This window comes from Hordeum vulgare, chromosome 6H, assembly GCF_904849725.1.
Source record: "Hordeum vulgare subsp. vulgare chromosome 6H, MorexV3_pseudomolecules_assembly, whole genome shotgun sequence".
Taxonomy (NCBI): Eukaryota; Viridiplantae; Streptophyta; class Magnoliopsida; order Poales; family Poaceae; genus Hordeum; species Hordeum vulgare.
The window spans coordinates 83,324,451-83,612,808 of record NC_058523.1 but is presented as its reverse complement, the minus strand read 5'-3'; the positions used below and the strand labels follow the sequence as shown (position 1 = coordinate 83,612,808).

Below are 288,358 nucleotides of genomic sequence, written 5' to 3'. Positions count from 1 at the left end.
GTCTGCAGTGCCACCTGAAGATCTTCCTCACTTGCGTCCCTTCACTTTGGCCAAGGATTATTGGGAGCATATTATGGTGTTGTACAAGGGAAGCTCAAGCATTCAACGATCCAACTATGAAGTGATACTTGATAAGGCCGATGAGTTTGTGATGAAGGAAGACGAGGACCCTCGTGATCTCTATCGGAGGGTGACTGCTATTGTTGTGGCACTCAAGGATCATGGGAGCAAGGATGTGGATGATACATGGGTCAAGCGCAAGTTTCTCAAAGCCATCATGGCTTTCAACAAAGCCATGTCATCTGTCATTCGTCAGCGGCCAGACTTCCACTCCTTGTCTTCCAGTGAGGTGTTGGATGAATTCATTGCAATGTCAATCATGAACGAAACAACCGACAATGCACTTGCTTGTGTTCGCTCAAAGACAACTTCACCCAACCTTGCGTTGAAAGAAAAAGCAATGTTTGAAGAAGAAGAAGAGGATGAGGAAGAGGAGAGCTGCCCTGAAGACACAAAGTATGCCTATCATGAGCACATGGCTCTTGCATCAAGGCAATTCTGGGGCAACAAGAGGAACTCAAGACCCACCTTCACAAAGAACAACTCGAGTGGATTCAAACCCAAACAACGAGTGAGGACATGTTATAACTGTGGTAACGTGAGCCACTTCGTGGCCGAATGTCCCTATGAGAAAAGGGAAGACAACAGGGGGCAAGCTCATTCGCAAAGACAAAACCAAATCCTTTCCAATCAAGAACAACTTTGTGAAGAAACCCCACCAAAAGGGATGGTGGCCCTTGAAGAGTACCCTTCCGATGATGATGATGATGATGATATAGTGGCAACGGCAACTGTTGCTATTGCCACTACCTCTCCCCAAAAGGTGTCCCTCTTCAACGCCCCCAACGAGAACCACATCACCAAGTGCCTCATGGCAAAAGGTATCAATCAGGGAGAATCCAAGAAGCACTGTGTTGCTCTCTTGTAACAACTGGGTGAGGCCACTGACCTCATTGAGTCTCATGAGGAGACCATCTCCGAGCTTCAGGGACACAGTCGTGACTATGCCGATGAAATTGCTGAATTATCTATTGCTCTAGAAAAGGAGCACACTCTTCGTTTGGCTCTTGAGGAGTCATATAACGATGACTGCGCTAAAATGCAAAAGAAACTATATCATGATGTTGTTCTTACTCGTATGCTTAAGTCTGAAAAGTATGCTCTTGGGGTTGGCCATGACAGACTCAAAGAGGAGTTTGACACAGTTGACAAGGCCCACAAGGTCTTGAAAGGTGTTCATTTCTCTCTGAAAGAGTCTCATGATCAACTCCAAGCAAAGCTTACCAAGGAGATCTCTACTTGTCCTCCCTTTGTGTTAATTGATAATGCTTGTGCAACTAATCCCTGTTGTGAGCATGTACATCTTGTGGAGGAAAATGCCAAGTTAAAGGAGAAACTTGAGAAGGGCCTTTGTGGCATGCATACAAGGTGAGAAGAGCCTGAACGACCTATTGAGCACTCAAAAAGGTGTTGTACGAAAGGAGGGACTTGGACTTACCTCCAAGTCAAAAGGTAAAAGGAGGAACAGGAACAAACGATCTCCTACCCTCATGGACATCTTTGTCAAAGAGGGTGAGGGGACTCAGAAGGTGAACAGGAACAAGGTGGACTATGGAAACCTCAAGAAGGGCAAAACCATTCCTACTAACACAGCCGACAAACTCAATTCTTCTTATGTCTTATGTCGTGCTAGTGATGGGCATGTTTATGCCAGATTTGTTGGTTCCTACGATGAGTATATTGAATGGGCTATCTGGGTTCCTAAGACCCTTGTCTCTAACATGAAAGGACCCATTAAAAAATGGGTACCTAAAACCAAGCCTTGATCTATTGCAGGAGTTTGCTTCCGGTGGGGTGTCATGGTTGCTCGATAGTGGAGCAACAAATCATATGACCGGAAGCAAGGACTTAGTGGTGGATGTGCATCCTTCTCCATCTATGCCCACCCATGTCCAATTCGTCGATGCATCCTCGTCAAAGGTATTGGGATTTGGTAAGGTGGTCGTCTCTCAAGAGTTATCTATTGAGAAGGTCATGCTTGTTGAGTCACTTGCCTACAATTTACTTTCGGTTCGTCAACTTGCAATTATGGGGTTTTCCACATTCTTTAATCTTGATACTGTGGTCCTCCTGAGGAGCAAGACTCTTAAAGTAGCCTATGTTGGATATGTCGAAAATGGTCTTTATGTGGTGAACTTCTCAAAGCGACCCACTAAGACTGCGACGTGTTTAATGGCTAAAGTTGATGTGGGCTGGCTTTGGCATCGCCGCTTAGCTCATGTCAATATGAGATCTTTGCAAAGTCTTCTGACAGGGGACCATATTCGTGGACTAACAAATGTGAGTTTTGCTAAAGATCGTGTTTGTAGTGCCTGCATTGAAGGAAAGATTCATGAAACTGCTCATCGTCCAACGACTCTTATCTACACTAAGAGGCCATTGGAGCTTCTCCATATGGATCTGTTTGGCCCTCCATCATTTGATAGTCTTGGAGGCAGAAAGTATTGCTTGGTGATCGTTGACGACTACTCAAGATACACCTGGGTATATTTCTTCAAAAAGAAGAGTGAAACTCAACAAACTGTCATCAACTTTGCTAATGAAGCTCAACGTCAACATGAAGCAAAGATCTTGATGATTAGAAGTGACAACGGCACCGAGTTCAAGAACTACACCTTGGATGAGTTTCTAGGTGATGAGGGAATAAAACACGAATATTCAGCACCATATACCCCTCAACAAAACGGCATGGCAGAAAGGAAGAACCGGACCTTGATAGACGCTGCAAGGACAATGATGGCAGAATTCAAATCTCCATATAACTTCTGGGCAGAGGCCATCAACACAGCATGTCATGCGTCCAATCGGCTCTATATCCGCAAAGGCTTGAACAAGACTCCGTATGAGATTCTAACTGGAAACAAACCCAATCTCAAGTACTTCCGGGTATTCGGTTGTAAGTGTTTCATTCTCAAGAAAGGGGCACGTTTAGCTAAATTTGATTCTAGAGCACATGAGGGCATATTTGTTGGTTATGCTACAAACTCTCATGCTTACCGTGTCCTCAACAAGTCCACCGGACTCATTGAGGAGACGTGTAATGTGGAGTTCGATGAAAATAATGTCTCCCAAGTGGAGCAAAGTGGTCTTTTGTGATGTAGGTGATGAAGTTCCTCCCCAAGCCATAAGAAGAATGGGGATTGGTCAAATACTCCCCATTAAGGAACCCCTTGTGGCCGAAGGAGAAGGACAATGCTCTACTCGAGTGGAGCCATGACCTCCACAAGCCCCACACGCTTCTGATGAACAAAGAGAAGACTCTCAACAAAATGAACAAGCTCAAGGTCAAGATAAATTGCCCAACAATGATGATGTGTCTCATGATATTCAAGCACTCTCCCAAGACTCCGAACCTGCTCATGATCAAGATCAAGTGCAACCACGAGATCCAGACCAAGTAGAAGCACAAGATCAAGATCAAGAGCAACCACAAATACAAGAACAAACTAGTGAACCTGCTCAAGTCGAAAGTCAAGATGATCAGGATACTGTCTCACAATTCCCTTCTGCAGCACCAACAGCCGGTGCCAAGGGAGGCTCAAGACGCAAGGGCAAGCAAAGTAAACAAGTCGATGCTCCCCCGTTATCCAATGAAGAACTCTTGGAGTGTCGAGAAGCCAAGATTGCGAACAAGCTGAGAGTCAAGTCACATCTTATGAAGAATGTACTTGGCAGTTTAAAAAGGGAAGTATCCATCCGTCAACAGATTTGGAATTATTGTGAGCATCACGCGTTTGTTTCGTATTGTGAACCTCAACAGGTACAGGAAGCGCTCGATGATGAGGATTGGCTTATGGCCATGCATGAAGAACTTAACAACTTCGAGCGCAACCAAGTCTGGGATTTAGTGCCAAGGCCAACGGAGGAACATAATGTCATCGGAACCAAATGGATATTCAAGAACAAGCAAGATGCCAATGGGATTGTGATTCGAAACAAGGCAAGATTGGTGGCTCAAGGCTACTCCCAAGTCGAGGGTATCGACTACGGTGAAACCTTTGCCCCTGTTGCTCGTCTAGAATCTATTCGCATGTTGCTTGCATTTGCTTCTCATCATAACTTCAAATTACAACAAATGGATGTGAAAAGTGCCTTTCTTAATGGTCCTTTAAATGAGTTGGTCTATGTCAAACAACCCCCGGGATTCGAACATCCCAAACTCCCCAATCATGTGTACAAACTTAATAAGGCACTCTATGGCCTTAAACAAGCCCCACGTGCGTGGTATGAGTATCTTACTGAGTTGTTACAAGATCGTGGGTTTGAAATTGGGAAGATAGATCCCACTCTTTTTACCAAGAGGGTTAAAGGGGATTTGTTCATATGCCAACTATATGTTGATGATATTATCTTTGGCCCTCCTAACATTTCCTTCAATGAAGAATTTGCTGCACTAATGACTGAGAAATTTGAGATGTCCATGATGGGAGAGTTGAAGTTCTTCCTCGGGTTCGAGATTAAACAAGGCCTAGAAGGGACCTTCATCAAACAAGCCAAGTACACTCAAGACATGCTCAAACGGTTCGAGCTTGAAGATGTCAAACCGGTCAAGTTCCCCATGCCAACAAGATGCAAGCTTGATAGTGATCCCAATGGTAAAGCAGTGGATCAAAAGGTATATCGCTCCATGATTGGATCCCTCCTTTACCTTTGTGCATCTAGACCGGATATTATGTTGAGTGTAGGGATATGTGCACGGTTTCAATCCGCACCAAAAGAAAGTCATTATATGGCTGTTAAACGAATCTTTTGATATTTGGCTCATACCCCAAACTTTGGCCTTTGGTATCCCAAAGGAGCAAACTTCAATCTAGTTGGCTATTTTGACTCAGATTGGGCAGGAGATTGTGTGGAGAGGAAGTCAACGTGTGGAGGATGCCAATTCCTTGGTCGCTCATTGGTAAGTTGGTCTTCAAAGAAGCAGAATTGCGTCTCTCTATCATCCACCGAAGCTGAGTATGTGGCAGCTGCAAGTTGTTGTGCACAATTGCTATGGATGAAGCAAACTTTAAAGGATTACGGTGTCACTTGTGACAAAGTGCCTCTTCTATGTGACAATCAAAGTGCTATCAAGATTTCCCTCAACCCAGTGCAACATAGCAAAACCAAGCATATTGATATTCGCCATCACTTCATTCGTGAACATATCAAGCTAGGTGATATTGAGGTTCACTTTATCCACACTGAAGAGAAACTTGCAGATATTTTCACTAAGCCCCTAGATGAAGCAAGGTTCCGGGAGTTAAGGCATGAGCTAAATATCATTGATTCAAGTAATGTGGATTGAAACTAGGCACGTTGCACCTCACTATGCATTCTATCTTGTTCTAGATGTAGGCGGGAGTGTTGTTCTCTCAATGAACTTTTCCTCCCCCCATTATGCATAAATTGATCTAGTCTTTCACTTTAGCCATTGTCAAATGGCACTTGCGCTTCAAAGACGATCATTGGTCATGAACCCAAGGATAATTCTTTGCGGTGTCATACCTTTGTCTCAAACATAGGTGGCCTCGGCCACCGTCCCCCACCTTTCTCTCATATAGAAGAAAGGATATAAAATGACAAGTTAGTATATCTTGTTGGTGCTATCTTCTTTTTCACTAACTTGTCATTTGCCCATGTTCTTCTCTTCTCCTAGGTCCAGGTGTGACATTTGCAGCGGTACTACCGCCAGGGGTAGCGGTACTACCGCGAGGACCCCAGCGGTACTACCTCTATGGGTAGCGGTACTACCGCCGGGACCCCAACGGTACTACCTCTATGGGTAGCGGTACTACCGCCGGGACCCCAGCGGTACTACCGCTATGGATAGCAGTACTACCGCCAGGATTCCAATCTACCATGACCTACCTAGGACATTTCTAGGGGTGTCTCAGGGGGAGCGGTACTGCCGCCAGGGGGAGTGGTACTACCGCCAGGACCCCAGCGGTACTACCGCTGCAGCCAGCGGTACTACCGCCAGGACCACAGCGGTACTACCACTGGCCCGTACCCCTTGGGCTATATAAAGGAGGGGAGCCCGTTTTTCCAACCTCTTTCTTCTTCCTCGCGGCTCCTCCCTCCCCAACCCCGAACTCCCCCTATTTCGATCTCTATTCATGGAGCCCCTTCTCTCCGTTGAGTTAGAGGGTTTGCTTCACTTCTCCTTCCTCCTCCAAGTGCCATGGACCCCGGTAAAGCTCCTCCCCTTCTTCTCTTGGTATATGTTCTTGTTCTAGGGTTAGGAGCATTGGTGGTTTGGATCCATGTCTTTGATATTGTGCCTTGCTCTTGGATGACATGAATGAGATATTCGAGGGGAGTGTAGGTCCTATGAATCTTTGCTTTTATTTTGCCATGCCCTAGGATTTACATGTTTTAGATCAAGCACTTGAACTATGTTTCGATTAGATCTAAAACTTGCACTCTCTTGACTAGACATGTGCTTATTTAGATGATACTTGTGATCCTCATGTGGTTAGGGCTGAGGTGGAGTTCTTCGTGATCGTACACAGGCCACGACCCTCGTAAAATCCATGTAGCCATCTCTATGGGTTCAATTCATATTTCAGATCTGAAAAATCTAACCCCGGTGGTACTGCCGCCACGGGTAACGGTACTACCGCCAGGACCCCGGTGGTACTGCCGCCAGGGGTAGCGGTACTACCGCCAGGACCCCGGCGGTACTGCCGCCAGGGGTAGCGGTACTACCGCCAGGACCCCGACGGTACTACCGCCAGGACCCCAGCGGTACTACCGCCAGGAGTAGCAGTACTACCGCCAGGAGGATTCTCTGTGTATTCTTTTCATGTGCTTGGCAATGAGTGTTACTTTTCTGCCTTTTCTTGTTCATTGCCTTGACTCCTTTTGTCGCTCTTTTTCGGTGTGTGTTTTGTGTCACAGGTGGTGCTCGTCGCTCGAACCCCCCACGGGACACATAGTCCAAGCATTATCGCAATCCAGAGGCTCCAGAGGGCTCCGCCACTTCAGGTCTGCAACCCAAAAAGCAGGCCTTCAAGAAGACCACTCACAAGGACAAGGGGCTCAACGTTCGCACCATGCCCCCTAAGGACTTTCTGCGGTTCTGCAACCAAAACCACTATCTCCAAGAGCGCGCTGTGATCAAGAATGTCGAGCATGTTTGGGCAAGGGATTACTGCAGGATCTATCGTGATATCATCAACCATTTCAAGAAGAACTTTGTTCCCGTTCAGTGGATTGACCTGGCTCACCTTCAGCGGAACATGGACTACTTTGGTGACGCTCTCTCTCTGATTGACAAAATGGGCATCAAGGAGATCATCTCTTTCAAGACAGACTTTGACCCCAATGTTGTTGCCCAGTTCTATGTCACGGTTCACTTCTCTCCTGATGACGAGCGCTCCATGGTGTGGATGACTGGGACTCAGAAGATGACTGGTTCCTGGCGTGAATTCATGGCATTCCTCAAGATTGATTTCCAGGGAGATGACACTCCACTTGGGTCGCGTCCTCATGCTGTAGCTCCCACTGATAGGGCCTCCGCCAAGGACAGATTGCTACAACTCTATGTGAAGAAAGGTGTGCTCCCCAGGCATCTGGACATCATGCATCGGATCTTCCGCAACACCCTCTTTCCTCGCATTGGCAACTTCGACGAGGTACATGGCTCTCTGGCTGAGATGCTACTGCTCTGTGAGGAGGCTATGACTAAGGAGTCTGCCCCTCTTGATATTTCTGATGTGATGTTCACTGAGCTCTGGAACTGCATCATGATGCTCAAGGTTCCCATCTATGGGCCCTACTTGTTTGCTTATATCCGTCAAAAGTGGCAAGACACCTATCTGCAGGAGGAGTTATACATTCAGGCTGACTACATTATGCACGATCCTGTCAAGCTTCGCGTCAAGGACAAATGGGCCAACCTATCAACTTCATCTCAGCACATGGACACTGACACAGAGACTGCTGCTGACAGAGGAACCGCCTCCCAGTCCCGCTCTTCTGCCATGCCATCTTGGGCCATGAAACTGCAGGATAAGATGAAGACTCTCTTCTGTATGCAGGCTAAGGGCCAGTATCATACGCACGTGGCTCAGAAGGAGAACCGTCAGAGGCACAAGCGTGTCCTGAGGACACTTGATGTTGACATCTCCAGCGGATCAGAGGACGACATCACTCCAGAGGCTGCTTGGATGCGGGCTCAAGGTTACCAGTGGTCTGACGCTGAGGAGGAAGAGGACAATGAAGAGGAGCAGGACGATCCGGAGGCTACGGACGAGTCTGGCGATGCTGAGGATGAGGAGTAACCACCTGTGGCGTTAGGTATGCCCCTTTTTGGTGTCTTGTGCCAAAAGGGGAGAGAGTCTAGGAGCTGGATTTGCTTTGAGAGTTGGACTTTGCTTAGCTTTGCTTATCTTTCGTGTTTTGCTTCGAACTTGGTTTGCTTCTATTTTGCTATCTTTCGTGAGACATGAACTTGTGTGAGATTTATTTCCATCATATGTTGTGAGTCATATGCTCCTTATTTTCATATATCTCTATCTTTTTGTTCTCATATTATTCTCTGTGCAAATCCGGTATTGTCATCAATCCACCAAAAAGGGGGAGATTGTTGGGGCATAGTTTATGCCTAAGTAATTTTGGTGATTGATGACAGTACCGCAAAGGACTAACCGTGTGTGTTAAGATTTCAGATAACACACGTCAACGGCATAAGACGACTCGCCCCTCTCTTTCGTGGAACAGAAGCACGATGCTCTCTATGATTCTCTTTATTTGAGTCATAGGAAAGCCGTACTATTAAGAGGGGAACCGTAGTGGAAAGGTTTGGGTGGAATCAATCTTGCACGCACACACTTCACCTATTTTCCCCCTTGCCAGCAACCTTGGAGTGGCTCCCTCCTTGGTGTTTCTTTCTTCTTTGCAAATGGTCCCCCAACAGTAGTACCGCTCGGCCTAGCGGTAGTACCGCTAGCTGGCGGTAGTACCGCCCCTGGTCAGCGGTAGTACCGCTCCAGGAGTTTAGTACCGCCTGCCTAGCGGTTGTACGTGGACAGACCTTTTTGCGAAGACTTTCTTGGCGGTGGTAGTGCTTATGCACTACCAGGGGCCTAGCGGTAGTACCGCCGGAGTGCCAGCGGTAGTACCGCTACAGCCAGCGGTAGTACCGCTGGAGTGCCAGCGGTAGTACCGCTGCATCCAACGGTAGTACCGCTAGGCACGGGCTGTGAGTGGGAAAACGATTGGATTCCCCCCCCCCACTATATAAAGGGTTCTTCTAGCTGTGGAACCCTATCTCTTACCCTCCCAAGCTCCATTGTTGCTCCCTAAGCTCAAAAGTGCCCGATCTCTCTCCCTAGCCAATCAAACTTGTTGATTCTTTAGGGATTGGTTGAGAAGGCCTAGATCCACACTTCCACCAAGAGAAAAGTTGATTCCCCCACCAATCCCTTGCAGATCTTGTTACTCTTGGGTGTTTGAGCATCCTAGACGGTTGAGGTCACCTCGAAGCCACATTCCATTGTGGTGAAGCTTCGTGGTCTTGTTGGGAGCCTCCAAGCTTTGTGTGGAGTTTGCCCCAACCTCGTTTGTAAAGGTTCGGTCTCCGCCTTCAAGGGCACCTATAGTGGAATCACGGTACCTTGCATCGTGCGAGGGCGTGAGGAGAATACGGTGGCCTTAGTGGCTTATTGGGGAGCATTATGCCTCCACACCGCTCCAACGGAGACGTACTTCCTGTCAAAGGGAAGGAACTTCGGTAACACATCCTCGTCTCCATTGGTTCCATTTGTGGTTATCTCTAACCTTTACTTTGTGTATGCTTATGTTGTTGTCTATGTCTTACTTGTCTTAGTAGCTCTCGTTGTTAGCTTCATTAAGGTTCACCCCATTGTTGTAATATTTGTGAACCCGTATGTTGTTTACCCTAACTTGCTAACATTAATTAAAAAGTGGTCGTTGCCTATTCACCCCACCCTCTAGTCAACCATATCGATCCTTAGATCAGTAGATCTACCAGTTTAATCTATTTTCGTGTGCACAATCTTTGAGTGGTTTTGTAAGCCTATTTGACATTTCTAAAGTTTTAATTGGATTGTAAGAAAAGTATATTTATAACATGTAACTATTTTTATGTTGGATTTGAACTATTTTTGATATGCTTGATTTTATTGCACTTGGCCTCCGGCGGACTAGATGGGGCAGAAGATGTGGTCGCGCATTGGGCGCCTGGCCGGCGCAAACGCATGTCCTGGCGGACATGGCCCCATTTCCACCCCCAAACGAACGAAATCTGAACAAAATGGACGTCCGTTCATATAAATTTGATGGCCTTAGCTTAGAGCATCTATAGCCGACCGGATTCCCAAAACCCGTCTCAAACCTCCCAAACCGGTAATGACCGGTCATAAAAAATGATTCATCTGGAAGCCTCAAACCGGCCTTAAATGCTCGGGTTGTTTGGCATCCCTCGTATCCAGCCTAAATTTAGGACGCATAAGAGGCGGTACGAGCATGCCCGAGCATCTGCCACATTGTAGCTCACAGGCACATCACATCAACGATCTCATCGTTGTCCCACAGAAGAACACCAATCTGGCTCCTCACTTGGAACCCTAGCTCGCTCATTCTCCTCTTTCGTTCCCTCCACTCCTCTCTCCTCTCCAATTTTGATCCAATCCAACGCAATGTTGAGCTCGGGCACCCACTCCGGCTCCGTCCTCGACGCCAGCGAGGAGTTGGCTCTACGCATTGTCTTGGAGCAGTCCAAGATGGCAAGATGGACACGTTGGGCAGCTCTAGATCCATAGCGACACCACGGCTTTTGCGTCGGCGCAACACGGACGCCGAAGCTAGACCTCCCAGCTTGTACGCAACTCTGTCGAGACAACGTGTTCCGCTCAGCCCCTGCGCCGCCCCTTCCCCCGCTGGTCGCTGCTCCATGGGGACATCATGGGTTATGGTGCTCGCGCTGCCGGCCCACACGGGCACTCATGAATCACAGGCGCTCGTCACCAGCCGCGAGAGACAACGAGAAAGGGAGTGGGAAGCGGTGGAGCAAACCGTGCGCCGCCACCACGAGATGCAGGTGGAGCCCAATGAGGACGAGCGGCTCCTTGCATGGGTCTGCCGTTGGTCTCTCATGACGGCGGAGACGGACGCTCACCGCCTATGTGTGGGATCACTAGAATGAATGTCTAGAGTGGGGGGGTGAATAGACTACTTGACAAATTAAAACCTAGCTTTTTCCCAATTTTAATTGTTGACAAATTTTAGCATTTATAGCAAGTCAAACACACCGTACACATGCAAGTCTATGAGTATAGCAGCGGAAAGTAAAGACATGCATATGCAAAGTAAGGAGTGGAGTTCAGGAAAAACGAACACAAAGATTGACATGGTGGTGTTTGGCGTGGTTCTGATAGATAGTGCTATCGTACATCCACGTTGATGGAGACCCCAACCCAAGGAGGGTAACGGTCACACGAGTCCACGGAGGGCTCAACCCACGAAGGGTCCATTGAGAAGCAACCTTGCCTATTCCATCGCGGCTTACGTCCATAAACGACTAGCCTCACTCAGGGTAGATATTCATCGTATAACTCAAGCTCCTCAGCGACTTATAGAGCATGTGTACACTTATAAACACAGTAGTTACTTAACCTATAAGTCTTCAAACCACCAAAATCACTAAGGGCACTAGATGCACTTACAATCTCCCCCTTTTTGGTGGTTGATGAAAATTAGATTAAGTTTTCAACGGGGATAAAAATTTGAAGTGTAAATACTCAGTTTCAGGAATTTGAAATCAAGATCCTCAAAGACTCCCCCTGAAGATGTGCATATTTTGAGGATTTTGCTTTTCACAGCAAATGCACATTGATGATTTGTATCATGTATATCTGCCCCTGTATCTTGTAAATCATGCATACATATGACATATAATATGAAGAATTTGAGAATGCATGATGAGAAATGGTATCTGACGAATTTCAGTATGCGTGCATTAATATTTTGAGGAATAGGCATGCGAAGAAAAACGTTCAAAAGCGTCAGAGTACCATCGGGCTTAAGTTACAACTCATTACATAAAACACTTCAGAAGAACCAAGATATTGTAAGTTAATAAAGTTCATAAACCCCAAAATTTATCTCGCGTGAAGACTAACTCAGATTTCTCCCCCTTTGTCATCAGGTGATGAAAAAGGACAAAGCTGAGGACTAACGCCCCATGAAGACTTTCACTTCTTGGTTGATGAAGAGGCGTGAGGATTCTTGGCGACGGGCTTCTTCCTTGGTCCAGTAGCAGTGTCTTTTGGTTCTTCATCAGAATCTATAGTGCAGAATGAAGAAAAAGAACTGTCCTCAAGGCCTGGAACTAGAATTTGCTTGAATTTCTTCTTGGGAGGCCACGACCAGTCGAAGTCCTGAGTAAACTCCAATTCATCAAGTTCTTATCGAGTCTTCAGACGAGCCAGCGTGGCCCAGGTACGATCAAACACCTCATGAAGATAGTAGTGATTTTTCTTCACTACATTCTGAGTCTCGTTGAGGGTTTTCATAATGGCACTGAATTGACATTTTACCCATTTGTGATTGCGATCGACCTTCTGATGAAGACTAAGGAGTAGTTCTCTGTTAGTCATTATCCTTGGGGCAATAGGGCTAGGCGGATCCTGAGTAGCAGTGTCATCATATGAATAATACGATTCTGCTTCGCGAAACTGGCCATCAAGGGGCCGATTTCCTTCATCGATGACAGATTTTCCAGTCCAGCACCCAAGTGTTGATATCCTTCGGGTCTCCAGAGATGTGCAAAGTAGCATATAACTGAAGGATTATATCACTGTTCCAATCACCTATATGAGTGCAGAGAGGCAGCAGTCCAGCTTTATGAAGAACATTGAGGACTAAGGCGAAGCAAGGAATTTCTTCCATGTCAACATGAGGAATATGCTTGTGCTGAAATATTTTGTTTCTCCCACAGAGCACAGAGGCATAGTAGTTGAGCTGAGTCCTTGTCCAAAACTTCCTGTGCGTGATGTGAAGCTTGTCATATGGATTGTCGCCAATGAAATACATCCGTTCTTCATAGAACGCTTCCTTTTGAAACTTTGGCCTCTTCGAAAAAGGCTGATTTTGCTTTGGTTGAAGATTATGCTACTATTCTTGAATAGGTGCTACTATCATTGCTGTTTCTGGGTTGACCACAACAATAGCAGTTTCGGTGTTTGGTGTAGGAGCATTTTCTTCATTTTGACCTTTTTCCTCAGGTTGAGGATTTTCTTCAGCTTGAGGTTTTTCCTCAGATTGAGGAATTTTCTTGGTGGAGGAGGCAAAATCATCAGTTGATGCAGCTGATCCTTGTGCAGATTCATCACAGATAGTCTTCCCATCATACCCTGTGAGGATTTCTGTTGCAGGAGGAGTAGGAGGTACTTGGGTTGTGTCTTCCTAGAAATCATCACGGAAAACTGGAGTGGTGCAATCCATATCATCAAATGTTCTTTGAGGAATGGAGGATTGAGGAATATTATCAATTTGTATTTCCTCATCCATGATTTCTTCATATTCAACATCTTTCATTTCCTCATCTCTTCACGAATGACATAGTCAATTCTGAAGGGAACAAGTGCATAGGATGGAGCTACATTGAGAGGCGTAGCATCCAATGGGGCAGTTGAAGATTCTGGCGGGGTGACCTTTGGGCGCTTGGCCTCAGATGATTCTGAGGACATTGAAGGTTTTTGTTTCTTTGCTTCCTTTTCAGCAGCCTTGGTCTTCTTCACGTCTGATGCAAACCGAACCATCTTCTTCACCTTTGAGGGTTGAGGTGAAGGGATTCTTTCTTCAGGAGCTGGTGCAGTCTCAGCCCTGATAGTTTCCTCAGCTAAAGCATTTTCTTGAGCTGGAGCATTTTCATCAGCTGGAGCAGATTCATCAGCTGGAGTATCTTGAGGCATTTCCTCAAAAACAGGTTCATCAGCCTCATCTTCTTCGGTCAGCTGAACCGAATAGCTGGACTCAGGCAGCTTTTGTTTCACGGGAGGAGCAGCCCTCTTGTTGTATTCATCAATTGCAAATTTGATGAAATTCACCCTTGAGATTTTCACGATCAGATAGGTTCATGTACCTGTTAGTCAAAGTCTTTAGTTAAGCTTGGGTGGACACAAGAGCTTCAGGCGTCAGATTGAGGAGATTCTTCCCGAGGAATTTCTCCTTCTTCAGTTTTGCAGCCTCTGCTTGCTTGGCTTGCTACTCTTTTCATTTAGCCTCATTGATGAATGTGGCAACCATGTGGCTGAGACCAGGAGGAAGCTTCAAATCATCAATGGGAGTGTTTGGGTCTTCATACCATAAATTGATGAAATCGAGCAGAACCTTGGGGTCCATAGCAAGAGGAATGGAGCTGCCCGAGGCTTGTGCAACTCGTTCCTGCTTGTTTCTGATTGTAGCTTGAAGAGTTTCATCATCGTATTCCTCACTCCCTTCTAATGCAGAAGGGATGTTGATGACTTCGCTTGGGCTGGGCCTGATGCCTCTTCCAGCAGTCATTTTAGTCTTCAAATGTGTTGGTGAAGACTTTGTATCAGAGCTCGTTGCAGATGGCATAGAGGAGCTAGAATGAGCAGGCTGATGCTTGACTATCTGCTTTTGTTTGGGCTTTGAGGCCTGTGGTGTTGTTGAAGGTTTTGGTGCTAGTGTAGCCTTCTGAAGCAATTGTTCTTTAGGCACTGAGGCCTTTGGTTTCTTTGGCACAACCTTCATTTGAGGAATAGCTGTACCAGAAGCTTCAGCAGCAGAAGAGGTGGCTGCAGTGACAGCAGCAGATTCCTCATTGAATTTATTCACTGCAGCTTTTGCTTTCCTCTGCAGTTTAGACAAGTGTCTGTCTTTCTCCTCAGGGTAATCCTCAACTGTTTTGACGCTTGAGGGATGTGCAACTTGTTGATTACCAAGAGGAGGCCTCTTGCAAGGTGGCTTGAGGGTGAATTTCTTCGCATACTTTGGAGTGGCATAGCGATATTTCTTCCACTCCTTAGTCCACCCGCGTTCTATTTTCTGAAGCCTTTTTTTGCGCTTCAGCATGGGTTCTTTTCCATGTATTTCCTCATCTGGTGTACAATAATCAGTGTATATATCCTCAGGGATATCAATTACAGTGTTCTGTTCAAGTTTCTTTCCACCCTTTTTTTTCTGTCATCTTCCATTTTCTTCAAATGATGCTTTTGTTGAGGAATTTGCACTCTTGAAGATTCTGATGACCGTGGCAAAGTTTCTTCGAGGAACGCTGCAAATGAGTTAAGTTGATGAGAACCTAGAGATTCATGAACTGACATTTTGTACCTGTGAACATAGTATGGGTGCGAGGAATTTTAAGAGGTCATATGCGTTCTCAGATTTGAAGAATTTAAAATTTTAGAAGTTTGAGGAATTTGATAGTGGGTTGAGGAATTTGAGTAAGCATTCTGATCTTGGGTTCCAGAGTTGTGCACATTCAAGAATTTACACAATTGAGGAATCACATGAAGAATTTTAGTGGCTTAGTGAAATTCATCAAGTGTTTGAGGAATTGAGTGTGCGAAGCTGACAGACACCGAGGAAAAACACATTTCTCGAATCTAAGGTGAAATAATAGATCAAAAGGGGCAGTAAAATAAGATTTTAATTACCCAGTGTGATGAACACGAAGAACAGAGGCAGTAACAGTAAGAAGCTCTTCGGTTCTAGTCTGCTGCGCCCTAACTTGGCGGCAGAAGACAGCTACGGCAGCGGCGGAGGAAGATGTTCCGCTTCCGGCATGAGTTCGGCGACGGCGAGTTCGAGGCAGTGAAGCTGTTCCTCACCGGCGACGAGATTGCTAGCGGTGGCGCTAGGTTTGAGCTCGAGCAGAGAGATGAAGAGAGGTCGAAGGGTTTTAATTGAGGGGGTAAGGACCTATTTTTAGCCCAGGTGGAAAACTGTTCGAGCGTATCTTTAGGACCGAACTTCCCTTGCCTATTCGTCTCCGCATGACGCGTGGAGCCTGAGAATAAAGCGATGGAGATCGTGCTTATCTGATCGTGGGAAGTGGGGTTCAGTTACAGTGTAACAATATAAAATTCATTTTTGAAGATTTGAGGATTTCGTTGCAAAATCATCAGCTGACAAGGACACAGTGAGGATTTTGAACAAGTTTCAAGTAGAACGCATATGAAGAATTGAATAGAATGGGTGAGTATAGAATAGAGGTGACTCGGGCCTGATCACATTCACTTAGATGAAATACCAAATTGAAGAAATAGCTATAAGTGAATGTTGTTGAGGACTTAGAAATCTCAGTCTATATATATATATATATATATGCAAATGAAAATCATCAAGTGTTTTGAAGATTTTGAAAAAACTTGAGGATTTCGTGACAAAGCGTCAGGTTGATGAATTTCAACTTTGAAGAAAAAGCAGCTTGAAGATTTTCAAAGTTGGGTGGTGGCGTGACCCACCGTATAAGAATGATGATTTCAGGCGCCGCGTACAATTGTCGTAGGGCCCTGAGAACCAAATTCTTCATTAATTTCCTCACACTAAGAGTGATATTCTTCATTGATTGAGGAAAATCGATTCTTCGTGTGTTGCACATCTAAGTCATCAATTTTGCATAAGTGTTAGGATGTGGGCATGTTTTCACAAAACATTTGAAGATTCTAAGAGATTTAGCTCACACCTTAACTTGCAAAACATTTTCTCATCCAAGGGCTTAGTGAAAATATCGGCTAGTTGATCGTCAGTCTTCACATGGTCGATGATGATATTGCCCTTGAGGACATGGTCCCGAAGAAAATCATGACGAGTCTGGATGTGCTTAGTCTTCGAGTGTTGTACTGGGTTGTATGCAATCTTGATTGCACTCTCATTGTCGCAGTAGAGAGGCACATTCTTCATGTTGATGCCGTAGTCCTTGAGGGTTTGCTTCATCCATAGCAATTGAGCACATCATGATCCAGCAGCAATGTACTCAGCTTCGGTAGTGGAGAGAGAAATGCAGTTCTGCTTCTTTGAGGACCAGCAGACTAATGATCTTTCGAGGAAATGACAAGTGCCAAAAGTTGACTTGCGATCCACACGGTCACCAACATAGTCAGAATCAAAATATCCCACAAGATGAAGATTTGAGCCCTTGGGACACCATAATCCTAGTGTTGATGTGTGACCTAAGTATCGAAGAATATGCTTCACAGCCTTATGTTGTGATTCCTTTGGTTTTGCTTGAAAACGTGTACACATGCAAACACTAAGCATTATATCTCGTCTAGATGCACACAGATACAATGAAGAGCCAATCATCGAGCGGTATACCTGCTGATTGAAATCTTTACCATTTTCGTCAGTGCAGAGGTGACCGTTGGTAGGCATGGGAGTCTTGGCGCCTTTGCATTCATGCATGTCAAATTTCCTGAGAACATCCTTGAGGTATTTCTCCTGTGATATGAAGATGCCATTGCGTTGTTGACGAATTTGAATACCTAAGAAGAATTTCAGCTCCCCCATCATAGACATGTGATATTCTTCACTCATTATGTAAGCAAATTCATCACTATAACGTTTGTGAGTACAGCCAAAGATTATGTCATCGACATATATTTGACACACAAATAACTCATTATCATAGGATTTAGTGAAAAGTGTTGGATCGAGTGAACCAGATTTGAAGTGATGAGGACATGACTACCTTTGATATTATCACAATAATTGCATATGCGTATTTATTTGAGGTGATTTATGATAAAACTAATGCAATAATTTATTTATGTTATCCGGAACAAAAATACTTCACCTGTTTTTATTTTATGCCTAAATGCAGAATGGCCGAACACTTGTATGAATCACATGCGGTGAAAAGCTAAGAGGAAATGGTTGGATGCTATTCAAGAGGTCCTCTCATGTCAAAGGAAATAATTAGTTGCTGTTCAAGAAGTTCTCTCACGTCACTTTTAGCCCAAGAGAAGATAGAGTCCAAGTCTTTCACGTTCTGGACTCAGATTCGGACTGCACAAACATACCTATACCAAAATGCCTTCAACTTTTTCATCCGGACTCCGAATTGCGTGATTCTTTTTTGGTCTGCAAAGTAGATTGTACTGGCTTTCATGCCCAATTGTAATCACCTTCAAATTCGTCTAGAGCGTGGAGATATCGACCAAACAAAATAACGTTGCACAAGAATTCGAGTCAAACAACAAGTCCAAAGGTGTTGCACCACCTCCACTTGGGCCCATAGGCCTTGTATGACCTAGGGTTAGTTTTAGGCTGCCTTGGGATGTCCTCCCACCTCCTTGGCCGCCACCCCTTGTTCCTATATAAGTAGATCAACCTAGTAGCTTTTTGGTTGGGATTTGTTTAGTTAAAAGTTAGCCATTGCAACTTCGTGTACTTCGTTTTTGTCCAACGACCACACTAAGACCGCTTTCAGATCCCCACCCTTATCAATACTTCATCTATATTCGCAATATTCAGATTGCAATATCATATTCTTGCTTGTTCTTCGATTGCTTGCAGGAATAGACCTTCGTGGTCAGGTTGATCGTGCTCCGGCGTGGTCAATAACCTCTTGGAGATTGGTTTCGCGATTGCTAAGGCGCAACGTCGTGCATGTTTGTAGTCGGATCGTCAAAGTCGTCTCCACCAAATCGATAGCCACCATCTCTGTGACATCCCCGGATTTGGCTACAGTAATCTCGGTAATTGAACTACAGTAAACCTATGGAAAGGATGCCACGTCATCGTGATTATATTGTTGATCTAGTGAAAGTCGAAACCGAGTCGAAATTTGAAGTTTAAAAATAAATCGAACGGGAAAAGTTTTACAAATGTTTAAAATGAAAAATTTAGGGAAAGTTATTAAAATTTCCTAGTAAGTTATAACAAACAAATCTGGCATTTTGAATTTGTTTAAACCCTATATATTTAAAACACAGATAATAATAATAATAATAAAATATTTTAAAGTAATGATAAAAGAATATTTGAAGAACAAATCAAAACAAAAAATAAAACCCCCCTGGCCCAACTGGGGCATGTGGCCCAGCTGGCCATCAACCGTCCCGGCCCATAACCTCCCTCGGGTATAAAGCCCCCGAGGGCAACCCTAATTCGCCCCTGCCTCTCCCTCGTTTCCTCTGGCCGCCGCCACACCTACCGAGCACCCCCCTCACGCTCTCGGTCACCCACCACGAGACACACGGACCCCTCCCCACCTATCGCTAGCCCCAACCCTCCCCACCTACCGCTCCCTCCTCTCGTGGTGCTCCCCCCCGCGAGACCCCCTCCCTCTCCCGCACGAACACCCCACGAGGGACCCCCACCCACCGAGTCGAAACCCCGTGCCCGCTTGATCCCCCCATCGAGCTCGCCCTCCCCAGCACTCGCCTCACCCTGCCTCTCCACCCCTCCCGATTCCTTCTCCTCCACGAGGCCGAGGGCTCTCCTCTCGGTCCTCTCCCCCCACCGAGGCTGCTCCCACCCCTTCGGCCTCTCCCTCTCCCGGATCCCACCAACGCCCAGATCGGCGAGCCCTTCTCCTCGTCCTCAACCGAGACCGAGGCCCCCCTGCCACCCCTCCAGTGACCACCGCCCACCGAGGTTGCCCCCTCCCGTCGACTTCCTTTCCCATGGCGACCGAGCACCGCCCCACGCCGGCCGGAGCTTCCCCGGTGGCGCCCTACCTCACCTCCATCGGGGCGCCTCACGTGGCCCTCCGGCGAGCCTCGCCGACCGTCCTCACTGGAACCGTGCCATCACCGTCACCGCCTCGTCCTCCTCCTCGCCGTCACCTCCGCCTCCCGAGAACTCCGGCTTCACCGGGCCCTCTCGTCAACGTCGGTGAGCCCCTCCTCGGGATCCTCCCACCATCTCCTTCCTCGCGCCGTCCCGGTTCCGTTCCGGCAAACGGCGCTCCATTCCGACGATGTGGTGCTCGCGTAGGTGTTGATGGAGATGCTTCCTTTCTGTGTTGCAAGAGAGTCTTTGTTGTTAGCACAAAGAGTTAGGAGATGAGTTGAGAAAAATAAATAAAATAAATGATGTATTGCGTATGTATGTATTAGATGCCGTACGTATTTTGTATGTATGAGATGCACATATGTATGTATTTATGTATGTGGCTATGTGGAGAAATACGTGATGTTTTATTTGCGGAAATATGGATATGTGGCCTAAAGCCACTTACCGGTGGGGCCAACTCATCCCGCTGTCTATGACAGGGAGGCCCCACACCCTCTCTTTAAGAAAAGTGAAAAATAAAAATATGTTTTTTATTAAATAAATAAATAGATTTATTATTTAATGAATTAATTGGGTAATTAGAATAATTAGAGTATGACACGTGGGTCCCCACTAAATTAATTTGATTAATTACTATTTAATCTTAATTAAAACTTGTGTCTATGACGCTCGGGACCCACTGGTTAGTTGACCAGTCAACTGTTGATGTCAGCATGACATCATGTTGATGTCATAATAGCTTTTAGTTGAATTAATTAAATCTTTTTTAATTCCTAATTATTGAATACAACTTTAGAAATTAATATAAAATAATCCGTAAGTCAAATCAAAATATTTTCAACATGGAAGTTGATCAGCAGATCGAGACGAACCTGGATACACGTTCCATTCGTGTGTCACGCGTCCCTAGCATAGCAAACGTGGAACATTTCCATCGTTTTCCATCTGTCTGGTAAAAGTCCGAGACCCGGAAAATATCGTCAGATATTCTTCCCACCCGTCTATGATGGATGTTGCTGCGTTAGCTCATGTATAGCCTGCATCTTGTCATGTCATGCATTGTGTTGCACCGTTGCTATTATTTATTGTTTCTTCCCCCTCTTCTTACCGGTAGACCCCGAGACTGACGCTGCTGCCGGGTACATCTACGACCCTGCCGATCAGTCCTTTGCCGCAGAGCAGCAAGGCAAGCAAACCCCCCTTGATCATTTCTATATCGCCTATGTCTTTCTTCCTACTGCTTGCATTAGTATTTTGCTACTGTTGTAGTTAGCTCCTATATCTGATGCATAGCCTATTTTTGATGAACTGCTACTTTCAGTCCTGAACTTTAAACATGCTTAGTATAGGTGGAGCAGATATCCCCTCTGACCCCGTAGTCCAATTGTCCCGCTTGTTTTCAAATCTCGATCCTTGATCGACGAGCCAGACCCGACACATCATATACACCCCCCTTAGTTATACGACGCTACAGAGATACTATCGGGTACCGAGGGTGACACCTCACTAAGTACTCCTGATGATATCTCTGTAGTATAGCTAGTCGGTCGTGGTTATTGAGGGTGATTCCTCTTTCACCATTCCCAATGACGCCTCTGTCGTGCAACCCCTCATGTGTGGGACCCCCGAGGGTGATTCCTCTAAGCCCACCTTGACAGATACATCGTTCGGAATCCAATGAGGGTGATACCTCGGATTCCCCCGATGTTACAATGTAGCGACCCGACCCAAGACGAGTCAAGCCTCTGGTGTTTCCGTACCATCCCAAGATCATGCTGGTACACACTCAGTACATAATGTATAGATTCAAGAGTTCAATCACACAACTTTATTAATCGAAATCTCATAATGAGTACTTTATTACAATAAAGGATTACAATAAAGTGGCTGAAGGCCATCTCATGAGATATCTAACGAAGACTAGCTGAAGCATCAGGTAGACGAGTCCATCCGACTCCAGGGCATGTCGCTGAGCGTAGATCGTAGCCTCACTCCTGGTTGGAAAAGTACTCTGCAACATGATACGTTGCAGCCGTGTAGGTCATCATATTGAATATGTCGGCAAGTCATCAAAGAGAGGAGTAAAATAATAATCAACTATCTCTACATGCATATTTGGCCGGTGGGGCTATGAGTTTTGCATAAAGCCAATTTTATCCTACAACAAGAGGGGTTGGAAGCAAAATATTACTACATTGTTTGTTGTTAACGAGATGGTTCCGCCAACCAATTCTCGTACCTGAATAGTTGTTAACACCCACATCATTATTAAGTTGTGTCCAGAGTTCAGGGGAATTTCAATGCCTTCGGCTCAAGTCGTCCATGACCGTGGACACGGCTAATCGATTAGGTTGGGCACTCTGCAGAGTTTTGCACACGTTCCCCACAAGATTTGATCGCCTCTGTGTTTGTCCTCGCACTTTAGGGTGTTTGAAGACCGGATGATCAAAACATGGTCTTTCAACGGGTCCCTCTGAATCCCTGTCGGTGCCCATCCATTCCTACCGTTCTTCTACATCTGCTAGCACCGCCTGTCTAGAGTCGCCGCGTTGTGCAACCAAGCCAGAGCCCATAATGACTTGTGGCTGTGCAGGTAAGCCTTGAGTCTTGAAGTCTCCGTCCGTCTCTTCGAGCCTGGGTGAAGCTTTCCGCAGGATGTCATGGCCGTCCCCAGCATCCCGGGTCATCCACTGGTTTTTCCAGGGAGCCGTTCAACCGTCCTTCACCCAGAGTTGCATTGCGTCCGAGGTCTTGAAAAATCTTGTCTTAACCGGTCTTGATTATTTAATCAACCTCGCATCACTCGTGTTATGCACTCAACCGAAAACCCGTCTACTCAAGCATAGAAATAGGAAATTGTCGTCCGGGGCTAAGTATCGGGGTTGTTGTGTGCCTACCACATGATACTACAACCTATACTAAAATTTCCAAGTACCTAGGCAGCATGCAATTGGGCAAAGAAAGGTGAACTACCATGCATCGAAAACATAGGAAAATAACATGATCAAAACGACTTGCCTTGATGATAGTTGTCTTTATCGAGCGCTTGTAAGTAACACGCTTCGCACTCCGGATGATCTACCGATACAAACACAAAACACACCATAAGCACTACAATCAAGCAACAAGTAAAAATAACATCACAAGTAAGGATTTGCTAAGGCCTAAGTAAAAGAATTTAACATGCGTCACTAAGGCAGAAACTTGTTTCTATTAAAAACACCAGTAAAAATACTTTAAAATTTTTGAAACTCCTACCACAGTAAGATATAATCACTAGGAAGCAGTAGCAAAACGAATCAACTAAAAATCATTTTTAAACTCCTGGAATAGGCAAAACAAGGTTTAAACTAAATATGATCTAACTTATATTTGAAAATTTCAAACATAGAAAAATTATATGTTTTTAAAAACTACAGAAAAATTGGAGTCTACTGGAACAAGAATCAATATCATTGTACTTCGGGATCAAAAGTTATGGCCAAAACAAAACAGAAACTTTGTTGTTTTTGCAACTAGACAGAAAAAAGAACTAATTTGCTTACAGATAGGGGGGGGGGTATACGTGGCGCGCTGTGAGTGGTTGCGGGGTGTTTGTTGCTAACGTTAGGAGCAAACGGCCGTGAGCTAACAGAAACTACTGGCTAACAGTTAAGTGAACTAAAAACCAGCGCAGTTTTTGTTGGAAAACCGAAGGGGTATCCTACTCTAATCTACACCATTGAAAATAGATGTAAGGGCAAACCAAGGAAAGAAAAAAATAGGAACAGGAGGAGAGGCCTTACCGCAGCAGTGGCTGGGAAACTTCGGCGGGGGTGAGGGTCGCCGGCGAGGGGAGGGTCTCCGGTGGTGGTGATTGGACGGGGAGGCGGCGACGGCTTCTCTCCGGCGAAAGGTGGCGTCGGGCGGAGCGAGGGAGTGCTCGGGGTGACTGCCCCAGGGGGGCCGAAGGTGGTGGAGCTCGGGCTCCAGCGGCGAGGCTGCGGCAGGGTCTCGGGGCGGCGGCTCGGCGAGGTGGTGGTGGGAACGGGGTGCGGCAGGGGTGCGGGCTATTTATAGGCCGAGAGGGGGGCTTGGGGAAGGAAGGAGAGAGGGGTCCGAGAGGATCCTCAGTTCCAGGGGAGCTCGGCTGGGGTCGGCTCGGTTAGGAAAGAGAGGAGGGAGGCGAGGTGGAAGGTGACCGCGGGGAGAGGGTGTCGGCCAGGGGGTGCCCAGGCGGCAGTGGGTGGGAGAGGGCTCGGAGGGGTAGGGTGGCCGGTATTAAGGGGATTTGGAATCCTGGGCTGTGGGGGTGGCGGCCCACTGCCTATTAAGCGCTCGGGCGGTTGCCTTAAAAAAAAGACTTTCCTATTGTATATCTTTTCCGAAACAGAAAAGCAAAAGTGAATAAAAAGGAAATAAATCAAATATTTAATATAGAGTATTATATACCAAAAAAATCAGAAAAATATCCTCTACCCGAATAACATTTTTCCAAAGCAAAAATAAAAACTTTAAAAAAATGATTTTTTTCAGAAATTCCTCAAAATGCTTTGTTTTCTTTTTGCAAATATTTTTGCAAATAAACTTTGGATTTCTTGGCTCCAATATTTCAGAGATTGCCCGCACTTTGGAGGGTCATTTTCCTCCGCTCTCTCTCTTGCGTGCAAGAGAGTATTTCCCCGGGCATTTCTCGTGCGAGGAAAAAGATGGAAATGCAAAATCAAAAGACGAAAGAATTCAAGTGCCAACTTTATTTCAATCAATATGCATAGATGCTTAGCTACAATGTAAAACATTCCCAATTAGGAAAATTGGGATGTTACATACAACCACACAGTTACTCGACCATGTTACTGGGATCAATGGTGATTAGTTGTAAGACGGGTGGATTCCCGCGAGATTGTGTTGATGGCCTAATTAAAATGATAATGGATTTGGGTATTTGATCTGGGTTGGTCGGAGACCTTTTCGCACTAACCGGCTACGCGGGAAGAATTATGGGTACTCGGCGTCGCGGTATCAGCCGAAGCTTTTCAGATGTCAGCAACGTAGTGGCACGCGCCCGAGTGGTCCCAAGATGCATCGCGCTTGTGATTAAGGGATGCTAGGACTGATGTCGGTCGCCCTCGCATCGTGTAGGAGCGCGGAGGGGAACTGTGCCCATGAACCCTTTGCGCTTAGGAATTAGACCGACGGGCTGGCCTCTGTGATTAGTGTTAGGTGGGGCTGCGACGTGTCGATATTCCGAGGCCAGGCAGGACCTAGAAAAGTGTGTCCGGCCAGAGTGTTATCGAGCGTGGCGGGACATGTGGTGCACCCCTGCAGGGATGAAAATTAACTATTCGAATAGCCGTGTCCACGTTTAGAGGACGACTTTGGAGTTGTGCCCTGATCTTATACAACTACAATTGTTACTTAACTCGTTTTAGTTACCTCGTGATTGCTTCCGCGGAGGGAGTCGAGGGAGGATCTATAGGCGTGACCTCACTTTAATAATGCTGCAACCATATGACGATTAATGGTGTTACGTGTTCTACTCTCGTCTATTGCTGCAAGACCCTGAAGATGCTAGTCTTCGATAGGACTAGGCCTTCTCTCTCTATTCTCGCATTGCTGCAGTCAGTCCACATATAACCACCCCCTCCTTTGATACTGATGCATACTTAGAATAGTTCTGATGTAAGACTTGCGAGTACTTTCGATGAGTACTTATCGCTGCTTTGCTCCCCCTTTTGCCCCCTTGATCCGTTGCCGCGACCAGATGGTGGAGCCCACGAGTGGAGTTTCCTGCCGACGCCTGCCGCCCCGATGGTGTCATCTTCGTGGAGGCCGCTGAAGCCCAGGAGTAGTTTAGGAGGTTCCCAGGCAGGAGGCCTCGCCTCGTTCGACCGTTGTATCTTTTGTGCTAGCCTTCTCTAAGGCACCCCATGTTTTATGTCTGTACTCAGATATTGTTGCTTCCGCTGACTCATGTGTTTATCGAGCTTCCGTCTTGTAGCCCTCGAGGCCCCTGGCTTGTAATATGAAGCTGATGTTGTTTTATTTGTGCCTAGAGTTGTGTTGTGATATCTTCCCGTGAGTCCTTGGTTTTGATCGTACGCATTTGCTTGTATGATTAGCGAACGATTTAACCGAGGGCGTCACAAGTTGGTATCAGATCCGACTGCCTGTAGGTAGCCCCCTTTCCAACTCCTTTGCCGAAGTTGAGTCTAGTGTTTGAAAAACTTTACTAACACTGATGTTGTGGCTTACGGGCCCACATCTCAATTGGGTGGTCTTAGTATATTTTACTCCTTTCCTATACTCTCGGCTCTAGTCTCTCTTCTCTTTCGGGTTAAAGATTTTACTAACTCTAACATTGGGTTCGCATAAGTATTTCCTCCCGGGGAGCCTTGTATTTCAGACGATGGCTTGACCCATCAGAAGACTCCGAAGTTACTCTCTGATTTTCTCTCGAGAACTTGTGCTCATCGCTTCTATGATTTCCCTTCCTCCGTCTACCACTATGGATGACTACATACAAATGCCATTCATATTTTCTTTCCAATTGCTCTTGTTTTACGAGAGGCAGCGAATTTTCTTATCGAGGATCCGTCCGTCATTAGTTGTCATGGGTTTCGAGAGTTCTTTGAATTACTATTTGATCTTCCGGAATCCCCTCTATCCTATTGCTTTTGACTTTCTCACCTGCTTGCATTATTGTTAAATCCATATGTCTAGCAGCATTCATTAAAATCCTTTGTGATTTTCCTCTGATCTTATTGACTCAACCTCTGTGTGAATGAACACAATCATCTGAGGATACTTCTGAATTTTCTTTTTGACTCAAACGTCCTTTCAAACAGAACTGGTTCTCGACAAATCAATTTTGATTGATTGTCCTTCTAAATCTATTCAACTTACTTGTATTTGATTTGAGCATCTGATTATGATACACCAACCTGGAAATCCTAATTCCGTTGGTAATTAAGTATCAGTATTTTTCAGACGTTCTATAAACTAATGCATTGCATCCTGTCTCCCTCTGATTGAGTACCAATACCCACATCAGGTCCTTTGTGGATTGTCAGACTCATTCTGGGTTATTATCCAACGACATCTTTTGCTTTTGAAAATTCTTGTGATTGCTTTCTCTCACACATGATGCCATTGGTAAATTGTGTCTTCTCCCTCTGATAAATTGTATCCTATACTTTTGTCAGCCATGCCCTTCAAGCATGTGTAATTTACTCTTGGAGTGTATGCTATATATTCCTAAGATGCCCCGGCGGGTTGAACCTATGCCTTCCTAAATCGATACGACTCGAAAGTTTTCACGAGTCTTGCTCTTCTGGTGTTTGGCCGGATATTCTTTCAAAATTACAACCTGATTAAAGGCGAGGAGTACATGGCAGGTGATGCATTGATGAAGTGGGAGTTGACCTTGAACTTTGTGTTCATGCCCATGGAGACGATGTTAATCTTATCATAAGCAGCTTCTCGTATCAATAATCATCCTTTATATGATTTGATCTGGTATCTGTGATCTTGTCCTTTGCAATCGTGGTCCCGACCATGTTGTCCTACCATGATTTCATTCTCAGACGAGTTAAAGAACTTGTCTTCTTCAGAACAATACATCGGTCCAAACCTTAATGTTGATCTACCTCCGAGTATTGTCCCTTGTAGCTCGAGGATATCACGGAGCTATATAAGTTCTTGTGAGCTCCTCATCAACTAGGATATTTTAATTAATTCCAGTTTCCTCATGTTTGAGTTGTTGGACCCACGAGTACATCGATAACTGGATCGAGTACGCATTGTGATTCAACAATGTTTGGTAACCTTCCTTGTTTATGAGTTTGTACTCGATCATGTCGTTCCAAGTTGTTAAGCTACATCATCATCGTCATGTTGGAGCTCGACCATGCTATCTATACCCTTCATCCCTGGAACACAATTCCAACTGTGCGTTAAGCTTGCATCGAGCTTTTCACATCATGTTGGTGGTCCTGAAAGGCAATCTCAATTCTAAGCTAGCAGTCTTATCTGTGAATTCCGACAACCTCTTGCTTCATCATTCCCTTGCTTGATGTCGTCGTTGAATGATTACATCTTCATGAATTTTCTCGACAAATGTGTCGTGATCATCATCAGCATTCTGAGCTCTTGTAGGATATCAATCGAATGCATGTTGACAAATACCATCCTTGCCCCTCGATGATTGTATTATCATCGACATCATTGTTTACCTTCCCTCCAACACGAACGTGTTCATGTCTTGTGTTGTCCCTTAAGTTCCTTGCTATTCAGCTTATGTTATCTTCTACCTTGGAGTATTACCATGCCATCTCTATGTCAAGAATGTTGTGAGCATCATTGCACCTCTAAAAAAATTCTTGATATAGAAATACTTCTCGCCATCACCATTCGTTTCTTGGTCCCGTGTTGTTTCTAACCGTTATACCGACAAGTGAACTCTGATGTGTGATTCCAATACTTCTGGCAACCCTATTGCCTTGAGGTTAACAACTGATTATTTCATTCTTAGTGTGTTGGGTGTTGACTCATCATTTTTGACATTGGTTGTGCTACTCCAGTCGTATTTCCGAGTGCACCCTTCGACCAATGTTTTATTGTTGGTGTTCCCTCGAGCATACGACATTATACCATTTGTTTCAACGAATGCTATCTCCTCGATATTATAAATTTTGGGAATTCAACCGTGTCAAAACCTTGAGGGATTCTTGTTGAGCCCATCAGACACACTCTCAGCTTCTCCATGTTCCACGGTGAAGCTCTTGAAAGCATTAGCCTAAATGTTTTCCTAAAGTTCACGTGCACTCTTTCCGCCGTGAATATGTGAAAGTTTTGTTTCACTTCTTCTCGGGAAATACCAAATCATTCACGCATGTGCGAAGTGTTATATGTTTTGAAGATTTGGTATATTCACTTCATATAACTTCTCTTAGCACACCAAGGCACTGAATGATTTGATCAAGGAAAAGAAGTTCCTTCATAAGAGGTAATCCAGACTTACACATGGGACCTTGTTATTTCTGATGATGGTTCCCAAATGAGAACTCAGTTGCATTTGATGTAAGAATTCCACAAGGGCACGAATGTTTTGACATGATGTTCATGTGTCTTTCAAACGGACTCATGGTTCAAGAATTGCTTGTGTAGCTCATATCATGAGAATCTTGCATCCTCATTTTTCTTCTCAGGCATCTTGAGTCTGAGGTGTCCCGACACCAATCAGATTTGAATCTCAGGTACATATCCCAACAATTATAACTTTGGTCTGTATGTAACCGGTACGGTGATGTCTTGTCTGGAACACCGGGCCGAAGGACCTATTGTTATAAATTCTTCCATATGTAAGATTCGCCATCCTTTCATGCGGAAATTGTATGACTTATTTCATAAGTTGTTCCTCATGAATCCTCTTTTTTTGGACCCATTGGTCCGGCCCTTACCTGATGACCATGTCGATGCTATCTCGAAGCACGGATGTGGTACTTCAAATGTAAACAGGAACATTGGAAGCGCAATGTTAAATTGTTCCTGATCAATTATCCAAACCGCATGGTATGGATAAGCATCATGATTCTTCTTGCCTCTTTATCTAGATGGCTAGGCACTTAATGACCTATCATGTATGCCATCGTCTATGATTTCCTCAGGAATGGTATACTTTAGATTCTTTGTGTGTGTGAACACATTTTCCTTCCTATTGGTCTGTTTGACCTTTCTTGTGGCATAACTTATCTAAGCAGTGTTAATTCCGTGCTTAGGTAAAATTCTCGGTATACAACTCTGTCAGTAAGACCCTATTATTATTATGGATAACATTCCGGTAGCCGCCGGTGGACGAGAACCTTACCTATTGGTCCGCCTCGTTTCAACGAGCAGCAAAATGGTTCTATTCGTTCCCCGCACTTGGTACTGACGTTGTTGCCAACATAACTGACATGTTATCCTCTGACATGTCTTGCTACCAAGACCGTATAATGTGTCACCCCTCTGCCTACTCTCGGCCCACATGGTGGACCCATAACCCAAAGTTCCACATGATTGAAACCTGACTCTCCTGTACATCTTTTGACTCCGAAGTATCCCTTATACTTGGCTTCGTATGGAATTCCAGAGCCACCGTTCAATGGACCAATCACTCTTCGGTCCGGATGTTATCTAACATGCTAAAGATCAAATCCGCGTTATTCTTGAAGATCTGAAGTCCACTTAGTCACGTCAGGAAAGTCTGTATGACCATCATCATTAAGATATGGTCTATCAACCTGTCGGGACCCCGATCCTGAGTCATAAGAACCTAGCCTGTAACACATCACATCACTTTGCGGCCTCACGCACGGTAAATTCCGCGGCTGCCACCTTACCTTGGCCGGGACCGTTTGCGTCTTTTGGCTCACGTATATGAATATGTTGCTAGCGTTCAAACGACAAAGAACCCGGGCCGACATGACTAGTTATAAACCCCAGCGGTACAACCGTACAGGGACAGGCATACATAACCCAGCAAAGCAGGTGTCGGTCATCAGCGTGTGTAGACGAGTCGTAGCAAGCTACAAGGACTCCATTACACCGCATGACATTTCCCCGAGGGGACAGACACAACAGCAAAGAAGGATACATGCCGGTCAATCAATGTGTTCCGAGTAGTAGCAAACTACCAAGGCTCGATGGAATCACAAAGAGGCATTTCCCTGTAAAGAGTACTACTAAATGCAAACAACTAGGTGTCGAATCCCACACATATAATGCATTTCAAACATACACACATTATGCACGATATGTGTAGATACAACATGGCATCACAACATAACTCTATGACTCAAGCATTTATTAAAGACTCATAAGAGTCAACATAGTATGATATTACAAACAGGGGTCTCGTGACCCGACACTCAAGTCATACAAACAACAAGCAGAAGCAAATCATGTCTGGGTACATACATCTACTAAAAGTGGCTGGAAGAGCCTGAAAAGCTACTACGACCCTACCAAAGGAGCCAGACCTCTGTCTGGGATTCCCAAGCTATTCCGGTCAACATCGAACACATCGCGTAGAACCTTTTAATGAGTCTAAGTCTTCTCTGCAAAAACATAAATAAAGCAACCGTGAGTACAAAGGTACTCAGCAAGTCTTACATCAGAACTATCTACATATGCATCATGTTTCAATGAAAGGATTGTGGGGTTTGATTGTAGCAAGCCAGCTTTGACTCTTGGCTAACCTATACTACGACTACAAGTTCTTTCTTTGAGGTGGGATAGCGCACACGAGTCCACATATTCACCAATTCAATACACCACTATGGATCCACTCTCGTCTCCCTACGAGAAGGCCTTCCATAGCACTCACACTTATCTTGCATGTTTTAGAGTATCCATTTAAATTGTCTATGTACCACGTAATGTTTCCAAGTAGTTCATAACCGAGGACGCGGCTATTCGAACAGATCGAATCACCCTGCAGGGGTATACTTCTTCACACATGCTCTCACCACTTAGCACCATATGCACGTCATGCATCTCGGCAACCTTCAAGCGGAAGCACTGGCGTGGGTGTCGGCCACGACCGTTAACCACACAAGACCCTAGTCCAGGTTTATCGCCTATTTGAGACTGAACCCGCAAGGAAGTCCGGCCGAGGTTTCCTCTACGGCCCCAAACGATGCGCGCAGGGTTCCCAAGCCCACCATCCGGGTGCCACTTGGTACACCGTGCCACTATGTATCTACCACCGAGAAGCCTACCCCGTCGGGCAGAGCTAAACACGGCCGCCAACACTTTTCCTACAAACACCAGAAACTAATTGCAACTCCTGGACAGGGATCTAGGCAATTAATAAGCCGAGCGGGGTCATATTTCAGGGCCCAATGCATGGTAGTATCTTGTCTTGGATAACATACACAGAACTCAGTTCTTAAGGACGGTCCCAATGAGACATCCCGCCATGTACTCCTACATGGCCTCTCATCGCTACCTTTACCAAATCAGATTCACACCTTTACTCTCACACTGTAGGATATGAACACAACCAATCCGATTCATCATCCAGACGGATCAGACCCGACACGACTCTAAGCATAGCAGGCATTGTAAACAATCATGGATGAGTAAGCACAACAAGGCTCAAGCAGTTGCTACTCATGCTAAGTGGTTTCAACTATTTACTGTGACAAAATCAGGTCATGCAAAGGAATGGGTTCAACTACCGATAACATGTACAGTTGAATCGTGTTTGTCCTAATGCAGTAAAAGAGAGCAGGAGCGAGAGAGTGGGTTTATTTCAATATGCTCAAGGGGGGTTTGCTTGCCTGACACGTCTGAAGATAGCAATGGGTCTTCATCAATGTCAACGATCACATCGTCGGAGACATCGTTTACCGAGGGGGAACAACATTGACAAACAAGAAAGAACAACAATTACTTCACAGAAATGCAACACTATGATGCATGCTCAAGACATGAAATGAAAGGTGGCAGGGCTAATGTGGCTATCATTTCTTAAGTTGAAGTTGGTTTGAATTAGGATCCAAACATCACTTCAAGCCGGGTATCTTTCCAAGTACCCTTATAATTGATTCGACCTGATGCTCATAACAAATTGTTCCAACATGCATGGGGTTAGTATTTTGAGGTACTGATTTGCATTGACCAATGTTTGGTCATACCAATTGAAGTGGAATTCAAATAAGTATCAAATTCCAACTCCAAACTATTTATTAAATTTACCCTATTCATCATTTTGCCTATTTGGTGTTGTTAACTTTTTCAAACATGCATGAAAATGCCATAATCAGATTCCTTGGATTTTTCTGATACTTTTTCATATATAAATTATTTTCATCCGAGTTATATTTTAATTTCTATGATTTTTACAAGTTTTAGTAATTTCCTGGATTTGTTTTATAATAGGAAATCAATTACTGCGTCACTGTGATGTCATCACTGCGTCAGCAGTCAACAACGCCTAGGCCAGGTCAAACCTGACCAGTGGGGTCCACTGGTCAGTGACCCAGGGGCTAATCCCGCGTTGTCCCGCACTAAGTGAGGTTTGACTCACCAGTGGGGCCCTCTGTCAGTGGCTCTGGGGGGGGGGGTTTACTAGGTTAATTAGGTTGGCCACGTCAGGGGCTGCCGGAACCTTGTCGGCGGCGACCACGGGCGTGGCGGAGGCTCGCCGGAGTTGTGCTAGAACGTGCTACATGGGTCCATTTGCGACGCGGCTTGCGGCTACGGAGAGCTGGCGAAGCACCCGATCTAGCGGGGGCAACGACTTGGGCTAGAGTGGACCAGAGCATCATCGGCGACGGGCGGAGCAGTCGCCGGAGTTCGGCCACGGTGGGGAACGGCCTACGGGGCACGGAAGAAGGAGTTGAAGATGGCTACGGCTTCCTGCGGGCGCGGAGAGCATAGGGAGGTGCTCGGCAGCGGCCCTAGGTGGCACTGGCCACGGCGGCGCGATGGCCGGCGGCAACGATCTTCGGACTCCGGTGGCACGGGGTGCTAGGAGAGGGGAACGACAACGAGGCAAGGGGGAAACGGATCCGGGGCTCACCGCAAGTCTTATGGCGTCGACGGCAAGCTCGGGGTTGCTTCATATGCCGCGAATCGACAGAAGAGGTCCGGCGGCCGGAGGTGGAGAAGATGGCGGCGAGGGGATGACAGGGGGCCTTCGGGCTTGATTCCTTCTTCCAGGAGACGAGGAGGAGCACGATGGGGCTCTGGGGCACACCAGTTGGGCTGGAGGGGGCTGGTGGCCACGGCTACGACGATCGGCGGCGACAAGCAGGCTCGGCCATGGTGGGAGAGGGCGAGAGAGAGATGGAGGGGAGCGAGAGAGGGGTGGATAAGGGAGAGGCGTGCATGGGGTACTCATCCCCGCCGTCTATGTGGCTCGGGCAAGCAGGAGGTGGCCAGGGGACGTGGCCGCGCTCGCCGGCGCGTCGGCACGCAGCTGCTTCTCCTCCTGGCAGGAGGAAGAAGACAGTCGTGCCCCTGCTGGGCTGGGCTGGACCAGGTAGGCGCCAGGTAGCTCTCTCTCTCTTCTTTTCTATTTTCTTTTTATTTATTTCAGTCATTTAGATTTAGGTTTTAAAATAAATTGTTTGACCAAAAATGAAACCCTAAAATGTTATTATGTGACAGAGATAATAATATCCAATGCCACATAAAAGTTTCAACATTTTTGAAACTTTAAAATAGAAGGAATCAAAATAATTCCATTCCAAATAGTTATTTAATCCAATCAAAATTCCATTTCAAAAATGTTTCTGTGACTTAAAATTTTGGTTTGACAAATTAATTTTATGTCACTATTTTGCCAAGTATTTGGAACATTTTCTTAGTCCCTTTCAAGGTATTAATTTTTATTGCCTTTTTGTCAATTTCAACTCATTTGGCTTGATCACTTCCATTTCAAGATTCAATGAAATTTGAATGCATGCATGAAATGCAATGGCAAGCAAGACAAACTTGGGCTGTGACACAACCTGACGAAAGGGCTTATCTTCGTGTCACACCAATGAGAGGCGCACATCATTTTGTGATCAAGGGCAAGTTAGCTCCTTGCTATATTGATCCTTTCATTGTTCTCGAAAAGCGTGGAAAAGTGGCTTATCAATTGGAACTGCCGGCGAACCTTTATTAGATTGACGATGTCTTCCATGTGTCCTAGCTCCGATGCTGCTTAAAAAAAATCTTATTCAAGCAGTGGATCATGATATGCTTGAGCTGCAACAATACCTTTCTTACAAAGAACATCCGGTCCGTATTTTCGACCATGCTGAACGTCAGGCTCGTCGCGAAGTCACCAAGTTCCTTAAAGTGTCGTGGTCAAATCATTCTGAAGATGATGCCACTTGGGAACGCGAGGATCATCTTCGTGATGAATAACCCGAGTGCTTTCCTTCTACCTCTTAATTCTCAGGACGAGAATTCTTGTTAGTAGTGGAGAGTTGTGACATCCCCGGATTTGGCTACACTAATCTCGGTAATTGAACTACAGTAAACCTATGCAAAGGATGCCACATCATCGTGATTCTATTGCTGACCTCGTGATAGTCTAAACCGAGTCAAAATTCAAAGTTTAAAAATAAATCGAACGGGAAAAGTTTTACAAATGTTTAAAATAAAAAATTCGAGAAAGTTATTAAAATTTCCTAGTAAGTTATAACAAACAAATCGGGCATTTTTAATTTGTTTAAACCCTATATATTTAAAACACAAATAATAATAATAATAATAATAATAATAAAATATTTTAAAGTAATGATAAAAGAATATTAAGAAAAAACAAATCAAAACAAAAAATAAAACCCCCTGGCCCAACTGGGCCAAGTGGCCCAGCTCGCCATCAACCGTCCCGGCCCATAACCTCCCTCGGGTATAAAGCCCCCCAGGGCAACCCTAATTCGCCCCTGCCTCTCCCTCGTTTCCTCTGGCCACCACCACCCCTACCGAGCACCCCCCTCTCACTCTCGGTCACCCACCACGAGACACCCGGACCCCTCCCCACCTACTGCTAGCCCCAACCCTCCCCACCTACCGCTCCCTCCTCTCGTGGTGCTTCCCCCCCCCCGTGAGACCCCCTCCCTCTCCCGCACGAACACCACACGAGGGACCCCCACCTACCGAGTCCAAACCCGTGCCCGCTCAATCCCCCCATCGAGCTTGCCCTCCACAACGCTCGCCACGCCCTGCCTCTCCACCCCTCCCGATCCCTTCTCCCCCACGAGGCCGAGGGCTCTCCTCTCGGTCCTCTCCCCCCATCGAGGCTGCTCCCACCCCTTCGGCCTCTCCCTCTCCCGGATCCCACCAACCCCTAGATCGGCGAGCCCTTCTCCTCGTCCTCAACCGGGACCGAGGCCCCCCTACCAGCCCCTCCAGCGACCACCCCCCAACCACCGAGGCTGCCCCCTCCCGTCGGCCTCCTTTCTCGTGGCAATCGAGCACCGCCCCGCGCCGGCCGGAGCTTCCCCAATGGCCCCATCCGGGCGCCAGCCCTCCTCCGGGCTGGATCCGACGACCCCCTGCCTCACCTCCACCGAGGCGCCTCACGTGGCCTTCCAGCGACCCTCGCCGACCATCCTCACCGGAACCGCGCCATCACCATCACCGCCTCGTCCTCCTCCTCGCCGTCACCTCTGCCTCCTGAGAACTCCGGCTTCATCGGGCCCTCTCATCAACGTCGGTGAGCCCGTCCCCGGGCTCGTCCCACCATCTCCTTCCTCGCGTCGTCCCGGTTCCGTTCCGGCAAACGGCGCTCCGTTCCGACGACGTGGTGCTCGCGTAGGTGTTGATGGAGATGCTTCCTTTCTCTGTTGCAAGAGAGTGTGTGTTGTTAGAAGACAGAGTTCGGAGATGAGTTGAGAAAAATAAATAAAAATAAATGATGTATTGCGTATGTATGTATGTATTAGATGCCGTACGTATTTTGTATGTATGAGATGCACATATGTATGTATTTATGTATGTGGGTATGTGGAGAAATACATGATGTTTTATTTGCATAAATATGGGTATGTGGCCTAAAGCCACTTACCGGTGGGGCCAACTCACCCCGCTGTCTATGACACGGAGGCCCCACACCCTCTCTTTAAGAAAAGTGAAAAGTGAAAAATATGTTTTTATTAAATAAATAAATAGATATATTATTTAATTAATTAATTGGGTAATTAGAATAATTAGAGTATGACATGTGGGTCCCCCACTAAATTAATTTGATTAATTACTATTTAATCTTAATTAAAAACTTGTGTCTATGACGCTGGGGACTCAGTGGTTAGTTGACCAATCAACTGTTGATGTCAGCATGACATCATGCTGATGTCATAATAGCTTTTAATTAAATTAATTAAATATGTTTTTAATTCCTAATTATTTAATAAAATTTTAGAAAGTAATATAAAATAATCCGTAAGTCAGATCAAATTATTTTCAACATGAAAGTTGATCAGCAGATCGAGACGAACCCGGATACACGGTCCATTCGTCTGTCACGCGTCCCTAGCATAGCAAACGTGGAACATTTCCATCGTTTTCCATCTGTCCGATAGTAGCCCGAGACCCGGAAAATATCATCAGATATTCTTCCGACCCCTCTCTGACGGATGTTGCTGCGTTAGCTCATGTCTAGCCTGCATCTTGCGATGTCATGCATTGTGTTGCACCGTTGCTATTATTTATTGTTTCTTCCCCCTCTTCTAACCGATAGACCCCGAGACTGACGTTGCTGCTGGGTACATCTACGACCCTGCCAATCAGTCCTTTGCCGCAGAGCACTAAGGCAACCAAACCCCCCTTGATCATTTCTATATCGCCTATGTCTTTCTTCCTACTGCTTGCATTAGTATTTTGCTACTATTGTAGTTAGCTCCTATATCTGATGCATAGCCTATTTTTGATGAACTGCTGCTTCCAGTCCTGAACTTTAAATATGCTTAGTATAGGTGGAGCAGTCATCCCCTCTGACCCCGTAGTCTAGTTGCCCCGCTTGTTTTCAAATCTCGATCCTTGATCGACGAGCCAGACCCAACACATCACATACACCCCCTTAGTTGTACGAGGTACATAGAAACTATCGGCTACCGAGGGTGACACCTCGCTAAGTACTCCTGATGATATCTCTATAGTATAGCTAGTCGGTCGTGGTTATCGAGGGTGATTCCTCTTTCACCATTCCCGATGACGCCTCTGTCGTGCAACCCCTCATGTGTGGGACCCCCGAGGGTGATTCCTCTAAGCCCACCTTGACGAATACATCGTTCGGAATCCAACGAGGGTGATACCTCGGATTCCCCCCGATGTTACAACCGCACAGTTACTCGACCATGTTACTGGGATCAATGGTGATTAGTTGTAAGACAGGTGGATTCCCGCGAGATTGTGTCGATGGCCTAATTAAAATGATAATGGATTTGGGTATTTGATCTCGGTTGGTCGGAGACCTTTTCGCACTAACCGGCTACGTGGGAAGAATTGTGGGTACTCAGCGTCGCGGTATCAGCCGAAGCTTTTCAGATGTCAGCAACGTAGTGGCGCGCGCCCGAGTGGTCCCGAGATGCACCGCGCTCGTGATTAAGGGATGCTAGGACTGATGTCGGTCGCCCTCGCATCATGCAGCAGCGCGGAGGGGAACTGGGCCCATGAACCCTTTGCGCTTAGGATTTAGACCGACGGGCTGACCTCTCTAATTAGTCTTAGGTGGGGCTGCGACGTGTCGATATTTCGAGGCCGGGCAGGACCCAGAAAAGTGTGTCCGGCCAGAGTGTTAACGAGCGTGGCGAGACATGTGGTGCACCCCTGCAGGGATGAAAATTAACTATTCGAATAGCCGTGTCCACGTTTACAGGACGACTTTGGAGTTGTTCCCTGATCTTATACGACTACAATTGTTACTTAACTGGTTTTAGTTGCCTTGGGATTGCTTCCGCGCAGGGAGTCGAGGGAGGATCTCTAGGCGTGACCTCACTTTAATAATGCTGCAACAATATGACTATTAATGGTGTTACCTGTTCTACTCTCGTCTATTGCTGCAAGACCCTCTACTCCCTGCGCGGACTAGGCCCTCTCTCTCTATTCTCGCATTGCTACAGTCAGTCCACATATAACCACCCCCTCCTTTGATACTGATGCATACTTAGAATAGTTCTGATGTAAGACTTGCGAGTACTTTGGATGAGTACTCACCGTTGCTTTGCTCCCCCTTTTGCCCCCTTGATCTGTTGCCGCGACCGGATGGTGGAGCCCAGGAGTGGAGTTTCCTGCCGACGCCTGCCGCCCCGATGGTGTCATCTTCGTGGAGGCCGGTGAAGCCCAGGAGTAGTTTAGGAGGTTCCCAGGCAGGAGGCCTCGCCTCGTTCGACCGTTGTATGTTTTGTGCTAGCCTTCTCTAAGGCACCCCATGTTTTATGTCTGTACTCAGATATTGTTGCTTCCGCTGACTCGTGTGTTTATCGAGCTTCCGTATTGTAGCCCTCGAGGCCCCTGGCTTGTAATATGAAGCTGATGCTGTTTTATTTGTGTCTAGAGTTGTGTTGTGATATCTTCCCAGTCCTTGGGTTTGATCGTACACATTTGCCTGTATGATTAGCGTACGATTAAACCGAGGGCATCACAATCTCATCGAAAGATCGAGACAACTTTGCCTCTATCAAGTGGTATCGGAGCGAATATTGTCAGTTACACCCTGATTATAGACCTACTACTTGGTTTGTTTTGAAACTTGCCATGAGACACGCATTCGTTCCTACTTATTATACTCGTGGCATGATTAAAAAGCTACAACATTTAAAACAAGGTAGTGACACCGTAATAAAATAATATGATGATTTACAAACAACCTTGTTGCATTCCTCGTTAAAAGAAAGTGAAGAAGATTTTATGGATAGATTTTGGGGAGGGTTAAACCATGATATTCAGGAGATACTCATTCATGAAAAGTGTTATCCTATGGATCGTTTGTTTCATCTTGCTTGCAAAGATGAACAGGAAATAAAACGACGTATTGCCCACAAGGAGAACGAGCGCAAGGTGCTTATTCCAAGAGTTGATATGGTTGTTCCTTCAACTACTGGGCGTATGATGACAACCGCATCAATTGTTGTGAGGGATACATCACCTTCACCATGTGACATGTTACCATCGAGCGTGCCTACATCATCTGAGTTTATCATAAGAGGTAGTGTAAAAGGTACCTATCTTCCACCTCCACATGAGTATGATGAATGCCTTGTCAATTGCAATCTACCCTGTGATGATCCACCTATTACTTTGATCACACCACCTATTTTAGAAAACTACGTTGATGATTTGACTTTGCAGTGTGCTCAAACAACTACAATATCAACAATTTTGAGTGCACCCATTGAATTAACTATTGTTGAGAAAGAACCATGTGAAAAAGGGAATAAATCAAATTTGGATCAAATATGTTTGAAAATAATTGTGCCAACGTTTAATCATTTTGATATGACCTCCAATCTTGGTGATGATTCTATGTCAAATGACATGTTGCATGTTTGCTTAGTTCAGCCTGTTGTAGCATGTACATTTGAAACAATTCAATTTTCTTCACCAATGTTGGGATGGTATAGTGATGAGCATTGTCAACCTTTTGATATAAATAAGAGCTTCACTTATATGTGCAAAGTGAGTTGCAATATTTTCATGCTTTCTACTTCTTGTGATAATATTTTGTCTTTATATTTCATAACATATGAAAGTTACTCATGTATACATGTGTCATATGTGCAAAAACCAAGGGAAGTAAAAAAATGAATGACATATACATATACAACATGTACACCTTGTCTCTTTTGTTCGCCAAATTTCAGATTAAGGAGCGCCGAGGACGACTTTATTTTCAAAAAGGGGAGGATGATGAGGACATGACTACCTTTGATATTATCACAATCATTGCATATGCGCATTTATTTGAGGTGATTTCTGATAAAACTCATGCAATAATTTATTTATGTTATCCGAAACAAAAATACTTCACCTGTTTTTATTTTATGTCTAAATGCAGAATGGCCGAACACTTGTATGAATCACGTGTGATGACAAGGTAAGAGGAAATGGTTGGATGCTATTCAAGAGGTCCTATCATGTCAAAGGAAATAATTAGTTGTTGTTCAAGAAATTCTCTCACGTCACTTTTATCCCAAGAGAAGATAAAGTCCAAGTCTTTCACGTTCTCGACTCAGATTCGGACTGCACAGACATACCTGTACCAAAATGCCTTCAACGTTTTCATACGGACTCCGAATTGCGTGACTCTTTTTGGCCTGCAAAGTAGACTTTACTGGCTTTCAGGCCCAATTGGAACCACCTTCAAATTCGTCCGGAGCATGGATATATCAACCAAACAAAATAACGTTGCACCAGAATCCGAGTCAAACAACAAGTCCAAAGGTGTTGCACCACCTCCACTTGGGCCCATAGGCCTTGTACGACCTAGGGCTAGTTTTGGACTGCCTTGGGATGTTCTCCCACCTCGTTGGCCGCCACCCCTTGTTCCTATATAAGTAGATCAACCTAGTAGCTTTTTGGTTGGGACTTGTTTAGTTAAAAGTTAGCCATTGTAACTTCGTGTACTTCGTTTGTGTCCAACGACCAGACTAAGACCGCTTTCGGATCCCCACCCTTATCAATACTTCATCTATATTCACAATATTCAGATTGCAATATCATATTCTTGCTTGTTCTTCGATTGCTTGCAGGAATAGACCTTCGTGGTCAGGTTGATCGTGCTCCGGCATGGTCAATAACCTCTTGGAGATTGGTTTAGCGATTGCTAAGGCGCAACGTCGTGCATGTTTGTAGTCGGATCGTCAAAGTCGTCTCCACCAAATCGATAGCCACCATCTCATCGAAAGATCAAGACACCTTCGCCTCTATCATGAAGCCTATCTTCATGAGGAATTCCTTCAATGTATCATACCACGCCCGAGGGGCTTTCTTGAGGCCATAGAGTGCCTTTTTGAGTATGAAGACTTTGTCAGGATTCTTCGGATCCTCAAAACCTGGGGGTTGAGCAACATATACTTCTTCCTCAAGCTTACCATTGAGGAATGCACTTTTCACATCCATTTGATATAAAGTAATGTTATGATGATTAGCATAAGCAAGTAGAATTTGAATAGCTTCAAGTCTAGCAACAGGTGCAAAAGTTTCATCGAAATCAATTCCTTCAACCTGTGTGTAGCCTTGGGCTAAAAGTCGAGCCTTATTCCTCACCACTTGACCATCCTCATCTTGCTTGTTTCGGAAAATCCACTTGGTGCCGATGATATTGTGCTTGCGAGGATCTGGTCGTTTGATGAGCTCCCACACGTCATTTACCTTGAATTTAAGAAGTTCATCTTGCATGGCTTGAATCCACTCAGGTTCCATGAAATCCTCAACAACTTTTGAAGGTTCTATGATGGAAACAAAAGAAGAATGCCCACAAAAGTTAACTAAGTGTGAAGCTTTTGAGCGAGTGAGAGGACGTGGCGCGTTGATGTCATTGAGGATTTTGTGAAGTTCTACTTCATTTGCAATCCTCGAATGAGTTGGTTGAGGATTTTGTCTGGGCTAAGGAGTTTCTTCTGGAGCAATTTCCTCAGGAGCATCTTCTTGAATTTCATCAGTGTTGGGGATGATTTCTTCAGCAATTTCCTCAGTAGGAACAATGTCTTCAGTAGCTTTGAACTTGATTGATTCCTCACGAGATAGTTTATCTGGATCAGGAGGCAATTGCTCTCTTTGCGAGCCATTAGTTTCACCAAACCGCACATCTACAGTTTCAACAACCTTGTTGTGATAGGTGTTGAAGACTCTGTAGGTGTGCGAGTCCTTTCCGTAACCAAGCATAAAACCCTCATGTGCTTTAGGTGCAAATTTCGAGCTGTGGTGAGGATCTCTAATCCGGCATTTTGCACCGAAGACTTTGAAATAACTTACATTGGATCGTCTGTACAATTTGTAATTTTTTTTCTTATTGTTGAAGTCCAAAATCCAAGTCAGGGGTTGTGTTGAATTTCAAGTATTCAGTTTCACCAATAAGATACGGAGACTTGCTTCACATTTGGAATTACACAAAAAAGATCTTGTAAGTGAGGAGTTCATATGAGGTTTTCTTGAGGAATTTGTTAAGATATACCCTGTTGATGATGTGGCAAGCAGTGTTGATTGCTTCAGGCCAGAAACGACGAGGAGTCTGATATTCTTCAAGCATGGTCCATGCCATTTCAACCAGAGTCCTGTTCTTTGTTTCGACGACGCCATTCTATTGAGGAGTATAAGGAGCAGATAATTCGTGAGTAATACCAAGTTCATCAAGATAAGCATCAAGACCAGTGTTTTTGAATTCTGTCCCATTATCACTCGTGATGTGTTTGATCTTGACACCGAAGTTCGTCGAGGCCCTTGAGGAAAATTGTTTGAAGACTTCCTGCACTTCAGTTTTATACAGAATGGCATGCACCCAAGTATATCTAGAATAATTATCAACTATGACAAAGCCGTATAGAGATGCTGTATTTGTTAGAGTGGCATAATGAGTAGGTCCAAATAGATCCATGTGAAGCAATTCAAACGGTCGAGTAGTAGTCATGATGGTCTTCGAGGGGTGTTTGGATCTGGTCATTTTTTCAGACTCACAAGCACCGCAGAGGTGGTCCTTGAGGAATTTGACTGATTTGACGCCAATGACATGCTTCTTCGTCGCTAGCGTGTGCAAATTCCTCATGCCTGCATGACCAAGTCTTCGATGACATAGCCAGCCTTCTGAGGTTTTTTCTAGTAGGCATGTGGCTGGTTGAGGACCTGTGGAAAAATCAACAATGTACAAATCTCCTCTCCTAACACCTTCGAATACTTTGGATCTGTCAGATTCCACGATGACAACACATTTATATTTTCCAAAGATAACAACCATATCAAGATCAAAAAGCATTGAGACTGACATGAGGTTAAACCCAAGGGATTCAACAAGCATCACTTTGTCCATGTGTTAGTCCTTGGAAATAGCCACTTTGCCAAGTCCCAATACCTTGCTTTTACCTTTGTCAGCATAAGTGATTTACTTCAGTGGTGATGGAGTGAGTGGCATATTCATCAGCAAGCTTTTGTCACCAGTCATGTGGTGTGTGCAGCCACTATCAAGAACCCACTCAGTACTCTTGGGTTTGTCATCCTACAGATGAATTAGTATAGCTTACCATCTCATATGCTTCAGACTTGAAGAATATGATATCAATTTCATCAGATAGGAATTTCATCATAAACAGTAAATTTTAGGACGTGTGAAATGTTATCATTTCATCAACGTTAGCTTGCATCCAATCAAGCATTTTCCTCAGGTCTCTAGCAAATTCTTCAGATGATGATTTTCACCTGGAGACCTGACCTGCAGAAGTGATTAGTTCAATTTCTTCACCACCCACATATGAAGGGGTGGCAAAGAGTTCATCATCCTGTGAGCACCATATGAGAAAGGGGGCATTGAAGCTAGTGCACTTCTCTTCACAGTAGGGGGGTTAGAGTACTCAAATGAATAGGCAGAGAAGTTCTTTGAGGATTTATGAACATAATGATTTGAGGAGTAATGGTCATATTCATATCCCTTGTAATTTCCCGTCATATCAGAAGCATTAGCACGAGTACGAGCATAGTTTTGACGAGTTGAGGATTTTGATCCTCTTGAAGACTTTGGTACACCTGAGGAATTTGATCTGGGGTTCTGGTTCTTCACTGGTGATGTCGTGAGGACATTCACCTGAAGATTTTCCAAGCAACATTTAGGGACCCAGATTTTCCTCAAGGGTGGTCCATTCCTGCAGTTAGTTCCAACATATCGAACAAATACTTCACGTGATCGATTTTTGAATAGTTTATAGTTGGAGTCAAATGACTCATCTGAGGAATAGGATAATTCACAAGTAAAGCCTATTAGATTGGATGGATCAACACGAGGTCCTTTAGCAGCAACCCATGAGGTTTTGGGATACTCCTCAAGTTTCCAGTATGATCCATCAACATTCAATTTCCTCTCAAAGGCAATTCCTTCTTTCCTCGGGTTCCTGTTCAATATCTGTGTTTTGAGCACATTGCAAAGGGTTTGATGCCCTTTGAGACTTTTGTACATGCCTGTCACATACAATTCATTCAGCCCTGCATTTTCGTCAGTAACATTTGTGGTTTCCTCAATTGAGGAATTTGATACCACATGAGCAGTTGAAGAATTTGTAGCAATAGAAGCATTTGATGATCATGCTGAAGAATTGGCAGTTTCATGTTTGATGCATTTGAGACATGGTGGAATGAATTCAACCTGAGCGACACTGATCTGTTGAGCAAGCAATGAATCGTTTTCCATTCGAAGATCATCATGAGACATCCTCAGCTTCTCAAGATCAAGTTTCCTTTGAAGAAATTCATAGGAAAGTTTCGCATGATCAGCCAAGAGTGTGCCATGACGATCTTGAAGATTTTCAAATCTGGACAGAAGACTTTTCATATCTTCAGTGACGATTTGGGTAAGATTCATTTCATCATTCAACAGGTCATCGCTTCTGTCTAGCAATTTTTGAAGCTTTTCAAGGGCAGTTTGTTGTTTAGTTGCAATGCTGACAAGTTTACTGTAACTGGATTTTTTATATTAATCAGGTTCATGGTTACTAGAATCAGAGGAGGAAGTGTCATTCGGTACCTTTGAACCTTTTGACATGAAGCAATATGTTGGAGCAAAGTCATCAACATAGTCATCAGTGTAGATGGCGTTGTCGTTTTCTTCAAGGTTGAAGATTGACTTGCTCACGAATGTGGTAGCCAACACAAGACTTGCCACACCAGACTCTGGGTCTTCTTCAGACCCTTTCTCTTCATCACATTCCTCAGATTCTTCCACGGAATCCATTTCCTTGCCAATAAGTGCCCGAGCCTTTCTGAAACTAGTCTTCTTGTGCGATGAGGACTTTGAGGATGAGGATTTTGAAGATTTCTTATTTTTCTTCGAGTCATCAGAACTTTCATCCTTGTATTTCTTCTTCTTTGATTCCTTCACCCATCGAAGACAATCGGCAATACAGTGACCCGATTTCTTGCATTTGTGGCAGGTTCTTTTCTTGTAGTCCTGAGATGAAGATTCTGATTTCCTCATATCTCTTCTTAAAGATTTACCAAACTGGCCCCGTCTAGTAAACTTCTAGAATTTCCTCACAAGCATTGCAAGATGTTGTCTAAGTTCTTCAGGATCACCAATGCTGCAATCCGAGTCTTCTTCTTCAGATGAGGAAATTGCTTTGGCCTTTAGTGCACGAGGTCTTGAATAACTTGGTCCATACAGATCTCTCTTTTCTTCCTGTTGGAATTCATGAGTATTGAGTCTTTCGAGTATATCAGCAGGATCAAGCATCTTATAGTCTGATCTTTCTTGAATCATTAGAACCAAAGTATCAAATGATGAATCCAAAGATCTTAGCAGTTTCTTCACGACTTCATGTTCAGTGATGTCTCGAGCTCCCAGTGCTTGCAGTTCATTTGAGATGTCAGTTAGGCGATCAAAGGTATCTTGGCAGCTTTCATTATCAAGCCTCTTGAAGCGATTGAAGATATTGCGAAGAACATCAACACGAGAGTCACGCTGAGTTGATATTCCTTCATTGACTTTGGACAGCCTTTCCCAGATTTGTTTTGCTGAGCCCAAAGCACTCACTCTGCCATACTGACCTTTGCTTAGATGGCCACAGATGATATTCTTTGCTTGAGAATCAAGTTGATTGAATTTCTTCACATCAGCGGCAGAGATAGTAGCAGCAATGGAGGGAACGCCATGTTCCACAATATACCAGAGATCATTGTCAATTGCTTGAAGATGCATCTGCATCTTGGTCTTCCAGTAGGGGAAGTCCTTTCCTTCTAAAGTAGGACATCCGACAGTAACCTTGATCATGCATGCAGTCGACATAACTAAAACTCCAGGTGGTTAAACCAAAATCACACAGAACAAGGGAGCACCTTGCTCTGATACCAATTGAAAGTCCGTTATATCGACTAGAGGGGGTGAATAGGAGATTTTTAGAATTTCATCACTGAGGAAATTTCTTTTGAGGAAATTTCTCACTGATGAATAACTTGCAGCGGAAACAACAAAGTATCAGGAGTGCAAAGTGGTACAACAACAGTTTTCTTGATGAGGATTATGAAAAACAGTTTGCACAGTACGCCGGCATAGAGTAAGCAAGTGAGGATTAACTGGAGTGAAGAATTTGAGGTTGAGGAAATTTAGAGAAAGTCTTCAGCAAATTCTTCAAACAGAGACAATGAAAATCTTCAACATACAATATTGAGGAATTGAAAGAGTTGAAGAAATAAAACCCGTATCACAGTGAATACAGTTGTTTATGACCCAGTTCCAACTACTGTGAGAGTCATACGTGTGGTTTGGAGCGGCTTGGTATTGAAACCAAATGACACACAATCCCGGGACACACAGTCCCTACCGTATTCTCCTTGAGATAAGGACACACAGTCCTCACCCAACACTCGTGGTAAGTCTTCAGGGCAGGCTTCCAAACCCTCACAAACTCGGTCACCCGGTGATCCACAATTGACTGATGGATTGCTCTAGACCATGATGCCTAACCGTCTGGAGGATGCACAATCCTCAAACGTAAAAGGCTTCAGTTCCACGCAGGAACAAATTCTTCAGTGATGCTCAACCACTTGGTTTTAGGTTTGTGGTTTGGTGTTTGTGGTATTTCCTCACTGATGATTTACTCTCGAAGACTCTGAGGAATTTGGGTTGCTCTAAATGACAAGTGTCAGTTTCTCGCAGAGCAGCCAACCAGCTAATGGTTGCGGGGGCGGCTATTTATAGCCTGGGAGCATCCCGACATGATTTGACATAAACACCCTTAAATTATTATGATCGTTGGTGTGGATAAGATCGGTGAGGTGGCGCGAATCGTAGCAATGGTCGGGACTCTCAACTGTGAGAGTCCTCATGTCTCTCATATTCCTCACTTGAGGCTTTTTTAGGATTAGGCTTGGGTTGAGCATCATGAGGAAATTCATTCCGTAGTATTACCTCGACCCCCTTTAACAGTACGGTGTTCCTATGACTTAAGAGTGAAGAAAATTAAACAGAAAGAATAAATCTTCATGCTTCAAAGTCTTCAGACTAATTTTCTTCAGGATGCACCGAATTCCTCATCTTCAATATCTTCACGAGGAATATCAATTTCATCGCAATTTCTTCGCGATCAAAATCTCCAGCATAAGACCAATTTCTTCAGCCGAAGATATACATTTTTAAGGGTCGATATTCATCGTATAACTCAAACTCCTGAGCGACTTATAGAGCATGTGCACACTTATAAACACATTAGTTACTTAACCTATAAGTCTTCAAACCACCAAAATCACTAAGGGCACTAGATGCACTTACAGACATAGTGGTGGCAGCATTGGTCATCCATGACCACATCAGTAGGATGTGGCCTTGGTTCAGGGGATCAATCCCTGACCATGCTCTGGACTTGAACCGCAATAGGGACAAAGGGCGCGAACTCCTCTATTCCGATTACTTTGATAGAATTTCACTCTACGAACTGCATCAATTTCGTTGTCGCTTTCGAATGAGGAGGCATGTGTTCAATCGTATTCGGGAAGGAGTGGTTGCATATGACCCATACTTTGAATGCAAAGAGGATGCCCTTGGCAAGCTTGGCTTCTCTTCTTACTAGAAATGCACTATGGATATTCGCATGCTTGCATATGGAATTACCGGTGACCTTGTGGATAAGTATGTTCGTATGAGTGAGTCCACGTGCTTCGAGTCAATGTATAGTTTTTGCAAGGCTGCGGTGTCTGTGTTTGGTCCTAAATACCTGAGAGAACCAAATGCCGCTCTTACTAGGAGGTTGTTGACGATCAATGCCGAGAGGGGCTTTCCGGGCATGCTTGGTAGTATCGATTATATGCATTGGAAGTGGAAGAACTGTCCATTTACTAGGCAGGGGCAGTACAAGGGACATGTGAAAGGTGCCACTGTCATACCTGAAGTTGTGGCTTCACAAGATCTATGGATACGACATTGTTTCTTCGGCCTGGCTCGTTCTCACAATGATATTAGCGTTATTCAGCACCCTCTAGTGTTTGCAAGGCTTGTAGAATGCCACTATCCAGAGGTCGACTTTGAGATCAATGGTGACCATTACAATAAGGGATATTACCTAGCTAATGGTATCTATCCCTAGTGGTCCAGTCTTGTGAAGACCATACCTAATCCGCAAGTAGAGAAGAGATAGGGGTTTTCCCAAATGCAAGAGGGTGTTAGGAAAGATGTGGAGCATGCATTTGGTGTGCTTCAGTCTTGATGGGGGTATCGTTCGAAACCCTGCATTGACATGGAGCACTCAGAAGGTTTGGGAGGTGATGGCTGCTTGTGTGGTCATGCACAACATGATCGTTGAGGATGAGCGTCATGGCAGCATCTACAACCAAGGGTTTGGTTTCCACGGTGATAATGTTGAGCCTGAGCACCCACCTGCTGCAAATCTTTGAACATTTTGTCCAATTTAATTGTGAGATGCGTGATCGGATCACTCATACGCAGTTGAAAGATGAATTGGTAGAGCACATGTGGGATCACGTTGGCAATCAGTAGATCTACCAGTTTAATCTATTTTCGTGTGCACAATCTTTGAGTGGTTTTGTAAGCCTATTTGACATTTCTAAAGTTTTAATTGGATTGTAAGAAAAGTATATTTCTAACATGTAACTATTTTTTATGCTTGATTTGAACTATTTTTGATATGCTTGATTTTATTGCACTTGGCCTCCGGCGGACTAGATGGGGCAGAAGATGTGGTCGCGCATTGGGCGCCCGGCCGGCGCAAACGCATGTCCTCGCGGACATGGCCCCATTGCCACCACCAAACGAACAAAATCTGAACAAAATGGACGTTCGTTCATAGAAATTTGATGGCCTTAGCTTAGAGCATCTACAACCGACCGTATTCCCAAAAAATGATCTCAAACCTCCGACACCGGTAATGACCGATCATAAAAAAATGATTCATCTGGAAGCCTCAAACCGGCCTTAAATGCTCGGGCTATTTGGCATCCCTCTTATCCAGCCTAAATTTAGGTCGGATAAGAGGCGGTACGAGCATGCCCGAGCGTCTGCCACATTGTAGCTCACAGGCACGGCCCATCAACGATCTGATCGTTGTCCCATAGAAGAACACCAATCTGGCTCCTCGCTTGGAACCCTAGCTCGCTCATTCTCCTCTTTCATTCCCTCCACTCCTCTCTCCTCTCCAATTTTGATACAATCCAATGCAATGTCGAGCTCTGATACGTCCATTTTGCATCATGCTTTCATATTGATATTTATCGCATTATGGGCGGTTATTACACATTATGGTACAATACTTATGCCTTTTCTCTCTTATTTTATAAGGTTTATATGAAGAGGGAGAATGCCGGCAACTGGAATTCTGGGCTGGAAAAGGAGCAAGTTTGAGATACCTATTCTACACAACTCCAAAAGCCGTGAAAATCGGCAAGGAATTATTTTGGAATATATAAAAAATACTTGGCGGAAGAAATACTGGAGGGGAGCCACCAAGAGGTCACGAGTCTGCCAGGCGCGCCCCACCCCCTGGGCGCGCCTGGGGGCTCGTTGGCCCCCTGTTACCCCTCCGGCTCCCATATTATGCTATAAGTAGGGTTTCGTCCCAGAAAAAAAATCAAGAGAGAGCTTTCAGGAAGAAACGCCGCCGCCACGAGGCGAAGACTTGAGCAGAACCAATCTAGAGCTCCGGCAGGGCTGTCCTACCGGGGAAACTTCCCTCCCGGAGGAGGAAATCATCGCCATCGTCATCACCAACACTCCTCGCATCGGAGGGGACTCATCTCCATCAACATCTTCAGCAACACCATCTCATCTCCAAACCCTAGTTCATCTCTTGTACCCAATCTCCGTCTCGCGACTCTGATTGGTACTTGTAAGGTTGCTAGTAGTGTTAATTACTCCTTGTAGTTGATGCTAGTTGGATTACTTGGTGGAAGATGATACGTCTCCAACGTATCTATAATTTTTGATGGTTCCATGCTATTATCTTGTCAAACTTTGGATGTTTTGTATGCCTTTTATATCTTATTTGGGACTAACTTATTAACTCAGTGCCAAGTGCCACTTCCTGTTTTTTCCGTGTTTTTGACCCTTTTCACAGGAGGATTTTAAACGGAGTCCAAACGGAATAAAACTTCCGAAAAGATTTTTTCTGAAACAGAAGACGATCGTGAGACTTGAGAACCAAGGCAGAGGGTCACGAGGGACCCCACAAGCCCTCATCGCGCGGCCAGGGGGGCCCGCGCCTCCCCTGCCCTAGGTCTTTCACCTATATATTCCCTAAAATCCGAGAAAAAAGATCAGGAGATCCACGAAAATAGTTTTCCGCCGCCGCAAGCTTCTGTCTCCGCAAGATCCCATCTGGGGCATGTTCTGGTGCCCTGCCGGAGGGGGTATTCGGATACGGAGGGTTTCTTCATCAACACCATGGCCTCTCCGATGATGCGTGAGTAGTTCACCATAGACCTTCGGCTCCATAGCTATTAGCTAGATGGCTTCTTCTCTCTCTTGGATCTTCAATACAAAGTTCTCCATGATCTTCATGGAGATCTATCCGATGTAACCTTCTTTTGCAGTGTGTTTGTCAAGATCCGATGAATTGTGGATTTATGATCAGATTATCTATGAATCTTATTTGAGTTTCTTCTGATCTCTTATATGCATGATTTCATATCCTTGTAATTCTCTTCGAGTTGTGGGTTTTGTTTGGCCAACTTGATCTATGATTCTTGCAATGGGAGAAGTGCTTGGTTTTGGGTTCATACTATGCGGTGACCTTACCCAGTGACAGAAGGGGTAGCGAGGCACGCATCGTGTTGTTGCCATCAAGGGTAAAAAGATGTGGTTTACATCATTGGTTTGAGTTTATCCCTCTACATCATGTCATCTTGCTTAATGCGTTACTCTGTTCGTCATGAAATCAATACACTAGATGCATGCTGGATAGCGGTCGATGTGTGGAGTAATAGTAGTAGATGCAGACAGTATCGGTCTACTTGTTTCGGACGTGATGCCTATATGTATGATCATTGCCTTAGATATCGTCATGACTTTGCGCGGTTCTATCAATTGCTCGACAGTAATTTGTTCACCCACCGTAATATTTTCTATCTTGAGAGAAGCCTCTAGTGAACAGTATGGCCCCCGGGTCTACTTCACATCATATTTTCAGCCTTACACTTTTACTTCGTTGCACTTTCCGCCTTCAAATCTCACTTTGCAATCAATCTTGAAGGGATGGACAACCCTTTTATAGCGTTGGGTGCAAGCTTGTTTGTGTTTGCACAGGTACTCTGGACACTTGGCTTGATTCTCCTACTGGATTGATACCTTGGTTCTCAAAACTGAGGGAAATACTTACTGCTACTATGCTGCATCACCCTTTCCTCTTCAAGGGAAAAACCAACGCAAGCTCAAGAGGTAGCAAGAAGGATTTCTGGCGCCATTGCCGGGGAGGATCAAGTCAAGAATAGTCTCCCGTCAACGTGTCAATTTCTGGCACCGGGGATTATTCTAGGTGAACCTCATCCAAGTAAGTGTCGCAAACTCATATCTTTCATTTACTTTTTTTGCCTCTCGTTTTCCTCTCTTGCATTTACTTTTTTTTGCCTTTTTCGTTTGCCTGTTTCGTTCACCCTTTTCTCTCGCTTGCTTTCTATTCGCTTGTGTGCTTGTTTGCTTGCTGAAGTCACCATGACTGAAAGCACCAAACTTTGTGACTTCTCTAATACTAATAATAATGATTTTATTAGTACTCCAATTTCTCCCGCCACTAGTGCGGAATCATACGAAATCAATGCTGCTTTGCTGAATCCTGTTATGAAAGAGCAATTCTCCAACCTTCCTAGTGAAGATGCCGCATCCCATCTTAATACCTTCATTGAGCTTTGCGATATGAAAAATAATAAAGATGTGGATAACGATGTGATTAAATTGAAGCTTTTTCCGTTCTAGTTGCGAGATCGTGCAAAAAATTGGTTAGCATCTTTGCCCAAAAATAGTATTGATTCTTGGAACAAGTGCAAAGATGCTTATATATCCAAGTATTTTCCGCCGGCTAAGATTATCTCTCTCCGTAATGATATTATGAATTTTAAGCAACTTGATCATGAACATGTTGCACAATCTTGGGAGAGAATGAAATTGATGATTAGAAATTGTCCCGCTCATGGCTTGAGTCTTTGGATGATTATACAAATCTTCTACGCTGGTTTGAATTTCGCTTCTAGAAATATCTTGGACTCAACCTCAGGTGGAACGTTCATGGAAATCACGTTAGGAGAAGCCACAAAACTCCTAGACAATATCATGACAAACTACTCTCAGTGGCACACTGAAAGGTCACCTACTAGTAAAAAGGTACACGTTATAGAAGAAATTAACTCGTTGAGTGCTAAAATGGATGAGTTAATGAAATTGGTTGCTAGTAAAAGTGCTCCTTTAGATCCTAATGATATGCCCTTGTCTTCCTTGATTGAGAGTAGCAATGCGAGCTTGGACGTTAATTTTGTTGGTAGGAATAATTTTGGCAACAACAACGCTTTTAGAGGAAACTATGTTCCTAGGCCTTTTCCTAGTAATCCCTCTAATAACTTTGGAAACTCCTACAACAATACTCATGGAAATTACAATAAATTACCCTCTGATCTAGAGAGTAATATCAAAGAGTTTATAAACTCACAAAAGATTTTCAATGCGTCCATAGAGGAAAAACTACTCAAAATTGATGATTTGGCTAGGAGCGTTGATAGAATGTCTATTGATATTGATGCTTTTAAAGTTAGATGTGCTCCTCCCAAGATCAATATGGATGAAACTTTGAAAGCTATGCGTGTTTCCATGAATGAGAGCAAAGAAAGAACCGCCCAAATTCGTGCTAGACATGAATGGCTTAAAAAGGCGTGTTGTCATGATAAGAATCACGAAGATCTTAAAGTGCTTGGTGTGACTCCCACTGAATCCTTGTTTTCTTGTGTCAAACATAATGATGATGGGGCTGGATATGAATCCACTTTGGTTGAAAAATGCCCCAATGATTCGGAGTCTATCTATCTTGATGCTAAAAGCATTGAAATTGGAGTAGAGGATATCAAAACTTTGAATAGTAATGAAACTACTACTTTGGATTTCAAGGAATTCAATTATGATAGTTTCTATTTGATTGAATGTATTTCCTTGATGCAATCCATGCTAAACTCTCCACACGCTTATAGCCAAAACAAGGCCTTTACCGATCATATCGTCGATGTTATGATGAAATCTCTTGAAGAGAAACTTGAGTTGGAAGTTTCTATTCCTAGAAAGCTTCATGATGAGTGGGAACCTACTATCAAAATCAAAATCAAAAACTATGAATGCAATGCTTTGTGTGATTTGGGTGCTAGTGTTTCTGTGATTCCAAAGTCTTTATGTGATGTTCTAGGATTTAATGAGATTGAGGAGTGCTCTCTTAATTTGCATCTTGCGGATTCTACTGTCAAGAAACCCATGGGAAGGATCAATGATGTTCTTATTATTGCAAATAGGAGCTATGTACCCGTGGATTTCATTGTTCTTGATATTGATTGCAATCCTACATGCCCTATCATTCTTGGTAGACCTTTCCTAAGGACTATTGGTGCTATCATCGATATGAAGGATGGGAATATTAGGTTTCAATTTCCTTTAAAGAAGGGCATGGAGCATTTTCGTAGAAAGAAAATAAGATTGCCTTATGAATCCATGATGAGGGCTACTTATGGTTTGAGTACCAAAGACGACGATACGTGATTCCATCACCTTATGCCTAGCTAAGGGCATTAAACAATAGCACTTGTTGGGAGGCAACCCAATGAATTTATCTTTTTCTTTCTGTTTTGTTGCGTCCACACCATCATAATTATGTTATGATTGTGTTTTTTGTGTTTCTTTTTGTGTTTGAGCCAAGTAAAACCTTTATGATTAGTTTGGTGATGGTTGTTTGATCCTGCTGGAAAAAAGACAGAAACTTTTCGCTCACGAAATTATTTTTCATTTTTATCCATAAATAGCCTTTTAGTTGATTATTGTTGCTGCTGGTTGATATGCCTTTTCCCCAGGCTGTCGTAATTTTTCAGAAATTTTGAGGTACCAGAAGTATACTAAGTATACAGATTGCTACAGACTGGTCTTTTTTTGATAGATTCTATTTTGTTGTGTTGGTTGCTTGTTTTCATGAAACTATGGATAATATCGGGGGGTACTAGCCATGGAAAAGTGAGAATACAGTAATCTAACACCAATATAAATATAAATCAAGATTTCTACAGTACCTAAAGAGGTGGTAGTTTGTTTTCTTGTGCTAATGATATCACGAGTTTCTGTTTAAGTTTTGTGTTGTGAAGTTTTCAAGTTTTGGGTGATGTTCTCATGGACAAGGGGATAAAGAGTGGAAAGAGATCAAGCTTGGAGATGACCAAGGCATACCAAGCCAAATTCAAGGACACCAAAAAGCCTAAGCTTGGGGATGCCCCGGGAAGGCATCCCCTCTTTCGTCTTCAATCCATCGGTTACATTACTTGGAGCTATATTTTTATTCACCATATGATATGCATTTTTCTTGGAGCGTCTTGTATCGTAGGAGTATTTTATTTTTGTTGTGTCACAATCATCCTTGCTGCACACCTTTTGAGAGAGACATGCACTCATCGTGAATTTGCTAGAATACTCATTGTGCTTCACTTATATCTTTTGAGCTAGACAATTTTGCTCTATGTGCTTCACTTAGATCTTTTAGAGCACGGCGGTGTGTAACTTGGTAGTTGGCTTGTGCTATGAAAGTAGTCCCAAGGTGATAGGTACCCAAAGAGGATACAATAAAACTTCCATCTTCATTGCATTGAGTATAAACATAAGTTTGATTCCTTTCAATATGTTTTGAGACGTGGATTTGGTAATATTAAGAGTTATGTTAGTAGGGTGTTGTGAATCTAGAAATACTTGTGTTGAAGTTAGTGATTCCCGTAACATGCACGTATGGTGAACCGCTAAGTTAGGAAGTCGGAGCATAATTGATCTATTGATTGTCATCCTTTGTGTTGCGGTCGGGATCGAGCGATGGTTAACACCGACCAACCCTTCCCCTAGGAGTATGCGTTCAACACTTTGTTTTGATTACTAATAAAAACTTTCGCAACAAGAATGTGTGTTATTCATGACTAATGTGAGTCCATGGTATAGATGCACTTTCACCTTCCACCATTGCTAGCCTCTCTAGTACTGCGCAATTTTCGCCGGTGCACAAACCCACCATATGTCTTCCTCAAAACAGCCACCATACCTACCTACTATGGCATTTTCATAGCCATTCCGAGATATATTGCCATGCAACTCCCATCATTTCGTCTCATGACTTGTGCCGTCACTCTCATATTGCCATTGCATGATCGTAAGATAGCTAGCGAGATGTTTCAACGTCATACGCCAAGCTAGATTGTTGCACATCCCGGTACACTACCAGAGGCATTTCCTATAGAGTCATCATCGTTCTAAGCTTTGAGCTGTGAGTAAATAAAAGTGTGATGATCATCATTATTATAGCATTGTCCCATGTGAGGAAATAAAAAAAAGAGGCCAAAGTTTCCCACAATAAAAAAAAGAGGCCAAAGAGCCCAAACAAAAAAAAAGAGAAAAAGAGAGAAGGGACAATGCTACTATCTCTTTACACACTTGTGCTTCATAATAGCACCATGTTCTTCATGATTGAGAGCCTCTCGTTTTGTCACCACCATATGCTAGTGGGAATCTTTATTATATAACTTGGCTTGTATATTCCAATGATGGGCTTCCTCAAAATTGCCCTAGGTCTTCGTGAGCAAGCAAGTTGGATGCACACCCACTAGTTCCCCTTTTGAGCTTTCACATACTTATAGCTCTAGTGCATCCTTTGTATGGCAATCCCTACTCATTCACATTGATATCTATTAATGGGCATCTCCATAGTCCTTTGATACGCCGAGTCAATGTGACCATCTCCTCCTTTTTGTCTCACAACCTCCACCACACTCTATTCCACCATAGTGTTATATCCATGGCTCACGCTCATGTATTGCGTGAGAGTTGAAAAAGGTTTGAGAAAGTAACAGTGCAAAAACAATTACTTGGCCAATACCGGGGTTGTGCATGATTTAAAATAGTTGTGTGGGGATGATGGAGCATAGACACACTATATGATTTTGTAGGGATAACTTTCTTTGGCCTTGTTATTTCAAAAGTTCATGATTACCTTGCTAGTTTTCTTGAAGTATTATTGTTTTCATGTCAATGGCAAACTATTATTTTGAATCTTACGGATCTGAACATTCATGTCACATGAAAGAAGTTACAAAGGATAACTATGCTAGGTAGCATTCCACATCAAAAATTCAGTCTTTATCACTTCCCTACTCGAGGACGAGCATGAGTTAAGCTTGGGGATGCTTGATACATCTCCAACGTATCTATAATTTTTTATGGTTCCATGCTATTATCTTGTAAAACTTTGGACGTTTTGTATGCCTTTTATATCTTTTTTGGGACTAACTTATTAACTCAGTGCCAAGTGCCAGTTCCTGTTTTTTTCGTGTTTTTGACCCTTTTCAGTGGAGAATTTTAGAAGGTGTCCAAACGGAATAAAACTTCCGAAAAGATTTTTTTCCGGAACAGAAGATACGCACGGGACGTGAGAACCAAGGCAGAGGCCACCAGGGGAGGCCACAAGCCCCCTAGGCGCGGCCAGGGGAGGTGTGCCTAGCAGGCTTGTGGGCCCCCTGTGGCTCGTCTACCCTACATCTTCCGTCTATTAATTTTTGAAAAATCCAAAACTATGAGAGAGATCCACGAAAATACTTTTCCGCCGCCGCAAGCTTTTGTCTCCGCACGATCCCATCTGGGGCACGTTCTGGTGCCCTGCCGGAGGGGAGATTCGGATACGGAGGGCTTCTTCATCAACACCATGACCTCTCCGATGATGTGTGAGTAGTTCACCATAGAACTTCGGGTCCATAGCTATTAGCTAGATGGCTTCTTCTCTCTCTTGGATCTTCAATACAAAGTTCTCCATGATCTTCATAGAGATCTATCCGATGTAATCTTCTTTTGCGGTGTGTTTGTCGAGATCCGATGAATTGTGGATTTATGATCAGATTATCTATGAATCTTATTTGAGTTTCTTCTGATCTCTTATATGCATGATTTCATATCCCTGTAATTCTCTTCGAGTTATGGTTTTTTTGGCCAACTTGATCTATGATTCTTGCAATGGGAGAAGTGCTTGGTTTTGGGTTCATACCATGCACTACTGGAATTCAGAAATTTGCCATCTGCCTTTCCTTTGCCATCTGCTGACACATGGCAAAGAGCTTCTTTCCCATCAACTCGCACAAAGCAGACGGCAAAGACAACACCTAAGGCAAAAAAATTATTTGCCGTCGGCCTTCCCTATGCCGTTGGCCAGCAGACGACAAAGGAACCACATGCGTACAACAAAGGGGTGGCAGACGGCAAAGGGGGTGCCACTATACACCCCTCCCACACCATAACGGGCGCTCCCTTTGTCGTCTGCCCTCCTTCTCTTTACCGTCGGGGGGCGGACGGCAAAGCGAGCCCCGCCTAACGGCCGTCTCCCTCTCCCTCTCCCTCTCACTAGCCAGTCTCCTCCGCTCCGACAGTTTCTCTCAGCCGCTCGTCCCCCGCCCGCCGGCTGCCTCCCCTCCCGCCGGCCGCCTCCTTCCCCGCCCCCTCCTCCCCTCCCGCGGCACCCCTCCTCCCCGCCCGCCAGCCGCCTCCCCTCCCGCCCCCTCCTCCCCACGGCCTCCTCCCCGTGCCCTCCCGTGGCACCCCTCCTCCCCGCCCGTCGGCCGCCTCTGCTCCCGCCTGTCGGCCACCTCCCCTCCCCCCGCAGGCCGCCTCCCCTCCCACCCGCCGGCCGCCTCCCCTCCCGCCCCTCCTCCCCGCGCCCTCCTCCCCGCACCCTCCTCCTCACAGCCTCCTCCCCGCCCGCCGGCCACCTCCCCTCCCGCCCGCCGGCCGCCTCCCCTCCCGCCCGCCGGCCGCCTCCCCTCCCGGCAGCCGGCCGCCTCCCCTCGCGCCCCTCCTCCCCGCCCCTCCTCCCCGGCTAGGTGAGTTTTTTTTATTTAATTAGATTTAGTTAGTTGATTTAGTGGTAGTTGATTTAGTTAGTTGTTTTAATTAGATTTAGTTAGTTGATTTGAATAGTAGGTTTAGTTAAATAGTAGGTTTAGTTAGTTATTTGATTTGTTAATTTAGAGGTAGATTCTATTTTGTTAATTAGTGGTAGATTCTTTTTTAGTTAATGATTGGTAGATTTTGTTTTTGTTATTTTTTTTGCTGTTTAGTGCTATATAGGTTTAGCGATAGGTTTAGTGATAGATTTAGATTCTACATAGTCATAATTGAAATAAGTAGAAAAAAGATGAAGAATAAAAGAAGAATAAGTAGATAAGGGAAGAAGAATAAGAAGAAGAGGAGGCGGAGGAGGAGGATAAAAAGAAGAAGAAGAAAAAGAGGAGAGAGGAGAAGAATAAAGAAGACGAAAAAGGAAAAGAAGGAAGAAGAAGAAGAAGAGGGAAATGGAAAAGAAGGAAGAAGAAGAAGACGAAGAAGAAGAAGAAGAAAAGGAAGGAAGGAAGAAGAAGAAGAAGAAAAGGAAGACGAGGGAAAAAGAAGATGAAGAAGAAGAAAATGACACCCTGACACCTCGACACCCCGACACGATGCTCGAAACCCCAACACGACATCCTGACGACACCCTGGCAGAATACGCCGCCCCCGACGCCACTGACCCCAACCCCCGACCTCCGACACCTCTTGGGCCTCTTGTTGACCCAAAAGTCCCCCGACCACCGACCCCTGACGCCACTGACCCTGGACCCCCAACGACACTGACCCCCGACCACCGACGCCACTAACCCCCAAACCCCGACGCCACCGACACCCGACACCACCGACCCTCGACGGCACTGAGCCCCGACGCCACTAACCCCCGACCCCCGACAACTCTTCTGCCTCCGGTTGAAAGAGAAGGTGCTTTTCGGCCTTCCACAAACTGACGGGGTCATAGTTTTGTAAATTATGAGTTAGGTCACATATTTTTCAATTATGTTAATTATTAAAACATCATATTTGTGTTGATCGTGTGAATTTCAATGTGTAGTTGTTCGACGACCTCCACGTGCATTGGACGAGCTCCGTCCTTGCGTTTGTTGGTGAGCACAAATGACTTCTCCTCCTACCCCCTTAATTTGCTCTATCCCGGTGTTCGTGCCGATGAAACTTTCTAGCTATAGGTTTCTTCAATCATGAGTATGCGTGACCAGTATGCGTCTCCAGTTCGAAAGGGCGACATCTATAAATATGCATTTCGTTGCATATCTATAACCGCCATCCTTTCGAATTGTCCAACATTATCCATGGACAGCCCGAGTATGTGTACATTGGGTTTGTTTTCCCGTATGCTGTGCTCCGGATCCGATGCGTAATTTCGTCAGTGCCTCCCCTGTTGTTCTCCGGGTACACATCCTCTCTGCTTATTACCGAGACGTGTATCGGGAGAACAACGGGGAGGTGCTGCCGAAATTCTGCGTCGCATCTGGAGCAGAGAATGGGAAAACAAACCCAATCTACGCATACTCGGGTGGGATTAGGACCTATCTTTACCTATTAGCGTGTAGGTTGCATGGACGTAATAAAACTGACAAACTTGATTAGCGTATGAATACAGATGATGAATTATATATTTATTTCTTATGCCCCCATAGGTAGCTAGGCAACATGAGTGATCGTGCTTGGATGTACACTGGTCACCCTAGTCAGAAAGACATGACCCATGAATGGTTAACAAAAACCAGGGGGTTTGTGAGAGCCGCATTTGCAAATGGCCAGCAAAAAACATGGTGCCCCTATCCCAACTACGACAACTGGAAAAAGTAGACAAAGTTTGAAATGGGTAAACACCTGTAGAAGTGGGGTTTTACGCCTAATTATACGGTGTGGACTTTTCATGGTGAGTCTGACCAACGTGCCAGAGCTGAGGTGATTCGTCGTTGCACCGATGAGCATGGTACCGGGATTGAATACATGGTGCAAGACTTTGATGATGCTCGGGATTCGGACGATGAGATGGAGGAATCTGCAAAGGCCTTCTATGAAATGCTGGAGTCTTCAAAACGTCCTCTCCACGAGCAGACTGAGCTTTGTCAGCTGGATGCCATCGCGCAAGTAATGGCTTTGAAGGCTCAATTCAACCTAGGCAGAGAATGCTACGACGCGATGATGACGATATTTGGACGCTTTCTACCCAAAGGCCATGTACTGCCTGCAAAGCTATACCAGTCAGAGAAAATCCTCCGTGTACTTAAGATGCCCTATGAGAAGATACATGCCTGTGAGAATGGATGTGCCTTATTTAGGCTTGAGTATGCGGCCTTGAACTATTGCCGCCTTTTGCAATTCTTCCAGGTATATTGTGGTAGACAACGGCATGGGTGAGAAGAATCAGACCAAAATCCCCATTAGTTTTCTTCGGTATCTGCCAATCGTACCAAGACTTTAACGTCTTTTCATGGTCGAAGAGACGGCCAGACAGATGACATGGCACAAATTGGGCAAAAGAACCGAACTAGATGCGGATGGGAACAAGATGCTGGTACATACTTCAGATGGTTTTGCATGGAGGCACTTCGATGCATTACATAAGGATAAATCGGAAGATCCAAGGCAACCTAGAGTTGCCATCAGCACAGATGGGTTCAATGTGTATGGTATGACGGCAGCACAATACAGTTGTTGGCCTGTATTTGTCATTCCACTAAATTTGCCACCCGGAGAGATTATGAAAAGAAATAACATTTTCCTGACGTTGATAATTCCAGGGCCAAACTATCCGAGGAAGTATATGAATGTGTACATGCATCCGCTTAAGGATGAGTTGCAAGAAGCCTGTGATAATGGGATCAAGACCTACGACGCGGCTACCAAAACAAATTTCAAAATGCATGTGTGGTACATGTACTCGACGCATGATTATCCGGCGTTTGCGCTATTCGCTGACTGATGTGTGCATGGAAGGTTCCCGTGCACCACATGCAAGGCAGCTCTTCAGTTTCGTTGGCTGCAGGCTGGTCGCAAGTATTCTTTCTTCGACATGCATAGACAATTCCTGGATCCTGACCATAAGTTCAGAAAAGACAAGAAGAATTTCATGAAAGGTAGAGTTGTCAAAAACACTGCACCAGCTGCGTTGACAGGCCAACAGACCCTTGATCAGTTAAACGCTCTCGAGCCTGATCCTTTGCGTCCAGGATACTTCGAAGGGTATAATACGGAACACGCCTGGACTCACAAGTCATGCTTATGGGATCTGCCTTACTTCAAAGACCTCCTTTGCCCACACAACATTGACGTGATACACACTGAAAGGAATATTGCGGAGGCCATTTTTGGTACATTATTCGGCATAGAGGGGAAGTCAAAAGATAATCCTAAGTCTAGAATCGACCTGGAGGCTCTATGTGATAGACCGTTGCAAAACTTGCGACAACGGAAAGGAAAGAAAAGCATAGCGAAGCCAAAGGCATGGTTCAATCTTGAAAGGCCAGCTATGAGGGAAATGCTATTGTGGGTGAAAATGCGGTTGATATTCCCCGATGGGTATGCTGCGAATCTAAAGAGGGGAGCGAGTCTTGAGAAATTGAAAATGGGCTCAAGAGTCATGATTGGCACATATGGATTGCGCGGGTAATGCCGGTGATGTTGCGTGGCTTTATCCCTAAGGATGAATGGCTAGTACTGACAGAGCTGAGCTATTTCTTCCATTCTCTTTGTGTGAAAGAACTATCGCCGGGCGTGCCAGATGAAATGGAAGAGTTGGCGCCGGAGTTGATCTGCAAATTAGAAAAGATCTTTCCACCGGGCTTCTTTAATCCAATGCAACATTTGATTTTGCATCTACCGACCGAGGCAAGAATGGGGGGGGGCCCGTTCAAAATCAATGGTGCTACTCAACTGAGAGGATGCAGAAGACGCTTCGAGCTAAGTGTAAAAATAAACGTAGAATTGAAGCATCGATGGCCGAGGCATTCATTACTGAGGAGGCGGCAAACTTCGTGACAGCACACTACGAAGCCAAAAATCATCATTCGCATAACCCGAAGCCTCGGTACAATGATGGCGATCGAAATAAAGTTCGATCCAACCTTAGCCTATTCAAAGGTAAGCTCGCACCATCCGGTGCTTCGAAAGGGAAATCGTTGGATGTCGAAGAATGGCGGACCATTTCATTGTATATGTTCACCAACCTAACAGAAGTGCGGCTGTACATCGAGTAAGTTCTCGGTAATTTATTGTTCTGCAACTTCTAATTGCTTTGAACTACTCTTATTCCCGGATATTTGATATAGTCGATACGTCACCAAATTCTCGCATGGAGCGGTCATCGAAAAGGATTCCGTCGAAGAGTATGAGCTTCTCGCAAAGCATGGAGGCGACTATCCCGGTTTCATCTCTTAGTTCAAACAAAGGGTAATTAATTACCATTAAGGGCCCATTTGATTTCTTGGTCTAATTTGCAGCTAATGCATCCATTCTTTCGTATTAAACTTGTAGGCTGATGTAGAGTCTATGGACGCCGAGTTGAGACAAGTTGCTAATGGCTTTGACTATAAGGTCCGTTCATTTGACAAATACAACATCAATGGGTATCACTTTCGTACCTTTGGCAAAGAGCTATCTATGCCCAACCTAAAGACTACAAATTGTTCTGTCTCTGCTATCGGCGAAGGAGACACCGAGTATTATGGAAGAGTTGAAGCAATTTATGAACTTCTATTCTATGGTGAAAACCCACCGACCGTCGTAGTCTTCAAATGTTATTGGTTTGAGCCGAGGGAGACTAGAAGGACTCATGAACATATAGGACTATTCGAAATCAGCCGAAACACCCACTTAGATGTTCCCGATGTCTATATTATGGCTCAACATGCGACACAAGTTTTCTATCTACCGTGGGCCTACCAAACTGATACAAATATCAAAGGTTGGGATGTCATTTATGAGGTTCCACCACATTTTAGACCACCTACCCTCAATGAAGAGGATTACGAACCTCACATTAACCCAGACACATATGAAGGAGAATTCTTCCAAGAAACACGTATGTCCAAGAAACGTTTCATGAACCGCTCTACGTCACCCCAGAACATTGAAGTAGACAGCGATAGTGAATCTGTCTTAACCCCTGAGCCCGAACAGGAAGAGCTGGAAGAAGAAGAGGTTACTGCTGCGGATGACCTGTCACTTCTTGACCGATTACATAATGGTGGCCTTCCACATGTTCTTCGTGATAGTGATGATGATGATGCATTTATTGATGATAGTGATGATCATGATGCATTTATTGACCCTGAAGCATATATAGACGAGCACGATTGTTATTAGTTCATGTCAGGTATTCAACTATTATACTATATATAAATTTTGAGTTCATGTTAGGTATTCAATTTTTATTAGTCATGTTGGTATTTATGACGATGGTACACTTAAATTATATACATTTTATTACTCATGTTGGTATTTATGTTGTACTAATTTCATTTACTCGTTGTCATGACAAGTGTTGGAAGATGGTGGCAAAGGGTCGAAAGCACTCTGCGACTCCTTCTTCGTCGGCGAGTGATGGGATGGGTACTTCCATTCCTGCCTCACCTCTTCGGAGAGTGTTGCTCTCTACTCTGCAAGGAGCGCCCCCCGTGAGAGGAGGTCGACCCCCCGTGAATTCGAGAGGTACTAAAGGTACACGTTGTATTCATGCTGGTATTTATGTTGTACTCATGTATATCCATATTGGTATTTATATACATTTTATTACTCATGTTGGTATTTATGTTGTACTAAAGGTACACGTGGCCGCGGGAGAGGTAGGGCGGTGGCTGCCACGCCTTCTGAGGTGGCGGCTACACGGTCTCCGCCACCACCCCAAGCTGATTCACCTGAGCACATGACTTCTAGGGTGGATTCGTCTAAGGTGGAGGCTACACGGTCTCTGGTTCACGAGCCTCGGGTCGACGAGCCTTAGGTCGACGAGCCTTCGACCCACGAGACTCGTGTCCCAGAGGCTTCCTTCCAGGCGACTCCGGAGCAAAGCAGGGATGAGGGTACGTCCCAAGAGACCTAGTGGGATGCTGGTAGCGACGAGGAGCTGGGTGAGGGGGCTACCGTCTACCAGCGTGGTAGTTCGGGGCTCCCGCTCGTGCCAGCGACCCCCGAGGAGAGGTGGTCGATTAGGCCAAATGGGGACAAGTAAGTTAATTTACTCTTATTTAACCTTTTGCCTTCACGTTTTCTCAAATATCTAATGTTGTGGCTTTAATTTGTCATACTGTAGGGGTTGGATTGTTGCCAAGGGTGTTCGCAAGCCCAACAGCGTCCTTGGTGTTCTTTGCCGTAAAAACTTCCCAGGGTTTGTTACGTTGCCCGGTCGGGAGCGAGAGGTAGGAATGACCTGGGAGCACTACTTGGGTGCCCCGGCCCCGCCAGAGGTGGAGATCGACGATGTTTTGTGTGACACGAGGGCGGACATGGTGATCCGAAACTTCTGGGTAATTTCTCCTTCACAAAATTATAAATCAACCATAGCTATTTATTGTACTAATCGGTGTTGTCTCGTTTGCAGACCTACTACAGGTGTGAGGAGGGATACGAGGAGGACGCGGCAAGGGTTATCGAAACCGAATGTCGCCGCCTACTTCAAAACTTTCGGCACGAGGCTCGGGCGCAGGCTTTTCGAGACTACTATGCCACGCGGCGTATTAGGATTGACAAGGCAAAGTGTCGTGATGCTAAGATGGAGAAGGAGCATTACATGAAGGTAATTACATATTATTAAGGCTTTGTAGTTAGTTTCCTTGATTTGGTTCTTACGCGCTCAAATTTCTCTTTATTAACTTAGGTGCCCCCGAGATGGTGTGTGGATAAGATGGATTGTTGGGAAGCCTTGGTGGATCAGTGGTGCTCCGAAACGTGGGAGGCCATCCACAACAACGCCAAGGAGAGGCGTGGCAAAATGGTTGGCGTGCCACACCATCAAGGGAGCGTCAACTTAATCCAATTTGGCAAGAACTGGGTATGTGGTTTGCTTCATGCCTCATGCAATTCATTCTTAATGCTATCTTGAGCCCTTTACTAATACAATTTTCCTCTCTCTCTCTCTTTTAGGCGCGTCACAATAAGACGGAGGCGCCACAGATGTACGACCTGTATGCGATGGCCCCTACTGCCTCGTACAAGAAGGTCAAGGCATTCTGTGAGTATGACCTCGAGCATCCAGAAAACTTCACCAACATCTCCTCCCACCAGAAGCTCCTGAAGTACACAGATCACGGGAAGGCGAGGAAAGGGGAGGACTTTAACCCGAGCAAGGGGCCTATTGATCCAGAGCTGGTGATGATAGCTGGCAACGGGAGGCCCCATGGCTCGATCGCCATTGGAGACGGCCTTATACGTTGTCCTAGCACTCTCCGGCAGATAAAGGCACGCCAAACGAGCTCTTGTCCGGAGATAACACGTCGTCCACGGCCAGTCAAGCTTGCCATTGAGGTTAGTTTAATGGACTCAACTATCTTTCCGCATTATGTTGTGCGTTGGAACCAATATGATTACATTGCTAACAATGATTGTGTTGCAAGCTGCTATTCAGAAAGAGAGAGAGGCAATGCAGGCGGCTATGGCGGAGAAGGATAAGGAAATTAGGGAGCTGGAGGAGAGGACGACTCATTGGTGGAGGCGGAGAGGGCACAGAATGATGCGTCTAACAGGGCCATATACGAGCTCTTCGTGGTAAGTTTCTTCTTGATGTTATTTCAAATCTTGCATTTGAATGTCTGTTTCATTAATAAATAAAAAGTTTGACTTGTCGAAACCAAATGTACAGTCTATGTGCGAGAAGAGTGGCCAAGTCCCTCCGCCGATGCCAGTCATTAACGTGGCGCGGACGGTGAGTTTCATTTCAGTGCAGTGATTTTAAGAGTGTCCTCATGCTAACTACACATTGCAAATGATGTTTGGCGCAGAATATCTCCCGAAACGCATCGCACGACCCTTCTACAGTCGAGCCTTCTCCAAGGCAGCCTTCTCCAGGTGAAACAAGCCAGAGCCACCGTGCTTCACCGTTGTGATGACGATAATGGTATGTTATTTCTAGTGTTTTAATAAAAAATAGCTAAACTTCCATCTAAATGACATAACTAGCTTAGTTAGCTCCAAGAAAGGCTAAATTGGCTAATTATCCTACGAAATGACATAATTAGCTTAGTTAGCTCCAAAATGACCTATTTAATAAAAAATGACCTATAGTTAGCTAAGTTCTCTCCTAAATGACATAATAAGGCTTATGTAGCTGCAAGATGACCTATTCCCCCTAACTTAGGTATTAAATGGACTATAATTAGCCTAGTTAGATCCAAAATGGCTTAACAAGCATAGTTTGCTCCGGAATGACCTATTTTACCCAAGTTAGCTCCGAAACGACGTATAGTTAGCTAGGGTTCCACCTAAATGACATAATTTGCTTAGTTAGCTCCTAAATGGTCTATTTAATAAAACATGACCTATACTTAGCTAATTATCCTCGAAATGACATAATTAGCTCCAAAAAGGCATTCTAAGCCAATTTAGCCCGAAGAAGGGGACAAGAGGAGAAGAAAGAGGAAAAAAGAAAGGAAGGAAGAAGAAGAAGAAGAGAAGAATAAGAAGGAGAAGGAGGAGGATAATAAGAAGGAGAAGAAGGAGGAGAAGAAGGAGAAGGAGCTCCTCCTTCTCCTTCTTCTTCCTCCTTCTTCCTCCTTCTCCTTCTCCTTTTCTTCTTCTTCTCCTCTTCCTCCTCCTCCTCCTCCTCCACCTTCTTTTACTTCTTCTTCTCTTTCTCTTCTTCTACGTAGCTTAGACTCATCCAAGAAAGGCTAAATTGGCTAATTATCCTACGAAATGACATAATTAGCTTAGTTAGCTCCAAAATGACCTATTTAATAAAAAATGACCTATAGTTAGCTAAGTTCTCTCCTAAATGACATAATAAGGCTTACGTAGCTGCAAGATGACCTATTCCCCCTAACTTAGGTATTAAATGGCCTACAATTAGCCTAGCTAGATCCAAAATGGCTTAATAAGCATAGTTTGCTCCGGAATGACCTATTTTACCCAAGTTAGCTCCGGAACGACCTATAGTTAGCTAGGGTTCCACCTAGATGACATAATTAGCTTAGTTAGCTCCTAAATGGTCTATTTAATGAAACATGACCTATACTTAGCTAATTATCCTCGAAATGACATAATTAGCTCCAAATAGGAATTCTAAGCCAATTTAGCCTGAAGAAGGGGACAAGAGGAGAAGAAAGAGCAAAATGAAAGGAAGGAAGAAGAAGAAGAAGAGAATAAGAAGAAGGAGATGGAGAAGGATAAGAAGAAGGACAAGAAGGAGAAGGAGCTCCTCCTGCTCCTTCTTCTTCGCCTTTCTTCCTCCTTCTCCTTCTCCTCCTTCTTCTTTTCTTCTTCTTCTCCTCTTCCTTCTCCTCCTCCTTCTCCTCCTCCTCCTCCTTCTTTTACTTCTTCTTCTGTTTCTCTTCTTCTACATAGCTTAGACTCATCCAAGAAAGGCTAAATTGGCTAATTATCCTAAGAAATGACATAATTAGCTTAGTTAGCTCCAAAATGACCTATTTAATAAAAAATGACCTATAGTTAGCTAAGTTCTCTCCTAAATGACATAATAAGGCTTACGTAGCTGCAAGATGACATATTCCCCCTAACTTAGGTATTAAATGGCCTATAATTAGCCTAGCTAGATCCAAAATGGCTTAATAAGCATAGTTTGCTCCAAAATGACCTATTTTACCAAAGTTAGCTCCGAAACGATGTATAGTTAGCTAGGGTTCCACCTAGATGACATAATTAGCTTAGTTAGCTCCTAAATGGTCTATTTAATAAAATATGACCAATACTTAGCTAATTATCCTTGAAATGACATAATTAGCTCCAAAAAGGCATTCTAAGCCAATTTAGCCCGAAGAAGGGGACAAGAGGAGAAGAAAGAGGAAAAATGAAAGGAAGGAAGAAGAAGAAGAAGAGAAGAAGAAGGAGAAGGAGGAGGATAAGAAGAAGGAGAAGAAGGAGGAGAAGAAGGAGAAGGAGCTCCTCCTTCTCCTTCTTCCTCCTTCTTCCTCCTTCTCCTTCTCCTTCTTCTTTTCTTCTTCTTCTCCTCTTCCTTCTCCTCCTCCTCCTCCTCCTCCTTCTTTTACTTCTTCTTCTCCTTATCTTCTTCTACGTAGCTTAGACTCATCCAAGAAAGGCTAAATTGGCTAATTATCCTACGAAATGACATAATTAGCTTCGTTAGATCCAAAATGACCTATTTAATAAAAATTGACCTATAGTTAGCTAAGTTCTCTCCTAAATGACATAATAAGGCTTACGTAGCTGCAAGATGACCTAACTTAGGTATTAAATGGGCTATAATTAGCCTAGCTAGATCCAAAATGGCTTAATAAGCATAGTTTGCTCCGGAATGACCTATTTTACCCAAGTTAGCTCCGGAACGACCTATAGTTAGCTAGGGTTCCACCTATATGACATAATTAGCTTAGTTAGCTCCTAAATGGTCTATTTAATAAAATATGACCTATACTTAGCTAATTATCCTCGAAATGACATAATTAGCTCCAAAAAGGCATTCTAAGCCAATTCTAAGCCAATTTATGCCTTTTATATCTTTTTTGGGACTAACTTATTAACTCAGTGCCAAGTGCCAATTCCTGTTTTTTTCCGTGTTTTTGACCCTTTTCAGAGGAGGATTTTAAACGGAGTCCAAACGGAATAACACTTCTGAAAAGATTTTTTCTGAAACAGAAGATGATCGGGAGACTTGAGAACCAAGGCAGTGGGTCACGTGGGACCCCACAAACCCTCATGGCGCGGCCATGGAGGGCCCGCACCTCCCAGGATTGTGGGATCCCTAGGCCTCCCCTGCCCTAGGTCTTTCACCTATATATTCCCTAAAATCCGAGAAAAAATCAGGAGATCCACGAAAATACTTTTCCACCGCCGCAAGATTCTATCTTCGCAAGATCCCATCTGGGGCACATTCTGGTGCCGTGCCGGAGGGGGTATTCAGATACGGAGGGCTTCTTCATCAACACCATGACCTCTCCGATGATGCGTGAGTAGTTCACCATAGACCTACGGGTCCATAGCTAGTAGCTAGATGGCTTCTTCTCTCTCTTGGATCTTCAATACAAAGTTCTCCATGATCTTCATGGAGATCTATCCGATGTAATCTTCTTTTGCGGTGTGTTTGTCGAGATTCGATGAATTGTGGATTTATTATCAGATTATCTATGCATCTTATTTGAGTTTCTTCTAATATCTCTTATGCATGATTTCATATCCTTGTAATTCTCTTCGAGTTGTGGGTTTTGTTTGGCCAACTTGATCTATGATTCTTGCAATGGGAGAAGTGCTTGGTTTTGGGTTCATACCGTGCGGTGACCTCACCCAGTGACAGAAGGGGTTGCGTGGCACGCATCATATTGTTGCCATCAAGTGTAAAAAGATGGGGTTTTCATCATTGGTTTGAGTTTATCCCTCTCCATCATGTCATCTTGCTTAAGGCGTTACTCTGTTCGTCATGAATTCAATACACTAGATGCATGATGGATAGCGATCGATGTGTGGAGTAATAGTAGTAGATGCAGAAAGTATCGATGATCTCCTGATTTTTTCTCGAATGTTTGGGAATATATAGGCGAAAGACCTAGGGAAGAGGAGCCCCAGGGAGCCCACAAGCCTGGGAGGCGCGGGCCCCCTGGCTGCGGCTAGGGGGCTTGTGGGGTCCCTGGTGACCCCGTGCCTTGGTTCTCAAGTTCCCCAATCTTCTTCTGTTTCGGAAAAAATCTTTTTGGAAGTTTCTTTCCGACTCCCTTTAAAATCCTCCTCTTAAAAGGGTCAAAAACACGGAAAAAACAGGAACTGGCACTTGGCACTGAGTTAATAAGTTAGTCCCAAAAAAGATATAAAAGGCATACAAAACACCCAAAGTTTGACAAGATAATAGCATGAAACCATCAAAAATTATAGATACGTTGGAGACGTATCAGCCATCAAGAGTAAAAAGATGGGATTTTCATCATCGGTTTGAGTTTATCCCTCCACACCATGTCATCTTGCTTAAGGCGTTACTCTGTTCGTCATGAACTCAATACACTAGATGCATGCTGGATAGCTGTCGATGTGTGGAGTAATAGTAGTAGATGCAGAAAGTATCGGTCTACTTGTCTCGGACGTGATGCCTATATGTATGATCATTGCCTTAGATATCGTCATGACTTTGCGCGGTTCTATCAGTTGCTCGACAGTAATTTGTTCACCCACCGTAATATTTTCTATTTTGAGAGAAGCCTATAGTGAACACTATGGCCCCCGGGTCTACTTCACACCATATTTTCAGCCTTACACTTTTACTTCCTTGCACTTTCCACCTTCAGATCTCACTATGCAATCAATCTTGATGGGATTGACAACCCCTTTATAGCGTTGGGTGCAAGCTCTTTTGTGTTTGTGCAGGTACTCTGGACTTGACGAGATTCTCCTACTGGATTGATACCTTGGTTCTCCAACTGAGGGAAATACTTACTGCTTCTGTGCTGCATCACCCTTTCCTCTTCAAGGGAAAAACCAACGCAAGCCAAGTCTCCGTCAACGTGCTAATTTCTGGCGTTGTTGTTTGAGAAGTAGCAATGACCATGGGATGGATGAATCGAGGAGTCACAAACCTCTGTTCCAAGCTTTCACCTTCGGTTGCTTAGAAGAAAAATGATAGATTTACTTTAGTTTTCCCCGTTTTCTGCTTTTAGCGTCCCGTAGAAAAGTACCCCAAAAATAAAAGTTCTCCGAATGCCGTGAAAATCGAGTATAATTTTTTCTGGAATTTTTGAAAAATACTGAGACGAAGGGCTAGTCATGGGGCTGCACCAGTGGGCCACAAGCCCTGGAGGCGCGGGCAGCCCCCTGGCCACGCCTACCAAGCTTGTGGGGCCCACGTGTCCCCCCTCCACTCATTCTAGCTCCCATCTGCTTCTCCTACCTCCAGAAAAAATCGTTTCGCAGCTCAAACTCGTGTTCTTGCTGTTCTTGCTTCGATTTTCGATATCCTTATGCAAAACACCATTCACCAAGGCGTTTTAGGGAAATTGCTCCTTGGTATGTGACTCCTCCATTGGTCCAATTAGTTTTTGCTCTAGTGCCTTATACATCGCGTATTTTTGCTGCCTTAGTGACCCTGTTCTTGAGCTTTGCATGCTAATTTTAGCTGGTCCCAAGTAGTTTTGATGCGTGATATGGCCTCTAGGCACTTGTGGGAGCAGTTGCTACGAGTTTCGTTGGGCCTTGTTCACTTTTCCTTAGAGTCACTAAAATTTCAGAAATTTTCAGAGGTAGAAAAGGGAAGAGATGAGGAGGTTCTTAAGAGGATCTTCAAGCCGTGACCCCAAGGATGATGGAAGTGAGAAGAAGAAACCCAAGTATCCGGTCCCTCGAGTTGCAGAAGTTCGAGCGTGCGAGTGGCCAAGCGATGTATTCTTACGCGCCGCCGGACTTTATGAGGACTTCTATTACTTGGTGGAGAACGCAGGCCTTACTGCCTTCGTTGAAGATAAGTGTCCGCAATACCTCCTCCTCACTAATATTTTCGTACAAAGCTTTAACTTCTATCCAAGGAAGAATCCTCCTATGGTTGAGTTCAAATTATATGATATCCCCCAACGCATGTCACTTCAGGATTTTTGCAATGTTTGCAAATTACCTTATGTTGGGGATATTCATGAACCTCGTCCACGGGACTTGGAGGCTTTCATAGGTACTATTGCTGTAGGAGAGGAGAGAGGAGTGTCTTGCGCTAGAGCTGCTAGTGTACATTTTCCCGTGCTTCGGTACTTCTCATTATTCGTGGGAAAATGTTTGATTGGCCGTGGGAAAGCTGGGTCCCTTAGCTCCTCAGATCTTGCGGTCTTACGCGAAGCCCTTTATAATGATAAAACTTATAGCTTGGGCGCTATAGTAGCTCAACGGTTGAACACGAACCATTCTAAAGGCGTTGTCTATGGAGGTATCTATGCTACTCGTCTTGCCACACATTTTGAGATACCTATTAGACTGGACGAGGAAGAAGAGATTCTTCTCCCTGAGAGATATCTAGATTATGATAGCATGGTTCGCCATGACTTTCTTGATAGAGATATAAATAGAAGGATGATTTATAACCTGGTATTTAGTCAGGGTACTCGTGATACTATTACTTTGCCTGCTCCTTCTTTGTTCAATATTGATACATGCAGGTACATTATTATGCCGTCGGACATCTACGCATATTGGGGCATAGCCCAACCATAGGTGCCCGTGCCCGAGCCACCAGTCGAGTACCAGACGCCAGTTTATCAATGGGAGCCACAGGAGCTCACACAGCGGTGGCATCCTCAATCCACTCCGGAGTACCCCGGAGCTGGTTATTTCCCTCCTTGGGAGTAGACCAACTTAGGGCAAAAGCCTAAGCTTGGGGGAGTACGTGTTTCTCACCGACTTCATATTCTTGCTTACATTTTCACTTTGTTAGTCGGTGTTCACACTTTGCCACTGTATCATCCATGCTAGTTTATTTCTTTCTCTCGTTTTCTTTTCGTGTGTCTAGTTTGAGAAAACCCAAAAATATTTTCTTTTCTTCTTTTGCTTGTTGGGAGCTTTCCCATGTAAATAGTTTTCTTTTTCTTTGGGTCAAGGTAGAAGACCATGGTTACAATGTTTAGTGGCTCTCGCATGCATATCTGTTTATCTGTCAAAGAGCCATATTACTTTGTCTTCTCCTTTGTGTTTGCTTGCAGATTCCAGGGTAGTCCAATGCACGAGCACTCTTATTATTGTTCACATCATTCAGTCGTGCAAGTGAAAGGCAATAATGAGGATATATGATGAAGTGACTGATCCTGGAAAAGATGGTATGAACTTGATCTATTTTGTTTTTGTAAATATGACTAGCTCATCGTTCCTAGTTCAGCTTTGTTGTGAGAGAAACTTGTTTGCAATGACAACTTAGATATCATAGTTTCTGATGCCATGCTTAATTAGCTAGGAGGTTATAATGGTTTGTCTTGGATGCCAACATGAATCTTGAGTTGACTATGATGTACTATGATAGGATGGTATCCTCGTTTGAATGATTCAAGTGGCTTGACTTGGCGCATGTTCACGCATGTAGTTTAAACAAATCAACATAGCCTCTATGATATTCATGTTCATGGTGATTTATGTCCTACTCATGCTTGCACTCAATGTTAGTTATTCTCAATGCATTTTGATGACTGTTGTCGCTCTCTCATTGGTCGCTTCCCAGTCTTTTGCTAGCCTTCACTTGTACTAAGCGGGAATACTGCTTGTGCATCCACTTCCATAAACCCAAAGTTGTTCCATACGAGTCCACCATACCTAACTATATGCGGTATCTACTTGCCGTTCTAAGTAAATTTGCATGTGCCACTCTCTAAACCTTCAAGAAATAATCTGTTTTGCATGCCCGAACCGCTCATGTGGTGACAAGGGGCTATCAGTATCTTCCATGCTAGGCGTGTTATCCTCGATATGTGTTTATTCACTATCATTCACGAGAAAGGGACCGGTAATTGGAATGCCCAGTTCCATGCTCAAATCGAAAAGATAATTGCAAACAAAACTCCCCCTGGATTGATGTTGGTATGGACGGCACCCGAGTATTCGGCTAGTCGTGGAGTGTGATTGATCGGTGGTGGGGGAGTCAAAACTTTACTTTTCTGTTTGGGAACCGCCTATATCATGTGTAGCGTGGAATATGGTGAGAACTCTTAGTCATTGCGTTGACAACGAAAGCATGCCACTGATACGTCCATTTTGCATCATGTTTTCATGTTGATATTTATCACTTCTTTGGCTGTTATTTCACTTCACGGTACTATTCTTATGCCTTTTCTCTCTTATTTTGCAAGGTTTACATGAAGAGGGAGAATACCGGCAACTGGAATTCTGGCATGAAAGTGGAGCAAAGTTGAGATATCTATTCTGCGCAACTCCAAACGCTGTGAAAATCAACGGGGATTTTTTTCCCAATTTATCAAAAATACTGGGCCAAAGAAGTGCGAGAGGGGCACCAGGGGGTGCCCACAAGCCTGCACGGCGCGGCCACCCCCCAGGCCGCGCCATGGGGGCTTGTGGGCAGCCTACTGACCCACTGGCCCCCCTCTTTTACTATATGGAGAGTTTCGTCCAGGAAAAAAATCACAGAGGAGCTTTTTCATGGTTTCGCCGCCGCCACAAGGCGGAACTTGAGCAGAACCAATCTAGAGCTCCGGCAGGAGGATCCTGCCGGGGAAAGTTCCCTCCCGGAGGGGGAAATCGTCGCCATCGTCATCACCAACACTCCTCTCATCGGATGGGACTCGTCGCCATCAACATCTTCATCAGCACCATCTCATCTCCAAACCCTAGTTCATCTCTTGTAACCAATCTCCGACTCGCGACTCCGATTGGTACTTGTAAGGTTGCTAATAGTGTTGATTACTCTTTGTAGTTGATGCTAGTTGGATTACTTGGTGGAAGAGTTTATGTTCAGATCCTTGATGCTAGTCATTACCTCTCTGGTCATGAATATGATTATGCTTTGTGAGTAGTTACTTTGGTTCCTGAGGACATGGGATAAGTCATGCTAATAACCGTCATGTGAATTTGGTATTCGTTCGGTATTTTGATATGTTGTATGTTGTTTTTCCTCTAGTGGTGTTATGTGAACGTCGACTACATAACACTTCACCATTATTTGGGCCTAGAGGAATGCATTGGGAAGTAGTAAGTAGATGATGGGTTGCTAGAGTGACAGAAGCTTAAACCCTAGTTTATGCGTTACTTTGTAAGGGGCTGATTTGGATCCACTAGTTTAATGCTATGGTTAGACTTTGTCTTAATTCTTCTTTCGTAGTTGTGGATGCTTGCGAGAGGGGTTAATCATAAGTGGGATGCTTGTCCAAGTAAGGGCAGTACCCAAGCGCCAGTCCACCCACATATCAAACTATCAAAGTAACAAACGCGAATCATATGAACATGATGAAACTAGCATGACAGAAATTCCCGTGTGTCCTCGGGAGCGTTTTTCCTCCTATAAGACTTTGTCCAGGCTTGTCCCTTGCTACAAAAGGGATTGGGTCACTTTGCTGCACCGTTGCTACTTTTGTTACTTGTTGCTTGCTACGAATCATCTCACTACACAATCACTTGTTACCGACAATTTCAGTGCCTGCAGATTTTACCTTGCTGAAAACCACTTGTCAGATCCTTATGCTCCTCGTTGGGTTCGACACTCTTACTTCTCGAAAGGACTACGATTGTTCCCCTATACTTGTGGGTTATCAATACTCTTTTGGCACTGTTGCCGGGGAGTGAAGCGCCTTTGGGAACTGGAACTTGGTAAGGAAACATTCATATAGTGTGCTGAAATTTATTATCACTTGTCACTATGGATACTAATCCTTTGAGGGGCTTGTTCGGGGTATCTTCACCTCGAACGGAAGCATAAAGAGTTGCTCCTCAACCTGCTGCACCTACTGAAAATATTTTCTTTGAATTTCCTTCGGGTTTGCTTGAGAAACTGCTGGCTAATCATTTTACGGGAGATGGAACATCACATCCAGACTTGCATCTAATCTATGTAGATGAAGTTTGTGGTTTATTTAAGCTTGCAGGTGTGCCCGAGGATGAGGTCAATAAGAAGGTCTTTCCTTTATCTTTGAAGGATAAGGCGTTGACATGGTATAGGCTATGTGATGATACTGGATCATGGGACTACAATCGGTTGAAATTGGAATTTCATCAAAAGTTTTATCCTATGCATTTAGTACATCATGATCAGAATTATATTTATAATTTTTGGCCTCGTGATAGAGAAAGCATCGCTCAAGCTTGGGGGAGGCTTAAATCAATGCTATATTCATGCCCCAATCATGAGCTCTCGAGAGAAATTATCATTCAGAACTTCTATGTTCGGCTTTCTCATGATTATCGCACCATGCTTGACACTTCTTGTACCGGTACTTTTATGAAGAGAGATATTGACTTCAAATGGAATTTATTGGAGAGAATTAAATGCAACTCTGAATATTGGGAGCTTGAAGAAGGTAAGGAGTCAGGTATGAATTTCACTTTTGATTGCGTTAAATCCTTTGTTGAGACAAATACTTTTTGTGACTTTAGCGCTAAGTATGGACTTGACTATGAGATAGTAGCTTCATTGTGTGAATCTTTTGCTGCTCATATTGATCTCCACAAAGAGAAGTGGTTTAAATTTCATCCTCCTTTATAAGTCAATGTAGTTAAACCCACTCCAGTTGAAGAGAAAGTCATTTCCTATAATGATCCTGTGGTTCTCAGTGCTTACATTGAGAAACCACCTTTCTGTGTTAGGATAAAGGATCATTCTAAAGCTTCAACTGTGATACGCAGAGGCGATATTAGAACACCTACACCCCCTGAGCAAATTAGAGTTGAACCTAGCATTGCTATTATCAAAGATCTTCTATCTGAAAAAGTTGAGGGACATAATATTCACTTCTGTGAAGATGCTGCTAGAATTGCTAAACCTCACGCTAGAGACAAACATAGGCCTGTTGTTGGCATGCGTGTGGTTTCTGTTAAGATAGGAGATCATTGTTATCATGGCTTATGTGATGTGGGTGCTAGTGTTAGTGTACCTCAATCCTTATATGATGAAATGAAAGATGAGAATGCACCTGTTGAGATAGAACCTATAGATGTCACTATTCAGCTTGCCAATAGAGATACTATCTGCCCTATGGGAATTGTTAGGGATGTTGAAGTCTTGTGTGGTAAAATGAAGTATCCTGCTGATTTCCTTGTTCTTGCTACCGCTCAAGATAGCTTCTGTCCCATCATATTTGGTAGACCTTTTCTCAATACTGTCAATGCTCATATTGATGGTGATAAGCAAACTGTCACTGTTGGCTTTGAAGGTGTGTCACATGAGTTCAATTTCTCCAAGTTTGGTAGACAACCTCATGCAGAGGAGTTGCCTAGTAAGGATGAAACTATTGCCTTAGCTTCTATTGCCGTGCCTCCTACTGATCCCTTAGAGCAATACCCGCTTGAGCATGAAAATGATATGCATATAGATGAAAGGGATGAGATAGATAGGGTTGTCTTAGAATAATATCCTATCCTTAAGAATAACTTGCCTATTGAACTTCTTGGGGATCCACCCCCACCAAAGGGTGATCTTGTGTTCGAGCTTAAACAGTTGCCTGATACTCTTAAGTATGCCTATCTTGATGAAAAAGAGATATATCCTGTTATTATTAGTGCTAGCCTCTGAGAGCATGAAGAAAAGAAGTTACTAAAAACTCTGAGGAAGCACCGTGCTGCTATTGGATATACTCTTGATGATCTTAAGGGCATTAGTCGCACTCTATGCCAGCACATAATCAAAACTGATCCTGATTTCAAACCAGTTGTTGATCATCAAAGGAGATTAAATCCTAAGATGAAAGAGGTAGTAAGGAAAGAAATACTAAAGCTCCTAGAAGAAGGTATTATCTATCCTATTGCTCATAGCGATTGGGTGAGTCCGGTGCATTGCGTCCCTAAAAAGGGAGGCATTACCGATGTCCCTAATGATAAGGATGAATTGATCCCACAGAGGATTATTACTGGCTATAGGATGGTGATTGATTTTAGGAAGTTAAATAAAGCCACTAGGAAAGATCATTACCCTCTGCCTTTTATCGACCAAATGCTAGAAAGGCTGTCCAAACACACACACTTCTGCTTTCTAGACGGGTATTCTGGTTTCTCCCAAATACCAGTTGCACAATCTGATCAGGAGAAAACCACTTTCACCTGCCCTTTCGGTACCTTTGCTTATAGACGTATGCCTTTTGGCTTATGTAATGCACCTGCCACCTTTCAAAGATGTATGATGGCTATATTCTCTAACTTTTGTGAAAAGATTGTCGAGGTTTTCATGAATGACTTTTCCGTTTACGGGTCTTCTTTTGATGATTGCCTCAACAACCTTGATCGAGTCTTACAGAGATGTAAAGACACCAATCTTGTCTTGAATTGGGAGAAGTGCCACTTTATGGTTAATTAAGGCATCGTCTTAGGACATAATTTTTTTGAAAGAGGTATTGAAGTCGATAAGGCTAAGGTTGATGCGATCGAGAAAATGCCATACCCCACAGATATCAAAGGTATAAGAAGTTTCCTTGGTCCTGCTGGTTTCTATAGAAGGTTCATCAAAGACTTATCTAAGATTTCTAGGCCTCTTACCAATCTCTTGCAAAAGTATATTCCTTTTGTTTTTGACGATGATTGTGAGGAAGCCTTCGAAATACTTAAGAGGGCTTTGATAACTGCACCTATTGTTCAACCACCTGATTGGAACTTACCTTTTGAGATCATGTGTGACGCTAGTGATTATGCTGTTGGTATTGTTCTAGGGCAAAGAGTTGATAAGCAGTTGAATGTTATTCACTATGCTAGTAAAACTCTAGACAGTGCCCAGAGAAACTATGCTACTACGGAGAAGGAATTTTTAGCAGTCGTGTTTGCATGTGAAAAGTTCAGGTCTTACATAGTTGATTCCAAAGTCTTTATTCACACTGATCACACTGCTATTAAGTACCTCATGGAGAAGAAGGACACTAAACCTAGACTTATCAGATGGGTTCTCTTGCTACAAGAATTTGATTTGCACGTTGTCGACAGAAAGGGTGCTGATAACCCAGTAGCAGATAACTTGTCTAGGTTGGAGAACGTTCTTGATGACCCACAACCTATTGATGACAACTTTCCCGATGAGCAATTGAATGTCATCAGTGCTTCATGTAGTGCACCGTGGTATGTTGATTATGCAAACTATATCGTTGCCAAATACATACCACCTAGTTTCACGTACCAGCAAAAGAAGAAATTCTTCTTTGACTTGAGACATTACTTTTGGGATGATCCTCACCTTTATAAGGAAGGAGTAGATGGTGTTATTAGACGTTGTGTACATGAACCTGAACAGGGACAGATCCTATAGAAGTGCCACTCCGAGGCCTCCGGAGGACACCATGCGGGAGATAGAACTGCACACAAGGTATTGCAATCAGGTTTCTATTGGCCCACTCTCTTCAAGGATGCTCGTAAGTTTGTCTTGTCTTGTGACGAATGTCAAAGAATAGGTAATATTAGCAAACGTCAGGAAATGCCTATGAACTATTCACTTGCCATTGAACCATTTGATGTTTGGGGCTTTGATTATATGGGACCTTTTCCAAAATCCAACGGGTATACACATATCTTAGTTGCTGTTGTGTCACACCCTGTTTTTGGCTTCCCTGACTAATTAACTTATTTCAAAATTTAGGACCAATTAATTTTTTTGTGAATGCTTGTGATGCTTGGAGTGACTATTGTCTGCTTGTTTGTTTAATTGCATGTGATTGATCCCCATTAATTCTTGCCATCCTCCTAATCACCTCCTCACTCCATGATCTCCTGCCTAGTGATCATACCATGTGTTTAGGACAAATATCTATTTTTACCAAATATCTATTTTCACCAAAAAGCTTTTCTTTGAATTAAACTTTCAAACCCCTGAGATGAGGTTTGTACTACAAGTCCTCAAATTAGGGAGTTTCTTTTGCACCAATTGTTTTATTTAAAACCATTATCAAAATGACTTTCAAAAACCACCATATTATTATTTTGAAAGTTATTTTATTATTTTATTTAAAAGCCCTTCTGGGAGGCCAGAAATGGTCTCCTATGAAGGAAAGTTATTTTTGTTGCCTTCAAAATATTTCAGAAAATTTAGGGAAACTCAATGGATATATTTATTCCATATTTATGAGTTTCAACACATGGTCATGTTCAAAATATTGGGCAAACCTCTCCAAAACCATTCGTGCCTATTTCAAGCTTTTGGAATATTTCTATAAGAAATATTCTCAATAAATTCGAGTAAAATTCTAGCATGTCATCTATGATATTCTTGATGATCTTGCCAAGTTTCATTTCAATCCAAGTTTATTTGACTTCCCTAATCACTCTAAAACCCTATCTGTCCAGAATCAAATTTGAGCAACTCTACATTGTGAAGTGTCTCCAATTGTGCTCAAATTTGGTGGACATGTTCCAGTACTCCAATGAAGCATCCACACCAAGTGGTACACCAAGGAGAATAGAGGAACTTGTCCTAAGACCCTCAAAACCCTCTCTGTTGATTTCTGACTTTGGTAAACTTTACATTATAAAGTTTGTCGCATTGACCTCAAACTTTTGTGCATGCCTTAATGCTCAAATAATGCCCCTACACCAAATATTGGATTTGTGGGAATTCATTTGAATAGGGTTCTAAGCAGAAACCCATTTCTGCCCATTTCTAGGGGTTTTCAAGTCTACATTGGAAAACTCCTCCAGCAAATCCCAAATTTGGTGTGCAAGCCTATTTTCATCTATTATTTGATCCTGTAAAGTTTTATAGCCATTGGAATTCATCTGGTAGCCCAACCACAGATCAAACACCTTGTGTGCACTCATTAATTTGGTTTCATTTGCCCCTTCCAATTTTACCCTTGAGCTCAACTTTCTACCACAGCCTCACATAGTCATATTTTATCTCCACTAACTTTTCCATGGCCATTGGTCAATTATTGGATAAGGTCCCTTTGTAACTTTCTCTCATTTTTACCCTTGGCAGCACTGTTTTACTCTTCCTTCCATTCTTCTGGTTAAGCTATCACCCCCAACTCTTTCCAGAGCATCTAATATATGCCAAGGCTTCATTTAGAACCAAGATATGGCATGCTCATGTGGAGAAAATGAGCAACACCTCCTCAAGTTCATTTCTGGCTGAAAAGTAGCTTTGTACAGCAAGTGCTAGCTACACTTCTTTTCTTGAGCTGAATTTCTATAGGTGTGTAGTCCTTTCAAACCACATGCTCTAGGACATGGTTTCACCTCCCCTCTCTGCCTGTGAAAACCATTTGTATCAGCCCCTAGTTTCCTGCTGAAATGTTTACAGCAGTCAAACCCCATTCAAACCTTCTTCACTTGGCTCCAAACTCCACTAGTGACCTCTGGCAAGCATGCCTTGCACGGGAGACAACGTTTCCAGGTCGAATGGACACCGTGGACATGCGTGGCCATGGTGACCACGCTGTCAGCCTGCACTAATGGTGCTCTGCACCATTTCCTCGTCTCCTAGCCCGTGTCCCGCAGCTGCAGCACGCCCCAGAGCTCCAGAGCACTCCCCCATCCCTCCTTGACTTCCTCCACGACGTTAGCTAGCATCCAATGACCTCTGGGACGTGTGGTGCCCATGCCCATGAGAGCTCCAGAGAGCTCCCGAGCTCTCTCGGCTCCTCCTCCCCCACTTAGAGCCTCCCGAGCACCTCTAGCTCCTCAAGAACCCTCTCCCTCACTCCCTCGAACCCCTTGAGCCTCCCCCTTCTCTCCCAAGCCCTCCTCCCCACCACTTCTTCCATGGACGCCATGGCCAGCTTTGGCCATGCCTGCGTTAGGGTTCTCCAGCCCCTCTCCTCTCCTCTTCCGGCTGCGTAGGGGTGCCCCGGGGGCCCTGCAGCCCTCCGCATTCTCCCCCTCGCGCCATTTCTTCCTCTAGTTGGCCGAGCCGCTGCCCCACCGTGGCAGTTGCCGTCGGCTTCCGCCATGGCCGAAGGCCTTGCCTCCATGAGCTCCCAGCGGGAGCAGGCTCCTGCTCAGGCGCGGGAGGCTACCCGCCCCAAGCCCCTGCTAGCCGTAGCGCCACCGAGCAGCGGCCGGAGCCGCCGGAGCCAGCCTCTGCACCGGCTGGCCCTGCCCCGTGCGTGCTTCAGATCGGGCGAAGGAGGAAGAAGACCCGACAGGAGGGGCCCCGCGTCAGCCAGCCATCGGTTGGGCCCTCTCTTGTTAAGTGGAGGCGCCTTGGTTGTTTGCGTCTCCACTTCGCCGAAGGCGCCTTTCCAGGACTACGCCTCTTGCGTGGCTCCGTCGCCGGGGGCCGAGCCACTGGGCTGGCCCAAAGGCCTATTTAACGCCTTGAGCGTTGGATAACCCTGAGGCTAAGTCTTTTCCCATTTTCTATTCTGTTAAACTTCCAAAATCTCCCATAAATTCATTCTGTCTCCAATTCCATTGATTCAAATTTCTGCAGGATCCTAAAAATCAGGCCTACCCAAATAAGTGCTTTGCACATTTTTCCCTATCAACTTTCTGTGGTGTTTTATTTTAAAATGCCAGTCTGGATATAAATACCCCACCTTTCAAAAATCCCATTGACCTCAAATCAACTCCTATTGGAGTGATTCAAACTTCCACAGACTTCTAAAATCCTTCCCTATTTTTAGAACCCTGGTCAGCATTTTTGTGTGACTTACTTCTGTTGCAATAAATAAATAGCTCCTATTGCTATTTATTCCTCATTGTAAAATCTCTAGAATATTCATACCATCTCCAAATGCAGTGAAACCACTTCCTAAATATTTCTAAAATCCTGCTCTGTTAAATGGGTGCCTCCACTCATTTTTAACAGAATGATTTCTGTTGGGTTCTTCAATGATAACCTATTGCTCCTTCCATCCATTCAAAAATCCTTGATGATCCAAATATCCTATATCAAGCTTCAGGTATTTTTCTTATGACCAGAGAGGTCCAAGAAAAATAAAACTTCTATTTATAGAACACTTTTATTCTGCTTGATGTGTGGCTTACTATGGTTATTTCCGACGATAGTTGACGGTAGACGGAGTATTCGGGATGGAGCGGAAGACCTCGAAGACTCCGAGGACTTACGTGAGCAAGGCAAGCAGCCCTTTGACCATGACCTGATCATAAACATTGTTGCATGCTAGTATAGTTGGTATTTTCCCGTTGCATGTGATCACAGTGCCGGTCCATCATTGATGTGATGATACCGAAGGCTTCTTCAAAGCACTTGCATGATAGTGATGTTATACATATGGCTCCTCGGAGCACAAGCATGATGAGCTTGACTCTACCATCTATGCGGATCATGCTACTATCATGTTGACTAGTAAAGTTATAGGATCATTGCATTGAGCTTGACCCTACCCCTTGAGGGTCATGTTAATACCATGTTGACAAGTAAAGATAGCGCATATTATCATGAGCATGATGATGAGTGAAATAAAGAGTTTATGAAAACCCCGTCGGGTGCCACTAATGCCCGAGGGTGATGATGAGTTGGTGATCACTTTTGGTGAAGTGATGCACCGGTGTTTTTGTGTGAGTATGGTTTCGGAAATGGGATTAGATTTATGATGTGTCGAACGTCCCAACCATACTAGTACGACCACGTTACCCCTTTATGGGATGGGGCTTTGTTGATTACTCTGGTCGGTACTAGCAAAGAGCCACATTACTAGTGGCGGGAGTGATCGGTGTCACTCTCGTGATGGGGTCGTGCCAGGTAGGACGACTATGCCATTATTATGAGTTCCAGGCACACCGTTGGTCCCCGCATGGTTGATACTGTCCAGAGTCGGTGCTCGTAAGACGTACAACATGTGGGCTGGGTACCAATCGAGTGGACCTCTTTGTCTAGTATCGTCGGGGGAAAGATGATGATCGGGTACTTACCTCGGGTATATGTGATATACCGCGAGTCGTGGATGACACGGAAGTTTCCCGTTTCTCGTAGGTCTAGCGTACTACCTCTGCAGAGTGTCAAACTATTCAAATAGCCGTGTCCACGGTCAAGGACAGTTGGGTGGTGCTGCTTAAACTACGTCCAGCGTTTCCGCATAAACCAAGTGTGTGTGTGTGAGTTCGGTGAATGGTGTTAATAATCGGAGTTACTTGAGGAATTGATATGACCAAGTTCGGTGACTTGGCATATAGGGTGAACCCGGTGTGTTCAACCCTTGTCAGATATGTCGATATGTGTAACCTGTTCTTCAAGAGTAGTTCTTTAACTTGTTGCATATACCTAATCATTCCACCAAATTGCATTCCACCAAAGATACATGTTACTGTTATTCTTTACTATCAATGTTCATACCATGGGCTGTTTGCGAGTACATTCAAAGTACTCATTGGCTTGCCACTGGTTATTTCATTGACCAGGTGTGAAAGACATGATACGGTGAAGATTAACTCGGTGACGTTCTTGCGAGCTAGGATGCTTCCCAGTCAGAATGCCTGTAGGTTAAGGCTGATGGCATGGGTTCACGCCTTCAACCAATAATTCCGCTATTGGTCTAGTTTGGTGCTTTGGCCTTTAAGGCCCTATGTATGTAAGACTTGACCGAAGTGGTCATTTATTGTATCAAACGGTATGTATGGATGTAAGACTCTATTATTCAGTATCTATGTTCAGTGAGCATTGATCCTTGGGATCACTAGGCACGGCGATCTCGACTTACAAGTCGGGGTCCCCACATGTTGATTACGTCACTAAGTGGGTAGAAGCTATCCCCACTAGTTTTTCTGATCACAACACCTCTATCAAGATGCTGAAAGAAGTTATCTTCCCTAGATTTGGAGTCCCTAGATATCTAATGACCGACGGTGGTTCACACTTCATTCATGGTGCTTTCCGTAAAATGCTTGCTAAGTATGATGTCAACCATAGAATTGCGTCTCCCTATCACCCTCAGTCTAGTGGTCAAGTAGAGCTAAGCAATAGAGAGATTAAACTAATTCTGCAAAAGACTCTCAACAGGTCTAGAAAGAATTGGTCTAAGAAGCTCGATGATGCACTGTGGGCTTATAGGAGTGCCTATAATAATCCCATGGGCATGTCTCCGTACAAATGGCAAAGCATGTCACTTACCTCTTGAGCTAGAGCATAAAGCTTATTGGGCAATCAAAGAGCTCAACTTTGATTTCAAACTTGCCGGCGAGAAGAGGTTATTTGATATTAGCTCGCTTGATGAGTGGAGAACTTAGGCATATGAGAATGCCAAGCTTTTCAAAGAGAAGGTTAAGAGGTGGCATGACAAGAGGATACAAAAGCGTGAGTTCAATGTAGGTGATTATGTCTTGCTATATAACTCTCATTTAAGATTCTTTGCAGGCAAGCTTCTCTCTAAATGGGAAGGTCCCTATGCTGTTGAGGAAGTATATCGTTCCGGTGCTATCAAGATCAACAACACAGAAGGTAATTGTCCGAGAGTGGTAAATGGGCAGAGAATCAAGCATTATATCTCACGTACTCCCATAAATGTTGAAAGCAATATGATCAATACCATAACTCCGGAAGAATACCTAAGGGATATTTATCAGCCTGTTTTAGACCCCGAAAACGAAGAGATTTCCTCTGTTTTTCGTTTCGAGCCTGTTTCTGTTGCAGATCTAGATCGTCATGACTTCCCCAAAAGCTCCTAAGGACAAGATCTTCGAGAAGGTCTTCAACCCCTACCTCACGGGAGTGCTGCAACACCCTCAATCTATCGAGATGCGTGAGGGGATGTTGCACATCCGTGATGTTGAGGGGCCTAAGAAGACCGGAAGCGTGGAGACGAGACTCGAAGCAATGGAGCAACAAGTCTTCACGTGCCAAGGGATGGTGGAGCGTGGACTCAACGCCAACCACATGATGATCATGGAGTTCACCAACAAGCACAGATTGATGCCAATGACATTGGGAAGCACCTCTCTAGGCTGTATGACAGGGTTGATCAACTCGAGGGCCAGATCTATGACCTGCAGAACCAAAACTGTGAGTATGAGTATAGATTTAAATCAATAAGGTTGGCTGCAGATTTGAGGATTCCAGAGACTCGTTCATCTTTCCATGATGGAGCACCTATGCCTTGGAAGATGGAGGATCAAACTCATGTTGCAACAAATCCACCATCACCACCAAAGGAAGACAACCGAGCATTGGAATGGGCAATTCCCTTGGCTTGTGCCAAGCTTGGGGGAGTTGCCCCGGTATCGTATCACCATCACATCTTTTGCATTTACCTTTGTTTTAGCTTTCCTTTTCAGTTTTCTATTTCTCTTTTAGTTTAAAAGTCTTAGTGTTTTAGTCTTGAGTTTTGCTTTGTGTCACCCCCGATGTATTCTTGCTCGTGAGCCATATAATAAAGAGTGTCTTAGTTGAAGTGATTTTCCTCTTGCCATGATCAAAAGAGTGAGAATAGAACAAAAACATGAAAGATCATGTAATGATCTTATGGGAAGTGATGGCTTCACATATAAAAAGAATGAGGATTGAAACTTGTTGAGGGTAGGCAAACGTAGACCTTGGTCATGGTTGCAATTAATAGGAAGTGATAAAGAAGGAGAGGTTCACATATAAATATATCATCTCTGACACCATCTATGATTGTGAATACTCACTAAACAATTACATGCCTAGAAGTAGATGTTGGACAAGGAAGACAACATAATGAATTGTGTTTGCTTGGCTCTGAACAATGTTATATGATTAGAGATCCCTTAGCATGTGACGTTTGCTTCCACCTCATATTAGCCAAAACTCCCGCACCAAGTAGACATACTACTTGTGCATCCATAAACCTTCAAACCAGTTTTGCCATGAGTGTCCACCATACCTAGCTATGGATTGAATAAGATCCCTCAAGTAAGTTGTCATCGGTGCAAGCAATAAAAATTGCTCTCTAATATGTATGATCTATTAGTGTGTGGAAAATAAGCTTTGTACAAACCTGTGATGAGGAAGACATAAAAGCGACAGACTACATAATAAAGTTCTTTATCACAGGGGGCAATATAAAGTGACGTTCCTCCACACTAAGAGGACATGCATCCAAAACTTAAAAGCGCATGACAACCTCTGCTTCCCTCTGCAAAGGGCCTATCCTGTACCTTTACTTTTTTCCCTGAAAGAGTCATGGTGATCTTCACCAATTCCTTATTTTGCCTTTGTCTTGGCTACAGTCACATGCTTGGGAAAGATCTATATTCATATGTAAACTTGGAGGTAAGTATTCATGAATTATTATTGTTGCATTACCCTTGAGGTAAGCAGTTGGGAGGCAAAACTATAAGCCCCTATCTTTCTCTGTGTCCAGCTGGAACTTTGATCTCATGAGTATCACGTGAGTTGTAGCAATTGTAGAGAATGAAAGAATGATTGAGTATCTGGATTTGTATTACAAGCTCTTATTGACTCTTTTTGATGTTGTGATAAATTGCAATTGCTTCAATGACCAAAGGTTATCAGTTGTTACTTCTCGGTAAGGTTCTTGATCCATGCTTTACTTTGTGAAGGAATTATCACTTTAGCATGAGAGATTATATGTTGGTATTGTTGTTCTGATCTTGATCATGATGCATGCATGTTCGTATCTTGTTTTGTCGACACCTCTCTCCCTAAACATGTGGACATATTTATTGAGCTCGGCTTTCGCTTGAGGACAAGCGAGGTCTAAGCTTGGGGGAGTTGATACGTCCATTTTGCATCATGTTTTCATGTTGATATTTATCGCTTCTTTGGCTGTTATTTCACTTCATGGTACTATTCTTATGCCTTTTCTCTCTTATTTTGCAAGGTTTACATGAAGAGGGAGAATACCGGCAACTGGAATTCTGGCCTGAAAGTGGAGCAAAGTTGAGATACCTATTCTGCACAACTCCAAACGCCGTGAAAATCAATGGGGATTTTTTTCCCGATTTATCAAAAATACTGGGCCGAAGAAGTGCGAGAGGGGCACGAGGGGGTGCCCACAAGCCTGCATGGCGCGACCACCCCCTAGGCCGCGCCATGGGGGCTTGTGGGCAGCCCACTAGCCGCCTCTTTTTCTATATGGAGGGTTTCGTCCAGGAAAAAATCACATAGGAGCTTTTTCGTGCTTTCGCCGCCGCCACGAGGTGGAACTTGAGCAAAACCAATCTAGAGCTCTGGCAGGAGGATCCTGCCGGGGAAACTTCCTTCCCGGAGGGGGAAATCGTCGCCATCGTCATCACCAACACTCCTCTCATCGGAGGGGACTCGTCACCATCAACATCTTCATCAGCACCATCTCATCTCCAAACCCTAGTTCATCTCTTGTAACCAATCTCCGTCTCGCGACTCAGATTGGTACTTGTATGGTTGCTAGTAGTGTTGATTACTCTTTGTTGTTGATGCTAGTTGGATTACTTGGTGGAAGAGTTTATGTTCAGATCCTTGATGCTATTCATTACCTCTCTGGTCATGAAAATGATTATGCTTTGTGAGTAGTTACTTTGGTTCCTGAGGACATGGGATAAGTCATGCTAATAATAGTCATGTGAATTTGGTATTCGTTCGGTATTTTGATATGTTGTATGTTGTTTTTCCTCTAGTGGTGTTATGTGAACGTCGACTACATAACACTTCACCATTATTTGGGCCTAGAGGAAGGCATTGGGAAGTAGTAATTAGATGATGGGTTGCTAGAGTGACAGATGCTTAAACCCTAGTTTATGCGTTACTTCGTAAGGGGCTGATTTGGATCCACTAGTTTAATGCTATGGTTAGACTTTGTCTTAATTCTTCTTTCATAGTTGTGGATGATTGAGAGAGGGGTTAATCATAAGTGGGATGCTTGTCCAAGTAAGGGAAGTACCCAAGCGCCGGTCCACCCACATATCAAACTATCAAAGTAACGAACGCGAATCATATGAACATGATGAAACTAGCATGACAGAAATTCCCGTGTGTCCTCGGGAGCGGTTTTCCTCCTATAAGACTTTGTCCAGGCTTGTCCCTTGCTACAAAAGGGATTGGGCCACTTTGCTGCATCATTGCTACTTTTGTTACTTGTTGCTTGCTACGAATCATCTCACTACACAATCACTTGTTACCGACAATTTCAGTGCCTGCAGATTTTACCTTGCTGAAAACCACTTGTCAGATCCTTCTGCTCCTCGTTGGGTTCGACACTCTTACTTATCGAAAGGACTACGATTGATCCCCTATACTTGTGGGTCATGAGCCACCCAAAATTATTATCTCTATTTTCAAAGCTTGAGCTCTGGCACCTCTGCAAGTCAATGCTTCCCTCTGCGAAGGGCCTATCTATTTATGTTCCTGTTGAGTCATCCTCTTCTTATAAAAGCACCAATTAGAGAGCACCTCTGTCATTTTTATGCTTTGCTTTTAACTGCTATTGAGTATGACTGTGATTGGATCTTCTTTGCCATGAATTACAATGTTTAGTCAGCCCTTGGTCTTCGAAGGTGCTCTGTATTTATGTTTTGCGGTCTCAGAAAGAGCTAGTGAGATACCATCTGTTCGTACTGCATCATGATTGTTTTGATTGAAGTGTTGACGTTTGAGACTTATTATTATTGCTCGCTAGTTGATTATGCCATTGATATGAGTTTACCGTGAGACCTAGATGTCATTTGCTTATGTTGTTAGCTTGTGATCTTGTTGAAATTCTGGATATGAGTTAGCTATAGTTGCAACAACAACATCAAATAGAGTTCGTAAAAGTTTTTCTTTTGTCTCTTTGAATTTGTCAACTGAATTGCTTGAGGACAAGCAAGGTTTTAAGATTGGGGGAGTTGATACGTCTCCGTCGTATCTACTTTTCCAAACTGTTTTGCCCTTGTTTTGGACTCTAATTTTAATAATTTGAATGGAACTAACCCGGACTAACGCTGTTTTTAGCAGAATTGCCATGGTGTTGTTTTTGCGCAGAAATAAAAGTTCTCGGAATGACCTGGAAATTTACGAAGAATTTTTGTGGAATATATAAAAAATACTGGCGCAAGAATCAGCCGTAGGGGTGGAGCTGTGAGCCCACAAGCCCACCAGGCGCGGCCCCCCTGGCCGCGCCTGGCAGGCTTGTGGGGCCCACGTTGCTCCACCGCCTCCAATCTCAGCTCTATTTAGTCCCTTTCGTCCCGAAAAAAATCAAGGAGAAGAGTTCATCGTGTTTTACGATAAGGAGGCGCCGCCACCTCTTGTTCTTCCTCTGGAGGGCAGATCTGGAGTCCATTCTGGGCTCCAGAGAGGGGAGAACGTCGCCATCGTCATCACCAACCTTCCTTCATCACCAATTCCATGATGCTCTTCACCGTTCGTGAGTAATCTCATCGTAGGCTTGCTGGACGGTGATGGGTGGGATGAGATCTATCATGTAATCGAGTTAGTTTTGACGGGGATTGATCCCTAGTATCCACTATGTTCTGAGATTGATGTTGCTACTACTTTGCCATGCTTAATGCTTGTCACTAGGGCCCGAGTGCCATGATTTCAGATCTGAACCTATTATGTTGTCGCCAATATATGTGTGTTCTTGATCCTATCTTGCAAGTTGTAGTCACCTACTATGTGTTATGACCCGGCAACCCCGGAGTGACAATAGCCGGAACCACTCCCGGAGATGACCGTAGTATGAGGAGTTCATGTATTCACTAAGTGTTAATGCATTGGTCCGGTTCTTTATTAAAAGGAGAACCTTAATATCCTGTAGTTTCCATTAGGACCCCGCTGCCATGGGAGGGATGGACAATAGATGTCATACAAGTTCTTTTCCCTAAGCACGTATGACTACATACGGAATACATGCCTACATTACATTGACGAACTAGAGCTAGTTACTTATCTCTCCATGTTATAACTGTTGCATGATGAATAACATCCGGCATAATCATCCATCAGCGATCCACTGCCTACCAGTATTATCCTACTGGTCCTTGCTATGTTACTCTGTCGCTACTGCTATCACTGCTGCTAACTGTTACTTCGTTGTTGCTGTTGTTACTTTGGTGCTACTGTTGTCAGTTTGCTGCTACCAGTTATTGTTGCTACTGCTGCTATCATACTACCTTGCTACTGATATTTTGCTGCAGATACTAAATCTTTCACGTGTGGTTGAATTGACAACTCAACTGCTAATACTTGAGAATATTCTTTGGCTTCCCCTTGAGTCGAATCAATAAATTTGGGTTGAATACTCTACCCTCGAAAACTGTTGCGATCCCCTATACTTGTGGGTTATCAGTATGCTAGAGAAACTGTTGGCTAATTCTTTTACAGGAGATGGAATATCACATCCCGACTTGCATCTAATCTATGTAGATGAATTTTGTGGTTTATTTAAGCTTGTAGGTTTGCCCGAGGATGAGGTCAAGAAGAAGGTATTTCCATTATCTTTGAGGGATAAAGCATCGACATGGTATAGGCTATGTGATGATACTGGATCATGGAACTACAACCGACTGAAATTGGAATTTCATCAAAAGTTTTATCTATGCATTTGGTACATCGTGATGAGAATTATATCTATAATTTTTGGCCTCATGATAGAGAAAGTATAGCTCAAGCTTGGGGGAGGCTTAAGTCAATGTTATATTCATGCCCCAACCATGAGCTCCCTAGAGAAACTATTATTATGAACTTTTAAGCTCAGCTTTCTCATGACAATCGGACCATGCTTGACGCTTCTTGTACCGGTTCTTTTATGAAGAGAGATATTGATTTCAAATGGAATTTATTGGAAAGAATTAAACACAACTCTGAAGATTGGGAGTTTGATGAAGGTAAGGAGTCAGGTATGAATCTTAAGTTCGATTGCGTTAAATCCTTCGTTGAAACAAATACTTTTCGTGTTTTTAGCACTAAACATGGACTTGACTCTGAGATAGTAGCTTCTTGTGAATCATTTGCTGCTCATATTAATGTCCCTAAGGAGAAGTGGTTTAAATATCATCCTCCCATAGAAGTTAATGTAGTAAAACCCAATCCAGTTGAAGAGAAAGTTATTGCTTATAATGATTCTATTGTTCCTAGTGCTTACATTGAGAAACCAGCTTTCCCTGTTATTATAAAGGATCATGCTAAAGCTTCAACTGTGATACGTAAGGGCTACATTAGAACACCTACAGCCCCTGAGCGAATTAAAGTTGAACCTAGTATTGCTATTATTAAAGATCACTTGGCCGATAATGTTGATGGGCATGTTATTCAATTCTGTGAAGCTGCTGCTAGAATTGTTAAACCTCATGCTAGAGACAAACATAAACCTGTTGTTGGCATGCCTGTTGTTTTTGTTAAGATAGGAGATCATTGTTATCATGGTTTATGTGACATGGGTGCTAGTGTTAGTGCAATACCTCAATTTTTATATAATGAAATTAAAGATGAGATTGCACCTGTCGAGATGGAATTTATTGATGTTACTATTAAACTTGCTAATAGAGATACTATCTGCCCTATGGGAATTGTTAGAGATGTTGAAGTCTTGTGTGGTAAAACTAAGTATCCTACTAATTTTCTCGTTCTTGCTACCACACAAGATAGCATTTGTCCCATCATATTTGGTAGACCTTTCCTCAATACTGTTACTGCTCAAATTGATAGTGAGAAACAAACTGTTACTGTTGGCTTTGGAGGTGTGTCACGTGAATTTAATTTTTCTAAGTTTGGTAGACAACCTCATGAAAAAGAATTGTCTAGTAAGGATGAAATTATTGCTCTTGCTTCTATTGTTGTGCCTCCTAGTGATCCTATAGAGCAATACTTGCTTGAACATGAAAATGATATGCATATGGATGAAAGGAATGGGATAGATAGAGTTATCTTTGAAAAATGTCCTATCCTTAAGAATAATTTGCCTACTGAATTACTTGGAGATCCACCTCCACCAAAGGGTGATCCTGTGTTTGAGCTTTAACAATTACCCGATACTCTTAAGTATGCATATTTTGATGAAAAACAGATATATCCTGTTATTATTAGTGCTAACCTTTCAGAGCATGAAGAAAAGAAATTATTGAAAACTCTGAGGAAGCACCATGCTGCTATTGGATATACTCTTGATGATCTTAAGGGCATTAGTCCCACTCTATGCCAACATAAAATTAAAACTGATCCTGATTCCAAACTAGTTGCCGATCACCAACGAAGATTAAATCCTAAGATGAAAGAGGTGGTAAGAAAAGAAATACTAAAGCTCTTGGAAGCAGGTATTATTTATCATGTTGCTCATAGTGATTGGGTAAGTCCGGTGCATTGTGTCCCTAAGAAGGGAGGTATTGCCGTTGTCCCTAATGATAAAGATGAATTGATCCCACAAAGAATTGTTACTGGCTATAGGATGGTAATTGATTTTAGGAAATTAAATAAAGCTACTAAGAAAGATCATTACCCCTTACCTTCTATTGATCAAATACTAGAAAGATTATCTAAACATACACAATTTTGCTTTCTATATGGTTATTCTGGTTTCTCCCAAATACCTGTTGCACAATCTGATCAGGAGAAAACCACTTTTACTTGCCCTTTCGGTACCTTTGCTTATAGACGTATGCATTTTGGTTTATGTAATGCACGTGCTACCTTTCAAAGATGTATGATGGCTATATTCTCTGACTTTTGTGAAAAGATTGTTGAGGTTTTCATGGATGATTTCTCCATTTACAGATCTTCTTTTGATGATTGCTTGAGCAACCTTGATCGAGTTTTGCAGAGATGTAAAGATACTAACCTTGTCTTGAATTGGGAGAATTGCCACTTTATGGTTAATGAAGGCATTGCCTTGGGACATAAATTTTTTGAAAGAGGTATTGAAGTCGATAAGGCTAAAGTTGATGCGATCGAGAAAATGCCATGCCCTACAGACATTAAATGTATAAGAAGTTTCCTAGGTCATGCTGATTTCTATAGAAGGTTTATTAAAGACTTCTCTAAGATTTCTAGGCCTCTCACCAATCTCTTGCAAAAAGATATTCCATTTGTTTTTTATGATGATTGTGAAGAAGCATTTGAAATACTTAAGAAGGCCTTGATAACTACACCTATTGTTCAACCACCTGATTGGAACCTACCTTTTGAAATTATGTGTGATGCTAGTGATTATGCTGTTGGTGCTGTTCTAGGACAAAGAGTTGATAAGAAATTAAATGTTATTCATTATGCTAGTAAAACTCTAGACAGTGCCCAAAGAAACTATGCTACTACTGAAAAAGAATTTTTAGTAGTTGTGTTTGCATGTGATAAGTTCAGATCTTATATTTTTGATTCCAAAGTTACTATTCACACTGATCATGCTGCTATTAAATATCTCATGGAAAAGAAAGATGCTAAACCTAGACTTATTAGATGGGTTCTCTTGCTACAAGAATTTGATTTTCATACTGTTGATAGGAAGGGTGGTGAGAACCCCGTAGCAGATAACTTGTCTAGGTTAGAGAATGTTCTTGATGACCCACAACCTGTTGATGATAGCTTTCCTTATGAACAATTGAATGTCATCAATGCTTCACGTAGTACACCATGGTATGCTGATTATGCTAATTATATTGTTGCTAAATATATACCACCTAGTTCCATATACCAACAAAAGAAAAAGTTATTTTATGATTTGAGACATTACTTTTGGGATGATCCTCACCTTTATAAAGAAGGAGCCGATGGTGTGATTAGACGTTGTGTACCTGAGCATGAATAGGGACAGATCCTACAGAAGTGTCACTCTGAGGCTTACGGAGGACACCATGCGGGAAATAGAACCGCACACAAGGTATTGCAATCCAGCTTTTATTGGCCTACTCTCTTCAAGGATGCTCCTAAGTTTGTCTTGTCTTGTGATGAATGTCAAAGAATAGGTAATATTAGTAATTGTCAGGAAATGCCTATGAACTATTCACTTGTTATTGAACCATTTGATGTTTGGGGTTTTGATCATATGGGACCTTTTCCAAAGTCCAATGGGTATACACATATTCTAGTTGCTGTTGATTACGTTACTAAGTGGGTAGAAGCTATTCCAACTAGTAGTGCTGATCATAACACCTCTATTAAGATGCTTAAAGAAGTTATTTTTCCTAGATTTGGAGTCCCTAGATATTTAATGACTGATGGTGGTTCACATTTTATTCATGGCGCTTTCCATAAAATGCTTGCTAAGTATGATGTCAACCATAGAATTGCATCTCCTTATCATCCTCAGTCTAGTGGTCAAGTAGAGTTAAGTAATAGAGAAATTAAATTAATTTTGCAAAAGACTGTTAGTAGGTCTAGAAAGAATTGGTCTAAGAAACTTGATGATGCACTATGGGCTTATAGAACTGCTTATAAGAATCCCATGGGCATGTCTCCGTATAAAATGGTTTACGGTAAAGCATGTCATTTACCTCTTGAGCTAGAGCATAAGGCTTATTGGGCAATCAAAGAGCTCAACTTTGATTTCAAACTTGCTGGTGAGAAGAGGTTATTTGATATTAGCTCACTTGATGAATGGAGAACTCACGCATATGAAAATGCCAAGTTGTTTAAAGAAAAAGTTAAGAGGTGGCATGATAAAAGGATACAAAAACGTGAGTTCAATGTAGGTGATTATGTCTTGCTATACAATTCTCATTTAAGATTTTTGCAGGCAAACTTCTCTCTAAATGGGAAGGACCTTACATTGTTGAGGAACTATACCGTTCCGGTGCCATAAAAATCACCAACGCGGAAGGTAATTTTCCGAGAGTTGTAAATGGGAAAAGAATCAAGCATTATATCTCAGGTACTCCCATAAATGTTGAAAGCAATATTATTAATACCATAACTCCGGAGGAGTACATAAGGGATATTTACCAGCTTGTTTCAGACTCCAAGAACGAAGAGGTATGTGATATGGTAAGTAAACCAACTCCAAAACTTTTTCAATAGCAAATTTTCTCTGTTTTGGAATATTTAGAAAAATAGAAAAAATTAAAGTAGTCCCGAAAGCGCACGAGGAGGTGACAAGCCTGCCAGGCGCGCCCCACCCCCCTGCCTGGGGGGCTCGTGAGCACCTCGTGTGTCTCCCGGACTCCCTTTTCTTGTGAATACTTCTTATGATCGGTAAAAAATCATTATATAATCTCCCGAAAGGTCCGACCCTCGTATCACGCAAATATACTCTTATTTTGTTTCGAGCCTGTTTCTGCAGCAGATTTAGAGCAAAGTTGTCTTCCCAAGATTCAGAGTGGGAGAGCTATGTGGCTAATTACCTTGCTAACCCCAAGGTCTACGGAGACTGAGATCCTTATGATTGGACCATAGATGAGGAAGAAGATTATGATCCTACGGGGAAGGAAGGAACAAGTTCCGACGAAGGGGAAGTTCCTCTACCCCAACCTGGGGACATGCATGTGGAGCTCAAGAAGTCAAGTCTCCCTAACTCAAGGAAGAAGCCTAAGATTTTGTTTAACCCTTCTCGTCTTTTGCAGGAGAGTAAGCAAGAATTATGTCAACGGGTGTTGAGGCTTGAAGAGGAAGTCAACGATCTAAAAGAGTAGAACTTTGTGCTAAAAAGGAAACTAAACAAGCTTAAGCATTCTGCCCCAACTCCACCACCATCACCTCCGAAGGGAGACAATTAAACACATGGGTATGGGCACTCCCCTTGGCTTGTTCCAAGCTTGGGGGAGTTTCCCCGATATCGTATCACCATCACATCTTTTGCCTTTACCTTTATCTTAATTCGATCCTTTTGGTAATATCTTTATCTAGTAGAATAAAGTTCTTAGTATGATCTAGGGTTGAGTTTTGCTTTGTGTTACCCCCAATGTAATCGAGTTCGTGAGTTATATAATAAAGAGTGTTTTAGTTAAGGGCTTTGCTTCATGCCATGATCTAAAGAAAAGAATAATAATAGAACAAAAGCATGAAAGATCATGTGATGATCCTATGGGAAGTGGTGGCTTCACATATAAAAAGAATGTTGATTGAAACTCGTTGTGGGTGGACAAACGTAGACCTTGGTCATTGTTGCAATTAATAGGAAGTAATAAACAAAGAGAGGTTCACATATAAATATATCATCTTTGACACCGTCTATGATTGTGAACACTCATTAAACTATTACATGTTGAGAAGTAGATGTTGGACAGGAAGACAACATAATGAATTATGTTTGCTTGGTTCCGAACAATATTATATGACTAGAGATCCCTTAGCATGTGACGCTTACTTCCACCTCATATCAGCCAAAAACTCCGGACTAAGTAGAGATACTACTTGTGCATCCATAAACCCTCAACCCAGTTTTGCCATGAGAGTCCACCATACCTACCTATGGATTGAATAAGATCCCTCAAGTAAGTTGTCATCGGTGCAAGCAATAAAAATTGCTCCCTAAATATGTATGATCTATTAGTGTGTGGAAAATAATCTTTGTACGAACCCGTGATGAGGAAGACATAAAAGCGACAGACTGCATAATAAAGTTCTTTATCACAGGAGGCAATGAAATGTGACGTTCCTTCACACTAAGAGATCACACATCCAAACCTCAAAAGCGCATGACAACCTCTGCTTCCCTCTGTGAAGGGCCTATCTTGTACCTTTACTTTTTATCTTTAAAAGAGTCATGGTGATCGACACCAATTCCTTATTTCACCATGATCTTGGCAAGCGTCGTGTGCTAGGGAAAGATCTATATTCATATATCAACTTGGAAGTAAGTAATCATGAATTATTATTGTTGACATTACCCTTGAGGTAAATAGTTGGGAGGCGAAACTATAAGCCCCTATATTTCTCAGTGTCCAACTGAAACTTTGATCTCATGACTACCATACCTACCTATGGATTGAATAAGATCCCTCAAGTAAGTTGTCATCGGTGCAAGCAATAAAAATTGCTCTCTAATATGTATGATCTATTAGTGTGTGGAAAATAAGCTTTGTACAAACCTGTGATGAGGAAGATATAAAAGCGACAGACTGCATAATAAAGTTCTTTATCACACGAGGCAATATAAAGTGACGTTCCTCCGTACTAAGAGGACACGCATTCAAACCTCAAAAGCGCATGACCACCTCTGCTTACCTCTGTGAAGGGCATATCTTGTACCTTTACTTTTTGCCCTTGTAAGAGTGTTGGTGATCTTCACCAATTCCCTATTTATTCTTTTGTCTTGGCTACCGTCACATGCTTGGGAAAGATCTATATTCATATATCAACTTGGAGTTGAGTACTTATGCTTTATTGTTGTTGGCATTACCCTTGAGGTAACTAGTTGGGAGGCAAAACTATAAGCCCCTATCTTTCTCTGTGTCCTGCTGAAACTTTGACACCATGAGTACCACGTGAGTTGTAACAATTGTGGAAAACAAAAGAGATGATTGAGTATGTGGATTTGCCTTACAAGCTCTTACTTGACTCTTTCCGATGTTGTGATAAATTGCAATTGTTTCAATGACTATGGACTGTTGTTGGTCACTTCTCGGTAAGGTTTTTGCTTCATGCTTTGCTTTGTGAAGGAATTGTTACTTTCCCATAAGAATCTTTACGATGTATTGCTGTACTATGTGTGATCATCATGCCCTCGTGTCCGTATTATGTTTTATCGACACCTTCGTCCCTCAACATGTGGACATGTTTATGGAACTTGGTTTTCGCTTGAGGACAAACGAGGTCTAAGATTGGGGAAGTTGATACGTCCATTTTGCATCATGCTTTCATGTTGATATTTATTGCTTTATGGGCTGTTATATTACTTTGTGGTACCATATTTATGCCTTTTCTCTCTTATTTTGCAAGGTTTATTTGAAGAGGGAGAATTCAAGCAGTTGGAATTCTGGACTGGAAAAGGAGCAAATCTTAGTCCACTATTCTGCACATCTCCAAATGCCCTGAAAAGTTACGTGGAATTTTTTGGGATTATATAAAAAATACTGGGCGAAAGAAGTACCAGAGGGGGGCCACCAGGGCGCCACAAGCCCCACCACCGCCACCCCCTGGTGGAGGAGGGCAAGCTTGTGGGCTCCCTGACGGCCCACTGGCCGCCCTCTTTTGCTATATGAAGGGTTTCGTTCCAGAAAAAATCAATTGGGAGCTTTTTCCTGGTTTCGCCACCGCCACAAGGCGGAACTTGAGCAGATCCAATCTAGAGCTCCGGCAGGACGATCCTGCCAGGGAAACTTCCCTCTTGGAGGGGGAAATCGTCGCCATCGTCATCACCAACACTCCTCTCGTCGGAGGGGAGGCATCTTCATCAACATCTTAATCAACACCATCTCCTTTCCAATCCCTAGTTCATCTCTTGTAACCAATCTCCGTCTCACGACTCCGATTGGTACTTGTAAGGTTACTAGTAGTGTTGATTACTCTTTGTAGTTGATGCTAGTTGGATTACTTGGCGGAAGAGTTTATGTTCAGATCCTTGATGCTATTCATTACACCTCTAATCATGATTATGATTATGCTTTGTGAGTAGTTACTTTTGTTCGTGAGGACATGGGATAAGTCATGCTGATAATAGTCATGTGAATTTGATATTCGTTCGGTATTTTGATATGTTGTATGTTCTTTTTCCTCTAATGGTGTTATGTGAACGTCGACTACTTAACACTTCACCATACTTGGGCCTGGAGGAAGGCATTGGGGAGTCGTAAGTAGATGATGGGTTGCTGGAGTGACAGAAGCTTAAACCCCAATCTATGTGTTGCTTCGTAAGGGACTGATTTGGATCCACTAGTTTAATGCTATGGTTAGACGTTGTCTTAATTCTTCTTTCGTACTTGCGGATGCTTGCGAGAGGGGTTAATCATAAGTGGGATGCTTGTCCAAGTAAGGGCAGTACCCAAGCGCTGGTCCACCCACATATCAAACTATCAAAGTAACGAACGTGAATCATATGAACATGATGAAACTGGCATGACAGAAATTCCCGTGTGTCCTCGGGAGCGTTTTTCCTCCTATAAGACTTTGTTCAGGCTTGTCCCTTGCTACAGAAGGGATTGGGCCACTTGCTGCACCATTGCTACTACTTGTTACTTGTTACTTTTCGCTTGCTACGTTTTACCTCAATACACCATCACTTGTTACCGCTACTTTCAGTGCTTGCAGTTATTACCTTGCTGAAAACCGTTTATCAGAGCCTTCTGCTCCTCATTGGGTTCGACACTCTTACTTATCGAAAGGACTACGATTGATCCCCTATACTTGTGGGTCATCGGAGGCGAGCAGCCTTTGCCTCCCTCTCATACTCCTCTGCCTCTCCTCTGATTATGAAATATCTCCGTTTTGCCTGAAAGTCAAAGAAGGTAGGAGGAGGAAGGGTAATATGGAAAACACGTTTTTGGCTAAATATTAACCGGTATTGGAGGGATGCATTATCCCTCGCAAGGAACTGATAGCGTGTCATAGCGGCACGATCAAGGTAAGGTGTATGGAGCGGGGGATCTCCTTCCCGGATAGGCACTCCAAGAAAATTTGCTATGCGAGTACATTAGATCCCACCAAAGAAATCCCCTTCATTAGCATTATTATTCAGCCTCCTTGCTATTATAGCTCCCAAGTTGAAACTTCTATCACCCGTTACTGCGCTCTTAAGAATACTAAGGTCGGGTGCGCAGAGGTGACAATGGTCAATCTTGCCGTTAATGCATCTGCCTATGAAGAGGGCAAAGTAATGCAAGGCAGGAAAATGAATGCTCCCCATGGTAGCCTGCGTAATATCTCTAGTTTCTCCAAAAGTTATACTAGAGAAAAAGTCTCTAACCGAAGATTTAGGAGGATCATTGAGACTACCCCAAACAGGTATCTTGCAAATTCTATTGAAATCCTCTAAATCCATGGCATACGATTTGTCATAGAGATCAAACAGTACAGATGTGTCACGGCCAACTGAAAATTTGAACCTACGAACAAAAGAGGCAGTGAGAGTAACATACTGTTCACATTTACCGGAGATGAATTCTTCGAGTCCAACGTTGTGAACAAGTGTATCAAACTCGTCTTTGAAACCTGCCTCAATCATGAATTCATCAGAAGGCCATTCACATGGTTGTACATGTGCGTTCCTCGGTTGGTAAGGATGGGGCTCCCGAATCGCGAGACGGGGACCCCTCTTGCTTGAGGAACCACCATGATAGTTTCTCCTGAACATCTTCCTTTTCTGAAATTTTCAGTGACTCAAAGGAAAATTGAACAAGGCTCAACGAAACTCATAGCAACTACTTCGACAAGTGCCTAGAGGCCATACCACGCATCAAAACTACTTGTGACCAGCTAAAATTAGCATGCAAAGTTCAAGAACAAGGACACCAAGGCAACAGAAAATATGCGACGTACAAGGCACTAGAGCAAAAACTAATTGGACCAATGGGGGAGTCACATACCAAGGAGCAATTTCCCCAAAACAGCTTGGTGAATGGTGCTTTGCACAAGGAGATCGAAAATCGCAGCAAGAAGAGCAAGAACGCGGGTTTGAGCTGCGAATTTTCTGGAGGTAGGAGAAGTAGATGGGAGCTAGAATGAGTGGAGGGGTGCACATGGGCCCCACAAGCCTGGTAGGCGCGGCCAGGGGGTGCCTGTTGTGGTTGCTAACGTCACTATCTTAACAGACTTTGTTATCTTGGATATTCCCGAGGACGATGCCATGGCGGTCATCCTCGGAACACCCTTTTTAAACACTGCAGGGCTGTTATTGATTGCAACAATCGTAGACTTAAACTGGATAAGTTGACACCTACTGAAATCTCTCTGCAAATGGCCGACAAATCAACTGCTTTCCTTATCGGCATTTGCGAGGATGTGCCTGTTGTGGCTGCTAACGTCACTATCTTAACTGACTTTGTTATCTTGGATATTCCCGAGGACGATGCCATGGCGGTCATCCTCGGAAGACCCTTTTTAAACACTGCAGGGGCTGTTATTGATTGCAACAAAGGCAATGTCACTTTCCATGTCAACGGTAATGAGCATACGGTGCACTTTCCGAAGAAACAATATCGAGTACATTGCATCAATGTTATCGAAAAAACTTCATCGATTCGTATTGGGAGCTTTGAATGCCCTATACCTTGTGTCAAGATGAAGTATGATTTGCTTGTTGGGGAGATACATATCCCCATTGACGTGACCTAGTGACTATTCAAAAATTCTCCGTTCTCTTTTGCGATTTGAAAAGGTTTGTCGAGGAGGCTTGATCAACCTCACTGACAGATTTCTTTCGATGACCATGAGATAGATGAATCAAGGAGTCACAAACCTCTGTTCCAAGCTTTCACCTTCGATTGCTTAGAAGAAAAATGATAGATTTAGTTTAGTTTTCCCTGTTTTCTGTTTTAGCGTCCCGGAGAAAAGTACCCCGAAAATAAAAGTTCTCCGAACGTCCTAAAAATCAAGTACGATTTTTTCTGAATTTTTTCAAAAATACCGAGACAAAGAGCTTGTCTAGGGGTTGCACCAGTGGGCCACAAGCCCCTGATGCGCCGGCACCCCCCTGGCCGCGCCACCCAGGCTTGTGGGGCACACGTGCACCCCCTCCACTCATTCTTGCTCTCATCTGCTTCTCCTACCTCCAGAAAAAGTCGTTTCGCAGCTCAAACCCGTGTTCGTGCTCCTCTTGCTGGGATTTTCGATCTCTTTGCTCAAATCACCATTCTCCGAACTGTTTTGGGGAAATTAATCCTTGGTAAGTGACTCCTCCATTGATCCAATTAGTTTTTGCTCTAGTGCCTTATACTCCGCGTATTTTTGTTGCCTTGGTGACCATGTTCTTGAGCTTTGCATGTTGATTTTAGCTGGTCCCAAGTAGTTTTGATGCGTAATCTGGCCTCTAGGCACTTGTTGGAGTAGTTGCTACGAGTTTAGTTGAGCCTTGTTCACTTTTCCTTTGGGTCACTGAAAATTTCAGAAAAGGAAGATGTTCAGGAGAAAGTACCATGGTGGTTCCTCAAGCAAGAGAGGTCCCCATCTTGCGATTCGGGAGCTCGATCCTTACCAACCAAGGGACGCACAGGTGCAACCATGTGAATGGCCTTCTCATGAATTTATGATTGAGGCAGGTTTCGAAGACGAGTTTGATGCACTTGTTCACAATGTCGGACTCGAAGAATTCATCTCCGATATATGTGAACAGTATGTTGCTCTCACTGCCTCTTTTGTTCGTAGATTCAAAAAAATTTGCTGGCCGTGACACATCGGTACTGTTTGATCTCTATGATAAATCGTATACCATGGATTTAGAGGATTTCAATAGAATCAGCAAGATACCTATTTGGGGTAGCCTCAATGATCCTCCTAAATCTTCGGTTAGAGATTTTTTTTTCTCTGGTATAACTGTTGGAGAAACTAGAGATATTACGCAGGCTACCATGGGGAGCATTCACTTTCCTGCCTTAAATTACTTTGCCCTCTTCGTAGGCAGATGCATTAATGGAAAGATTGAGCATTGTCACCTCTGTGCACCCGACCTTAGTATTCTTAAGAGCGCAGTAACAGGTGATAAGAGTTTCAACATGGGAGCTATAATAGCAAGGAGGCTGAATAATAATGCTAATGAAGGGGATTTCTTTGGTGGGATCTATGCCACTCGCATAGCAAATTTTCTTGGAGTACCCATCCACGAAGGAGATCCCCCGCTCCATACAACTTTCCTTGACCGCGTCGCCTTGACACGCTACCAGTTCCTTGAGAGGGATGATGAATCCCTCCTATACCGTATGATATTTAACCGGCAGCGTGTTTTCCATATTACCCTTCCTGCTCCTGCGTTCTTTGACTTTCAGGTAAAACGGAGATATTACATAACCAGAGGAGAGGCAGATGAGTATGAGAGGGAGGCAAAGGTTGCTCGTCTCCGTGAGGCAGCTACTCAGGCAGTGGCTGCAGCACTCCCGTATAACCCCCATTATGATTTTGGGTGTCGCCAGGACCATCCATGGGAGTAGACCAACTTAGTCCAAAAGCCTAAGCTTGGGGGAGTACGTATTTCTCACCGACTTTACATTCTTGCTTATGCTTTCACTTTGTTCGTCGGTGTTCACACTTTGCCACTATATCATCCATGCTAGTTTATTTTCTTTTTCTCGTTTTCTTTCCGTGTGTCTGTCTAGTTTGAGAAAAACCCAAAAAGATTTTCTTTTCTTCTTTTTCTTGTTGGGAGCTTTCCCATGTAAATAGTTTTCTTTCTCTTTGGGTCAAGGTAGGAGACCAGGGTTACAATGTTTAGTGGCTCTCGCATGCATATCTGTTTATCTGTTAAAGAGCCATATTACTTTGTCTTCTCCTTTGTGTTTGCGTGCAGATTCCAGCGTAGTCCAATGCACGAGCACGCTTATTATTGTTCACATCGTTCGGTCGTGCAAGTGAAAGGCAATAATGACAACATATGTTGAAGTGACTGAGCCTGGAAAAGTTGGTATGAACTCGATCTATTTTGTTTTTGTAAATATGACTAGCTCATCATGCATGATTCAGCTTTGTTGTGAGAGAAACATGTTTGCAATGACAACTTAGAGATCATAGTTGCTTATGCCATGCTTACTTAGCTAGGAGCTTATAATGGTTTGTCTTGGATGCCCACATGAATTTTGAGATGACCGTGTTGTAGTATGGTAGGATGGTATCCTCCTTTGAATGATTCAAGTGGCTTGACTTGGCACATGTTTACGCATGTAGTTGAAACAAAATCAACATAGCCTCTATGATGTTCATGTTCATCGTGATTTATGTCCTACTCATGCTTGCACTCAATGTTAGTTAATCTCAATGCATTTTGATGACTGTTGTCGCTCTCTAGTTGGTCTCTTCCTAGTCTTTTGCTAGCCTTCACTTGTACTAAGCGGGAATACTGCTTGCGCATCCACTTCCATAAACCCAAAGTTGTTCCATATGAGTCCACCATACCTACCTATATGCGGTATCTACCTATCGTTCCAAGTAAATTTGCATGTGCCACTCTCTAAATCTTTCATAAGTAATCTGTTTTGCATGCCCGAACCGCTCATGTGGTGACAGGGGGCTATCAGTATCTTCCATGCTAGGCGTGTTATCCTCGATATGTGTTTATTCACTATCATTCATGAGAAAGGGGCCGGTAATTGGAATGCCCAGTTCCATGCTCAAATCGAAAACATAATTGCAAACAAAACTCCCCCTGGATTGATGTTGGTATGGACGCCACCCAAGGATTCGGCTAGTTGTGGAGTGTGATTGATTGGTGGGGGGGAGTCAAAACTTTACTTTTCTGTTTGGGAACCGCCTATAGCATGTGTAGAGTGGAAGATGTTGAGAACTCTTAGTCATTGCGTTGACAATGAAAGCATGCCACCCAAAATTATTATCTCTGTTTTCAAAGCTTGAGCTCTGGCACCTCTGCAAAACAATGCTTCCCTCTGCGAAGGGCATGTCTACTTATGTTCCTGTTGAGTCATCCTCCTCTTATAAAAGCACCAATTAGAGAGCACCTCTGTCATTTTTATGCTTTGCTTTTAACTATGTTGAGTATGACTATGACTGGATCTTCACTGTCGTGAATTACAATGTTTAGTCAGCCCTTGGTCTTTGAAGGTGCTCTACATTTATGTTTTGCGGTCTCAGAAAGAGCTAGCGAGATACCATCTATTCGTACTGCTTCATGATTGTTTTGATTGAAGTGTTGACGTTTGAGACTTATTATTATTTGCTCGCTAGCTGATTAAGCCATTGATATGAGTTTACCGTGAGACCTAGATGTCATTTGCTTTTGTGGTTTACTTGTGATCTTGCTAAAATTATGGTTATGAGTGAGACATAGTTGCAACAACCAGATCAAACAGAGTTCATCAAAGTTTTTCTTTTGTCTCTTTCAGTTTGTCAACTGAATTTCTTGAGGACAGGCAAGGCTTTAAGCTTGGGGGAGTTGATACGTCTCCGTCGTGTCTACTTTTCCGAAGTCTTTTGCCCTTGTTTTGGACTCTAACTTGCATGATTTGAATGGAACTAACCCGGACTAACGCTGTTTTCAGCAGAATTGCCATGGTGTTGTTTTTGTGCAGAAATAAAAGTTCTCGGAATGACCTGAAAATTTACGAAGAATTTTTATGGAATTAATGAAAAATACCTACACAAATATCCACCGCGGGAGGTGAGCCAGTGGGCCACAAGCCCAGGAGGCGCGACCACCCCCCTGGCCGCGCTTGGCAGGCTTGTGGGGCCCACGAGGCTCCACCGCCACCAATCTGAGCTCTATACATTCTGTTTCGTCCGAAAAAAAAATCAGGGAGAAGGATTCATCGTGTTTTACGATACGGAGGCGCCGCCACCTCGTGTTCTTCATCTCGAGGGCAGATCTGGAGTCCGTTCTGGGCTCCGGAGAGGGGAGATCGTCGCCATCGTCATCATTAACCTTCCTCCATCGCCAATTCCATGATGCTCTTCACCGTTCGTGAGTAATCTCATCGTAGGCTTGCTCGACGGTGATGAGTTGGATGAGATCTATCATGTAATCGAGTTAGTTTTGACGGGGATATATCCCTAGTATCCACTATGTTCTGAGATTGATGTTGCTACTACTTTGCCATGCTTAATGCTTGTCACTAGGGCCCGAGTGCCATGATTTCAGATCTGAACCTATTATGTTGTCGCCAATATATGTGTGTTTTAGATCCTATCTTGCAAGTTGTAGTCACCTACTATGTGTTATGACGCGGCAACCCCAGAGTGACAATAGCCGGAACCACTCCCGGAGATGACCGTAGTATGAGGAGTTCATTTATTCACCAAGTGTTAACGCGTTGGTCCGGTTCTTTATGAAAAGGGGAACCTTAATATCCCCTAGATTCCATTAGGACCCCGCTGCCATGGGAGGGATGGAAAATAGATGTCATGCAAGTTCTTTTCCCTAAGCACGTATGACTACATACGAAATACATGCCTACATTAGATTGACGAATGGGAGCTAGTCACATATCTCTCCATGTTATAGCTGTTACATGATGAATCACATCCGGCATAATCATCCATCACCGATCCAATGCCTACGAGTCTTTTACTACTGGTCCTTGCTACGTTACTTTGCTGCTATTGTTGTCACTGCTGCTGTTACTTTGCTGCTACTGGTTACTGTTGCTACTGCTGCTATCATACTACCTTGCTACTGATACTTTGCTGCAGACACTAAATATTTCAGGTGTGGTTGAATTGACAACTCAACTGCTAATACTTGAGAATATTCTTTCGCTTCCCCTTGAGTCAAATCAATAAATTTGGGTTGAATACTCTACCCTCGAAAACTTTTGCGATCCCCTATACTTGTGGGTTATCAAGGAGCTGCAGGTCGTGGAGGAGGCGACGCGCGTGAGGTCCAGCGACATTGCCTCATACGTCGCCTGGGATGAGCTCGACTTGGAGCGGGGTGAAGGCGGCAATGTGACCCCTGAAGATTTGCATGGCCTTCAGCCCTATGACGCCGATGGCAGCTCCGACGAGGCGGCCCATGAGATGGAGAGTGTTGCCGCCTCCAGCGGCGCGGCGTACGCCGACTCTGGTGCGGATGGAGCCGGAAGCCCTCGCGAAGGAGACGGCGCCACCGCCTCGGGAGCAGCCGGCGATGGTGAAGCCACCACTTCAGGAGCAGCAGCCGGGGCGACCGATGAGGCCGCAGCCCCTTAGTCGGTCCTGTTTTTTTTGTCTGAAATTGTCTTGTGAGTCCAACAGTTCCACCCACTGGGGGTGTAATGATCTTCGGCCGTGGGCCAATGCATTTTGAATGTATGGATTCAGCATTATATTCGTATTGCCATGCGTGTTGTTTTATATCTTTATCTTTTGATTCTTGTTTGACTTCTTTTTCTCCAATTCCTGTACCCCCAAGTTTCCACCCCGCCAGTGCGACAGTCGGGAGCCGGTCTGTGACTCGGTCGAGGTTTCTGGCCTTGAGAATATAATACTTAGATTTTTCGAAGCCATCAAGACTTAAAGATTCAGACATAAACCAGCAAAGGCCGGCTAGAATGAGATCGTAAAATAGATCAAGCCAACCCGAGTCGGCAACCTTTTTGTAGTCAAACTTTTCATGCATCCGGCCTTACCTGGCGTCGCCTCGCTAGCCGGACAGCTCTAAACCGGTTTGTAGCTGTTACAACGTGACTAGGGATCGGTCTGGCGTACAATATGTGTTTTTGTACAACATAAGGAAGGCGTCCGGGCGGCTAGCGAGCCCCCGAGCTTACTAGAGCCAGCAAGGGGCTTTGCAGAGTGAGCACTCTAGGTATGAACTTAAAAAGAAGCATAAGGCATGCTCTTTTCATTGCATTCATTGGAAATCCCCGAAGAGGGAGAAAGATACATATGTGCATGCTCTTTCCATGTTTGATACTTGCCTTCTAGCAGTAGAACGGGCAAAGCAACACCGCGTTCCATGGGCGTTCCGTCTCCTGGCCGGAGTCGTCCCTCTTGCGCTTCCTTGGCTTCTGGGCATCAATCAGGTAGTATGCATTATTGTGCAATGCCCTACTGATGATGAAGGGTCCCTCCCATGGGGATGAGAGCTTGTGCTGGCCGGCGGTGCGCTGGATTCTTCTGAGCACCAAGTCTCCCTCTCTGAAAGAGAGAGGCTTGATCTTCTTGTTGTGGTAGTATCTCAGCTTCCTCGAGGAGATCCACACCGTCTTCTCTTGCCTCCTTCGCCTCCGTTTCCGTGTACAGGGTGACCCGGGGCGAGTCAAACTCGATATCCATAGGGATAATGGCCTCGGACCCGTTTACAAGGAAGAACGGAGTGAAGCCGGTTGACCGGTTGGGCGTGGTGCGGAGGCTCCATAGTACAACCATCAGTTCTTCGATCCAGCAGTCGGCTGACCTAACAAGTGGTGCCACCAGTCTTGGCTTGATGTCGGCCAGGATAAGGCCGTTGGCCCTCTCCACCTGGCCATTGGACTGGGGATGTGCCACTCACGCCAAGTCAAGTCGGATGCCTACCTTGGAGCAGTAGAGCGCCAGAGCGCCCTTGGCGAAGTTAGTGTCGTTGTTGGTGATGATGCTGTGGGGGATGCCATATCGAACAGAGATGTCCATCATGAACTTGACGGTCGTGGGGCCATCGAGCTTCTTGATGGGCCTAGCCTCGATCCACTTGGTGAATTTGTCGACGGCTACCAAGAGGTGAGTCATGCCACCACGAGCCGTCTTGAAAGGCCTCACCATGTCCAGCTCCCAGACGGCGAAAGGCCATGACAAGGGGATGGTTTTGAGGGCCGAAGGCGGTATGCGGCTCTGTGTGCCAAAGAATTGGCAACCCTAGCATTTGTTGACCAGATCCACGGCCTCCTCGAGGGCCGTGGGCCAGTAGAATCCATGGAGGAACGCCTTGGCCACCAGGGTTCTAGAGGCGGCATGATGCCCACACTCCCCCTGGTGAATGTCTCTGAGGATCTCCTCCCCCTTTTCTGATTCGACGCAGCACTGGAACACGCTAGTCACGCTACGCCGAACCAGCTCGCGATTGATAATGGCGTAGGCTGCAGATCTGCGTTGGATCTGCCTCGCCTCCGCCTCGTCTTGAGGAAGCTCGCCGCGAAGGAGGAAGGCCAGGATGGGTTGAGCCCATGACGGAGCCGACACAAGGGTTGGCTTCGTCTCGACCTGACTGTCAGGGGCTTCCGCAGCCCCCGCGCTTGATGAAGCAGTAGTCATGGGCTCGAGACAAGGTGTCTCTGATGCCGTCGTGGTAGCTAGCTCGCCGTCTACCTCCATGACGTCCACCCATTGGGTGTCGAGACGACAGGATTCGAGGCAGGGCGGAGCCGGAGTTGTTGTTGTAGCCGGTTCCGCAATTGGAGTCGGCATAGCCAGCGGAGCCGGCACAAGAGTTGTAGTCGGTGTAGCTGGTGGAGCTGACGGCGCTTGCAACGAAGATTTAGCCGGTGCCGCAATTGGAGTCGGCATAGCCAGCGTAGCCGGCATAGGGGTTGTAGCCGGCGTAGCTGGTGGAGCCGACGGCGCTTGCACCGAAGATTCAGCCGATGTAGCAATTGGAGTCGGCAGAGCGAGCGTAGCCGGCACATGAGCTGTAGCTAGCATAGCTCGTGGAGCCGACGGCGCTTGCACCGAAGAATCAACCGACATGAAGATAGATGCCCAGTCTAGAGACGGCCTGATAGATGGCTTGTGGAGTTACTCGAGGGAGACGTCGGCTGGGATAGCCTGTCTCATGGACCCAATCTTGGCTAGTGTGTCAGCCGCCTTGTTGTCTGCTTTGGGAACATGGTGGAACTCGCAACCCTCGAAGGGGCCGCTGAGCTGCTGGATGAGGAAGCGGTAGCTTGCCATGTTGGCGTCTCTGGCGTTCCATACGCCAGAAACTTGTTGCACAATCAGATCTGAGTCGCCGAAGCAGATGAGCCGCCGGATGCCAATCTCCTTGGCGAGCCGAAGGCCATGAGCGAGCGCTTCGTACTCGGCGACGTTGTTGGAGGCGGCGAAGTGGATCTAGAGAGCATACTTGAGCTGGTCTCCTTTCGGAGACGTCAAGATGATGTCGGCTCCCAGACCAGTCCGCTTCTTTGAGCCGTTGAAGTGCATCCGCCAATGCGTAGAGCCTGGAGGTGGTGGCTCAAACTGGGTTTCGGCCCAGTCGACTACACTACAAGAAATATGCTCATACATGACGTTCTTTAAGATGTCGTTGATGAATTCGTCATAAATCTATGACGATTTCATCCGAGTTTGTCGTAAGCCATTTGAGGGGATCAAATCTACGTATAAATTACGACGATGTGAGTCAAAAACGTCGTAACCGCATAAGATGAGATCGTCATAACTTTTACGACGATTATAAAAATGTCGTAACATGTTCTAACTATGTTGACATGTCACTCGTGGGTCCATTCTATGCCCTTTTGCAAAATATTTTTGATAGATGCTTCACAAAATTCCCCTATTTTAGTATCTGGAAACTATTTTAAATCACTGATTTTTCGAACCAATCACAACTCTTCCCACAGATCGATGACATGGCGCCCATCCATACATCCATCTATCTCACCATCTCACATCCATCCATCCATGTATCTACAGAAAAATAAATGAAAAAAAATAATAATCCCACCCGCAGGCCAAACCCTACCTCAGATCCCATCGACCCCTCCTCCCCATCTCCTCTCCGCCGCCACCTACTCCCCGTCCTCCCTCGTCCCCATCTCAGCGCGGCACCAAGGGCCCCCTACCCACGACCACCGCCGGCGACAACGACGATGACTGCACCGGGACCGCAAGGTGCGGTTCCTCTAGGGGAAGAAGGCCAAGCACCGCAACCCTGCTGCCGCTGGCAGCAGCGGGGAGGGAGGCGCCGCCGCGAAGGACATCGACGACCTGATGAACCCCGAGCTCGCCGCCTCGCACCAGCAGCCATGACGCTCGCTGCTCGCCTCGTATCCCGCTCCCGCCGGGTTCGTCCGTGCACCCTCCTCTCATCCAGACGAAGCGGCAGCGGCAGGAGGAGGACGGCACGCTGCCGCGGCCGATGGAGGGGCTGCAAGAAGCCGGGCCACCGTCGTTCCTCACCAAGACATACGACCTGGTGGAGGACCCGGCCACGGACCAGGTTCGTCCGTGCACCCTCCTCTCATCCAGACGAAGCGACCTGGTGGAGGACCCGACTGCTCGCCTCGTATCCCGCTCCCGCCAGGTTCGTCTGTGCGCCCTCCTCTCATCCAGACGAAGTGGCAGCGGTAGGAGGAGGACGGCGCGCTGCCGCGGCCGATGGAGGGGTTGCACGAAGCCGGGCCGCCACCGTTCCTCACCAAGACGTACGACCTGGTGGAGGACTCGGCCACGGACCAAGTCATGTCCTGGAGCCGCGCCGGCAACAACTTCGTCGTCTGGGACCTGCACGTCTTCGCCGACACGCTGCTGCCCCGCCTCTTCAAGCACTCGCAACTTCTCCAGCTTCGTCCGGCAGCTCAACAGCTATGTGAGTACTCAACAGTCAGCACCTTCTTACCTTTTGTCTGTCCGTGTTTTGGTAATAAGGAGAAGTAGAGGTAGAATCATCTTTGCGCTAATTAATTAACGAATCTTGCTACTTACTGTCTTGCCATGGCTGCGATTAAGCATATGCGTGTTTGTGTTAAGAAGAAGGCATCATATATTCGTATGTATCTAGTCTGGGTAAATCAGCAGCATTCCGGACAAGCATTGTGTTCTTCAGATTGTGATATGACAACCAGATCTGTGGGTGTCCAAGGTAATGCCTGGTAATTGAACTAGTCATAATTGACAATTACAAACTAGATAAACTAGGATTTAGGAGGTAGTATAAAGAGATAAACTAGGATTTTGATAACATTGAGCTACTATGTATGTTGTACTGTGCTTGAGGTTATTTATAATCAAGTGTAAAATTAGCTAGTCGCTAGTGTAAAAGGGCTTTGCTGCTTTAATGCAAAAACATTGTACTGATTAATGCATGTACGCTAAGGATCGTATGGCTGGATGTGCGATTTCAATGTTTTGTCGTGCCGTGCAATTGCCTTACAATGCGTGTTGTTTATTATGTGACGACTACTGAAGTGCTAAATACACATGGCAGCATGCGGCAGAGGTGGTTCAAGACAAGCTGTATGTGGTCGGAGGAAGCCGGAATGGGCGTTCTTTATCGGATGTTCAGGTTTGACACTCATGCATGTTAACCCATCATGCTCCCTGCTCCTTCATTACCTGAAGCACATCCTAACAGCTGCAATTGTGGCAGGTTTTTGATTTCAGGACATCCAAGTGGTTAGCGTTACTGTTGAGTCCTAGTCAAGATTCAAACCAGTTGAATCTTGAAAACAATGCCGGAAACCAGCTGTTCCCAACATTAGCAGGCCATAGTATGGTAGTGCTACCATCTTCCATTTGTGTGGAAATTAAACTAAACTTTTGCTAACCGCAATTAAACCTTCCAAGTGAAAGAGCGTCATTTCGTATGCTGACTAGTGTTTTCATTCAGGTTAAGTGGAGAAATATGCTTCTGGTTGTAGCTGGGAACTCCAGAGTATCAACATCGAATAAGGTTTCAGGTGCTTCTTTGGATTTCCCTCTTTCTTGGTTCATACTAGAACTCTAAGCAGCAAAATTTTGGGTCATGGCTTTGCTTGAATATACGTAGTAATAATTGAACTTACGTAGTCAGTGTGATTCCTGGATTTTGATGCTCGTGAGTCAGCATGATGGATCTGTTTCTCTTTCTTGTTTATCCATTACCTGTTGGCAGAATTGCTTGATGTAGCCAGGTTCATATGCAGATATGCTTGTTATTCATGTTCGCTGACTTCTGCTGCCCGAGCGTTTCTGTTTTCTACAGACAACCTGATCCATGTTTGATGGGACATTCCGTTTGGGCGACCCGCAGCAGACGGCGTGATTCTGAGACCGAAGACGATGGTAAAGACGGACCCGAAGCTGACGGCGTTGCTCAAAGACGGGACGGGCGCCAAGGCCAGCCGCGCCCGCGACCTGTTCCTGGCGCTGGCGACCTGCAACACCATCGTGCCCATCCTCGAGCACACGGTGAACCCGGCTGCGAAGCTGGTGGAGTACTAGGGCGAGTCCCCCAACGAGCAGGCGCTGGTGTACGCCGCCACGGCCTACGGGCACAAGCTCGTGGAGCGCACCTCCGGCCACATCGTCGTCGTCGTGTTCGGCACCAGGCAAAGGTACGAGCATACCACCCCACCCATCAGACATGACGCACCGTCCCTAGCGTCATGTCTTTGTGAAAAACTGACAATGTGAGAAACTACCATGCACTGGTTGTATTTTGCCGAATAAAAGACAGCAAAACTGCAGGTAGATAAACAACCACGGTTTCATACAGAAGCCCATACAGTTTTAGTCAACTATATATATCTCGACTCACACACAGTCACATATTTCAGTCAACTATATATATCTCAAGTCACAAACACACACACACACACACATTTCTTGTCTCTGTCTAGAATGAACATGCGCTTGTACATGAATATGAACTCGAATGTATGTGCATGCATTGGTGCAGCTTGTGGAAGACATGTCTGCACCAGCTAAAAAGTTAGAAGAATGGATAAAAGGGGGTAAAGAATGGTATAGTACAACAAACAAATCTACAACACAGGCAGTGAAATAGGTCTCTATACGTCCTAGGAAACTACACTCTAGCTTCTAGATTCTTCAATGAAAGCATGGCTTCCAGTTAGTGAAGCATAAGTCATACGTATATATTTCTATATATGGCTTTACTGATAAACTCTGTCTGAAAATCCCCTGCAAGTAGTACAGCTCTAGTATTTGAGTACCGAGTTTAACCAGGCAAATATGGAGATGATGTGGATGTCAGCATTGTAATCTAGCTATTCAGAATTTCAGAAATCTGTCTGACATGTTCACTACCAGATATGTAGAGGTTTCTGAAGGACAATTTCTTACTATCAGCAAACAATAAGAATATGAGAAACCATTAAATTTTGGTAAGGACACTCTAACTAATCTATACACTTGCTGCAATGTATTTATTGTTAACTTCTCATTCCCAAACCTAATAAAAGGAAAACTGAAGTCAAAATTTATATATTTATACATACATGATGTTTGGTGTTATTTATTTGTTACTATTATCATTTAGTGATATTCAATCAATCGCTTTGTTATCCTCTCGCTGTCTACTTAATACTGCCTCTGTTTCCTTCTCAAAAAGCAGGGGAAAACAGTGTTTGCATTTTTAAAGGACGTGTAGAAGGCACTCAAGACAAGTATTGCCAGTGACACGACGCTGTAGTGACCCCATGGAGTATGGTGAGTAACAGATGATATCCTTTCTCCATCTAAAAGTTTTCCTTTTTTTCTTCTTCTAGCAGAATAGAAGTAAACATGCATACTCAACTTGTATTCGCCCTTCATTTATACAGGTATCCCATCATACAATGACCCCATGAACTCTGGGTGTATATGCCATGCTGTTATAGCTTTCTTTTAGATGAAAGGAAATTCACAAATATCTAGATTTGGCAAAGACAGGATAAACGTGAGCCAATACATATGAAATTAGCAGTTCATTACGGTCTAATGTTTTTTATTTTGTCTCTTTTTCTGTTGCTAGGAACGTGGTGAGAAGATGTCGATGATGCCTACTTGGAACATTCAAATCAACACAACATAATTTTTTTTAAACTTATGTCTCATAGGTGAGAGAAATGAACTCGATCGTTAGTAGATGTGCCATTGTTCTGTTATGCAATTCTGTTCGTTCTTGCTATATTCCTGTGTAAGGAAATGTATTCATGAGATGAGCTATTGTGTTATGTAAACCTGAGATATGTATTATGTGATGTTATATGATGGATGATTTTAATTCGATTTGGAATTTGCTTGATTTGAATATGAAATAGTTTTGGATTTAATACTGGAAAAATAATTGGGCTGAAAATGCCCAACAAATAGAAATGAAACGAACAATATAAAAAGGCCAAAACTGAACTGGACCAAACGTATTTGGGCACTAAAAGGCAACGGCCCAAATTATAATGACAAAAAAAATCGAAAAAAATACTAAAGTGGCTGTAAATAGGCTAAGGACCAAAAGAAGCCCAATAAGAAAAAGCCCAAAAAAATAAAACCAGCCCATGTGATCAATTGAAATGGGTTGGGCTGATTTCAGCCATGACGTTTTGATTTCGTCGTAATTTTGCCACGTAGGACTGCCACGTAGGACTGGGTTTGATTGCCAACGACAATTTAGGATCGTCGTAAAGGTTACGACAATCCAGGAATCATCGTAAAAGTTACGACGATTTTCATCAAAACATCGCTGCTGTTCATTTGTGACGCTCCGTTTTCGACGCTTGGGTTTTCGTCATGAGATCGTCATAAATTAAAAACCGTGACGATGTAGCGATGAAAAAATAGCGTCGTGTATTAGCATATTTCTTGTAGTGCTAAGAAGTCGGCCACCATGTGAGATTTGATGGCGGTGCGAGGCTCGTAGCGGATATCGTGGTCCGCCATGGCGATGGACCACTTGGCGATCCTGCCAGTTGCATCACGGTTGCCCATGATTTCTAAAAGCGGAGAAGTGCTCACCACGGTGATAGCATGCTCTTGGAAGTATTGCTTCAACTTCTTTGCAGCAAGGTAAACACCATAACACATTTTTGGTAGTGTGGATAGTTCTGCTTGGAGGCGGACAAGACCTCGCTGAGGTAGTAGACAGGATGTTGCACTAACAGTACCTTGCCCTCCTCCTTGCGCTGAACTACCAGCACTACACTAACCACGTGAATGGTCACTGCAATGTATATGAGTATGGGTTCCTTTCAGCCGGCGCTGCCAAGATTGGCAGGCTCGAGATGACCCGCTTGAGGTCGCGGAAGGCTTCGTCCGCCTGGTCGTTGCACTCGAACTTCGTCGTCTTCTTCATGAGCTGGTAGAGTGGAAGGGCCTTCTTGCTAAGCCGGCTGACGAACTGGCTAAGGGACGCCAGGAAGCCGGCGAACTTATGGACGTCTAGGATCCGAGCCGGCCGCACCATTCGCTCGATGGTGCCGATCTTCTCAGGGTTTGCCTCGATGCCATGAGCGGACACGAAGAACCCCAAGAGTTTGCCGCCTGGAACCCCAAAGACGCACTTCTCCGGGTTGAGCCGGATCTTGTATTCGCGCAGGTTGGCGAACGTCTCCCGCAAGTCGTCGAGGAGGCTGAAGTGCTGCTTCGTCTTGACGATGATGTCATCCACATACACGTGGATGTTTCTGCCGATCTGTCGCAGTAGGAACTGCTGCATGCAGCATTGGAACGTCGCACCAGCGTTCTTCAGACCGAACGTCATGGTGGTGTAGCAGTAGGCCCCGAAGGGCGTGATGAAGGAGGTCTTTAGGCGATCAGCTGGATCCAGCTTGATTTGATGGTAGCCTGAATAAGCATCCAGAAATGACAGCATTTCGCAGCCTGCAGTGGAGTCGATCACTTGATCTATCCTAGGCAACACAAAAGGGTCTTTCGGACAAGCCTTATTCAAGCTAGTGTAGTCGATACACATTCGCCAGGTGTTGTTCTTTTTCAGCACCAGGACTGGATTGGCCAACCATTCTGGGTGGAAAACCTCCATGATGAAGCCGACTGCAAGGAGTCGGGTAATCTCTTCTCCAATTGTGCGCCTCTTCCCCTCGGCGAAGCGGCACAAAGGTTGTTTTACCGGCTTTGCATCCGGTCGCACGTGAAGTTCGTGCTCGGCATACTTCCTCGGAACACCCGGCATGTCTTTGGGGGACCATGCGAAGTTGTCCCGATTCTCACGGCGGAAGTCGACGAGATCACCTTCCTATTTGGGGCTGAGGCCAGCCCCGATGGTGACGCACTCCTTGGGGTTTGCAGGGTCAAGTGGCACTTTCTTGGTCTCATTGGCCGGCTGGAAGGAGCCTTCGCCGGCCGACTCGGATGTAGGAGAAGGGATCGCCGGCTGCTCGGTAGCCTGGGCCACGAGCCGGTCGATCTATCTCTTCTCCTTAGCAATCACCATGGCGTCGGCCAGGCGGCTGCTATCTTGCATGCACTCGAGCGACTTCTTGTAGTCGCCAGCAATGGTGATGATGCCCTTCGGACCCGGCATCTTCATCTCAGGTAGGCGTAGTGCGGGATAGCCATGAACTTGGACAGAGCCGGTCTGCCCAGCAGCGCGTGATACGGGCTGCTGAGGTCCACTACCTCGAACCATATGGACTCGCGGCGGAACTGAGCCTTGTCGCTGAAAAGGACGTCCAGCTGGATTTTGCCGATAGGCGAGCGGGACTGCCCAGGCACGATGCCGTGGAAGACAGTGCTGGTCGGCAGGACGTCCATCTCCTTGAGCCCGAGCTTGCGGAGAGTGCCGAGGTAGAGGATGTTGATGCTGCTGCCGCCATCGACCAGCACCCGAGAGAACCGGCAGGTGAGCCTCTTGGAGGCGTAGGTGGGGTCGAGGACGAGCGCGTATGAGCCTGGGTTGGGCATCACCGTGGGATGGTCTACCCGGCTCCATATGATTGGTCTGCCACACAAATGCATGTACTGGGGAACTGGGGGGACCGTGGCATTCACCTCACGCCGTCTCTGGCGCAGGCTATGCTTGTCGTCGCCTTCACTAGTGAAGACGACGAATGCTCCGTCTTGCTAGGGGTAGTCGTCGTGGAGGCGGCCGTCGTCGCGAGGCGGCGGCGGTAGAGCCGGAGCAGGATCAGGAGCCGGGGCTTGAGGCGCAGCCTGCGCACCTGGGGCAGCCAGTAGGCCCTGCCCTTGCGACAGCCATCGTGCGAAGCTGCACTGTTGAAGGGTGTGGGTAGAAGGTTGTGCCCCAGAATGTATCTTGCAAGGGGCGTCAAGCAGCTGCTCGAAGGTCTGCTTGGGCAACCATTTTGTATTGCCCCTGCTGGGCCGCTTCCGTTGAGAGCCGGCTTGAGGAGCCGACATCTCACCCTCCACGTTGGCTACCAACTTGTTGTTGCAGCTCGAATCTAGCTGATCCGCCTTGCGCTTGTTGTTGTTCTGGCCACCTCGACTGTCTCCACCCGGCTTGGGAGTAGCTGGCGTGGGGACACCTTGTCTGAGGAGGTCACCTTGACCCGCATCGCCGAGTCGGCCGTGGCGTACTTGTCCGCCTTGGCCATGAGCACCGCCAGAGAGGTGGGCTCGGAGCACATGAGCTTCTGCTTGAGGAGGGTGCCGCCTCGGAAACCGTCGATGAATTACTGGATGGCCTGTACCTCATGCACCCCCTCGCAGGAGTTGCGAAGCTCCGTCCAGTGAGTGACGTAGTCGCGAAGGGGTTCCTCGGGCCTCTGGACGCACATGGCCAGTTCGCGAGGCCGGCCAGGGCGCTTGTAGGTTCCGGTGAAGTTGCGGACGAACGCATCCTCGAAGTCCACCCATGAGTTGACGCTGCCCGCTGGAAGGCTGTTGAGCCAAGTCCGAGCCGAGCCGGCCAACATGAGTGGCACGTAGCGGACTGCTACGCGCTTGTTGCCCCTGGCAATGCCAACAGCGGTGGGGTAGTCGATCAGCTAGTCCTCTGGCTTGGCGGTGCCATTGTACTTGGGAGTATCCCGAGGCAAGGTGAAGCCTCGGGGAAACGGCTCCCCTTGGATCCGAGGGCCGAAGCAGGCCGTACCGATGGGCCGTCCTCCTCCAGGAGGGCTGACTGGGCCAGGGTGTTGAGACCCCTGCGGGCGTCCTGGTCACCTTGGGGAACGCGAGCGCTGATCCGAGCTGCGATCGGAAGGGCACCTTGCGAACCGGTGGCATGGGTCCTGCCCGGACGATGAACCTCATACACCGAGTCGCTCTCACCGCCTCCATGGCGCCTGCTCGAAGTATGCTCGCTCTGGCGCTGGGAGCGCCTGTCTTGACTTCCCTCGCCCCTCCGGCCAGAGGTGCGATGCAAGGAAGATCCCTCCGCATGGTGATGACCGCTAGGGTTGAGGAGCTCTCCGAGGTTGGGTCCTGGAGACTCTGACTGGGCCTGACCGGGGTCAAGTCGCGTCTGCTGCTCGTTGGCGGCGTCAAGGAGATCCTTGACCCGCTTCTCCTGGAAGGCGCGCTCCTCGCCCTCCAAGCTTGGCATTTCTTCCATGGCCGCCTGCGCCACCCGCAAGTTGGTTGCAGGGGTCTCGTAGACGGGCTGGTTGCCGCCTAGGATCTCGGCAATGAACCGGCCACGACCGCGGACCGATCCAAGCTGGCTAGGGGCCTCGGAAATCGGAGTGAGGTCGTATGCGGAGTTATACTCGCGCTGCGTGGCCTCCATCCGAAGCTTTGCCGAGGCGACGGCAATGCCCTCCTCCAAGATCTGCTTGCGAGCCTCCTCCAGCGAGGCTCGGGCGCCGGTATGGTTTGTGGAAGCGGCGATGGGCGTCTTCACACCGACGAGTGCATCCTGAAGAGTGTCAGCAGTGACAGCAGCAGGCTCACCAGCGTGTACTGACGCCTTGCCATGAGTCGTGCTGGTGCCAGCGCCGATGACCATCACCTCCACGATGTTGGAGATGGCAGCGACATGCTACGGGGTGAAGAACCCCACCGACGGCGGAGGGTCGTCGAAGATGAGTACGTTGCTGGGGTACACGTCATGTGCATGCATCTCACCGATAGAGAGCTTACTGAAGCTGGCGCACAGCGCCTCAACATTGAAGTCCTCACCAAAGTAGTGAGGACCATCGTTGAGACGCAGGTCACTAAAGAGAACGCTCAGGTTCTCCTTAGCAGCGACGACGATGCTAGGAGGTGCCTCATCATCGGAATCTTCGTCTGAATCCGCATGGCGGACGGGGACGTCGATCATCATCGGTGTTGCCTCATCGAAAACGGGCTCCACGGGCATGCAGATCGATCCGAACGCGATGCATCCGGTGGTGTAGGTGCGGGGCCTCGCCCAGCGCATCAAGCCAAACTGATGCTGCGATGGGCCCCATGGTGGGCGCCAAATGTCAGTGAATACTAACAACATATGCCATAGGTAGGCTAAAGTCGGTGAGAACCGAAGTGGCAATGGAGGGCGCTGGGGACGAGGTTGGTACAAGCGCGGAACGCACGATGTACCCAGGTTCAGGGCTCTCCGTAGAGATAATACCCCTAGTCCTGCCGGAGTGTATGATGTATATGGATGTATTACAAGGTTGCTCCTGGAGCTGTGTTGAGGAGGAGGAAGAGGGGAGCAGCCGGCTCGTCTCTGCCTCTCTTTATGTGGTTCGTGAGTATGATATGTTATTCGACCGACCCTCTGCATGGAGGGTGACCGGGGGGTTTTATAGACGAACCCACCGGCCTACAATATGGATAAAGGGTACAAGTGTGGGACCCGGCTGGCAGCCTCGCCGGCCGGCCACGGGGCCCACGAGGGTCTTCTCTTGTCGCTTGAGGGGCCCGCCGGCTGCGAGGTCCTGTCTGGCTATGGGACCCGTCAGCTAGCCAATGAAGCTCTCGCGTAAGGTTGACGCCAAGCACGCGCGGTACGTCCGGTGTCATCCAGCGAGATTCGTCATGGGCAGATATTACGGCTGCCTCCACTGTTCCCACGCCGTGTGCAATAATGGAGTGGGAGTTTGACGGTCCGACACTATGTTGGGTGATGGATCAGAGCCGGGGTAGGTCAGCGGCGTGGCCACCGACGCTCGTACCTGCCACGCACTCCGATCCAGTACCTTTGATGATGTGTAGCCATCTTTAATCGTAGGGTCTCGTCATGACCTACGACCTGATGTGACTTGAGATCCCCGGCGGGCTAGCCCGCTTGGCTAGCCGGCTTGGGCACGGCCCCCTCATTCCTAGCCGGCTGGCTTGTCCAAGGCGGTCAGGAAGAGGTAGTCATCTCTCCTCTAGCCGGCAGGGGTTGCCTGGTCGGCCAGAGAGTTGGCCGTCTCGTCCTCCAGCCGGTAGGCGCAGCCTAGCCGGTCAGAGGACTTGGGCCTTGGGGAATTATACTTGGTCATTCCTTTTGGGTAGGAGATGAAGGAGCAGGCTCGATGAGCCTACCCCGGAGTTATGCCCCCGACAACTACATTGTCATCCATCTAAACAATGATATAATCTAGAAGAGTTATAACTATGAGTGAGAGCGGAACTATGCAATACATGAGGTGGCGGTTATGAGTCCTCTCTTGCGCTAGCATGAATCTCGAGTAACTAGTTTCTGCTTCTTGTCTGCTTTTGAAGCTTTTATGGCTGGCGCGTGAGACCCCCTCCACTTGCGCCTGACCCTCAGGCCACAAGTCATAAACTCTCGGAACCTTCCCTTTGTACACGACATAGAATTGCTTCTTTGCCATCAAAAATCTTGGTACCTATTAGAGATGCATCTTCCTCAAGAGAATGTACAATCATATGCAACAAAATATACTTGAGCAACACGAAAAATAAAGGGTTAGCAACTAGATGCAACATATAGTAAACATAGAAATAATAAACATAGTTTCATCATATGCAAACTAATTAACTAGAGGTACGCAGGTCATTGTACCCAAACTAACAAAGTAGCATTACACAAGTTTGGCAGGGATCATGGACATCACAAAATTTCAGTGCTACAGAAACTATACAAGTTCAACCGAGACATATCATCATCATCGACATCATAAATCACTAGAAGTTCCGTCATTCCAAATCATCGAGGATGCACCCTAGCTTCTTGAACGGCATGAGGTCCTAATGTTGCATGCCTATGCAAGTTCGGACGTCACCTCTCGATATAGGGTCGTGGTGGAACATCCCCTTATCTTCGACGACTTCTTTCATGATGATTGTCGCAATATCCCTCTGGTTGCGAAAGAAGTCATGCGAAGCTTTTGGTGATCCCTTCTGAACTTCATCATGAGATGGAGGAGATAGAATCCATCGTTCTTGCTTGGTTTTGGGAAATGGATGCAGCAGAAGTTAGTTTTATGCGAGGAACTCGTCTTCTTGTTCCTTTGTTTCCTGATCTACAGGTGGCCCCCCTCAAGCTTAAGCCTTGGAGAGCATCATCTAGAATATTCATTACGTGGGTGTAGTCCTTCTCGTAGTTTTTGGTAGGGTCGAAATACACGGCATGGGAGACTCGCGGGTAAAGAATGATAAGGACGGCGCGCCCGTTGTTGCGGAGAAAAAACACCTCAAATTATTCTCCATATGAGCGAGAAAGAATGATTGAAATGTATGAAAGGGTTGTCCGGCACTGACTTACTTTGGATGATAAGGCAGGAGGACAATTTCCTGGTCCTCATTCTGTACCATGAAGTTTTCGAGGTACTCCCTAGCAGTTTTACGTTCAAAGTCGCCGAGACTCAAGAAGGACTCGTGCATGTAGTATGGATCCGCCACATAGAATTGCGGGACTTCTTCTCTCTTCATGACGGAGCTCATATGTAGCGCAAAAAGGCGGACGATTGTACAATGTGGCCGCCTTGTCAGAAACATCTCGAAGATATGCTCCAACCACATGAGGAACACCTAATCGGGTCGTGTGTCGATGTAGCACTTCCCCTCAGGCACACAAGCTGCGTATGTCAGATATCCTAGATCCTTCGAGGCTAGTAGGCTTTTCTCAGTCGACAGCACATGGTCGTGCAGTCTCCTGAGATCCCTTGATATTGCCACCAACAGTTTCGACGGCAGCATCGGCTCGCCCGCGACATGAAACATGTCTGCACCTTTGACAGGTACACACTCTTCAAAATCCGTCGTCTGGCTGCTATGTGCTCTGGCTTGTTTGTAGGCAGCAGAGCCTCTCTTCCCCGGTCTCTTCCTCTCCTTTTTCTTTGTCTGACCTTCCAGGCCCTTCCTTAACCCCTGCCCTTGTGTTATCGTGCTAAGCACCGTATGACCTCGGCTAGTTGAGCATGTGTTGAGGCGGCATCTTTAGGCGTGTCCTGTGAGGATTGCATGAAGAGAGACTTCTTTGCAATCCCTGCTAGGACATTCCTGGCCGAGAATATCATACATATCCTCCTCATCCTGCTGATAGCCCGAGTCATCATATGGCTGACTCATCATATCTAAATCACCGTCATATGCGCCTGTATTGAGGAACCGAAGAGGGTCCTCGTCCATCTCATCGTCCATTCTTTGTTCTGTGGGGGTGATTACATCGGACACTATTGGACCCCCTTCATCACGTCGTCCGCCGCTCTCACCCAACACTATAGGCGCTGGTAATTGCATAGGTAGGATGGTGGTGTTCATACCTACTTGTATATGTGTGGTTATTGGTGCGCTCTCGGCCGGCTCCAAACGAAGAAGATTCTTCGGCCATAGCAACACCCAACCCTTGCAATTTCCAAGCCGCGGTGGGGTCTCGTCCTCTCCCCCTAGCCATACTAGAGGAGGCAAATCCTGGTGACCCGATTTCAATCTCGACAAGGTACCCTGAAGTACCCACCGGGCATCGGCTGGCCGTGGAACGTGAGTTCCAAGGCCTTCATTATCACCGCCTTTCGCACGTCCGCCTTGTGGCCTTTGATCAACAAGAGTACGGTGCACGGGGTTTCGTCGGCCTGCAAACACATGTATGTGGCGTAAAACATCTGAAAGGCAACAAAAATGGAATATTCAATATATATGGTGGTGCGACATGTAATTACTGTTAGGGTGTCGAGCTGAGCCAAAGACGAAGGCCCATCTAGCGCGCCAAAGACTGAGGACAGGTTGCTATGAGCGGGTGCGGGTGCGGGTGCGGGAGCAGGCGCGGTTGCATAAGAAGGTGATGGTGCAGTGGTGTTGTTCACCGATTTGCTCCCGATGAAACTGGGCATGGTAAAATCATCTACCGTCTTGTCTGGACTTTTCTTCGTCCAGTTGATGATAGTCGGGATCAAGTTAGTAGCGAAATCATTTATGCACGCATCTACAGCTGCAGCGACTGCCTGTGGTAGCAACTCATTTTTCTCCGCGGCAGCTTTTTTCGTGTCCTCGACTGCTTTTTCTCAAACGCAAGCTTCACCTTCTCGTTGATGTCCGCCTGACTCAACTTATTGTTAGGCTTCTTGGCCTCCGGGCCCTCGTTGTAAAAGACTATCTATGTGGCACCATCTCCGGCGCCGTGCACACATACATATTGCGGCCGTTGGTCCAAAGGGAGTCCCTTAAGTTTGTTCAAGGCGCAGTTGAGAGGGGTGTCCCACTTGGGCCTCATCAACGAAGACTGGCTTTCAGCTGCAAGCTGGTGTTGCTTCTCGTGTAGAAGGAACGTGAACCGTTTATGAATGTGTAGTAGACTTGATCAAAAGCTAAATGTAAGGTGGTAAAAGAATATTTACCGGTATTCTAATCAATTTCATTGTGATCAGGTATATGTAGAAAACCTTATTTTCCTTGTTCCACTTGTAGAGGGCCGTGATGAAGTCACGCTCCAAGTGGTTGGTGAACTTCGTGAAGGGGTCTCGGAGACCCGCAGCTTCACGTTCCGAGTCCTCCTTATCCCATATGGGCATTTTACCAAGGTAGCCACGAATTCCAAGGCATTGGTTCCCCATGTTCCTTTGCTAAAGGCTCTTGAATTTTGCAGCCTTAGCCCTGGCTGCCTCGGTAGCACAAGTGAACTTTTGGAACTCATCTTCCGTAAGTGTCGGATTTTCCTCCAGAATCTTGGACAGGGGTTCCTCATCCTCAATAGCTCATTTCACCCTCCCTTTCCAGGAGGCCAAATCATTGCTGAACATGCCCATGGCGTGATTTTTAATATTTTTTTGGCTTTGGTCGGGGAACTTGAATCGCTTGTGCAACTTCGTCAGGAGCAACTCCCTTAAATGTTCTGTACTCCTTAAGTCATCGTCGTTGATGCTCGCGCATTCCCATAGGATGCATCCTACTTGGTTCCCATAGCACTTGAGAGGTTCTTCCGGCTCTATTGGCTCAAACGTGCCAGGGGCCATCTTTCTGATCACCAGCCGTCCGGTGCTGAGTTTGTTAGGTTTTCGAATCATGTGGTTCTTCTGCTTCTTCTTTTCGGTAGCGGCTTCAGCATAGGTAACTTCCCCACCGGTATCTTCCCTGCCGGTACCTTCCCCGCCGATCTCGGTGCCTCCATCCGTGTCGGTGCCATCAGTGTCGATGTCGACGCCATGTGGGGTCCCCAACTTACGAGTCGAGACCGCTGAATGAACGTGCTCAGTGATCCGAGAGATCAATGCTCACCGAACACACAGAAACTGAATAACAAGAGTCTTACATCCATACATACCGTTTGATACAATAAATGACCATATCGGTCAAGTCTTACATATTTTGGGCTTTGAGGGCAAACATCAGACTGGACAAATAGCGGGAATATTGGTCGAAAGCGTGAACCCATGCCATCAGCCTTAACCTACAGGGATTCTGACTAGGAAGCGTCCTAGCTCGCATAAACGTCACCAAGTTACTCTTCGCCATATCCTCATCTCTCATACCTGGTCATTGAAATAACCAGTGGCAAGCCAATGAGTACTTTTGAATGTAGTCGCAAACAACCCATGATATGAACAATGCACTTGGAAGTATAACAAGTAATATGCATCTTTGGTGGATAGCTCCTTATCTATGAATAAACTTGATCATGGATATGCATCGTAAACTATATGTTGATGTGAATAACAGGTTACAGATATCGACATATTTGACAAGGGATGAATACTTCGGATCCACCCTTTATGCCAAGTCACCAAACTTGGTCATATCAACTCTTTCATATTAACACTATTGACCACACACTCACACTTGGTTTATGCGGAAACGACTGGACGTAGTTTAAGCAGCACCACCCAACTGTCCTTGACCGTGGACACGGCTATTCGAATAGTTTTACACTCTCCAGAGGTAGTGCGCTGGACCCACGAGATCCGGGAAACTTCTGTGTCATCCACAACTCGCGGTACATAACATACCCGAGGTAAGTACCCAATCAATGCCTTTCCCCTGACGGTACTAGACAAAGAAGTCCACTCCATTGGTACCCAGCCCACATGTTGTACATCTTACGAGCACCGACTCTGGACAGTATCAACCATGCGGGGACCAACGGTGTGCCTGGAACACGTAAAAAAGGCATAGTCGCCCTACCTGGCACGACCCCATCACGAGAGTGACCACACATCGCTCTCGCCACTAGTAATGTGGCTCTTTGCTAGCACCGACCAGAGTAATCAACACAGTCCCATCCCATAAAGGGATAACATGGTCGTACATGTAAGGTTGGGACGGTCGACACATCATAAATCTAATCCCATTTCCAAAACCATACTCACTCAAAATACCCGGTGCACCACTTCTCCGAAAGTGGCCACCTAACTCATCATCACCCTCGGGCATTAGTGGCACCCGACGGGGTTTTCATAACCTTTGATTTATGCCATCATCATGCTCATCCTAATACTATTCTAACTTTACTTGTCAACATGATATTAGCATGACCCTCATAAGTGATAGGATCAAGCTCAATGCATGTGCTCCGAAGGAGCCATCGGTAACATTACTTCAATGATTTACCGACACTTATGATCATATGCAACGGAAATATTTGCTACACTAGCATGAATCATAACATATGCTCAGACATGGTCAAAGGGTTGCTTGCCTTTACTCACATAAGTCCTCGGGGTCTTCCGATCCAACTTCGGATATTCCATCTACCCGTCAACTATCGTCGAAAACAACCACGGTAATCCACACAACAAGCAGAAATAAAAGTGCTACATCTATACTTATACTAATTTTAGACTCCCAAGAAATTCCCACGTTAATCAAAAATTATGAGCCGTTAATCTGGTGGGACCGAGTTATTACGGTGTTGATTTAATCAGAAATTTTGAGCCGTTAATCTGGTGGGACCGAGTTATTACGATGTTGATTTAATCATATAATTCTCTCTTTAATTATATGGAAAGAAAAATGAAATCTCTCCAAGGATGTCGGCGTAAATGTTAAAAGCGATCTTCAATCAACGATTCATCTTAGACTAGAGTAATAGGCCCACTATCCCCTGATTACACGCCTCTCTAATAACAGAAAATCTCTCTTAAGTAAAAAAATATATATCTCAATGTAACAAATATCTCTCTTTAGTTCCCTCAGAAAAATATCTCTCTTGAGTAAAAAAGAACAGACAAATCTCTCCGTCATTGTCTTTTCCAAAATAAATCTCTCTCCGCTGTGGACCTCCGCCGCCTCCTCAATCTTGAAGGACTAACGAATCCACCGATGACCTAAAATTCTCCAACCTTGCGTTCTATCCTAGCTCCCGCAGCGATCTTGAGAAACGGGTGTCTGGTCCTATTAGGCCTCATGCCCCCTACGTCGATGATATTGTGATGTGTTGATCGACAACATCTCCCAGCGACTCCTCCGAGCATGGAATCCGGATCTATTCTCACCAGCGGTACAATTGCTTTCCTCTTACCTGGGTTCTTTATGAAAGAGCACATGCACTTGAACTCCCAGGCCCCTTCTGCTACAGACCTAGGTACGCTCTCTGTCCCTCTCTACTAAAGTTTTAAGTTCCTGGATAGCAACAAAAAATTGGTTTTTTTGGTATGTTTTTTACAAACACTGTGTGCAGATTAGCTCGAAATATTCACCATCGGATATGTACTCCGAAATTATTATTTTACATCTATGGAAGTTGCATCTAAACTTATTTCTGTGTGTTCTCACAGATGTTATATTCTGTACGTGTGTGAACTGATATAATATGAATTTGGTGAATGACTTTTCTGTTGCCATCATATATACTTTTTTTCTTTGTTGAACTACCCTTACTACTCAATTAACATTGTTTTACATTAGTCGGGCAAGGTTAGGTTAAATATTTTGACTTATTTCTACTAAGGACAACACTACACCTATAGACTATTTCCATGGGAATCAAGTTATGCGATGAGTTGTAAAGATGTGATGGAAAATCAAAAGGACAGAGGACCCCATTCGAAGATCAAGATGTTGTCCTTAAGTCTAGCATTTTTGTTCTATACCTTTGAAAGGATGGACTGGTAAGAATGTAGAACTAGACATGATTTTTGCTGCTTCAATAGATAGATAAATGGCAAGGTTATGGCCGGAATAAGATGTAAGCCCTATTCGACAATAAATTTTGCTTACTCTTTCTGTTAAAATATACTCCCTCCGTCCCAAAATAACTGTCTCAAGCTTAGTATAACTTTGTACTAGAGTTAGTATAAAGTTAAGACACTTATTTTGAGACGGAGGGAGTACATAGTATGACTACTGAGCGAAGATTGTAATGCGGGTGCTCTCCTCTCTCGAGATATGTATTATATAGAAATGAATCACTGTTGCACATCTTGAAGAAGGCGTCACGTAATGTGCTACCACATATATGGGCACCCTAATTTACATTATTATTGGTGGTTTCCTGGCACTTTAGGTGAACGGAATACCCCATTTTCTATGTACATGTGAAGTTGTTCCAATTGATTCACAACACTACACCGCCCTCATTGCGTCCAATACAGAGTATGAGTATGAATTGTCATTCTTTCCACCCAGGAATTATATAAATAGAGGATGGACTATTTTATTAGATGTCCTCAAATCATGTTCACGGTGAACTTCACATGGCCTGCTTTTTGTCTATACCCTGGTTTTGCAGTACCTTCTATTATAGTTGATAGATGTTACCAAATCTTGACACGCCAAGGGTTATGCCTTATTGTCTAAATAGGAGGCAATTTTTGAGGTAGGTGTGTACAATATAGATGTACTTTCGAAAATCAATTTACTTAAGGTTGGCTTTTGCAGTAGAACTTCTTTTCAGTTTTTATTGTTCAATTTTCTTTCACAATATGCAGAAGTTTCAAAATAACTAATATTTTGTATGCTGATAATTCTAATAGTACATATATAACTTTGCGACAAATTTTGCAGTACATGTAGAATAAACTATACAGAGATGGCGGTTTCATTTTAATAGTTCATAGTTTTAACATATATTTTGTCTAGACATAGCAGAAGAGTTGAGCATGATTTTTACTCTCAAGAATTCTCATACCGGCAAGAACTAAATGATAGAAAAGCTATCAAGTATGAGTTTCCTTTCTAACAAGAGGGTATGCATATCATATTTTCAGCAGTTAGTGTGGATGATTCTCCTGCTGCCTATAGGAGATAAGAATAATTGTCTTCAAAAAGAGTGCATCGAGTTCCTTTGCTTATTTATAGTTTGTTAGTCCATGGTTCTTTTTTTAAGTTTCTGTTCTAATACTTAGCTAGACATACAATGGGATCAGTAGGCTGATTGTTGTTGCATTTTGATAAACTACAAACCACCTCAATTTTCACATGTGACATGTGAATAGCCTAGAGCACATATTGGTGGTGCTGAACGGAGCTTCTTCCCAAGTTCTAAGGTTAAAATGACATCATAAAATGACTGAATATGGAATACTGCAGAGTTAGCATAATTTTTACATTATTCTGAAGCATAAAAAGGCAATTTCCTGTCTTCCCCTAATTTATTGTTATGAATATTATATTTCGATTTTATGTTTGTAAATACGTGAATATTGACTAGAAGTTATTATGTGTATTTTTGAAGGAGTTTTGAAGTGCTATTGTTCACCTCACGTGTTGTGAATCAGTATGCTTTGAGATATATGGCGTCAAAGTGTTACTGTTCACCTCATCAGTTGCAAAAAAATTAATTCTCCTATTCGATTAACTTTCTCCGATCTTAAGTATCTGAAGTGAATTTGTATTTTAGTATAGGAATGAATTTGTCAACTCCTATAAATATACTCATTTGCTCCAAAGTAAAGAGTATTTACTAAACAAGACTTACTGGAATTTGGCCATTTCTTTGGGGCAAGTGACTTGAAAAATATCCAGGTTGTACTCTCCGTACTTAATGCTGAGATTGCACGTCCGCCTTCTTAAAATAGAAAGGACACGAGATTAATTATGAATCTTTCACTCTATACTCTTTTCTTCAAACACTATATTTAATATATTGATTTGTGCATATCGACTAGGAGATTGGATGACGATATTTTATTGTGTTATACAATCGTTGAAAAAAACATAATCCCAACCAATAGGTATGTATACAATTCCTATTTTACTAAATTAATATTTTCTGTATCATTTATTAATCTAACGTAAAAAATCTAGCCCGTGCAAGTGCACGGGTTCACGACTAGGAAATACAATTTATATTTTTCGTGGACCTCTCTGGTCATAAGAAAAATATCTAAAGTTTGCCATAGGAGGTTTGGATCATCAGGGAATTTTGAATGGACGAAAGGAGGCATAGATGATCTCTAAGATGCCTACAGAAAATATTATGATAAAAATTTAGTGGAGGCACTCATTTAATAGAGCATAATTTTAGAAATATTTAGGAAGTTGTTTCACTGGATTTGTAGTTGAAATGAATATTCTAGGGATTGTACAATCTGGAATAAATAGCAAAAGGAACCATTTAATTAATGCAACAAAAACAAGGCAGAGAAAAATGTCCACCTTGGCTAGAAAATTAGGTAAGGATTTCATATATCTCTGGAAATTGGAATCACTCCATTTGGAGTTGATTTGGATCCTCTAGGAATTTCACAAAGTGGGCTAAATATATCCATATTTGAATTTAAATAAATACACCACACGAAGTTGCCCTAGAAAAATGTGGCATGCATATATTTGGATGGGTTCTGAATTTAGGAACCTGTAGAAATTTGAATCATTAGAATTGGAGCTAAAATGGATTTTCTATGGAATATTGAAATTTCTGGAAAAAGAAAAAGGCAAGGAAAAGAGCTACGAGGGAACTAAGCTATGCTCTGGTGCAAGATAAGCAGATGGGCCGGCCCAACAGCTTGCATGCACCAGCACGGGAGGCCATGCAAGGGGTGTATCAGTCGAGGCCGCTTTTCGCAATGGGAGGCGTAAACCGCCTGAGGCGCCTCCAGTAAAGCTAGGGCCCGACCGATTGGAGGCTTACATGTGACCCCCACCTGTCGGGTCTCTCTTCTTTCTCCCGCCCGGGTAGGGAGGAACAGTGGGGAGCACCCGTGGCACCTGCGTCGGCGACCCACGGTGCCTCCGACGAGGCCCAGCCTCCCGGGGACCTCAGGGGTGGCGACGACTTGAAGGGGCGCTCCTCACACGACGGAGAGGAGCCGCTTGCTGCGGGCTACTTACGAGGGCGGATGCGGCCGGCGATGATGGGAGCAGAGCGCAGCTGCTGCACGCAGAGGAAGGGGAGGCTGCAGGACGACGAGCAATGGCTCAGCAAGCCCCATGGTGCAGTTAGAGGGGAAGGGGACACCCGACATGCTCGAATTCGAGCAAGGGCCAATGGGGAGGCTTAGGCCAGGGGGGCGGTTGCAGGGCGTGGGGAGCTTAAATTGGAGGGCCCTGGGGGTCTACTAGATGGAAGGGGAGCCATAGAGGTTAAGAGGGGTCTAGGGGGGAGAGGTATAGCAGAGGGAGCGACGAGGGAAGCTCGAGCCCACCTCACATGCTCTGGACACGTGGAAGGACGCATGCCAGAGGTGTTTGGAGGCGGGTTGGTGTCATGCAGGGGGTCAAAGGTGGAGGAGGCAATGTTGTGGCACGCTGGGGCACACTGCAGCTGCGGGACATGAGCTATAGGACGAAGGAATGGTGCAGAGCTCCATTACTGCAGGCTGCCAGCATGGTCACCATGGCTATGCGTGTCCAAAGTACCCTTATGACCAGTCAAAGGTGTCCAACACATAGGGCACACATGCTGGAAGGTAACTCTGGAGTTTGGTTGCATCTGGGGCTGATTTGAATTGGTTTTGGTTGTGGTTAAGATTCCAGCAGGAAACTTGGGACTCGCAAAGGTGGTTTTTAGAGGGGGAAACTTGGGGTGAAACCATGTCTAGAAGCATCTGGTATGGAAGGACTACACCACTTCAAAGTTTCAGCTCAAGAGGAGAAGAGTAGCTAGTAGTTGTTGTACACAGCTACATTTCAGCCAGAAATGAAGTTTCAGATGGGGTGCTCATATTTCCCACACGAGCATGCTATACTTTGATATGAAATGGTGCATTAGCATGCTAGGGATGTCCTGGAAGAATGAGGGGGCTTTGGCTTAAGCAGAAGTGGGGCAAGAGGGTAGAAATGGCGATTCCAAGGGGGCAAAATGAGGAATAGTTACACAAAGCCTCTCTCCAATAATTGACCAGTAGCCATGGAAATGTTATTGGAGGTAAAATGTAACTATAGGAAGTTGTGGTAGAAAGTTGAGCTCAAGGGTAAAAGTGGAAGGGGTCAAAGTAGCCAATAAAGTGAATGCACACAAGGTGTTTGATGAGTGGTAGAGAAACCAGATGGACTTCAATGGATATGAAACATAAACAGGATCAAATAATAGATGAAAATAAGCTTCGACACCAAATTTGGGATTTGGTGGAGAATGTTTCCAATGTAGACTTGGAAAACCCATAAAATGGGCAGAAATGGCTTTCTGCTTAGAAAGCCATTCAAAACAATTCCCACAAATCCAATATTTGGTGTGGGGGCATTATTTGAGCATGAAGGCATGCCCAAATAGTTTGGGCCAATTGGATAAACTTTATAATGTAAAGTTTCCCAAAGTCAGAAATCAACAAAGAGGGTTTTGAGGGGCTTGGGACAAGTTCTTCTATTCTCCTTGATGCACCACTTGGTGTGGATGCATTATTGGAGTATCAAAACATGTCCACCAAATTTGAGCACAATTGGAGACACTTGACAATGTAGAGATGCTCAAATTTGGATGTGGACGGATAGGGTTTTAGAATAATTAGGGGAGTCAAATCAACTTGGATTGAGATTAAACTTGGCAAGATCATCAAACATATCATGGGTGACATGCTGGAATTTTACTGGAATTTATTGAGAATATTTCTTATAGAAATATTCCAAAAGCTTGAAATAGGCAAGAAGGGTTTTGAAGGGATTTGCCCAATAATTTTAACATGACCATGTGTTGAAACTCATATATATGGAATATATATGTCCAATGACTTTCCCTAAATTTTCTCAAATATTTTGAAAGCAATATAAATAACTTTCCTTCATAAGAGACCATTTCTGGTCCCACGGGAAGGCATTTAAATAAAATGGTAAAATAACTTTCAAAATAATAATTTTGTGGTTTGAGAAGTCATTTTGATAATGGGTATTAAATAAAATAATTGGTGCAAAATAAATTCCCTAATTTGAGGACTTGTAGTACAAATCCCATCTCAAGGGGTTTTGAAAGCTTAATTCAAGGAAATGCTTTTTGGTGAAAATAATATTTGTAAAAATAGTTTCTGGTCCTAAACACATGCCATGATCATTAGGTAGGAGGTTTTGGGCTAAGGAGGTGAGTCTCGGGAGTAATAAGAATTATTGAGAATCAAACACAAGCATACAAGCAAGCAAGCAGTAGTCACTTCAAGCATCACAAGCATTCACAAAAAATTTAATTGGTCCTAATTTTTGAAATAAGTAAATTAGTCAGGAAAGCTAAACACAGGGTGTTATAGACCTTACTCCCTTAAGAAAATATCGTCCCCGAGATTTCTAGGCTAGGGGTTGGAGAGATACAAGATCTTGAGTCGGAGGTAGTCTTCATGTCCCCATGTTGATGTTGTGGGTCTTGAGGTGCTTGATGATACAGCTTCAAATGCTCTGCATGACCTTGCCTGATCATGAGCGGGGTCTGGCAATAAGTTATGCTTGAACGAGGGTCAAGGGCTTGGTGGACTAAGTCCATGCAAGGTCCTGGCTTGCAAGTGTATTCCAAAGTCGGAATACGTGGCAAGATAGTGTGTCTGGGTTTTGGTCCTCGGCTGCTCAAGCCGGTTAGTGACATCTAGAGGTCTCGTGCTATAACATACTATCAAAGTCTTCGCATAGCTCCCTACTGACGAGGAAGTCCTGGACTCCCTGAAGGCAGGCAAGCTATGGTCGCAGGTGGTCTTCATCCTCGAGAGTGTTGCAGTGGGCTTCGAAGGCTTCTCGTGAAAGGGTCTGAGTTGGTTCTCGCCCATGAGTCTAAGCTCGGAGACTCGTAGTCCCGAACAGGTCCTACCACCTCGGAGGATTCGCGAGGGGTTCTGGATGAGCTGGCTACCAAAGAATATAAACCAGCCGTCCACTCCCAAGGTCTGCGGCTCGGCAAGCGGGTGAATCAACTTTAGCAGGCTTCCACCATGATCCAATTAGGAGTCTCGTCCTTGATTTGGACCGAGAAGAAGCCGTTTGATTCTCTCGCTTGTCCAAAGGCTTCATCGTCTTGAATCTTCGAGGTTTCTTGACGTCGTTGATGTAGTTGGTGCATGATCGGTGGTTGACTTCTATTGCTTCTTTGTCATTGTCGTGTCTTCCCAACCATGGCGGTTCTTCGTCTTGACTTGAGTAGGAATGACTTTTGTTGTCTTGGGGTTGCTTCGAGAAGCCCACCTTCTTGAGATAACACTGTACCCTGGAGAGGCATAGCAATCGGCGTTCCTAGGGCTCGTCCAAACAGGACTAAGGTGTTCTTCCTCTTATTGGGTGACTAAGTATGTCATCAATGAGGATGACAACATATTTTCCCCAAGCATGATATAAGCACAGTGCTCATGAGACAGGTGAGGAGAACAGGACTTGCTATGGGTGGTTGCTGGCCGAGGGGGTTTGTGGTCCAACATGATCTAGTACCTCATGCCGATGTTCGTCATGGACATGATGGGTAGTGGTTGGACGGAGTACTGACCATATTCCAATGACTTAGAGTCGTTTTCTAGGGTCGTAATCCGACCACCTTATGGCTGGGTGAAGCTTTAGGGTCTCAAGGAAGTTAGGATGTGGGTGAACAGTTATCATCTTATCTCTAAGCACATTCATTAGATGCCAATAGTCCGACCTCTAACTTGGGATGACAAAATCACCCTATTTCTTCAAAGATACCATCTCACATGGGTCAACTCCACACCACTCATGCTAGTCAACACGAGGATTGAGGGAAGAACTAAACCCAAACACAATAAGTTTGGTGTAGCTGCATTGTGCATGCATCTCTATGCAAGAACCTCGGGGAAGCATACAAGCTGCTAAGCTTGACTGGGATGCTACAAATCCAAATGTCCAGCTAGATCATCCAATGGACATGGTACTACATATCTATATTAAGGAAACACGTAGTATACCAATCCAAGATCTTGTCTCCTTTCTAGGAATCCGATCAAGTGGCCCATCAATCCGGTTGATCATCACTGGACCCATTACTCCTACAAATACGATATTGATGGGGTTCTATAGGATCACTTAGAGTCCTCATAATTCACATATTACTGCAAGGTTTACGTCACAATATATCCACCAACTTCCAATATCATGGCCATCTAATCTCCAAGGCCAGTTCACATAGGTTCGTAAATCAGTTCGACAACTCCAAGTATACGCACTCATTATCTACCGAGAAACATGGTATCATGATCGATATCATCAGGCTAGATCCAATTTACTCCGAACCATGTGGTCTCTGTCATCATCGATACTCTATTGAGACTACCTACTTAAATCCGAAACTCAAGTCCAATAAGAACTCTTACTCAATACTCCAAGTCATTATGGTAAAAGCATCAAATCATGCCAACTACTTGATAAGGTCAATTATACCACCAAGAATTATTGCTCGTGACCATAATCGTCCTACTTAATCTAAACATACTCCAGGAACATGTAGGTTATGCTACTATATCAACTTGTTCCACCAAATTCACCTACCTTTATAAGGGTATTGCGATACTCCAAGATAGTCTGGCTAAATCCTCAAGACACCTATCATCATCACAACTAACCTTAGTCTAATACTCTCATATCCGAGAACGGTCCTTCTTATGGCATCAGGGTTATGGTGTTAGCTTAAGATTGAAGGATACTTGTTCACTGTGATCACTTGTTTCACAAAGAACCCGGTACTAAGCGGGGGTTTATCGGGGCTCAACAAGTGTTCTGGCAAATCCATGTATTAGCCACGTGACCAGAAAATTGAGCCGAAAAGGCTTGTGAGGGTTAGTCTGGTCTTGAGAGGGTTTCCGATCTTGAGGGAAAGCATAACACCTACGGGTCATGTGTGGTTAAGCATGGCATAGTCAGTGTCTTCAGTGTTAGTTGTCCGACAAAGTGGATTCCTAGTGCATCTTGTCTTGCTGGTCTTCAGTTGTTGAGAAGGGTGAGAGAGAGGGAGAGAGAGAAAGAGAGAGAAGCACAGAGGAGAGTGCCTAAGGGTGCTATAGTGCAACTGCAATCAAACAAATGTTGGAAAAGTCAACTCAAACATCAAGAGGAGGAAAGTGATATAACCGCATGCTTGTTGCCTAGAGCAAAAGTGTGACTTATATCAAAGCACAAACAACAAAAACAAGCAACACACAATATGGTTCCATCCGAACCATTTCACGGACTCGACTTCGCATAGGGGATTTACGACTCATCCTACCCTAGGGTTCTCGCACTCAACAGTCGTGCTTGCTTCATGCTCCGGAGAGGAGTCCGCTATGTCTTCTAGACCTTCTCATGGTGTTGCCACGTCCCTTGTTGTTGCTCGCCGAACGTCTCGGTTTGAGTTGAAAGAATCCTTGATGACTTCTCGTGTGGTGAGTTGCCGACGAAGGTGGTTCTTCATGGCTGTCGTTGACATGGTCTCTTGTTGTCTTCGTAATCTTGTGATTGTCTTCTTGTCTTCTGAGGCTTCGAGAGTTTCAAGTGGACAACTTTTATGCGATGACATCAACAAGGCATGATAGAGTTCCGACACGTCTGTCAGATTGATCACAATATCGACACCTAGAGCGGGGGATGAAGGGAACCATTTTCCTGCTCACTAAGGTGAGGCGGACCAAATGGCGAGGTTCTCACCCACCGGTGGTGGTCGACACAACCTTAGTGTTGACAGGGTTGCTCTATTAGCGATGCAGATCATGGTCTTGCATATATTATGTCTTTATTATCGTAGGTGAAAGTGGCATCACTCTGCAACATTGTCGAGGGTGTTGCCATCTTCTAAGCCTCGATGTCCTTGTTCCTCTTGAAGGTACTTTTGTTAGTGTCGTCTTGTCGTAGAGTTGTCTTCTTTGTCCTTCAGCACAGGGGTGGTTGTTTGGAATGGTTGCTTCCTTCTAAGTTGCCCATGAGGATTTCAAGAAATCCCGTGGTCAGAGGGCATAAGGGTGCTAGCGACCATTTGCAAGTTTTGAAAAAGTAGGCGACGAGTATCAGAGAATAAGGGTGAAAGGCTAAAGTATAACTTTCATTTTCTTTGAAGATTTAGGAGAGGCGAGAAAATTTATAGGTTTTGCAAGTACTTTTGAAGGGCCTGGAAATCAGTTTTGTCCTATCTAACGTCCATGCTAACTAAGGACTTCCTACAGTCAGGATGGCTCTGATACCAGCTCTATGGGATCCCCGACTTATGAGTCGAGACCGCCGAATGAATGTGCTCAGTGATCCCAGAGATCAATGCTCACCGAACACACAAAAATTGAATAACAAGAGTCTTACATCCATACATATCGTTTGATACAATAAATGACCATATCGGTCAAGTCTTACATATTTTGGGCTTTAAGGGCCAACATCAGACTGGACCAATAGCGGGAATATTGGTCGAAAGCGTGAACCCATGCCATCAGCCTTAACCTACAAGCATTCTGACTAGGAAGCGTCCTAGCTGGCATAAACGTCACCAAGTTACTCTTCGCCATATCCTGGTCTCTCATACCTAGTCAATGAAATAACCAGTGGCAAGACAATGAGTACTTTTGAATGTACTCGCAAACAGCCCATTATATGAACAATGCAATTGGAAGTCTAAGAAGTAATATGCATCTTTGGTGGATAGCTCCTTATCTATGAATAAAATTGATCATGGATATGCATCATAAACTAGATGTTGATTTGAAGAACAGGTTACAGATATCAACATATGTGTCAAGGGTTGAATACTCCGGATCCACCCTTTATGCCAAGTCACCAAACTTGGTCATATCAACTCTTTCATATTAACACTATTGACCACACACTCACACTTGGTTTATGCGGAAACAACTAGACATAGTTTAAGCAGCACCACCCAATTGTCCTTGACCGTGGACACGGCTATTCTAATAGTTTTACACTCTGCAGAGGTAGTATGCTGGACCCACGAGATCCAGGAAACTTCCGTGTCATCCACGACTCGCGGTATATAACATACCCGAGGTAAGTACCCAATCAATGCCTTTCCCCTGACGATACTAGACAAAGAAGTCCACTCGATTGGTACCCAGCCCACATGTTGTACGTCTCACGAGCACCAACTCTGGACAGTATCAACCATGCAGGGACCAACGGTGTGCTTGGAACACGTAAAAACGGCATAGTCGCCCTACCTGGCATGACCCCATCACGAGAGTGACCACACATCACTCCCGCCACTAGTAATGTGGCTCTGTGCTAGCACCGACCAGAGTGATCAACACAACCCCGTCCCATAAAGGGGTAGCGTGGTCGTACATGTGAGGTTCAGACGGTCGACACATCATAAATCTAATCGCATTTCCGAAACCATACTCACTCAAAATACCCGGTGCACCACTTCTCCGAAAGTGGCCGCCTAACTCATCATCACCCTCGGGCATTAGTGGCACCCGACAGTGTTTTCATAACCTTTGATTTATGTCATCATCATGCTCATGCTAATACTATTCTAACTTTACTTGTCAACATGATATTAGCATGACCCTCATAGGTGGTAGGATCAAGCTCAATGCATGTGCTCCGGAGGAGCCATCGGTAACATCACTTCAATGATTTACGGGCACCACTACTAGAAAAAAGGCTATTAGTGGCGCACCTATTTTGCCTATTAATGGCACACTATAGGTGTGCCACTATTATCACGCCACTACTAATAAATAGTAATGGGGCACTCCTGGTGCGCCACTGTTAATCTACATAACAGTGGCGCACCACCTGGTGCGCCATTACAAGGCCCAGAAGTGCGCCACTGTTGTGGGTTACTAATGGCGCACTTTTATGTGGTGCGCCACTACTATGAATATTATGATTTTTTTTCTTTTCTTATATTTGCACATGTTACAAAATACATTACAGCACAGAATATAAGTGACGTAGAAGTAAGTGATACATATTCTATACAATAGTTTCATAAAATATCATCACATCATCTCGAAAATAGCAATACATGGTGATGTAGAAGTAATCATCATAGTCAATGAGACTTCATATAACAAAATTGGTCACTAGTCATAATCACAACTCCTCCTCATCATCATCGTCAACTCTAACACATTGTAGCACATCATCACATCATCTCGAAAATAGCTAATAATCAGTATAGTCATTACCACCAATACTATTTAATACATTGTAGCACATCATCACATTAACAGATTGTAGCACATCATCACATTGTAGCACATAATAACACATTGTATCCTAGGACATACTCCTCTGCTTAGGTAGAATATCATAAAACAAGATAGGCCCTGACTCTCCATTATGGAGAATGGAGATCATCTTGTCTCCAATTCTTGGCCTACGCACAATGTTCCTTCCAAGTAGCTCTGTAGGATAGACCATACATTTTTTCCATTCTTTGACTGTCATGACTTCATTGGTTTTAGAAATCCGGTATGGACAGGAGTAAATCAGAAACCTAGGCTGACCTAGCCGTGCTGGTCGTATCATCATAACATCGACGCGACCTCTTGGTAACATCAGATGAGGCACACAATCTTTCGGGATTTTCTGTTGAAAACATAGTATTAGCTTTGTAGCTAGCAATGTAGTTTAGTTTTACAAGAACTTATGCAAAATATGCATGGATGTCGTAATAGTAGAAAATCTTACCATGCAATCTCCATGCATGTTACCGTAGTTCACCACGTGCACTAGTGGCACATATTGACCATAATGTTGGGGAGTGTGGTGATAGGTATTGTAATTCTCAAGATCATTGATAAATCGGACAAGATGATGTTTCTCCTTACAAGTTAATTCTGCTTCATCATTGTAGTAGTAGGTTGTTCTACCATTTTCCTTACATTTTTTGAAGAATGAAAATAAGTTGTCAATGGAAATAAGTTGTCAACTATTTTTAAATAAACAATATAAATTACTTAATAAATGTGGTTGAGAAACTCACATAATGGTAGAACTGGAGGTGTCTGCACATCGACCCAGATGTCGATATTACCTTCAATTTAGTCTTCCGGACGAATATCGAAGTTGATAAGCATATTAGGCTCAAATGCATAAGCCTTGCATAGTACTACCCAAGTTTTGCATTATAAAAAGGAGTAGGTGTCTGCATTGTACAATTTTACGGCAAAAGTATAACCATGCTCGGTCCTCAAGTGAACTATCTTTACCTCCATATTTATTTCAGTACTGAAATCAATCTTATCCAACACATAATGTCTTGCATGGCAGGGGATACGCTAGTAGAACAGTAAAAAATAAAAATTATAAGTTGAAGCAAAAGAAGTCATGCTTAATTACGAAAAAAGACTTGTCGTTGTGACTTACTATATCCACTTCGAAGTCCTCATCCAGCATGATGCTGAAGCGCCTATCATCAACTAGGAAAGGCGCGTCGCAAAGACCGCGCTTGTCTTGGCAGTATTCGCACATAACGAATTCGTCGTCAGACGACATTTCCTAAAACAAAGAAAATTTGGGCATGACATTTACTAAAAAGTGGGCATATGAAGCGCCTGAAATTTGCCGGAATGGAAACGAATCAACATTCTGGCAAAACATTAAGTTGACCAAACCTCAGAAATACAAGCAAAGCTACCAAACATGAAGAGCACTCTTTCGGTGCAAGGGAAGTATCAAAAAGGAAAAGCATGAATGAACAAGAATAAAGAACATCAACATTCTACTTTCATCTTTGTCAGATAATAATTGGTTCGGATTTTCTTTCAGCACGGCAAACACCCTAGGCGGATTTAGGAATTACTTAAAGGTTCTAACACAAATATTTATGCACACTATGTTACTGAGTTTTTTTTCCTTTCAAAAAGGCTCGACCAAGATGGATGTTGGTCTTAGGTTTAAAATCAATAAACCAAACTAACTCATCATTTTTGTTTTTAACCACCGTGACAACACAGAATTTATATGGATAAACTAACAACATTTCAACCTTTTTCTTTTTATAAACCAAACCAAGTTTCCACTAGCAAAACCTTCAGCTGTGGGGTGATGGTCAAGCATTGCATAGTTCGTTCTGCTACAATTTGCTTATTACAAATAAACCATGAATTTTTTTGTCTTACTTGTTTCTTTAATGCCCACAAACACAAATTCAACCTTGTGTGCTGACAAAATATCATGCAAGCAATCTCATACACTAGGTTTTCCCAAAATCTCTAACATTCCATAAAAGACCTTTCGTGGAGGAATTTGATTTCCACGTAAAAAGCCACAAAGATTTTCTGTTTGTAATTATATTTATCCAGTTACCATCAGGCAGTCGGCTGGGGTTCATAAATAAAAAACATCAATATAACCAAGCAAGGCAACATCAGCATTTCATTAGCGAAACAACCAACTCCCTAAGCTAATTCATGTGCAACAAAATCTCTGTCTTCTTCTTCTCTGTTTCAAAAAGATTACTTTCTCTTCTGTTGCTTTGATCATAATCAACTGCACTTCCTAAAAATGATTGATTTCTTGATCATGGTTAGTTCAATGAATGCTGGTATCCTGATGATCCATACGACCGGATATGGGAGTCGGACATGGTTCGGCGGTCCAACTACCTGGTCGACGCAACACCGGGCACCGGATATGGGGAATGAAGGAGGCGTGAAGGGAGGGAGGGGGGCGAACCTCACGGTCAGAGGAGGAGAGCGCGGCGGAGGCGGAGGGGGAGGCGGCGGCCTTGTCGTCACCCATCATCGGGGGTTCCTGGCGGCGGTGGGGAGAGGCAGGGAGCGGGGAGGGCGTGGTGCGAGGCGGACGGTGGCGCAGCGGCGAGGGGCAGCAGGGGGTTCAGTCTGTGGTGGCTGGAGGGAGGCGGCCGGAGGGCCAGCCGGCGGCGACAGGTGCGGTGGGAGGCACCGGGCTCCTGGGGCTCGCGCAAGGGAGTTTTGTTGGATGGGTCGGGAGGAGCCACGAGGGGAGGGGGGACAAGACGAGACGCTCTTTTTTTCACTTCTGGTTATCAATGGCACACCACCTAAGAATGCGCCATTGGTAACCAGGGTTACTAATGGCGCACCTGGTATGAATGCGCCATTAGTAGTTTTGAAAAAAAAACTAAAAAAAAATTGTTATTACTGGCGCACTGTGGATGTGGTGCACCATTACTAGTTAAAACTAGTAATGGCGCACTTCCCGTGGTGCGCCACTGATATGTCTAGGAAAGGGTGTGGGGGCAGGACAAAGATAGTAATGGCCCACCACACACAAGGTGCGCCATTAGTAATATGGACAATAATGGTGCACCTGTATCTGGTGCGCCACTGCTATATAGCAGTGGCGCACCACATACATGGTGCACCATTAATGTCCATATTAGTTATAGCCCTTTTTTAGTAGTGCACTTATGATCATATGCAACGGAAATATTTGCTACACTAGCATGCATCATAACATATGCTCATACAAGGTCAAAGGTTGCTTGCCTTTGCTCACATAAGTCCTCGGGGTCTTCAGGGTCTTCCGATCCGACTTCGAGTATTCCATCTACCCGTCAACTATCATCGAAAACAACCACGGTAAGCCACACAGCCAACAGAAATAGAAGTGCTACATTAGGAAATTTATATTTTTCTTGGACCTCTCTCATCATCAGAAAAATACCTGAAGTTTACCATAGGAGGTTTGGATCATGAGGGAATTTTGAATGGACGAAAGGAGGAATAGGTGATCTCTAAGATGCCTATAGAAAATATTATGACAAAAATTTAGTGGAGGCACTCATTTAATATAGCATAATTTTTGAAATATTTAGGAAGTTGTTTCACTGTATTTGGAGTTGAAATGAATATTCTAGGGATTTTACAATTTGGAATAAATAGCAAAAGGAGCTATTTATTTAATGCAACAAAAACAAGGCAGAGAAAAATTTCCACCTAGGCTAGAAAATTAGGTACGGATTTAATATATCTCTGGAAATTGGAATCACTCCATTTGGAGTTGATTTGGATCCTCTAGGAATATCACAAAGTGGGCTAAATATATCCAGATTTGAATTTAAATAAATACAACACACGAAGTTGCTCTGGAAAAATGTGCCATGCACATATTTTGGATGGATTTTGAATTTAGGAACCTGTAGAAATTTGAATCATTAGAATTGGAGCTAAAATGGATTTTCTATGGAATATTGAAATTTCTGGAAAAAGAAAAGGCAAGGAAAAGGGCTACCAGGGAACTAAGCTACACTCTGGTGCAAGGTAAGCAGATGGGCCGGCCCAACGACTCGCATGCGCCCGCACAGGAGGCCATGCAGGAGGTGTATCAGCTGAGGGCGCTTTCCACGAGGGGAGGCGTAAACCGCCTGAGGCGCCTCCAGTAAAGCTGGGGCCCGACCGATGGGAGGTTTACATGTGGCCCCCACTGGTCGGGTCTCTCTTCTCTCTCTCGCCCGAGCAGGGAGGAACAGAGGGGAGCACCCATGGCACCTGCGTCGGCGACCCATGGTGCGTGCGACGAGGCCCAGCCTCCCGGGGACCTCAGGGGTGGCGGCGACTTGAAGGGGCGCTCCTCAGGTGCCGGAGACGAGCTGCTGGCTGTGGGATACTTACGAGGGCAGATGCGGTCGACGATGATGGGAGCAGAGCGCAACAGCTGCACGCAGAGGAAGGGGAGGCTGCAGGACGTCGAGCGACGGCTCGGCAAGCCCCATGGTGCAGCTAGAGGGGAAGGGGACACCGGCCATGCTCGAATTCGAGCAAGGGCCGGCGGGGAGGCTTTGGCCAGGGGGCGGTTGCAGGGCATGGGGAGCTCAAATTGAAGGGCCCTCGGGGTCTACTGGAGGGAGGGGGCCAGAGAGGTTAAGAGGGGACTTGGGGGCGAGGTATAGCAGAGGGAGCAACGAGGGAAGCTCGAGCCCACCTCACATGCTCTGGACACGGATAAGCACGCATGCCATAGTTGTTTGGAGGCAAGCTGGTGTCATGGAGGGTGTCAAAGGTGGAGGAGGGAATGATGTGGCACGCTGGGACACACTTGTTGGGGGCATAGTTTATGCCTAAGTAATTTTGGTGATTGATGACAGTACCGTAAAGGACTAACCATGTGTGTTAAAGTTTCACATAACACACGTCAACAGCACAAGACGACTCGTCTCCTCATTCATGGAACGGAAGCACGGCGCTCTCTACGATTCTCTTTATTTGAGTCATAGGAAAGCCGTACTATTAAGAGGGGATCCGTAGTGGAAAGGTTTGGGTGGAATCTATCTTTGCACGCGCACACTTCACATATTCTCCCTTGCCTTCATCTTTGGAGCGGCCCCCGCCACTGTGTTTCTTTCCTCCTTGCAAAATGGTCCCCAACGGTAGTACCGCTGGCCCTAGCGGTAGTACCACTGGAATGCTAGCGGTAGTACCGCTGCAGCCAGCGGTAGTACCGCTAGCTGGCGGTAGTACCGCCCCTGGACAGCGGTAGTACCACTCCATGAGCTTAGTACCGCTTGCCTAGCGGTTGTTCGTGGACGGACCTTTTTGCGAAACTTTCTTGGCGATGGTAGTGCTTTTGCACTACGAGGGGCCCAGCGGTAGTACCGCTGGAGTTCCAGCGGTGGTACCGCTGCATCCAGCGGTGGTACCGCTGCATCCAGCGGTAGTAGCGCCCCTGGTCGGCGGTAGTACCGCTGGAGTGCCAGCGGTAGTACCGCTGCAGCTCGGGCAGAGAGTGGGAAAACGGTCTGATTTTTCCCCCCACTATATAAAGGGTTCTTCTAGCTGTGGAACTCTATCTCTTACCTCTCTAAGCTCCATTGTTGCGCCCCAAGCTCAAAAGTGCTCGATCTCTCTCCCTAGCCAATCAAACTTGTTGATTCTTTAGGGATTGGTTGAGAAGGCCTAGATCCACACTTCCACCAAGAGAAAAGTTGATTCCCCCACCAATCCCTTGCGGATCTTGTTACTCTTGGGTGTTTGAGCATCCTAGACGGTTGAGGTCACCTCGAAGCCATATTCCATTGTGGTGAAGCTTCGTGGTCTAGTTGGGAGCCTCCAAGCTTTGTGTGGAGTTGCCCCAACCTTGTTTGTAAAGGTTCGGTCGCCGCCTTCAAGGGCACCTATAGTGGAATCACGGTACCTTGCATCGTGCGAGGGCGTGAGGAGAATACGGTGGCCTTAGTGGCTTTTTGGGGAGCATTGTGCCTCCACACCGCTCCAACGGAGACATACTTCCTGTCAAAGGGAAGGAACTTTGGTAACACATCCTCGTCTCCATCGGTTCCACTTGTGATTGTCTCTATCCTTTACTTTGTATTTGCTTATGCTTGTGACTATATCTTACTTGTCTTAATAGCTCTCGTTGTTAGCTTCTTTAGGGTTCACCTCATTGTCGTATTATTTGTGAACCCGTATGTTGTTTACCTTAACTTGCTAAGATTAATTAAAAAGTGGTCATTGTGTATTCACCCCCCCCCTCTAGCCAACCATATCGATCCTTTCAACTGGTATCAGAGCCACGTCTCTTTATTAAGGGTTTAACCACCCGAAGAGTATGGAAGGCGAAGAGGGAACTAACCATGGGCAACCCGAGGCCATGGACTTGACTTTGGTCACAAGGGACGACTTGAATACGGCTATGGCCGCCCTCAAGACGTCCTTGATGAACGAAGTCAAGACCATGCTTAAAGAGTTAATTGAGGGACTTAAAAGTTCACCCGAACCGGCTATAGTGGTTAAACACACCGTCACCAATTCGGAGGCCAACTCCTCTAAGGAAGCGGCTAAAGGTATGCGACCTACCTCATCTCACGAAAAGGATGGGACTGGAACATATGCCTCAGTTCCACCCCCCATGGTCTATGGAGGATCCGTTCCCGCACCTCGTCTTAATCCTGTTGGTCCTCCTCCTAAGCTTGTGAAAGGTGACTTTGCTAACTGGGTATTTTCTATTAAGTCTCATTTGAATCACAGCTCAACAAACTTGTGGAGAATCATCGAGCAAGGATATTATCCCCATGACCCAAGCAACCTCACTCCAAGAGAAGATGCAGACAATCAATACAATCACTCTGCGTTGTTTATTCTCCAGTCTGCAGTGCCACCTGAAGATCTTCCCCGCTTGCGTCCCTTCAAGTTGGCCAAGGATTGTTGGGAGCATATTATGGTGTTGTACAAGGGAAGCTCAAGCATTCAACGATCCAACTATGAAGTGATACTTGATAAGGCCGATGAGTTTGTGATGAAGCAAGACGAGGACCCTCGTGATCTCTATCGGAGGGTGACTGCTATTGCTATGGCGCTCAAGGATCATGGGAGCAAGGATGTGGATGATACATGGGTCAAGCGCAAGTTCCTCAAAGCCATCATGCCTTTCAACAAAGCCATGTCATCTGTCATTCGTCAGCGGCCAGACTTCCACTCCTTGTCTTCTAACGAGGTGTTGGATGAGTTCATCGCAATGTCAATCATGAACGAAACAGCCGACAATGCACTTGCTCGTGTTCGATCAAAGACAACTTCACCCAACCTTGCGTTGAAAGCAAAAGCAATGCTTGAAGAAGAAGAAGAAGATGAGGAAGAGGAGAGCTGCCCTGAAGACACAAAGTATGCCTATCATGAGCACATGGCTCTTGCATCAAGGCAATTCTGGGGCAACAAGAGGAACTCAAGACCCACCTTCACCAAGAACAACTCGAGTGGATTCAAACCCAAACAACGAGTAAGGACATGTTATAACTGTGGTAACGTGAGTCACTTCGTGGCCGAATGTCCCTATGAAAAAAGGGAAGACAACGGAGGCAAGCTCTTTCGCAAAGACAAAACCAAGTCATTTCCAATCAAGAACAACTTTGTGAAGAAACCTCACCCAAAAGGGATGGTGGCCCTTGAGGAGTATCCTTCCGATGATGATGATGATACAGTGGCAACGGCAACTGTTGCTATTGCCACTACCTCTTCCCAGAAGGTGTCTCTCTTCAACGCCCCCAACGAGAACCACATCACCAAGTGCCTCATGGAAAAAGGTATCAATCAGGTAACTCCCATCATTAAGACCAACATTGCTTCTGCTCCTTCATTGTTAAATTGTGTTGAAGATAGTGATGTTGGGGAACTTAATGAGCATGATCTTGATAAGTTTTTGTGCACTATTAAGGGAGAACCCAAGAAGCACTTTGTTGCTCTCTTGGAACAACTGGGTGAGGCCACTGACCTCATTGAGTCTCATGAGGAGACCATCTTCGAGCTTCAGGGACATAGTCGTGACTATGCCGATGAAATTGCCGAATTATCTAGTGCTCTAGAAGAGGAGCGCACTCTTCGTTTGGCTCTTGAGGAGTCATATAACGATGACTGCGCTAAAATGCAAAAGAAACTAGATCATGATGTTGTTCTTACTCGTATGCTTAAATCTGAAAAGTATGCTCTTGGGATTGGCCATGACAGACTCAAAGAGGAGTTTGACATACTTGACAAGGCCCACAAAGTCTTGAAAGGTGCTCATTTCTCTCTGAAAGAGTCTCATGATCAACTCCAAGCAAAGCTTACCAAGGCGATCTCTACTTGTCCTCCCTTTGTGTTAATTGATAATGCTTGTGCAACTAACCCCTGTTGTGAGCATGTACATCTTGTGGAGGAAAATGCCAAGTTAAAGGAGAAACTTGAGAAGGGCCTTGTTGCATGCATACAAGGTGAGAAGAGTCTGAATGATCTCTTGAGCACTCAAAAGGGTGTTGTAGGAAAGGAAGGACTTGGACTTACCTCCAAGTCAAAAGGTAAAAGTAGGAACAAGAACAAACGATCTCTCACCCTCATGGACATCTTTGTCAAAGAGGGTGAGGGGACTCAGAAGGTGAACAGGAACAAGGTGGACTATGGGAACCCCAAGAAGGGCAAGACCATTCCTACTAACACAGCCGGCAAACTCAATTCTTCTTATGTTTTGTGTTGTGCTAGTGATGGGCATGTTTATGCCAGATTTGTTGGTTCCTACGATGAGGATATTGAATGGGCTATCTGGGTTCCTAAGACCCTTGTTCTAACATGAAAGGACCCATTAAAAAATGGGTACCTAAAACCAAGCCTTGATCTATTGCAGGAGTTTGCTTTCGGTGGGGTGTCATGGTTGCTCGATAGTGGAGCAACAAATCATATGACCGGAAGCAAGGACTTAGTGGTGGATGTGCATCCTTCTCCATCTATGCCCACCCATGTCCAATTCGCCGATGCATCCTCTTCAAAGGTATTTGGATTTGGTAAGGTGGTCATCTCTCAAGATTTATCTATTGAGAAGGTCATGCTTGTTGAGCCACTTGCCTACAATTTACTTTCGGTTCGTCAACTTGCAATTATGGGTTTTTCCACATTCTTTAATATTGACACTGTGGTCCTCCTAAGGAGCAAGACTCTTAAAGTAGCCTATGTTGGACATGTCGAAAATGGTCTTTATGTGGTGAACTTCTCAAAGCGACCCACTAAGACTGCGACATGTTTAATTGCTAAAGTTGACGTGGGCTGACTTTGGCATCGCCGTTTAGCTCATCTCAATATGAGATCTTTGCAAAGTCTTCTGACATGGTACCATGTTCGTGGACTAACAAATGTGAGCTTTGCTAAAGTTCGTGTTTGCAGTGCCTGCATTGAAGGAAAGATTCATGAAACCGCTCATCGTCCAACGACTTTTATCTACACAAAGAGGCCATTGGAACTTCTCCATATGGATCTGTTTGGTCCTCCATCATTTGATAGTCTTGGAGGCAGAAAGTATTGCCTAGTGATTGTTGACGACTACTCAAGATATACGTGGGTATATTTCTTTAAAAAGAAGAGTGAAACTCAACAAACGGTCATCAACTTTGCTAATGAAGCGCAACGTCAACATGAAGCAAAGATCTTGATGATTAGGAGTGACAACGGCACCGAGTTCAAGAACTACACATTAGATGAGTTTCTAGGTGATGAGGGAATAAAGCACCAATATTCTGCACCATATACCTCTCAGCAAAACGGTGTGGCAGAAAGGAAGAACCGGACCTTGATAGACGCTACAAGGACAATGATGGCAGAATTCAAATCTCCATATAACTTCTGGGCAGAGGCCATCAACACAGCATGTCATGCATCTAATCGGCTCTACATCTGCAAAGGCTTGAACAAGACTCCGTATGAGATTCTAACTGGGAACAAACCCAATCTCAAGTACTTTCGGGTATTCGGTTGTAAGTGTTTCATTCTCAAGAATGGAGCACGGTTAGCTAAATTTGATTCTAGAGCACATGAGGGTACCTTTGTTGGTTATGCTACAAACTCCCATGCTTACCGTGTCCTCAACAAGTCCACCGGACTAATTGAGGAGACGTGTAATGTAGAGTTTGATGAAAATAATGGCTCCCAAGTGGAGCAAAGTGGTCTTTGTGATGTAGGTGATGAAATTCCTCCCCAAGCCATAAGAAGAATGGGGATTGGTCAAATACTCCCCATTGAGGAACCCCTTGTGGACGAAGGAGAAGGACAATGCTCTACTCAAGTGGAGCCATCACCTCCACAAGCCCCACACGCTTCCAATGAACAAAGAGAAGACTCTCAACAAAATGAACTAGCTCAAGGTCAAGATAAATTGCCCAACGAAGATGATGTGTCTCAGAATAATCAAGAACTACCCCAAGACTCTGAACCTGCTCATGATCAAGATCAAGTGCAACCTCGAGATCCAGACCAAGTAGAAGCACAAGATCAAGATCAAGAGCAACCACAAATACAAGAACAAACTAGTGAACCTGCTCAAGTCGAAGGAGAAGATGATCAGGAGACTGTCTCACAATTCCCCTCTGGAGCTCCAATAGCCGGCTCAAGACGCAAGGGCAAGCAAAGGAAACAAGTCGATGCTTCCCCGTTATCTAATGAAGAACTCTTGGAGCGTCGAGCAGCCAAGAATGCGAACAAGCTGAGAGTCAAGTCACATCTTATGAAGAATGTACTTGGCAGTTTAAAAAGGGGAGTATCCACCCATCAACAGCTTTGGAATTATTGTGAGCATCACGCGTTTGTCTCGTATTGTGAACCTCAACAGGTACAAGAAGCGCTCGATGATGAGGATTGGCTTATGGCCATGCACGAAGAACTCAACAACTTCGAGCGCAACCAAGTCTGGGATTTAGTGCCTCGGCCAACGGAGGAACATAATGTCATCGGGACCAAATGGATATTCAAGAACAAGCAAGATGCCAATGGAATTGTGATTCGAAACAAGGCAAGATTGGTGGCTCAAGGCTACTCCCAAGCCGAGGGTATCGACTACGGTGAAACCTTTGCCCCTGTTGCTCGTCTAGAATCTATTCGCATGTTGCTTGCATTTGCTTCTCATCATAACTTCAAATTACAACAAATGGATGTGAAAAGTGCCTTTCTTAATGGTCCTTTGAATGAGTTGGTCTATGTCAAACAACCCCCGGGATTCCAACATCCCAACCTCCCCAATCATGTGTACAAACTTAATAAGGCACTCTATGGCCTTAAACAAGCCCCACGCGCGTGGTATGAGTATCTTACTGAGTTGTTACAAGATCGTGGGTTTGAAATTGGGAAGATAGATCCCACTCTTTTTACTAAGAGGGTTAAAGGGGATTTGTTCATATGCCAACTATATGTTGATGATATTATCTTTGGCTCTCCTAACATTTCATTCAATGAAGAATTTGCTGCACTAATGACTGAGAAGTTTGAGATGTCCATGATGGGAGAGTTGAAGTTCTTCCTCGGGTTTGAGATTACACAAGGTCTAGAAGGGACATTCATCAAACAAGCCAAGTACACTCAAGACATGCTCAAACGGTTCGAGATCGAAGATGTCAAACCGGTCAAGTTCCCCATGCCAACAAGATGCAAGCTTGACAGTGATCCCAATGGTAAAGCAGTGGATCAAAAGGTATACCGCTCTATGATTGGATCCCTCCTTTACCTTTGTGCAACTAGACCGGATATTATGTTGAGTGTAGGGATATGTGCACGGTTTCAATCCGCACCAAAAGAAAGCCATTACATGGCTGTTAAGCGAATCTTTTGATATTTGGCTCATACCCCAAACTTTGGCCTCTGGTATCCCAAAGGAGCAAACTTCAATCCAGTTAGCTATTCTGACTCAGATTGGGCAGGAGATTGTGTGGAGAGGAAGTCAACGTCTGGAGGATGCCAATTCCTTGGTAGCTCATTGGTAAGTTGGTCGTCAAAGAAGCAGAATTGCGTCTCCTTATCATCCACCGAAGCTGAGTATGTGGCAGCTGCAAGTTGTTGTGCACAATTGCTATGGATGAGGCAAACTTTAAAGGATTATGGTGTCACTTGTGACAAAGTGCCTCTTCTATGTGACAATCAAAGCGCTATCAAGATTTCCCTCAACCCAGTGCAACATAGCAAAACAAAACATATTGATATTCGTCATCACTTCATTCGTGAACATATCAAGCTAGGTGATATTGAGGTTCACTTCATCCACACTGAAGAGCAACTTGCAGATATTTTCACTAAGCCTCTAGATGAAGCAAGGTTCCGGGAGTTAAGGCATGAGCTAAATATCATTGATTCAAGTAATGTGGATTGAAACTAGGCATGTTGCACCTCACGTTGCATTCCATCTTGGTCTAGATGTAGGCATGGACATAGGGGGAGTGTTGTTCTCTGATTATGCATAAATCAATCTAGTCTTTCACTTTAGCCATTGTCAAATGGCACTTGTGCTTCAAAGACGAGCATTGGTCATGAACCCAAGGATAATTCTTCGCGGTGTCATACCACTATCTCAAACATAGGTGGCCTCAGCCACCACCCCTCCCACCTTTCTTTTGTATAGAAGAAAGGATATACAATGACAAGTCAGTACATTTTTCTAGGTGCTATCTCGTTTTTACTTACTTTTCATTTGCCCAAGTTCCTCTCTTATCCTAGGCCGCGTTGTGACATTTGCAGCGGTACTACCGCCAGGACCCCAGCGGTACTACCGCCAGGGGTAGCGGTACTACCGCTAGGACCCCAGCGGTACTACTGCTAGGTATGGCGGTACTACCGCCAGGATTCCCATCTAACACGACCGGCTAGGAAATTTTTAGGGCTGTCTCAAGTGGGAGCGGTACTACCGCCAGGGGGAGCGGTACTACCGCTAGGAACCCAGCGGTACTACCGCAGCATCCAGTGGTACTACCGCCAGGAAGCGGTACTACCGCTAGGTCCTCAGCGGTACTACCGTTGGCCCGTACCCCTTGGGCTATATAAAGGAGGGGGAGCCCGTTTTTCTCAGGCACTTTCTTCTTTCTCGCGGCTCCTCCCTCCCCTAGCCCGAAATCCCCCTGGTTTGATCTCGTTTCGTGGAGATCCTTCTCTCCGTTGGATTGGAAGGGTTGCTCCACCTCTCCTTCCTCCTCCAAGCGCCATGAATCCCGGTAAAGCTCCTCCCCTTCTTCTATTTGGTTGATGTTCTTGTTCTAGGGTTAGGAGCATTGGGGGATTGGATCCATGTCTTTGATCTTGTGCCTTGTTCTTGGATGGCATGAAGGAGATATTTGAGGGGAGTGTAGGTTCTATGAATCGTTGCTGTTTATTTTGCCATGCCCTAGGATTTACTTGTTTTAGATCTAGCACTTGAACTATGTTTGGATTAGATCTAAAACTTGCTCTCTCTTGCCTAGGCATGTACTTATTTCGGTAATACCTGTGATCCTCATGTGAGTAGGGCTGGGGTGGAGTTCTTAGTGTTCATATACAGCCCATGCCCCTCGTAAAAATCGTGTAGCCCTATGCATGAGGTCTATTTTTATCTGTCAGATCTGAAAGTCAAACCCCAGCGGTACTACCGCCAGGGGTAGCGGTACTACCGCTAGGACCCCCAGCGGTACTACCGCCAGGGGTAGCGGTACTACCGCTAGGCCCCAGCGGTACTACCGCCAGGGGTAGCGGTACTACCGCCAGGAGGATTCATTGTGCATTCTTTTCATGTGCTTGGCAATGAGTGTTTATTTTTCTGCTTTTTCTAGTTCATTGCCTTGACTCTTTTTGTCGCTTCTTTTCGCTGTGTGTGTTGTGTCATAGGTAGTTCTCGCCGTTCGAACCCCCCACGGGAGATGCAGTCAAAGCAGTATCACAACCAAGAGGCTCCCGAGGGGTCTGCCACCTCAGGTCTGCAACCCAAAAAGCAGTCCTTCAAGAAGTCCGCGCACAAGTATAAGGGGATCAATGTCCGAACAATGCCCCCAAGGACTTTCTGCAGTTTCGCACTCAGAACCATTATCTCAAAGAGAAGGCTGTGATCAAGAATGTTGACCATGTCTGGGCAAAGGATCAGTGCAGGATCTACCGTGACATTGTCGCGCAGTTCAAGAAGAACTATGTCCCCGTTCAGTGGATTGACCTAGCTCATCTTCAGCGGCACCTGGACTATTTTGGTGATGCCCTCTCTCTGATTGACAAACTGGGCATCAAGGACATCATCACTTTCAAGACAGATTTTAACCCCACTGCTGTTGCTCAGTTCTATGTCACGGTCCACTTCTCTCCTGATGAAGAGTGCTCTATGGTGTGGATGACAGGGACTCAGAAGATGACCGGTACCTGGCGTGAATTCATGCAATTCCTCAAGGTTGACTTCCAGGGAGCTGACACTCCACTTGGGTTGCATCCTCATGCTGCAGCCCCCACCGGTAGGCCCCCCGCAAAGGACAGATTGCAGAAACTCTATGTGAGGAAGGGTGTGCTCCCCAAACATCTGGACATCATGCATCGGATCCTTCGCAACACCCTCTTCCCTCGCATTGGTAACTTTGACGAGGTTCATGGCTCTTTGGCTGAGATGCTGCTGCTTTGTGAGGAGGCTATGACTAAGGAGTCTGCCCCTCTTGATATTTCTGATGTGATGTTCACGGAGCTCTGGAACTGCATCATCATGCGTAAGGTTCCCATCTACGGGCCCTATCTGTTCGCTTATATTAGTCAGAAGTGGCAAGAAACTTTTCCAGAGGAGGTGCTCTATGCTCAGTCTGACTACATTCGGCACGACCCGATCAAGCTTCGCGTCAAGGAGAAATGGGACAACCCATCAACTTCCTCTCAGCACATGGATACTGACACAGAGACTGCTGCTGACAGAGGAACCGCCTCTCAGTCCCGCTCTTCTGCCATGCCATCTTGGGCCATCAAACTGCAAGATAAGATGAAGACTCTATTCTGTATGCAGGCTAAGGGTCAATACCAGACGCACGTGGCTCAGAAGGAGAGCCGCCAGAGGCACAAGCGTGTTCTCAGGACTCTTGATGTGGACATCTCCAGCGGATCAGAGGACGACATCACTCCAGAGGCTACTTGGATGCAGGCTCAAGGTTACCAGTGGTCTGGCGATGAGGAGGAAGAGGAGGAGCAGGATGATCAGGAGGGTACCGACGAGTATGGCGATGCTGAGGATGAGGAGTAGCTACCTGTGGCATTAGGTGTGCCCCTTTTTGGTGTCTTGTGCCAAAGGGGGAGAGAGTCTAGGAGTTGTATTTGCTTTCATAGTCGAACTTTGCTTTGCTTTGCTTTCTTTCGTGGTTTGCTTCGAACTTGGTTTGCTTCTAGTTTGCTATCATTTGTGATACATGAACTTATGTGAGATTTATTTCCATCATATGATGTGAGTCATATGCCCCGTATTGTCATATATCTCTATCTTTTTGTTCTCATATTATTCTCCATGCAAATCCGGTATTGTCATCAATCCACCAAAAAGGGGGAGATTGTTGGGGCATAGTTTATGCCTAAGTAATTTTGGTGATTGATGACAGTACCGTAAAGGACTAACCGTGTGTGTTAAGGTTTCAGATAACACACGTCAACGGCACAAGACGACTCGTCTCCTCATTCATGGAACGGAAGCACGACGCTCTCTATGATTCTCTTTATTTGAGTCATAGGAAAGCCGTACTATTAAGAGGGGATCCATAGTGGAAAGGTTTGGGTGGAATCTATCTTTGCACGCGCACACTTCACATATTCTCCCTTGCCTTCATCTTTGGAGCGGCCCCCGCCACTGTGTTTCTTTCCTCCTTGCAAAATGGTCCCCGGCGGTAGTACTGCTGGCCCTAGCGGTAGTACCGCTGGAATGCTAGCCGTAGTACCGCTGCAGCCAGCGGTAGTACTGCTAGCTGGCGGTAGTACCGCTCCAGGAGCTTAGTACCGCTTGCCTAGCGTTTGTTTATGGACGGACCTTTTTGCGAAGACTTTCTTGGCGGTGGTAGTGCTTTTGCACTACCAGGGGCCCAGCGATAGTACCGCTGGAGTTCCAGCGGTAGTACCGCTAGGCAGAGGTAGTACCGCCCCTGGTCAGCGGTAGTACCGCTGTAGTGCCAGCGGTAGTACTGCTGCAACCAGCGGTAGTACCACTGGAGCTCGGGCAGAGAGTGGGAAAACTGTCTGATTTTTTCCCCCACTATATAAAGGGTTCTTCTAGCTGTGGAACTCTATCTCTTACCTCTCTAAGCTCCATTGTTGCGCCCCAAGCTCAAAAGTGCCCGATCTCTCTCCCTAGCCAATCAAACTTGTTGATTCTTTAGGGATTGGTTGAGAAGGCCTAGATCCACACTTCCACCAAGAGAAAAGTTGATTCCCCCACCAATCCCTTGCGGATCTTGTTACTCTTGGGTGTTTGACATTCCTAGACGATTGAGGTCACCTCAAAGCCATATTCCATTGTGGTGAAGCTTCGTGGTCTAGTTGGGAGCCTCCAAGCTTTGTGTGGAGTTGCCCCAACCTTGTTTGTAAAGGTTCGGTCGCCGCCTTCAAGGGCACCTATAGTGGAATCACGGTACCTTGCATCGTGCGAGGGCATGAGGAGAATACGGTGGCCTTAGTGGCTTTTTGGGGAGCATTGTGCCTCCACACCGCTCCAACGGAGACGTACTTCCTGTCAAAGGGAAGGAACTTTGGTAACACATCCTCGTCTCCATCGGTTCCACTTGTGGTTATCTCTATCCTTTACTTTGTATTTGCTTATGCTTGTGACTATATCTTACTTGTCTTAATAGCTCTCGTTGTTAGCTTCTTTAGGGTTCACCTCATTGTCGTATTATTTGTGAACCCGTATGTTGTTTACCTTAACTTGCTAAGATTAATTAAAAAGTGGTCGTTGTCTATTCACCCCCCCACCCTCTAGCCAACCATATCGATCCTTTCAACACTGCAGCTGCGGGACATGAGCTGTAGGACGAAGGGACGGTGCAGAGCACCATTACTTTAGCCTGCCAGCATGGTCACCATGGCCACGCGTGTCCAAAGTACCCTTATGACCAGTCAAAGGTGTCCAACACATAGGGCACACATGCTGGAAGGTAACTCTGGAGTTTTGTTGCATCTGGGCTGATTTGAATTGGTTTTGGATGTGGTTAAGATTCCAGCAGGAAACTTGGGGCTGGCAAAGGTGGTTTTCAGAGGGGGAAACTTGGGGTGAAACCATGCCTAGAAGCATATGGCATGGAAGGACTACACCACTGCAAAGTTTCAGCTCAAGAGGAGGAGAGTAGCTAGTACTTTCTGTACAAAGCTACATTTCAGCCAGAAATGAAGTTTTAGATGGGCTGCTCATATTTCCCACATGAGCATGCTATATTTTGATATGAAATGGTGCATTAGCATGCTAGGGATGCCCTGGAAGAATGAGGGGGCTTTGGCTTAAGCAGAAGTGGGGCAAGAGGGTAGAAATGGTTATTCCAAGGGGGTAAAATGAGGAATAGTTGCATAGAACCTCTCTCCAGTAATTGGCCAGTGGCCATGGAAATGTTATTGGAGGTAAAATGTAACTATAGGAAGCTGTGGTAGAAAGTTGAGCTCAAGGGTAAAAGTGGAAGGGGTGAAAGTAGCCAACAAAGTGAATGCACACAAGGTGTTTGATGAGTGGCGGAGCAACCAGATGGACTTCAATGGATATGAAACATAACAGGATCAAATAATACATGAAAATAAGCTTGGACAGCAAATTTGGAATTTGGTGGAGAAGGTTTCCAATGTAGACTTGGAAAACCCATGAAATGGGCAGAAATGGCTTTCTGCTTACAAAACCATTCAAATCAATTCCCACAGATCCAATATTTGGTGTGGGGCATTATTTGAGCATTAAGGCATGCCCAAAAGGTTGGGATCAATTGGATAAACTTTATAATGTAAAGTTTCCCAAAGTCAGAAATCAACACACAGGGTTTTGAGGGGCTTGGGACAAGATCTTCCATTCTCCTTGATGCACCACTTGGTGTGGATGCATTATTGGAGTATCACAACATGTCCACCAAATTTGAGCACAATTGGAGACACTTGACAATGTAGAGTTGCTCAAATTTGGATCTGGACAGATAGGGTTTTAGAATAATTAGGGGTGTCAAATCAACTTGGATTGAGATGAAACTTGGCAAGATCGTCAAACATATCATGGGCGACATGCTGGAATTTTACTGGAATTTATTGAGAATATTTCTTATAGAGATATCCAAAAGCTTGAAATGGGCAGGAAGGGTTTTGACGGGGTTTGCCCAATAATTTTAACATGACCATGTGTTGAAACTCATATATATGGAATATATATGTCCACTTAGTTTCCCTAATTTTCTCAAATATTTTGAAAGCAATATAAATAACTTTCCTTCATAAGAGACAATTTCTGGTCCCACATGAAGGCTTTTAAATAAAATGGTAAAATAACTTTTAAAAAAATAATTTTGTGGTTTTGAGAAGTCATTTTGATAATGGTTTTAAATAAAATAATTGGTGCAAAATAAATTCCCTAATTTGAGGACTCGTAGTACAAATCCCATGTGAGGAGTTTTTGAAAGTTTAATTCAAGGAAATGCTTTTTGATGAAAATAATATTGGTAAAAATATTTTCTGGTCCTAAACACATGGCATGATCATTAGGCAGGAGTTTTGGGGCTAAGGAGGTGAGTTTGGGGAGTAATAAGAATTATTAAGAATCAAACACAAGCATACAAGCAAGCAAGTAGTAGTCACTTCAAGCATCACAAGCATTCAGAAAAAAATTAATTGGTCCTAATTTTTGAAATTAGTAAATTAGTAAGGAAAGCTAAACACAGGGTGTTACACGCCAGTACCATCATCGAGGCTGCTTTTCAAACCTTGATTGTGCTTAGCAGACAAAAAGTCGAGGTACTGTTGTTCACCCTCATAATCCATCTCGTCCGCATCTTGTTCAGAAGGCCCGGTTTATTCATTGTTCGACGTGTTTCCTATGATTAAGTCTCCTTGTTTAATTCTAAAACTATAATAAAATGGGAAATGACATAAAAAAGGTATGTGGTTTGCTGGAATGTCGTTTCATTCCCGTCGCAACAAATGTCGCTACTCGATATGCCTACTTTCTAGCACAAGCCATGCCAAAATTCACGGGAAATTTCGGCATGACCTTTGCTAAAAAGTGGACATATCGAGCGCCTGAAATTCATCGAAGCGGAAATGAATCAACATTCCGGTGAAACATAGGCCACTCGGATCATTTACCCTGCACATAGCCATCATTTTCCAAATATCACATGTCCAAAACATCACATGTCCAAATTCCAAATATGACATGTCCAAATCACATGTCCACATATCACATGTCCTCTTCAAATTTGCATATAACAGAAATAAAAATATAGAACTTGAAGAAAAATGCAAGAAGTCATTTTTCTTCACAATATTTGAAACTAAATTCAGCCTACATAAATTTGAAACTAAAAAAATTTGCTTTAACTAGGGTTCATAACAATTGCTTAAACTAATCTGTCCTAGGGTTCATACTAATTCTAATTAAATAAGTAGCACTATAAAATAGCCTAGGGTTCATACTAATTCATACTAACTAGCACTAAATAGCTAGGGTTCACATGAATCAACATTTCATAGAACTAGAAGAAAAATGCAAGAAACCTATATGATCAATTCTGTTTTTTCTTTTAACTACACCTAAAACACCTAACCCTAAATTTCTATCATAATTTGAAACCTATATAAATTTCTGTCCGAATTTCAAAACCAAGCTAAACTAACATCTACTAGTGCCACTACCACCCTAACCTAATTAACATTTACTAGTACCAATATATATACTACTAGCAGCACCTAGTTAGTTAACCAAATTAACCTAGCTAGTTAAACTAGTTAGTTAATCAAATAACCTAGCTAGTTCACTTAGTTACTTTACCTACCAAGTTAACCTACTTAACCTAGCTAATTCCTAGGGTTCATAACTAAATTCACCTAAGTTAATTAACCTAGAGAGGAGGGTGGGGCTTACATAGAGGAGGGCGTTGAGGGTGGCTCAGGGGAACGGATCCGGGGAGCTGCTCAGGGAAGACAGTGGCACAGAGGGCGTCGAGGGTGGCTCCGTTGGCATGTACGACGGCTGTGGTGAGGCGAGGGAGGCAGGGGGCGGCGAGGAGCGGGCGAGGGTGGCTCCGGGGCCGCGCATCTCCGGTGGTGGTGATGGCGTGCCTCTCCGGTTGCGGCTTCAATGACGGCGACGGAGGCAGGGTGATGAGGGAGCAGGGGCGGTGAGGGAGAGGTTGGGGAGACGCGAGAAGAATGGGGAATTGGGGGAAGGAGGGACGCCCTCTCAGGGGCAAGTCAAACTTAGTAGTAGCGCTTTTACCCAACAAGCGCTATAGCTACTTAGCAGTAGTGCGCTTCCAAAAACGTGCTATAGCTAAGGTAGGAGTAGTGCTTTCCAAGAAAAAGCGCTACTACTAACACCAGTAGCTATAGCGCTTTTCTTCAACATGCGCTTCTACTATTGTTTTCATTTTTCCTTTTCCTTTTCGTTTCCTCTTTGTTTCTTCTATTTTATTTTCCATTAATTTATTTTCCTTTTATTTTCTTGTTTTCTTTTGTTTTTCTTTTTTTTTCTTCTTTTTCTTCTTTTCTTTTCCTTTTCTTTTCTTATTTTCCTTTTCTTTCCTTTCCTTTTCTTTTATTTTCCTTTTTTTCCGATAGCTGGAACAAAGGGAAGTTGATACAATGTATATAACTAAGGTGATATGTATTACATCATTTGACCCATAGAGGTTAAGTGTGCATAAAAATAGGAACATATATATATTAAATCATTTGACTGATAACGGTTTCTCATCTTCGACGTTTTGATTTTTGAGTGAGCTTCTTTCCCTTCTTTTTCGTTGAGCAATAATGTAGCCCCTCATTGTAACTTTTCCTTTTCCATGGAGTACGATCCTTCTTAGGTAATGTAGTATCGATTCTTCTTTTGACGTATACTTCATCGTCATCATCATCTTCCCTCACTCGGTTGTCGTACTTGTCGTAGTCTTCCTCGTTGGAGACTCCGTACATTCCAATGATGTTCCTTTTGCCTCTTCTCATGACAATACGGCTGGGATTACTCGGGTCAGCTTTGAAGAAGCATTGTGTCACGTGCCTATTGTGTACCCATGGCTCGTTTTTTGTGATGGCGTTCACGGTAGCGCTCTTGGCGTCGGGTATAGTCATGGTAGTGAAATACCGGTTTTCTATTTCGACATTCTTAGCCAATCTGACACGGAACATCGTTGCATTGTGCAGTCCGAAGTAGTCAAGCTCCTAGATCTCCTCAGACCTTTCGTAAAATCTCACAGTTGCGCCTTTGTCGCTGCCGGTCATGCATACCATCGTCACCCCTGAGTTCTGGGAATCATTGTTCATATCTTTGCCCTCTGTGTTGAACGTGTATCCATTGATATTGTATGCCCAATAGGTGATGAGGTTGGGCGAGGGGACATGTTCTAAGGCGTATATGCGCAATCCGTCCTTAGAGCCCTCTTCTAGGGGATTAGCAATAATATGCTCTTTGAACCAATGCAGGAAAGTGGAGTTGTGCTCTCTAGTAACTTCGGTGTCCGTCATGCATACCCCCCGGTCACGATACTTCTTTGTGATAGTTTCTTTGTGCAGTGTCATGAAAGGATCTACATGGTCTAGGTGCTGTAGCAGTGCCAATTTGCTCTGTCAAAGTTGTTGCATCGATATGAGTAGGCCACATGCAGTTCCCTGCGACCATTGGAGTGACCTTCTCCTTCAAGCCTCCCAACGTGCTTGTTTACGGGCAAACAAACACTAGGTGGCCGGTCTGCGCCATATAGAAAATTATCGCAGAAAGACATGAACTCTTGTGTCAAATAGCCCTAGACGATGCTTCCATCCTGACGGGACATTTCACGAACGAGTCCTTTGATGACCCTATTCATTCTCTCGAACAGCATCATGTTGTGCAGGAATGATGGCCCCAGGTCTATTATGGTATCCACAATATGGACACACGGATGCACGATGACGTCAAATATTGCTGGAGGGAAGTACATCTCAAGCTCATTTAGTATCACAACGATCTCTTCCTATAGCCTTCGGAGTTGCTTCACACTGATCGACATTCGAGAGATGACATCGAAAAAGTTGCAAAGACCAATAAGCATGTGACGGATGTGCTTTTCCATTATCCCTCTAAGGGCAATAGGTAGTTTTTGTGTCATCATCACATGACAGTCATGGGACTTCATCCCGTTGAACCTTTTCTTCTTCGTGTCTAGAAACCTTCTTATCTTCCCACAGTAACCGGAACTAACTTTGATTCTGCTAAGGCACTTTAAGAATTGATCGGTCTCAGCTGGACTTAAGGTGAAGCAAGAAGGGGCAATAATCATGTTCCTTTACTTTTTCCCTTCTTCTCCCACGCCTCTATCTCCGTCTCTATCTCCTCTAACTTTTTACGGGGCGATATGTGCAGATCTGCCCTGATTTTCAAATCTTGCAAGTCTTTTCTTGCCTTCGGCCCATCTTTCGTCTGACCCGGCATGTTCATCAGTGTCGCAAGAAATCTCTCAAGGACATTCTTAAATATATGTGTTTGATGAAGGCAATGAGGCATGTCGAGTTTGTGCCAGTACTCCAAGTCCCAGAAAACAGACCTCGTCTTCCATACCTTCAGCAGAGGCTACTACGCCTTTTTCATCGTCTTTCCCGGTGCGGGGTGCTAACTCTTGAGCTTGCATTGGTTTTCCCTTGAAGAGGAAAGGGTGATGCAGCAAAGCAGATAAGTATTTCCCTCTGTTTGTTGAGAACCAAGGTATCAATCTAGTAGGAGGAACTAGCAAGGCTCCAATAGTAGTACCTACACAAATAATCAAACAATTGCACCCAACGCTAAGGGGTTGTCAATCCCTTGAGAGTTATTTGCAAGGATGAGATCTGATAGAGATAGGTATAGAATAGTGATAGATCTGAAAGTAAAACAAAGGTAAATAAATTGCAGCAAGGTATTTTTGGTTTATAGATCTGAAAATATATTATGGAAAATAGACCCGGAGGCTTCTCTCATGTAGGAAAATAATACGGTGGGTGAACAAATTACTCTCGAGCAATTGATAAAAAAGCAAATAATTATGAAGATATCCAAGGCAATGATTATGCATATAGGCATCATGTCTGTATCAAGTAGACCGAAACGATTCTGCATCTACTACTATTACTCCACACATCGACCGACTCGTGCCTGCATCTAGAGTATTAAGTTCATGAAGAACAGAATAACGCATTAATTAAGATGACATGATATAGACGGATAAACTCAAGCAATATGATGAAAACCCCATCTTTTTATCCTTGATGGCAACAATACAATACGTGCCTCGCTGCCCCTACTATGTCACTAGGTGAGGGCACCGCAAGATTGAACCCAAAACTAAGCACTTGTCACATTGCAAGAATTACCAATCTAGTTGGCCAAACCAAACAAATAATTCGAAGAGACTTGCAAAGATAGTCATGCATATAATAATTTAGAAGAGACTCGAATAATATTCATGGATAATTTGAACATAAACTCACAATTCATCGGATCTTGACAAATACATCGCAAAAGAGTATTACATCAGATAGATCTCCGTGAAGATCATGAAGAACATGGTATTGAAGATCAAAGAGAGAAAAGAAGCCATCTAGCTACTAGATATGGACCCATAGGTCTGTGGTGAACTACTCACACATCATCGGAGGGGCAATGGAGTTGATGTAGATACCCTCCGTGATCAATTCCCTCTCCGGCAGATTACCGGAAAGGCTCCTAGATTTGACCTCTCGGGAACAGAGGCTCCCGGCGGTGTAAAAGTATTTTTGTGGCTCTCTTTAGCGATTCGAGAATATTTTGGTATTTATAGGCCAAGAATTAGGGTTAGGAGACGTGCAGGGGGGCCACAAGGCAGGGAGCGAGACCACCCCCCCTAGGGCGCGCCCTGCAGGCTTGTGGCCTCCCGGCAACTTCCTTGCCCCCTACTCCAACCCTATTGTGTGTCTTCTAGTCCACAAAAAATCTTTCTCGAGATTTTATTCTGTTTGGACTCTGTTTAATATTACTTATCTGCAATATTCAAAAACATGGAAAAACAGAAACTGGCACTAGGCTCTAGATTAATAGGTTAGTCCCAAAAATAATATAAAACAGCATATAAATGCATATAAACATCCAAAACAAATAAGATAATAGCTTGGAACAATCAAAAATTATAGATACATTGGAGATGTATCACGGGGCACTGATCCCAGTATTTCAACGGCTCATCAATTTTGGTGCCGCTTCGCTTACGTGGAGGTCCTTGATGCTCAGCTTTCTCCACGATTTCTCCACGGGTCGTCCTTCTCGAGCCATCTTTGATTCCCCATGTACACGATTTTCCGAGACCCACCATCTTTCGTTGACGTCAGATGCTACGACATCGTATCATCCATGCACCATGTGCCGCAATATTCATGGCGCAGTTGGCCTACGGCATATCAGTAACCGAGATAGTCATGCACCGTCGTCATCAGCGCGGCTCTCATATAGAAATACTCGCCTTTGCTGGCGTGCCATGTCTTGGCCGGTGTGTTCCATAACGTGTATATGTCCTCTTGAAGTAGCCCCAGATACATATTAATATTATTTCCCGGTTGTTTCGGCCCTTTTAATCAGCATGCTCATGTGTATGTACTTCGACTTCATGCACAACTAGGGGGAGGTTGTACATCAATACAAACACGGGCCATGTGCTATGGTTGGTGTTCTGGTTGCCAAGAGGATTCATGCCATAGGTACACGCGCCGATCACGATGTTCCTGGCATCACATGTGAAATACCAATATTCACCATTAAATGCTCTCCACTGGCTTCCATTCACGAGGTGTATCAGCTTCGGATTATCTCCATCCTCGGGCTTTGTCCTCTCCGCGTGCCAACGCATGAGCTTTGCAGCCTTGGCATCTAAAAAATAATGTTGCAGACAGGGAGTGATTGGTAAGTACCATAGAACTTTCTGGGGAGATTTCTTCCCGGCCTTCTTGTATCGAGAAGCATTGCACAACGGATAGCTGGTTTTTTCCGCGTGCTCCTTCCGACAAAATATGCAATCGTTGATGCATGCATGGTATCTAACATGCGGAGGAACAAGAGGGAACACAATCTTCTTTACCTCATACACACTAGTAGGACATAGATTCCCCGCGGGAAAAACATCCTTTAGATACTTGAGAAGCTCACTGAGGCTACTGTCGGTCCATTTGTTTTTAGACTTCGTCTTCACGAGTTCTAGAATGTAACTCAAGCAGGTTACCTCGGGATCACAACCATCATACAATGGAGTGTTCGAGTCTACCACCAGTTAATGCAGCCTTGCCTCCTCTCTAGAAGCAGCTTTGTCAATACTCGTCTCCTTGCGAAGTAGTGCTTGAACATGAGGATGCCGCACAATTGAACTTAGTACCAACAAAGTCTGTGGCTTGGAGTCCACATTTTCCCCTTTGCCATGTCCAGCCCCTTCTCCGCCGCCACGTACGTCCCCTTCTCCACCGCCATGTCCGGCCTCTTCCCCGCCGCCATGTCTGTCCCCTTGTCCGCCTCCATTATCGGTCATCTCTTTGTCTTGCCCCGTGTCGTCATTGCCTGCCCCGTTGGTGTCCTCGTCATCATCATCCTCATCTTCAATTATCCATCGAGTATAGCCATCCATGAAACTAGTCATGAGTAGGTGCACCATCACACTACCATCGTCATACGGATCGAGCCAAAAGCCTCTTTGCATCTTTGACACGGACATAAAATCTCTGTCCGGTTATTTTCTTTCATGTCCTGCACCACCGACCGAACCACATGTCCACCATCGTTCCACTAACCATCATGAATGCTTGCACGGTAATAATAAACAAATAGATTATAAAAATGCATGCATGCATGATACGTCCCAAACGTATCTATAACGTCTGCTTGTTACATGATCTTTTGGTTGACATTGTTATATGTTTTGCTACACCTTTATATCATTTTACACATATTTGGACTAACATACTAACTCAGTGCACCCAGTGCCAGTTTTTGTCTACTGGTGTCTATTTTGAAGGGCCTTTTACCCAATTTTCCGAAGCCCAAAAAAATCCAGAAAAAATATATAAAAAGACAGCGAAACGGAAGCTTCCGGATCACCGAAGGAGGGCCAGAGGGGGGCCACGGGCCTCCCAGGCGGCCCGCTGGCGCGACCAGGCCCTAGGTCGCGCCAGGAGGTCGCCTGGGTGGGTCCCACCTCCTCCAGTGCCCTCCTTTGGCCTATATTTAGAGTCCCAAGAGGAAACCCTCACAGACTTTCTGGAATCGTGAATTTCTCCATCATTCCGCCGCCGCAGCGCTTCCGAGATCAGGGGCGTCAGGAGACCTCTTCCCGGCACCCTACCGGAGGGAGGATTGATCTCTGGGAGCTTCTCCACCACCATGGACGCTTCCCGGACGTGCTGTGAGTAGTCCTCCTTGGACCATGAGTCCATGACCAGTAGCTATGTGATGTCTTCTATCCAATCTTGTGCTTCAATGATTAGTCCTTGTGGGCTGCCCTACATGATCAAGGCATCTATGTAATTCTCTTGCTATTGCTATGCTCGGTTGTTGGGATCAGATGGATTATGAGATTATGTTCAGATTGTTATGAGTTATATATTTGATTATCCTTTTATATTATGTTCCTCGGTGATTCATGCATGTTCTCCATTGCTTTTTATTGTTTTGGCCAAGTAGTAGATTGTAACTCCAAGAGGGAGCATTATGCATGATTGTGGGTTCATGCCCCTCGATGTCTAGCTTGAGTAACAGAAACATGAGACTAGGGGATGTGCTTGTTGCCTCCAGGGACAAAACAACGGTGCTTGTGACTACGGTTGCAAGGATTGTTTACCTTACACATAGTTCGTTAATGTAGTTGTCTATTGCTTTGAGTTTACACTTTGGGTGGGGCTCGCAACTTAATACCGGAGAGATGTTCTGGATATATATCTCAAGGTGGATGATTAGTAAGTAGATGCTGATGAATAAACGGTCTACTTGTCTTGGCGTACTGCCCATTAGTATTGAACCTCTAACTATCAAGTAGCATAATTAGCATTGCGGTGCGTTCATAATTCTGTCAATTGCCCAACTGTGATTTGTTTACCCAAGCATAACTGTTTATCGTCTTTTGGGAGAGAGACATCACTAGTGAACATCATGTGGCTCTGGCCCATATCACCATCATTGTTTAAACCTCCACCATTTACCACTTTCATTTGCTTTTCCGTAGCAATCACTATTACCTTCCCGCTTGTGTTTTGATCCTTTGCAAACTACAAGGCCGGGGAGATTTACAACCTCTCTGTACTCGTTGGTAGCAAAGTTATTTGTTGTGTGTATAGGTCCACGTCTTCTACTAGCGCCAGGGTGGAAGACAACTACTTGTTGAGCCTAGGAGTCCTCTTGGTTCGATAAACCTTACAGTCTCCGTGTAAGGGAAATCTGCTACTGACTACATCTCCACCTTCCACTTGGGGTAACCAACGGGGGGCGAGAAGTATATCCATCAACTTGTCATCAAGAAAATTTCTGGCGCCATTGCCGGGGACTCAAGTTTTCAAGATAGGGGAGTTGCACACTATCTTTTACCTTTTCTTTTTAGTCTTGTTAGTTTGCTTTCTAGTTTTTGCTTTAGAGTCTTATACCAAAAACCACAAAAAAATAGTTGCTTTGTTCTTACTCGTTGTCGTTGCTATGGGTTCCGCTGAGAACACCATGTTGGGTGACTCCACTAGTCACAATAACAATGATTATACCTTCTCCTCTATTGCTCCAGTTACCACTAAGGGTCTTTTTACTAGTAAACCATTTGACTATACTAGTCATTATGGAGAATTATGCCCTTGGCATGGTTGCGTCGAGAAGCCACAAGATCTTTGGTTTGAAGTTGCTCCTAAACGTCCCCAAACTTGGGAAGACGTCCAAACTCTTATAATGGAGAGGAAATCAAACATAGAGGATGACACTACAATTTTACTTAATATCAATATTATTGATTTTGACAATTGTAGTCTTTCTGAAGTTATCACCTTTTTGCTAAGAATGGCTAAAGACCCCCACACTTGTACACTCAATATTGCCATCACCGAGCATATTACCAATGCTCTTAACAAAGCTAGGGAGGAGAAGCTCAAGCTAGATACTTCTATTCCTAGGAAACTAGACGATGGTTGGGATCCTATGGTCAAGATTAAATTGAATAATATCTCTTGCTTTGCATTGTGTGATGTTGGAGCTAGTGCCTCCGTTATGCCCAAAAGAATGTACGATATGCTTGATTGGAAACCCTATGATCCATGTTCTTTTGGTGTTCGTCTTGTTGATTCTTCCATAAAGAAACCTTTAGGGAGAATTGATGATGTGCTTATTATTGTCAATGATAATTATGTGCCCGTTGATTTTTCTTATTACGGACATTGAATGTGATCCTTCATCTCCTATTATTTTGGGACGTCCTTTTCTCCGCACTGTTAGTGCTATCATTGACATGAAAGAGGGGATTATTAAATTCCAATTTCCTCTTAAAAAGGGAATGGAACACTTCCCTAGAAAGAATATTAAGTTACCTTATGAGTCCGTTTCACGGGCAAGTTATTCTTTTGGAGTTGATAACACTTGATCTTCTTCCATTATGCCTAGCTCAAAGGCATAAAAGAAAGCGCTTGTTGGGAGGCAACCCAATTTGTTTTTACTTTATGTTTTAGTGGTCTAGATGCTTGTTACTACTGTAGCAACATCATAGTATCTTTATTTTTAAGCTTTGCCCCAATTTATAGCCTCTGATTGCAAGAAAGTTCAAAAGTTGTGACATCCTGTCCAGAAACAGATTATGTATGCTTGACAGAAAACATGGCCAAAATCACCAGATCATCTTTTTTATCTGAATTTTTTTGACAGAATGCTTTATATAATTGCCTTTCTGGCATCTGTTCTCGGTTTTTTGATTTCAGTTTCAGAAGTGCCCTGAATAAATTATTTACTACCTCTTGTTCTGTTTTTCACAGATTCTGCCATGTTTTGTGTTTTCATTGTTTTGCGAATACTAAGCTTGCTTTTTATTTGCAAAAATCTTTTGGAAATCATGAGAAGCAGTACATTTTCATGAAAATCTTTATTTCCAGCAGGTAATGAATTATTTTATTAAGGGTACTAACCACTCTAATCATCTTATGATGAGTTTCATATGAAGGGAGTTTTCAAGTATGCGATGGGAGAGATGCTGAAAGAAGATACAGGAGTGGCAAGCGCTCAAGCTTGGGGATGCCCCCATGCAACCCAAGAAATATTCAAGGAGACTCAAACGTCTAAGCTTGGGGATGGCCCCGTGCATCCCCTTCTCTATCAACAATCATCGGTTCGTACATCTCCATGCTATATTTTTATCACTTCATATGATATGTGCTATGCTTGGAGCGTCCCGCTATTTACTTTTTAATTTATTTTAATTTTGATTTATGTTCATAACAAGAACCTAGCCTACCTTGTTTGGGAGAGAGACACGCTCCATTCCACTCTAGAACACGACATAGGTTTTCATGCTTATCTTTTTGTGTGTTCTTCATCTTTTCGTAGTTGTTGTCATGCTTAGCTCTTAGTTTTCATGCTTATCTTTTTAAGATATATTATTTAGGTTGCTTATGGAACTCTCTTGAGTTATCATTCTTATCTTGTTTAGAGAGTTGGCTCATTGCACTGAGTTGTGTGTCTTGCATGAGTAGGTAATTGAGGTTGCTATTTAAGTATAGTAGTAACTTGCAATAGTTTTGAGGTATTGATTTGAGTAATGTTTGGACTACTGGTGCCAAGAGCTTGAGCCTATTAGTGATAGGTGTCATATTTTGGGAAATACGTGTGTTTTTAAAAACTAAAAGTTAGTTGAGAACTCTAGCTACTAAATTGATCGCTAACCTCTGGAGGGGTTGGAATATATAGAGTACCCTCACGTTACCATGAGTCGAGGATGCGCAAGGATAACCAAATCCCCAAACACTCCTCCTGGGGGTACTTGTCTCTTTGTGAATTTCCTAACTAGATAGAGAGTTACCAATAATAAGTGTATGATTTCTTTGGACTAATGTGAGTATTCGATTGTTAGCACTTCCACCATCCATATTTTGCTAGCCTCTTCGGTACCGTGCATTGCCCTTTCTCACATTGAGAGTTGGTGCAAACTCCGCCGGTGCATCCAAACCCATGACATGATACGCTCTGTCATACATAAGCCTCGTTATATCTTTGCTCAAAGCAACCACCATACCTACATGTTAAGGCATTTCCATAGCCTTTCCGAGATACATTGCCATGCAACATCCACCATATCATGACTTGATCTTCATGTCAAACATGCTTTTGCTTGATTGTAGAGCCGCATGATAGTTGGGCCTTGCCCTTATTACTACTACATGACGCGCTAGTATCATTGCATATCCTGCTACACTGGCAGAGGCATACATTTTCATACATCATGATAGCTTCCACTTGTCTTTATGTTGAGTACTTCTTATAAAGTGTGATGATTTTTATTTTTATTCATGTAAAACATAGAGTGTTGCCTTTAAGTGAGGAAAAGATCCCAAAGAGGACAAATGAGAGATAAAAAAGAAAGAGCCAAAGAGGCCACAAAAAAATAAAAAAAGAGAAAAAAAGAAAAAAAGAAAAAGAAATAAAAAAGAGAGAAGGGGGCAACACTACTATTCCTTTGAAAGATCTACACTCGTACTCCATTGTTATATTTGTACTACATAGAGATTATCATTCATGCATAACTATGCGGGGACCCTTACACTATAGAACTTGGTTTGCATATTCCAATGATGAGCCTCCTCAAATGAGCTCTAGGTCTTCATGAGAAAACAAGTTGGATGCACCCCCACTAGTTCCACTGGAGAGCTTACCTTAGCTCATATGTGCATCCGTTACATGGCAATCCCTACTCCTCACATCATATCTATCATTTGGCTTTCTCTCGCCTATGGTTGTCCTCATTGATGTGAGCCTTTCACGCCTTTTTGTCTTCCTTCCCCATCATTATTCTATTTGCCATCCTAAGTGCTAACATATCTTGCTTACGCTCATCCATTGCATGAGTGCTCAAAGTCGAAAGGGAGAGTATCATTTTTACTTATACCTGACTAGTGGTCTGGGGATGAGTCAAAATAAGATTCCAAAGGAGACTAAGTGTGAAGTTTGGTAGATTGAGTTCTCAATTAAAAAATATTTTATGATCTCAACCCATATCCCACTTCTTGCACGCAAACACCATTTGGAGACATTCGAGTCAACGACAGCGAGAGCTCTTGCACCTTTATGTTCTTACTTTGCTAAATTCAATACCAGATATAGACTCTTGCTTGTTATTGTCCTCACTTGAATTGCATATCTCACTTGCTTTCCTTTGAAGTTCTTATATGTGTGATAGCATGTCACTACAGAAATTATTATGTTATCATTTATCTACTCGAGGACGAGCAGAAATTAAGCTTGGGGGCGTTGATACATCCCAAACGTATCTATAATTTCTGCTTGTTCCATGATCTTTTGGGTGATATTGTTATATGTTTTTTGGAATTATGCCCTAGAGGCAATGATAAATAAGTTATTATTATAATTCCTGTATCAAGATAATAGTTTATTATCCATGCTATAATTGTATTGAATGAAGGCTTAGATACATGTGTGGATACATAGACAAAACACTGTCCCTAGCAAGCCTCTAGTTGGCTAGCCAGTTGATCAAGGATAGTCAGGGTCTTCTGACTATGTACAAGGTGTTGTTGCTTGATAACTGGATCACGTCATTGGGAGAATCATGTGATGGACTAGACCCAAACTAATAGATGTAGCATGTTGATCGTGTCATTTTATTGCTACTGTTTTCTGCGTGTCAAGTATTTATTCCTATGACCATGAGATCATATAACTCACTGACACCGGAGGAATGCTTTGTGTGTATCAAACATCGCAACGTAACTGGGTGACTATAAAGATGCTCTACAGGTATCTCCGAAGGTGTTCGTTGAGTTAGTATGGATCAAGACTGGGATTTGTCACTCCGTGTGACGGAGAGGTATCTCGAGGCCCACTCGGCAATACAACATCGCACACGATCCTCGCAAGCAATGTAACTTAGTGTAAGTTGCGGGATCTTGTATTACAGAACGAGTAAAGAGACTTGCCGCTAAACGAGATTGAAATAGGTATGCGGATACTGACGATCGAATCTCGGGCAAGTAACATACCGAAGGACAAAGGGAATGACATACGGGATTATATGAATCCTTAGCACTGAGGTTCAAACGATAAGATCTTCGTAGAATATGTAGGATCCAATATGGGCATCCAGGTCCCGCTATTGGATATTGACCGAGGAGTCCCTCGGGTCATGTCTACATAGTTCTCGAACCCGCAGGGTCTGCACACTTAAGGTTCGACGTTGTTTTATGCGTATTTGAGTTATATGGTTGGTTACCGAATGTTGTTCGGAGTCCCGGATGATATCACGGACGTCACGAGGGTTGCCGGAATGGTCCGGAGACGAAGATTGATATATAGGATGACCTCATTTGATTATCGGAAGGTTTTCGCAATTACCGGGGATGTACCGGGAATGACGAATGGGTTCCAGATGTTCACGGGGGGCAGCCCACCTCGGGGAAGCCCATAGGCCTTAGGGGTGCCGCACCAGCCCTTAGTGGGCTGGTGGGCAAGCCCAAGAAGGCTCCTGCGCAGGAGATAAGAAAATCAAAGAGAAAAGAAAAAAAGGAAGTGGGAAGGAAGGGAAGGACTCCACCTTCCAATCCTAGTTGGACTAGGATTGGACGAGGAATCCTCCTCCCCCCCTTCGGCCGACCCCCTTGGGGCTCCTTAAGCCTCAAGGCAAGGCCCCTCCCCTCCCACCTATATATACGGAGGTTTTAGGGCTGATTTGAGACAACTTTGCCACGGCAGCCCGACCACATACCTCCACGGTTTTTCCTCTAGATCGCGTTTCTGCGGAGCTCAGGCGGAGCCCTGCTGAGATTAGATCACCGCCAACCTCCGGACCGCTGTCACGCTGCCGGAGAACTCATCTACCTCTCTGTCTCTCTTGCTGGATCAAGAAGGCCGAGATCATCGTCGAGCTGTACGTGTGCTGAACGCGGAGGTGTCGTCCGTTCGGCACTAGATCGGAGCGGATCGTGGGACGGATCGCGGGACGGTTCGTGGGACGGTTCGCGGGGGGAATCGAGGGACGTGAGGACGTTCCACTACATCAACCGTGTTTATTAACGCTTCTGTTGTGCGATCTACAAGGGTATGTAGATCTGAAATCCCCCTCATAGATGCACATCACCATGATAGGTCTTCGTGCGCGTAGGAAAATTTTTGTTTCCCATGCGACGTTTCCCAACAGTGGCATCATGAGCTAGGTTCATGCGTAGATGTCATCTCGAGTATAACACAAAAGTTTTTGTGGGTACTGACGATCGAATCTCGGGCAAGTAACATACCGAAGGACAAAGGGAATGACATACGGGATTATATGAATCCTTGGCACTAAGGTTCAAACGATAAGATTTTCGTAGAATATGTAGGATCCAATATGGGCATCCAGGTCCCGCTATTGGATATTGACCGAGGAGTCCCTCGGGTCATGTCTACATAGTTCTCGAACCCGCAGGGTCTGCACACTTAAGGTTCGATGTTGTTTTATGCGTATTTGAGTTATATGGTTGGTTACCGAATGTTGTTTGGAGTCCCGGATGAGATCACGGACGTCACGAGGGTTTTTGGAATGGTCCGGATATGAAGATTGATATATAGGATGACCTCATTTGATTACCGGAAGGTTTTCGGAATTACCGGGAATGTACCGGGAATGACGAATGGGTTCCGGATGTTCACCGGGGGGCAGCCCACCCCGGGTAAGCCCATAGGCCTTAGGGGTGCCGCACCAGCCCTTAGTGGGCTGGTGGGAAAGTCCAAGAAGGCCCCTGCGCAGGAGATAAGAAAATCAGAGAGAAAAAAAAGGGGGAAGTGGGAAAGAAGGGAAGGACTCCACCTTCCAATCCTAGTTGGACTAGGATTGGAGGAGGAATCCTCGTCCCCCCCCCTTCGGCCGACCCCCTTGGGGCTCCTTGAGCCTCAAGGCAAGGCCCCTCCCCTCCCACCTATATATACGGAGGTTTTAGGGCTGATTTGAGACAACTTTGCCACGGCAGCCCGACCACATACTTCCATGGTTTTTCCTCTAGATCGCGTTTCTACGGTGCTCGGGCGGAGCCCTGCTGAGATTAGATCACCACCAACCTCCGGAGCACCGTCACGCTGTCGGAGAACTCATCTACGTCTCCATCTCTCTTGCTGGTCAAGAAGGCCGAGATCATCGTCGAGCTGTACGTGTGCTGAACGCGGAGGTGCCGTCCATTCGGCACTAGATCGAAGCGAGTCGTGGGACGGATCGCGGGATGGTTCGTGGGACGGTTCAGAGGGCGGATCGAGGGACGTGAGGACGTTCCACTACATCAACTACGTTTATTATCGCTTCTGCTGTGCGATCTACAAGGGTACGTAGATCTGAAATCCCTCTCGTAGATGGACATCACCATGATAGGTCTTCGTGTGCGTAGGAAATTTTTTGTTTCCCATGCAACGTTCCCCAACAATGTTTTGCTACACTTTTGTATCATTTTACACATATTTGGACTAACCTACTAACTCAGTGCACCCAATGCCAGTTTCTGTCTGCTGATGTCTATTTTGCAAGGGCTTTTACCCAATTTTCCAAAGCCCGAAAAAATCCAGAAAAAATATATAAAAAATCAGCGAAACAGAAGCTTCCGGATCACTGAAGGAGGGCCAGAGGGGGCCAGGGGCCTCCCAGGCGGCCTCCTGGTGCGGCCAGGCACTAGGCCCCGCCAGGAGGTCGCCTGGGTGGGTCCCACCTCCTCCGGTGCCCTCCTTTGGCCTATATTTAGAGTCCCGGGAGGAAACCCTCACAGACTTTCTGGAATCGCGAATTTCACCATTGTTCCTCCGCCGCAGCGCTTCCGAGATTGGGAGCGTAAGGAGACCTCTTCCCGGCACCCTGCCGGAGGGAGGATTAACCTCTGGGAGCTTTTCCACCGCCATGGACGCTTCCCAGACGTGCCGTGAGTAGTCCTCCTTGGACCATGAGTCCATGACCAGTAGCTATGTGATGTCTTCTCTCCAATCTTGTGCTTCAATGGTTAGTCCTTGTGAGCTTCCCTACATGATCAAGGCATCTGTGTAATTCTCTTTCTATTGCTATGCTCGGTTTGTTGGGATTCGATGGATTATGAGATTATGTTCAGATTGTTATGAGTTATATATTTGATTATCCTTTTATATTATGTTCCTTAGTGATTCATGCATCTTCTCCGTGCTTTTTATTGCTTTGGCCAAGTAGTAGATTGTAACTCCAAGAGGAAGCGTTATGCATGATTGTGGGTTCATGCCCCTCGATGTCTAGATTTAGTGACAGAAACATGAGTCTAGGAGATGTGCTTGTTGCCACCAGGGAGAAAAGAACGGTTCTTGTGACCACGATTGCAAGGAATGTTTACCTTACGCATAGTTCCTTAATGCAGTTGTCTGTTGCTTTGAGTTTACACTTTGGGTGCGGCTCGGAACTTAATATCGGAGAGATGTTGTGGGTAGATATCTCAAGGTGGATGATTAGTAAGTAGATGTTGATGAATAAACGGTCTACTTGTCTTGGCGTGCTGCCCATTACTATGGAACCTCTAACTATCAAGTAGCATAATTAGCATTGTGGTGCATTCATAATTCTGTCAATTGCCCAGCTGTGATTTGTTTACCCAAGCATAGTTGTTTATCGTCTTTTGGGAGAGAGACATCACTAGTGAACATCATGTGACTTCGGCCCATATCACCATCATTGTTTACACCTCCACCATTTACCGCTTTCAATTACTTTTCTGTAGCAATCACTATTACCTTCCCGCTTGTGTTTTGATCCTTTGCAAACTACCAGGCCGGAGAGATTGACAACCTCTTTGTACTCGTTGGGAGCAAAGTTATTTGTTGTGTGTGCAGGTCCACGTATTTTGCTAGCGCCAGGGTGGAAGACACCTACTTTTTGTTCCTAGGAGTCCTCTTGGTTCGATAAACCTTACAGTCTCCGTGTAAGGGAAATCTGCTGCTGACTACATCTGCACCTTCCACTTGGGGTAACCAACGAGAGGCGAGAAGTATATCCATCAACTCATCATCAATGCATCAAAGTCATACAAATATTCGGCATGACCTTCCCTAAAAATAGGACATATAGAGTTTTCCCGGAATTCACCAAAACCGAAATAAATCGACATTTCGGCAAAACCTAGGCAACTCACAAGCACAATTCGGTGGAAACTCATGACATGCACACAATTTCCATCATATCGCCCGATTATGTCATAATGCACACATACACATATTTCCATTCTTGCAAAAGCATAAATAGTTAATCACCTATCTCGAGATCCAGCATGGTGATGATGATGTTGATAGGTGTTGCCACACACAACTATGGAATGATCAAAAGTGGACAAAGCTCTTCTTGAAAAGGCTAGATCTAGTTAGGGAGGAACATAGGTCACTTCACTGAATACTAGATCTGCCTAGCTAGCTAGTTTGGGAAGAGACAAGTTCAACTAGTGGAGGGGGAGGAAAAGGAGAAAGGAGATGCATTAATAGAGGTGGTGTAGTTAGCTAGGAGTAATAAAGAGAGAGAAAGATAGGTAGAACAAGGAGAGTAATGGGGGGAGAAGTAGTGAGGAAGAAGCAAAGTGAGTGAGAGAGGAGGTGGGAGCTAGGGGAAAGTGAACGAAGAGAGGACGGGGGGAGGAAAAAGCTGGTGGATGCGATTTAGCAGTAGCGTTGGGTGTAAAACACACTATTGCTAATAAGCTAGCTGTAGCGCGCTTCCGGGAGACGCACTACTGCTAAGGAGGGGCCGTCCTGTGGCCGGGTTCAAAATTAGTAGTAGCTCCCTGCAGAAAAACCGTGCTACTACTATTAAGGTAGTAGTAGCATGGTTAATGTGGACATGCTACGACTAAACCTCGCTTGGCGGGAACGGTCGGGCAATTTTAATAGTAGCGTTGTTCTAGCGAGTCGCGCTACTGCTAATTCTGTAGCAGTAACGCCACTTTCTGACATGCGCTGCTACTAATTAGCAGTAGCGCCCCTTCTTGTCCAACGCTACTGCTAAGATTCTGTGTATAAGCTTTTCCCTAGTAGTGGCAACTTTCGCCGGTGCATCCAGATCCCGTGACATGACACGCTCTGTTGCACATATCGTGGCATTTCCAAAGCCATTCTGAGATATATTGCCATGCAAATGCCATTGTCAGTTCATGTGACTAGTTCATTCATCATCATAATGCTTTGCATTATCATATAGAGATGACATAGTATTTGTGGCAAAGCCACCGTTCATCATATTTTTTATACATCTCACGATAGATCTTTGCACATCCTGGTACACCGCTAGAGGCATTCATTCAGAATCATATCGTCCTATCAGTTTTCATATCGAGTTTTATGTAAATAAAAGTGTGATGATCATCATTATTAGAGCATAGTCCCAGTGAGGAAATAAAAATGGGGGACGCCAAATTATCCCACCATAATAATAATAAAATGAATCAGAGAAAAATAGAGAAGGGACTTTCCTACTATCCTTTACCACACTTGTGCCTCGAAGTGGCACATTGTTCTTCGTATAGAGAGTCTCATGTTATATCGTTCATATGCTAGTGGGAATCACTTTTCCATAAATTTGGCTTGTGTCTTCCGATGGCGAGCTTCCTCAAATGCCCGAGGACTTCATGAGCAAGCAAGTTTGCTGCACACCCCAATTAGATTCAGTGAAGTTGTCATACACGTATAGCTCTTGTGCATCATCTGCATGACAATCCCTACTCCTTGCATCGATATGTGTCGAGGGGCATCTCAATAGCTCGTTGGCACACCTAGTTGATGTGAGACTATCTTCTCCACTTTTACCCCTTTGAAACCTACCACCATATTCCATTCCACCTTTATGCTATGTCCAATGGTTCACTATCATGTATTGTGTGAAGAATAAAAACTTGATGCATATTGAAAAAGTATGATCCAATTGCCTCACTTGAACACCATGGTGCTTGACATTTGTATTAATGCGTTGAAGATGGAGCCATGCCTTGCTAATATAATAAAGATTGATGGGGGGTAAAACAACCTTTGAGGATCGCATGCTTTGAAATATTAATTATTTGGTGCTTATACATATAATTATTGCTATGTTAATGTTTGTTAATTCATCATTTCTCAATGAGCATACATTCATAAGGTTCCATCATGGATAGTATGTCACATCAAAAACTATATTTTATCATTTACCTACTCGAGAACGAGTCGGAATTAAGCTTGGGGATGCTTGATACGTCTCCAACATATCTATAATTTTTTATTGTTCCATGTGATATATTATCACTCTAGAATACTTTTGGGGTATTTATTTACCATTTTATATTATTTTTTAGCACTAACCTATTGACCCAGTGCCTAGTGCAAGCTGTTGTTTTCTGCATGGTTTTCACTTTTCAGGTTTTCTATACCAAATAAAGTCAAATTACCCTAAAACTTTTTGGTGATTTTTCCTGGAACAAAACAAGACCACCGAGCATCGTAAGAAGGCTCGAGGCCTCACGAGGGGCCCACCAGCCAAAAGGGCGCGGCCTGGGGGGCATGTCCTGATAGCTTATGCCTCCCTCATGGTCCTCCCGACCCTGTTCTTCGGCTGATAAGTTCACATCTACCCTAAAACACCAGGGGGAGTTGCGATGCCGTCGCAAGTCTCTATTCTGATGGGAGGCCATCTAGAGCTTCTTTATGGCACCCTGCCGGAGGGGGATCCATCATAGAGGGCCTCTTCATCAACCTTTCTACCATCACGATGATGTGTGAGTAGTTCACCATAGAGCTACGGGTCCATAGTCAATACCAAGATGGCAATCTCTCTCACTTTGATCTTCAATAAAATGATCATAGCATCTTTGCTTTGATCCATATGATGAAATCCTTTTGTCCGATGCGTTTGTTGGGAACCGATGAATTTTGGGTTTATGTTCAGATTGTTATCATAAATATTTGAGTCATTTCTGAATACATATATGATTCGTATGTGCATGATTATGATAGCTTCATAATTCTCTCCGATCTATTGAAATAGTTTGGAAAACTAGATCGATATTTCGTCGGTGAGAGAGGTGTGTTGTGGTAGGTTCAACCTTGCAAATTTCTATATCCTAGTGACAGAAGGTGACATGATGCGTCTTTATGTTGCTGCTACAAAGGATAAAACCAAGGGGTTTATTCGTATTGCTTGAGTTTACTTTGTCTACATCATGTTATTGTTCTCCATGCATTACTCTGTTTTAATTAATACTCTAGATGCATGCTGGATAGCGGTCTATGAGTGGAGTATAGGCAGGGGTTGGCCTATTTGTTTATGGACGTGATGCATATATACACATGATCTTTACCATGAATATCGTATAACTATATGCTTTTCTGTCAATTGCCCAACATTAATTTGGTTACCCACCGTATGCTATTTTTCATGAGAGATGCCATTAGGGAAAACAGTGGCCCATGGGTCTATTCACAACATATTGATAAAACCTTCATTACCTTGCTGTTATTTACTTGTTTTTACTTTATCTTGCTATCTACAATTATCTACACACCTCACTTGCTTGCAAATAACAAGACAAGAGGATTGACAATCCTCTTGCCCACGATGGGTGCAAGTTGTTTGTTATTAGCTGAAGACAGTTAAGCTTTATATTCCCATTGGTTTGATAAACCGTGGTTTCAAAATTGAGGGAAATACTTACGCACATTATGCTGCAATAACCCGTTCCTCTTCACAGAAAAACCAACGCAAATCTCAAGTATCATGCCACAAATATAATGTCAGTTGTATGATCAGGCAGAGCAATATGACTATGTATGCTCAAGTCATGAGAATGATGGAAGTTGCATGGCTATATATCTTGGAATGGCTATGTAAATGCCATGATACGTATGTACAGTAACTATTTTGAGGAAGATACAACAAGGTTTATGTGTGATAGAGCGTATCATATCACGGGGTTTGAATGCACCGACGAAGTATGCAGCAATCTCGAGGTGAGAAAGGGAAATGCACTATATCGAAGAGGCTAGCAAAATGCGGATAGAAGTGCTTATGGTCCACAAATTGACATTAGTCACAAGTTACCCAGAGACTTATTTTTTCCTCTATTAGCTCTCTAGAAGAAGAACACTCATCGCATACTCCTAGGGAGGAGGTTGGGTGGAGTTAACCATTCGCGCCCCCGTCTAGACAATACACAAAGTTTTCAATCAATTATATAAGAAATTCCAACTCGACGGTCATACCAGTACCGACACTTTAATGAATAGTGGATCATAGACCGTAATATCATTATTCTTACTAATATATTTCCACAAGATAGTAAGCCTCTCTATTATAACTTCAATACATTAGTGATCTAAATGCAGGACATAAGCATAATTTCCTTAACTCAAAAGACATAAGTGAAGCATAAAGACTATTCTCATAAATTATGATGTGTGTGTTTATCTATCAAAATATGTGTCTAGAAATCAATGATTGTGGATAACAAAAAATCAAACAAACTATAGTACACGACGCTCCAAGCAAATCTCATATCATGTGATGAATAAAAATATAGCTCCAAGTAACATACTAATGGATTATAGACGAAAGAGGGGATGTCATCCAGGGCATACCCAAGCTTAGGCACTTGGTTATTCTTTGAACATTAACTTGGGGTACTTTGGGAATCCCCAAGCTTAGGGTATTACCGCTCCTTATTCCTTTATGCATTGTGATCTCACCGAGAACTTGAAAACTTCAGGACACAAAAATCAACAGAAACCTCGTGAGATCCTTTAGTATAATTGGCAAATCATAAATTTTAGGTACCATTGTAAATAGGTTCATATTCATGATTGCATAATGCATAATGTATTATAGCTACACCATGACTTATACCCCCCACCCAGTACAATCCATACAATCATTAAAACAAGCCCATTGTGTAAGCAAAAAGTAGAATCTGTCTAAAACAGAATAGTCTCAAATTATCTATACCAGAATCATACTTAGGTACCTCCGAAAATTCTGAAAATTTATTACACCTGGGAAATCTGTATATCAATATTGTATAAAAAATAGATAAAAAAGTTGTTCATGTAAAATCGGAGAAATTAAATATTGGACGTAAAAAAATCAATTTTGCACCGTATTAATTCTACTATCATCCAAAAGCTTTACCTATACCAAACACTAATTGAGACATAAAATGCAAAAACTATAGCAGAATCAATCATGTCATCAAACAGTAATATGAAATAAAAATAAAAATTTAAGATAAATCTTTGGTTGCCTCCCAATAAGCGCTATTGTTTTATGCCCCTAGGTAGGCAAAATACAAAGTTTCATGTTTTGTCATTCTTCAAGTTAATTCCATAGGTGGCCCTCATAACTGATTCAAAAGGAGGTTTAGATATCTTCTTCAGGAAGTGTTCCATTCTTTTCTTTACTGGATATTAGAACCTTATGTTTCCTTCTTTCATATCAATAACCACACCTATGGTTCATAGGAAAGGCCTACCAAGTATTATAGGGCAAGACGGGTTGCATTCAATATCAATAATAATGAATCTGTGGGCACGTAATTTCTATTTGCAATCATGAGAACATATATAACCACAAGCATAGGGGATCGCAATAGTCTTCACGAGTAGTATTATGCCCTAATTTATTGATTCGACACAAGGGGAGCCAAGGAATATTTATTGGTCTTAGCAGTTGAGTTGTCAATTCCACCACACCTGACATATCTCTCTATAGCATAAGTCTTAGTAGCAAAGCAAAGTAGTAGTAGTAGTAGTAGTAGTAACGGTAAAGGTAACAACAACAATTTTGTAGTGATTGTTACAATAGTTGCAGCAACAGTAACTTAGCCAGATTTACTATATAAAAGAATATGCATTTGGATTGGTGATGGATAAGCATATTGATTGTACAACATTCATCATGTAACAGTTACATAATGGAGAGACATAGAAGTAGCTCCAAATCATCAATGTAATGTAGGCATGTATTTCGTATAAAGTCATACCTGCTTATAATAAGAACTTGCATAACATCTTTTGTCCTACCCTCCCGTGGGAGTGGGGTCCATATGGAAACAAAGGGATATAAAGGCCTCCTTTCAATAGAGAACCAAAACAAAGCATTAACACATAATGAATACAAAAACTTCTCAAACTATGACAATCACCAAAAAGAATTTCAATTATTCTCACCTTGGGGTATGCGTATCATGACACGTAATAGTTTCATATAACTTGAAAGATAGGATCTAAAATACTCTCATATTCATGGAAACATAATACCAGATCTAAAATCATGGCACTCGGGCACTAGTATCAAGCATTAAGCATAGCAAAGTTATAGTAACATCAATCTTGGAACATAGTGATACTAGGGGTCAAGCCCTATGAAAATAACTCGATTACATAACAAATCTCATCCAATCCCATCACCGTCCAGCATGCCTACAAAATAATTACTCACTCCCGATAGTGAGCATCATGATGGTGTTGATGTAGAAGGGTTGGTGATGATGAGGATAACAAATCCCCCTCTCCGGAGCCACAAACAAAGTTCAGATAAGCCCTCCCGAGAAAAATAGGATGTGGCGGCGGCTCCTTCTCATAAAACATGATGAAATCTTCTCTCCTATTTTTTCACATGTAATAGGAATTTATAGCGGTTGAGTTAGGGTATGCGAAGCCATGAGGTGGCCCCAAGCCAACAGTATGCGCCCAAGGGGAGTGGTTGTGCCCTGTTGGCTTGGCGCCAACATGTGGCCCCCTATGGCGGGGTCTTTGCTCCAATCATTTTTATATTCTCCAGAAAATATCTCCAGAAAGTTTCATCCAATTAGGAGAACTTTGATTTCTGCACAAACACAACACCGTGACAGTTCTCTTAAAAACAGCATCAGTCCGGATTAGTTTCATTCAAATCATGTAAATTTGATTCCAGGACAAGAGAAAAGTGTTTGGAAAAGTAGAGACATTGGAGACATATCAAGTGCCCCAAGCTTAACTCCTTGATTGTCCTCAAGCAATTCAGTTGACATACTGAAAGGGATAAAGAAAGCTTTTACAAACTCTGGGTTTCTCATTGTTGTATATATACTTAGCTAGTGTGAAAGTTTTTTGCATAGATCATAAATAACGATATCCATGATAATAATTAAACATTATATTCACGCATGGCAAGAACATAAGCAACTAGCATGCAATAATAAAATACCCCACATGCCAACAATTTGTCAAAACTATCATCATATAATATGATGATATGGTATCCTCATAGCCCTTTCTAAGACTGCAAAACATAATTGCAGAGCACCTCTGAGGTTTGAGGTGAGATTAACATTATCATTCAGAGTAGAAAAGATCCAGTCCTGCTCACGTCCAACATTAACTAGACTCAATGCATAAGAATGACAATAGTGCTCTCAGGTCTTGTGCTCTAGTAAGAAGGTGATGACTCAGTAAAAGAAAATAACATAAAAGTAAATATAAAGGCCCTTCGCACAGGGAATCACTCATGTGAAGAGGTGCTAGAGATCAAAGTTTAAAACTGAGATGAAATTGTAATTTTGGGTGGTGTGCTTTTCCTGTCAAAGTCAAAACAAAGATTTCAGTATCTTCCACGCTAAGCAAAATACTTGTGGCTCCCAAGAGGAAATATAAAGTTTACTCCCATCCACTATAAGTACACAAGCCATGGCTAATAGAATCCTCGCGTGCCCTCCAACGTTTCAACTCTCCCCGGAGTTTTGTTTAATTTATTTTTGATTACGTGTGACTGGGCATATTTTTAACAGCCTCTCTCGTGCAATGATAGGCGAATAAACTCCCATCTTGAGAATAACCCACTTAACATGGAAGATACTGACCGCCATGTCGCTCCATGTTGGTACGAGCACGCAAAACATATGTTCATTCAAATGTTTAGAGGTGGCATGTGAAAATTTGCTTGGAGCAGCAGGGTAATACCACATATAGGAAGATATGGTGGAATCATTTCGCAAAACTTGGGTTTAGCAGTTTGGTTGCACAAACGGTATTCCCGCTAAGTATAAGTGAGGGCTAGCAATAAATTGAGAAGCGACCATCTAGAGAGCGAAAATGGTCATTATCGTGCTATGAGAATAATTAACATTGAACATTAACGTGAGTAGGATATGAACACTGTGAATTTAAATATCATGAAAGCTGAATTGGTTTTGAATCAATTACATGTTTGCACATGGGCCAAGTCAAGGCGCTCGAATTACTTAGATGAAAATGCCATACTACCATACCACATCACAACCATTTTAATGCATGTAGACAAACAAGATAAATTATTATCTAGTCCTAGCTATTTAAGCATGGCATGAGAACTATAATCTCTAATTGTCATCACAAACATGTTTACTCATAATCTGTTGAATCAACATCGAGCGAGCTAAACATATTTACAAAAACGGAAAACAAGAAGTGTTCATACCAGCTTCCTTCACCACGATCACTTCATCAAATATTATTATTATTGCCTTTCACTTGCACAACTAAATGATGTGAAACTAATAATAGAGCAAGTATGCTCCGTATTAAGCTAGAATCTTTGAAATAGTTTATACAAAGGAGAAGACAAGGTAATATTGGCTATTTATTAGATCATCGATAATGTGTATGAGAGACACTCAACATTTTTATGATGGTTTTCTCCTTTCAAGGACTCACTGAAATATTTTTGCAGTTTTTGATTTTTCTGACGAAAGCACATAAGTAAGGAGAAAAGTTATTTACATGGAAAGCTCCCAACAAGCAAGAAAAATATTTTTGGGTTTTCTTTTAATGATGCAAACTGACTAGACAAGAAATAAAAACTGGAAAGAAGCAAGAAATATTTTTGGATTTTCGAAGTTTTTCAAACACACGGAAGAAAAGAAAAAAATAAAACTAACATCAATATACAATGAAAGAGGATGAACACCGACAGTTGATATGAAATGTGTGAACATGAATGTAATGTCGGTGAGAAACACGTACTCCCCCGAGCTTAGGCTTTTGACCTAGCGTGGTGATCACCACTTTTGTTCCGGGTAATAATCAAAGTGGTAGCTCGTGGAGGCTTTCTTTGCTACCACCTCATCCAAGCGAGCGACCTCCACTTCTGTGTTGTATTCATTTGCTTCATTCTCACAAATACAATATCTCTTTTTGTTCTAAAAAACAAAGAGAGGAGGTGCAGGAAACATGACAAATACAGTATGGTATTTACCAAATGTTAAGTTATAATCATAGCCCTAAGCCCTATCTTTAATAAAGTCATGGAGATGCATCACCTTAAAGTCTAAGTATATATAAGGCAACATAGGATCGTTAGGTTTAGGTGAGACCGTTAGCTTTGTGGCTACACGGGAGGAATAAACTCCCCCATATAGGTCATAATTGCCCAAACTAAGATGCAGCATGCGGGCGACAATTGCTCCAAGATTATATCGCTTCCCACCTGTTAAGGCAGTATGAATAATGGTCAAGTTAGGAGCACACAACACACTGCAATCTTGGTTTTCCACAATACATTTCCCATTAAACAATGCAGAGAAGTGAATATAGTGAAATTGAATACTTTTTATTCTAGCCTGCATAACTCCTCTACCCTCACCAATGCATAGGCTTTCAAGAAACATATCATATTTAGATTTTGTCGTTTGTGAAGTGAGCCCCAACCGCGAAGTTTGCATGCATCACAAAACTCTTCTAGAGACATACTATAAGATTTATCATAGTCACGAAATAGAACTCTAGGATTATGAGAATTATAATCGAAAGTTTGTGTAAATAAGTGGGTGAGATTATGATACTAAGTGAAATTATCTGTGAGGAAAGCGGTGAGGTCGATATTACAAATGTATTGATCAAACTCCATGTCAATACCAGTACTCATCATGAACTTGTCACTCGGGCATCTCACTTAGCGTCGTCCATTTTTACTGAACTTGTCCCGAGTTCCAGAAATAATTGGAGTACCGAATTGTTGCTCGATGATTCTCCAGAGGACTTCCTCCTTGAGGAGCTCCACCTAAACATGTGCATTTTCTTGATGAAAAAATTCTGAATTTTTTGGACCGCAAAATTGTGTCAGAAAAACTTTGTAAGATTGATAGATACTACTCATATAGATGCCTAGAGGCTATATCAGGCATTCAAACAACTTGGAACTCAAAGAATTAAACTTGCAAGATCATTTCGGTAGCACCAACAACGGCAAAATATGGAAAATATAATCCACTAATGCAAAAGCTAATTGGACCAATTTGGAGAGTCACACAACACTACCGCATGATGGTACAAAGATGACACATCAATCAGATACCCTTCCATCAAACTCTGTGTGATGCATGAATCGCAAGTGGTATAGTTCAAGCTCCAACGCCAATGACACAAACTATGTGCGACGCTGGATCCATCAAATACGATTTAGGGAAGACTTATGCGTGTGATACATTCCATACAGTTGGTTCTTATGAACTATTTGCGATTAGCCAAGATAACACAAACGGTTAACAAAATACATATGTGTGCAAAGTACGGCATAAAGTTCACTCAGATAAACTATTTACGCTGATCCTGCAAAACACAAACGAGTTAGCATAAGAAGGTGTGTGTGATACCAAACAAATAGTTCATTCACCAGAAATTGTGTGGGAAGACCAATAATAATACAAATGATTCATCCTGGCAAGCTGTGTGTGTTGTGTGATGTGATTTTCTCTATTTGGATAACGTTTATGCTCTGTCTACAAAACATCAAAATTGTTGCATAATCGACTTGAAAATCCAATTACATAAGTGACTACAGAACACATGTACATTCCTCAATATAAATTTACAAGAAGTAGACGATCATCAAATCATATTGGTATTGAGACGACAGTTGTCGTAACTTCTATGCTTGTGGCTATCCCTCATCCTCTGTAAGAAGGAGGTATTTCCTCATGTCAATGATCCTCATGTACAACTCGTATCTTGTGTACGCATCCTTGGCTGCGTACTTGATGTGTTCTTCATCTAGTTAATTTATGCATGCCTTGTGCCAGAAAAAACTTGTCCTTGTCGCACTCAACCTTCATGTCTATGTTAATAGCCACATAGAAATTATGAAACAAGATATTGGTGGATTGCTTATGTGTCATCTATTTTGATCATTACAAATCCTATGCCAATCATATTTTCAACTTTCTATTCCCCTTTGTTTAAAGTTAAGCACCTCATTCTCGGGAGTACACGAAACAAAGGAAGAACTAGCCAAAGCAACAAGCAAACAAGTAAACTAGCTAAGATAAAAATATATATTTTTATAGCAAGCAAAATATAACAACAAATAAAAAGTAGAACACGTTAATGATAATTGTGCGTACGTAGTTGATAGAAACTTTGTGATACTCCCCGCCAATAGCGTCAGAAAAGAGCTTGATGTCTACTACGCAACTTTATTCTTATAAACTTTGTTGGGCCTCCAAGCGTATATATTATTAGGATAGTAGCAATTTTCCCTCAAGTGGATGACCTAAGGTTTACCAATCCATGGGAGGTGTAGAATGAAGATGGTATCTTTAAAACAACCATGCAATCAAATACAAGAAATCTCTTGTGTCCCCAACACATCCAATACAATGGTACATTGTATAGGTGCAGTTGTTCGAAGAAGATATGGTGAGACAAGTGCAATATGGATAGTAGATAAAGGTTTTTGTAATCTGAAAATATAAAAAATAGAAAGTTAGCTAGTAGTAAAAGTAAGCATAAATGTTATTGCAATGCTTGGAAATAAGGCCTAGAGATCATACTTTCACTAGTGCAATCTCTCAACAATGCTAACACAATAGAATCATATGATCATCACTCAACCTATGACAAAGAATCACTCCAAAGTTCATAAGTAGCAGAGAACATAAGATGAAATTGTTGTAGGCAGTAGAACAACCTCAAAGCTACTCTTTTCGGTCAATCTATTGAGCTATTCCTATATGTGTCACAAACATCCCTAGAGTTTGTACTAGAATAACACCTATGATACACATCAATCAACCCTAATGTCCCCTAGGTACTCCAGTGTCACCTCAAGTATCGTAGGTTAATTATTCGATATGCATCAAACAATTTCAGATTCATCATATTCAATCCAACACAAAGAACTTCAAAGAGTACCCCCAAGATTTCTATCGGAGAAAGTAGGACAAGAACAGGTATAAACCCATATGCATAGATTAACACATTGTCAGCAAAGAAAAAACACCATATGATCAAACTATATTAACAAAGCACGTGATACATCAAGATCGTGACATCTCAACTACACCAGAGAGAGAGAGAGAGAGAGACCAAAGACATAGCTACTGGTATATTACCTCACCCCCGAGGGTGAAATACTCCCTCCTCGTCATGGACACTGTCAGGATGATGAAGATGGCCTCGAGTAATGATTTTCCCCTCCAACAGGCTGCCGGAACAGGACTCCCGATGAGTTTTCTTTGGTACAGAGGATTGCGGCGATGTAGCGCGAGGTCTAGGTGAACTTTCAGAGGTTTCTGGATTTATATGATTTTTCAGCATTAGAATCACGTCAAACGGAGCCACGAGGTGGTCCCAAGCCATCATGGCATGCCCAGGGGGTGGGTGCGCCCTGTTGGCTTGGCAGCAATAGGTAGCATTAGAACTGCATGTTGTATATCGCACACACCATGCTCTGGCTGGCCGTTTCTGTTGTTTTGCCTAATCACAAACAGTTCATCTGAGGGAACTGTATGCCCTATATCACACACACCTTCAAGTGGCTAGCCATTTTTGTTGTTATGCTTGTCGCAAACAGTTCGTATGGATCAACTATTTGCCACATACCGCACATGAAACACTAACAGGAATTGTGTTTGATGTCTCCTCCATCGCAAACAGTTTGTTTCATTTTTTATGGATTTCTCACACCATCATTTGCGTTTTATGCATCGCACACAATTTCGTCGAAGGGTCTGTGATTGTAGGGTCGTGTTAGCAGCATCCTACAATAGTGTAATAAGTTGTTTCTAGTTTGGACAAACACTCATGAGGAGCACTGGCCCGGTTTGTTGATTAATTATCCACGGGTGTCGGCAGGTCGCTATGCATGTTTTATTAGGTTGACAAATGGTAAAACCAATGTTAGGCCTTAGGGAAGAGTTTTAATCAAAGATTAATTTCCAAGGGGTCCAAGTAACAACCCCAAACATGTTAGGAGTGCTCAATATGGAACATAACACCGGTCATCCGAAGCTAGGTGGCAAGGTTAGAACAAAACACCAGGCAAAAGGCCGAGCCTTCCATGCATTACCAAGTGTATAGATGCATTAATTTAAATAGCAAGAATAATGTGATATCCCAAAAATGTCCATGTTATCACATGGAACATCCTGCACCTGTAACTTGCAACGCTATAAGAGGGGTTGAGTAAGTGGTAACTTAGCCAAACAATGGTTTGTTAGGATGCGGAGGGTTAGATACTTATCACGGCTTTTTGGGGAGTCTTGACAAACAAGTGGTGGGAAGTGAGACATAGAGATAGAAATGAGACAACTGGCAGGGCAATGATAGTAGTGGTATCCAGGGTAATTGTCATCTTGCGTGAAATCCCGCTTGGAACATGAATGAATCCATGAAGAAGACGAACCAATGTAGTGGAGCAGATCCTCACACTTCGAAGCACTTTCGAAACTCCATCAAGAAGAAGCAATCCGGAAACAAACAAATGACATGGTAAACACCACAACATATCCATGCCATAATGCGCAAAAAAGGATGATGCATGTCATGTTTAATTATGCAAGACATGGCAAAGCACAACAACCAAGTACCACATATTAAGTAAAGTTTAATATGTAACGAGTTCTATATTGACAAAACTCCAAAGTTGAATATTTAGTTCACTCTTGTTTTATTTAGGCGACAAGTTTAAATGCGGTTAAATATGGTAAGAGGTGGAACATAAATAAACTATCTATCTATGCATTTTAAATGTGGCCGGAAATAACAAATAACTTTTTGGAATAAACCCCACATGTAATTTTCTAAATTAGTAATCCCTCAGTCCCGTAATATAAGAGTGTTTTTGACACTATACTAGTACAAAAGGGTTCTTATATTATGAAACGGAGGGAGTACTATTCTGCACTAAACACAATTTTATATTTTTTAAACAAGAAAATAAAGTGCATCATGTAATTCTACACATTTTTAATCAAGTTATATATATATATATATATATATGAAAAATACATCCTACCACCCAAGGGTACTTACCCCACATGTTTCATATACTATCATGTGGCAGTATATATATTAATTTATCATTTTTATTATGTTTATACATTATATATAAGATTTTTTAAAGTGAGTTACATGAAAAAATTACAAGTTAGCCCATAGTTATTATTATATTTGTGAAATACATATATTTTTGTACGTAAAAAATAACATACACAAAATATGATACATACTACCAAAAAAATAGTATATATACTACCTAAACATTATTATATACTACATACTATGCGTACATACTCTCCGATTTGATAGATACTACATACAACATGCAAAACGCAAGTGGTGGTAACTACCACCGGTGGTAGATAAAAGAAAAATACATCCTACCACCCAGGGATAGTTACCCCCACATGTTCCATATGTTTTAACATGTTATTAGCCACTTTTGATGCAAACATCATTTTAATTGTTTTAAACATGCGTGAGGATGACATGATCAAATTAGATGCAATTGTTATGAAAATATTAACATATAATATATGGAGCATTTTTCGCCATGACGGAAAGAAATTGGTGCCATGGCGACGAAAACAGAAATGATGCCACGGCAACATTCCGGTTCCGGTAACTCCATTGAGATACCGGTGGAAAAGAGTAAGTCTAAGATGTGCGAAACACGCAAGAGTGACGGGAGTGATCCTGATTACCTGGTGTCCCACGTGTCGGTGACAATGACAAACAAGGAATGTGCAAGAACAATTCGCATATGGTGCAAACACAAGCATCTCATACATCACAATATTCGTAAATTTTTATCATTGTATGAATTCCCTCAATTTAAATAGATCAAAATTTCTATGCAATTAATTTATTTGAGTTGGAAAAATTTAATGACATGGTGGCATGATCAAATGTTGCAATGCAAAATAAAATAGATCAAACAAGATAATACTGAAGGAATCGGCCTCTGGCTGTTACAGTGGTTGTGGGAATGAGTCGAGCCATTGTCTAAATTTTTGCCAGGCATTACTGGTATGTGAAAGGCTGCATCGAAGGTGAAACTTTTTTGCTGTAGTGGGCACTGAATACGAACACTACACCCTTCGGATGCTGGTTGTTCGCTTCGTCTTCCGTCTTTTTCTTTCGTCTCCTATCGCAACCTATTCACCTCCATCTCATGTGCCTATAATAAAGAGGTTGCTCCTCTCCATAGGGACACACCGCTCAACACCTTCCTCAGGTCATCCAATTCCAAAGCTCTGAGCTGCTGCTAGGTTCTTCCCCATCCCGTCTTACGGCGTGCATCGCAGTTCAGGACATTAGACTTCCGAAACCCCGCCTCTTTGAGTCTTGTACGGGAGAAGGGTGATAAGTTTTTTGGGGAGTGCTCTGTGCGACTACTGACCTGTTCATCACGGACGCCACGAACATCGACGTCTACTTTCCTAACGGTGACATCTTCCCCGACGTCGTCAACCTCTTCGATGACATGGGCGGCAACAACAGCAATGCCAACACTAATGCTACACCCACTGCAGAGTATGTATTCATGTCTTTTCTGTTCTAGATCATACTAGAGTTTCTTGATCTAGTATATGTTCTAGATTTATTCTGTTCTAGCACACACGATTCAGATGATATGTGCCTCCTCTTCAATAGTTTGCCTACCTAGTCTTACAAGTGTTATTATAGCCTACTTTCCTCAAGTTTGCATAACTAGCCTTGTTTTTGTTCAATGACTATGTTTCATCTAATGATTGTTTCTTTTAAATCATTCGGTAAATTGCTCATATTTCCAACACCCTGACCGGACCGTTACCAATCTGGACTGCTCAAAGAGATCCATCTTCTCTTGTGGGGTCATGGAGACCTTGTTCTCGATCTAGTGGGTCACAGCCACATTCTCAAGGTTCAGAATGTCCACCTGCTAGCAAAGAAACAAAGTTCAGGTCATTGAGCATAGTGTGTGCAATATTGTATCCACACAAGTTTGCATCATCAGAATTACCAATACAACGTGATAAAACTGCAATTAAGACATGAAAACTAGTGCATTGATTGGGGTGGGTACATGATTACAGGGACATGGTCCTGAAACAAGGCTGTGTTATTAGTTATCACATATTGGCATCACCATGTTTGTCAAGAGTTCAATAAGCCAACATCGGGTAATGTGTAGACAAAAGGTTATTACAACACCATTTAATCTATTGATAAATACTAATATTAAAAAGGATAAAGAATTCAGTTCAAACTCCACCTTGACAAATGTTCAGGAACACACGGACAATATCAACCATGGATTTACATACAGATATAAAATGAGTACTGACAAAAGAGGAAACGGCAAGACGATGTTCAAAACAAAGTAGCTCGCAATTTCCAATTCCGATGTCGTATCGGTCCATAAATGGTGTTTATTCTCATTGTCATGCTTCATGACAGAAAACATTCCATGATTGGTCCCAAAACAAGCAAAAATATATATAGAGGTACTTAATGGAAGTGTCTTCCTCAAGAAGAACATAACCTTCAACAACTTTGATTCCTACTAGATAAAAGACCAACATAATATTTCAGAATCCAACACAGACAGAATAAGTAAGCTCGGGCTTTCCTGGTACTAGCAGCCGGGCATTAGCAAACTAATCCAGTTCTTGTTTTTGTTAAGTAGCAGCATAATTATGAAAAAATACACTCAACCTCAGCATACCACATAAAATAACCGAATGGCACATGAAAAACGGGAGGCACATATGCATATGAAAAGGGTTAATAAACAAAATAGGATGATAATGGTATCACAACTGAAGTTAAAAAAGGGAAGCAACAAACAAGAAAAATTGTAGACATTAACCACCACATCACATAAAACAACCACTTCCTCTGTAACTTGACATAATACGTCTTTCGACACTATGAGGGAGCGCTCGGCGTTGTGTTGACATTCCTCCTTGGCTTTACAATTGGATGTGCGTCAATTCACGAGTCTTCATGGCCCGGAAAAAAACATTGAGAATAACGGTGCGCGGTTTGGAAAGAAGAAGCGGGGTCATCCTGTCCGATGGTGCCGATCGAACCCTCCAGCAGGTGGCGACGTGGTTCTCTCCATTCCGATGGGTGACCCACGACGGATGTCGGCGGTGGTAGGCCCTAGGCGGTGGCGTGTGAGCTGCGGGTAACGAGAATTACATCATCATGACCCACGTACGATGCGGTCGACGTCGACCATTAACTAATAAGTAAGCAATCAAAGATTGAGATGCATTATTTTTTCATTATTATTGTTATATCGAGAGGATAAGGTAGATAGATAGATAGCTAGTGTCACGGGTGAACGCACGTACGTACGGGAAACGTGGATGCATGCATCATGTGCATCTGCATGAATTTTTGGGTTTATGACTGGCTGACGTACTTGTCGTCCTTGTCAAACAAGAAGAAAGCATGCACGGTCACGGCCACAGCGACGGCGGCAGCAGCTGGTTGATGCTGCACAAGATGCCGTCCTTGTCGTCGTTGTCGGGTCGATCGGATCGGATCGGATCGGCGGCGACACCGAGGACGAGGTGCCGTCAAGTTCGCCGACCTGTAGGCGGAGATCAACGGGTTCAAGTGGCGAGCTGTTCCAATCCCTCTTCTCGATCGCGAGGATCACCGGAGACGATGGATACGTCATGCATGGTCTCGTATGGTTTGGTTTGGTTTCTAAAGAAAGGGAGGGAGGGATCTTTGGGTGCGCCGCTCGCAAAGAAATTAAAGGAAACAAACAAAAGATAATCCACGCACCGCTGATTTCACTCATTCAGTGGGTATGCACAATCACATCACATGGAAACAAATAAATCGACGATGCATGGGTATGGAAACTGAGAAACACTACTTGGTCCACAATGGAATGAGGAATGGCCTACGAGGTACCACACAAGGAAACAATCGGGAAGGAGGATTCCGCTCCTTTCATCCATCGGAATTTATTAGCTTTCCCGCCTTCATTATCTTCATTACAGGAAGACGCACAACATTTGGCGCCAAAATTCTCCTCTCCTTCCCGCCACGGCTACAGCTAGCTGCACCTATATATACACCATCCATCAAACACCACAACGCAAGCAACCATCCATCTGTCTGACTAGTATTACATGGCGCCAACTCACTCGGAGGTTAAGTTCCTCGATGACTGCAGCGACGACGACCTGCTTGGTATGGACCTCGCCGACGTCATCTCCCTCGACAAACTTGACTTCTCCGACAATGGCCCCGGCAGCAACAGCACATGCTCCGTAAGATATTTTCTCGGCTAACAGACTCTCCCTCTAAAAAAAAGCTAACTAAGTATCTTGCAGATTTATTTATTTTGCACAACCTTCATTTCAACATATTTTGATCTGAAAATTTACACACTTGTGCATTCATTCAGAATTTTATTTGATTCGGTTTTCTACTTTCTTTTTTCTTACAAGGTGGACAAGACCTTCTCTAAAGATAATGACATTGACGTTGACAATGCCGTCATCTTAGACCACGACAACGGCAAAGGATGCAATGTAGTTTTTTTTCCTACTATAACTATATATATGTTGGTTACATCGTACGTTTGAGAAATCATGAGAATTAATACTATTTGATTTTTTTTCTATACAAGGCTTATGATGTTTTTGTTATCCCCTCCGACGATGAGGAGTCTTCTGCTGACGACAACACCGCAGACTCCAATAGTGGCACAAATGCAGTAAGCAAGATGAAGCGGGGGTCGAGGAAGCCGTACAACTACTGGCACTCCGACGATGAGTTTCGGATAATTGAAGCCGATGGAATGCTCCGGAAGAAAAGGAAATACAGAGGCAAGAAGGTACCGGCGTCAGCACTCATACGGGAATTGAAGAAGAGCCCGTTACCCATCATCTACCGTGGCAAATTTAGTGAGTCCAGGGTCCGTCGGAAGCGGGAACATTTGATGGAGAACTTTCGCAAGGCGGTACAGATGGGCGACAAATACAAGCCAATCAACACGCACCATGAAGAACTCTATAACCGTTGCACAGTGGCGTGGCCACATATTATTGAAGAAGCAGCCGGTACCGTACACAAACAGAGATAATATAGATATAGTTTATATATGCATGCCACGGACGTTTTTACATTTTTAGTTTGAGACTGAACCTTTTTACTTTGAGTTTTTTTTTGGCGTGTTGGAGAGATGGCTGCATACGCATTCCTAGGTATCCAGCATGTACAGAATGTGTATCCAGTATGATGATGGGTTCCCAGCTCTTGTTCTGACCCATGTTATTTTATTTTGTTTCTTGATGATGACATGAGAGTTGTTATCGTTTCTAAACCTGAAGATATATTCAGCTATATACTATGTGGCACTAGAGTACTGAATCTTTTCACGCAGCTTGATCCACGCAAATACTACCATGCATCTACTTGGGCATAGAGCACTTGAAAGTTGAGGTGATGAATCACAAAAGTATGGCAAACATCATTACATAATCTACTACTACTAACTAGCAGTGCCTTAATTCTGTATTCCAAAAAATCGTATTCGTATGATCCATACCTTCCTGGAGGAGGCACCGCTCCCTCATCTTGTGCACGACGCCGACTGCTCTCGATATTGAGCAGCAGTATCGATCAGGTAAGGGAGCCTCTTCCAATTGCGTAGGCTCTCGATATTGTAGCAGCATCAATCAGGTAGGAGAGGAAAACGGCCTCGACGCCCGCCGCGGTAGCAGACGGGCCCACCGCAAACATAGTGTTAACGCTTGGTGACTTGAGTTTGTGACAGTGAAAATGATAGGATGAGATTGGAAAGACACGGGACTTTAGCATATATTTCCGTCCGGCAAAATCGTCCCTGTCATGAAACAGAAATCGCAAAAACGTGCTTTAAAACTTTAAACTTGGATGATCATGTAAATTAGTACTCCTAGAAGATATAGATAAACATAAATCTAGCTGCAGGCTCATTGCTTGATGCTGAGGTAGAACCCCCCAACCGCACTTCGACAACCGTTGGAGAACTCGTACTCTGCTCTTGCTTCGAATTCGCCGCCGTGAACTGTTTGGCAGGGCCATCTTCTCCAGCCGTCACCGCGTCCTGGGCGGCGAGGACCTCCTAATCTGCCTCGCGGACACCTCTTGGTGCTTGGCCAAAGAGCATTGCAGAGCTCGAAGAAGAGAGTCCACACGCCCTGGCCGTCGCTACAGGAGAGCCCACCGCGTTCGCGCGTCTACGTTAACACTTAACACCATGTCGACAGCGGGCCGACTGGAGCTGTCGACCTATGTCTCGTGTCGGGCGAGCTTGCACGGCGGCGATCCACCTCGGCCACCGTGCTTGCGTGACTCGGCGAGACAATGACGGGACCGCACGGAAAGAGAGCAAAGGAGACGGCATAGGGGGAGGAGTGCGGCAGAGGGGGCGAAGGATATGAAGCAAGCGAACCCTAAATCACGGTCCGTCTCATAAATATGGCGGCGGTGGGGGCAATATGTGAGCCGCTTGTAAACAATTCATAGGCCAGGCTATCGTATCTATTCAGGCCCAAAAAAAAAAGCAAAAATGCTAACACCGCCGAATTTATGGGACATCCCTATTTACCACTCTATGCGAAGCGGTGTCGAGGCTTTGCTCGGGCGGCGGATCGGGCTGGCCCAGATAGCAGGGCTGCCGTGTCTTGTTTTGGGAACCTTCTAGAAATACCAGCCGGTTTTTTCTTGTTTTGAAAAACTTCTAGAAGGTTTCCAGAACCGGGTTTTTTTCTTTTACATTTTCCTTTATTTATTTTTTTTCTTTCCTGTTTCTGTTTCAAAAAAAATTCTGAAATTTCAAAAAATATTTTTGGGTTTTCGAAAAATGTTTTTGATTTTACAAAAATGTTCAGTATTTTCAAATATTGTTCTCGGTTTGGGAACTTGTTTTTAAGATTCAAATTTGTCCTCAGTTTTAAAAGAAAATATTAAGATTAAAAAATGTTCGTGCTTTAAGAAATTAGCAATGCTTTCAAATTTGTTTAGGATTTTTCAAAATTGTTCTCAGTTTCATAATTTTTCCTCAAAATTCAAAAGTTAATTGTGCTTTAAAATCTTGTTCGTGCTTCCAAATTTGTTTGGACTTTTTCAAATTTGTTCTCAAGATTCAAAAAATGTTTGGGCTTTAAAAAATTGTTCGAGCTACCAAATTTGTTCACAATTTTTCAAAAAAATTCTTCGTTTTAATATTTGTTCTCAAAAATAAAAAAAACAATTGGTGCTTTAAAAATTTGTTCGCGCTTTCAAATTTGTTAGGGTTTTTTTTTCAAAATTATTCTTCTTTTTTATATTTTCTTCTCAAGATTCAAACAATTTTCGTGCTTTTAAAAATTGTTCGTGCTTCCAAATTTGTTCACGTTTTTTAAAAACGAAATATCGGTCTCAAAACTTATTCTCAAAATTCAAAAACTATTCGTGCTTTAAAAATTTATGCACGCTTACAATTTGTTTTGGGATTTTTCCAAAAAAATCTCATTTTAAGGATTCAAAAAATGTTCGTGCTTTAAAAAAATGTTCGCGCTTCCAAATTTGTTCACGTTTTTTTAAATTTATTCTCAGTTTCAAAATTTGTTCCCAAACATCAAAAACTGTTCGTGCTTTAAAAATTTGTTCGTGCTTTCAAATTTGTATGGGATTTTTTAACATTGTTCTCCTTTTTCAAAATTTTGTTCTCAAGATTCAAAAAATGTCCGTGCTTCAAAAAATTGTTTGCGCTTCCAAACTTGTTCACGTTTTTTTATAAGTTGTTCTTGGTTTCAAAAAAAAAATCAAAATTCGAAAAATAGTATTGCTTTAAAAATTTGTTCGCGCTTTCGAATTTGTTCATGGTTTTTAAAATTTGTTTTCCTTCTGAAATTTTGTTCTCAAGATTCAAAAATGTTCATTCTTTAAAAAAATGTTCGCGCATCCGAATTTGTTCACATTTTTCAAAATTGTTCTTGGTTTCAAAATTTGTTCTCAAAATTCAAAAAATGTCTGTGCTATAAAAATTTGTTCACGCTTTCAAATTTGTTCGGGGTTTTTCAAAATTGTTCTCTTTTCAAAATTTTGTTCTCAAGATTCAGAAATGTTCGCGCTTCCAAATTTGTATACTTTTTTTAATTGTTCTTCAAATTCGAAAAATGTTTTTGCTTCAAATAAAAAAGAAAAAGAAAAAGGAAAGGAAAAACAAACCACAAAAAGGGGAAAACAGAGAAGGAAAAGGGTAACAGAGAAAAAAAACTGGTCCGGCCCACGCGCCCCCCCCCCCCCCCCCCCCCCCCCGCCTGCGACGCAGGGGCTCCCTACCACAATGAGCGGCAGGTACGAGCTCCTGAATTTATGCGCCGAGAAGATTCGCAAACATTTGAGTCGTACGGTCTGAACCTGTTTTGCCATCTGTATTAGTCCAGTGACCGGTTTGGACGTGTTTTTTTGTCAAATTAAACTAGAGGATTTTAGGGGATTCTGCACCATTGCCGCATAGGACTAGGACAACCCCAGCCCACTCAAATCCCCCTCTCAGTCCCATTCTCTTCCACTCCGCCCGTGAGCCACACTTTGCTGCGTCGTTAGATTAAAAACATAATTATTCTGTTTTAAAATATAATGTGTATACTTTTTAAAAATGTTAAACCTTTTAAATTCAATAAAAATTGTAGATAAATATATATATATATATCCATAATATCAAATTGCTGTGATTAGATTTATCGTTAATTGAATTTTTGTATATTTTATATTTAATATTGTGGATGTCAATATTTTTGCTGTCAACTTGATCGAAGTTGAAGAATTTGACTTTTCAAAAATTAATACCCCTTATATTTTGAAACTAATGGAATATTTCGTTTCATGTGTCGGGGAGATGACATAGTGTGTTTTATTTTTATTTATAATTCAATAATTTGATGGGCCTTTTGTGGTGTGATTCTATATTATATGCCGACCAATCATATATATGTGAGAAATTTTCTACGTCGACGGCTGCATGAACGTCATTGATATGTTTTTATAAACCGGTTGTTGTTGATTGATTTAAAAAAACTATTGGTTCGGTCAAAATCGTAAACCAAACCAATTAAAAAGCATATACTATATTTGTCTAAAGAATTGAACATGTAAGTTTTGAGAAATTGTTAACTCGATCAAAATTGGATGACCCAATTTTAATTGAAGTCTTGAAGACCTCAATTAAATGTGAACTCTTTAAAACTAAATAATATAGTGTTATAGAAGTATAAATAAAATAATTAAACAAGATAGCTTTAAGAAATTGTTGACCAGGAAAAATTGGGTGTCACAATGTCAATTGGACACCTCAGTTGAATGTGGGCTCTCCATATGCATATGCTACAACTTATCCAGAATTGGCAAACCTTCAACTGTTTATCAGCAAGAAATTTGCTCTTCACCAGCACCTAGGAGATCCTACAGCTACAGATGAGGATTTTTTCAATTAGACAACCATACCGGCATCACTATTCGATCAGCATACAAAGAACTGATGTCTTCCACATGAGCTTAGCAGCCGAGCAAGGTGCAAAATCCTGGGTAGTGCAATTTTTCACACTACAGGAATAAATAACTGAAACGGAATGGTCAGATAAGAAAAACTCAGGCAATATATGTTTATACCATCAGCTTTGCTGAGTCAGATCAACATAACTAAGTTTGCGAGGCACTGCTGGGATACATCAGTTAGCCTAGAATAATTACACCAAAAGAAGGATGTCCAACCCATGTATGGGTCAAGTTGATCTGCCCAGCTCGTTCGTGCAGAGCTCACAAAAGGCTATAACATTAAGACCGGGACCCACTATCATATGCAAAATGATCCCTTGTTCAGTTCTGGCACAAAAGGAGGCACTTATTCATCCCTTTTGCCCTGCGCACAAAAGAAAACATTGAAAACAATATGCAAGATCACTCAAGTTTTGTACTAATAAAATTGCACCAAGCTTATCAATATTCAGAATTGATGCGTCACATCCAAAATTTAATGATACACTTGCATGTTTCCCACTGAGAAACACTAGCATTCAGGAAGGAGAAAATTTATCCTCGTTCCCAAACAGTAACGCCCAGTGAATATTTGCATACGGATGGGAAGTTAGCAAGCAGTCCCTTGCTCAACCATTAATGTCCTAACCCATCTGTAGGTGTCCAGCCCTGGGTCCATGGATTGACCCAGGGATACATGTCTTGAATGCAGGCATATTACAGGTTATTCAAAAAATTGAAAACCAGATATTTTACATACTTCAAATGTCACATTTCTGGAATATCTGTCTAGGAACCTCCTCAGCTAAATGTTTTCATAAAAAACAAATATGCATGTTTTAAACTATATCTTCAACATAGCCGGCAAAACAAGAGTGCGATGGAAAACTCTAGAAATAAATAAACAAGAACTGTGTTAGAGCTTCAGGGCCTGGGATAGTTGACGTGACCAGGCAGAGCTGAGGGGAACTAGCAACCAGCATCATGCATGGTGTTGCGCTGGCAGCAAGGTCGACGATTTACAAAGAAAAGTACCAGGGATTTGGCCAAGATGAGATTTCATTACTAATTCTTCTTAACTCCTAAGAGTTTGGGACTAAAGGCTTTGTTGTTGCCGGTTATACTACATAAATCCTAAATAATAATGGGATTTTTATTCTTATGCCGCTGGTTCCTTAGTTGTACTCACTTTTCCCCATTCGTCAACTTTTTCCTCACTTTTCCCGTGTCTCGGGTTTTTGCATTCACATTTTCCTCATTTCCCCCCTGAAAAGTTGCTCAAAAAGGACGCAAAATGAGGGAATGGGGAAAAATGTGTACAACTAAGGAACCAGGGGCATAAAAATAAAAATCCCAATAATAAAATACTCCCTCCATTCCCTTATACAAGGCCACTATGAAAAATACATTTTGCATCCATACAAGGCCACTAACACTAAACGAGCCAGAAATTAATGACGTTTCCTCGTACTAGTAACTTATTTAATACTGGCATGCATGTAGTCATAATGACACTGAGCTACTTCCCTCATATTTCTTCCTTGCATGCATGCGACGTATTAATGATCCCGCTAAACAAAAAGAAAAGTTGGCTTGTAAAGTAATCATTAAAGTCTACCTTGGTACCTGTAATTTGAGTTTGTGGCCTTGTATAAGGAAATGGAGGGAGTACCAAACAACTAAATGATGACATGCAGATTCACATGTTCTTGTGAAGAACACAAATTTCAGATGGTAGAAGTCAATGCCTAAGCGTATCATGTTACCTGGAGATGCTTGCTCAGGTGCTACCATGCCAGCAGTAGTATCATCTAGGATCTACAAAATAAAAGGTTTTACACTTCTTTATTGTTTGGGATATACAATCAGTAGTAGTTAACAGGATAAGTTTAAAATATTACTTGTTGACATGTCCATGCAATAGAATGCCCAAGTGCATCAACCATTGTTTTCATGTCCCCGAAAGGGCGTATCAGAGGAGCCTTTCCATCCAACACTTTATTTACAAAGACTAGGCAACATCCAGGTCCAAGTGCCATGCCCCCAACTATTGTAGATGTACAAGATGTTTGAAGAGTAGCCTTGGCTACTTGATGATGTGGCTGTAAACATGAAAGTAAAACAACCTCTTTCCCACCCTGAAAGGATGGCAGAATGGGAGCTTATCGAATGACCAGACTAATGTATGCAATTATATGTGTCCATATCTCTTGTGTATTAAATAATATAACCATTACCTCCACATTCAAATCATGCGAAAAGCCTTTTTGTGCGCATGCAACTACCTTCATCTTTTCCACCTGTAACCGATAAATGTATGGCAAGTTCACTAAATGCACATGAGAAAACAAGCATCCGTTTAATAAAAGCAAAGAATGTACACACATAATTCAGAATCTGGCTTTCAGCGTCAATCTTCCCGTTCCTAGCACGAAGAATACTCTTTGAAGCCAATATCGGTTTTCGCAACTGCATAAAATAAGAAATAAGTGACAAAATCTGGTAATCAAACATGTCGGTGTATCCAGTAGAAAAATCAAAGTTATTCTGCTTTGAGGAATAAATCAAGACGAAATTCCTCAAAATAAAATTGACTTTTAGGAGATAATCTATCAAGTATTGGCCACCCTTTAATTTCTATGCTTAAACTCAAAATAAGTAAACAAGAGTTTCCCCCATGAGGCATGTCGGAACTGAGTCAAAAGCTGGAAACTAAATACAACATAGACGTTTGTCTCAAGTTTTGTCGGGGTGGACTTAGTTTACGAGGAAGACTGTAGGAGAGGCTCCTCCTGTTTACATATTGAAAAAGAAGTGATATTTACATCCTGGAGTATGTACATGACCCTTGAAGAGGTAGTATGTAACCCCCCCCCACGCGTACCCCCCACGCGTGGCTCCCATGGCGATCGAGGGGAAACCCTAGCGCCGCCGGCCCCGCGCCCCTCCATCCTCTCCTCCTCAACGCCGTCGGGCAAAGCCATGCTGGCGTCGGCGTCGGCGGGACTTCTTCTTCCCTCTGCTGACTGGAACGGCGCGGGCGGTCCTTTCGGTGAGTGGCGACGCGCTAGTGGCAGGGCGCGACGATGCAGGCTCGGGCGACGAGGCGGGCTCCCGTGCATGCTACAGGGCTGATGTGGCCCTGGTGACTGCGTGTATGGCTGCCTGGGGCGTGCTTGTGGAGTTCGCGACCCCGACCTGGCGAGGTCAGATCTCGTCGACGGCGACCCCGGGTGCCCCCCCCCCCCCCCCGGTTGGCCCGGGCTGGGGCATCCTTTGGCCTCCAGCTGGGCTCCTGGTTGGTCTTCGCGGTGGGGCAACTCATGGTGGTGCCGCTGGTTGTCGTTGTGGTCGCGACACAGCGATTGGACTCGACGATAGGGCACGGGGATGGAGGTCCAGGCGGTGCCGACGTGGCTTGCCAGGACCTTGGCCAATGGCTGCGGGTGAAGCTGGTGAAGAAGATCCAAATTGGAGAAACTATTGGTCGGCCTCGCCAGGCCGCACCGACGACGACGCTCAAGGGCACCGCTTTTCTTCTTGGAGATATTGGTCTATGTCTTCTCCTCTACTTCCCTCTTACCTGCCCTCGGGTGAAAATCCTAACTCCGATGGGCGGCGGCGGCGTCCTTGATGTCGTGACCTTCCTGAAGGCGTCACCTTGAGGGCTGAGTGGTGGTGGGCACTATGTGGATCCTTGACGGTTGCTGGTGGTGGGCACTGCTTCGGGAGAAACCCTAGGATCTGGTCTTCTAGATCGGACGATGCCGGTACTCCAACGCCGTTTTTTTCTTGGGAACATCGTTTGTGGAGCAACGCTGGATGACAGAGGAAGGAGGTGGTGCGGCTTCGTCTTGCACGAAGCTTTGGTGGAGCTGTCAAGTCATGCCTAGCTAACAGGTGTTACACTAAGTCATGCCTGCTTAGCAGGGACTACACACGACAGTTCTTTTAGAGTCTTCGCGTCTGGACGGATGAGCGCAAGGCGGTGGCGCTGTTGGGCGCCGTGGTGGCGTCGACGGATGTACGGACTGGCAAGGATGATGCGGACCTCTTTCATGAAGATGGGTAAGTGATCCGAAGTTGATGACGGTTTCTAAAACACACGACGGTTCTTTTAGAGTCTTCGCGTCTGGACGGATGAGCGCAGGGCGGTGACGCCGTTGGGGGCCGTGGTGGCGTCGACGGATGTACGGACTGGCAAGGATGATGCGGATCTCTATCCTGAAGATGGGTAAGTGATCCGAAGTTGATGGCGGCTTCTAAAACATGTGCATGTGGTGTGCACTTTAGGTCTGCTACACCGGTTGTTGGTCCCATTACGTTATGTGGATAGATTGGCGACGACACTGGTTTTTGATATGGGGAGTGAGAACACTCCACAAAATCGACTTTGTAGGTGTGAGTGGTGGCTTCGGGTGGATTGAGGTATGTTCTTGTCAAAACTTTGTGGAATAATTAATAAAGATGGCTACATGCATCGATTGATGCAGAGGCCGGGGGTTTAACCTCCTTTTCCAAAAAAATGTACATGCCCTTGATAGTTTTTCATATACATGTCAATATAAATATACATGGATATTACATTGATAGTTTCCAATATACATGTCAATATAAATATACATGTATATTATATTGATAGTTTCCAATATCTATACCTTAATAATAAAGCGGCTATTGCTTCCGTCGGAAAACCCACCGTGACATTTTTATTAAAAAAACCTGTAATTTTTGTTATTCAATCCGCGCTCCATCATTTATCTGCAACGCAAAAGAAAAACGATTCGCTGCAAAAATTATACCCGTACGCATTGTCTCCTCCCGTCGACCCTGGGCCACCCTGGCCTGTGCCTAGGCCGCCGCCACACCACTCGCCGCCGCGGCCGACCTCAATCGCCACCGCTGCCGATTTCAACCCACCCGCCTCCGCGGCCGTACCTCTCCCCGCTCACTGCCCCCGTTGCGGCGCTCGAGCGGATCGCGTCGACCCTGGTCCACTCTGGCCTGTACCCAGACCGCTGCCACACCACTCGCCGCCGCGGCCAACCTCAACCATCAATGTCGTCGATCTCAACCCACCCGCCTCCGCGGCCATACCTCTGCCCGCTTGATGCCCCCGTTTCGGGGCTCGAGCACAGCTTCTGGATCAAATCAACGCGACAGCTACAGTGACTGGGGATGATGCGTCTGCTCGATGCAGAACGGCGGCGGCGCGCGGATAAGGCGCGGCAGGGCGAAGTACTTGCAGGTGGAGGTGGGCCTCCATGGCTCACACGGGGAACTCCGAGGTTATGACGCGGCAACGGCGACTCCTTATGGCCAGATAGAGGCGCCTAACCCTTGCTCCCCTCATCGTATCCCCTCCTCCGGCAGGAACTCATCATCTGATGAGATCCCCTCCCCATGCCTCCAACCGTGTGCCAAGCACCGGCAAGAAATTTTGTTTTGTGGGGATTTGTTTGCTGATGAATGAATGTATTGAATGTAAGATTGTATTGTTGTAGAGACAGAGAATGGAACACCAACTTCAGTTTGTCATGTGATCCCACATTCTCTATCCCATGAGTGAAATAAGATAGCAGTCCATTGATCAATTCACGTAGCCTCTTTGTTTTGCTTTGCTTGTCCCGCTCAATTTCTCATCATGGTGGAATTAATAATGGACGGGTTGATTTCTAAACAAAATAGGATAGGACTGACCACATTAGTTATTTAGCTTATTAGTTTAATAAATTAAAATGATTATAAAAAGATTAAAAACGTGTGGTATTTTTTTCTCCCGTTGCAACGCACGGGCCCTTTTACTAGTACATGTTAATATAAACATGCTTCTACATGCAAAGTAATAAAATGTAGCTGCACTAACATTGCCGGGAGGCCGATACTTAGAGGTAACCTCCCCATTCTTGCAATGAGGCAATTTCCCTTGCACCTCTATCTTCTTTTGCAGTACCTATGCCCCAAAAATACCTTGATGATACACATGTACAAAACAAATGATGTAAAATAATGCAATGCAAAAGAGAAGACAAAGAATATTACATTGCCTGAGAACTGTTTTTCTGCAACAACTGAGTGAGGCACACTCGCAGCAGAATAACATCTTATCACCTATTAAGATATGCATGCAGTTAATGAAAATAGCATCAGCCTTGGATAGATATCAAATGGTTAGGATGTAGATATGCATTATTCATTTTTGTACCTTTGGTGCAGGCTTGGAAGCTTTTGGACTTGGTTTTAGTTCTGCCATTCCACTTTCAATTCTTTTCAATTGCTCCTGCATCTCACCAATTTTATCCAAGCGCTCTAACAAAAGCATGTTTTCATTTTGTGCTCTCGACTTTGCTGGCTGAAGCCTAGTGCATTGGCACTGCCATACTTTAGGCACTTCAAGGTTTTGCCTTTTCGCCTAAACAAGTTCGATGCCAAATTTATCAGCTCCATGTATAGATGTTGAGTTACAACATCACGAATGGTTCAAATTTGCAAGATATCTTACTGTCTTTAAATCAAGTTAAACAGCACGCTGAACTCAGTGACTTGATAACATATATAATTCTCTCAAACCGAAGGAGATGGCATGAGAATATAACCTAGCTGTATCCTGAGATTGGTCTACAAGCATCTTAGTTGGACTCACTTTGCAATATTAGTGACATTCAAATATTACTACAATTGAGTAAAAAGTCTAAGATCTGAAAATGGAGTCTTTTCATGCAAAAATTAATACTTTTACCAAATACAAGCATTACATCAAAACAAATAAATGTATACTGGAGTTGCCTCCTAACTTGTATGCAGGTATTCCATTAAGTGACAGAACTGACATTCAAGTAAAACAATGCTAAAAAATTCACAACAATGTATCGGTCTGAAAGTTGTTTTTCAAGCACGTGGAAATAGTGTGGACTGGAGGCAAACAACCGTTAATAAGTGGAGTTGGTACTTTCAGTGCATTGTTTAATTTCCTTGAAGCTAAAGGTGCATTTAAATATTAATTACCATGGACTTGCTGCCACAATTATTAATATTTCAGAAATACTATATATTTAGTTAAAAGGTAATACCGATTCCATGATAGCCTCGGTGAGCTCTTTCCTTAGGTTGTCGATTTTGGAGTCCAATGCACGTGCCTTGGTATCATCAAAGTCCAAGAGCAGTCTCTCCAAGACAGCAGGTTCATCCACAATGTGTGTCATCTCATCAGTGAGCCAAGGGTACAACTGACACATTTCACCGTGGCCGGGTCCGGCGGGCGGGCTGCTCGCACCGTGGCCTCGAGTGTCTGGACCTCGTCGCCGGGTGTCCAGGCGCGCTCCAACAGGAGAGGCACAGGCTTCTTCTCGGGCTCGGCCGGCGGCGATCTGGTCTTCCCTTTCTTCTTCTTCGGCAGACCGGCCGATGGCGCGACCTTCCTTTTGCGCTCCGACAACTGGGCATCGGCTACTCTGCTCTTGGCTGACGGCGTCGCGGGCTCCGGCGGCCGGGTTGCTTGGCCCGGAGGTTTACCGGCGGGGAGCGTAGGCGGCATTGTCGGTCAGATTTGGGGTGGGGTCTGGGGTCCCTGGGGAGGAGAGGGGAAAGTGTTTCGCGATTTGGGATATACGTATAAGAATTTCAACCGACACGACGCAAATCACCCGGTTTTCACGCACTGAAAATCCACTAACACCGCAACCTGCTACACAATCAGTAATTATCCCCGTCTTTGATTATTTTTTCCGCTGTGATTATGCCACAATCGTTTATGAATAGGTTAGGTCCTGTATGGAACAACTCAGATTATATAATCTGGTTTTATAATCTATTGCATTTTCAAACATGACAGTTTATATTGTAGATTTTATAAACTAGATGACCAGATTATTATAATCTCATAATCTGCTCTACCCCAGCTAAAATGAAATTATGGATTACAAATGACGTGTTACCCTTGTAAACTTCAAGAGAATTACGCAGTGCCACCGTCACTTTTTTATTTTTCCTTGTAAACAAATGGCAAACATGTCATTATACAATTTAAAAGCTGGTTTACAGTTTATATAATCTGGCCTCCAAACATATCCATCTGGATTATTTTTATAAACCAGATTATATAATCTATGTTCATAATCCAGATTATCATAATCTATTATGGTTCCAAACAGGGCCTTAGCTTAGAGCATTTACAGCGGCCGGACGCCCAAACACGTCTCAAACTCTCAAACATTTGAAACAAGTTTCGACCGGCCATAAAATTTGATTCATCCGAACGCCTCAAACCAACCTTAAATGTTTGGACTTCCGACGTTCCTTGTATTTAGCCTAAATTTATGACGAATATGAGGCGGTACGGGCACCCTCGAACGTCCGTCACTTCGTAGCTCACACGCACAACCCTTTAAAGTTCTCATTGCTGTCCCACAGAATCACAATCCGACTCCTCGCTTGGAACCCTAGTTCGCTCATTCTCCTCTTTCCCTCCGTTCACTCCTCTTTCCTTTCTGATTCTGATCCAGTCCGACGCAATGTGAAGCTCGAGCAGCCACTCCAGCTCCGTCCTCGACATTGGCGAGGAGTTGGTTCGCCGCATTGTCTTGGAACGGTCCAAGATAGATACCCTGGGCAGCTCCGGATATGCAGCAGCGCCGCAGCTTCTGTGTCGACGCAATGCGAATGTCGGAGCTGGACATCCAAGCTCGTGCGCAACTCTGTCGAGACAGTGCGTCCCACTCCGCCCCGCGTTGCCCCTTCCCCCATTGGCCACTGCTCCATCGGGACAGCGGTGCGTGCTAGTGCCTGCGTCGCTGGCCCGCAAGCGCACTCATGAATCAGAGGCGCACATCGCTAGCCGCGACAAACAACGGGCAAAGGGAGAGGGACACAATGGAGCGGGTCGTGCACCGCCACCGCGAGATGCAGGTGAAGCCCGACGAGGACGAGCGACTCCTTGCATGGGTCTACCGGCGGTCTCTCACGACGGCGGAGACAGACACTAGCCGCCTATGGCGGAAGGACCCTAAGGCACTCCAACTTGCTATTGAGTAGGTGGAGCACAAGGCGAAGGACGCAACGGAGGAGGCAGATCGGGTCGCCAACTTGAAGCGGTAGTAGGACAAGGTCGTCCGTAGGATGAAGATCCTGATCGTCCTCTCTGATTTCAGTCCGACAACAACGACGATCACGTCTCGACCTCCTCCGGTGACAACCGTACACTTGTGTTTGTTTGGAGTTAAATGGACACAAACCGCGGCCCAAAGCACTGGAGCAAACGGATAAATGTCCTTTTTGGTCCGATTTCGACCCATTCCCGATCCAAGTTTGGGACGAATTTGCGGCCAAACGGACACGCGCGGACGGGCGCAACGCATGCCCTTCTCCGCCCCTGACCCGCTCATTGATGACACACCCGTCCGTTTTCTTCCTTCCCTTTCCTCGCTCAGCCCTCGGCCCCTCGTCGTCGTCGCCGTCACGCCCGTCGTCCACCTTGCTTTGCCCGTTGGTAGAACAACCCCTCTTCTTCCTCCCCCATCATCGCTCCGCCCTCCGCCCGCGGTCGTCCACCTTGTTGCCTGCGAAGGGGCTCGACGTGCCATTTCCGGCCGCGTCTCCACCACGACCGCAAGGTGTTTGACGCTTTTCTCACAAGGTACCAGGGATTGCGGTGATGAGTACTTCTTTCACAACTTTATTTGTTCATCGGATGATTCGTCCTCGGACAATAAGGACATTGAAAGTGCGTTATATCGACTAGAGGGGTGAATAGGAGATTTTTAGAATTTCATCGCTGAGGAAATTCCTCACTGATGAATAACTTGCAGCGGAAACAACAAAGGATCAGGAGTGCAAAGTGTTACAACAACAGTTTTCTTGATGAGGATTATGAAAAACAGTTTGCACAGTACGCATGCATAGAGTAAGCAGGTGAGGATTAACTAGAGTGAATAATTTGAGGTTGAGGAAATTCAGGGAAAGTCTTCAGCAAATTCTTCAAATAGAGACAATGAAAATCTTCAGCATAAAATATTGAGGAATTGAAAGAGTTGAAGAAATAGAACTCGTATCACAGTGAAGACACTTGTTGATGACCCAGTTCCAACTACTGTGACAGTCGTACGTCTGGTTTGGAGCGGCTTGGTATTGAAACCAAAGGACACACAGTCCCTACCGTATTCTCCTTGAGCTAAGGACACATAGCCCTGGCCCAACACTCGTGGCAAGTCTTCAAGGCAGACTTCCAAACCCTCACAAACTCAGTCACCCGGCGATCCACAATTGACTGCTAGATTTCTCAAGACCATGATGCCTAACCGTCTGGAAGATGCACAACCCTCAAAGGTAAAAGGCTTCAGTTCCACACAGCAACAAATTCTTCAGTGATGCTCAATCACTTGGTTTTAGGTTTGTGGTTTGGTGTTTGGGGGTATTTCCTCACTGATGATTTACTCTCGAAGACTCTGAGGAATTTGGGTTGCTCTAAACGACAAGTGTCGGTTTCTCGCGGAGCAGCCAACCAGCTAATGGTTGTGGGGGGTGGCTATTTATAGCCTGGGAGCATCCCGACATGATTTGACATAAATACCCTTAAATATTATGACCGTTGGTGTGGATAAGATCTGTTGCTCTAAATGACAAGTGTCAGTTTCTCACAGAGCAACCAACCTGCTAATGGTTGTGGGGGTGGCTATTTATAGCATGGGAGCATCCCGACATAATTTGACATAAATACCCTTAAATATAATGACCGTTGTTGTGGATAAGATCGGTGAGGTGGAGCGAATCGCGGCAACGGTCGGGAGTCTCAACTGTGAGAGTCCTCATGAATCTCATATTTCTCACTTGAGGCTTTTGTAGGATTAGGCTTGGGTTGAGCATCATGAGGAAATTCATTCCGTAGTATTACCTCGACCCCCTTTAACAGTACGGTGTTCCTATGACTCAAGAGTGAAGAAAATTAAACAGAAGGAATAAATCTTCACGCTTCAAAGTCTTCAGACTAATTTTCTTCAGGACGCACCGAATTCCTCATCTTCGATATCTTCATGAGGAATATCAATTTCATCGCAATTTCTTCGCGATCAAAATCTTCAACATAAGACCAATTTCTTCAGCCGAAGATATACATTTTTAGGGGTCTATATTCATCGTATAACTCAAACTCCTCAGCGACTTATAGAGCATGTGCACACTTATAAACACATTAGTTACTTAACCTATAAGTCTTCAAACCACCAAAATCACTAAGGGCACTAGATGCACTTACAGACATAGTGATGGCAGCATTGGTCATCCACGGCCACATCAATAGGATGTGGCCTCGGTTCAGGGAATCAATCTCTGACCATGCTCCGGCCTTGAACCGCAATAGGGAGAAAGGGCACGAGCTCCTCTATTTCGATTACTTTGACAGAATTTCACTCTACGAACTCCATCAATTTCGTTGTCGCTTTCGAATGAGGAGGCATGTGTTCAATCGTATTCGGGAAGGAGTGGTTGCATATGACCCATACTTTGAATGCAAAGAGGATGCCCTTGGCAAGCTTGGCTTCTCTTCTTACCAGAAATGCACTATGGATATTTGCATGCTTGCATATGGAATTACCGGTGACCTTGTGGATAAGTATGTTCGTATGAGTGAGTCCACGTGCTTCGAGTCAATGTATAGTTTCTGCAAGGCCGCGTTGTCTGTGTTTGGTCCTGAATACCTGAGTGAACCAAATGTCGCTGTTACTGGGAGGTTGTTGACGATCAATGCCGAAAGGGGCTTTCCGGGCATGCTTGGTAGTATCGATTGTATGCATTGGAAGTGGAAGAACTGTCCATTTGCTAGGCAGGGGCAGTACAAGGGACATGTGAAAGGTGCCACTGTCATACCTGAAGTTCTGGCTTCACAAGTGTTGGGGCATAGTTTATGCCTAAGTAATTTTGGTGATTGATGACAGTACCGCAAAGGACTAACCGTGTGTGTTAAGATTTCAGATAACACACGTCAACGGCACAAGACGACTCGCCCCCCTCTTTCGTGGAACAGAAGCACGGTGCTCTCTACGATTCTCTTTATTTGAGTCATAGGAAAGCCGTACTATTAAGAGGGGAACCGTAGTGGAAAGGTTTGGGTGGAATCAATCTTGCACGCGCACACTTCACCTATATTCCCCCTTGCCGGCAACCTTGGAGTGGCTCCCGCCTTGGTGTTTCTTTCTTCTTTGCAAAGTGCGTTATATCGACTAGAGGGGGGTGAATAGGAGATTTTTAGAATTTCATCACTGAGGAAATTCCTTTTGAGGAAATTCCTCACTGATGACTAACTTACAGCGGAAATAGTAAAGGATCAGACGTGCAAACGTTCACACCAGCAATATTTCAGAGTGAAGAATGTGAAAACAGATTGCAGAGTAAGCAGGCACGCAGAATACAGATGATGATTAACTATTGTGAAGAATTTGGGGTTGAGGAAATTCAGAGAAAGTCTTCAACAAATTCTTCAAACAGTCACAGTGAAATTCATCAACACATAATACAGAGAAAGTAAAGAGTTGAGGAATTAGAACCCGATTCTCAGAGAAGACAGTCGTTGATGACCCAGTTCCAACTGCTGTGACAGTTGTACATCTGGTTTGGAGCGGCTTGGTATTGAAACCAAAGGACACCCAGTCCCGGGACACACAGTCCCTACCGTATTCTCCTTGAGCTAAGGACACACAGTCCTCACCCAACACTCGTGGTAAGTCTTCAGGGCAGACTTCCAAACCCTCACAAACTTGGTCACTCGACGATCCACAATGAACTGCTGGAACGTTCTAGACCATGACGCCTGTCGTGGGTATAAGCCTGACAGTAGATGAGTAGGGTACGAATGAGATGGGCAGAGTCCTAGCTACGGCGAGGTTGTATGAGTTCATGCCCCTCTGCGGTGGAGGTAACAGCCCTACGTCTCAGTGCTCTCGGAGCTTGTTGCCGAGTGTAATATGGAATACAATGATTTGCTAACCCTCTTACCAGTGGAGGAGGGCGGCTTATATAGAGTCCGCTGCCCTCCGCAACGGTTCTGGTACCGGGGTGGAATAATGGGGGTTGAATGCGTACGTTACAGGTAACGTATGCTCTAAATGCTAATAAATGCACCCGGAAACGTACGACAGTTTCCCTCTAGAGAGGTTACGATGTACCGAGTGTATCCAGTCGGTTAACTTGGTATCCTCCGAATGCTAGTCTCCGACTGGATGATTCAGGAGCATGTTACCGACTGGATGACGGGGACTCCTTAATTCAGTCGGGGCAGACTTAGAGTCCTGTCCTTTGTGTGGGGTAGTCCTTGGGTAGGACTTGTATGGCAGGCCTATGACCCTACCCTAGGACTATGACCCCATCATTAGTCGCCGAATGGATTAGGGTTGAAGCGACGAAGCGGTGCTTGAAGTTCAGATCCGACTGGACTAGGTTCGGCTTGGGCGTTGCTTGCCTCTATCCATTTTATCTTTCCTGACCAACGATCCGAGTGGAAGTGCTTGCGAAGCAGACTATCGGGAACCGAGTGTTTCCGCGGCATCTTTTGACGCGACCGGTCAACTGACAGCGGCGGATTTTCCGGGATCTCAAATTTCGGGTTCCGCGCGCCCAACGGGGATGACGCCAGCGCGCTCGAGTAGCGCCTGACGCCTCGATTCTCGCACCTTCAATTCCTCCACTGATATCGCCGCGGCTGGTCGGGCGGATAGGGTTTCGGAGCCACTCTCCAGTGACCCAGTCAGAACTCTATTTAAATCTGGGCGGCGAGGCTTCTGCGCTACGCTTTGCCGAATCTTTCGCTCTCGCCTGCTCCGTCTTCCTCGCCACCTCCAGCGCTCCTACGCCCCTTCCTTCTCCTCTCTCTTCGAGGGTTCGCCGTCGCCTCCATGACCAAGGGTCAAACCAGCAAGATGGAGGCGAGGAAGAAGAAGGGCAAGGCGTCGCCTGCTCAGCGGCGGCAGCGGCCGCTGCCGGCGGGGTGGATCCAGGGAGACTTCCTCCCCTCCTCGGTGACAGAGGGAGATCTGCTGGAGCTGGTGGAGCACGGAATGCTCATGCATAAGTCATGGAGACTGCCGGCGGAGGACGAGGTCGAGCCAGCGCCTCGGGAGGGGGAGCGCGTCCTGCTCCTCAGCCATGTCCACGGAGGTTTTTCTTTGCCCCCGCATCCTTTCTTTAAGGGTATCATGAATCACTTCGGGGCCCAACTTCACCACTTTCCTCCGAATGCCATCGCCCATCTTTCTGCTTTTATTGTTTTGTGCGAGTGTTTCATCGGTTGTCCCCCCCATTGGGGTTTGTTCAAACACATCTTCTCCGCCCGATCCCAAACTATCAAACGTCTTAGTCAGTCGGATGATAAGACGCACCTCCTTCAGCTCTGCGGAGGTTTAGGATTCTAGAAGAAGAGTCGGAGTAGCTATCCTGCTCTCCAGTTAAGTGAGTCGGTTAGGAACTGGCAGTCGACGTGGTTCTACTGCCAGGATATCGCCTGTCCGAATGCGTCGACTGGGCTGCCTCCTTTTAGTCTAGATCGACCCGCCCCGCCTAAGCAGCTCGCGCTCTCGAAGGCCGAGAAGAACGACATCCAGCCCTTGGTTGAGGCACTCGTGGATGTCGTCAGGAGGGGGTTTACCGGTATAGACCTGCTGGAAGTCTTCCTTGGTCGGCAGATCCAGCCTCTGCAGGCTCGCGACCATGCTATGTGGCATTACACGGGGCCCGAAGACTCCACTCAGACCAACGTGGTGGGCGCGACCGAGGAGAGGGTGACCTCGTGGGTGCTCCAAATCACGGGTCCCTGCGAGAACCCCAAAGGAGCTCGGCGAGTGAAGCCTTACAGCGTGGATCATCCTCCACCGAATCAGGTGAGTGGCACTTGTCGAGTGCATTGAACTGTCTTTAATTCCAGTCATTTGTCCAATGTTTCCGACTGAACTTTATGCAGGCGTGGACCAACTGGTTCTCTCCCGTCTTGAATGGGAATCCGGAGGAGGAAGAGGAGGAAGGTAGCCAGGAGGGCAGCGTGGATAGCGCCGAGTACGTCTCCGACAGCGGGGAATCGGAGGAGGAGGACAGCGAGGAAGAGGAAGAAGACGAGGAACAAGACTCGCCACCTCCACGACCAGAGCATCGGACCAAGCGTCGACACGAGCCCGCCGTCCCTTCGGCTCCTCCTGCGTCGTCGAGTGCTCCGCCTACTGCTCCGGTGGTCCCGAGTGTCCGAAGCACCAAGAGGGCTAGGGACGCTGCCGCCGAGCCCGCGGGACAGTCTTCGAAGGCGCCCAAGCCGAGTGGGCCTAAGCCTTGGAAGGCTTTGCCGCGAATGAGGGTTTCTATCCCCGTCACCTCCACGTAAGTGTATCCAGCTTTCGGTTCTTTCTGTTATCCGAATGAACTTCTGTTTACTGGCCGAATGGATTTTACTCGACAGGTCGCTACCTCTGCCACCTCTCCGGCTCGCCAAGGAGACGACCCCATGGAGACGGACAATGTCGTTTCGTCCCAGCCAGGTGCGTTGTAGGAGCGTCGAGTGTTTCATCCCATCGCGTCTCAAATTCTATCATAGGGCTTGTTTCTTTCTTGTCCTGAGACGTTATGCCATTCGGCCTGTCAGGGGCGATTTGTCTGGACAAGGACGACCAGGGGCGAGCCGACCCCGCTGTGGAGCCTGTTCCTCAGGCTGCTCTTCCTGCTGCTGCTGCCGCCGCTGACGTCCTGCCGACTGAGGCGCCGCCACCGACTGAACCAGTGCCGATGGAGGAGGAGCCGACTGGGGCGGACCTTGGAATGCCCCAGGAACCTCCGACGATTCCAGGTTCGTCGAATGTTGAATTCAGCATCCGGCGTCTTCCGGAGGAACAGGTGGGGGCAGCCAAAGGGGCTATGGTGCAGGCGGAGCTGATGACTGGAGAAGCCAAGAGGGCTTATGACTCTGTTGCGGCCTTGTACCAGCGGAGCTTGGAGCTGCGCGATGATATCTGAGTAAGTGGTCTAGTAAGTATTTACTTTTCCCCTATAACCCACTGGGTGTTCTTGAATAACAGCTGTTGTTTGCAATGGGTTCACTCTGAGTGAACCCAGTGGGTGTAGTCCCCGAGACTTCTGTCGAGTGCTTGCACCGACAGTTGACTTTATACATTTTGCCTTGAGTTTGGTTGTGTCTGTAGATAGGATTACCGAGTGCAAGCATTTGCTGCAGTCAGAGTGCACTTACGGTAAGAGTCCCCGAGAGTAAGTTGTACTCAGGTCGGGTAGTATTGGCCACGGAGGCGTAGGTGATAACATGCATCTCAATAGGGCAGGCCTGCTTGAGGTGCATGCCAGTGGGGTCACTCTTAGAGAACCCACTGGGTGTAGTCCCCGAGACCCCTGTCGACTGCTTGCGTCGGCAGGGGTCTGAAGAACTTAAACTGTTAACTGTTGAACTTGCTGATTGTCCCTTGTTTCTTGGTGGCAGAAAACTTGTGAAATGGGGACGGTCTATGAGGCGCTGAGAGCGGAGAGGAACCAGTTCGCTGGTGAACTTGATGCGGCTATGCTCGCCATGGCCGGCATGAAGGAAGCTCTGGAGGGACGAGAGAAGTCCTTGGAGGAGGCTCGGGAGGCGAACAAGGCCTTGACGCAGGAGGTGGAGAGGATGAGGACACAGAGGGCTACTCTCATGAATCAGATGGCCGTCCAGAACAGACGATGCATAGCTCAGGAGAAGTATGTCAACGACTGGGCTGGGCAGATGATGACTCGTTTGGCTGGTAAGTCTTGTGTTTTGCCGAGTGCTTGTATCGTGTGCGTTACACTCGGTGTTTAGTGTATACTTGCCCTTTTTGTTGCAGACTTTTGCATAGATGCTGAAGCCGAAGCGGCGGCTGTGGAGCGGTCCATTAAAGACAATGTGCCACTGGGCGAGGACGCCAATCGGGATCTGCTCCGAGCGCATATCCGCGTAGGCAAAGTGGGTCCTTTCATCGGTCGACTGAGAGAGGTTGTTGGCCGAATTGATAAGGAACTTTGGCCAGAAGACGAGTCGCGGCAGGAGATGGAGACCCTGATGGCGCGACTGGAGGAGATTCCGAGCCGAGTGCAATCGTGGAAGAAATTGGCAGCGCGTTGCGGTGCTGATGTTGCCCTGTCCTTGGTCCGAGTCCATTGCAAGGAGGTGCGGGAAGAAAAGCTGAAGACACTGAAGGTCGCCGACACGAAGAAGCTTCGCTTCGAAGACTTCATGGAGACGTTCCTTGAGAGTGCTACCCGCATCGCCGACGGAATCGACCTGGACACTTTCGTGGAGCCCTCTAGCCCTGGCGCCGGCCCAGCTGACGCGCAATAAACTTTATCCTCGGTATGCCGAGTGTCTATGTGTAAAGTACTTTGGCCACTTTTGTTGGCTGTCACACTTTTAAATCGGTGCGGGTAAGCTTGATCCGCACCGAGTTAGCTATCCTTTCTAGACTTTTGGAATCGGAATGAAAGCATTTACTCCTTTGTTTGAATGCTGTTGCGAGTGCGACTTGTAGTGCATACTCGGAGAAGGTTAATACTTAGGTGATCCTTGATCACAGCTAAGTCCCCGAGTGCGACGTTTAGTGCCCACTCGGAGGAAGTCAGTACTTAGGCGATTCAGGATCGCAGCTAAGTCCCCGAGTGCGACGTGTAGTGCACACTTGGAGGAAGTTAGTACTTAGGCGATTCAGGATCGCAACTAAGTCCCCGAGTGCGACGTGTAGTGCACACTCGGAGGAAGTTAGTACTTAGGCGATTCAGGATCGCAGCTAAGTCCCCGAGTGCGACGTGTAGTACGCACTCGCAGGAAGGTAGAACTTAGGTGATTCAGGATCGCAGCTAAGTCCCCGAGTGCGACGTGTAGTGCACACTCGGAGGAAGTTAGTACTTAGGCGGTTCAGGATCGCAGCTAAGTCCCCGAGTGTGACGTGTAGTGCGCACTCGGAGTAAGTTAGTACTTAGGCGATTCAGGATCGCAGCTAAGTCTCCGAGTGCGACGTGTAGTGCGCACTCGGAGTAAGTTAGTACTTAGGCGATTCAGGATCGCAGCTAAGTCTCCGAGTGCGACGTGTAGTACACACTCGGAGGAAGATAGAACTTAGGTGATTCTTGATCACAGCTAAGTCTCCGAGTGCGACGTGTAGTGCACACTCGGAGGAAGTTAGTACTTAGGCGATTCAGGATCGCAGCTAAGTCCCCGAGTGCGACGTGTAGTACACACTCGGAGGAAGATAGAACTTAGGTGATTCTTGATCACAGCTAAGTCTCCGAGTGCGACGTGTAGTGCACACTCGGAGGAAGTTAGTACTTAGGCGATTCAGGATCGCAGCTAAGTCCCCGAGTGCGACGTGTAGTACACACTTGGAGGAAGATAGAACTTAGGTGATTCTTGATCACAGCTAAGTCTCCAAGTGCGACGTGTAGTGCACACTCGGAGGAAGTTAGTACTTAGGCAATTCAGGATCGTAGCTAAGTCCCCGAGTGCGAGGTGTAGTACACACTCGGAGGAAGATAGTACTTAGGCGATTCAGGATCGCAGCTAAGTCCCTGAGTGCGACGTGTAGTGCGCAGTCGGAGTAAGTTAGTACTTAGGCGATTCAGGATCGCAGCTAAGTCTCCGAGTGCGACGTGTAGTGCGCAGTCGGAGTAAGTTAGTACTTAGGCGATTCAGGATCGCAGCTAAGTCTCCGAGTGCGACGTGTAGTGCACACCCGGAGGAAGTTAGTACTTAGGCGATTCAGGATCGCAGCTAAGTTTTTTTTTGTGTGACCGGAGTCTGCAACCGTGGAAGAACTCTGAATCTGCTGTATATTATTTCATCAAAACTTGTTCGTTACACTGCTTCATTCGACGATCACGTATAAAAGCGCTTGAGGAGATCTCCGTTCCATGCGCGCGGCTCGTCTGTCTCCCTCTGGATGTTGTATAGTCTGTATGCTCCGTTGTTCAGCACCTTGGAGACGATGAAAGGCCCTTCCCAGGCCGGAGCCAACTTGTGGGGTCTTTGCTGATCCACTCGGAGCACTAAATCGCCTGCTTGGAATGTGCGACTCCTGACATGACGCGCATGAAAGCGTCGCACATCTTGCTGGTAAATTGTTGAACGAGTGAGTGCCATCTCACGTTCCTCCTCTAGAAGATCGACTCCATCTTGCCTTGCTTGTTCTGCTTCAGCTTCGGAGAAGAGTTCGACTCGTGGGGCATTGTGAAGCAGATCACTCGGAAGGACTGCTTCTGCTCCATAAACGAGGAAGAACGATGATCGCCCTGTTGATCTGTTCGGAGTAGTGCGGAGGCCCCAAAGCACTGAAGGCAACTCGGTGACCCATGCGCCAGCAGCGTGTCCCACCTCTCGCAGGAGTCGGGGCTTCAAACCTTGAAGAATAAGCCCATTCGCCCGCTCAGCTTGTCCGTTGGATTGAGGATGTGCTACGGAAGCAAAATCCACTCGGATACCCTCACTCGCACAGAAGCCTTTGAATCTGTCCGAGTCGAAGTTTGTCCCGTTGTCCGTGATTATGCTGTGAGGTACACCGAATCTGGAAATGATGTCCCTGACAAACCTGACGGCCGTTGAGGCGTCGAGTTTCTTGATGGGCTTGGCTTCTATCCATTTCGTGAACTTGTCGACTGCCACCAACAGATGTGTGTAGCCTCCTTGGCCTGTCTTGAATGGTCCGACTGTATCTAATCCCCAAACTGCAAACGGCCACACAAGAGGGATCGTCTTTAGTGCAGACGTTGGCTTGTGGGACTTGTTGGAGTAGAACTGACAGCCTTCACATCGGTCGACCATAGCTTTTGCCATCTCGTTTGCGTGCAGCCAAAAGAAACCCGCTCTTAACGCCTTGGCGACGATTGCTCTCGAAGAAGCGTGACGACCGCAGGTTCCCAAGTGAATATCCTCTAGGATCAACTGCCCTTCCTCTGGGGAAATGCAACGTTGAAGGACGCCTGAAACACTCTCCTTGTACAATTGACCATCAACGACTGTAAATGCCTTCGACCTGCGGACTATTTGCCTGGCTTGGACTTCGTCTTCTGGAAGTTCTTGCCTTAGGATATATGCAATGATCGGCACAGTCCAATCGGGAATGACAGCCAGAATTTCCATGACCAGATCAACCACAGCAGGTACATCGACTTCAGTCGGATCTGTTGAGCTCTTGGGTTGTATTGGTTCTTCTGTGAAGGGATCTTCTTTGACTGAAGGAAGATGGAGGTGCTCGAGGCAGACATCACTAGGGACTGGTCTCCGAGTGGATCCGAGTTTTGCCAACTCATCAGCTGCTTGGTTCTTCAGTCTCGGAACATGGTGGAGCTCTAGACCTTCAAACTTCTTCTCCAGCTTCCTCACTGCATTGCAGTATGTTGTCATGGTGGGGTTCCTTACGTCCCACTCTTTCATCACTTGATTGACCACCAAATCCGAATCGCCGTAGACCATCAATCGACGGACGCCGAGTGAGATGGCCATGCACAATCGGTAGAGGAGAGCTTCATATTCTGCCTCGTTGTTGGAGGAATCAAAGTGTATCTGCAGCACGTACTTGAGCTTGTCGCCCTTTGGTGATATGATCACAACACCAGCGCCGGAGCCATTCAACATCTTAGACCCATCAAAGAACATTGTCCAATGAGCCGAGTAGATGTGGGTCGGTTGCTGTTGTTCTACCCATTCCGCTATAAAGTCAGCCAGGGCTTGAGACTTAATAGCTTTCTTGGCCTCGAACTTGATGTCACAGTACAACATCTCCATTGCCCACTTCGCCACTCGGCCTGATGCGTCTCGATTGTGGAGAATTTCCGACAACGGAGCATCAGAAACGACAGATACCGAGTGGTCTTGGAAATAATGAGCCACCTTCTTCGCAGTCATATAGATCCCACAGATAAGTTTTTGATAATGGGGATACCTCTGCTTGGAAGGAGTCAGGACTTCAGAGACGTAGTACACTGGCCGCTGAACTTTGTATGCTTTGCCTTCTTCTTCTCGCTCGACTGTAAGAACAGTACTGACGACTTGATTTGTAGCCGCGATATATAGAAGAAGGGGCTCTTTACTGAGCGGAGCAGTAAGAACCGGCTGGGTGGAAAGTAGGACTTTGAGGTTGTCGAATGCGACTTGGGCTTCGTCTGTCCACTCGAAGGTATCTGATTTCTTCATGAGTCGGTACAGAGGAAGTGCTTTTTCGCCGAGTCGACTGATGAACCTGCTCAAAGCCGCTAGGCAACCTGTGAGCCGTTGAACATCATGTATTCTGACCGGCCTCTCCATTCGGACGATGGTCCCGATATTTTCGGGGTTGACGTTGATCCCTCATTCGGAAACGAAGAAACCGAGTAACTTTCCGCTGGGAACACCGAATGAACATTTGGCTGGGTTGAGCTTGATATCGTACCTACGAAGGTTGGCGAATGTTTCTGCCAAGTCAGTCAGCAGGTCGGAACCTTTGCGTGACTTGACTACGATATCATCCATATATGCCTCCACATTGCGACCGATCTGGTCGAGGAGACATTTTTGGATCATGCGCATAAAGGTAGCTCCTGCATTCTTCAGACCGAAAGGCATAGTGATGTAGCAGAAGCACCCGAATGGGGTGATGAAGGATGTTTTTAACTCATCGGGGCCATACAGACGGATCTGATGATAGCCCGAGTAGGCATAAAGAAATGACAAGCGCTCGCATCCCGCGGTCGAATCGACAATTTGATCTATGCGGGGAGCGGAAAATGGTCTTTCGGGCAGACCTTATTGAGATGCTTGAAGTCAATGCACATTCGGAGCGACTTGTCCTTCTTGGGCACCATGACGACATTGGCGAGCCACTCGGAGTGGTGAACCTCGCGAATGAAGTTGGCAGCCAACAGCTTGGACACCTCTTCTCCGATTGCCTTCCTCTTGTGCGCGGCGGACCGGCGCAGGCGCTCTCGGACGGGCCGAGCGACAGGATCCACATGCAGTCGGTGCTCAGCCAATTCCCTGGGTACACCTGGCATGTCAGAGGGTTTCCATGCGAAGATGTCCCAGTTCTCACGGAGGAACTGGGTGAGCTCGGCTTCCTATTTAGGATCGAGGGTGGTGGAGATGTTCGTCGGGGCGGCAGAGTCGTCCGTCGGGTGGATGCTGACCTTCTTCGTCTCCCCCGCCGACTGGAACGAGGACTCAGAAGCTGGCTTCTTTGAGCGCATCAGGTCGGCAGGGTCGACTGTCTTCTTGTACTCTTCGAGCTCGAGTACAGCCATCTGTTGGTCGGCGATTCTTGATCCGTGCTGCAGACACTCTTCGGCTCGCTGACGGTTGCCCGTGATGGTAATCACTCCTTTTGGGCCTGGCATCTTCAACTTCAAGTATACATAGCATGGACGTGCCATGAAGCTCACATATGCCGGGCGGCCCAGAATTGCGTGGTAAGCGCTCTGGAAATCTACCACCTCAAATGTGAGTTTCTCCTTGCGAAAGTTCTTGTCGGAGCCGAAAACGACGTCCAACGCGATCTGGCCGAGTGACTTGGCCTTCCATCCAGGGACGACTCCGTGGAACTGCATACTGCTCTCGCTAAGTCTGGACATCGGAATGCCCATTCCCTTGAGAGTGTCGGCGTACATGATGTTCAGTCCGCTATCGCCGTCCATGAGGACTTTGCGTAGTCGGACTCCTTCCACCACCGGGTCGACGATCAGAGCCTGTCTTCCTGGGGTGGGGACATGCGCTGGATGATCCGACTAGTCAAAGGTGATCACAGTCTGAGACCATTTAAGGAACTTGGGGGCAGTCGGAACGGCCATGTTGACCTCCCTGTTCACCAGCTTCAGTCGACTCTTGCTTTCGACGTCAGCAAAAATCATGAGGGTTGCATGGACTTGGGGGAACGGATCCTCCTTATCCTCCTCATCTTGGTCAGGATCCTTCTCACTCGGTTGTCCCTCGCTGAACCCCTGGATCAGGAGACGACACTGCCGAGTGGTATGCTTCGCGTATATGGGGTTGCCTTCTTCGTCCATCTTCGTGTGAACCGGACAAGGCTAGTCCAGGATGGGATTGTTGAATGGCTTCTTCTTGGGGGTAAACTGCGCCTTCCCTTTGCCCTTGAACTTGGCACTGGTCACGGCTGCAGCTTCTGCTTGCGGTGCGGGCGGAACTTTCTGTTTCTGCTTCCGAGTGTTACTTCCATCGACATCGCCGACTGTCTTGTGTTTGCCGCTCCGGATGCGGTCCTCTTCCTCGCCATTTGCATAGCGAGCCGCTATCTCCATCATCTTGCTCATGGAGATGTCGCCAGTTCGACCGAACTTTAGGTACAGCTCCCTGTACCGCACGCCTGCCTTGAAGGCGCAGACCGTTTGATGCTCGGTGACGTTCTCCACCGTGTGGTAGAGAGTTGTCCATCGCTGGATGAAGTCGCGCAAGGGATCGTTCGGCTTCTGGACGCAATGTTGGAGCTCCACAAGGCCTGCAGGGCGTTTGCACGTCCCTTCGAAGGTCCTGATGAACACTCGGGCCAGATCTGCCCAAGTGTAAATGCTCGAGGGGGCCAACTGGTTCAGCCACGCTCGCGCCGAGCCGTCGAGGATCAGAGGGAGGTGCTTCATAGCGACATGGTCGTCCCCTCCTCCGATCTGGACTGCCACTCGGTAGTCGTCAAGCCATGTTTCCGGCTTGGACTCTCCTGTAAACTTACTGATTCCCGCTGCCAATCGGAAGTTGGGCGGGATGTCAGCCGAGCCGATAGCTCGACTAAAACACTCGGGACCGGACACGATGGCCCTGCTTCCACTCAGACGGTCCATATCGTGACCATCACGGTGGGCTCGACCTCTGTCGACTCTTCGCTGGGCGATACGTCCTCTTGCGTCGGGTCTTGGGTCGTAAGTGTCGCCGACTGAACGCCGATCATCATGATGTCGGGACCCATAGGGCCCACCCCACGGAGGGGTGCGTGAGCGGCGGCGATCTTCATGAATCATGGGGCGTCCGCCTCCCCTGTAGCGCTGATGGGATCGAGGGCTATGAACCGACCGATGCGTGGTTGCGTGGACGGAACTGTTGTAGATCCGGTTGTGCGACTGGGAGACCGCCGAATTCTGTTGCTGCACCGTGTGCAACAAGGCTCGGATCTGCTCAATCCCCCTTACTGCCTCCGAATCAGTCGGCTGGAGGGAATCAACAATCTTGGCCGCTGCAGCCAAGTTGAGGAGAGGTGTGCGAAATAACTCCACGTTGCTCCGCCGAGTGTGCCAACTGGCAGAACGGCGAGGTGGACGGCGTGCACCGGATGCTTCACCGATCTCGCGCTCGCTTCGGCCGGCTTGGCGGGGATCTTCATGGGTGTCGGCCATGAGTACTTCTGCTGCAGGCCCGCGACCCGCGTACTCGGAGGGAAACTCAGTCGGAACTGAGCCCGAGCGCTGGGAACGCGGGGCAACCACAACAGACTCCAGAACTGTCACTTGAGAAGACGCGATCTGACGCGCTCGGGCATGCTGCACCCAACGTTGGAGACGCGGACGGCGGGACCGCTTGTTGCGGCGAATGACGAAGGTGCAGGTCGACAACGGAGCCGATTGTTGGACAAGAAGAACGCCACGGGCGTTGGCACGGAAGTGCGTGGCCCCGCGACGGGGAAGCGCCTCGACGTCGAGAGGCGCCTCCCGAAGCCACGCCGAATCGTCCACGGTGAAGGAGAGAGCGCCGAAGAAGATCTGGCGACCCAAGCTCGAATCTCCACCGGTCGACATGACGAAAGGAAGTAGTCGCAAACTCGCCGGAAGTCGCTTAGACGCCTGCCCCAAGGTGGGCGCCAACTGTCGTGGGTATAAGCCTGACAGTAGATGAGTAGGGTACGAATGAGATGGGCAGAGTCCTAGCTACGGCGAGGTTGTATGAGTTCAGGCCCCTCTGTGGTGGAGGTAACAGCCCTACGTCTCAGTGCTCTCGGAGCTTGTTGCCGAGTGTAATATGGAATACAATGATTTGCTAACCCTCTTACCAGTGGAGGAGGACAGCTTATATAGAGTCCCTGCCCTCTGCAACAGTTCTGGTACCGGGGTGGAATAATGGGGGTTGAATGCGTACGTTATAGGTAACGTATGCTCTAAATGCTAATAAATGCACCCGGAAACGTACGGCAGTTTCCCTCTAGAGAGGTTACGATGTACCGAGTGTATCCAGTCGGTTAACTTGGTATCCTCCGAATGCTAGTCTCCGACTGGATGATTTAGGAGCATGTTACCGACTGGATGACGGGGACTCCTTAATTCAGTCGGGGCAGACTTAGAGTCCTGTCCTTTGTGTGGGGTAGTCCTTGGGTAGGACCTGTATGGCAGGCCTATGACCCTACCCTAGGACTATGACCCCATCAATGCCTAACCGTCTTGAGGATGCACAGTCCTCAAAGGTAAAAGGCTTCAGTCCCACACAGGAACAACTTCTTCAGTGATGCTCAATCACTAAGTTTGGTTTGTGGTTTCGGTGGGTGGTGTATTTCCTCACTGATGAATTACTTTCGAAGGCTCTGAGGAATTTGGGTTGCTCTTATGACAAGTGTCCGTTTCTAACGGAGCAGCCAACCAGCTAGTGGTTGTGGGGGGTGGCTATTTATAGCCTAGGAGCATCCCGACATGATTTGACACTAATGCCCTTAAATAATATGACCGTTGGAGTGGACAAGACCAGTGACTTGGCGTGGTTATCGAAACGGTCGGGACCCTCAACTGTGAGAGTCCTCATGTCACTCATATTCCTCACTTGAGGCTTTTGGTAGGATTAGGCTTGGGTTGAGCATCATGAGGAAATCCATTCCATAGTGTTACTTTGACCCCCTTTAACAGTACGGTGTTCCTATTCATCAAATGCGAAGGAAGTAAAAAGAAAACGTAAATCTTCACGCTTCAATTTCTTCAGAATGATTTTCTTCAGGAACCACCGGTCTTCTCAATATCAGTATCTTCATGAGGAATATCAATTTCATCGCAGATTCCTCGCGATTCATTTCTTCAGCTTCAGACCAATTTCTTCAACTGAAGACATATATTTTTAGGGGTCGATATTCTTCAAATATCTCAAACTCCTCAATGACTTATAGATCCCGTGTACACTTATAAACACATTAGATACTTAACCTATAAGTCTTCAAACCACCAAAATCACTAAGGGGGGGCACTAGATGCACTTACAACATGCCCTTCTTCGCCCCTGGCCCGCTCATTGGTGACACACCCGTCCGTTTTCTTCCTTCCCTTTCCTCGCTCAGCCCTCGGCCCCTCGTCGCCGTCGTCATCACGCCCGTCGTCCACCTTGCTTTGCCCGTTGGTAGAATAACCCCTTTTCTTCCTTCCCCATCATCGCTCCGCCCTCCGCCCTTGGTCGTCCACCTTGTTGCCTGCGAAGGGGCTCGACGTGCCATTTCCGGCCGCGTCTCCACCACGACCGCAAGGTGTTTGACGCTTTTCTCACAAGGTATCAGGGATTGCGGTGATGAGTACTTCTTTCACAACTTTATTTGCTCATCAGATGATTCGTCCTCGGACAATAAGGACATTGAAAGTGCGTTATATCGACTAGAGGGGTGAATGGGAGATTTTTAGAATTTCATTGCTGAGGAAATTCCTTTTGAGGAAATTCCTCACTGATGAATAACTTGCAGCGGAAACTGCAAAGGATCGGGAGTGCAAAGTGTTACAACAACAGTTTCCTTGATGAGGATTATGAAAAACAGTTTGCACAGTACGCAGGCATAGAGTAAGCAGGTGAGGATTAACTAGAGTGAATAATTTGAGGTTGAGGAAATTCAGGGAAAGTCTTCAGCAAATTCTTCAAACAGAGACAATGAAAATCTTCAGCATACAATATTGAGGAATTGAAAGAGTTGAAGAAATAGAACTTGTATCATAGTGAAGACACTTGTTGATGACCCAGTTCCAACTGTTGTGACAGTCGTACGTCTGGTTTGGAGTGGCTTGGTATTGAAACCAAAGGACACACAATCCCTACCGTATTCTCCTTGAGCTAAGGACACACAGTCCTGGCCCAACACTCGTGGTAAGTCTTCAGGGCAGACTTCCAAACCCTCACAAACTCAGTCACCCAGCGATCCACAATTGACTGCTGGATTGCTCAAGACCATGATGCCTAACCGTCTCGAAGATGCACAACCCTGAAAGGTAAAAGGCTTCAGTCCGACACAACAAAAAATTCTTAAGTGATGCTCAATCACTTGGTTTCAGGTTTGTGGTTTGGTGTTTGGGGGTATTTCCTCACTGATGATTTACTCTCAAAGACTCTGAAGAATTTGGGTTGCTCTAAATGACAAGTGTCAGTTTCTCGCGGAGCAGCCAACCAGCTAATGGTTGTGGGGGGTGGCTATTTATAGCCTGGGAGCATCGCGACATGATTTGACATAAATACCCTTAAATATTATGACCGTTGGTGTGGATATGATCTGTTGCTCTAAATGACAAGTGTTAGTTTCTCGCGGAGCAGCCAACCAGCTAATGGTTGTGGGGGTGGCTATTTATAGCCTGGGAGCATCCCGACATGATTTGACATAAATACCCTTAAATATTATGACCGTTGTTGTGGATAAGATCGGTGAGGTGGAGCGAATCACGGCAACGGTCGGGAGTCTCAACTGTGAGAGTCCTCATGTCTCTCATATTCCTCACTTGAGGCTTTTGTAGGATTAGGCTTGGGTTGAGCATCATGAGGAAATTCATTCCGTAGTATTACCTCGACCCCCTTTAACAGTACGGTGTTCCTATGACTCAGGAGTGAAGAAAATTAAACAGAAAGAATAAATCTTCACGCTTCAAAGTCTTCAGACTAATTTTCTTGAGGACGCACCGAATTCCTCGTCTTCAATATCTTCATGAGGAATATCAATTTCATCGCAATTTCTTCGCGATCAAAATCTTCAACATAAGACCAATTTCTTCAGCCGAAGATATACATTTTTAGGGGTCGATATTCATCGTATAACTCAAACTCCTGAGCGACTTATAGAGCATGCGCACACTTATAAACACATTAGTTACTTAACTTATAAGTCTTCAAACCACCAAAATCACTAAGGGCACTAGATGCACTTACAGACATAGTGGTGGCAGCATTGGTCATCCATGACCACATCAATAGGATGTGGCCTCGATTCAGGGAATCAATCTCTGACCATGCTCCGGCCTTGAACCGCAATAGGGAGAAAGGCACGAACTCCTCTATTTCGATTACTTCGACAGAATTTCACTCTACGAACTGCATCAATTTCGTTGTCGCTTTCGAATGAGGAGGCATGTGTTCAATCGTATTCGGGAAGGAGTGGTTGCATATGACCCATACTTTGAATGCAAAGAGGATGCCCTTGGCAAGCTTGGCTTCTCTTCTTACCAGAAATGCACTATGGATATTCGCATGCTTGCATATGGAATTACCGGTGACCTTGTGGATAAGTATGTTCGTATGAGTGAGTCCACGTGCTTCGAGTCAATGTATAGTTTCTGCAAGGCTGCGGTGTCTGTGTTTGGTCCTGAATACCTGAGAGAACCAAATGCCGCTGTTACTGGGAGGTTCTTGACGATCAATGCCGAGAGGGGCTTTCCGGGCATGCTTGGTAGTATCGATTGTATGCATTGGAAGTGGAAGAACTGTCCATTTGCTAGGCAGGGGCAGTACAAGGGGCATGTGAAAGGTGCCACTATCATACCTGAAGTTCTGGCTTCACAAGATCTATGGATACAACATTCTTTCTTCGGCATGGCTCGTTCTCACAATGATATTAGCGTTATTCAGCACTCTCTAGTGTTTGCAAGGCTTGCAGAATGCCACTATCCAGAGGTCAACTTTGAGATCAATGGCCACCATTACAATAAGGGATATTACCTAGCTAATGGTATCTATCCCTTGTGGTCCACTCTTGTGAAGACCATACCCAATCCGCAAGTAGAGAAGAGATAGGGGTTTTCCCAAATGCAAGAGAGTGTTAGGAAAGATGTGGAGCATGCATTTGGTGTGCTTCAGCCTTGATGGGGGTATCGTTCGAAACCCTGCATTAACATGGAGCACTCATAAGCTTTGGGAGGTGATGGTTGCTTGTGTGGTCATGCACAACAGGATCGTTGAGGATGAGCATCATGACAGCATCTACAACCAAGGGTTTGGTTTCCAGGGTGAGAGTGTTGAGCCTGAGCACCCACCTGCTGCAAACCTTTGAACATTTTGTCCAATTTCATCGTGAGATGCGTGATCGGATCACTCATACACAGCTGAAAGATGAATTGGTTGAGCACATGTGGGATCACGTTGGCAATTAGTAGATCTACCAGTTTAATCTATTTTCGTGTGCACAATCTTTGAGTGGTTTTGTAAGCCTATTTGACATTTCTTAAGTTTTAATTGGATTGTAAGAAAAGTATATTTATAACATGTAACTATTTTTATGTTTGATTTGAACTATTTTTGATATGCTTGATTTTATTGCACTTGGCCTCCGGCGGACTAGATGGGGCAGAAGATGTGGTCGCGCATTGGGCGCCTGGCCGGCGCAAACGCATATCCTGACGTACATGGACCCATTGCCACCCCCAAACGAACGAAATATGAACAAAATGGACGTCCGTTCATAGAAATTTGATGGCCTTAGCTTAGAGCATCTATAGCCGATCGGATTCCCAAAACCCGTCACAAACCTCCCAAACCGGTAATGACCGGTCATAAAAAATGATTCATCTGGAAGCCTCAAACCGGCCTTAAATGCTCGGGTTGTTTGGCGTCCCTCGTATCCAGCCTAAATTTAGGACGCATAAGAGGCGGTATGAGCATGCCCGAGCGTCTGCCACATTGTAGCTCACAGGCACGGCACATCAACGATCTCATCGTTGTCCCACAGAAGAACACCAATCTGGCTCCTCGCTTGGAACCCTAGCTCGCTCATTCTCCTCTTTCGTTCCCTCCACTCCTCTCTCCTCTCCAATTTTGATCCAATCCAACGCAATTTCGAGCTCGGGCACCCACTCCGGCTCCGTCCTCGACGCCGGCGAGGAGTTGGCTCTGCGCATTGTCTTGGAGCAGTCCAAGATGGCGAGATGGACATGTTGGGAAGCTCTAGATCTACAGCGACACCGCGGCTTCCGCGTCGGCGCAACACGGACGCCGAAGCTAGACCTCCCAGCTTGTACGCAACTCTGTCGGGACAACGTGTTCCACTCAGCCCCTGCGCCGCCTCTTCCCCCGTTGGTCGCTGCTCCACGGGGACATCATGGGTTATGGTGCTCGCGCTGCCGGCCCACACGGGCACTCATGAATCACAGGCGCTCGTCACCAGCCGCGAGAGACAATGAGAAAGGGAGTGGGAAGCGGTGGAGCAAACCGTGCGCTGCCACCACGAGATGCAGGTGGAGCCCAATGAGGACGAGCGGCTCCTTGCATGGGTCTACCGTTGGTCTCTCATGACGGCGGAGACGGATGCTCACTGCCTATGTGTGGGATCACTAGAATGAATGTCTAGAGTGGGGGGTGAATAGAATACTTGACAAATTAAAACCTAGCTTTTTCCCAATTTTAATTGTTGACAGATTTTAGCATTTATAGCAAGTCAAACACACCGTACACATGCAAGTCTATGAGTATAGCAGCGGAAAGTAAAGACATGCATATGCAAAGTAAGGAGTGGAGTTTAGGAAGAACGAACACAAAGATTGACATGGTGGTGTTTGGCGTGGTTCTGATAGATAGTGCTATCGTACATCCACGTTGATGGAGACCCCAACCCAAGGAGGGTAACGGTCGCATGAGTCCACGGAGGGATCAACCCACGAAGGGTCCATGGAGAAGCAACCTTGCCTATTCCATCGCGGCTTACGTCCATAAACGACTAGCCTCACTCACGGTAGATATTCATCGTATAACTCAAACTCCTCAGTGACTTATAGAGCATGTGTACACTTATAAACACATTAGTTACTTAACCTATAAGTCTTCAAACCACCAAAATCACTAAGGGTGTGTTTGGTTTGAGAACCAAAAGGCATGGCATGTCATGGTCTCGTTTTGAAGGAATGGGTTGGTTCCATTCTTGTGTTCGGTTGAAGATAAAAAAACGTCACGGGTTCGTTCCATTCTTGTGTTTGGTTGGAGATATGAAATGAGAAGAATATGACTCAACTCACTTTGTGGGGTTTTTATTTTTCTTTTATCGATATATTATATAAATTCCAGCAACATTTCCATTGTATTTTTGGTTTTAACAATTAGCAGGGGTATTTTCTTTTTTTCTTCTATCAATAAGAGAAGAATAACCAGGTGATTCCTTCGATTTGGTGGAATCGCTTGATGAAGCATATATAGGGAATATTCCTTTTCTGAGGATCACCCGGTTCCGGTTCCATCCTCAACTAAACACTGGAATGGTGGACTGGGGACGGAATGAACCCGTCTCGTGCCACCATATCCTCAAACCAAACACACCCTAAGGGCACTAGATGCACTTACAATCTCCCCCTTTTTGGTGGTTGATGAAAATTAGATTAAGTTTTCAAGGGGGATAAAAATATGAAGTGTAAATACTCAGTTTGAGGAATTTGAAATCAAGATCCTCAGAGACTCCCCCTGAAGATGTGCATATTTTGAGGATTTTGCTTTTCACAGCAAATGCACATTGATGATTTATATCATGGATATCTGCCCCTGTATATTGTAAATCATGCATACATATGACATATAATATGAAGAATTTGAGAATGCATGATGAGAAATGGTATCTGACGAATTTCAGTATGCGTGCATTAATATTTTGAGGAATAGGCATGCGAAGAAAAACGTTCAAAAGCGTCAGAGTACCATCGGGCTTAAGTTACAACTCATTACATAAAACACTTCAGAAGAACCAAGATATTGTAACTTAATAAAGTTCATAAACCCCAAAATTTATCCCGCGTGAAGACTAACTCAGATTTCTCCCCCTTTGTCATCAAATGATGAAAAGGGACAAAGCTGAGGACTAACGCCCCATGAAGACTTTCACTTCTTGGTTGATGAAGAGGCGTGAGGATTCTTGGCGACGGGCTTCTTCCTTGGTCCAGTAGCAGTGTCTTCTGGTTCTTCATCAGAATCTGCAGTGCAGAATGAAGAAAAAGAACTGTCCTCAAGGTCTGGAACTGGAATTTGCTTGAATTTCTTCTTGAGAGGCCACGACTAGTCGAAGTCCTGAGTAAACTCCAATTCATCAAGTTCTTATCGAGTCTTCAGACGAGCCAGGGTGGCCCAGGTACGATCAAACACCTCATGAAGATAGTAGTGATTTTTCTTCACTACATTCTGAGTCTCGTTGAGGGTTTTCATAATGGCACTGAATTGACATTTTACCCATTTGTGATTGCGATCGACCTTCTGATGAAGACTAAGGAGTAGTTCTCTGTTAGTCATTATCCTTGGGGCAATAGGTCTAGGCGGATCCTGAGTAGCAGTGTCATCATATGAATAATACGATTCTGCTTCGCGAAACTGGCCATCAAGGGGCCGATTTCCTTCATCGATGACAGATTTTCCAGTCCAGCACCCAAGTGTTGATATCCTTCGGGTCTCCAGAGATGTGCAAAGTAGCATATAACTAAAGGATTATATCACTGTTCCAATCACCTATATCAGTGCAGAGAGGCAGCAGTCCAGCTTCATGAAGAACATTGAGGACTAAGGCGAAGCAAGGAATTTCTTCCATGTCAACATGAGGAATATGCTTGTGCTGAAATATTTTGTTTCTCCCACAGAGCACAGAGGCATAGTAGTTGAGCTGAGTCCTTGTCCAAAACTTCCTGTGCCTGATGTGAAGCTTGTCATATGGATTGTCGCCAATGAAATACATCCGTTCTTCATAGAACACTTCCTTTTGAAACTTTGGCCTCTTCGAAAAAGGCTGATTTTGCTTTGGTTGAAGATTATGCTACTATTCTTGAATAGGTGCTACTATCATTGTTGCTTCTGGGTTGACCAGAACAATAGCAGTTTCGGTGTTTGGTGCAGGAGCATTTTCTTCATTTTGACCTTTTTCCTCAGGTTGAGGATTTTCTTCAGCTTGAGGATTTTCCTCAGATTGAGGAATTTTCTTGGTGGAGGAGGCAGAATCATCAGTTGATGCAGCTGATCCTTGTGCAGATTCATCACAGATAGTCTTCCCATCATACCGTGTGAGGATTTCTGTTGCAGGAGGAGTAGGAGGTACTTGGGTTGTGTCTTCCTAGAAATCATCACGGAAAACTGGAGTGGTGCAATCCATATCATCAGATGTTCTTTGAGGAATGGAGGATTGAGGAATATCATCAATTTGTATTTCCTCATCCATGATTTCTTCATATTCAACATCTTTCATTTCCTCATCTCTTCAGGAATGACATAGTCAATTCTGAAGGGAACAAGTTCATAGGATGGAGCTACATTGAGAGGCGTAGCATCCAATGGGGCAGTTGAAGATTCTGTCGGGGTGACCTTTGGGCGCTTGGCCTCAGATGATTGTGAGGACATTGAAGGTTTTCGTTTCTTTGCTTCCTTTTCAGCAGCCTTGGTCTTCTTCACGTCTGATGCAGACGGAACCATCTTCTTCACTTTGAGGGTTGAGGTGAAGGGATTCTTTCTTCAGGAGCTGGTGCAATCTCAGCCCTGACAGTTTCCTCAGCTAAAGCATTTTCTTGAGCTGGAGCATTTTCATCAGCTGGAGCAGATTCATCAGCTGGAGTATGTTGAGGCATTTCCTCAAAAACAGGTTCATCAGCCTCATCTTCTTCGGTCAGCTGAACCGAATAGCTGGACTCAGGCAGCTTTTGTTTCACAGGAGGAGCAGCCCTCTTGTTGTATTCATCAATTGCAAATTTGATGAAATTCACCCTTGAGATTTTGACGATCAGATAGGTTCGTGTACCTGTCAGTCAAAGTCTTTAGTTCAGCTTGGGTGGACACAAGAGCTTCAGGCGTCAGATTGAGGAGATTCTTCCCGAGGAATTTCTCCTTCTTCAGTTTTGCAGCCTCTGCTTGCTTGGCTTGCTACTCTTTCCATTTAGCCTCATTGATGAATGTGGCAACCATGTGGCTGAGACCAGGAGGAAGCTTCAAATCATCAATGGGAGTGTTTGGGTCTTCATACCAGACATTGATGAAATCCAGCACAACCTTGGGGTCCATAGCAAGAGGAATGGAGCTGCCCGAGGCTTGTGCAACTCGTTCCTGCTTGTTTCTAATTGTAGCTTGAAGAGTTTCATCATCGTATTCCTCACTCCCTTCTAATGCAGAAGGGATGTTGATGACTTTGCTTGGGCTGGGCCTGATGCCTCTTCCAGCAGTCATTTTAGTCTTCAAATGTGTTGGTGAAGACTTTGTCGCAGAGCTCGTTGCACATGGCACAGAGGAGCTAGAATGAGCAGGCTGATGCTTGACTATCTGCTTTTGTTCGGGTTTTGAGGCATGTGGTGTTGTTGAAGGTTTTGGTGCTGGTGTAGCCTTCTAAAGCAATTGTTCTTTAGGCACTGAGGCCTTTGGTTTCTTTGGCACAACCTTCATTTGAGGAATAGTTGTACCAGAAGCTTCAGCAGCAGAAGAGGTGGCTGCAGTGACAGCAACAGATTCCTCATTGAATTTATGCACTCGAGCTTTTGCTTTCCTCTGCAGTTTAGACAAGTGTCTGTATTTCTCCTCAGGGTAATCCTCAACTGTTTTGACTCTTGAGGGATGTGCAACTTGTTGATTACCAAGAGGAGGCCTCTTGCAAGGTGGCTTGAGGGCGAATTTCTTCGCATACTTTGGAGTGACATAGAGATATTCCTTCCACTCCTTAGTCCACCTGCGTTCTATTTTCTAAAGCCTTATTTTGCGCTTCATCATGGGTTGTTTTCCATGTATTTCCTCATATGGTGTACAATAATCAGCGTATATATCCTCAGGGATATCAATTACAGTGTTCTGTTCAAGTTTCTTTCCACCCTTTTTCTTTCTGTCATCTTCCATTTTCTTCAAATGATGCTTTTGCTGAGGAATTTGCACTCTTGAAGATTCTGATGACCGTGGCAAAGTTTCTTCGAGGAACGCTGCAAATGAGTTAAGTTGATGAGAACCTAGAGATTCATGAGCTTACATTTTGTACCTGTGAACAGAGTATGGGTGCGAGGAATTTGAAGAGGTCTGAAGAATTTAAATTTTTAGAAGTTTGAGGAATTTGATAGTGGGTTGAGGAATTTGACTAAGCATTCTGATCTTGGGTTCCAGAGTTGTGCACATTCAAGAATCTACACAATTGAGGAATCACATGAAGAATTTTAGTGGCTTAGTGAAATTCATCAAGTGTTTGAGGAATTGAGTGTGCAAAGCTGACAGACACCGAGGAAAAACACATTTCTCGAATCTAAGGTGAAATAATAGATCAAAAGGGGCAGTAAAATAAGATTTTAATTACCCAGTGTGACGAACACGAAGAACAGAGGCAGTAACAGTAAGAAGCTCTTTGGTTCTAGTCTGCTGCGCCCTAACTTGGCGGCAGAAGACAGCTACGACAGCGGCGGAGGAAGATGTTTCGCTTCCGGCATGAGTTCGGCGACGGCGAGTTCGAGGCAGTGAAGTTGTTCCTCACCGGCGACGAGATTGCTAGCGGTGGCGCTAGGTTTGAGCTCGAGCGGAGAGATGAGGAGAGGTCGAAGGGTTTTAACTGAGGGGGTAAGGACCTATTTATAGCCGAGGTGGAAAACTATTCGAGCGTATCTTTAGGACCGAACTTCCCTTGCCTGTTCGTCTCCGCATGACGCGTGGAGCCTGAGAATAAAGTGATGGAGATCGTGCTTATCTGATCGTGGGAAGTGGGGTTCAGTTACAGTGTAAAAATATAAAATTCATTTTTTGAAGATTTGAGGATTCCGTTGCAAAATCATCAGCTGACAAGGACACTGTGAGGATTTTGAACAAGTTTCAAGTAGAACGCATATGAAGAATTGAATAGACTGGGTGACTATAGCATAGAGGGGAGTCGGGCCCGATCACATTCACTTAGATGAATACCAAATTGAAGAAATAGCTATAAGTGAATGTTGTTGAGGACTTAGAAATCTCAGTCTATATATAAATGAAAATCATCAAGTGTTTTGAAGATTTTGAAAAAACTTGAGGATTTCGTGACAAAGCGTCAGGTTGATGAATTTCCACTTTGAAGAAAAAGCAGCTTGAAGATTTTCAAAATTGGGTGGTGGCGTGACCCATCGTATAAGAATGATGATTTCAGGCGCCGCGTACAATTGTCGTAGGGCCCTGAGAACCATATTCTTCATTAATTTCCTCACACTAAGAGTGATATTCTTCATTGATTGAGGAAAATCGATTCTTCGTGTGTTGCACATCTAAGTCATCAATTTTGCATAAGTGTTAGGATGTGGGCATGTTTTCACAAAACATTTGAAGATTCTAAGATATTTAGCTCACACCTTAACTTGCAAAACATTTTCTCATCCAAGGGCTTAGTGAAAATATCGGCTAGTTGATCGTCAGTCTTCACATGGTCGATGATGATATTGCCCTTGAGGACATGGTCCCGAAGAAAATCATGACGAGTTTGGATGTGCTTAGTCTTCGAGTGTTGTACTGGGTTGTATGCAATCTTGATTGCACTCTCATTGTCGCAGTAGAGAGGCACATTCTTCATGTTGATGCCGTAGTCCTTGAGGGTTTGCTTCATCCATAGCAATTGAGCACAGCATGATCCAGCAGCAATGTACTCAGCTTCGGCAGTGGAGAGAGAAACGCAGTTCTGCTTCTTTGAGGACCAGCAGACTAATGATCTTTCGAGGAAATGACAAGTGCCAAAAGTTGACTTGCGATCCACACGGTCACCAACATAGTCAGAATCAAAATTTCCCACAAGATGAAGATTTGAGCCCTTGGGACACCGTAATCCTAGTGTTGATGTGTGAGCTAAGTATCGAAGAATATGCTTCACAGCTTTATGTTGTGATTCCTTTGGTTTTGCTTGAAAACGTGTACACATGCAAACACTAAGCATTATATCTCGCCTAGATGCACACAGATACAATGAAGAGCCAATCATCGAGCGATATACCCGCTGATCGAAATCTTTACCATTTCCGTCAGTGCAGAGGTGACCGTTGGTAGGCATGGTATTCTTGGCGCCTTTGCATTCATGCATGTCGAATTTCCTGAGAACATCCTTGAGGTATTTCTCGTGTGATATGAAGATGCCATTGCGTTGTTGACGAATTTGAATACCTAAGAAGAATTTCAGCTCCCCCATCATAGACATGTGATATTCTTCACTCATTATGTAAGCAAATTCATCACTGTAACGTTTGTGAGTACAACCAAAGATTATGTCATCCACATATATTTGACACACAAATAACTCATTATCATAGGATTTAGTGAAAAGTGTTGGATCGAGTGAACCAGGTTTGAAGTGATGAGGACATGACTACCTTTGATATTATCACAATAATTGCATATGCGTAAGGTGATTTATGATAAAACTAATGCAATAATTTATTTATGTTATCCGGAACAAAAATACTTCACCTGTTTTTATTTTATGCCTAAATGCAGAATGGCCGAACACTTGTATGAATCACGTGCGGTGAAAAGCTAAGAGGAAATGGTTGGATGCTATTCAAGAGGTCCTCTCATGTCAAAGGAAATAATTAGTTGCTGTTCAAGAAGTTCTCTCATGTCACTTTTAGCCCAAGAGAAGATAGAGTCCAAGTCTTTCACGTTCTGGACTCAGATTCGGACTGCACAGACATACCTATACCAAAATGCCTTCAACTTTTTCATCCGGACTCCGAATTGTGTGATTCTTTTTGGGCTGCAAAATAGATTGTACTGGCTTTCAGGCCCAATTGTAATCACCTTCAAATTCGTCCGGAGCGTGGAGATATCGACCAAACAAAATAAGGTTGCACAAGAATTCGAGTCAAACAACAAGTCCAAAGGTGTTGCACCACCTCCACTTGGGCCCATAGGCCTTGTACGACCTAGGGTTAGTTTTAGGCTGCCTTGGGATGTCCTCCCACCTCCTTGGCCGCCACCCCTTGTTCCTATATAAGTAGATCAACCTAGTAGCTTTTTGGTTGGGATTTGTTTAGTTAAAAGTTAGACATTGCAACTTCGTGTACTTCGTTTGTGTCCAACGACCACACCAAGACCGCTTTCAGATCCTATGCAAAGGATGCCACGTCATCGTGATTCTATTGCTGACTTCGTGATAGTCGAAACCGAGTCGAAATTCAAAGTTTAAAAATGAATCGAACGGGAAAAGTTTTACAAATGTTTAAAATAAAAAAATTCGGGAAAGTTATTAAAATTTCCTAGTAAGTTATAACAAACAAATCGGGCATTTTGAAATTGTTTAAACCCTATATATTTGAAACACAAATAATAATAATAATAAAATATTTTAAAGTAATGATAAAATAATATTAAAAAAACAAATCAAAACAAAAACTAAACCCCCGGCCCAACTGGGCCAAGTGGCCGAGCTGGCCATCAACCGTCCCGGCCCATAACCTCCCTCGGGTATAAAGCCCCCGAGGGCAACCCTAATTCGCCCCTGCCTCTCCCTCGTTTCCTCTGGCCGCCGCCACCCCTACCGAGCACCCCCCTCACGCTCTCGGTCACCCACCACGAGACACCCGAACCCCTCCCAACCTATCGCTAGAACCAACCCTCCCCACCTACCGCTCCCTCCTCTCGTGGTGCTTCCCCCCCCCCCCCCGCGAGACCCCCTCCCTCTACCGCACGAACACCCCACGAGGGACCCCCACCCACCGAGTCGAAACCCCCTGCCCGCTCAATCCCCCCATCGAGCTCGCCCTCCCCAGCGCTCGCCTCACCCTGCCTCTCCACCCCTCCCGATCCCTTCTCCCCCACAAGGCCGAGGGCTCTCCTCTCGGTCCTCTCCCCCCCCCACCGAGGCTGCTCCCACCCCTTCGGCCTCTCCCTCTCCCGGATCCCACCAACCCCCAGATCGGCGAGCCCTTCTCCTCGTCCTCAACCGGGACCGAGCCCCCCCTGCCACCCCCTCCAGCGACCACCCCCCACCGAGGTTGCCCCCTCCCGTCGACCTCCTTTCCCGTGGCGACCGAGCACCGCCCCGCGCCGACCGGAGCTTCCCCGGCGGCCCCCTACCTCACCTCCACCGGGGCGCCTCACGTGGCCCTCCGGCGAGCCTCGCCGACCGTCCTCACTGGATCCGCGCCATCACCGTCACCGCCTCGTCCTCCTCCTCGCCGTCACCTCCGCCTCCCGAGAACTCCGGCTTCACCGCCCCCTCTCGTCAACGTCGGTGAGCCCCTCCTCGGGCTCCTCCCACCATCTACTTCCTCGCGCCGTCCCGGTTCCGTTCCGACAAACGGAGCTCCGTTCCGATGATGTGGTGCTCGCGTAGGTGTTGATGGAGATGCTTCCTTTCTGTGTTGCAAGAGAGTCTGTGTTGTTAGCACAAAGAGTTGGGAGATGAGTTGAGAAAAAGAAATAAAAATAAATGATGTATTGCGTATGTATGTATTAGATGTCGTACGTATTTTGTATGTATGAGATGCACATATGTATGTATTTATGTATGTGGCTATGTGGAGAAATACATGATGTTTTATTTGCGTAAATATGGATATGTGGCCTAAAGCCACTTACCAGTGGGGCCAACTCATCCCGCTGTCTATGACAGGGAGGCCCCACACCCTCTCTTTAAGAAAAGTGAAAAATAAAAATATGTTTTTATTAAATAAATAAATAGATATATTATTTAATTAATTACTTGGGTAATTAGAATAATTAGAGTATGACACGTGGGTCCCCCACTAAATTAATTTGATTAATTACTATTTAATCTTAATTAAAAACTTGTGTCTATGACGCTCGGGACCCACTCGTTAGTTGACCAATGAACTGTTGATGTTAGCATGACATCATGCTGATGTCATAATAGCTTTTAATTAAATTAACTAAATCTGTTTTTAATTCCTAATTATTGAATAAAATTTTAGAAAGTAATATAAAATAATCCGTAAGTCAGATCAAAATATTTTCAACATGAAAGTTGATCAGCAGATCGAGACGAACCCGGATACACGGTCCATTCGTCTGTCACGCGTCCCTAGCATAGCAAACGTGGAACATTTTCATCATTTTCCATCTGTCCGGTAGTAGCCCGAGACCCGGAAAATATCGTCAGATATTCTTCCGACCCGTCTATGACGGATGTTGCTGCGTTAGCTCATGTCTAGCCTGCATCTTGCCATGTCATGCATTGTGTTGCACCGTTGCTATTATTTATTGTTTCTTCCCCCTCTTCTTACGGTAGACCCCGAGACTGACGCTGCTGCTGGTACATCTACGACCCTGTCGATCAGTCCTTTGCCGCAGAGCAGCAAGTCAAGCAAACCCCCCTTGATCATTTCTATATCGCCTATGTCTTTCTTCCTACTGTCTGCCTTAGTATTTTGCTACTATTGTAGTTAGCTCCTATATCTGATGCATAGCCTATTTTTTGATGAACTGCTGCTTCCAGTCCTGAACTTTAAATATGCTTAGTATAGGTGGAGTAGTCATCCCCTCTGACCCCGTAGTCCAGTTGCCCCGCTTGTTTTCAAATCTCGATCCTTGATCGACGAGCCAGACCCGACACATCACATACACCCCCTTAGTTGTACGAGGCTACAGAGATACTATCGGGTACCCCTCATGTGTGGGACCCCCGAGGGTGATTCCTCTAAGCCCACCTTGACGGATACATTGTTTGGAATCCAACGAGGGTGATACCTAGGATTCCCCTCGATGTTACAACCACACAGTTACTCGACCATGTTACTAGGATCAATGGTGATTAGTTGTAAGACGGGTGGATTCCCTCGAGATTGTGTCGATGGCCTAATTAAAATGATAATGGATTTGGGTATTTGATCTCGGTTGGTCGGAGACCTTTTCGCACTAACCGACTATGCGAGAAGAATTATGGGTACTCATCGTCGCGGTATCAGCCGAAGCTTTTCAGATGTCAGCAACGTAGTGGCGCGCTCCCGAGTGGTCCCGAGATACACCGCACTTGTGATTAAGGGATGCTAGGACTAACGTCGGCCGCCCTCGCATCATGCAGGAGCGCGGAGGGGAACTGGGCCCATGAACCCTTTGCGCTTAGGATTTAGACCGAGGGGCTGGCCTCTCTGATTAGTATTAGGTGGGGCTGCGACGTGTCGATATTCCGAGGCTGGGCAGGACCCAGAAAAGTGTGTCCAGCCAGAGTGTTAACAAGCGTGGCGGGACATGTGGTGCACCCCTGCAGGGATGAAAATTAACTATTCGAATAGGCGTGTCCACGTTTACAGGACGACTTTGGAGTTGTGCCCTGATCTTATACAACTACAATTGTTACTTAACTGGTTTTAGTTGCCTCGGGATTGCTTCTGCGCAGGGAGTCGAGGGAGGATCTCTAGGCGTGACCTCACTTTAATAATGCTGCAACAATATGACTATTAATGGTGTTACCTGTTCTACTCTCATCTATTGTTGCAAGACCCTGAAGATGCTAGTCTTTGATAGGACTAGGCCTTCTCTCTCTATTCTCGCATTGCTGCAGTCAGTCCACATATAACCACCCCCTCCTTTGATACTCATGCATACTTAGAATAGTTCTGATGTAAGACTTGCGAGTACTTTGGATGAGTACTCACCGCTGCTTTGCTCCCCCTTTTTCCCCCTTGATCCGTTGCCGCGACCAGATGGTGGAGCCCAGGAGTGGAGTTTCCTACCGACGCCTGCCGCCCCGATGGTGTCATCTTCGTGGAGGCCGCTGAAGCCTAGGAGTAGTTTAGGAGGTTCCGAGGCAGGAGGCCTCGCCTCGTTCGATCATTGTATCTTTTGTGCTAGCCTTCTCTAAGGCACCCCATGTTTTATGTTTGCACTCAGATATTGTTGCTTCCACTCACTCGTGTGTTTATCAAGCTTCCGTATTGTAGCCCTCAAGGCCCCTGGCTTGTAATATGAAGCTAATGTTGTTTTATTTGTGTCTAGAGTTGTGTTGTGATATCTTCCCGTGAGTCCTTGGGTTTGATCGTACACATTTGCGTGTATGATTAGCGTACGATTAAACCGAGGGCGTCACAATTTCATCAAAAGATCGGGACAACTTCGCCTCTATCAAGTGGTATCAGAGCGAATATTCTCGGTTACACCCTGATTATAGACCTACTACTTGGTATGTTTTAAAACTTGCCATGAGACACGCATTCGTTCCTACTTATTATACTCGTGGCACGATTAAAAAGCTACAACATTTAAAACAAGGTAGTGACACCGTAACAAAATATTATGATGATTTACAAACAACCTTGTTGCATTTCTCGTTAGAAGAAAGTGAAGAAGATTTTATGGATATATTTTGGGGAGGGTTAAACCATGATATTCAGGAGATACTCATTCATGAAAAGTGTTATCCTATGGATCGTTTGTGTCGTGGGTATAAGCCTGACAGTAGATGTGTAGGGTACGAATGAGATGGGCCGAGTCCTAGCTACGGCGAGGTTGTATGAGTTCAGGCCCCTCTGCGGTGGAGGTAACAGCCCTACGTCTCAGTGCTCTCGGAGCTTGTTACCGAGTGTGATATGGAGTACAAAGATTTGCTAACCCTTCTACCAGTGGGGGAGGGTGGCTTATATAGAGTGCGCTGCCCTCCACAACGGTTCTGATTCAAGGGTGGAGTAGTGACGATTGAATGCATACGTTACAGGTAACGTATGCTCTAAATGCTAGTAAATGCACCCGGAAACGTATGGCAGTTTCTCTCCACAGAGGTTACGACGCACCGAGTGTATCCAGTCGGTAGGCCCGGTGCTCTCCGAATGTTAGTCTCCGACTGGATGATTCTGGGCCAGTTACCGACTGGATGATGGGAGTACCTTAATTCAGTCGGGGCATACTTAAGGTCCTGTCCTTTGTGTGGGGTAGTCTTTGGGTAGGACATGTAGGGCAGGCCTATGACCCTACCCTAGGACTATGACCCCATCATTAGTCCCCGAATGGATTGGGGTTGAAACGTCGAAGCAGTGCTTGAGGTTCAGATCCGACTGGACTAAGTTCGGCTTGGGCGTTGCTTGCCTCTATCCATTTTATCTCCTCTGACCAATGATCCGAGTGGAGGTGTTTTGTGAAACAGACTGTCTGGAACCGAGTGCTTTCGCGGCATCTTTTGATGCGATCGGACAATTGACAACGGCGGATTTTCCGGGATCTCAAATTTTGGGTTCCGCGCGCTTAGCGGGGGCGACGTTAGCGCGCTCGAGTAGCGCCTGACTCCTCGATCCTCGCGCCTTCAACTCCTCCACTGATATCGCCGAGGCTGGTTGGGAAGATAAGATTCTGGGCCCGCTCGTCACCGACCCAGTCGGTGCTCTATTTAACCCTGGACGACGAGATCCTTCGGTTACGCTCGCCGAATCCTTTGTTCTTGCTTGCTCCATCTTCCTCGCCACCTCCTGCGCCTGTACGCCCTTCCCTTCCCCTCTTTCTCGAGAGCTCGCCGTCGCCGCCATGACCAAAGGTCAGACCAGCAAGATGGAGGCAAGGAAGAAGAAGAACAAGGCGGCGGCTGCTCAGCGGCGGCAGCGGCCGTTGCCGGCGGGGTGGATCCAGGGAGACTTTCTCCCCTCCACGGTGACGGAGGGGGACCTGCTGGAGCTGGTAGAGCATGGTCAGCTCGTGCATAAGTCCTGGAGGCTGCCGGCAGACGACGAGGTCGAGCCGGCACCACGGGAGGGGGAGCGCGTCTTGCTCCTCAGCCATGTTCACAGAGGTTTCTCTCTGCCTCCGCATCCTTTCTTCAAAGGTATCATGAATCATTTTGGTGCTCAACTCCATTACTTCCCTCCGAATGCCATCGCCCACCTTTCTGCCTTCATTGTTCTGTGCGAGTGCTTTATCGGTTGCCCCCCCATTGGGGTTTATTCAAACATATCTTCTCCGCCCGCTCTCAAACCATCAAACGTCTTAGTCAGCCGGATGACAAGACGCATCTCCTCCAGCTCTGCGGGGGTTTAGGGTTTCAGAAAAAGAGTCGGAGTAGCTACCCTGCTCTCCAGTTGAGCGAGTCGGTTAGGAACTGGCAGTCGACGTGGTTCTACTGCCAGGACATAGCCTGTCCGAACGCGTCGACTGGGCTGCCTCCATTTAGTCTAGACCGTCCCGCTCCACCCAAGCAACTCGCCCTCTCGAAAGCCAAGAGGAACGACATCCAGCCTTTGGTCGAGGCACTCGTGGATGTTGTCAGGAGGGGGGTCACTGGTATTGACCTGTTGGAAGTGTTCATCGATCGGCGAATCTAGCCTCTGCAGGCCCGCCACCACGCTATGTGGCACTACACAGGGCCCGAGGATTCCACTCGGACCAACGTGGAGGGCATTCTCGAGGAGAAGGTGACCTCATGGGTGCTCCAAATCACGGGTCCCTGTGAGAACCCCAAAGGAGCCCACCGAGTGACGCCTTACAGCGCGGACAACCCTCCACCGAATCTGGTGAGCAGCATTAGTCGAGTGCATTGAACTGTCTTGATTTCAGTCGTTTATTTATATCTCCGTGTGATGCTTAATGTTTCCGACTGAACCTCATGCAGGAGTGGACCAACTGGTCTTCCCCCGTCTCGAACGGGAATACGGAGGAGGAGGAGGAAGAAGGCAGCCAGGAGGGGAGTGTGGAGAGCGCCGAATACGTCTCCGACAGCGGGGAGTCGGAGGAGGAAAACAACGAGGAAGAGGAAGAGGACGAAGAGTCATATTCGCCACCTCCGCGGCCAGAGCATCGGAGTAAGCGTCGGCATGAGCCTGCCGTCCCTTCAGCCCCTCCTACGTCGTCGAGTGCTCCGCCTGCTGCCCCAGCGGTACCGAGTGTTAGAGGCACCAAGAGGGCCAGGGACGCGGCCGCTGAACTTGCAGGTCAGTCCTCCAGGGCGCCCAAGCCGAGTGGGCCCAAACCTAAGAAGGCTCTGCCGCGGATGAGGATGGCCGTCCCCGTCACCTCTACGTAAGTGAATCTAGCTTTCGGCTCTTTCTGTTGACCGAGTGAACTCCTGTTTTACAAGTCGAATGGACTTCACTCGACAGGGTTGCCACTTCTGCGACCTCGCCGGCCCGCCAAGGGGACGACCCCATGGACAGGGGCGACGTCATTTCGTCTCAACCAGGTATGCTGTGGGAGAGTCGGGTATTTTATTTCTGTAGACTGCGCCACCCTTTTCTTTTTCTGAGGCGTTATGTTAGTTGGCTTGTCAGGGGCGATCTGCCTGGACGAGGGTGACCAGGGGAGAGCTGACCCCGTCGTGGAGCCTGCCCAAGAGCCTGTCCTGGAGCCTGTCCTTGAGGCCGCTCTTCCTGCTGCCGCCCCCGCCGCCAACGCTCCCCCGACCGAAATGCCTCCCCCGACTGAAGTGCCTCCACCGACTGAACCGGTGCCGGTGGGTGAAGAACCTACTGGGGCGAACCTTGGGATGCCCCATGAACTTTCCACGATTCCCGGTTCGTCGAATGCTGAATTCAGCATTCGGCATGTCCCAGAGGAGCAGGTGGGGGCGGCCAAGGGGGCCATGATCCAGGTGGAGCTGATGGCCGGAGAGGCCAAGAGGGCTTATGACTCCGTTGCGGCCTTGTATCGGCAGAGCTTGGAGCTGCGCGATGATATCCGAGTTAGTAGCCTAGTAAGTACTTACTTTTCTTCTGTAGCCCACTGGGTGGTATTGTTGTTGCAATGGGTTCACTCCGAGTGAACCCAGTGGGTGTAGTCCCCGAGACTTCTGTCGAGTGCTTGCATCGACAGTTGTCTTTATATATTTGGTCTTTATTGTAGTTGTGTCCGTAGACAAGATTTCCGAGTGCGAGTACTTAATGCAGTCGGAGCTCTCTTGCGGTAAGAGTCTCCGAGAGTAAGTTGTACGCAGGTAGAGGAGTATTAGCCCCTGAGGCGTAGGTGAAAACATGCATCTCAATAGGGCGGGCCTGCTTGAGGTGTATGCCAGTGGGGTCACTCTTAGTGAACCCACTGGGTGTAGTCCTCGAGACCGCTGTCGACTGCTTGCGTCGGCAGGGGTCTTAAGAACTTAGCCTGTGAACTCATAAACTTGCTGATTACCCTTTGTTTCTTGATGCAGAAAACTTGTGAAATGGGAACTGTTTATGAAGCCTTGAGAGCGGAGAGGAACCAGTACGCTGGTGAACTAGAAGCTGCAATGCTCGCCATGGCCGGCATGAAGAGTGCACTGGAAGTACGAGAGAAGTCCTTGGAGGAGGCACTAGAGGCAAACAGGGTGTTGGTGGCGGAGGTCGAAAGGCTGAAGAAACAGAGGACCGAACTGCACAATCAAATGGCTGATCGGAACAAACGATGGACAGCTCAGGAGAAGTATGTCAACGACTGGGCTGTCCAGATGATGTCTCGTCTGGCAGGTAAGTCTTATGCTTTGTCGACTGGTTGTACCGTGTGACCAACACTCGGTTTTTACTGTCTATTTGCTCATTTGGTGCAGATTTTTGTACTGATGCCGAAGCTGAAGCAGCGGCTGTGGAGCGGTCCATGAAGGACAATGTGCCACTCAGCGAGGACGCCAACCGGGATCTGCTCCATGCGCATATCCGCGTAGGCAAAGTGGGTCCTTTCATCAGCCGATCGAGAGAAGTCTTCGGCCGCATTGAGAAAGAGCTTTGGCCGGAAGATGAGTCACGGCAGGAGATGGGGAGTCTGTTGGGGCGACTGGATGAGATTCCGGCCCGAGTGCAATCCTGGAAGAAATCGGCAACACGTTGCGGTGCTGACGTTGCGCTGTCTTTGGTCCGAGTCCATTGCAAGGAGGTGTGGGAAGATAAGCTGAAAGCATTGAAGGTCGCCAACACGAAGAAGCTTCAATTCGAAGACTTCATGGAGACGTTCCTTGAGACTGCTACCCGCACCGCGGATGGAATCGACTTGGACACTTTTGTGGAGCCCTCCAGTCCAGACGCCGGCCCAGCTGACGCATGATCGAACTTTATCCTCGGTATGACGAGTGTTTACCTGTAATATACTCTGGCCACTTCTGTTGGCGGTCGTACTTTTAAATCGGTGTGGGTAAGCTTGATCCGCACCGAGTCAGCTATCATTTTTGAACTTATGTTGTCGGAATGAAAACATTTATTCTTTTCTTTGAATGCTGTTTGAGTGCAACACTTAGTGCATACTCGGAGAAGATTAAGACTTAGGTGATTCTTGGTCACGTCTAAGTCCTCGAGTGCAACGTATAGTGCACACTCAGAGGAGGTTAATACTTAGGCGATTCAGAATCGCACTAAGTCCCCGAGTGTGACGTATAGTGCACACTCGGAGGAAGTTAATACTTAGGCGATTCAGGATCGCAGCTAAGTCCCCGAGTGTGACGTATAGTGCACACTCGGAGGAAGTTAATACTTAGGCGATTCAGAATCGCAGCTAAGTCCCCGAGTGTGACGTAGAGTGCACACTCGGAGGAGGTTAATACTTAGGCGATTCAGGATCGCAGCTAAGTCCCCGAGTGTGACGTAGAGTGCACACTTGGAGGAGGTTAATACTTAGGCGGTTCAGGATCGCAGCTAAGTCCCCGAGTGTGACGTATAGTGCACACTCGGAGGAAGTTAATACTTAGACGATTCAGGATCGCAGCTAAGTCCCCGAGTGTGACGTATAGTGCACACTCAGAGGCCGTTAATACTTAGGCGATTCAGGATCGCAGCTAAGTCCCCGAGTGTGACGTATAGTGCACACTCGGAGGAAGTTAATACTTAGGCGATTCAGAATCGCAGCTAAGTCCCCGAGTGTGACGTATAGTGCACACTCGGAGGAGGTTAATACTTAGGCGATTCAGAATCGCAGCTAAGTCCCTGAGTGTGATGTATAGTGCACACTTGGAGGAGGTTAATACTTAGGCGATTCAGGATCGCAGCTAAGTCCTCGAGTGTGACGTATAGTGCACACTCGGAGGAAGTTAATACTTAGGTGATTCAGGATCGCAGCTAAGTCCCCGAGTGTGACGTATAGTGCACACTCGGAGGAAGTTAATACTTAGGCGATTCAGAATCGCAGCTAAGTCCCCGAGTGTGACGTAGAGTGCACACTCGGAGGAGGTTAATACTTAGGCGATTCAGGATCGCAGCTAAGTCCCCGAGTGTGACGTATAGTGCACACTCGGAGGAAGTTAATACTTAAGCCATTCAGGATCGCAGCTAAGTCCCCGAGTGTCACGTAGAGTGCACACTCGGAGGAGGTTAATACTTAGGCGATTCAGGATCGCAGCTAAGTCCCCGAGTGTGACGTATAGTGCACACTTGGAGGAGGTTAATACTTAGGCGATTCAGGATCGCAACTAAGTCCCCGAGTGTGACGTATAGTGCACACTCGGAGGAAGTTAATACTTAGGCGATTCAGAATCGCAGCTAAGTCCCCGAGTGTGATGTATAGTGCAAACTCGGAGGAGGTTAATACTTAGGCGATTCAGAATCGCAGCTAAGTCCCCGAGTGTGACGTATAGTGCACACTCGGAGGAGGTTAATACTTAGGCGATTCAGGATCGCAGCTAAGTCCTCGAGTGTGACGTATAGTGCACACTCGGAGGAAGTTAATACTTAGGCGATTCAGGATCGCAGCTAAGTCCCCGAGTATGACGTATAGTGCACACTCGGAGGAAGTTAATACTTAGGCGATTCAGAATCGCAGCTAAGTCCCCGAGTGTGACGTAGAGTGCACACTCGGAGGAGGTTAATACTTAGGCGATTCAGGATCACAGCTAAGTCCCCGAGTGTGACGTATTGTGCACACTCGGAGGAAGTTAATACTTAGGCGATTCAGGATCGCAGCTAAGTCCCCGAGTGTGACGTAGAGTGCACACTCGGAGGAGGTTAAAACTTAGGCGATTCAGGATCACAGCTAAGTCCCCGAGTGTGACGTATAGTGCACACTCGGAGGAGGTTAATACTTAGGCGATTCAGGATCACAGCTAAGTCCCCGAGTGTGACGTAGAGTGCACACTCGGAGGAAGTTAATACTTAGGCGATTCAGGATCGCAGCTAAGTCCCCGAGTGTGACGTATAGTGCACACTCGGAGGAGGTTACTACTTAGGCGATTCAGGATCGCAGCTAAGTTTTTTGTGTGTGTGTGAGAACTCTGAATCTGCACAAAACTGAATCTGCTGAATATATTATTTCTTCAAACTTGTTCGTTACACTGCTTCAGTCGACGATCACGTGTCAAAACGCTTGAGGAGATCTCCGTTCCATGCGCGCGGCTCATCTATCTCCCTCTGAATATTGTAGAGTCTGTATGCTCCGTTGTTCAGCACCTTGGAAATGATGAAAGGCCCTTCCCAGGCCGGAGCCAACTTGTGTGGTCTTTGCTGATCCACTCGGAGCACCAAAGCGCCAGCTTGGAACGTGCGACTCCTGACGTGACGTGCGTGGAAGCGTCGCAAATCTTGCTGGTAAATTGCCGAACGAGTGAGTGCCATCTCGCGTTCCTCCTCTAGAAGATCGACTCCGTCTTGCCTTGCTTGTTCAGCTTCGGTTTCGGAGAAGAGTTCTACTCTCGGGGCGTTGTGGAGCAGGTCACTCGGAAGGACCGCTTCTGCTCCATAAACAAGGAAGAACGATGAACGCCCCGTTGATCTGTTGAGAGTGGTACGGAGGCCCCAAAGCACTGAAGATAACTCGGTGACCCATGCACCTACAGCATGTCCTACCTCGCGCAAGAGGCGGGGCTTCAAACCTTGAATGATAAGTCCATTCGCACGCTCAGCTTGTCCATTGGATTGCGGATGTGCTACAGAAGCAAAATCCACTCGGATACCCTGACTCGTGCAGAAACCTTTGAACCTGTCCGAGTCGAAGTTTTTCCCGTTGTCCATGATTATGCTGTGAGGCACTCCGAATCTGGAGATGATGTCCCTGACAAACTTAACGGCTGTGGAGGCGCCGAGTTTCTTGATGGGCTTGGCTTCTATCCATTTTGTAAACTTGTTGACTGCCACCAACAGATGTGTGTAGCCTCCTTGGCCTATCTTGAATGGTCCGACTGTGTCTAATCCCCAAACTGCAAATGGCCACACAAGTGGGATTGTCTTTAGTGCTGATGTTGGCTTGTGGGACTTGTTGGAGTAGAACTGACAGCCTTCACATCGGTCGACCATAGCTTTGGCCATCTCGTTAGCCTGCAGCCAGAAGAATCCAGCTCTGAACGCCTTGGCGACGATTGCTCTCGAAGAAGCGTGATGGCCGCAGGTACCCGAGTGGATTTCCTCTAGGATCAATTGTCCTTCCTCCGGGGAAATGCAACGTTGGAAGACGCCTGAAACACTCTCCTTGTATAATTGACCGTCAATGACAGTGAACGCCTTCGACCTGCGAACTATTTGCCGGGCTTGGACTTCATCTTCTGGAAGTTCCGGTCTCAGGATATATGCCATGATCGGCACAGTCCAATCGGGAATGACTACCAGAATCTCTCTGACTAGATCAACCACAGCAGGCACATCGACTTCAGTCGGATCTGTTGTGCTCTTAGGTTGTACTGGTTCTTCCGTGAAGGGATCTTCTTTGACTGAAGGAAGATGAAGGTGCTCGAGACAGACATCGCTCGGGACTGGTCTCCGAGTGGATCCGAGTTTTGCCAACTCGTCAGCTGCTTGGTTCTTCAGTCTTGGAACATGATGAAGTTCTAGACTCTCAAACTTCTTCTCCAGCTTCCTGACTGCATTGCAGTATGTCGTCATGGTGGGGTTCCTTACGTCCCACTCTTTCATTACTTGATTGACCACCAAATCCGAATCGCCGTAGACCATCAGGCGACGGACGCCGAGTGAGATGGCCATGCGCAATCTGTAGAGGAGAGCTTCATACTCTGCCTCGTTGTTGGAGGAATCAAAGTGTGTCTGGAGCACGTATTTGAGCTTGTCGCCTTTGGGTGATATGGTCACAACACCAGCGCCAGATCCATTCAACATCTTAGACCCATCGAAGAACATTGTCCAATGAGCCGAGTAGATGTGAGTCGGTTGCTGTTGTTCTACCCATTCTGCTATAAAGTCAGCCAGGGCTTGAGACTTAATAGCTTTCTTGGCCTCGAACTTGATGTCACAGTACAACATCTCCATCGCCCACTTCGCCACTCGGCCTGACGCGTCTCGATTGTGGAGAATTTCCGACAAAGGAGCATCAGAAACGACAGATACCGAGTGGTCTTGGAAATAATGGGCAACCTTCTTCGCAGTTAAATAGATCCCATAGATAAGCTTCTGATAATGGGGATACCTCTGCTTGGAAGGGGTCAGGACCTCGGAGACGTAGTACACTGGCCGCTGAACTTTGTAAGCTTGGCCTTCCTCCTCTCGCTCGACTGTAAGAACAGTACTAACCACTTGATTTGTGGCCGCGATATATAGAAGAAGGGGCTCTTTACTGAGCGGAGCAGTAAGAACCGGCTGGGTGGAAAGTAGGACTTTGAGGTCATCGAATGCGATTTGGGCTTCGTCTGTCCACTCGAAGGTATCTGACTTCTTCATGAGTCGGTACAGAGGAAGTGCTTTTTCGCCGAGTCGACTGATAAACCTGCTCAAAGCTGCTAGGCAACCTGTGAGCCGTTGAACATCGTGTATTCTGACCGGCCTATCCATTCAGACGATGGTCCCGATCTTTTCGGGGTTAACATCGATCCCTCGTTCAGAAACGAAGAAACCGAGTAACTTTCCGCTGGGAACGCCGAATGAACATTTGGCTGGGTTTAGCTTGATATCGTACCTACGAAGGTTGGCGAATGTTTCTGCCAAGTCAGTCAGCAGGTCGGAACCTTTGCGTGACTTGACTACGATATCATCCATATATGCCTCCACATTGCGACCGATCTGGTCGAGGAGGCATTTTTGGATCATGCGCATAAAGGTAGCTCCTGCATTCTTCAAACCGAAAGGCATGGTGATGTAGCAGAAGCACCCAAACGGGGTGATGAAGGCTGTTTTCAACTCATCGGGACCATACAGACGGATGTGATGATAACCCGAGTAGGCATCAAGGAATGACAAATGCTCGCATCCCGCAGTCGAATCGACAATTTGATCTATGCGGGGGAGCGGAAAATGGTCTTTCGGGCAGACCTTATTGAGATGCTTGAAGTCAATGCACATTCGGAGTGACTTGTCCTTCTTGGGCACCATGACGACATTGGCGAGCCACTCGGAGTGGTGAACCTCGCGAATGAAGTTGGCAGCCAGCAGCTTGGCCACCTCTTCTCCGATTGCCTTCCTCTTGTGCGCGGCGGACCGACGCAGGCACTCTCGGACGGGTCGAGCGACGGGATCCACATGCAGTCGGTGCTCAGCCAACTCCCTGGGAACACCCGGCATGTCAGAAGGCTTCCATGCGAAGATGTCCCAGTTCTCACGGAGGAATTGGGTGAGCTCGGCTTCCTATTTAGGATCGAGGGTGGTGGAGATGTTCGTCGGGGCGGCAGACTCGTCCGTCGGATGGATGCTGATTTTCTTCATCTCTCCCGCCGACTGGAACGCGGACTTAGAAGCTGGTTTATTGAGCGCATCAAGTCGGCAGGGTCGACTGTCTTCTTGTATTCGTCGAGCTCGAGCACCGCCATCTGATGGTCGGCGATTCTCGATCCCTCTTGCAGACACTCCTCGGCTCGCTGGCGGTTGCCGGTGATGGTGATAACGCCTTTTGGGCCCGGCATCTTCAGCTTCAAGTACACATAGCATGGGCGTGCCATGAAACTCACGTACGCCGGGCGGCCCAGAATCGCATGGTAAGCGCTCTGGAAATCCACTACCTCGAATGTGAGCTTCTCCTTGCGAAAGTTTTTGTCAGAGCCGAAAGTGACGTCCAACGCGATCTGGCCGAGTGACTTGGCCTTCTGCCCGGGGACGACTCCGTGGAACTGCATATTGCTCTCGCTGAGTCTGGACATCGGAATGCCCATTCCCTTGAGGGTGTCGGCGTACATGATGTTCAGTCCGCTACCGCCGTCCATGAGGACTTTGCGCAGACGGACTCCCTCCACCACCGGGTCGACGACCAGAGCCTGTCTTCCTGGAGTGGGGACATGCGTTGGATGATCCGACTGATCAAAGGTGATCGCAGTCTGAGACCATTTCAGAAACTTGGGAGCAGTCGGAAAGGCCATGTTGACCTCTCTGTTCACTACCTTCAGACGACTCTTGCTTTCGACATCAGCAAAAATCATGAGGGTTGCATGGACTTGGGGGAACGGATCCTCCTTGTCTTCCTCGTCCTGCTCGGGATTCTTCTCACTCGATTGTCCTTTGCTGAACCCCTGGATTAGGAGACGACACTGCCGAGTGGTATGCTTCACGTATATGGGATTGCCTTCTTCGTCCATCGTCGTGTGTATTGGACAAGACTGATCCAGGATGGGATTGTTGAACAGCTTTCTCTTGGGGGCAGACTGTGCTTTCCCCTTGCCCTTGAACTTGTCGGTGTTCACAGCTGCAGCTTCTGCCTGCGGTGTGGGTGGAACTTTCTGTTTCTGCTTCCGAGTGTTACCTCCGTCGGCATCGCCGACTGTCTTGTGTTTGCCGCTCCGGATGCGGTCTTCTTCCTCGCCATTTGCATAACGAGCAGCTATCTCCATCATCTTGCTCATGGAGATGTCGCCTGTCCGGCCGAACTTTAAGTACAACTCTCTGTACTGTACGCCTGCCTTGAATGCGCAGACCGCTTGATGCTTGGTGACGCTCTCCACCGTGTGGTAAAGAGTCGTCCATCGCTGGATGAAGTCGCGCAAGGGCTCATTCGGCTTCTGGACACAGTGTTGAAGCTCCACAAGGCCTGCAGGGCGTTTGCACGTCCCTTCGAAGGTCCTGATGAACACTCGGGCAAGATCTGCCCAACTGTAAATGCTTGAGGGGGCTAACTGGTTCAGCCAAGCTCGCGCCGAGCCGTCGAGCATCAGAGGGAGATGCTTCATAGCGACATAATCGTCCCCTCCTCCGATCTGGACTGCCACTCGGTAGTCGTCTAGCCATGTTTCAGGCTTGGTTTCCCCCGTAAATTTGCCGATTCCCGCTGCCAATCGGAAGTTGGGTGGGATGTCAGCCGAGCGGATGGCTCGACTAAAACACTCGGGGCCGGACACGATGGTCCTGCCGTCACTTGGACGATCCAGATTGTGGCCATCGTGGTGGGCTCGACCCCTGTCGACTCTTCGCTGGGCGATTCGCCCTCTTGCGTCGGGTCTCGGGTCGTAGGTGTCGCCGACCGAACGCCGATCATCATGATGTCGGGACCCATAGGGCCCACCCCGCGGAGGGGTGCGTGAACGGCGGCGATCTTCACGGATCATGGAACGACTGCCTCCCCTGTGGTGCTGATAGGAGCCGAGGCTGTGAACCGACCGATGCGTGTTTGCATGGGCGGAACTGTTGTGGATCCGATTGTGTGACTGGGAGACCGCAGAATTCTGCTGCTGCGCCGTGTGCAACAGAGCACGGATCTCCTCGATTCCTCTTCCTGCCTCTGAATCAGTCGGCTGGAGGGAATCGGCGATCTTGGCTGCCGCAGCCAAGTTGAGGAGAGGTGTGCGGAACAACTCTACGTTGCTCTGCCGGGTGTGCCGACTGGCAGAACGGCGAGGCGGACGGCGTGCACCGGATGCTTCACCGACTTCGCGCTCGTTCTGGCCGGCCTGATGGGGATCTTCATGGGTGTTGGCCATGTGAACTTCTGCTGCAGGCCCACGGCCCACGTACTCGGAAGGGAGCTCAGTCGGAACCGAGCCCGAGCACTGGGGACGCGGGGCAACCACAACAGACTCCAGAATCGCCACTTGAGAGGACGCGAACTGGCGCGCTCGGGCATGCTGCACCCAACGTTGTAGACGCGGACTGCGAGATCGCCTGCTGCGGCGCGTGACGAAGGTGCAAGCCGGCAATGGAGCCGATTGTTGGAGAAGAAGAATGTCGCGAGCGCCGGCACGGAAGTGCGTGGCCCCGCAACGGGGAAGCGCCTTGACGTCGAGAGGTGCATCCCGAAGCCACGCCGAATCATCGACGATGAAGGAGAGAGTGCCGAAGAGGATCTGGTGACCCATGCTCGAACCTCCACCAGACGACATGACGAAAGGAAGTAGTTGCAAACTCGCCGGAAGTCGCTTAGACGCCTGCCCCATGGTGGGCGCCAACTGTCGTGGGTATAAGCCTGACAGTAGATGTGTAGGGTACGAATGAGATGGGCAGAGTCCTAGCTACGGCGAGGTTGTATGAGTTCAGGCCCCTCTGCGGTGGAGGTAACAACCCTACGTCTCAGTGCTCTCGGAGCTTGTTACCGAGTGTGATATGGAGTACAAAGATTTGCTAACCCTTTTACCAGTGGGGGAGGGTGGCTTATATAGAGTGCGCTGCCCTCCACAACGGTTCTGATTCAAGGGTGGAGTAGTGACGATTGAATGCATACGTTACAGGTAACGTATGCTCTAAATGCTAGTAAATGCACCCGGAAACGAATGGCAGTTTCTCTCCACAGAGGTTACGACGCACCGAGTGTATCCAGTCGGTAGGCCCGGTGCTCTCCGAATGTTAGTCTCCGACTGGATGATTCTGGGCTAGTTACCGACTGGATGATGGGAGTACCTTAATAGAGTCGGGGCATACTTAAGGTCCTGTCCTTTGTGTGGGGTAGTCTTTGGGTAGGACATGTAGGGCAGGCCTATGACCCTACCCTAGGACTATGACCCCATCAGTTTGTTTCATCTTGCTTTCAAAGATGAACATGAAATAAAATGACGTATTGCCCACAACGAGAACGAGCGCAAGGTGCTTATTCCAAGAGTTGATATGGTTGTTCCTTCAACTACTGGGCGTACGATGACAACCGCATCAATTGTTGTGAGGGATACATCACCTTCACCATGTGACATGTTACCATCGAGAGTGCCTACATCATCTGAGTTTATCATAAGAGGTAATGTAAAAGGTACCTATCTTCCACCTCCACATGAGTATGATGAATGCCTTGTCAATTGAAATCTACCCTCTGATGATCCGCCTATTACTTTGATCACACCACCTATTTTAGAAAACTACGTTGATGATTTGACTTTGCAGTGTGCTCAAACAACTACAATATCAACAATTTTGAGTGCACCCATTGAGTTAACTATTGTTGAGAAAGAACCATGTGAAAAAGGGAATAAATCAAATTTGGATCAAATATGTTTGAAAATAATTGTGCCAATGTTTAATCATTTTGATATGACCTCCAAACTTGGTGATGATTCTATGTCAAATGACATGTTGCATGTTTGCTTAGTTCAGCCTGTTGTAGCATGTACATTTGAAACGATTCAATTTTCTTCACCAATGTTGGGATGGTATAGTGATGAGCATTGTCAACCTTTTTATATAAATAAGAGCTTCACTTATATGTGCAAACTGAGTTGCAATATTTTCATGCTTTCTACTTCTTGTGATAATATTTTGTCTTTATATTTCATAACATATGAAAGTTACTCATGTATACATGTGTCATATGTGCAACAACCAAGGGAAGTAAAAATGAATGACATATACATATACAACATGTACACCTTGTCTCTTTTGTTCGCCAAATTTCAGATTAAGGAGCGCCGAGGACGACTTTATTTTCAAAAAGGGGAGGATGATGAGGACATGACTACCTTTGATATTATCACAATCATTGCATATGCGTATTTATTTGAGGTGATTTCTGATAAAACTCATGCAATAATTTATTTATGTTATCCGGAACAAAAATACTTCACCTATTTTTATTTTATGCCTAAATGCAGAATGGCCCAACACTTGTATTAGTCACGTGTGATGACAAGGTAAGAGGAAATGGTTGGATGCTATTCAAGAGGTCCTATCATGTCAAAGGAAATAATTAGTTGTTGTTCAAGAAATTCTCTCACGTCACTTTTAGCCCAAGAGAAGATAAAGTCCAAGTCTTTCACGTTCTCGACTCAGATTCGGACTGCACAGACATACCTGTATCAAAACGCCTTCAACATTTTCATATGGACTCCGAATTGCGTGACTCTTTTTGGCTTGCAAAGCAGATTTTACTGGCTTTCAGACCCAATTGGAATCACCTTCAAATTCGTCCGGAGCATGGAGATATCAACCAAACAAAATAACGTTGCACCAGAATCCGAGTCAAACAACAAGTCCGAAGGTGTTGCACCACCTCCACTTGGGCTCATAGGCCTTGTACGACCTAGGGTTAGTTTTAGGCTGCCTTGGGATGTCCTCCCACCTCCTTGGCCGCCACCCCTTGTTCCTATATAAGTAGATCAACCTAGTAGCTTTTTGGTTGAGATTTGTTTAGTTAAAAGTTAGCCATTGTAACTTCGTGTACTTCGTTTGTGTCCAACGACCACACTAAGACCGCTTTCGGATCCCCACCCTTATCAATACTTCATCTATATTCACAATATTCAGATTGCAATATCATATTCTTGCTTTTTCTTTGATTGCTTGCAGGAATAGACCTTCGTGGTCAGGTTGATCGTGCTTCAGCGTGGTCAATAACCTCTTGGAGATTGGTTTAGCGATTGCTAAGGCGCAACGTCGTGCATGTTTGTAGTTGGATCATCAAAGTCGTCTCCACCAAATCGATAGCCACCATCTCATTGAAAGATCAGGACACCTTCGCCTCTATCATGAAGCCTATCTTCATGAGGAATTCCTTCAATGTATCATACCACGCCCGAGGGGCTTTCTTGTGGCCATAGAGTGCCTTTTTGAGTATGAAGACTTTGTCAGGATTCTTCGGATCCTCAAAACCTGGGGGCTGAGCAACATATACTTCTTCCTCAAGCTTACCATTGAGGAATGCACTTTTCACATCCATTTGATATAAAGTAATGTTATGATGATTAGCATAAGCAAGTAGAATTTGAATAGCTTCAAGTCTAGCAACAGGTGCAAAAATTTCATCAAAATCAATTCCTTCAACCTGTGCGTAGCCTTGGGCTAAAAGTCGAGCCTTTTTCCTCACCACTTGACCATCCTCATCTTGCTTGTTTCGGAAAATCCACTTGGTGCCGATGATATTGTGCTTGCGAGGATCTGGTCGTTTGATGAGCTCCCACACGTCATTTACCTTGAATTTAAGAAATTCATCTTGCATGGCTTGAATCCACTTAGGTTCCATGAAAGCCTCAACAACTTTTGAAGGTTCTATGATGGACACAAAAGAATAATGCCCACGAAAGTTAACTAAGTGTGAAGCTTTTGAGCGAGTGAGAGGACCTGGCGCGTTGATGCCATCGAGGATTTTGTCAAGTTCTACTTCATTTGGAATCCTCGGATGAGTTGGTTGAGGATTTTGTCTGGGCTGAGGAATTTCTTCTGGAGAAATTTCCTCAGGAGCATCTTCTTGAATTTCATCAGTGTTGGGGATGATTTCTTCAGCAATTTCCTCAGTAGGAACAATGTCTTCAGTAGCTTTGAACTTGATTGCTTCCTCACGAGATAGTTTATCTGGATCAGGAGGCAATTGCTCTCTTTGCGAGCCATTAGTTTCATCAAACCGCACATCTACAGTTTCAACAACCTTGTTGTGATAGGTGTTGAAGACTCTGTAGGTGTGCGAGTCCTTTCCATAACCAAGCATAAAACCCTCATGTGCTTTAGGTGCAAATTTCGAGCTGTGGTGAGGATCTCTAATCCAACATTTTGCACCGAAGACTTTGAAATAACTTATATTGGATCGTCTGTACAATTTGTAAAATTCTTTCTTATTGTTGAAGTCCAAAATCCAAGTCAGGGGTTTTGTTGAATTTCAAGTATTCAGTTTCACCAATAAGATACGGAGACTTGCTTCACATTTGGAATTACACAAAAAAGATCTTGTAAGTGAGGAGTTCATATGAGGTTTTCTTGAGGAATTTGTTAAGATATACCCTGTTGATGATGTGGCAAGCAGTGTTGATTGCTTCAGGCCAGAAACGACGAGGAGTCTCATATTCTTCAAGCATGGTCCGTGCCATTTCAATCAGAGTCATGTTCTTTGTTTCGACGACGCCATTCTATTGAGGAGTATAAGGAGCAGATAATTCGTGAGTAATACCAAGTTCATCAAGATAAGCATCAAGACCAGTGTTTTTGAATTCTGTCCCATTATCACTCCTGATGTGTTTGATCTTGACGCCGAAGTTCGTCAAGGCCCTTGAGGAAAATCGTTTGAAGACTTCCTGCAATTCAGTTTTATACAGAATGCCATGCACCCAAGTATATCTAGAATAATTATCAACTATGACAAAGCCGTATAGAGATGCTGTATTTGTTAGAGTGGCATAATGAGTAGGTCCAAATAGATCCATGTGAAGCAATTCAAACGGTCGAGTAGTAGTCCTGATGGTCTTCGAGGGGTGTTTGGATCTGGTCATTTTTTCAGACTCACAAGCACCGTAGAGGTGGTCCTTGAGGAATTTGACTGATTCGATGCCAATGACATGCTTCTTCTTCGCTAGCGTGTGCAAATTCCTCATGCCTGCATGACCAAGTCTTCGATGCCATAGCCAGCCTTCTGAGGTTTTTGCTAGTAGGCATGTGGCTGGTTGAGGACCTATGGAAAAATCAACAATGTACAAATCTCCTCTCCTAACACCTTCGAATACTTTGGATCTGTCAGATTCCACGAGGACAACACATCTATATTTTCCAAACATAACAACCATATCAAGATCACAAAGCATTAAGACTGACACGAGGTTAAACCCAAGGGATTCAACAAGCATCACTTTGTCCATGTGTCAGTCCTTGGAAATAGCCACTTTGCCAAGTCCCAATACCTTGCTTTTACCTTTGTCAGCATAAGTGATTTGCTTCAGTGGTGATGAAGTGAGTGGCATATTCATCAACAAGCTTTTTTCACTAGTCATGTGGTGTGTGCAGCCACTATCAAGAACCCACTCAGTACTCTTGGGTTTGTCATCCTACAGATGAATTAGTATAGCTTACCATCTCATATGCTTCAAACTTGAAGAATATGATATCAATTTCATCAGATAGGAATTTCATCATAAACAGTAAATTTTAGGACGTGTGAAATGTTATCATTTCATCAACGTTAGCTTGCATGCAGTCAAGCATTTTCCTCAGGTCTCCAGCAAATTCTTCAGATGATGATTTTCACCTGGAGACCTGACCTGCATAAGTGATTAGTTCAATTTCTTCACCACCCACATCTGAAGGGGTGGCAAAGAGTTCATCATCCTGCGAGCACCATATGATAAAGGGGGCATTGAAGCTAATGCACTTCTCTTCACAGTAGGGGGGTTAGAGTACTCAAATGAATAGGCAGAGAAGTTCTTTGAGGATTTATGAACATAATGATTTGAGGAGTAATGCTCATATTCATACCCCTTGTAATTTCCCGTCATATCAGAAGCATTAGCACGAGTACGAGCATAGTTTTGACGAGTTGAGGATTTTGATCCTCTTGAAGACTTTGGTACACCTGAGGAATTTGATCTGGGGTTCTGGTTCTTCACTGGTGATGTCGTGAGGACATTCACCTGAAGATTTTCCAAGCAACTTTTGGGGACCTAAATTTTCCTCAAGGGTGGTCCATTCGTGCAGTTAGTTCGAACATATCAAACAAATACTTCACCTGATCGATTTTTGAACAGTTTATAGTTGGAGTCAAATGACTCATCTGAGGAATAGGATAATTCACAAGTAAAGCCTATTAGATTGCATGGATCAACAAGAGGTCCTTTAGCAGCAACCCATGAGGTTTTGGGATACTCCTCAGGTTTCCAGTATGATCCATCAACATTCAATTTCCTCTCAAAAGCAATTCCTTCTTTCCTCGGGTTCCTGTTCAATATCTATTTTTTGAGCACATCGCAAAGGGTTTGATGCCCTTTGAGACTTTTGTACATGCCTGTCACATACAATTCATTCAGCCCTGCATTTTCGTCAGTAACATTTGTGGTTTCCTCAATTGAGGAATTTGATACCACATGAGCAGTTGAAGAATTTGTAGCAATAGAAGCATTTGATGATCCTGCTGAAGAATTGGCAGTTTCATGTTCGATGCATTTGAGACATGGTGGAATGAATTCAACCTGAGCGACACTGATCTGTTGAGCAAGCAATGAATCGTTTTCCATTCGAAGATCATCATGAGACATCCTCAGCTTCTCAAGATCAAGTTTCCTTTGAAGAAATTCATAGGAAAGTTTCGCATGATCAGCCAAGAGTGTGCCATGACGATCTTGAAGATTTTCAAATATGGACAGAAGACTTTTCATATCTTCGGTGATGATTTGGGTAAGATTCATTTCATCATTCAACAGGTCATCGCTTCTGTCTAGGAATTTTTGAAGCCTTTCAAGGGCAGTTTGTTGTTTAGTTGCAATGTTGACAAGTTTACTGTAACTGGCTTTTTTATATTAATCAGGTTCACAGTTACTAGAATCAGAGGAGGAAGTGTCATTCGGTACCTTTGAACCTTTTGACATGAAGCAATAGGTTGGAGCAAAGTCATCAACATAGTCATCAATGTAGATGGCCTTGTCGTTTTCTTCAAGGTTGAAGATTGACTTGCTCACGAATGTGGTAGCCAACGCAAGACTTGCCACACCAGACTCTGGGTCTTCTTCAGACCCTTTCTCTTCATCACATTCCTCAGATTCTTCCTCGGAATCCATTTCCTTGCCAATAAGTGCCCGAGCCTTTCTGAAACTAGTCTTCTTGTGCGATGAGGACTTTGAGGATGAGGATTTTGAAGATTTCTTATTTTTCTTCGAGTCATTAGAACTTTCATCCTTGTATTTCTTCTTCTTTGATTCCTTCACCCATCGAGGACAATCGGCAATACAGTGACCTGATTTCTTGCATTTGTGACATGTTCTTTTCTTGTAGTCCTCAGATGAAGATTCTGATTTCCTCATATCTCTTCTTGAAGATTTACCAAACTGGCCACGTCTTGTAAACTTCTAGAATTTCCTCACAAGCATTGCAAGCTGCTGTCCAAGTTCTTCAGGATCACCAATGCTGCAATCCGAGTCTTCTTCTTCAGATGAGGAAATTGCTTTGGACTTTAGTGCACGAGGTCTTGAATAGCTTGGCCCATACAGATCTCTCTTTTCTTCCTGTTGGAATTCATGAGTATTGAGTCTTTCGAGTATATCAGCAGGATCAAGCATCTTATAGTCTGATCTTTCTTGAATCATCAGAACCAAAGTATCAAATGATGAATCCAAAGATCTTAGCAGTTTCTTCACGACTTCATGGTCAGTGATGTCTCGAGCTCCCAGTGCTTGCAGTTCATTTGAGATGTCAGTTAGGCGATCAAAGGTATCTTGGCAGCTTTCATTATCAAGCCTCTTGAAGCGATTGAAGATATTGCGAAGAACATCAACACGAGAGTCACGCTGAGTTGATATTCCTTCATTGACTTTGGACAACCTTTCCCAGATTTGTTTTGCTGAGCCCAAAGCACTCACTCTGCCATACTGACCTTTGCTCAGATGGCCACACATGATATTCTTTGCTTGAGAATCAAGTTGATTGAATTTATTCACATCAGCGACAGAGACAGTAGCAGCAATGGAGGGAACGCCATGTTCCACAATATACCAGAGATCATTGTCAATTGCTTGAAGATGCATCTGCATCTTGGTCTTCCAGTAGGGGAAGTCCTTTCCTTCGAAAGTAGGACATCCGGCAGTAACCTTGATCATGCATGCAGTCGACATAACTAAAACTCCAGGTGGTTAAACCAAAATCACACAGAACAAGGGAGCACCTTGCTATGATACCAATTGAAAGTCCGTTATATCGACTGGAGGGGGGTGAATAGGAGATTTTTAGAATTTCATCACTGAGGAAATTTCTTTTGAGGAAATTCCTCACTGATGAATAACTTGCAGCAAAAACAGCAAAGTATCAGGAGTGCAAAGTGGTACAACAGCAGTTTTCTTGATGAGAATTATGAAAAACAGTTTGCACAGTACGCAGGCACAGAGTAAGCAGGTGAGGATTAACTGGAGTGAAGAATTTGAGGTTGAGGAAATTCAGAGAAAGTCTTCAGCAAATTCTTCAAACAGAGACAATGAAAATCTTCAACATACAATATTGAGGAATTGAAAGAGTTGAAGAAGTAAAACCCGTATCACAGTGAATACAGTTATTTATGACCCAGTTCCAACTGCTGTGAGAGTCATACGTGTGGTTTGGAGCGGCTTGGTATTGAAACCAAATGACACACAGTCCCGGGACACACAGTCCCTACCGTATTCTCCTTGAGATAAGGACACACAGTCCTCGCCCAACACTCGTGGTAAGTCTTCAGGGCAGGCTTCCAAACCCTCACAAACTCGGTCACCCGGCGATCCACAATTGAATGATGGATTGCTCTAGACCATGACGCCTAACCGTCTGGAGGATGCACAGTCCTCAAAGGTAAAAGGCTTCAGTTCCACACAGGAACAAATTCTTCAGTGATGCTCAACCACTTGGTTTTAGGTTTGTGGTTTGGTGTTTGTGGTATTTCCTCACTGATGATTTACTCTCGAAGACTTTGAGGAATTTGGGTTGCTCTAAATGACAAGTGTCAGTTTCTCGCAGAGGAGCCAACCAACTAATTGTTGTGGGGGCGGCTATTTATAGCCTGGGAGCATCCCGACATGATTTGACATAAACGCCCTTAAATATTATGATCGTTGGTGTGGATAAGATCGGTGAGGTGGCGCGAATCGTAGCAATGGTCGGGACTCTCAACTGTGAGAGTCCTCATGTCTCTCATATTCCTCACTTGAGGCTTTTGTAGGATTAGGCTTGGGTTAAGCATCATGAGGAAATTCATTCCGTAGTATTACCTCGACCTCCTTTAACAGTACGGTGTTCCTATGACTCAAGAGTGAAGAAAATTAAACAGAAAGAATAAATCTTCACACTTCAAAGTCTTAAGACTGGTTTTCTTCACGACGCGCCGAATTCCTCATCTTCAGTATCTTCATGAGGAATATCAATTTCATCGCAATTTCTTCGCGATCAAAATCTTCAGCATAAGACCAATTTCTTCAGCCGAAGATATACATTTTAGGGGTCGATATTCATCGTATAACTCAAACTCCTTAGCGACTTATAGAGCATGTGCACACTTATAAACACATTAATTACTTAACCTATAAGTCTTCAAACCACCAAAATCACTAAGCGCACTAGATGCACTTATAGACATAGTGGTGGCAGCATTGGTCATCCATGACCACATCAGTAGGATGTGGCCTTGGTTCAGGGGATCAATCCTTGACCATGCTCTGGACTTGAACCGCAATAGGGACAAAGGGCACGAACTCCTCTATTCCGATTACTTTGACAGAATTTCACTCTAAGAACTGCATCAATTTCGTTGTCGCTTTCGAATGAGGAGGCATGTGTTCAATCGTATTCGGGAAGGAGTGGTTGCATATGACCCTTGGCAAGCTTGGCTTCTCTTCTTACCAGAAATGCACTATGGATATTCGCATGCTTGCATATGGAATTACCGGTGACCATGTGGATAAGTATGTTCGTATGAGTGAGTCCACATGCTTCGAGTCAATGTATAGTTTCTGCAAGGCTGCGCTGTCTGTGTTTGGTCCTGAATACCTGAGAGAACCAAATGTCATTGTTACTAGGAGGTTGTTGACGATCAATGCCGAGAGGGGCTTTCCGGGCATGCTTGGTAGTATCGATTATATGCATTAGAAGTGGAAGAACTGTACATTTGCTAGGCAGGGGCAGTACAAGGGACATGTGAAAGGTGCCACTGTCATACCTGAAGTTGTGGCTTCACAAGATCTATGGATACGACATTCTTTCTTCGGCATGGCTCGTTCTCACAATGATATTAGCGTTATTCAGCACTCTCTAGTGTTTGCAAGGCTTGCAGAATGCCACTATCCAGAGGTCAACTTTGAGATCAATGGCCACCATTACAATAAGGGATATTACCTAGCTAATGGTATCTATCCCTAGTGGTCCAGTCTTGTGAAGACCATACCTAATCCGCAAGTAGAGAAGAGATAGGGGTTTTCTCAAATGCAAGAGAGTGTTAGGAAAGATGTGGAGCATGCATTTGGTGTGCTTCAGTTTTGATGGGGGTATCATTCGAAACCCTGCATTGACATGGAGTACTCAGAAGCTTTGGGAGGTGATGGCTGCTTGTGTGGTCATGCACAACATGATCGTTGAGGATGAGCGTCATGGCAGCATCTACAACCAAGGGTTTTGTTTCCACGGTGAGAATGTTGAGCCTGAGCACCCACCTGCTGCAAATCTTTGAACATTTTGTCCAATTTCATTGTGAGATGCGTGATAGGATCACTCATACGCACCTGAAAGATGAATTGGTTGAGCACATGTGGGATCACGTTGGCAATCAGTAGATCTACCAGTTTAATCTATTTTCGTGTGCAAAATCTTTGAGTGGTTTTGTAAGCCTATTTGACATTTCTAAAGTTTTAATTGGATTGTAAGAAAAGTATATTTCTAACATGTAACTATTTTTTATGTTTGATTTGAACTATTTTGATATGCTTGATTTTATTGCACTTGGCCTCCGGCGGACTAGATGGGGCAGAAGATGTGGTCGCGCATTGGGCACCCGGCCGGCGCAAACGCATGTCCTCGCGGACATGGCCCCATTGCCACCACCAAACGAACAAAATCTGAACAAAATGGACGTTCGTTCATAGAAATTTGATGGCCTTAGCTTCTTAGAGCATCTACAACCGACCGGATTCCCAAAACCCGTCTCAAACCTCCGAAACCGGTAATGACCGGTCATAAAAAATGATTCATCTGGAAGCCTCAAACCGGCCTTAAATGCTCGGGCTATTTGGCATCCCTCGTATCCAGCCTAAATTTAGGACGGATAAGAGGCGGGACGAGCATGCCCGAGCGTCTGCCACATTGTAGCTCACAGGCACGGCCCATCAACAATCTGATCGTTGTCCCATAGAAGAACACCAATCTGGCTCCTCGCTTGGAACCCTAGCTCGCTCATTCTCCTCTTTCATTCCCTCCACTCCTCTCTCCTCTCCAATTTTGATACAATCCAATGCAATGTCGAGCTCTGGTACGTCCATTTTGCATCATGCTTTTATATTGATATTTATCGCATTATGGGCTGTTATTACACATTATGGTACAATACTTATGCCTTTTCTCTCTTATTTTATAAGGCTTATATGAAGAGGGAGAATGCCGGCAACTGGAATTCTGGGCTGGAAAAGGAGCAAGTTTGAGATACCTATTCTGCAAAATTCCAAAAGCCGTGACAATCGGCAAGGAATTATTTTGGAATATATAAAAAATACTTGGCGGAAGAAATACTGGAGGAGAGCCACCAAGAGGTCACGAGCCTGCCAGGCGCGCCCCACCCCCTGGGCGCGCCTCGGGGCTCGTTGGCCCCCTGTTACCCCTCCGGCTCCCATATTATGCTATAAGGAGGGTTTCGTCCCAGAAAAAAAAATCAACAGAGAGCTTTCGGGAAGAAACGCCGCCGCCACGAGGCGAAGACTTGAGCAGAACCAATCTAGAGCTCCTGCAGGGCCGTCCTATCGGGGAAACTTCCCTCCCGGAGGAGGAAATCATCGCCATCGTCATCACCAACACTCCTCGCATCGGAGGGGACTCATCTCCATCAACATCTTGAGCAACACCATCTCATCTCCAAACCCTAGTTCATCTCATGTACCCAATCTCCATCTCGCGACTCCGATTGGTACTTGTAAGGTTGCCAGTAGTGTTAATTACTCTTTGTAGTTGATGCTAGTTGGCTTACTTGGTGGAAGATGATACGTCTCCAATGTATCTATAATTTTTGATGGTTCCCTGCTATTATCTTGTCAAACATTGGATGTTTTGTATGCCTTTTATATCTTTTTTGGGACTAACTTATTAATTCAGTGCCAAGTGCCAGTTCATGTTTTTTCTGTGTTTTTGACCCTTTTAAGAGGAGGATTTTAAATGGATTCCAAACGGAATAAAACTTCCGAAAAGATTTTTTCTAAAACACAAGACGATCGGGAGACTTGAGGACCAAGGCAGAGGGTCACGAGGGACCCCACAAGCCCTCATCACGCGGCCAGGGGGGCCTGTGCCTCCCAGGCTTGTGGGCTCCCTGGGCCTCCCCTTCCCTAGGTCCTTTGCCTATATATTCAATAAAATCCGAGAAAAAAAATCAAGAGATCCACGAAAATAGTTTTCCGCCGCCGCAAGCTTCTGTCTCCGCAAGATCCCATCTGGGGCACATTCTGGTGCCCTGCCGGAGGGGGTATTCGGATACGGAGGGCTTCTTCATCAACACCATGGCCTCTCCGATGATGCGTGAGTAGTTCACCATAGACCTTCGGCTCCATAGCTATTAGCTAGATGGCTTCTTATCTCTCTTGGATCTTTAATACAAAGTTCTCCATGATCTTCATGGAGATCTATCCGATGTAATCTTCTTTTGTAGTGTGTTTGTCGAGATCCGATGAATTGTGGATTTATGATCAGATTATCTATGAATCTTATTTGAGTTTCTTCTGATCTCTTATATGCATGATTTCATATCCTTCTAATTCTCTTCGAGTTGTGGGTTTTGTTTGGCCAACTTGATCTATGATTCTTGCAATGGGAGAAGTGCTTGGTTTTGCGTTCATACTATGCGGTGACCTTACCCAGTGATAGAAGGGGTAGCGAGGCACGCATCATGTTGTTGCCATCAAGGGTAAAAAGATGGGGTTTACATCATTGGTTTGAGTTTATCCCTCTACATCATGTCATCTTGCTTAATGCGTTACTCTATTCGTCATGAACTCAATACACTAGATGCATGCTGGATAGCGGTCGATGTGTGGAGTAATAGTAGTAGATGCAGAAAATATCGGTCTGCTTGTTTCGGACGTGATGCCTATATGTATGATCATTGCCTTAGATATCGTCATGACTTTGCGCGGTTCTATCAATTGCTCGACAGTAATTTGTTCACCCACCGTAATATTTGCTATCTTGAGAGAAGCCTCTAGTGAACAGTATGGCCCCCGGGTCTACTTCACATCATATTTTCAGCCTTAGACTTTTACTTCGTCGCACTTTCCGCCTTCAGATCTCACTTTGCAATCAATCTTGAAGGGATTGACAACCCTTTTATAGCGTTGGGTGCAAGCTTGTTTGTGTTTGCGCAGGTACTCTGGACACTTGGCTTGATTCTCCTACTGGATTGATACCTTGGTTCTCAAAACTGAGGGAAATACTTACTGCTACTGTGCTGCATCACCCTTTCCTCTTCAAGGGAAAAACCAACGCAAGCTCAAGAGGTAGCAAGAAGGATTTCTGGCACCGTTGCCGGGGAGGATCAAGTCAAGAATAGTCTCCCGTCAACGTGTCAATTTCTGGCACCGGGGATTATTCTAGGTGAACCTCATCCAAGTAAGTGTCGCAAACTCATATCTTTCATTTACTTTTTTTGCCTCTCGTTTTCCTCTCTTGCATTTACTTTTTTTTTGCCTTTTTAGTTCGCCCTTTTCTCTCGCTTGCTTTCTATTCGCTTGTGTGCTTGTTTGCTTGCTGAAGTCACCATGACTGAAAAACCAAACTTTGTGACTTCTCAAATACTAATAATAATGATTTTATTAGTACTCCAATTTCTCCCGCCACTAGTGCGGAATCATATGAAATCAATGCTGCTTTGCTGAATCTTGTTATGAAAGAGCAATTCTCCGGCCTTCCTAGTGAAGATGCCGCATCCCATCTTAATACCTTCATTGAGCTTTGCGATATGCAAAATAAGAAAGATGTGGATAATGATGTGATTAAATTGAAGCTTTTTTCGTTCTCGTTGCGAGATCGTGCAAAAATTTGGTTATCATCTTTGCCCAAAAATAGTATTGATTCTTGGAACAAGTGCAAAGATGCTTATATATCCAAGTATTTTCCGCCGGCTAAGATTATCTCTCTCCGTAATGATATTATGAATTTTAAGCAACTTGATCATGAACATGTTGCACAATCTTGGGAGAGAATGAAATTGATGATTAGAAATTGTCCCGCTCATGGCTTGAGTCTTTGGATGATTATACAAATCTTCTACGCTGGTTTGAATTTCACTTCTAGAAATATCTTGGACTCCGCCTCAGGTGGAACGTTCATGGAAATCACATTAGGAGAAGCCATAAAACTCCTAGACAATATCATGACAAACTACTCTCAGTGGCACACTGAAAGGTCACCTACTAGTAAAAAGGTACACGCTATAGAAGAAATTAACTCGTCGAGTGCTAAAATGGATGAGTTGATGAAATTGGTTGCTATTAAAGTGCTCATTTAGATCCTAATGATATGCCCTTGTCTTCCTTGATTGAGAGTAGCAATGCGAGCTTGGACGTTAATTTTGTTGGTAGGAATAATTTTGGCAACAACAATGCTTTTAGAGGAAACTATGTTCCTAGGCCTTTTCCTAGTAATCCCTCTTATAACTTTTGCAACTCCTACAACAATACTCATGGAAATTACAATAAATTACCCTCTGATCTAGAGAGTAATATCAAAGAGTTTATCAACTCGCAAAAGATTTTCAATGCGTCCATAGAGGAAAAACTACTCAAAATTGATGATTTGGCTAGGAGCATTGATAGAATGTCTATTGATATTGATGCTTTAAAAGTTAGATGTGCTCCTCCCAAGATCAATATGGATGAAACTTTGAAATCTATGCGTGTTTCCATGAATGAGAGCAAAGAAAGAACTGCCCAAATTCGTGCTAGACATGAATGTCTTAAAAAGGCGTGTTCTCGTGATAAGAATCACGAAGATCTTAAAGTGCTTGGTGTGACTCCCACTGAATCCTTGTTTTCTTGTGTCAAACCTAATGATGATGGGGCTGGATATGAATCCACTTTGGTTGAAAAACGCCCCAATGATTCGGAGTCTATCTATCTTGATGCTAAAAGCATTGAAAGTGGAGTAGAGGATATCAAAACTTTGAGTTGTAATGAAACTAATACTTTGGATTTCAAGGAATTCAATTATGATAGTATCTGTTTGATTGAATGTATTTCCTTGATGCAATCCATGCTAAACTCTCCACACGCTTATAGCCAAAACAAGGCCTTTACCGATCATATCGTCGATGCTATGATGGAATCTCTTGAAGAGAAACTTGAGTTGGAAGTTTCTATTCCTAGAAAGCTTCATGATGAGTGGGAACCTACTATCAAAATCAAAATCAAAAACTATGAATGCAATGCTTTGTGTGATTTGGGTGCTAGTGTTTCTGCGATTCCAAAGTCTTTATGTGATGTTCTAGGCTTTAATGAGATTGAGGAGTGCTCTCTTAATTAGCATCTTGCGGATTCTACTGTCAAGAAACCCATGGGAAGGATCAATGATGTTCTTATTATTGCAAATAGGAACTATGTACCTGTGGATTTCATTGTGCTTGATATTGATTGCAATCCTACATGCCCTATCATTCTTGGTAGACCTTTCCTAAGGACTATTGGTGCTATCATCGATATGAAGGAAGGGAATATTAGGTCTCAATTTCCTTTAAAGAAGGGCATGAAGAATTTTCCTAGAAATAAAATAAGATTGCCTTATGAATCCATGATGAGGGCTACTTATGGTTTGAGTACCAAAGACGATGATACGTGATTCCATCACTTTATGCCTAGCTAAGGGCATTAAACAATAGCGCTTGTTGGGAGGCAACCCAATGAATTTATCTTTTTCTTTCTGTTTTGTTGTGTCCACACCATCATAATTATGTTATGATTGTGTTTTTTGTGTTTCTTTTTGTGTTTGAGCCAAGTAAAACCTTTATGATTAGTTTGGTGATGGTTGTTTGATCCTACTCGAAAAAAGACAGGAACTTTTCGCTCACGAAATTATTTTTCATTTTTATCCATAAATAGATTTTTAGTTGATTATTGTTGCTTCTGGTTGATATGCCTTTTCCCCAGGGTGTCGTAACTTTTCAGAAATTTTGAGGTACCAGAAGTATAGTAAGTATACAGATTGCTACAGACTGGTCTTTTTTTATAGATTCTGTTTTTGTTGGGTTGGTTGCTTGTTTTCATGAAACTATGGATAATATCGGGGGGTAATAGCCATGGAAAAGTGAGAATACAGTAATCTAACACCAATATAAATAGAAATCAAGATTGCTACAGTACTTAAAGAGGTGGTAGTTTGTTTTCTTGTGCTAATGATATCACGAGTTTCTGTTTAAGTTTTGTGTTGTGAAGTTTTCAAGTTTTGGGTGATGTTCTCATGGACAAGGGGATAAAGAGTGGAAAGAGCTCAAGCTTGGAGATGCCCAAGGCATACCAATCCAAATTCAAGGACACCAAAAAGCCTAAGCTTGGGGATGCCCCGGGAAGGCATCCCCTATTTCGTCTTCAATCCATCGGTAACATTACTTGGAGCTATATTTTTATTCACCACATGATATGCGTTTTGCTTGGAGCATCTTGTATCGTAGGAGTCTTTTGTTTTTGTTATGTCAGAATCATCCTTGCTGCACACCTTTTGAGGGAGACACACACTCATCGTGAATTTGCTAGAATACTCATTGTGCTTCACTTATATCTTTTGAGTTAGACAATTTTGCTCTATGTGCTTCACTTAGATCTTTTAGAGCACGGCGGTGTGTAACTTGGTAGTTGGCTTGTGCTATGAAAGTAGTCCCAAAGGTGATTGGTACCCAAAGAGGATACAATAAAACTTCCATCTTCATTGCATTGAGTAGAAAGAGAAGTTTGATTCCTTTCAATAAGTTTTGAGACGTGGATTTGGTAATATTAAGAGTTATGTTAGTAGGGTGTTGTGAATCTAGAAATACTTGTGTTGAAGTTAGTGATTCCCGTAACATGCACGTATGGTGCACCTCTAAGTTAGGAAGTCGGAGCATAATTGATCTATTGATTGTCATCCTTTGTGTTGCGGTCGGGATCGTGCGATGGTTAACACCTACCAACCCTTCCCCTAGGAGTATGCGTTTAGCACTTTGTTTTGATTACTAATAAAAACTTCCGCAACAAGCATGTGAGTTATTCATGACTAATGTGAGTCCATGGTATAGATGCACTTGCACCTTCCACCATTGCTAGCCTCTGTAGTACCATGCAATTTTCGCCGGTGCACAAACCCACCATATGTCTTCCTCAAAACAGCCACCATACCTACCTACTATGGCATTTGCATAGCCATTCCGAGATATATTGCCATGCAACTCCCATCGTTCCGTCTCATGACTTGTGCCGTCACTCTCATATTGCCATTGCATGATCGTAAGATAGCTAGCGAGATGTTTCAACGTCATACACCAAGCTAGATCGTTGCACATCCCGGTACACTGCCGGAGGCATTTCCTATAGAGTCATCATCGTTCTAAGCTTTGAGCTGTGAGTAAATAAAAGTGTGATGATCATCATTATTAGAGCATTGTCCCATGTGAGGAAATAAAAAAAGAGGCCAAAGTTTCCCACAATAAAAAAAAGAGGCCAAAGAGCCCAAACAAAAAAAACAGAAAAAGAGAGAAGGGACAATGCTACTATCTCTTTACACACTTGTGCTTCATAATAACACCATGTTCTTCATGATTGAGAGCCTCTCATTTTGTCACCACCATATGCTAGTGGGAATCTTTATTATATAACTTGGCTTGTATATTCCAATGATGGGCTTCCTCAAAATTGCCCTAGGTCTTCGTGAGCAAGCAAGTTGGATGCACACCCACTAGTTCCCCTTTTGAGCTTTCACATACTTATAGCTCTAGTGCATCCTTTGTATGGCAATTCCTACTCATTCACATTGATATCTATTAATGGGCATCTCCATAGTCCTTTGATACGCCGAGTCAATGTGACCATCTCCTCCTTTTTGTCTCACAACCTCCACCACACTCTATTCCACCATGTATTGCGTGAGAGTTGAAAAAGGTTTCAGAAAGTAACAGTGAAAAAACAATTACTTGGACAATACCGGGGTTGTGCATGATTTAAATTAGTTGTGTGGGGATGATGGAGCATAGCCAGACTATATGATTTTGTAGGGATAACTTTCTTTGGCCTTGTTATTTCGAAAGTTCATGATTACCTTGCTAGTTTTCTTGAAGTATTATTGTTTTCATGTTAATAGCAAACTATTGTTTTGAATCTTACGCATATAAACATTCATGTCACATGAAAGAAGTTACAAAGGATAACTATGCTAGGTAGCATTCCACATCAAAAATTCAGTCTTTACCACTTCCCTACTTGAGGACGAGCAGGACTTAAGCTTGGGGATGCTTGATACGTCTCTAACGTATCTATAATTTTTTATGGTTCCATGTTATTATCTTGTCAAACTTTGGACGTTTTGTATGCCTTTTATATCTTTTTTGGGACTAACTTATTAACTCAGTGCCAAGTGCCAGTTCCTGTTTTTTTCGTGTTTTTGACCCTTTTCAGTGGAGAATTTTAAACGGTGTCCAAACGGAATAAAACTTCCGAAAAGATTTTTTTTCCGGAACAAAAGATACGCAGGGGACGTGAGAACCAAGGCAGAGGCCACAAGCCCCCTAGGCGCAGCCAGGGGAGGCGCGCCTAGCAGGCTTGTGGGCCCCCCGTGGCTCGTCTGCCCTACCTCTTCCGCCTATAAATTTCCGAAAAATCCAAAACTACGAGAGAGACCCACGAAAATACTTTTTCGCCGCCGCAAGCTTCTGTCTCCGCAAGATGCCATCTGGGGCACATTCTGGTGCCCTGCCGGAGGGGAGATTCGGATACGAAGGGCTTCTTCATCAACACCATGGCCTCTCCGATGATGCGTGAGTAGTTCACCATAGAACTTCGGGTCCATAGCTATTAGCTAGATGGCTTCTTCTCTCTCTTGGATCTTCAATACAAAGTTCTCCATGATCTTCATAGAGCTCTATCCGATGTAATCTTCTTTTGCGGTGTGTTTGTCGAGATCCGATGAATTGTGGATTTATGATCAGATTATCTATGAATCTTATTTGAGTTTCTTCTGATCTCTTATATGCATGATTTCATATCCTTGTAATTTTCTTCGAGTTGTGGTTTTTTTGGCCAACTTGATCTATGATTCTTGCAATGGGAGAAGTGCTTGCTTTTGGGTTCATACCATGCACTACTGGAATTCAGAAATTTGCCGTCTGCTGACACATGGCAAAGAGCTTCTTTGCCATCAGCTGGCAAAAAGCAGACGGCAAAGACAACACCTAAGGCAAAAAAATTCTTTGTCGTCGGCCTTCCCTATGCCGTCGGCCAGCGGACGGCACAGGAACCACAGGCGGACGACAAAGGGGTGGCAGACGGCAAAGGGGGTGCCACCGTACACCCCCTCCCACCCCATAACGGGCGCTCCCTTTGCCGTCTGCCGTCCTTCTCTTTACCGTCGGGGGGCGGACGGCAAAGCGAGCCCCCCCTAACGGCCGTCTCCCTCTCCCTCTCACTCTCACTCGCCAGTCTCCTCCGCTCCGACTGTTTCTCTCAGCCGCTCGTCCCCCGCCCGCCGGCCGCCTCCCCTCCCGCCGGCCGCCTCCTCCCCTCCCGCGGCACCCCTCCTCCCCGCCCGCCGGCCGCCTCCCCTCCCGCCCCCTCCTCCCCGCGGCCTCCTCCCCGCACCCTCCTCCCCGCGCCCGCCCGCGGCACCCCTCCTCCCCGCCCGCCGGCCGCCTATGCTCCCGCCTGCCGGCCGCCTATGCTCCCGCCTGCCGGCTGCCTCCCCTCCCCCCCGCCGGCCGCGTCCCCTCCCGCCCGCCGGCCGCCTCCCCTCCCGCCCGCCGGCCGCCTCCCCTCCCGCCCGCCGGCCGCCTCGCCTCCTACCCCCTCCTCCCCGCGCCCTCCTCCCCACACCCTCATCCCCGCCCGCCGGCCGCCTCCCCTCCCGCCTGCCGGCCGCCTCCCCTCCCGCCCGCCGGCCGCCTCCCCTCCCGCCCCTCCTCCCCGCCCCCTCCTCCCTGGCTAGGTGAGTTTTTTATTTAATTAGATTTAGTTAGTTGATTTAGTTATTTGATTTAGTGGTAGTTGATTTAGTTAGTTGTTTTAATTAGATTTAGTTAGTTGATTTGAATAGTACGTTCAGTTAAATAGTAGGTTTAGTTAGTTATTTGATTTGTTAATTTAGAGGTAGATTCTATTTTGTTAATTAGTGGTAGATTCTTTTTTAGTTAATGATTGGTAGATTTTGTTTTTGTTATTTTTTTTGCTGTTTAGTGCTATATAGGTTTAGCGATAGGTTTAGTGATAGGTTTAGATTCTACATAGTCATAATTGAAATAAGTAGAAAAAAGGTGAAGAATAAAAGAAGAATAAGTAGATAAGGGAAGAAGAATAAGAAGAAGAGGAGGAGGAGGAGGAGGAGGATAAAAAGAAGAAGAAGAAAAAGAGGAGAGAGGAGAAGAATAAAGAAGACGAAAAAGGAAAAGAAGGAAGAAGAAGAAGAAGAGGGAAATGGAAAACAAGGAAGAAGAAGAAGAAGAAGAAGAAGAAGAAAAGGAAGAGGAGGAAAAAAAGAAGATGAAGAAGAATAAAATGACAACCTGACACCTCGACACCCCGACACGATGCCCGAAACCCCGACACGACATCCTGACGACACCTTGGAAGAATATGCCGCCTCCGATGCCACTGACCTCCAACCCCCGACCTGCAACACCTCTTGGGCCTCTTGTTGACCGAAAAGACCCCGACCACCGACCCCTGACGCCACTGACCCTGGACCCCCGACGACACTGACCCCCGACCACCGACGCCACTAACCCCCGAACCCCGACGCCACCGACACCCGACACCACCGACCCTCGATGACACTGAGTCCCGACGCCACTAACCCCCGACCCCCGACAACTCTTCTGCCTCCGGTTGAACGAGAAGGTGCTTTTCGGCCTTCCACAAACCGACAGGGTCATAGTTTTGTAAACTATGAGTTAGGTCACATATTTTCCGATTATGTTAATTATAAAAACATCATATTTGTGTTGATCGTGTGAATTTCAATGTGCAGTTGTTCGACGACCTCCATGTGCGTTGGACGAGCTCCGTCCTTGCGTTTGTTGGTGAGCACAAATGACTTCTCCTCCTACCCCCTTAATTTGCTATGTCCCGGTCTTCGTGCCGATGAAACTTGCTAGCTATAGGTTTCTTCAATCATGAGTATGCGTGACCAGTATGCGTCTCCCGTTCGAAAGGGCAACATCTATAAATATGCATTTCTTTGCATATTTATAACCGCCATCCTTTCGAATCGTCCAACATTATCCATGGACAGCCCGAGTATGTGTAGATTGGGTTTGTTTTCCGTATGCTGTGCTCCGGATCCGATGCGGAATTTCGTCAGTGCCTCCCCTGTTGTTCTCCGGGTACACATCCTCTCTGCTTATTGCCGGGACGTGTATCAGGAGAACAACGAGGAGGTGCTACCGAAATTCTGCGTCGCATCTGGAGCAGAGAATGGGAAAACGAACCCAATCTACACATACTCGGGTGGGATTAGGACCTATCTTTACCTATTAGCGTGTAGGTTGCATGGACGTAATAAAACTGACAAACTTGATTAGCGTATGAATATAGATGATGAATTATATATTTATTTCTTATGCCCCCATAGGTAGCTAGGCAACATGAGTGATTGTGCTTGGATGTACACTGGTCACCCTAGTAAGAAAGACATGACCCATGAATGGTTAACAAAAACCAGGGGGTTTGTGAGAGCCGCATTTGCAAATGGCCAGCAAAAAACATGGTGCCCCTGTCCCAACTGCGACAACTCGAAAAAGCAGACACAGTTTGAAATGGGTAAACACCTGCAGAAGTGGGGTTTTACGCCTAATTATACGGTGTGGACTTTTCATGGTGAGTCTGACCAACGTGCCAGAGCTGAGGTGATTCGTCATCGCACCGACGATCATGGTACCGGGATTGAAGACATGGTGCAAGACTTTGATGATGCTCGGGATTCGGACGATGAGATGGAGGAATCTGGAAAGGCCTTCTATGAAATGTTGGAGTCTTCAAAACGTCCTCTCCACGAGTAGACTGAGCTTTGTCAGCTGGATGCCATCGCGCAAGTAATGGCTCTGAAGGCTCAATTCAACCTAGGCAGAGAATGCTACGACGCGATGATGACGATATTTGGACACTTTCTACCCAAAGGCCATGTACTGCCTGCAAACCTGTACCAGTGAAAATCCTGCGTGTACTTAAGATGCCCTATGAGAAGATACATGCATGTGAGAATGGATGTGCCTTATTTAGGCTTGAGTATGCGGCCTTGAACTATTGCCCCATTTGCAATTCTTCCAGGTATATTGTGGTAGACAACGACATGGGTGAGAAGAATCAGACCAAAATCCCCATTAGTGTTCTTCGGTATTTGCCAATCGTACCAAGACTTCAACGTCTTTTCATGGTCGAAGAGACGGCCAGACAGATGACATGGCACAAATTGGGCAAAAGAACCGAACTAGATGCGGATGGGAACAAGATGCTGGTACACACTTCAGATGTTTTGCGTGGAGGCACTTCGATGCATTACATAAGGATAAATCGGAAGATCCAAGGCAACCTAGAGTTGCCATCAACACGGATGGGTTCAATGTGTATGGTATGACGGCAGCACAATACAATTGTTGGCCTGTATTTGTCATTCCACTAAATTTGCCACCCGGACAGATTATGAAAAGAAAGAACATTTTCCTGACGTTGATAATTCCAGGGCCCAACTATCCGGGGAAGAATATGAATGTGTACATGCAGCCGCTTAAGGATGAGTTGCAAGAAGCCTGGGATAATGGGATCAAGACCTACGACGCGGCTACCAAAACAAATTTCAAAATGCATGTGTGGTACATGTACTCGACGCATGATTATCCGGCGTTTGCGCTATTCGCTGGCTGGTGTGTGCATGGAAGGTTCCCGTGCACCACATGCAAGGCAGCTCTTCAGTTCCGTTGGCTGCAGGCTGGTCGCAAGTATTCTTGCTTCGACATGCATAGACAATTCCTGGATCCTGACCATAAGTTCAGAAAAGACAAGAAGAATTTCATCAAAGCTAGAGTTGTCAAAAACACTTCACCAGCTGCGTTGACAGGCCAACAGACCCTTGATCAGTTAAACGCTCTCGAGCCTGATCCTTTGCATCCAGGATGCTTCAAAGGGTATAATACGGAACACGCCTGGACTCACAAGTCATGCTTATGGGATCTGCCTTACTTCAAAGACCTCCTTTGCCCCCACAACATTGACGTGATGCACACTGAAAAGAATATTGCGGAGGCCATATTTGGTACATTGTTCGACATAGAGGGGAAGTCAAAAGATAATCCTAAGGCTAGAATCGACCTGGAGGCTCTATGTGATAGACCGTTGCAAAACTTGCGACAACGGAAAGGAAAGCAAAGCACAGCGAAGCCAAAGACATGGTTCAATCTTGAAAGGCCAGCTATGAGGGAAATGCTATTGTGGGTGAAAATGCGGTTGATGTTCCCCGATGGGTATGCTGCGAATCTAAAGAGGGGAACAAGTCTTGAGAAATTGAAAATATTTGGGCTCAAGAGTCACGATTGGCACATATGGATTGAGCGGGTAATGCCGGTGATGTTGCATGGCTTTATCCCTGAGGATGAATGGCTAGTACTGACAGAGCTGAGCTATTTCTTCCATTCTCTTTGTGCGAAAGAACTATCGCCTGGTGTGCTAGATGAAATGGAAGAGTTAGCGCCGGAGTTGATCTGCAAATTAGAAAAGATCTTTCCACCGGGCTTCTTTAATCCAATGCAACATTTGATTTTGCATCTCCCGATCGAGGCAAGAATGGGGGGGCCCGTTCAAAATCGATGGTGCTACTCAACTGAGAGGATGGAGAAGACGCTTCGGGCTAAGTGTAAAAATAAACGTAGAATTGAAGCATCGATGGCTGAGGCATTCATTACTGAGGAGGCGGCAAACTTCGTGACAACACACTACGAAGCCAAAAATCATCATTTGCATAACCCGAAGCCTCGGTACAATGATGGCGATCGAAAAAAAGTTCGATCCAACCTCAGCCTATTCAAAGGTAAGCTCACACCATCCGGTGCTTCTAAAGGGAAATCATTGGATGTCGAAGAATGGCGGACCATTTCATTGTATATCTTCACCAACCTAACAGAAGTGCGGCCGTACATCGAGTAAGTTCTCGGTAATTTATTGTTCTGCAACTTCTAATTGCTTTGAACTACTCTTACTCCTGGATATTTTATATAGTCGATACGTCGCCGAATTCTCGGATGGAGCGGTCATCGAAAAGGATTCCGTCAAAGAGTATGAGCTTCTCGCAAAGCATGGAGGCGACTATCCCGGTTTCATCTCTTAGTTCAAACAAAGGGTAATTAATTACCATTAAGGGCCCATTTGATTTCTTGGTCTAATTTGCGGCTAATGCATCCATTCTTTCGTATTAAACTTGTAGGCTGATGCAGAGTCTATGTACGCCGAGTTGAGACAAGTCGCTAATGGTTTTGACTATAAGGTCCGTTCATTTGACAAATACAACATCAACGGGTATCACTTTCGTACCTTTGGCAAAGACCTATCTACGCCCGACCTAAAGACTACAAATTGTTCTGTCTCTGCTATCGGCGAAGGAGACATCGAGTATTATGGAAGAGTTGAAGCAATTTATGAACTTTTATTCTATGGTGAAAACCCACCAACCGTCATAGTCTTCAAATGTTATTGGTTTGAGCCGAGGGAGACTAGAAGGACTCATGAACATATATGACTAGTCGAAATCAACCAAAACACCCACTTAGATGTTCCCGATGTCTATGTTATGGCTCAACAGGCGACACAAGTTTTCTATCTACCGTGGGCCTACCAAACTGATCCAAATCTCAAAGATTGGGATGTCGTTTGTGAAGTGCCACCACATTTTAGACCACCTACCCTCAATGAAGAGGATTACGAACCTCACATTAACCCAGACACATATGAAGGAGAATTCTTCCAAGAAACACGTATGTCCAAGAAACGTTTCAAGAACCGCTCTACTTCACCCCAGAACATTGAAGTAGACAGCGACAGTGAATCCGTCTTAACCCCTGAGCCCGAACATGAAGAGCTGGAAGAAGAAGAGGTTACTGCTGCGGATGACCTGTCACTTCTTGACCGATTACATAATGGTGGCCTTCCACATGTTCTTCGTGATAGTGATGATGATGATGCATTTATTGATGATAGTGATGATCATCATGCATTTATTGACCCCGAAGCATATATAGACGAGCACGATTGTTATTAGTTCATGTCAGGTATTCAAATATTATACTATATATAAATTTTGAGTTCATGTTAGGTATTCAACTTTTATTAGTCATGTTGGTATTTATGACGATGATACACTTAAATTTTATACATTTTATTACTCATGTTGGTATTTATGTTGTACTAATTTCATTTACTCTTTGTCATGACAAGTGTTGAAAGATGGTGGGAAAGGGTCGAAAGCACTCCGCGACTCCTTCTTCGTCGGCGGGTGATGGGATGGGTACTTCCATTCCTGCCTTGCCTCTTCGGAGAGCGTTGCTCTCTACTCTGCAAGGAGCGCCCCCCGTGAGAGGAGGTCGAACCCCCGCGAAGCCGAGAGGTACTAAAGGTACACGTTGTATTCATGTTGGTATTTATGTTGTACTCATGTTGTATGCATATTGGTATTTATATACATTTTATTACTCATGTTGGTATTTATGTTGTACTAAAGGTACACGTGGCCGCGGGAGAGGTAGGGCGGTGGCTGCCACGCCTTCTGAGGTGGCGGCTACACGGTCTCCGCCACCACTCCAAGGTGATTCACCTGAGCACATGACTTCTAGGGTGGATTCGTCTGAGGTGGAGGCTATACGGTCTCCGGTTCACGAGCCTCGGGTCGACGAGCCTCAGGTCGACGAGCCTTTGACCCACGAGACTCATGTCCCACAGGCTTCCTTCCAGGCGACTCCGGAGCAAAGCAGGGATGAGGGTACGTCCCAAGAGACCCAGTGGGATGCTGGTAGCGACGAGGAGCTGGGTGAGGGGGCTACCATCTACCAGCGTGGTAGTTCGGGGCTCCCGCTCGTGCCAGCGACCCTCGAGCAGAGGTGGTCGATTAGGCTAAATGGGGACAAGTAAGTTAATTTACTCTTATTTAACCTTTTCCCTTCATGTTTTCTCAAATATCTAATGTTTTGGCTTTAATTTGTCATACTGTAGGGGTTGGATTGTTGCCAAGGGTGTTCGCAAGCCCAACAACGTCCTTGGTGTTCTTTGCCGTAAAAACTTCCCAGGGTTTGTTACGTTGCTCGGTCGGGAGCGAGAGGTAGGAATGACCTGGGAGCACTACTTGGGTGCCCCGGCCCTGCCGGAGGTGGAGATCGACGGTGTTTTGTGCGACACGAGGGCTGACATGGTGATCCGAAACTTCTGGGTAACTTCTCCTTCACACAATTATAAATCAACCATAGCTATTTATTGTACTAATCGGTGTTGTCTCGTTTGCAGACCTACTACAGGTGTGAGGAGGGATACGAGGAGGAGGCGACAAAGGTTATCGAAACCGAATGTCGCCGCCTACTTCAAAACTTACGGCACGAGGCTCGGGTGCAGGCTATTCGAGACTACTATGCCACGCGGCGTATTAGGATTGACAAGGCGAAGTGTCGTGATGCTAAGATGGAGAAGGAGCATTACATGAAGGTAATTACATATTATTAAGGCTTTGTAGTTAGTTTCCTTGATTTGGTTATTACACGCTCAAATTTCTCTTTATTAACTTAGGTGCCCCCGAGATGGTGTGTGGATAAGATGGATTGTTGGGAGGCCTTGGTGGATTAGTGGTGCTCCGAAACGTGGGAGGCCAGCCAGAACAACACCAAGGAGAGGCGTGGCAAAATGATTGGCGTGCCACACCATCAAGGGAGCGTCAGCTTAATCCAATTTGGCGAGAACTGGGTATGTGGTTTGCTTCATGCCTCATGCAATTCATTCTTAATGCTATCTTGAGCCCTTTACTAATACAACTTTCCTCTCACTCTCTTTTAGGCGCGTCACAATAAGACGGAGGCGCCACAGATGTACGACATGTATGCGATGGCCCATACTGCCTCGTACAAGAAGGTCAAGGCATTCTCTGAGTCTGACCTCGAGCATCCAGAAAACTTCACCAACATCTCCTCCCACCACAAGCTCGTGAAATACAGAGATCACGGGAAGGCGAGGAAAGGGGAGGACTTTAACACGAGCAAGGGACCTATTGATCCAGAGCTGGTGATGATAGCTGGCAACGGGAGGCCCCATGGCTCGATCGCCATTGGAGATGGCCTTATACGTTGTCCTAGCACTCTCCGGCAGATAAAGGCACGCCAAACAAGCTCTTGTCCGGAGATAACACGTCGTCCACGGCCAGTCGAGCTCGCCATCGAGGTTAGTTTAATGGACTCAACTATCTTTCCGCATTATGTTGTGCATTGGAACCAATATGATTACATTGCTAACAATGAGTTGTGTTGCAGGCTGCTATTCAGAAAGAGAGAGAGGCAATGCAGGCGGCTATGGCGGAGAAGGATAAGGAAATTAGGGAGCTGGAGGAGAGGACGACTGCATTGGTGGAGGCGGAGAGGGCACGGAATGATGCGTCTAACAAGGCCATATACGAGCTCTTCGTTGTAAGTTTCTTCTTCATGTTATTTCAAATCTTGCATTTGAATGTCCGTTTCATTAATAAATAAAAAGTTTGACTTGTCGAAACCAAATGTATAGTCTATGTGCGAGAAGAGCGGCCAAGTCCCTCCGCCGATGCCAGTCATTAATGTGGCGGGGACGGTGAGTTTCATTTCAGTGCAGTGATCTTAAGAGTGTCCTCATGCTAACTACACATTGCAAACGATGTTTGGTGCAGAATATCTCCCGAAACGCATCGCACGACCCTTCTACAGTCGAGCCTTCTCCAGGGCAGCCTTCTCGAGGTGAAACAAGCCAGAGCCACCGTGCTTCACCGTTGTGATGAGGATAATGGTATGTTATTTCTAGTGTTTTAATAAAAAAATAGCTAGACTTCCATCTAAATGACATAATTAGCTTAGTTAGCTCCAAGAAAGGCTAAATTGGCTAATTATCCTACGAAATGACATAATTAGCTTAGTTAGCTCCAAAATGACCTATTTAATAAAAAATGACCTATAGTTAGCTAAGTTCTCTCCTAAATGACATAATAAGGCTTATGTAGCTGCAAGATGACCTATTCCCCTAACTTAGGTATTAAATGGCCTATAATTAGCCTAGCTAGATCCAAAATGGCTTAATAAGCATAGTTTGCTCCGGAATGACCTATTTTACCCAAGTTAGCTCCAAAACGACGTATAATTAGCTAGGGTTCCACCTAGATAACATAATTAGCTTAGTTAGCTCCTAAATGGTCTATTTAATAAAACATGACCTATACTTAGCTAATTATCCTCAAAATGATATAATTAGCTCCAAAAAGGCATTCTAAGCCAATTTAGACGGAAGAAGGGGACAAGAGGAGAAGAAAGAGGAAAAATGAAAGGAAGGAAGAAGAAGAAGAAGAGAAGAAGAAGGAGAAGGAGGAGGATAAGAAGAAGGAGAAGAAGGAGGAGAAGAAGGAGAAGGAGCTCCTCCTTCTCCTTCTTCTTCCTCCTTCTTCCTCCTTCTCCTTCTCCTTTTCTTCTTCTTCTCCTCTTCCTTCTCCTCCTCCTCCTCCTCCTCCGCCTTCTTTTACTTCTTCTTCTCTTTCTCTTCTTCTATGTAGCTTAGGCTCATCCAAGAAAGGCTAAATTGGCTAATTATCCTACGAAATGACATAATTAGCTTAGTTAGCTCCAAAATGACCTATTTAATAAAAAATGACCTATAGTTAGCTAAGTTCTCTCCTAAATGACATAATAAGGCTTACGTAGCTGCAAGATGACTTATTCCACCTAACTTAGGTATTAAATGGCCTACAATTAGCCTAGTTAGATCCAAAATTGCTTAATAAATATAGTTTGCTCCGGAATGACCTATTTTACCCAAGTTAGCTCCGGAACGACCTATAGTTAGCTAGGGTTCCACCTAGATGACATAATTAGCTTAGTTAGCTCCTAAATGGTCTATTTAATAAAACATGACCTATACTTAGCTAATTATCCTCGAAATGACATAATTAGCTCCAAAAAGGCATTCTAAGCCAATTTAGCCCGAAGAAGGGGACAAGAGGAGAAGAAAGAGGAAAAATGAAAGGAAGGAAGAAGAAGAAGAAGAGAAGAAGGAGAAGGAGCTCCTCCTTCTCCTTCTTCTTCGTCCTTCTTCGTCCTTCTCCTTCTGCTTCTTCTTTTCTTCTTCTTCTCCTCTTTCTTCTTCTCCTCCTCCTCCTCCTCCTTCCTTTACTTCTTCTTCTCTTTCTCTTCTTCTACATAGCTGAGACTCATCCAAGAAAGGTTAAATTGGCTAATTATCCTATGAAATGACATAATTAGCTTAGTTAGCTCCAAAATGAGCTATTTAATAGAAAATGACCTATATTTATCTAAGTTCTCTCCTAAATGACATAACAAGGCTTACGTAGCTGCAAGATGACCTATCCCCCCTAACTTAGGTATTAAATGGCCTATAATTAGCCTAGCTTGATCCAAAATGGGTTAATAAGCATAGTTTGCTCCGGAATGACCTATTTTACCCAAGTTAGCTCCGAAATGACCTACAGTTAGCTAGGGTTCCACCTAGATGACATAATTAGCTTAGTTAGCTCCTAAATGGTCTATTTAATAAAACATGACCTATACTTAGCTAATTATCCTCGAAATGACATAATTAGCTCCAAAAAGGCATTCTAAGCCAATTTAGTGAGAAGAAGGGGACAAGAGGAGAAGAAAGAGGAAAAATGAAAGGAAGGAAGAAGAAGAAGAAGAGAAGAAGAAGAAGGAGAAGGAGGAGGATAAGAAGAAGGAGAAGAAGGAGGAGAAGAAGGAGAAGGAGCTCCTCCTTCTCCTTCTTCTTCCTCCTTCTTCCTCCTTCTCCTTCTCATTCTTCTTTTCTTCTTCTTCTCCTCTTCCTTCTCCTCCTCCCCCTCCCCCTCCTCCTCCTTCTTTTACTTCTTCTTCTCTTTCTCTTTTTCTACGTAGCTACGACTCATCCAAGAAAGGCTAAATTGGCTAATTATCCTACGAAATGACATAATTAGCTTAGTTAGCTCCAAAATGACCTATTTAATAAAAAATGACCTATAGGTAGCTAAGTTCTCTCCTAAATGACATAATAAGGCTTACGTACGTGCAAGATGACCTATTCCCCCTAACTTAGGTATTAAATGGGCTATAATTAGCCTAGCTAGATCCAAAATGGCTTAATAAGCATAGCTTGCTCCGGAATGACCTATTTTACCCAAGTTAGCTCCGGAATGACCTATAGTTAGCTAGGGTTCCACCTAGATGACATAATTAGCTTAGTTAGCTCCTAAATGGTCTATTTAATAAAACATGACCTGTACTTAGCTAATTATCCTCGAAATGACATAATTAGCTCTAAAAAGGCATTCTAAGCCAATTTAGCCCGAAGAAGGGGACAAGAGGAGAAGAAAGAGGAAAAATGAAAGGAAGGAAGAAGAAGAAGAAGAGAAGAAGAAGAAGGAGAATGAGGAGGATTAGAAGAAGGAGAAGAAGGAGGAGAAGAAGGAGAAGGAGCTCCTCCTTCTCCTTCTTCTTCCTCCTTCTTCCTCCTTCTTCTTCTCCTTCTTCTTTTCTTCTTCTTCTCCTCTTCCTTCTCCTCCTCCTCCTCCTCATCCTCCTTCTTTTACTTCTTCTCCTCTTTCTCTTCTTCTACGTAGCTTAGACTCATCCAAGAAAGGCTAAATTGGCTAATTATCCTACAAAATGACATAATTAGCTTAGTTAGCTCCAAAATGACCTATTTAATAAAAAATGACCTATAGTTAGCTAAGTTCTCTCCTAAATGACATAACAAGGCTTACGTAGCTGCAAGATGACCTATTCCCCCTAACTTAGGTATTAAATTGCCTATAATTAGCCTAGCTAGATCCAAAATGGCTTAATAAGCATAGTTTGCTCCGGAATGACCTATTTTACCCAAGTTAGCTCTGAAACAACCTATAGTTAGCTAGGGTTCCACCTAAATGACATAATTAGCTTAGTTAGCTCCTAAATGGTCTACTTAGCTAATTTCTCTCCGGAATAACCTATATATACACTTCTTCATCTAGTATTATTCTTCTAACTTTCTTATTTGTCATTTTGCAGATTACCTTCACTTCACGGGAAGCTTGGATTATATTGATGGAATGCTCGAAGATGATTTCTTGTACCATGGCTTGTATTGAAACTATTGTAGTATATGGATATATATGAAACTTTGTATGCATGTGCATGAAACTGGTTTAATATATGGTTTGGTACGGATGCAACTTGCATAATATGTATGCATATGGATGAGAGTTATTTTAATATGGTTATGAGTACAAATATATATATATATATATATCCTGATTATTGTTAAAAATGCTGGATATAATACAAAATAAATTAAAAAGGGGTTGGTTCCCCCCTTTGCCGTCTGCCCCCACATGGCAAAGGGGGGATGGCAGACGGCAAAGGGGGGAATCTGCCCCCTCTCTCTCCCCTCTTTGCCGTTTGCCCCCACATGGCAAAGGGGGGATGGCAGACGGCAAAGGGGGGAATCTGCCCCCTCTCTCTCCCCTCTTTGCCGTCTGCCCCCACATGGCAAATGGGTGTAGGCAGACGACAAAGGGGGGAATCAGCCCCCCCTCTCTCCCCTCTTTGCCGTCTGCCCCCACATGGCAAAGGGGGGTGGGCAGACGGCAAAGGGGGGAATCAGCCCCCTCTCTCTCCCCTCTTTGCCGTCTGCCCCCGCATGGCAAAGGGGGGAATGGCAGATGACAAAGAGAGGAGGCCTGCCGTTAACACTTAACGGGGCCGTTGCACTATGTGCCGTCCCATTTTGTTTACCGTCTGCCCCCTCATGGCAAAGATTCTTTGCCGTCCGCTTTACAAAAGCAGACGGCAAAGAACCTCTTCACCGGATTGTTTTACCGTCTAGTTTGCCGTCTGCTGACCGACGGCAGAGACTTTGCCGTCCGTGGTTCCCCCCTTTGGCGTCTGCTACGGCAGATGGCAAATTTCAGAATTTAGTAGTGATGCGGTGACCTCACCCAGTGACAGAAGGGGTAGCGAGGCACGCATCGTGTTGTTGCCATCTAGGGTAAAAAGATGGGGTTTACATCATTGGTTTGAGTTTATCCCTCTACATCATATCATCTTGCTTAATGCATTACTCTGTTCGTCATGAACTCAATACACTAGATGCATGCTGGATAGCGGTCGATGTGTGGAGTAATAGTAGTAGATCCAGACAGTATCGGTCTACTTGTTTCAGACGTGATGCCTATATGTATGATCATTGCTTTAGATATCGTCATGACGTTGCGCGGTTCTATCAATTGCTCGACTGTAATTTGTTCATGCACCGTAATATTTGCTATCTTGAGAGAAGCCTCTAGTGAACACTATGGCCCCCGGGTCTACTTCACATCATATTTTCAGCCTTACACTTTTACTTCGTTGCACTTTCTGCCTTCAGATGTCACTTTGCAATCAATCTTGAAGGGATTGACAACCCCTTTATAGCGTTGGTTGCAAGCTTGTTTGTGTTTGCGCAGGTACTCTGGACACTTGGCTTGATTCTCCTACTGGATTGATACATTGGTTCTCAAAACTAAGGGAAATACTTACTGCTACTGTGCTGCATCACCCTTTCCTCTTCAAGGGAAAAACCAACGCAAGCTCAAGAGGTAGCAGAAGATCATAAGTTCAGATACTTAATGCTATTCAATACCTCTCTGATTATGAACATAATTATGCTTTGTGAGTAGTTAAGTTAGTTTGTGAGGACATCGGATAAGTCTTGCTATAAGTAGTCATGTGAATTTGGTATTCGTTCGATATTTTGATGCGTTGTATGTTGTCTTTCCTCTAGTGGTGTTATGTGAACGTCGACTATATGACACTTCACCATTATTTGGGCCTAGAGGAAGGCATTGGGAAGTAATAAGTAGATGATGGGTTGCTAGAGTGACAGAATCTTAAACCCTAGTTTATGCGTTGCTTCGCAAGG

At 45.0% G+C, this 288,358-nt stretch overlaps 2 protein-coding genes across 2 annotated transcripts; one reads left to right on the top strand and one right to left on the bottom strand.

Moving 5' to 3' along the window:
* The first annotated feature begins 194,780 nt into the window (after positions 1 to 194,780).
* On the top strand, positions 194,781 to 195,989 carry LOC123404762. The gene is made up of 3 exons (XM_045098704.1): positions 194,781 to 194,935; positions 195,116 to 195,199; positions 195,298 to 195,989. The coding sequence occupies exons 1-3, from the start codon at positions 194,795 to 194,797 to the stop codon at positions 195,751 to 195,753; spliced, it is 681 nt and encodes a 226-aa protein (XP_044954639.1). The 5' UTR covers positions 194,781 to 194,794; the 3' UTR covers positions 195,754 to 195,989.
* Positions 195,990 to 200,278: 4,289 nt separating this feature from the next.
* Positions 200,279 to 207,483, bottom strand: LOC123403969. Its single transcript, XM_045097872.1, has 9 exons — positions 207,245 to 207,483; positions 206,380 to 206,586; positions 206,217 to 206,285; positions 206,041 to 206,127; positions 202,560 to 202,643; positions 202,412 to 202,474; positions 202,076 to 202,312; positions 201,941 to 201,992; positions 200,279 to 200,559 (listed from the first exon to the last, which is right to left on the bottom strand). Exons 1-9 carry the CDS (start codon positions 207,407 to 207,409, stop codon positions 200,546 to 200,548), a joined length of 978 nt encoding a protein of 325 aa, XP_044953807.1. The 5' UTR covers positions 207,410 to 207,483; the 3' UTR covers positions 200,279 to 200,545.
* Positions 207,484 to 288,358: the final 80,875 nt, after the last annotated feature.

Bases quoted from the DNA above. Each gene is read 5' to 3' on its own strand.
- LOC123404762 (XM_045098704.1), top strand. From the start codon at position 194,795: ATGGCGCCAACTCACTCGGAGGTTAAGTTCCTCGATGACTGCAGCGAC. The intron at 194,936-195,115 runs GTAAGATATTTT...TTTTCTTACAAG, and splicing joins GCAGCAACAGCACATGCTCC to GTGGACAAGACCTTCTCTAA. The intron at 195,200-195,297 runs GTAGTTTTTTTT...TTTCTATACAAG, and splicing joins ACAACGGCAAAGGATGCAAT to GCTTATGATGTTTTTGTTAT.
- LOC123403969 (XM_045097872.1), bottom strand. From the start codon at position 207,409: ATGTGTCAGTTGTACCCTTGGCTCACTGATGAGATGACACACATTGTG. The intron at 206,286-206,379 runs GTACAAAAATGA...ATATCTTAATAG, and splicing joins CTTCCAAGCCTGCACCAAAG to GTGATAAGATGTTATTCTGC. The intron at 206,128-206,216 runs GTAATATTCTTT...TTTGGGGCATAG, and splicing joins AAAAACAGTTCTCAGGCAAT to GTACTGCAAAAGAAGATAGA.